Source organism: Lathamus discolor, chromosome 1 (assembly GCF_037157495.1).
Source record: "Lathamus discolor isolate bLatDis1 chromosome 1, bLatDis1.hap1, whole genome shotgun sequence".
NCBI lineage: Eukaryota > Metazoa > Chordata > Aves > Psittaciformes > Psittacidae > Lathamus > Lathamus discolor.
Genome location: NC_088884.1, coordinates 129,570,424 through 129,858,781, shown reverse-complemented (window position 1 = coordinate 129,858,781; position 288,358 = coordinate 129,570,424). Strand labels below are relative to the sequence as shown.

At 35.9% G+C, this 288,358-nt stretch overlaps 1 long non-coding RNA gene across 1 annotated transcript; it reads right to left on the bottom strand.

Annotated features, from left to right (window-relative positions):
- Positions 1 to 87,115: 87,115 nt before the first annotated feature.
- LOC136022152 (uncharacterized) lies at positions 87,116 to 276,316 on the bottom strand. The gene is made up of 3 exons (XR_010616019.1): positions 276,037 to 276,316; positions 268,462 to 268,528; positions 87,116 to 87,307 (listed from the first exon to the last, which is right to left on the bottom strand). It is a non-coding gene; the product is annotated as an uncharacterized LOC136022152 (long non-coding RNA).
- Positions 276,317 to 288,358: the final 12,042 nt, after the last annotated feature.

Genomic DNA, 288,358 nt, shown 5'->3' with positions numbered 1-288,358 from the left:
ATCATCAAGAAGGCTGGGAAACTCAGGCCTGTATGAACATGAAACCAGCTGCTGCAATGATAACAACAAAGAAAATTAAGCTGTAACTGTAGGTTTTAAAGATCTCTTTCTACAAGAAACAATGAAATCCCACAGCAAGATAACAGTAAAGAAGTGCTGAAGATTTTTTGACAGAATACCTTTCCTCAAGTAAGAAGGTGGCGCACCAATCACCTACTTACAGAGGCACTGGGGGTTTATTTCTTGTATCGTTGTTTATAAAACACTCCAGCAGGATAGGCAGAGAGGCTGTGCAACAGTGTTTGGCTCTAGATATGGGATATACTTTCCAAAAAGCAAATATGGAAGGATTTTGTCAAACCTTCATGATAATGGATATTATAAAAATATGGTAGAGTTCTTAGAATAAAGAACTGCAGAAATATTCCCAAAGATGTGTAAGCCATATACATGCAATCAAAACTAACTGAATAACATCCAAAGAGTTGCCCAATGGAAAGATTTTCACCAGGCTAAGAGAGACGCTGTGTTATAAACAATGTGTGACTTCAGTGGAGTTGGGAACAGATATCTTTTTAATACACTAGATATGGTATCAAGGGTGGCAGAGAGTCACTGAAGGTTTGCTATGTTTGATGCAGCAGGGTTCAGTGAAAGGGTTCAGTACAAAGAGACTGAGTAAGAGTTTTAATTATGTGGATGAATGAGTCCCTTGCAGAGACCTTTCTGCAAGATCAGTAAAATTCTGACATAGCCTCTTCCCACCCCGTTGTTTGCCATGTCCTATGAAGATACCATTTTGTCCATCAAAATTCCTGTTTAAAGTATTTCTTTTTCACATTCTGTGATATACACAAAAGAACTTCACAATAGCTAGGTTGCCACTATGTGAGGCCAATTCCTATCACACTGACCAAATCATTTCATTGTTCCCTTGAACTTTGCCATCCAACTCTGTCTTGCTTAGAGTAGCATGCCTCCTTTGTTCCTCAACTTTCCCATGTTTCCAGATCTCTCTCTCTCCATCATGTCTTGTTTGCTATTCAGTGTAATACGCTTTAGGTAATTCAGACATTAAGTAGACACAGAAGGAAGGCAGAGAACACGATATGGCATGCCATTTCCCAGCTTCTTTACAGCTGATGAACCCGACTGCTAGATAAAAAGAGTCAGACTCTGATGCCTTGTTGAGCATAAGTCCTTCTCCGCAGGGCTGCTCTGAATCTGCTCTCTGCCCAATCTGTAGCTGTGCCTGGGATTGCTGCGACCCAGATGTAGGCTTTGTTGAACTTCATAAGGTAAGAATCGGCTCATCACTCAAGTGTGTCAAGGTCCTTCTGGATGGCATTCCTTCCCTCTAGCATATCAACCGAACCACACAGCTTGGTGTCATTGGCAAACTTGCTGAGGGCACACTCAATCCCACTGTCCGTGTCACTGACAAAGATATTGAACAAGACCTGTCCCGACACCAACCCCTGAGGGACACCACTCTTTACTGGTCTCCAGCTGGACATTGAGCCATTGACCACAACTCTTTGCATGCCATCATTCAGCCAATTCTTTATCTACCAACTAGTGCATCCATCAAATTGTTGTCTCCAATTTAGAGACAAGGATGTCATGCAGGAAAGTGTTGAATGCTTTGCACAAGTCCAGGTAGATGACATCAACTGCTTTGTCCCGTCCATCAGTTCCGTAGCTTCACCATAGAAGGCTACCAAATAGGTCAGGCAGGATTTCCCTTAGTGAAGCCATGCTGGCTGTCACCAAGCACCTTGCTGTTTTTCATGTGCCTTAGCATGCCTTCCAGAAGAATCTGCTCCAAGATTTTGCCAGGCACAGAGGTGAGACTGACTGCTCTGTAGTTCCCCGGGTCTTCCATTTTCCCCTTCTTGAAAATGGGGGTTATATTTCCCTTTTTCCAGTCGTTGGGAACTTCATCTGACTGCCATGATTTTTCAAATATGGCGGACAGTGGCTTAGCAACTTCATTTGCCAGCTCCTTCAGGACCCACGGATTGCTACATACAAGCTCATCCAAAGGAGTGCAACATATATGATGACATAGATTCTCTAGACTGTGACTGCAGTAGCAAGGCTTATCTCCTGATGTCAGGTTATCACAAACTGTTTCATAAATAATTGTTATGTGAATTATGAACATAATATTCTGAAATCATAATTGACCCTGCTTTGAGCTGGAGCTTTGACTAGGGCCTCCTAAGATCTTTCTAGCAGAATTACCCTATAATCTTAACAAAGCTGTATTTTTCATTTCTGATCTTGGCAGAGGCCAAAACAGTCACTCCTTTCTTTTGCACTGTTAACATGTTCACATTTCCTCAGAGCAGTAAGCACTTCATTTATTTTACTCTACACACTTCATGTTTGCCTTCCTCCAAATGAAAGAAATTGTTATTTTTTTCTTTCCTTCTCCTTATTTTTCCCTCTTGCCTCATTTTACATTTGATGTTGCTTATCTGTTTGATCTAAATCCTCAGCTCTTTTCTAGCTGCAAACTCCATTTCACTGAGTAACTTCAGTCAATCAAAACCACATTACTAAGACCTGTTTCATTATTCCTTAAAAGTCACAATTCCTTATTCCTGCTGACCACTAAAAAGTAACTTTTGCTTTTTAATTTTTTTTCTTATTTCCATTTACATGTTTCATCATGTTACATTGTCGATTTTGATTTTATCATTTGTATGTTTCCACTGAACCCTCTATATAAAAGGCATCCTCACAGAAAAAACCCATGCAGTTATTGCTGTGCAGTAAATAAAACCCCTGTTCAGAACCCACTTATGTTCATGGAAAATTACCACAAGACAAAGCACAGGCTGGTAACAGGGTCACATTCTATTTGAATAATAAAGGTAAGGCGGTATTTTCACTGGGGTTCTTTCTCTGCTATGATTATTGGCGCCGCCTGTCAGATGTGATTTTAACATATGTGCAAGATTTCTGGTATATCGACTGTCTTTGAGAATTCATACCACAAAAGAGCCCTGAAACTTAAACCACTACTGCATTACAGAACCCAACAATACCAGCATGATTCACAAGGTGAGGAAAAGATGTTAAGATAGATGCAGGCTACATAATCACATAGCAATTATTAGTCCTTGGAGACAAGAATGAGATTTGTAGATACAAGTAACGAACAATTATTTTATGCTGGTCATTATAAATAAGTCAGCTAAAAAGCTTCCTAATAAAAGAAAAATATGAAGTATACAGAAGTTGACGGCACAATGAAATGAATGTATTCCTTAGTTATAGGTACTCTTACACCACCACAGGTGCATACTGTAAAAGGCACTGTCACGTCACATTATATAATAAATAAATCTAAAGAAAATTCTTTAAAGCTCATGCATTTGATGCTTTCTGTCAACAAAATGCCTGGAAAAATCTGGGCCCCACAAATCATGATGGAAATTAAACATTTGCTTTCTCCTCCTGCTACATCTAGAAACATAACATATGCTGCCACTTGTCAGTCATTTCAGGGTCAGCCAAAAGGCAGCTGACCTGCTCTGAGATCAGCATTAATTTTCAAAAAGTGTTTACTGATTGTCATAAAATGGATTAAAAAAAGCACCAGCGAGCAAATGAAGATAAACGTTGGCAATTAAAGTTTTGGGCTGAGATGAAAATATTCTGATAAGGTTGGATACAGTGGCCTCTGTGGCCTTGTATCATTATATCATTTTGCCATTAAGGTGATTATCCATCTGTGAAAATGGTGAGTCACCTTAAATTAGAAATACATTTAGTATTTACACGAACACCTTCATAAACTGCTTTTATCCTCATAGCAACTTCTAGATGGGACTATAGCTTTATTTTGGGGTTTTGGCTTGTTCACTGAACTGTTCAATACCAGCACTCTATTACGTAGCATTTAGCATCTCAAGCAGGACTGTGAACACAGGTAACTGAAAGTCAACTTCCTTCAAAAGGGACTGATAGCATGCACACTGGGGCTCTACCATCTATACTTATACTGTAGTTCTAAAATCACCTGTTGATCTTAGGCACAGTGATATTTTATGACATAATTCCTTCATGCTTTGCACTAAAGATTAAGCAGTAAAGGCTGTGTAAATGGAGAGAAGGTGTTGGCATCTGTCATGTGTGCTGCTGCAGCACAAACGCTGGATCAAAGTAATGACCAAGAGGGAAGAACAGTTGAGCTAATGTAATTAAGTTAGGAAAGGAAAGAAAAAAAACAGTAAAAAAGAAGTAAAATGCAGAAAACATTCTGAAGTAGTTGAATAAATTAACAAGATTTCTAAAACGCTGTAGAGTGTATAATTAAAAAAAAAAATAGTTGCAACAGACGTAATTGTACACAATTTGATGGTTATATAGTCAATTTATCTTTTGTATCCTCTATAAGTTGGGGAGAATGATCAAATGCTTGTATTTCATATCACATACATTCATAAATTACTGATAAAGAAATGGAAAAGAAGTTCAATAAGGTACTAGAAATACTGCAGATGGTGCCCCACAACAGGCAGGATCTGTTATGGCTTAAGCTGATTTTAATGCCCAGTTGGAAATAAGCTTTGATGTGTAAGAAAAGTTCATGGGTTGACTCAGAACAGTTTAGGAAAATGACTAGTGAAGGCTAGATCTGTGCAAGGTTTTTGCGCTCAAAGCACCCCTTACAAAATGGGAACTTCTTGCTAATTCTGATATAAAATATCTAGCATCCTACTTGATCACAGTACAGAAAGAAAAAGTATTTTGCCTGGTGTGGAGAGAGAAGTAAAACACCAAACATGAATCCTAAGCTAGGTGACACTGCTGAATAACAAGGCTTTTAATTTTAACAAGTTCACAAAAATAAGATTTCAATAATTTAACTGAGAGAAATGCAATAGCCCATCTCTGCTTCAGTAACGCATTTGACTAAAAAAACAATTTGGAAAAATTATACGCTTGTCTGGAGCACCTGTTTATGGAGCATATGCAAATGATTTAAAGAAGGAAAGAAAAAATTTCCAGTGACACTTTTTAAGCAAAACAAAAAGCAAATTATGATAGTCTTTAAAAAAATCCCAGAAAACGAAAGTCATTAAAATACTTTAGCACTATCTTATTGTAAAACTGTTAGCTGTAATTTGCTAAATAAATGGTAAATGCTTTGGTAAAAAACCAAAACAAAACCCAAAACAAAACAAATACAAAAATATGGGCTGTTAATCTGTTTAATTATAGATAATGTTAACAATTTTATTACTGTTTCATTGCTTCTTTCTGTAGTTTATAGCTTCGTGAACTTTTCCAGTAGTTCTGGAAAATATGAAAAAACTGCTTAATTGTGCTCTGCTCAAAGAAAAAGTACTTCATATGAAGTCAGACTCTGTTAAGGAATATGATATACGCATAATTATTTCTGTGAACTTTCTTTTATGTTAGATAATAAGGATTCAAATTTCCTATATTCTGTCAGAAGACCAAAAGCTATCACTACACCTATATTTTTTCTCTTAAAAGTGAAGTTTACGTGTCTTTCCAATTTGCTGTACTTTATGATCAAATTTCATATATGCACTTAGGGGCTGAAAAAATGCAATTTCCAGGAAAAATAAAATAAATCTGTGGGGAAAAATCCCCACCAAAACTCAGAGACAAACAAAGCACCAAACAAATGAAAGGTTGAAAACATGATTTTGCCCTTAGAGTTTCTAGTTGGTCAGTCCCTTGATGTCTGTACCTATTCTTCTGAAGAGATCTTTACTGAGTTGGTGAAAACCCTCTAAACATTTACGCATTTTGTTTCCTTCGGGTTATATCAGTGAAAATTAAATTAGGTTTGGTGCTAGCAGTTACTCTTTCCTATCTGCCACATTGGAGTGTACTATTATACTGGAAACAGACCAGGGAAAAAAAATATCAAACCCAGCATGCTAGTAAACATGTAGTTATTTTCCATACTGGGGTTTTGTTACAATACAATTCCATGTGGTACATCATGCTTTTATGTATCTAGTTTTTGTACCGAATGCTAACAAAAAGTGAAGATTTCTATAAATTCATGTGTCAGGTAAAAGATAAGGAAGCAAATCTACACTGGCTGCTAAACAGCCCCTAGAAAACGGTAGGCATATGGTGGCAAAGCAATATGTGGTTTCAAAAAAAAGAGTATTTCAGGCAGAAGAAATTACTTATGCTGGGAGGTTAAGGAAGTGACTATACTTATGTTAGAACTGTGGAAACATTAAATATGAATGAAATGCAGAAATAGCTTAAGGAAAGGTAGTAACGGGCTAGAAGCAAAGGATGTGACAGAAAAGAGCTCTGGGAATGAAGAACAACGGTAATACAAGAGACAAAGAGATAAACTGACAGAGAGGAGCATTTAGGATTTATAAATGAGCTCTGCCAAAAGAGAAAAGGAATGTTCATTGGAGTGCAATCATTGAGTGACAGGCAGGAAAGAAAACTTTGGGGAAAGGGCAGTATGGAAATCTACAACAGAAAAAGTTTAAGGGATTCTAGAAGCAAAAAACATTTGTCAGCTATACTCTTGATTATGAATTTCAAAAAATTACCAAAAGAGAAAATTGACAAGAGAAAGAACTGGCTAAGTCAGAAGAGAACATGGAATGAAATTGGAACATTACACCAATGTTTAGAGTAAGCTCATGGTGTCCAAGAAAACATTTGGATACCTGAGGAAGAAGTACATAGTTACAAATGACAGGTTTTATCCCACAGGAGATAAAAGAACAATAATCTTGACAAAAATTGTTCTCCATTCTGCAGGACAGTGCAAACACAGAAGCAAGCTGTGTGCTGAAAGAAGTAGGATAAAAATTCCAGAGGATAAAAATTATGGCCCATGTCCTGTGCTTAAATCAGTACTGAAAAGGTGATACCGAGCCACCAGCTGGAATCCCAGTTTGGTCCTTTGAGGGATTCTTAGCAGCCTTAGGGCATTTCTTTCTTATATTGGCCCCCCAGTGATCACTACACCAGTGAAAAGATTGAGTTACAAAACAACATCCTGGCTGTGTCCCTCATCCTTAATGAGGAAGAAGACGATACTGGTCATATATTAAATGTCATTGTTTTTTAAAAGGCAAACACTATGAATTGTACATCTGAGGTACAGACAGATTTCAGCATACTTTTATCATACATTATGGAATACTCCTGAGAGAATGAGACCACTTCTTATGCAGGAAATTGCATATCTGTCAACATTTTTCTTCAAGGTGGAAATTTTGACTTTTACCATTTTATATTTAGGTCTTGTTTTGCATTTTTGAGCAGTTACGATCATAAACTATCTTAAAATGTGTAACAGTGTATTTAATCTCAACTAAGAGACCAGAAAGCCAGACATACTTCTGAGACCAGAAAGCCAAATAAAATGCATAAAATAAGTAATTGCAAAGGACTTGTTTTTCTAATGTAAAACAAGCTGAGTGAGTTTAAATAGTCTAAATAGTCATTACAGTCTGACTGTGATGTGTTCTTTCCTCTACACTTGCTGCAGCATTTCTTGTATTATTATAATGGTTTCTAGAGCAATAAATTACAGGCACAGAACCAACTGCTGAAAAGTGTAGGCGGCTCACACAGCATGATGCAAATCACACTGTTGGATACTGTTTCTTTGTAACAACAATTCCATTAGTGTCCACGTGATTCTGTCCACCACAATACAATTTCACTATACAGCACAGTATCTGCTAGAGCAATGGAAGATGGAAGATTCCATTGCTAAGTCTTTAATTTTGCGAACACTTATTTTGGTGCTTGAACTTTGTATGCATTTGTAGTATTTTAGTAAATGTGCACATATATAAAGTAAGCCAATACACAGTCAAACTCAGCTACCAAAAATGATGGCAATTTGACAGCTGTTCAGCAGATTACAATAAATAAATTGGTGGTTTCTCAGTCTAATTCCTTGTGAAGTGTTCAAAACATCACAACCCCCATTCTAATAAGCACCAATTAGTAAGCAAAAGACATAGTCTGGGTCAATGAATGAGGTAATGGATAACAGTAAATGATTACCCTCTAAACCAAATTTCATTAAATTATGAGAAATGATTAATTCTAAAATTCCACTTAGCCTATTCAAGCAATCCAGATCTTCAGATATGTTAGTTACTCTGCACTGAGTAAATTTACATGTTAATTTAACTGAGCCAAATGTAATGCCATTGGATTTTAATAAAAACACACTAACAAATCAGAATTAATTTTCCTACTACTCGAAGTTAGTATCGTTAGGATTCATATGAAATAGAATTAGAGATTTGACAAAAATGAACGATGAATACCATATAAAATTTGGCAGCTACATACTAATTTTGAAAAAAAGCCAAACTGACTTCACAAGTTCACGTGAAAAAGACTTCTCTGAGAACATATGGCTTGCAACTGTCCACAAAACTTTCATTGTGCACTACAGAATATGATATTTATAACATGCATCATGTGTACATTTAAATAGGAGAGCCAGCTGTAACAACCTACCTCTCAGAATGTGATAGAAGTCACAGAAATTCTTGCCATAGGAAAAGCAGGTAGAAAGGGAAGCAGGATGTTAACTGTCCCTGCTCCAGTGCTATCTGACACCCAGTTGCACCTAGCACAGTGAACATGTAGTTTTCTGAGGAGATAACTAGAATTCTGGTAAACAGTATTCACACTTTCTTGTGTGGAACCAAACCTTTTCCTCTTCCCATCCTCCAGAAGTCACTTGATGCTATATAGTTGAGTTTGGCTTTGGGTGTGGTGGTGGGAGTTACCTATGAAATCTGGGACATTCTACATAAGGGCTCTAATTAACCTAGTTCACTAAGAATACTAGGGTTTTTTGATATCACCTTTTCCACCCAGCACTCATTCATCAATTTAGATTTAATACAAGTAAAACATAGTTGAAAACATGGCTTTTTCGCATAAAAAAATTCTTGTTCTTTCTCTTTTACTGACAGAATTCATATTATTTTACAATAATAATATTTCTATTTGCCATTGAAGTGAGTTATCATAGTAACTCCATAGTTCTGTAGCAGAAGTATCTTCCACAGCACCTACAAATAGCTCATCAGTGTGCTGGGGGAAAGGAAGGGAAAGGAAGGTTGTATTTAAAAATGAGAATTAGGACAGAAGATACAGAAATGCATATTCTGGGAAGGATTACAGGATGAGCCTTCTACATGTTATTTTCAGTCATTAAGCAGATACTGCAGTACGCCTCTTTTTCTAAGGGCTAATTTTATCAAATACAAGTTCCTGTTTGTCCTGTTTACTAATTTTGTCAAAACTGGCATGAATTTTTTTAGTGGCAACACCTGAAAGACAGAAACTTCTTACAGCAATAATTGGTGCATAATTAGCTCCTATTTTCTGAAATTCCTATATTACCTTCACAGACTTATACTTTACCAGAGTAGGGGTACCTGCTAGAACTGAGAAGAATGAAAATGTCAGGATTATTTTCTGTATCACATTGATTATAGATTGCGAGGTATTATACTCTCAATTTTTGCTGCTTATTGTTTTGTTTACTTAACAATTATTATGCAGTTCACCTTCTGTTAAAGATGAGAAGCTATAAGTATACACAGAAGAGCTCATTTTTCACAAAGCGATGATAGATTTCTATACAGACGTATTAGTGGCACTAAACAATAGCTAGATATGCTATAACTTGATATGCAATACACAATAGCTTGATGTATTTCAGTTTAAGTCTACTTTGTTTTCATGATATTATGTAGAATACACATTCAGTGTGCAAGAAAAAAATCTACAGAAACAGCTTGCAAACCCCTTCAAAGCATACTTTTGAGGAATCATGTCCTTACATTTAAAACACATGAAGAGTATACATTTATCCATTACCTGTAACTGGTTTGTGTTATCATAATAATTTTAAAATAATCCTCAAAATCACAGGGTTTAAGAAAGGCTATGAAACAGAACATAAAAACCCCCAACTTTCCCTGTGGCTAAGGAACATGGATATGAGTAATTGTGATCTTTGCATTTCCCCGGTACTGATCCTGCTGTGGGTCTCCCAGTACAATTTATGGCAGGCTGTCTATTACTCAGCTGATGCTGGTTGCTAACAGATTTAAAAGGCTGATGTACCATCCAAGATCAGAAGGATATAAGGAATATTTCTTTTAACTTCAGCCTTTGCCAGGTTTAAGGAAAGCTTTAAAATTATCTTCAGACTTTCAGTTAGGCATTAATATATTGGGGAATGGGGAGTGGCAGGCTGGGGAGGAGGAGAAGAGACACTTTCCATTGCAGTGCAAGAAGTGTCCGTGCTTCATCACGCAACAAGATACCTGTACAGACTACCATAAACTGCAGCTGCTTGTAACAAGATACTTTCTGTTGACAAAAGCAGCGAAGTAGCTATTCTTCTGGGTTAGCTATTCTGGTTTCATAGCCATAGACAAGTGATGAGTCATGAGGGATTCTTTTCTTGAGAATTTAATGACTGTACTATTACTGTTGTTTTAATTTTACCTATATCAACAATTAAAAAAAACCCCAAACAAATTAAATATTTATGTAAACACATTAAATTAAATTTAAAATGTCAAAAAGCAAATAAAATTACAGCTAAATCTCTATCTCTGATTATGGATAACCTCCCCAGAGATTTTTATTTTGATTTCTTGATTTGGGTAAGACAAAAATGTCAGGTACTGTATTTAAATGTTAATGTTTCATAGAAAAGAAAGATAATTAAAAAAAATGCAATATCCAATAAAACTTTTAAAGGGCCACGCTTAGTGCACCCAATTGTCACAAAGGCCTCTAACAGCGTTTTAGTACACATCAAAATAAATGCTATAGATATCCTTAAAGTACTGATGCTCAAAGCTGACGTTCAACCTACTGTAAAAAACTGGGTACATCAAATATATACTGTTAAAAAGAAAAAACGAGAAAGAATAAAAAAAAGGCAAACTTTTAAGTGTTTCAGAATCCTTGAAAAGGGCACAGCTGCAATCTTGAAATGATGTATTCTGTCAGATTTCTTTAAAGGTGGAAAATGGAACAGCTTGCTTCTGTGGCATTGCAAAGTAAAAATACAGCTAAGATTGCAATATTACAAATGATTATTTTGTTTACGTAGGAAAATTAAGAAATTATTACTGCCAAAAGCAATAGACAGTAAATTATGGAGACTGAAGTGTGAAGACCATATATTACTTATAAATGAAAAACATTTATATTTGGGGAAAACCCAGAGATTCCTATATATATAGGTTTGTCTTCTCTCCATCATCCAATCCCTAACAATAATAATAACAATTTTAAAGGAAAACACAGCTGCTGGGCTATTTTTTTATTCATTTGAAATATTATTGTCACTAACTAACACATGTAATTCAAATAAAATTACATGTCTGGGACTATAGTGCAGCAGTTACCAATGCAACAGAAAGAGGCAATGCAAAACAAACAGAATCTTTAAAAGGGTAGTTTCATTTTTTCCTGTGCTGTGAAGAATCTATGAAATTACTATGAAAAGATATTAGAAAGGAAGGAGGTGAGATGTTGAATTCCAGATGGAAATGCACAAGAAAATATTTGAAAGTGCTCAGCACTGACGTACAACAATCTAGAAATGGATTAGCTCACTGAGACCATATGGGCAGAAAATAACATGAGTTCTGTACGCCAACATGAATGTATTCGGGTGAGGAAAGAAACAGAAGGGGTAAGAACTACTGAAAATAACTCTGACAGAGAGGTTTACAAAGCATGAGAATAACAAAAGGTCATTATCGTACAAGTGAAGCCAGTAAGATTTTGAAATCCCTACAGAAGGTGTGCTTGCACTCCACAAGACCTAAGGAAATCTCCTGCAGCAGACAGGGTCTTTACTAGTAATGATGAAAAATCGTATTTTTTTACAATGATCCTTGATTAACAAAATAGCTAGCAGGAATTTAGAAGGCTGAAATTTAAATACTGTAATAGTTAATGTTTAGACAACTGGTCTTCTGTGTGGAATTCAGACCCCCTTATGAGAAATAAAGGCTCCTAATACAGGATGTGGGGAGTTTGGTGCTTCAAAACAAGGCACAAGACAATTCAAAGACTGAGCTGAGGGTCACTTAGGGAAAACTCAATCTGTGTGTGGGTATCTATGGCTAGATAATGGCAAACTGCCATGACAGGCTGTTTGAAACTTCTCTTAGAGGCCTAAAATCTCAGAGCATAGGAATATAATGATGTACCTTCTTCAACTTGAGATCTTAACTCTGAGACCATCTTTAGAACTTGAGGCTCTATGCCTTTTTTATTCCCCCCCCCCCCCCCCCCACTCCCCCCAAATGAGGAGAAGGACAGTCCTTTCTTTCTCCTTGCAATGCTGTTTCAGGAAGATGCACTCCCCTTATATTTAATGTATGTTCTGGGAAGAAAACAGTGTCTGTTTCTTCAGGGGAATTGCCCTGGGGAGAGGGAGGAAACAGGGAATATAAAGGTGCTGACATGTAGCACTTTTATGTAGTTATTGTAGTAGAAAAAAAGACTGCTGAAAGCCAAGGCTTTTTTTGTTCCTGCCCTACTGTTTGTTTTGGGTTTTTTTTCAGGCTACAAATTTAAACTTGTTAGGGTTTTTTTGCCATTTTGCTGGCTCAAGGAACCTTGAATTCTGTTAACCACAGTGCACAATTTTAGGAGGAGACGAGTTTCTAACTGCATCTCTCAGTGCAGAAATAGCATGTAGCACCTAGTGTCTATGACATTCTTTAAGAAGGCACATGTAGCCCTAGAAGCTTTGCTGGACTGATTGCCTTCTTGGAGTTGGAGAAAACCACAGGTTCCCTAAAAATGCCTAGGAATGAGCTAGACACAAAGCTACTCAGTTTCTCAGAACAAGGTGCTATTTAATGCAAATGAATATGAACTTTAAACTTCAGGTCAAAACCTACTGTATTTGTAAGGTGCCTCCAGAGTTAAGTAGTAACTAAAAAGAGACCTTCAGAAATACATATCGGACACAAGGGCTTAATTTTTTTTCTAAGGAACATTTTGGGTCCCTTTTTCTGGACCCCATTTTAACAGCTTAACATGCTTTCAATCAAGAAATATGCCTCAGGAAGTGTTAGGCAAAATTATCTATTCACCTATTTATAACCATTAACCTATTAACTATTCACCTATCAACTAGGATAACAAACACAACTGTCCAAAGGTTCAGTTTAGCTTGCAAAGGTTTCTAAGGTATCAAAATTACCAGGTACTGTGCAGCAGTAATCTAAAAAATTGTTGTATTATCTAATTTGTTTAGGAAAAAGATTCTTGAAGTATAAGTGGCATATTTATAAAAGCAAGGCTATCTGTGGCTTTAATTCTAACTATTTAATATCTAAGGAATTTAAATAATATAGTTAAGCTCATTTTATACTAACTATATAACTTGGACATTAATTTGGATCTCTCCCCTCTGCTCAAATATCTATTTTTCAGGGGCCTTTTAGGAAAATTCTTTCAGATTTCCATTCCTCTGCTTATTTGTCTAAAACTGGACAACAGTTTTAATGTACTCAAAGGATGATGTAGAAAGCTAACATAAAAGCACAAGTTACTTATTATCAGTCATTGGAGGAAGCCTTGTGGGTTTTTAATCCACAAAGTGGCAGCATGTTGTCCGGAATCTTGCTTTATTCGGTGTCTCCCATGCATATCAATTAACAGTTCACTGTTAACAAAAGTGTGAAAACACACAAAGCATAAGATAATTTCAGGTGACAGATTTCTCGCTTGAGGGCTGTGCATGAAAAATTTAACAATTCTTAGGTAAGCATTTATCCTAAAAAAGCACTTTCTTCTGTAAGGGCTATGCCTTGACAGGAATTTTAGGTCCATACCATGCTTGCATTTTGTAACTTTTATAATTTTATAATATTTGATAAAACCCATCATTCGTATTTGCAGCTAAACTTTGATAAAAGTTCAACCTTTTTGTTATTTATATAATTAATATGTTACTTTTGTGTTATTTAGTGGAAAGAGGTAAGGAATCTATTATAGATATGTTGCTGTTATAGAAATGGCATTTATTTTTATTTTTCTATGAGTTTTTCTTACTGAGCCTTTTTTTCAACTGAAGATACATTTTTTTATTAGACATCATGTGAATTGCATAAAAAACCCCACTTTTTACTATTACTTATCCCGTGTCTCCTTAAACACATTATAAAATGTTCCATGTTTTAAATTATTTCTCTTATGGGTTAAGTATTTCCTTTACTTACCTCATCCCCAAATTTCTAATTCTTATTATAATATTGTAAAAAAATATGCAGTTAAGAAGACTAAACTATTATTCATTGTTCCTTGTAATTTTAACAAGATTATTTATTCCACTTTTGAAAATACTAGGTGCCTGTTTTCACAGGTGATGCCATTCTATTTCAAATTTAATTTTGAGGTCAAACTGCAGCTGCAAAATCCAATCCTTTAAATATATATTTGCAAGGACATACATAGGCCATAGGGAGTGAAAGGAGCCTTAGTTTTTCAAGTTGCTTTAGTGATTACAGGGAGCATATGCCTGGAATGTTTTTTTCTGTCAATTAGTTATCCATGCAAGGACCCTCCTCATGTAATGGCTGCTTAATTTCCCTAAAAGCCTTTGACAAGTTTTTGTTGAAAGCCTTTTGAAAATCCATATATGCATTATCAAGCAGATGAGGCTTACCCAATCAAAAGACATTTATCCACATACTTGGATTATTATTTTTTTTCTTAATTCACATTTAATAAAAAAGGGGAAAAATTAGACTTGTCTAACAAACAAGTCTCTTCAGTGATAAAATTACCATATTTTGTAGTAATGATCCATAAAACATCTGGTTTATATTTACAGTTATCATATTTCACGAAAGAAATATTTGGTTGCACTGTCAGCTCTAATAGAGGTGTGAATTTAAGAATGATACACTAGTCATCTTCTAAAAGTGACTATAAATAGTTTCTAACTGCTAACTTCAATGTAGTGGGGGAAATCTCATCATCATTTTGGTTAGGGAAGAATAAGCTTTTAGTATGCAAATTCATGAGAAAAACGTTTTGAAGAAATGCATCAGGTTAGAGATGTAAATGAGGCCTAAAATGTCTCATTAGGTTTTGAATTGCCCTTTTCTTTTGTTGCAATTTTTTTTCTTTTTGTTTTCTAAGCATTATAAATCTTTTGGGCTTTGGGGGTAATTTTCTTGCTTGACTAAACCAGCAAGGGCTTTTCCAATAATGAATTAGCAAATGCTTCTCCAAACTCAATCCTGCATGAAAATATATAGTGGGTGGAATAGAACTATACAGTTTCATTTACCAAATAGTTCGTGGTTTTGTCCCCTAACATTTTTTGATATTATTTGTAATGACTCCAGCAAATTCTGTAATACATTTGGTGTGATTAATAATTCATGTTTAAATTGAAACCCAATATCTGAAGCTTAATGCAACCACATACACATACAATTTATCTTTACTCAGAAAGAGACATTTCAAAATTTTTAGTGTGAGATTTCTATATTACAAAATAGTTCTTTAGTAAGAAAACCATCTAGACTACTATTCTAAACATATATCCTTACAAAACCAGCTAAGTAGCTCTTTCAGTTCACTGATAATGTGATTTACTATACATAACCCTTTTTCTCTGTTAATTTTTCCCCAAAAGAAGTGTGTTTCAGTGCCATGTCCTCATGCTTGTGTGAGTGTACTGTGGTGTATCCCAAATTGTTATTATGTTGATTTCTACTTTAAAAACTTCTAATTTTGAGCAAGCTACATTATTGATGTTATAATCTAAGGTATTCGTTATTAATCCTCATTACTCAAAATAACTGTACTTAAGAGAGTTTATAAAAAGGTTATGGGACATGAGCTTGTTTCCAAAATGAATACTCTGCTACACAAATTGAACTACTTGGAACTAAATGCAGAATGATACCTCAACAGAAAAGGGTTTATTAGGTTTCTTATAGTTTGTGTTTCAGAGTTCTGTGAAATAGTGTCTATAAAATAGCTCCAGATAGCTTACATGACACGACTGCAATATGGCAAATTACTTGATGCATTACTTTGTAGGGATAAGAGATTACCCATATTATTGTACCTTGCAGAATTAGATCTTAAGGTATATTGGCTAAGCTGAATAAATGATGACCAAGTTTTTCTTAAAATGAAAGCTTTACAAACTGATTGTACCAAAACTTAATTATTGAGCAAAACAGTTCTGATAGCTCTAATTATTTTTAGCATTGTCTCTAATTGGTAGGTGCATATGTATACATACACACACATATATGTGCATTTGCATTCAAGAACACACGCATGTGTAATACACAACAGAAAATGTATCTTTCCAAAAATATTTAACCCGTGCCCATCACCTGCTTAAATAAAATCAGTCTACCGTGGATTCAGATCATACAGATGTTTAATGTAAACATTATTCTTTATTTAGATAGCAGTCCTCCTCTATTTAGTAGACAAGTTGGATTTTGGTGCATGTTTGTTTTGTTGTTTTTTTTTTTTTCCTTTAAAGGTACTAATCCTGTTTTTTCAGCAAGCGGCAACTTTCTTGTTGACATATGATACTCAGTGGATTTAAGTTTCTTTCCTTTTTAGTTCTTTCTTTCATGCTTAGCAAATAACTTTAAACCTTAAATGAAAAATAGATATGAGAGACTGCAGTAACTTCTACGACTCTGTCCAAGTGATAAGAAATTGATTCTTTTTTCTTTACCTAATTGACCACTTCCAAGAAAAATTATTCCTCCCATGAAATCTTTGTCTGGGGACCATGCTATAGTAGGAATCTAAAAGATCTGTGTACTTCTAAAACAGCTATACTGAGAAGGCTATATTTCTTGACGGGAAAATCCTATGATGGTGTAAAATTTTGCAGTTTATTGACTGAGATCTGCTGTATTACCCTCAGTTACTCCTTCCAGAGGACCTGTGTTTGTTGCCTGGGTTTAATAGAATATGAAATTTTAGGGATATAAATTAATCTCTTAATGTTCTTGGAGTCAGAGCTGCTAATCTGGAAACAATCATTACACACTTTCCCAACTGGGAGGAGAATATGTAATAAGATGATAGCCCTGCAATGTCTAGCATTTACTTTTGTTCATAATCATACTGTAATGCAGAGATATTAAAAGAATAGAGGAAATCTTGTCAGGTATGTTTTAAAATGTTCTTTTGAAGACATTTAAAAGCTATTTAAAAACAAATCATACATATTTTAGCCCTGGACCTATATTTTTCCAAAAGAATACTTGCAGCTTTCCTGAACAGGATAAAGACTTAAAGCCTATGATTTCAAAGCCAGAATTCACAATATGGTATGTCACCACAATGTATAGACAAAGGTCTGGAGGCTGCCCAGATAAAGATGTGACAATCTGAAGGAGACAGGTGTTATTCTGCCAAACACTAATTGTGTACGCTAAAGCAGTAGCTGTCCCTCCAGCCGTATGCAAAATCTTTTCCTTTGCTTTTTCCCATTTCTCATTCAATGCCTATGCTTATTATGTGCTGGAAAGACACCCACTCCTGTAACCAAAGGAAAATATTTTTTACTGCCATTGAAGTCTACATACATCAAAACCAGAAATAGGACAGGATGGGACAGGAGAAGTGAGATCATGTTTACTGTGTCAAGGTTAATGGTGACAACTTGAATTCTGGGGTTAGTTATAAAATACTCTCAGTTGTAGATCCTTGTCACTAGACTTTATGCTGCTAGTACTTTAATCAGAGACCAAATACTGGGAATTTCAGGTTGCATTGGGCATTTTCTTCTTCCATCTTTTTTTTTTTTTTTTTTGAGTAAAAAAACCCAAACTAGGTACGCATTTCGTATTGGGGTAAGATTTCAGGCCTCCTGCTATTTTTGACCAAAAGCATGTTTTTGTAGAGACAATTCATATATATAGATACAGTAATAAATTTAGAAGTGGAGTGCTCTGTGAATATGTAGGAAATGAATCACAGTAATCGCAGAGAATCTAGTAAGGATGTTCTATATTGGATAATAAGAAAGACAGATATATATGAAGGATCCTTCAGACTGATACATTAATTATACTAAATATTCCTTGATGCCTGCTATTTCAGTATTGCTACAGAAGCACGTGAAACTGTTCGTAAAAATCACACTTCACGGTCTTTGTTCTTGATACTGCCAAGGTCTGCCATGTTAAGTCATGTTCTTGACTTGTCACAAGAAATCTACTTGCAGGAAACCTCAGACTCACATGGTTATAAGAATTGCTGCCTGACTGGTTCCAATCCATTTCTTCTACATCCTTATTAGTATCCATCATTTTCAAGCAATAAGTAGAAAGGTCAGAATGTATTTCTCTCTCACTGAGAAATTCATCATACCTTACTTTTCTAACAAAATCAAATAATATTGAACACTTTCGCTCCCCTCATCTGCATGTCTTTCAAATTATTTTCAAATCCTAGTCTAAGGCATATTGATAGCGTCCATCATTATGTCTTAACTGCCAAAAGTTCTATAATTTTCCTTATTTTTAAAAATTGAACTTTTTAAAAACTTTTTGGAAAACTGAATGGGTTGGTTATAATTTACACCAATGCAGTTCTAGTAATTATTAAAAAATAATGTAGATACAAACCACTATTTGCAGCTACAGTGATTATTTTTGCATACTACTTTGTTTAGATGTGGACCGAATATATGAATGTCACTGAAGGGATTTTATTCCAGTACCACAATATACTCTCATAAGGAAGTCTTACACAATTTACAGTAACTTTCCCACTTGTATTTAACTAACAGCTACACAAAAATACTCTAATGAAATGAAAAAATGTATTTACTGTAGTCACTGAAGATTCTGCATAAACTTAAATAGTCAAGGTTCTGTCCTGATTGTTTCATACGGATCTCACTTACCTAAACTGCTGTCTTCAGTCTATCAAAATGAGCACAGCAGGACTGCTGAAGAAATATATACATTATATATATGTATATCTCTATCCGTACCGGTAGACCAGACTTAAGAGTACAGCTGAGCAAATTTCTCTTCTTTATAAATTTTGAGAAACATGCATTATCACTAATATTGTCAGGAAACGCTCTCTTGGTATTTTTATAATAAACTAGCCAGTAATTCTGATACCTATTTAAAAAAAATCAGTCTAAGTGTCAGGATCACTAAATAGATTTTTTTTAAATGCCCTACACAAATGGCTCAGTTTTTTTTAAGATAAGCACTCCAGCTGAAATTACTGATATCATTAGGAGTGTGCTATTTAGTAGCTTAAAGAAGGCACAGATAGCAACCGGAGGAAGTATGTAGTCAGATATGAGGTAGTTGTGGTGGAGGATTATGGTGAGCAAGTGTTGATTTAGTAATATACAGGTCAATCAGCATGGATTTTCTTCCTATCACTCTGTGGTTTTTATTCTTTGAACTGCTTAGCCTTAATTATTATAAGGACAAACATCAGTCAAAAAAGGTATAAACTAAAAAGGGAGAAAAACCCAGTGAATTTTCCTAAATGAAAATGTTCTTGCAAAACATGAGAAATGCTTGACACATTTGAAAAAAACCAACCAACCAACCAAAAAACCCCAAAACAAACCAACCAAACCCAATTTGAATGCTTTAAGGACCTAGTAGCTACAAGAAGTTGGATTTATTCCCATCTGTCCTCCCCTCTGACTTTTTCTCAGTAGCAGTACATTACCTATGCTCCAAAACCCGGCAGGAGTTCTAAGTTCAACTACAATTTTGCCCCTCACAACATGACAGAAATGCTACTAGAACCACATCCATAACATCTCACATAAGGTCAAGGATATTCGCACGTAACAAGCTTTCTTGGAGGGGCTAGTTTGATGTTGTCTAATGTACCTGCTCAAAACAGCGAGTTTGAAACAAGACATCAAACTGATCACTAAGTCAGTAGAAGCTGGACCTTGTAAAGGAAAAGCACAGTCTCCCAGGAAAACAGTTTGACTGTTGCATTCATAAGCACCCCTCTGCAGGCTACAGTCAGTCAAGAACGTGTCACTAGCTGTAAATGCAGCATGCTTCTACTGACACTGTCTCTAGCGGGGGAAAAATATACTGATAGCCATTCTCAAAGGATGAGATGTTTAAAAATATTTATAAAAATAAATCAACAATACTTCTAGCTTTCTGATGTAAAGTGCCAAGTGTTTCAAAGGGGACTGCAGCTTCAGACGGTATCACCCATTTCTTTTTCTAACACTCTGACAGACTCTTCAAAACCTAGTGATAAAACCGATATTAAACTTCATCACAAACAATACCATCCAAAGTCACAACAGAGGAAGTAATAACATAGTGGGGTACAGATTTTAGATTAAATAAATAAAAAAAAAAAAAAAAAAAAGAAAAAAAAAAGAGAGAGATCCCAGTCTCCTTAACTGACCAGATGAGAGATTCGCACAACTATTTGGGAAAACGAACCCTTGTTCAGGTAAATTTAGACAGTCAGAGCCAAGACAGCTATTCATAAAATCACACCTAAATCCTTAGCTAGGAGACAGCAAGCACCTAAAGCACCTACAATTCTGCTACCCTGTGTGTCCTTAGATACTACTAGCTTACTAGAGTGGAACATTTTGAAGGACATTACAGTCAAGTGAGGATCCTAGTTCCATGGAAAGGAGCCCTGGTTGCCTGAGCTTCCTCCACAAAATGGCTATGCTTTTTGAATATAAAACAAAGGAGAAAGGAGAAAGAACTATGTAAAAAAGTGATTTCAGTGTTTTCCCCATAACTATTCCTGAACATTGCTGTAGAGCCAGCACAGCAGTGGACTCAGGAGATTAGGGTTTTGTTCCAATTTCTTTAGAACTGGCTATCAAGCTATTGCTCTGATCCCGATTTCTTCATGTTTTTTTCTTTCTTATTATGGGAAATTCTTACTTTTTTAAATCTGACATACAGTTTTATGTTTCCCCTTGAGATAAGCTATCATATATAATAAAAGTACTGTCAAAAAAAGCAGCAGAATATGAAGATTTGCACACAAGAATGGCGATCCATTCTGTTTCCAAAAACATAATTTTACATGCTTGGCAATCCTGGTAACCCTGCAAAATGGTTTCCTTGCATCTGGGAGAAGTAGAGTTTCATCTTTAGCAAGCAGAAGAACCTTTTAAATCCTTTACTCTGCAAGTCTGACAGTTTAAACTAATTTGATGGAAAAAAACCCAATCTTCCCCCCTCTCCCACAACCCAAAACATCCTATTTGTTTTATACTGGTCATAGGTTTGTTATAATAAAAAAAATTCTGTCCAGGAAAAGGTCCTCATTTTCAAAATCATCTCAGAAGATTTTAGAAATTTAGGGCAATAGCGGGAGTGAAATATTTTGATGATTATTCATTGGTTCAATTTTGATGGTTAGGCTGAAATCCGAAGTGAGTCTTCTCAGTAGCATGAGAACAAAAGCTTCATAGTGGTATCAGGACTTAAGAAGTTTTTATTCTTCTAACAGACTCAACAATAGGCATTCCTTTTTATGGAAACGGTGATCTTAATGCAGGCCCTAGTTTGACTGGTGTTATACCAGTATACCAATTATTTATATGTATTTAAGTTTAAACACAAGAGTGAAAACTAAAAAACTTCACTGGAACTTGCCCTACAGCATCCCAAATGGAATTCAAATATAAATAATGTTATGGCAACAACTAAGTGCTACAACTTTCAACTGTACATAAGCTTGATGGATAGGCTGAAGAACAAGAGACTTGCTTACCAAAAACTGAGTTAATTCACCACCTTACAGGTCTTAAGTGTAACTTAAATTTTTATAACAGTAGCGCTGTGATGGGCAATATCCTTTTTGCAGCTCTTCATCTACATTACAGCACCTAATATGAATGTAACCCTGGTGTATTAGATATGTTACAGGCATATCTAATATTACTTATACATATATTACACAATATTACTTATACATGTGCACTGATTGTATAGCTTCATTGAAATCAACATAAAATTAACCCCAGGACACATCAGTATGGCATAACCACTGATACAACTATATGTTGAGAATCATTATAGCACATATCAGTATACTTTTCCAGAAGTGTCTCTATAGCTTACAGCTTTAAATTATTAGTATTTTGTTATTTTTAGTAGAAGATGGAGTCTAGTTCTAACTCTGATAAACCAGTTTAAGTTTACATATTTATAGTAAATTATGCTCTTCATTTGACCTTATAGTCGGTATTTTGGATGTGACTACAAGCCCAGGGAAGACACTTTCTTTAATGTATCCCTATAGTCTATAGGAATGTCCAATGTACTTGTTTCCCAAATGAAAAGGCTTATATTCTATAACAGTAAAGTAGGTAGGTTGAAAGAAAATTACCTTAAGAATTTACTTCCAAGAGGAGACAAAACTGTTCAGTTAAACTAGGCTTAAGCAACTTCTGATAAAGGTTTGGAAGGTGATTTCAAGGTACGTGACAAAAGACTGATCTCACTAAAATACAAATTTCCTTTTGACTATCTCATCAGCTCACTAACAGCTAGTAAAAGAGGAATTTTGTAGAATATTTTATTATACTTTTTATTATAGAAGCTTCTGAATTTAAAAGCAGAACAATACAGTTTAAAGGTCAGCTTAATTTCACAATTTTTCACCATGATGGAACTTCACGTAAATCACTGAATTTTGCAAACTAGTTTGTTAACTTCTGATCAAAGCAAAAACAAGGATAAAGAATAGCTAAAAGCATGTTGTGAATTCATTTTTAGCTATATTTCAATTTATGATTTATGATGTGCTTTTAAGAGTAGAAGGAAATCTTCAGTCATGTATGTTATAAAATTTGAGATCACACTTAACCTTAGTTTACAAAGAAAACATTTTTATGAGGTTAATGCAGGCTTCAAATATAGTATTTTTGTATAGACTGTTATGATAATAATCACTATTATCTTTAGTATTTTGCTAGTGAGAGGTTGGAGACAATTGCCATTGAAAAACATAGAGTTCATATTAAATATAAAAAATAAAAATAAATTTTCTAACAGCACTGTCATACTGACAAACTTGGGACTGTTACATAAATGAAGAATCAAGCCAAACAGAGCATAGAACTATACAGCATTCTTTATCAAAAACTAAATCTTCAAAGCCTGTATAGGATGACTGCAAATTTATCCCAAAGAAGCATGGATTAACATCTATCACCTACATTAGTTTGGAAAATTAAAGTACATATTTTCTTCCTCAGGTGGTAACCCTTACCACATTGTGCAAGTAAAGGAAAATTATCACAAAATCATAAACATTTATAAACTTTCAGTAAATCATTAGTTATGCTACACCATGGTGTATGGCAACAGAAATAATATCACTAAGATTAGTTTTAGGCATATGAGGTAGAACTATGTCTTCAATCTACAATAATTGAATTTACAGATTAGTTGATTTGATATATAACATTTTAACACCATTTTTGAGGCTTATGAATTGCAAAAGCAACAACCTTCTGGGTATTTTGATCACTAGCACATGCATGTAACACACTTTGTGTTCAAGGGGAACCTTTATCCAGGATGCAAAGCTGTTGCTGAATTATAATCACCTTCAAAAAGATTGCAAGCCTGTGGGTATTGAGCTTTGCACTCACCGAGCTCAACCAAAAAGATTTATGCAATCTACTCTGGGACCTGACACTTATTCCTACAGTAGATATGATAAGTGCATTCTGAGACCTTGAAGTTTATTCTCATCAGAAGTTTTGCACTTAAGGACTTAACCAGTAGACCTTTTTAGTGCTGATCAAAAGCGCTTCATTATGAGCTCAAGCACAAACAGTGTACAAGCACATAATAAAGAAAAAAAGGAAAGGAAAAGAGGAAAAGGGAAAGGGAAGTGAAAAACCTTGTACTTCTAAAAATAAAAGTTAATCTTGAAAGCCAAAAAATAATCTCTGATGTTTTAGGTAGCAGTCAAGATTTTCTTTGCTTTTGCTTATCTGGAAATAGTTTGTCAGATATGTTTGCTTTCCAGTCTCAGGCTATATAAATTGTAGAAAACACCTGAATAAAAGACAATAAACCACACTTTTCTTAACTTTGGGGCATCCATTCAACCAGAAAGCAAATTTAGAACAAACCAGTATTGTCCAAGCAAAATGAAGACAATATCCACACAAAAAAAGACAATATCCACTGCTCTCCCCTCATCCACCAAGCCAGTCACTTAAACGTAAAGTTACCAGGTTGGTAATGCCTGACTTCCCCTTTTGAATTAATGCTGACTTGCAATGGCATCAGTCACCTTAATAAGCTTTAATGGATGCATTCCATCACAGTCCATGGACGTACGTATGTCCAGTTTGCTTAAATATTCCCTGACCTGATCCTCTTTCATGACTACTATGTTTCCCTTACTCCAGATTTACCCTCTGGTTTCTGGCAGGGATTTCAGAAGGCAGTTTTTACTAGTAAAGACTCAGGCAAAGGAGGCATTCAGTACCTCAGCCTTTTCCATACTCAGTGCCTCTGCCCCATTCATCAGCAGGCTTGTGTTTTCTATAGTCTTACTTTTGCTGCTTGTGTACCTATAGAAGCCCTTCTCATTGCATTTGACAGCCCTCACGAGATTCAGCTCCAGCATGAAGAATAGCCAGGATGTTTCATAAATTTAAATATCATAGGTATATCTATCTAGTCCAGAATTACAGACTTTTTTTTTTCTTGTGGTCACATGAAACAAGAAAAAATCTGTAGGAATGTGGGCTGTTCTGATACATCCAACTTACACAGCTGATCACATGTGCAAGCTCCCCTGTGAGCACTTTTTAGACAGATCTAAAAAATCTGTCTGAAAAGAAAAATAAATCTATTGCTAAGGTATGAAATGTATCATGGGAAGTTTTCACTGCTCTGAGCCATAAACTCAGGATGCTGATTTATTTTAAGTGAAGTTTTGAGGTTTTCCGCTACCTATTAAACTGCAATTTTTCCCAGAGCAAAAGTCATTTCTCACCCCTATCTTCATGAATTCATGTTGCTTTTTATGAGAGAAGAAAATCTGTGAGCAATATCAGCTAATTTTTAGAGATGGAGAATACCATTTTTATGGTAAGTCTAGCAGAGATTGCTAAGAGTGTAGGGATTCAAAGCAACTACAAAATCTCAATCTTATTTTACAGCATAAAACAGTAGCCAGAAAATTGGCTCAATACTCTAATTCAGTCTTTGAGTTCAAACATTCATTATTTCTGTCAAATGCTTATTTTGAAAGACACTTTTCCCCTTCTTTGATCTACAGTGCTTGCATTCTGTGCTTTATTGCTTTAATGTTTGGTGAAGAACGATAATTGTTATTGCAGTATAGAGGATAGCCATTTGAAGGAAATAAATTCTGTTGAATAACCTCTTAAATTAGTCCTATATAGTAATACCTACTGATTTATATTACATATTTGCATTTCTTTAAAAAAGGTTGGTATAGGTTAATAAAACAACTCAGCAGCTCTTCTGTAATACCTTATTTTACATTTAAATCTGGCAATCTGGCTGGTTTTGAGCTTTATTTGGAGTTATTTTAGAAACAAAAAAAAAAAAAACGTACATTTTTTAGTGGCCAAAATTACCATTTTGTCACCATGGTAACGTGTTGTATACCAATATCAGTTACAAATGCCATTTACATACAACACTTTTTCTGCTGAGAGTTGAATGTTTACAATGATAACCAATTATCACCTTTACCTTTATTCTTGACACCTATCAGGTGTATGATGTGACAATTGCTTAATATGTAGCAATTCCTTGAGAGGCAGATTCTGAGATTACAGAATAGAAACCAACAGTCATTTGCCATTACATTGAAAAGGGATGCCTAAGTTTTGAAAGTAATGTTGAAATTTTACATATATTGGGTTTTTTAAATCAGGAAAAGCTGCAGAAGCCCCTAGAAGGCATCACAAGCAAAAATTCAGATGAATGTAAAAGAAAAGAAATCAGAAATAAAAAAACAGAGCAAGAATGACAGCCCCACAAAGAACTATTAAAAGATCCACATAAAAATGCCTAAATAAACAAAAAACCCTCAAAGAACTGAAGAACAGAAGAAGTAAAGGGAAAACAAATTTAAAAATAGTCTAAACAAACAACCTAAAAATGGAAAGGAAAAAGCTCCACCAAAAGGCAGAAAATGTGAAAAAACCTGATCACTGCCAATCTACACTATCAGGAAAAAAAGAAAAGTTTTCTCTGTCAAAACCTGGAAGCCCATGTTATTTTGCATGCTGTTCAAAACACGTGAAGTGAAAAATATCACCCCTTTAACTGCTTAAGTCTCTCCTTTCTATGCTCTTAGAGTGTATTTCTGCTTGCCAACTAAATAGACAATCTCCTCTTACATTAATTTTAGTCATACCTTGTGAATTAAATGCAAATTTGAGCTGTGTGTGTTTTGGCATTGCATGTTGCATGTTTGTGCAAAGGCATTCAAAGACTGCATCTCTTAATTTCCTCAAAGTGACTGTATTGCACAAAGAGGAACAACACGCATTTTCTGCTGCTATGTCATTTGCAGCTGATGACTTCTTCTATTTGATTATTTGATTAAATTATCTTGTTTGTGACAACAACAGAGTACATGTTGATTAATATATATTAGGGGTGAATGATTTACAGGTTAGATAAAAGACGCCTTTTTGCCAATCATCATTTTGAAGACATGGTAATTTATAGAGGTAAGGAAAACAAGATTTGCAGGATAAGCAGTTTTGTTTAATTCAGTTTACGGAAATTATGGCTCCAAAAGAGCCGCTGAACCAACTGAACAACTCAAAGTCATTAAAAATGGGAGCTCTGTTCCTCTATTCCGCCTGCTGCCATTACCATGTCAGCATTGCACCACTCTGAAGGCAAATGAAACTCACTAAAATGGCAGTAAAACTTAACCTGGATAATTTTCTGCCTTTTTAAAGTGTTCAGTGGCTCAGAGAAGGATTATAGAAATACTAAAGCTAATGAAAGGGCACAGAACTGCAGTCTGGAAGCTGGAAAACAAAAAAATAACAGGTAGAGGAGGAGGAGGTGAATGATCCCTCTTCTCTTCACTGCGAGAAAGAACCTGTAGGTGGGCAAAAGTGCAGGCACCTGAATCACATGCACCCTTCTTAAGTTTTGGCAAGCACATATTTCTTTAACTTCTGTAATGAAGTCTTAATTATATTTAAGCAATAGTAGCTGTTGAAACAAATCCACTATTGGAATAACCACATTTTACTAGCTGTAGGTTACTAAGAAAGGCCCTAGGGAAAAATGTGTTATTTGATGAAATTCATGCAAGATCCATCTCCAAAATGTCATATACTAAATCTGGAACCTCATATTGACGGGTCCAACGTAGACAATTTGAAATCAGTCATACCTGAATGTGGCTGAACACAGCCTGAAGAACTTCAACAGCTATTCATATGAACATAAGCCCCCTTGTGGCAGACTGAAGAACACTGTCATTTATTCCTTTTTTCTTGTCCTTTTATAGTTACTATCTAGGATCTTGACTATGCAGTCATACAGGATATTCACGTACTCAGCAATCTCACCTCCTCAAGAACATGCAAACATTGTTCCAGTGATCTGGAACAGAGAGTCATCAGTTTTGCACCAGTATTCTGGGAACAGATCAAGTCAGCACTATCACAGAACCATAGAATAGTTAGGGTTGGAAAGGACCTTAAGATCATACAGTTCCAACCCCCCTGACATGGGCAGGGACACCTCACACTAAACCATCTCACCCAAGGCTCTGTCCAACCTGGCCTTGAACACTGCCAGGGATGGAGCATTCACAACTTCCCTGGGCAACCCATTCCAGTGCCTCACCACCCTCACAGGAAAGAACTTCTTCCTTATATCCAATCTAAACTTCCCCCGTTTAAGTTTTAACTTGTTACTCCTTGTCACACTCTTTCTCACATGCTCCTACACACACTCCTTTTGCACAAACAGCTGTGAACTTTTGAATTATTGATAGTGGCTGGCCAAGAACCAGTTATTCTTATTATCTGTAATCTTGCCTGCTTTTAGAGAGGCCTGAGAGAGACACGACTGCATGTCCTGAACATCCTTGGTTCCGAAGCATTCCCACACCCCCTAACTTACTTTTTCTAAAAATAACTTTATTTTTGTTGCTCACTGGTTTATGGCAGCCTGGGAGAGCTGCAGTTGGGGAAAAAAAAAAAAAAAAGAATTATTTGAAATTGGTCACAGCCAAGAATGTAACAACTTTTCTTGAATTACAATTTTCTGTTGGTCCTCAAAAGTAAACACAACACAATTATTTAAAAGGTCAAATTATATTAAAACACAATGTTATACTCTTAAAGCATCCAAGACTTGTAATTTTTTCTTTCCTGATGAAAATGAAAAAAAAAAAAAAAACCCACCACCAAAGCTCTAGTCAAGATATCTTCAAGGAGATGAAATTCATAAGGAGAGGGGAGGTGAAGGTGTATGTTCATACATCCACCTTCCCAGCACATGACAGGTTTTAAAAGATACTTTGATCAAAAGAGAATATAAGTGTGCTACTGGAACGGCACATTTATCTGTTCCTGTGATTACTATTTCTTGGTGTTATGGTTTAAACCGATCCACACAGCTCGTCCACTCACACACACACCCCCCCATTTATTTTTTTTTCTCCCTCTCTCCTCCCCCGCCCACCCTCCCCACCCCCCACCCTGCCCTGCTCCTGGAGGGATGGGGAGGAGAACTGAGAGATTGTAACTCCCACAGGTTGAGATAAGAACACTCCAGTAACTAAGGTATAACACAAACCACTGCTGCTACCGCCAATGATAATATTGATAAGAGAAAATAACAAGAGAAGAGAATACAATACCACCGCTGAACGAATTAAACTCCCCTGAAGAGAGCCTGTGCCCATCCGGGTAACTCCCAGTTACCTCCCTGGGCATGACGTGCTGTGGTATGGAACACCTCTTTGGCTAGCTTGGGTCAGGTGTCCTGTCTCTGCTTCCTCCCGGCCTCCCCTCCTCCCTGGCAGAGCATGAGACTCACAAAGTCCTTACCCAGAATAAACATTACTTAGCAACAATTAAAAACAATCGGTGTTATCAACTCTGTTCCCAGGCTGGAGGTCAAAACACAGCGCCGCACCAGCTACTAAGAAGGAGAAAAACGGCTACTGGTGAACCCAGAACACTTGGTAATCATATAGATCTATGTTTGGTTGTTGTTTTTTTTTTTTCCAGGCTCTGCATCTTACATGTTTAATTCCTCTTGTAATTGATTTGTAGCTAGCTATACAATGAAATATTACCTTTTTATGAAATATACAAATGTTACTAGCAATGTATTTCAAAGAGTAAATTAACAAACCTTCAAAGAAACAAGTGGAACTGTAATAACGAAAATAAGAAAAAACATTAAGTTGATGCTTGATATTCAGAGTTCTTTAAAAAAATCTGATAATAGGATGATACTATAATTTTTTCTTTTTAAAGTGGCTTCTGTAGGATAAGTATCTATTAAACAATAACAGTGTGTGTATATGTAAAGATTTAAATATGTGTTTACATCTCTGAATGAAACCTTGAATCTTTGAAACCCAACAGAAAATATTTGCATGTATTACATAAGACACGATTTCCAAACCAATCTGTAAAATGACAAAAAACTGAATAGCTCTAATATGGTATGCTTACAATTTTGCAAAAGTCCTAAAATGAAAGAAAGCTGAACATGTGTCCCTTCATGATTAAAGTTATTTCTGTGTCTCAGAGCAGAGGTGATAAGATTGAGAAGTTGATCAGATCTTCTGCTTGATGATATAGCACTTAGGCAAGAAATGCATGACAGGGATTATTTTGCTGAAAATACTGTAAAAGAAAATCTGGGGTCACACAGGATCACACACTCGAGTCAACAAATATTTTACTGCTATGAAAAAGGTAATCATATTGGGAACAACAATAGAAAGGTAGCTTGAAAGGCACATGAAATCAATCTTCCATTCTCTCTGGCCACTGGTAACACACCAAGTGCTTACTGGACTCAATATTAGGAACCCAACTTTAAGAAAGATATAACTCAGAGAGTTATAGAAAACATGGATTCAGAAAAACAAAAAGGTTTACAGGGAATACATAAACAAAGGGAAAAGAAATATTCTTCATGCTCCTGTTGGATGGGGTAAGCTTTACTGAATTGAAACTGTAACAAGAAAGACTCAGACATTAGGAAAAATCTTTCAAAGTGTTATGATAAAAAGGCATCATCATAATTTGCTTGAAGAGGTTAGAGGCCTTTAAGATCAGGTTAGAAAAATGATTGATACAAATGACATAAGCACATCAGATTTTGCCTTTGGCAGAAGATTGAACGACCTCTTGAGATACCTTCAAGCCTTATTATTATAAGATTTATATGGCACCTAGACAGTGAATAGTGTTTTTAAGACCACCTTAGACTAAGTGATTTGTAAGAAACTGTGGATATGGAATCTTTGATAAGTTTAAAAAAGTCAGAAAATACAATAGAAATATATGCTTGATCATGCTGTGATGGTAACATGAGTGACACTGTATTACTATAACAGACTTTAAGTGGGAGAAATACAACATTAAAATGTGGAATGCAAAATCAGTTAAACAGTTATAAAAGGTATCTTGGAAGCAATGCTTACCAGAATTGCTACCCCCAACTACAGCTCATATCTGATATGAAAACTTAAAAAATAAAGTTACAAGATTGAAGCCGACTTTGAACTCTGTCTTGCAGGGAAGGGAAGAGAGGGAAAGAAAGTGAACACAACTTAACCAATATGGTTTAAGGGAAGACACAACAAAGACAAGGCAGAGGGGGGAAAGCACACATCTGGGCACAGCCACTGTATAAGAAACATGGTTGCCTGTTTTGCACTGCAACAGTGAATTGGTTTACAATTCTCTCTTGAGATAAAAGTTCCATGGGGAGTTGTGGAGAATGTAGTCTAATTTATTCTAATGATCAGAGTAGTCAGTTAAGTGCCTACATTTACACGGGAAGGACTTGTCATGTCTGGTCATTTTCTTAACAAAGACTCTCTAAACACTGGACGACTGTATTTGGGAAATGTGAGTAGCTGTTATTCCTTTAATGACTAGGAAATGCCATACAAATACTGCTATCATACATCCTTCAAAATGAGAATCTTTCTTTTAGGATCTTATGATTTTTACAAAATCCTAGCGTTTTGTCCCAGATTTTGCAAACTAGGTAGTTTAAATGTATTCTTTTTTACTAACTGCTGGTTGTAGTCAGTTGAAACAGGAAAATCTATTTATGAAGGGAGAAAAACAAAACAAAATGCAGATTTTTTCATTCAAAAGTCCTGGAACTGATCTGTTTTAAAGATTTGTTCATGTTTTTCTCTAAGTTTTAATTGAAAGATAACTTTGAGAATAAAAACGTCTTTTAAATGGTGTTTATTACAATGTTGAAGAAAATACAAAAAGTATAGCATTTATTGACAAAATTGAAATGGCAATGTGAAGAATTTGATACTGAATTTGTAAAACTAAGGAAGAGCTACATGTTTGTGTTGTGCTTTAAGGGTGGGATAATTTCATATCAATAAGGTGCTGCCACTGATATTGACAGGCAGCTGACCTATAACCTATCATTGCAACTGAGCAGATTCACCCAAATAAAACTAGAGACTCCTTACAGTATATCTCTTGCGGGCATATGAGCTGCAATATTTAAAGTAGGCATTCAAAAAAACCTGTGAGCCTTCAACAGCTATGTACTTCATATGCACCAGCATTAAACAACTAAGAGCACCTTTCAGCTGGCGGAAATCACATCTAGTCAAAACTATTTTCAGAAATTCTAAATATTACTGATTGAGAGTTTACAGTTTACAGGCTCTGATTTGGGCACTTTCAAGACTGCTCAGATGCTTTCCTGAACACTTCTTCCATTAGCTCCTGAATCTTGTTACTGTGCTGCTGCTGTAAGAAGAACCTGTGCTCTGTGTACAGTAGAGCAGATCCTTCTGCCTCATCAACCTCAAAAAACACATGCTGACAGGTAGGGGATATGTAGGTGTTACACAGCAGTCTTCCCCTTATCCTCCTTCCCATGCCACTTGCTCTCCCACTTTTTCTGGTGATGCCTTGTCATTTCATGTCATATTCTTCTTCCCCCTGTAGCTCTCAACATAAGGTGTGCATCTGTCTGTGATGTTTACCCTGCTCTTTCCTTTGCTTTGTTCCTATAGTACCCCACTATTGGTATCTACTTCATTGTATCTACATAGTGTGAGTAAAATCAGTAGATGCATACATACATAATTATGTCAGTGAAATATGTTATTAGATATGGCAAGATATGTTTCAGTTCTCCTATTACCTGCGTTGGTGTTTCTTCGTAGAACTACCCTGTTGTCTTTCCAGATATTATGTATTGTCCAATCCCTTAGTGTGTTACAATGCCAATATAATAAAACACGTTACATCAGAAAAATAGAAACTAAATGCAAGATTTAACTAGGATTAACACATTAATGTCAAAGCACTCAAAACTGCAAATGCCAAAAATTAAGACTAACCTATAAATACTTATTCAGGCATGTACACTACCGATAGAACCAAATACCTTTTAAATTATATGATCATTTGCAATTTGGATAACTACGTCTTTCAGAGAATAGACAGCCATCCATTAAACCATTTTATGTTTCTCAAGCATTTATTACCTGTCCCCTGATTCAAACTGGTTGGAATAGACAACTTGTGACTGAACAATTTACAATTGCTGTAAGTTACAAGGAAATGAAACTAAAGCGTTTGGAGGCAATTAACTAATTCCATGTGGTCTATCTATAATTAAAACTTCATCTTAACAGTAACAAACATGAATCTGTACAACAGATTCTCACCATGTTTCTCTTCTATATATGTCTTCAAAACAGTCCTCCTTACAATGAAAACAGAAATGTGGGAAATTAACTAAGGCTGCAGAATGAAGTATTCATATTTTCTAAATGTTAAAAAAACTCATTTCCTTTGCACACCTCCTTGGTCTCTGTTGCAGAATACATTCCTCCAACGTCAGGTGTGTAGCTCTGTCAAATTAAAGAGATGTAGATATTTTGTTTGTGAAAAAATAAAGAAGACTGAGAGCTCACTTTAAGACTGAATCTCAAATTACAAATCCAAAAGCCTTTGGTCAGTATTGAAAAAAGCTGCAAGGTCAACATTTTCTTTTAGTATCGTATCAAGTCCAAATAAGTGGTAATTTTCAGCTGACATAAATATATAAATGTGGATTATTTCACTAAAATATACCATATGGAAAAGCTACTTCTGGAAGGTAGGAGTCCAACACTTTTAAAAATATTTTGAATATATAACATAAATAAGGTATTTTAAAAATAATTCTTTTAAATTTCATTAAAATATTCTTATTCCATATGTGAAATAATAACCACCATAGAAGCAACAATAATTTTAAACCTAAACATGGCTATTACGAATGCACTCAGCCTCCATAAAAGAAAAATTAGTCTTTGGAAAATAGATTTTACTCATTAGTGAAATTTCACTCATTAAAACTTACTCTGCAAAGCAATGATAAATCAGCAAGTTGATTTTTCTTAATGAGACATTTAACTGAACTAAAATATTGCAGAGCGACACCATTACATATTGCACGATGGAAGTAGGCAGGAATTGAAATTTTTTAAAACATAATATAATGATGCAATTTTTTTCTTTTTTAATTTCAGCACTTCTTATTTGCAACATTAGTCAACTATATTGACGGTAATCTAATTCATTTTTAATCAGTCAGGTTCTGGACTGTCAGACAATTTTAACTCCCTGAAGCCAATGGCATGCTCCAGGTATTGCTATGCAGAAATGGATTTGTTACACACTTCTTCATCACTATTACAATTGTTTACATGCAACTGTATTAATAATAAATAAAAAGCATAGAAAGATGACTGCTTTCATTGCCATCTAAATATGTCCACACATTTTTGTAGTTGTTTTTTAATTAAAACATTAACAGAACAAAAATTCATGGTAGTAATTTTGTCAGGTGTCTTGGACATTGCTGAAAAATGTATTTTTCTCCATAGGCATAATGGGAACAAGAACAGCAGCTTATGATGTATTTCCTAATCATAAAGCAGGCAAAATCTTGCTTTAAGGACCTTATTCTGTGGTGTCACTTCTGTACCTTACTCTGTGCTGGCAGACCAACTTGAAAATTCGAAGAAATTAAAGTTAGAAAAGAGAAACAGATAAGCAAAGCGTATTTACATAAGACCGCATTCTTTGACAAAAGCCAACTTTTGTATCAAATAAGGTACAAAAGAGTGTATTCCAAAAGATATGAAAAGGAACCAGGCTGCATTCAGACACACAAAGAGCAAGGGAAGCACAATGAAAGCAAAGAGGAAATAGGGAAAGTAACTCACTAAATGCAGGAAAGATTTGTGAAAGACAGCTTTTGTTTCAGTCTGGACTGAAAATCATAATGGAAAATGGACTTTAATAATGGTAAGCAAATAAGGAAAAGAGTAATGCAAAAGTCTTGGGAAGGACAGTACATTAAAGACTATTTAGACAAATGTATTTAAAAATAGCAGACCAAATACATTCAGCCTATTGTGCTAAAAAGGGTCAACATCAGCAGTATCCAAATGTTTAGCAGTTGCATGAAGTATTGGAAGAGTACATAGTAAATGAAGGTATGTACAGCTGGGAAAAGGGTTTTAGGAACAGTGGATTTGCTTCCAAGGCTTTGGAAATTGCTGGAATAATTAAACCTTTTTTAAGTTTAAACTAGACAAAAGTGAAAATATTAAGTTATTTTGGTTTATATAATACAAATCATGCAATACTAACTCCATTTCTTTCTCAAGTAAATTTTTAGAAAAATAAACTTAGAAAGACTTGGAATCTGACTTTTGTTATCTCTAAAATGACAATATATTAAGCTGGGGCAAAGTGAAGAAGCTTAGGCACCTCAATTGGGATAAGGGTGGAAACTTGTGCACTATAGTAAAAAACTAACATAGTTAAAATGTCCTCAGATATGGAGAACATTATACTCAAAAGTGCCCAAATTCTATGCAAATCTCTGGTATAGTCTATTTAGACAAGCCTGGAACAGATTCTTCTCTTGATGACCTCAGGACTTAATTTGTGACCTATCCCAACTAACTGCAAATTTAGGTCATTCTTTAAAGATCTGAAAACAGTGGAATGGTCACAACAGAGAATATTAAAAAAAAAAAAAAAAAAGATAGTCACTCTTAAGGGGTGTTACAAGGGATATAGATAACCACTTCTTCCATCTGTCAACTGTTCCCCACACTCCTTCCTCGCATCGCCTCAAGACAGCCTGGTGGACTAATCAAGATGTGATAATCCTGGTATTTGACTTAGAGCCTAAAAACTAAACCTCAAATCTGCTTTTCCCTAGTCCTGTTCCTACCATCAAAGCTATCTACATGATGGGGAGTGGAATGATGGATGGGGCCCGAAAGTGAAGACAGACACAGGAGAAAACATGATTCGGTAGGTTACAAGTTAGCACTGACTTCTGCAGAAGCAAGGAAGGAGAACATAAAATTCATGCTCTGCACTGTAGGTTCCCAAGTCCTTGGTTATATCCAGCACCTTTCATTGTGTCCCAGTTAATGATAAACAGATATTATATTTACTGCATCACAGAATCACAGAATCACACAGAATCCCAAGGGTTGGAAGGGACCTAAAAAGATCATCTAGTCCAACCCCCCTGCAAGAGCAGGGTAACCTACAGTACATCACACAGGAACTTGTCCAGGCGGGCCTTGAATATCTCCAGTGTAGGAGACTCCACAACCCCCCTGGGCAACCTGTTCCAGTGCTCTGTCACTCTTACAGTAAAGAAGTTCTTCCTGATGTTAACGTGGAACTTCCTATGCTCCAGTTTACACCCATTGCCCCTTGTCCTATCACTGGATATCACTGAAAAAAGCCTAGCTCCATCATCCTGACACCTACCCTTTACATATTTGTAAACATTGATGAGGTCACCCCTCAGTCTCCTCTTCTCCAAGCTAAAGAGACCCAGCTCCCTCAGCCTCTCCTCATAAGGGAGATGTTCCACTCCCCTAATCATCTTTGTGGCTCTGCGCTGGACTCCTTCAAGCAATTCCCTGTCCTTCTTGAACAGAGGGGCCCAGAACTGGACGCAATATTCCAGATGCGGCCTCACCAAGGCTGAGTAGAGGGGGAGGAGAACCTCTCTTGACCTACTAACCACTCCCTTTCTAATGCACCCTAAGATGCCATTTGCCTTCTTGGCCACAAGAGCACATTGCTGGCTCATGGTCATCCTCCTATCCACCAGGACCCCCAGGTCCCTTTCCCCTTCACTACTTTCCAGCAGGTCAACCCCCAACCTGTACTGGTACATGGGGTTGTTCTTCCCCAGATGCAAGACTCTACACTTGCCCTTGTTAAATTTCATCAAGTTTCTCCCCGCCCAACTCTCCAGCCTGTCCAGGTCTCGCTGAATGGCAGCACAGTCTTCTGGTGTGTCAGCCACTCCTCCCAGTTTTGTGTCATCAGCAAACTTGCTGAGGGTGCACTCAGTTCCCTCATCCAGGTCATTGATGAAAATATTAAACAGCACCGGTCCCAGCACCGACCCCTGAGGAACTCCACTAGTCACAGACCTCCAGCTAGATTCTGTGCCATTGACCACAACTCTCTGCCTTCTTCCTTTCAACCAGTTCTCGATCCACCTCACTACTTGATCATCAAGCCCACACTTCTTTAGCTTATCTATGAGGATGCTGTGGGAGACAGTATCAAATGCCTTACTGAAATCAAGAAAAACTACATCTACCGCTCTACCATCATCCCTCCACCTAGTCACTTCCTCATAGAAGCATCCACAAGGAAGAAACTGTTGCAAGACTTTGATTGATTAGTAGCATCAGATAACAATGTAAGCTTCAATTATAATAAAAAGCCAGTGTGTAGACTAAGCCATACTCATCACAGGGGCAAGTCTCTACTATAAAGAAAGAAGCATTTTGGAATAATATGTATTTTTAGAAGTCATGTGCTTTGGAAAAAGCACCTAAGGAGGAATAATATAAATCCACACTGCACAACGTGTGCTCTCTACAGGGCTAGAGAGGTCCTGTCCGAATGATGTTACTTTCTCTCCCTTATGAATAATCAACGAATATTTCTAAAGGCAAAATAGGCAACCTCTGTAGAGAACAGAAGACAAAATAGTAAACCAAAGCAAGGAGAACTCATGTGCTCTACACACTAGTCTCTTAGCAGTGTTTCCAAGTCCTTAGCCTCTCCATTTATTTATTCATCTGAAACACTTAATTTTTCCTAGCAGCAAGTAGTCCAGTCTGGAGCAAATCTTCATAACTTTCTATTCCTCCCATGTTTTCCAGCAAGACTCCTAAAAATATTTATATATCAGTAAATTTCATGTTTACATTAGTATGCAGTCTGCTGTGCATCAGATGTTATCCCTAATTGCAAAAAGTGGAGGAGATCAGCTCAATACTATTTGAATACCATTAGACGAGTTTATTTGGAAAATGTTTTCGGTTGTATTTTGATTTGATGACATGTTCTTAGACAGATTTTCATTCCTTAAAATACTTATTTCCCAGGATGTGACATTAGGTTAAGCTGAATCTGTGCACTGGAATCTGCCAATTGTAATGTACTGAGGAGCACTTAATTTTGGTCTCTCTGCTTTCCCTTTCGCTAGTCATGCATCTATTAATTTAGGATGATAGAGGATATCCTGCTGTAGCTTCTATCTATTGCTTCTTGGCTAAAACCTTGGTTTTGTTATCAGCTGTTATGGATTCTACAAAAAAAAAAAAAAAACCCAACAAAAAACTGAGTTGGAACTTATGAGTGGCTGAAGCAAAAGCAGTTCTGAGAGGAAATTAAAGAAAACCAGTGGAAGACTGGTAAGAGCTTTATATGGTGACCCTTTTGGTAGTAAAGACAGATCTCAAGAAAAGGTGGGGTGTCAGAATCTTGATGCCACCAAGTACCCAGACTTTGTTCAGCGGCAGAAAAGGAAAACAAGACATTTACAAATGTCTGTAGCTTGCTGACAACAAATGGATTCTTTTGAAACACTATTTCTCCTTACTTAAGTCAATCATACTTTTACACGTACAGCCAATTTTGTGTCTTTGCAATGGAAATATTTTGACACTGTATAAAAAAATCTAATTTCTGATACGTCTAAATAAAAGAAACCGATAACCAGGAAATGAAAACTGAGGTACTGTAATGTGGGAAGGAATTAGATTGCATTTGTGTACAGGAAAGTTCAAATGGTTCAGTGAAACCTAGTAGACTTCATTTTACATAACCACATTTTACAATTTTTTCCTATTTTGTTAGTCTCCAGTTGTGTCAATGCACAAGGTAGCAGACACCTCCAGCTGTGTATTTTGTAGTGAATTTCAGTTTAAAGTGAGTATGAAGCGTTCCTCCATACCAATTAACACAATGCTAACACACTTGAGAAGCCTTCATTTCCCTTCTGATGCTCTTCTTGCTGCTTCTCTGCACTTCCCGGTGTATAAATTCTGTCTCACCAAATACTGCAGTTGAAATACAGACCTGTAGTGACTGTCCTTCACCCCTCTCCTCAGCCTCTTCCTTCTTATAAGCATTTTTGTAAGGTTACCTCGTAAGGCGTAATTCATATTCAAACCCCATTCAGTCAGCTTCAATGAGAAAAAAATACCACCGACCAGTGCAAGGATTTGTTTTTACTGTTGGAAAATGTAAATGTGATCATTAGCTTAGTATATAAAATAACTGGGAGGATTGGGGAAGGTGGAAACATCATTGTCTTGCTGTTTGCCAGAGCGCATAATAAATGCTAAGAGTTCTTTTCGTGTGCTCCCATGTACTAAGAAAAGACAAAATATTAGAATTCTTGGAGGACCGTTTGTTAGGTTTTCTTCCCTCTTACCTGGAAAAATAAATTGTCTGCTTAGTACTCAAAGCCTAAAAAGCAGGATCTGATAAAATGGCCAATGTAAAGCCTAAATGGAGGCCACATGGCAAGCTTGTGATTGATCTTGCTCATGCTGAGAGACAGGTCCCTTATTGCTTTCAGCTGACTACTGAAACAAGGTAAACATAACTTCCCATGTTAGTACTCATTTCAGTACTGTACAGCCATAAATATGTGTTTCCTGCTTCAGACTCAGATCTGAATAAAATTGATAGAAATCAAATTGCAAGCTTTCCTATGTTTCCTTGCAAAGTATATATGATGTATTGCAACAGAGAAAAATAAGGAGTCTTCAAATACCATATTCTGAAGCAGAAGAGGTGTAGTACTAAAGTCAGAGAGCTACAGCATATGTGTGCTTTTGTTCTTCAGAAAACAAACAAACAAAACCAAAACATAAAAAAACCCAAAACAATACTTCACAGAGAATAAAATAATATTGCTGTGAAATAAAAATGTTACCTTAGGCCTTGATCCTGACTAAATTGTCAGGCAATAATCCCACTGATAGCAAAGAAGCAAGCAAACTAGTGAAACTAGTGCAAAAGGGACTGTTGTACATACATTACTTTGTGTATAATGTGCTTAAATTGCATATGAACTCTTGCTAATACATTTGCTCCTATTATGCTTTTAGACTTACAAAAAAACAATGGTTCAAAACAACGCAGTGAAAATAACTTCTTGATTACTTTTTATAGAGCAAGTTTCAAGCAGCTTATCAAACTGGCATGAAACTCCTAGTATAAACAACTTTTATACATGTCATTGAAATGTCTTAGATAAATACAGTGACACTGTAGACTTCAGTGATTTCAAAAGGACTCAGTCATTCCAAGGCCATCTGCTCACTATAACATGATGCATGATATTTCTGAAGCAGCAGAAAAAAAGGGAAGTATTGCCTGAGGAAGTAAAACTGAGTCACTTTGCAAACAGGTATGCTATTTCATGACTGTCAGGTGGAAACTCTTCAGGATTAATGCTTTATAATTCTTATATGGCCGATGCTTTAGAACTTCAAAGTGTAGTAGAACATTTCAAATTTTCTTCAGCCCATGAGGAAAAACCTTTTCATTGAAAGCTGCTGTCAACTGGAATCTTGATTTAATACCATACAACTGCCACACGTTTTATGAAGATTAAAATTATGCACAATATGTGCAGTTGTCCTGGTAATGCGAGTTTGTTCAGTATAAAATTGCCTTGTCTTAGCGCTGGAAATTATTCAGAGTTATTCCTCACATGTTTTAGTATTTCATTAGAAAACTTTTCTAAACTGTTTTTAGTTTAAAACCAGGATCTACTCATGCATAATTATGCCTTCTTTCACCAATAAACAGAAATACCTGGTTGATTGAAAAGATAAGTAATCAGAAGGCATTATGAAGAAAATTACAGGAAAATCAATATATGGTTCCTAACGACGAGACCTAAGCAGTTTAAATTTGAATTCTAATAGTGGCAAGTCATGAATATAGAATCTGCCTCTGAAAAAAATATTCTGTTTGCTATAAAACCATCCCTAGTTATCTAATACTTCAAGATACAGTGTATTAGCACCCTCTCTGAATCTGTGTGAAGCTGGCCCCCTTTGGCAACTAAAAGAGCTCTTTGAACCATAGAACAGATGTAATGAAAATTGGTTCCATTAAATGCAGCTGGCAAATTACAAACTGAAAAATTAATGCACCATACCAAGACTCTAGGGGCCAGAATGAATCAAGGTGTGGTTGCCAGATGCTAACAGTTCTTTCTGCTCCCCTTTTGGTTCAAAATAAGTATATTTTGAAAGTATAAGTATATATAAGTATATATATATATATATATATAAAAAGTATATAAGTATATTTCAATATAAGTACAGTAGCTTATATATGTGCACTAAACCAGTAACTGTAATTATAACACAACCACTAAAAGGAAGGCAAAAAAACAGTAAGATCGAAAGTAACCTCCACTGCTGCACTCTAAATGTGCACATAAAAGCATGGAAAATACTTAGGGCATATGATCTTACATGGGCAAATTAATGGAAGAAAAATTGATGAAGGGCTAATAAAGTCAAACACACAAATTCTAACTCATAATTTCCCTAAGCAGACTTCTGGGAGCTGAGGAACAGTTCTGTTCTTTTACCTTTTCTAACTATCCATGGCTGAGTGCTAATAGAACATGATGCTTGTCTGGTAGATTCCATGAAAAGATTATCCTGCATTTGTTCAAAACCTGAATGAACATGAAAGAAAGAGTGAGTGCTCTTACTTGTTGATGCTTTTGCAAAACACTTAAAATATATCCTTCTTTTAAAAATAGAAAAATTTGTAGGCCACCGAAGCACTTTATCCGTTGTGTCTGAATTAAGTTCAAATGGACTTACAAAACATCCTGAGAAGCCAGTGGTACACTAATAGCAACAGAAGGGACTCAAGAAAGAAAAACAATTACATAATGTACGTACATGTCATACAGCAGTATAAGGTCTAAAGATTGGTTGTAATAATCTGAAGCATTTGTCAACCTACAAGCACTGGCATTTCCTGTCTCTAGTGTGCTCTAGTATTATTGCTGAATCTTGAGGCTGTTCTTAATGAACAAAGTTTAAATATTTTGAAATGGTACTTCATTGCAGTCAGCACATCTGGATGTCCATGTTTGTCAGATACTGCATTTTTGTATGCACACAAGGCACAGAAATGCCTCCAAAATTAGAGGGTAATAAAAATGAAGGTTGATCGAACCATATTGCTAGGTGGCTTTCAGAAATTAGTACATGAAAGCCTGTGGGTAACAACAATGAGGTCAGGTGCAATCAGACTGAAACACCCCTACCCAGAAGAGCACTAAAAGTGCGCAGTTTGTGGACTTCAGTAGTCCACTTGATTTCCCTGATTTCCTGGTGATTCTTGCTCTTCAATGTGCCTGTTAACAACTACGAATGTGAATAAATTGGTATTTTTATTTTCAATGCATTTCAACTCTGTCATAAGCTCTGCCACTGGTTTATATTTTTTTCAAATGCTGGCATGAAGCATGCTGCATCAGCTATTGTACCTAACATGCTTCCTGGGAATAACCAGCTAGCCTCAATCCAGAGTATGGCAAGGCCAATACTTCAAAGAATTTATTTCTCCCCCATCACATACCCTTTATTGACATTCCAAGCACATTTGTTTATGGTTGTTCTAACTCTGACTGTATTACTTGGAATTCACATTTTTGTAGTCTGCCTCATGTCCTTCTTCCAGAGGTCCTAAAGCCTTCCAAATGCCAACATATATCTGTTGCTGTCAATGGCCATTTTGCCAAACAGTCTGATTTCACTGCCTTGCTAAATGGTGAAGTTAATGTCTTTAAATGATGGATTTTTGGAATAAAATACCTCATAATATCCTAACCATTTTCCCCCAGAGGCCATCATATCCAGTTTCAGTCATAACGAATTACAACTATTAATCACAATTAGGTACTTCATTGGGCATATTTGCTGACGTACAGATAGGTAAGAAATATATGGGTCAGTAGATGAAGACACTTAAAAGTCAGTTTAGTGTGGAGTTTAACCTGTTGTTAAATCAAATAGTTACATGAAGTACAAGAGATGAAACTAGCTTGGCAAACTAACTTTCATATGTTCTAAAGCTGACTATTAAGGCCTGGGAGTAGTTCCCAAATATTTATTCCAGGCTATCCAGATGCCATGAAAGCAGCATAAAGTTGTTTGTGAAGCGTACTCAAGGCAGGATGTACCATAATCTAACTCAACTATACTAAGCAAAGGATACTGAGTAAAGAGTACTCATTCCTATAAATTAATTAAACATGCAAAGGTGGGAACTTGTTGTTAAACATGCAAAGGTGGGAACAACAACAGGAGGTGTGAAACTGCCTTACTGCTTTATGTTGACTATAAAGATCACATAATGGTTCAGGTTCAAAGGGCCCTCTGAAGGACATCTTGTCCAAGTCTCCTGCTTAAGCAGGGTCGATCACAGAGGGAAAATAGGGCATGACATCCTAGTGCACACAGAGAGAAACCATAGAAATTGTTGAAATAAACTGTAAATTGAGAAGGGGGACACATGATACAGAATGTGGTTTCTTAACAGTATTGAAATAGTGGTTTAGAAAACATATTCAAAAGAACAGCTTCCATTGTATGATAGTCTAAGTAAGCAGTTAAGTAATGAAATTCAAACTGCATTCTCTACTTTTTATTCAGTCTGAATGGGATTGTTAACAGGGAATATGTCACAAATGAAATTTTCTGAAAGTGCTCCCCAGAGTTTCTTATTCGGAAAAGGTAAGGAAATAAAAAATTGCTTAATTAATTAAAAGGGAATGATTTTTCAAAAATGCCCAAGATAAAGCTGAAGTATTTGTTGGAAAGCATAAGCTCACTCTAGATTTGCAGTGCAGCAGTGCTAACTTTTCAGACTTCTAGAGCAAATACAGCAAACCAATATACTGCATATTAAAAAGAAGCTATGACTCTAAAGAAAGCCATGAATCTAAGTTGTTGTTATATGTCTAGGTTTTGATATACTTATGGTCAATAATTCTGTTCTTTGTTTCATAAGAGATGGAAAGAAATCATTCAGTTGAGTTGTCTTAACCTGCGCCAATAACTGACTGTAAAAAACTATAACATTTCCACATAGTGGCATTGATGTTTCTGGATGCTCAAAATTATCTTCATTAGTAACAATGAAAGGTTTAAACAAATAGAAAGTTTTCTAAAGGAATGCATGCATATTTGAGTGCTTTCCCAGCAGTCTATAATAATGCATGATTCCTCAGACCTCATGTTTTTTAAAAAATCACCTGACAATTAACTAACTTCTTCAGAATTTGCTAAAAGTATAAAAATCATAAAGCCATTTAGTGTGCTTAGAAAAATCCAGGCCAAAGCAGATTGTCGTGGTTTAAACCCAACCACAAACCTCTTTTACTCACTCCCCCCCCTTCTTGCCCTCCCCCTGCTTCTGGAGGGACGGAGAGGAGAATCAAAAAGAATGCAACTCCCACAGGTTGAGATAAGAACAGTTTAGTAACTAAGGTATAACACAAATCACTGCTGCTACCACCAATAATAATAGTGCTAAAGGAAATAACAAGAGGAAAGAATACAACACCTCAACACCAGCCGACCGATAACTCGCCCCACTCCCCCCAGCCGAGCACCGACCGATACCTCGTCCAACCCTGCAGTCCCTCTAGCCCTTCTGCCTCCCTCCCAGTTACCTCCTGGGCATGACGTGCTGTGGTATGGAATACCTCTTTGGCTAGTTTGGGTCAGGTGTCCTGTCTCTGCTTCCTCCCGGCCTCCCCTCCTCCCTGGCAGAGCATGAGGTTCAGAAAGTCCTTGGCCAGACCAAACATTCGAGCAGCAACTGAAAACATCGGCGTTATCAGCACTGTTCCAAGGCCAAAAGATCAAAACACAGCACTGTACTAGCTCCTAAGAAGGAGAAAAATGACTGCTGCTGCTCAACCCAGGACTGCTGCTGCTTCCTAAGTGAAAATACTGTGTAGAGTGGGTTCAACAATTCTTGTATTAAAAACCTTACATACAATTAAATTATTTCCTGCAAGAAAACGAATTTACACAAATTTATGTTTTGCCTTGATGGCAATTAAATGTTATGTACCAGCAGACACAAGAATATAAGATAGCATGTTAGAAATCATGCACAATTGCTCCAGAAAACTGTAGCTAGCAGGGATAGAAAAGAAAAATAAAGAAAACAAAGCAAGAAAATAACCACTGCTTTTAGCAACAGGAAATTTATTCTTTACCTGGGGAGCATAGCATCCCTTTTCAGCTGCTTCAGCCACTCGTTGGGAGCATGAATGACGCACCTATAAATGTTCTAAGATTATGTGATAGCAAAAGGGAACAAAGAAGATGGCTTCTGGTGGTTCTATACATGGTCTATAAACCAGCAAGTCCTTCTCAAATAAAAACCAACATAGTGAGTACCGAATTCCAAAATATACTTGCTGTCACTAAATCTGCACAGATTTCTGAATAAAGGACACTGACATTCTCTGTATTGAATCACTTGGCCTAACTGGTTTAAGTGGAATTAATGATGCAGTGCAAGCAAATATGCTGAATTTTGGGAGTTTCTTTCCTATATTCATGTTCTTTAAAGTCATTAATATATATTTATACATGCAAAACTTGAAGGGATGACAGAATAAACTCAATGTAGTGCAGCAACTGCTATACTATACCAAAAACACGTTACAAAGAAAAAGTCCCACTTCGATTTCTTTTTTCCTATAAAATGCAATCCACTTCATAATTCCACTCTTCATTTTCATGTAACACTCTGAACTTTAATGCTGAGGAAGAAGCTATAGAGGAAAAAAGGTAAAACAAAGTAATAAAAGGTAGTGTTGTTTAATAAGTAGTGACTAGGTACTATATAAGGCAATAAATATTGCCTTCAAGGCCATTCATGACATTTCCTGTAGGATTTGTCTTCACAAAAAGAATTACAAAATCCTTCAAAATCAAAATAAAAAGATTCATAAATTACAAATTACTATGATTTGGCCATTAAGTATTTGTACTAGGTCATCTTTCTGCCATTATTATGAAATCCAGGAATTATTATGAAGCTCATGAAGAAGACAGGAAACCAATCTGCCTGGGTATTGGGAATGTCAGTGCAGGTACAATGCAAGAGCAAATTTTGGAAACAAAATCAAAGTTGACTCTTTAGGCAGAAAGAGAAGACAGATTTTTTTTCTCTCACACTATGGATCATATGTAGAGCTGCCTCACATGTCTCTCAGCAGACAAAAGGCATTTCTCTTAACGGGACAGTGAAATATATGCATAGCAGTGGATAATGTGTTTCCTTTGTAGCAAATCCCTTGACTGCAGCCCTATTCAAATTCTGAGTAAAAGTGCTCATATATCTGTAGAAAATTGGTCAGATTTACATTTAGCAGTTTTATTTTCCTTTCCTCCATTTCCTTTCATTCAGTCCCAAAACCAATTTGAGAAATGGAATTTTTCTAGTAAGGTTAAAGAATTCAAATGTTATAAATAAAAAATAACAGATGAATGGATTACTATGATCTTTCTTCACTTCAGATAACTCTTCTATGCTAAATCAGAGCAGACTACTGAAAATAATGATGGCCCATCGATTCCAGTTGACACTTTGCTTCAGGCAGTAACCCCTAACTGGTATCTGTTTGTATGCAAGTAAAAAAATATTTCTTGTATTAATGTGCAGTGCATATGATTTAAATACTATTTGTACTATATTTAACATGAGATACCTCACTGCAAAAGAAGGAGCCAAGCAAGTTGACCTTTCTTATGAGTAAAGTTTACTTACTTTCTGAGTAAAGATAATTCCTTCTTAAAAGAAGTAATCAAATATTGCTTGACAGCAACTCTCTCCACAGAACCAGTGTTTTTTCTCTTTTCATTATTAAAAAAAAAAAATTCTTTGTTACTCATATGTAAAATAAAACGCATAATGTTTACCAAAAATAAACACACACTTTCAAAGAAGATCTGTCTTCATATGCCTTTCTTTTTTTTGCTAACCTACCACTTTGAATAGTAAAATTGCATCGCAGTGTAGCATGGTTACATTTTAACCCTCAGTGGCTTCAAACATACAAACAGTAGGATAAAGAAGCTTTTACTTTATGAACAATAATGTAATTATTAACAAACTGAACTGATTTACAGAAATGTGATACATTAACAAAAACAAATGAAAGCTACTGGGGAAAAGACAAGCTTTTTAAAATGCACATGGAATAGCAAAAGACAAGTTGGATGGATAATGACCACAGGAAATGACCTTGAATCAAATGATGGAAAATTAAGGTAGAGTGAATGATTTAGGTTTCAGGGGAAAGCTTTATCACTGTGCTGCAGTATAGTATCTGGAAAGAGGACAGGAAACTCAAGAGTGCAGAGAGGGGAGAAAAACTCTAATTAAACACACCTTCCCCATTTGTAAAAACATATTTTGTCTTTAAATGGTGCTTACAGATTAAGATTTACTATGAATCTGGTACGAAGACTACACATCCAGAAGCTTCTAGAGGAACAAGCAGCCTTAAGATGAGAAGGAGGAGGAATGGAGAAGGGTGGAAGGGAATAAAATGATAACATCCATCTCCACAAACCTGGTAACAGGTATAAAACATGGACAATGAAAAGGAATGTTTTCATTAGTGGAATAAACAAGACAAGTGCATTAGAACAGCAGAAAAGAGTCTTCTCTTTAGCCCTTTTTGCCCTCATCTTCCTCTCAGAAAAGGGTAATAGTAAACAAGTAGAGGTGGAGAAGAGGAAGAAATATCTTGGACAAAGAATTCAAGCCTAAGGTAATGGGACATTTGAGGTTAATTAGGATTAAGGAATGTTTTTCATTGTTAAGCACATTTCCAGTAATTAATTTAATTTTATCTTTCTGTGATTCTCACCTAACAGACTATAGAACAGGAAGAGTCTTAGCAAATGTCTGAATCCAAAACATGCTTCTTTGGCATTCACAAGTAACCACAGTAGCCTCATGTGCTCCTTCAGAGTTAAGAACACAAGGATGTGGATGAGAAGAGTAGTTTTCCAGCAACCAATGACATATGGGGAAATCCCCTGGCAGAAAGTACATACCCAAATCCGTAAGCTTCAAAGAAAATTCATGGCATGAGTGTAGTTATTAAGGAAATGTAATATTCACACATAGAAAAAAGTCAAAGTTCTTTTGTCAGAGTTTTTACTGAATGAAAAAAAAAAAAAAAGCAACAATTTAACTAATAAGGTAAAAAATTTCCTAGATTTTTTTCTATTTTATTTTTTTAATCTGAATTTTGGAACCTTGATCCTAATTAAAATTGATCATTAAAACAAGTTATATAACTTTTGCCGTATTGCACCTTATTTGAGGCCAAAAATGCTTTTCTTCCTCAAACAAAACAGAACTTAAGGAAGCAAAATAAGAAAAAAAATTGACCCCAAAAAAACAGTGACAGGGAGCAACTGCAGATCACTGCCAGTGTCATATTTCTGCTCCCAAAAGGCAAACAATGTTTACTTGGTTGGTCTAATAGACAGAATCACTAACTATGCACATGTACACAACGGGAGAGGGAGGAAGTCAGTCACACAGAACGTAACAATCCACTGGGACGCAAGGTCACATCTAGTAGTGTAACAAAAGAAATCATTCAAATCAGGTTGTTCTGAAGTGAAATAGCTGGTGCCCTAGTGGAGCCTAGTCAGTTCCATGACAATGACCAAGTCACTAATTCAATAAAAAGTAATAAAAAAAACCTGATTTCCAAGTTTTTTCCCTTTCTGACTGTTGCTACTTACTGATTCTTCTCTACTTCAAACAGACAAGGAAATGCACCAAAAGCATTTATTATAAATACCTCTCATTGCTGCCCTTGTATTTTGTACACATTAACGTGAAAGTATAACTGGAAAAGCTGTAGGAAACCATGATATTTCTTGATTTTCCTTTGTTGTAGATCTTGTTCTGTCATTTATTCCTGCATTGCTTTACAAAGTATGTAATGATATTGATTGTATTAGTACCTACACGTTCATTTTCCATGTAGTCACAGACAGACAAAATGTAAGGCAAAAATTCAAACTTGATACAACATGTAATTACAGTCTTGTAAGAATGAAGAAAGCTGAGAAAGAAGGCTGAGAAAGTTGGGGCTGTTCAGCCTGGAGAAGAGAAGGCTGCATAGAGACCTCATAGCAGCCTTCCAGTATCTGAAGGGGGCCTCCCTATAGGGATGCTGGGGAGGGACTCTTCATCAGGGACTGTAGTGAAACGACATGGGGTAATGGGTTAAAACTTAAACAGGGGAAGTTTAGATTGGATATAAGGAGGAAGTTTTTTCCTGTGAGGGGGGTGAGGCACTGGAATTGGTTGCCCAGGGAGGTTGTGAATGCTCCACCCCTGGCAGTGTTCAAGGCCAGGTTGGATGAAGCCTTGGGTGACACGGTTTAGTGTGAGGTGTCCCTGCCCATAGCAGGGGGGTTGGAACTAGATGATCTTAAGGTTCTTTCCAACCCTAACTATTCTATGATTCTATGATTCTATAAAACAATAATTAAATCACTTCCTAGGTTCTTTCCAACCCTAACTATTCTATGATTCTATAAAACAATAATTAAATCACTTCCTAGCACTAAGTATATAGGGCATTATATTTTTGCACAGGATAAGTCTGTGAAAGAAAAAGTTCTTGTAAAATTGATTGACAGAACATTTAGATTAACAATGGAATCACTTTCAATCGCTCATATTCTGTGGATATTTGCACAGATGGCTACAGAAAAAGTATAGAAATTAACAGTTATTACTTTTAAAAGTGCCTTTATTTTTGTTTCTTCTCTTTGTTTGAAAACATTGGCTGATCCACTTCCTACATTGCTGCATACGAACCCAGACATACTCCTGAATATCCTTTATATGGTGACATGGACAGTGGGATTGAGTGCGCCCTCAGCAAGTTTGCCAATGACACCAAGCTGTGTGGTTCGGTTGGTACGCTGGAGGGAAGGGATGCCATCCAGAGGGACCTTGACATGCTCGTGAGGTGGGCTGATGCCAACCTCATGAAGTTCAACCACGACAAGTGCAAGGTCCTACACCTGGGTCAGAGCAATCCCAGGCACAGCTACAGATTGGGCAAAGAAGAGATTCAGAGCAGCCCTGCAGAAAAGGACTTGGGGGTGTTTTGGTGAGAAAATGAACATGAGCCAGCAGTGTGCACTTGCAGCCCAGAAAGCCAACCATATCCTGGGCTGCATCAAAAGGAGCGTGACAGCAGGTCAAAGGAGGTGATCCTGCCCCTCTACTCTGCTCTCGTGAGACTTCTCTTGGAGTATTGTGTGCAGTTCTGGTGTGCTCAACATAAAAAGGACATGGAACTGTTGGAACAAGTCCAGAGGAGGGCCACAAGGATGATCAGGGGACTGGAGCACCTCCTGTATGAAGACAGGCTGAGAAACTTGGGGCTGTTCATCCTGGAGAAGAGAAGGCTGCTTAGAGACCTCGTAGCAACCTTACAGTATCTGAAGGGGGCCTACAAGGATGCTGGGATGGACTCTTCATCAGGGACTGTAGTGACAGGACAAGGGGTAACGGGTTAAAACTTAAACAGGGGAAGTTTAGATTGGATATAAGGAGGAAATTCTTTCCTGTTAGGGTGGTGAGGCACTGGAATAGGCTGCCCAGGGAGGTTGTGAATGCTCCACCCCTGGCAGTGTTCAAGGCCAGGTTGGACGAAGCCTTGGGTGGTATGGTTTAGTGTGAGATGCCCCTGCCCATGGCAGGGGGGTTGGAACTAGATGATCTTAAGGTCCTTTCCAGCCCTAACTATTCTATGATTCTATGATTCTATGTATATATGTGTGCATGTGTGCACAGTGTTACGTGTGATAACCTATGAGACAATGAAGGGAGATGCAGGTGTTCGAAGCAGTGCATTTTATGGAAAAATCAGGAATTCTGCTTGTTTGTCTACGGTCCTTTCACAGACACAGAATGCGACAGTACACACACCAACCAGAATGAGAGAGGTAAAACATTGTGCTGGTAGGTAGTTCAGTGGAAACCAGAACAACAAGGCATTATATCCAATAGCATGTATTACCACAGTCTAAATAGAGCCATGTGAAAACAGGGAGTAAAAAAAATTAAGGGATGTGAATTGTAGTAATCAGAAGTCCTGGGACACTGAAGTCCAACATAAATGGGAGACAGAAAAAGATGACATAATCCTGTTAAACTGTCTTTAAATAAGAAGTTGAAACTTCTTGTTAAAGAAGCAATCAGTGATGATCATGAGGACATTTCACCCTTATTTCTAGTTAATGTAACCCAGGAAACAGTATTTCTCATAGTGATGGTTGAGTTTTTTAACGGAAATTATAGAATTGCTCAGTGCACTTGGGCTATCAAATAATTTCTCTTTTATTTCTAGTGGTCTCTGGATTTCTCCTCTCCATGATACTTGTGTGATACAAAAAGACTAGAAAAATGCTGATGCTATAACAAAACTGCGTTGATCTTTGCACCTGAAAGAAGCCTTGGGAATCTTGAGTCACCAGACTGATTTAGCAGCTTAGTCCCACTTGCTCTATTTGCCTGTGTCTCTGGAAGGTGCAAATCATTTCTTGATGCCAGAGCGTAAACTACATGAGACATGTTATGACAAAGCAGTGCTTCAGGATTAAATCAAATACAGAAAAGCAGGCACAGCTGATAAAAAAGCATATCTGTTTTGTAGATAATATTTTAAGAGGGGTATCACTTATCAGAAATTGCAGAGCCAGTATTTTGGACACAGAGTCAAAGGTCTAAATGCTGAAAGGAAGTGTAAATTACATTTCAGTTCAAAAGAAGGGCTGGAAGTTTAGTAGGAGAACTTTAACTAGTGGTGTACGCCAAGGGTTAATACTGGGTGCAGGACTGTTTAACTTACTCATCAATGACTTGGATGAAGGCATAGAGTGCCACATCCTGTCTTTCTGCTCAGCACTGTTGAGGCCTCACCTGAAGTACTGTGTCCAGTTGTACTGGGCTCCCTAGTACAGGGGAGACATGGAGCTCCAGAAGCAAGTCCAGTAAAGAGCTGCTAGAATGCTAAAGGGTCTGAGGCATCTCTGATGAGGAAAGGCTGAGGGACCTGGGCTTGTTCACCCTAGAGAAGAGAAGGCTCAGGGGGGATCTGAACGACATATATAAGAATCTGAAAGGAGGGTTTAAGAGGATGGGTCCGGGCTCTTCTCAGTGGTGCCAAGCAACAGGATGAGAGGCAACGGGCATAAACCAGAACACAGGAAGCTCCACCTGAACATGAGGAAGAGCCTCTTCACTGTGAGGGTGACTGAGCATTGGAACAGGTTGCCCAGAGACATCCCTCCCTGGAGATATGAAGAGCTATCTGGACACAATCCTGAGCAAAGTGCTCGAGGTGAACCTGCTTGAGCAAGGAGGTGTGACTAGATGATGTCTGGTGGTCCCTTCCAACCTCAACCATTCCGTGATTTTGTGAACTCTTTTTACCACAACCAGAGCTGATATTCTTCATACAGACACACTTTTTTGAATGAAAGAACATGACTCTCTGGATTTGTAAAAGTTCTTCCTGTTTTAATATATAGAATTCCTAGGTATTAAAAGGCTTTGTGAGGAAACAGTGTTACTAAATACCTTGATAAATAGCAAAATAAATAAATAGAATATCTCTAATGCAGATCAGAAAAATACTGACAGAAGGGTCTTTCTATAGATAAGATCATCCCTTCCGTTCTCTTTTAGCTAGAGAGAGCAAACTTACTGATTAGGGAAAGTTTCATCTATGCCAGAGCACCTCTGACATGATGATCTCTGTGAACATACAGCTGAAGGTTAAGACTAGACCACACACAGGGTGCTGAAGTTGCTTTAATTTTAGCTTTCGAAATAATTACAAGAACCATGTTGCCATACCAGCGGAAAAATTCATCCAGGCAACTTAGGATAGGATAAACTGTAGGGTACAGCTTGTATGGTAACCAACTTTAATGAGATGAAAGATCTGAAAGGGTTATTTGCAAACTGTCTAATAATAAGCAATTTTAGATGTCTCAAGGCCAGTCACAGGGAGAATGCAGTTTATAGTTTTATAATCTTTGTGACATTGTGTCCTCCAGTAAGCACAGAATGGGTCCTATTTCAGTTGTTTTAAAAGACCTGAACGTATCAGAATAAAGTTGATCTCAGCATGTTAAAACAGCATGAAATACATTCCCTTGCAAATTGTTTACAGAAAAAAATGTGTTTATGGAAATGTATCACTGATTAAAATTACTAAAGGTAAAAGACTCTCTTTGAGTCTTTTAATTGTATTTCTTCCTAGTGTGCAGCAAGTAAAGATGCTATTCTAAACTCCCACTATGACAAATAATAATAAAGTGTTGTGGGGTTTTTTTGTAGGTTTTTTTTTCTTTGAACTACTATTTTCCCCAACTATTTTGAAAATTCTTTTTAAAAAGCTTTTAAAAAAGTTTTTAAAAAGCTCACAGCTCCCTTAACAAACAAAATCAAACTGCTCCTGGAATTTTGGTCTTGTGAACAGGCACAGAGCTTTCTTTTGTACCTTGGAAACAGACCCTTTAGATTTTTGTCTTAAAAATACCTTCGTGAAGAGGATGTTTTGATTCTGAAGACGATTGTTTACGCTTGCTCACTTTGAGATGAAACATGGAAACCTGAATAGTGTGAAATTTACAGACCAGAATTTGAGAAATGCTAGAGAAAGTAAACTCAGACCTCAAATATATTCCAATTAGTAAAAAACTTCTCAATTACTGTAAGCCAGCTTCTTTGTTTGAAACAAGAACTTTTCACAGTGAAATAGCTTTCTTTATAAATTCCTTTTTTTCCCTAATTTAAACAACTAGATAATTAACTTAGTCTGACATAATTAGTCAGAAGTTCAAAGGCTCACATTAGAATGGTGGTGTCAATGCTTTTCTGTTAAACCAAGAGATAACAAAATTCTGGACTGCATCTGAGAGAACTGAAATTCCATGTTATTTATTGTATGTTACACAATCTGTACATTTTTTCTTTCAATCTATTGTGTGATAAAAGCAATAGCAGGACTAGGATTTGCTCCAGGTTCTCTTCAAAGGTTGTCTGTAAACAGCAAACACAGAGAAAGAAAATCTGTGCCCTGTGTCATAATGGAATAATGTTGCAAAATACTGTATGTTTACAGTCATTCTAAAAATTAGTATTACCACAAAAGAGACATGTGATACAGCTTTCTGCAAAAACTTTGAGTCAAAAAACTATAAAACAGTAATGAAAGTACTCACATTGAACTGACTGAACTATGAAACTGCTTTCAATTAGAAATATTTGACTTCCATACTTTTAAATGAAACACATAATTTCCTCAAAATATTTTTTTTTTTTTTTACTGCTTTGGATTTCACCTAGAGATGAAAATTTTAAAAATATCAGTTTATCAGTTTCAAGTGATTATTACTTAATTTTCAGCTTGGGGGGGGGGGGGGAGGGGGGGAAGGCCGCAACAATCTGTTATTTTCACAACTGTATGCACAGACTCTCTTTAAAAGCTGTTTGTATTCTTCACACCCACCTTTTCTTAACTGTCTGAACCTTTTGTAGAGAACAGGACTGGGCATGGGGAGGTGGTGCAGTATGGTTGCTACAGGGATTAAAAGTTCTGCTCTGATATAAAAAAATAAATAAATAATGTTGCCAGTTAGAATTCCTTGAAGTCTTCAGACAGACAAAACCTGCCATCTGCATTTGGAGGAGCAGCATTATTGCAAACTGAAGCTAATTTATACATCTTGCATTCGTAGTACTAAGACATTTACAAGTAAACTACTAAATATAAAAGATTACAAGCTTGCTGAATCAGAAGAACCTCAGCTTTTGGTATGATTAAGTTTTAATTGCATTTTTCCTTAGGGATCACTAGTAGCTAATAAGCTCATGAAAACAGGACTTTAAATAGCCAGAGTAGTAAAAGTCACCCCATGAACCACATCTGGATAAGCATGGCTGACTAAGGCATCCTATTGCCTGCAGTTTCAAGAGTTTAGATTTCATCAATGAAAAAGCTATAAAAACCCCTTAAGAAATCCTTATTTTTGAAATGACAGCTGCTTCAATACATCATGTACCATTTGTGAATCTCAGAGATGCTGCTACCACGTCTACTTGCTTTTATTGTGGTTTGTTAGAAACACTTCTTTGTAAGTCAAGAATTTTGAATCACACACTTCTCAAATGTAAGTATATGCATCTCACTATCTGATAACAGTGACTGCAGTGAATAGAGATTGCAACTATAAGCATTTAGAGTGACTTCTAACCTTAAAAAATCTTTTGCTTAATTTTTTGAGACTACTAAGTCATGCTGCTAACTAGTACAAATTTGTTCATGTCCTTTTTTCAGCCAGATCAAGGAACTCTGGACTACAGAATGTGTTGCTTCCAGAAAAGAGAGCAAGAGGAACAAACTCATACAAGTATAAACTATCTACAAAGTATGTGTCAAACCAGAGATGGAGGCATTGCTCTTGCAAGCAAGACGAGTTGAACATAATCAAAACCACACCTGTGCTATAAATCTTCATGAACCAAACAAAGTTAACTTCTTTCTCCCAGGGATTTAAATTTGTTTTCCTTTCTCTAGGTCTTCCAAATGGAGCTGATTAAAAACCAGGGAACTAACATGGAGGGAGGCTACACTGTCCTGGTTAATGGTTAATTCAATTATAAGCTGCCATTAAAATGGACCTAAAACTCTACCTTTATTCCCTCCTACATATCGTAACCAATGTCTCATTTGCAGATTCAAGTAAGGCACTCATTCATCTATGATGATTAATTTAGATGGTCACAGAAAAATATTACTGCACAATCTGAGACACTATAATTGCATTTCTGTAACTATATTTCTGCAATTGAAAATCAAGTGACATCTTGCACACAAGCATGTAGAAAAAATAAATATTTTTTCCAATATAACCATTAATAGCTACGGAAATATATTAACTAGATTCAGGAACATGGCATTAATAAATGAAGGACAACTTCAAAATCACCAGAGTTGAATGACAAGATTATAGTACTACTCTAATTAATTTATTAATTCATGACGATAGACTTCGTTGCCCCCATAACAATTCTGATAGTTCTATCAGAAAATTGATATCAGCATATGACAACAGAGATGCAGAAGAATGACTTATGCAACATCAAGGCTAGGAAATTATTAAACACACAGAAAAAATTAAGTACTAATACACTGAGCTTCAGAATGAACTAAATCCCATGGACTTGCAGCACCCCAAGGCACTATAACAGGTACAACAATTATGTATGGCACAACTTTAGGGACACACTCTCCAATCATATGGGAGCTCTATAGTTTTGACAAGAGAATGAACTGTTAATTAACAAATATTAAGATCCCAACTCAAGGGATGAAGAATGGCTGCCCATAAGAAGCTAAGCTTTCAAAACTAAACCAGGTCAAAACTAAGAGTGCCTTTTGGAAAAAGTGAAAGGAATATTTCTGCTGTTTAACTTCTGGAGGTTTAGAATATCTCATAATAGGTTGGTTCACTGTAGTGGTTTAAGACCAGCCAGTAACTCAGAACCACTCAACCACTTGCTCACTCCTCCTCTGCCTCCTACTCCTGGAGGGATGGGGAGGAGAATCAAAAGAATGTAACTCCCACGGGTTGAGATAAGAGCAGTCCAGTAACTAAGGTATAACACAAACCACTACTGCTACCACCAATAATAATAATGATAAGGGAAATAACAAGGGAAGAGAATACAACTGCTCACCACCCACCGATTGATACCCAGGCCAGACCTGAGCAGTTATCTATAGTCCTCCCAGGTAACTACCTTGAGTTTATATACTGGGCATGACATGCTGTGGTATGGAATACCCCTTTGGCTAGTTTGGGTCAGTTGTCCTGTCTCTGTTTCCTTCTGGCTTCTCCTCCTCCCTGGCAGAGCATGAGACTCAGAAAGTCCTTGGTCGGAGTAAATACTACTCAGCAACAACTGAAAATACCAGTGTTATCAGCGTTGTTCTCAGGCTGAAAGTCAAAAACACAGCACTGCACCAGCTACTAAGAAGAAGAAAAATGACTGCTACTGCTGAACCCAGGACATTCACCTTTTTTCTCTGAAGTCTCTCAGGTACAGAAGGCCCCCAATATATTATTTTGTAAAAGTCCATGGATCCATATTACCTCTATGCTTTCATACGAGGTGGGCTTCTTTCTTTTCTAGAAAGATTTCACTGCATTTAACATCCTAGGGGAGAAACCCTAACGGTGAAAAACTCTAATGGTGAAAGGATTTGAAGGACAATTTTACTGCTTTAGAAAATTCTGAAAATTTCAGAAGATGAGTACCTCACAGTTTTGAACTATAAAACCTCCGCATCCAGCTGCTCCGGACGGGTGCCATGAGAACACATTTCCTTATTCTGAATGTAGGAAAGATGGTTTCACAGAGGTAACAGAACTTCCCTACATGGAGGGTATGTAGTTCACTCATTGTGTAGATCTGAGTGGAACAGCATATGAAGATGAAAACAATGTATGCACAACAGCATGAAGATGCGTACTCCTGTATGAAGTCTTTGCACCGTATGAGGCTGCAGCCGAAACTTGTAAATGTGAAAGCAAAGCTAGTCAACTGGTTTACACATACAAGCAAGAATACTAAACTTTGAAAGGAAAAACTTTGAATTCCTCCAGTATGAAGACAGGCTCCTCCCGTACGAAGACAGGCTGAGCAAGTTGAGGCTGTTCAGCAGGGAGAAAAGAAGGCTGTGTGGAGACTTCATAGCAGCCTTCCAGTATCCGAAGGGGGCCTGCAGGGGTGCTGGGAAGGGACTATTCGTTAGGGACTGTAGTGATAGAACAAGGGGTAACAGGTTCAAACTTAAACAGGGAAGTTTAGATTTAGGGTGGTGAGGCACTGGAATGGGCTGCCCAGAGAAGTTGTGAATAGCGCTGTTTAAGGCCAGGTTGGACAGAGCCTTGGGTGAGATGGTTTAGTGTGAGGTGTCCCTGCCCATGGCAGGGGGATTGAAACTAGATGATCTTAAGGTCCTTTCCAACCCTATTTTATGATTTCATGATTCTATGAAATATGCTCCATTCAGCTTTCATTTCTAAATTCAGGGATTTTACTATTTAATTATTCACCTGAAATAAACTCCTGGCATCTGAAGATCTAGGAGTTATGCAAGTGTCCTTAATGAGGCAATTATTTAATCTTTTCCTTTGGATGAATACTGAAATCAAAGTAAAGTCCAGCAGAAATTTTGTTCTATTTGATCTAGCCTGTATTTTCTATTAGTTTGTAGTTATATAGTTTTCCCATCTCTCAAACTGGATATCAGAGCATACCCAGTTTTGATTTTTAAAGGGCAGTGTGCATGAAGTAGGCCTGTAAAAAAAAAAAAAAAAAAAAAATTCCTTCTGTTAAAACACAGGGTGTAAGGCAATGTTCACAGCTTTTATGACTGCCACTAACAGTGACACAATAGCCAGTTCGTAATCAGGAACTGGTCAGCCAGTCAGCTGAGAAACAGAGATGATTTTAATGTGCTTCCCTAATGAATTGCAGCTGATCCAGTTCTCTTTCAAACAAAATAACTGGAGAACTTAAAATGTGTAAAACTGTGGAAAAACTATCATTCTGAACATAGCATTTTTTCTGGTTTGCCTATTTTTTTCTTTTTAATCAGTAAGATGGCGAGTTACATTCAATATTTCCAAAATTATCATAAATGTAGAGCATTACTTCTGCTGAACTAAGTGTGGATGCCTATTATTTGAAGTTTTGGTTCATAGACTAAATTCTACATTGGATACTTTTGTGGGTACTTACTATACGTCTATACATTAAATGTATATAACAGTATACAACTGCTGTGTTTTCAGTTGCATTTGGATGTGATAAATATTTTTTTACTAGATACCTAGTTCAGTGATATTCATAAATTCAATAATATAATAACATGTAGTAATATTTCCCATTTGCAAGAAAGACTGAAAAAGCCCCACATAAAATGTGAGTCTTATAGTCTTGTCTCTAAAATATTTGACATTAAATTACCACGGCTAAAAAAAAAGTGCCTTTAAAATTAGGAAGGAATGTTTAATGGATGTTAATACAAATCTATGCTGGAAAAAACATGGGTAAATACTGAAGACCTGCATTTGTTCCTACACAAAGGCAACACAGAAAATTCATGGGAATGCATAGATCATATCTAGGAAGCAAAAAAAATCAGGCACAATTTCTGCTATAAAAAGTCAAACTCTGTTGTATCTCTATCGACATTTTAAAAATTACTTCAACTATATAAAGGCTGGAAAACTGACATTCCATTAATTCACAACCTATGTCTGATATAATAAGCTACAAAGGAGCTTCCCTATAATGCACTGCAAATTACGTCACTAATACTCATCTGGAGGCAAAACTTCTTTCTAATTTGGAGAGCCAGTTCAGACCTTCCACTACCTCAGATCTAGGTCTCTCCACAGTGGGGAAGGACAATTGTGCCAAACTGTGACAAGTTAAAGTTATTATTTAGCTATGTCTTTTGCTACTTACTAAGGTAGAAATGCATGTAGTAAAACCACTGCTTTTCTCTCTTTTTATGTCATGTGCACCTACACAGCTGCAGAAACCTGCGTATTCAAATGACAGAAAACTTTTAGTCTCACTTTCTTGTCAAGTAAAGCCTCAAACACTTCTTTATCCAAACTGCATCAGACCAGGGCTTTAGGTTTTAAGTCAGACATAAAGATTGCCAACCTGTTGAAAATTCTCTTTGATTTCAACTTGACTGTCTCAAAATGATCCCATGTTGCCTTTTATCTGAATGTTTATGTCTGAAAGCAGCAACAGCAAAAACTCCACTGTATTCTTTGAAGGAAATATCTTTAATCAAAATAGCAACAGAAAACACATACGAGTACACTTTAGTTCTCCTTTACTCTTTTAGAGGCTACCTACACAGCTCAGTCTTCTGAACAGGTTTCTCCTGAGTGTATATAAACTCTCTGTATTTCAGGACAGCAAATTTAAATCTCATCAGTTCTCAAGTTTGAAAAAACAGTTCATCAAGCATGCTTACAAAAATTAACTTATTTCTGATTCTGTGAGTATCCTCAGACAAAGAACTTAAGGTAAGCAGAATGAAAAAATGAGGCGGCATGGAGGAGAGATAATGAGTGAGACAGGAAACAGGAAAACATGCTGGAGCCTTAATAAATTATGAGAAGCTAATGAAGAAAGACCTTATTCTAACTTCTCCCTCCCCAAAACAAACAGTAGTGGTGAATAAATGAATATATTATTGTAAAATAGCAGAGAAAATATAAGATGAAAGAGTTTTCTCTGTATATTGTCATGACTAGGGTCTGACATCACAGCTTTTGGATGTGTGGCATCGAAAAGATGAATTATCCTTTGTCCTATTTTCTTTGTCCCCAAACAAGATTCAGTGTGAAAGATTAGGAGATAGGGTGGTTCTACTGAAGGAAAAACAAACAAAAAAAGCACATGCAACCTGTCTATCCACTGAAAACTTCAGTAGTACCTAGAATCTCTGTCCTACTAAGTGAGTATGCTGCAATACATATATATATAATGTAGCGGTAGTAGTTCCTGGCCCTCTAGGTCAAAGTATATGATAGAGATATATATCTTTAAATTAAATATATATATATATATTATGAGCATACAGTTAGTTTAAAACACACATTAACTCTCCGGATTTAAAGTTTTACTTAGAGCTAGATATTGTGAATTCATGGGAGCAAACCTCATTTACGGCTTTGTGCCTTACCTTGGGGAACCTTCTTCCTTTCCACACCTCACAGGAAGTCTGGTATTTCACAAAACTACTCCTCTGACCTAGGACAACCTCCTCTCTTTTTAGATTTTTACTTTCTTTAGTGGTGTAGCCACTGTGAATAGCCTGTTCATTTACCAGGCAGCTTCTGGTACCAAAGTGCAATCTAGTCTCCTGCATGTTAATAATGCAGTCAGGGAGTGCTGGAGCTATATATACAGGGATGTCGTTTCAGCTGATACACTGGTAATCATGAGTCCACACAGGGAGAGGGCATTTATTAGTTCTGCCATTCATTAGTTTTATGACAGTAGGAATGAAGAACATCATGTGAATTATTTTCTATTCCTGTGAAAATAATCATGTAAGGGTTTAGTAGAAGTATTTGCATCCTCCCTACAAATTTATTTTTAAATGTTTATATTTTCAATTTAATTGGGACATATTTTTTTATATAGCCACTACTGTCAAACTCTTCAAGGCCACTTACAGCCAAGAATACCTTTACTTTCTATTAAAAACATTTTACTGCTGTTTAACATTAATTTTTTGAGGCAGTTCAGAAAATATTATTCTTATATATATTTTGAGATGACTGCCTTATATTTTGTTGGAAAATACATTTCTGAAGCTATAGGCAATAACAGAAGTATGTACAATTTTGTTTTGGTAAGTAGTCACACAGTACAGGCTTATGCTATTTAATACTGCATTTTTGAATGACTGTCAAAGTTTTTCAAATATATAGGTCTATAGAAAATTTAAAATACAGAAATATTTTTAAATGCAAATCCATTTGGACAGCATTTGTGTTACACCTCGAAAATAACTTCAGAACTAGATTAATACTCTTTTAATTATAGGGGGGGAAATGGGCTTTTGTTAACAGAGGAATAATTCCTGAAGAGTAACTACTGTGCTGTTAGAACTATACCAGGCTTGCCAGTGCAGGCATCTGTCAGATGAGTTTCCCCTTGCTACCAAACAAATGGCCTGAACTTAATTCAGGAGGGAACATCCAAGCTGTCAAGGCATACAGAAGCTATTTATGATTACCAAGAAAATGAACAGATATATGCAGAAGGCTTTACATATTTTCCCAGTGAAAGCACAGTAATGTCAAATATTTAAATATTAAAAGATTTTTTGCCTTTTACATGTAGACCATGAGAAAGAATCTTTTGCCATCTTTGAATGAAAACAGTAATGTAGTAATGAAAAAAAAGATTTTTAGCTCTTCCTCATATTTATGATAATCCATGGATGACTTCTGATACTAGCAGAGGAGTTATTCTTGACCAGAGTTGAGCCAAAAACAAATAAGAATTTTTAGAGATATATACCAATTAAAATAATAAAGCAAGATTATAACTTTAGAGATATATACCAATTAAAATAATAAAGCAAGATTATAACTTTTAGCAATTCAGACAGAAGTTTGTAATTCTATTTTTCTATGTGTCAGAAGAATAGCATAATAAAATAAAAATATAACATTCTCCAGATTATTTTGTGCAAATAAAACATGGCACAAATTAATGTCATGTGCATCACATGACATTACAATTCAACTAAATTCTAACAAATTTGTATTTTAAGATATAACATTTTGAGAACTGAAAAGCATGATTTTTCTTAAGACTTAAAAATATTAATTAGCCATAAGAAAGGTAAACATTAAACACACCATCCAGGTTAACAGCATCCTATTAAATGCAGCACAAATCCTAATTCCAGAGGTGGAATTAAATTCAGTATGTCAAGAAGCCATCTTATTAAGGAGATGGACAAACAAGAATGATACATTTGCATTTACAACTAGAAGCATATCACTGGCCAAGACAGACTAATGCTCTGAAGTAGCATGCTATCTGCTTTCTTATGCCTTTTCTCACCTCTTTAGATTGTCAGATTTGCAGATTAGAAGAAATTTTCCTATGCTGAATGCAGAATGATTTAATCACTAGAATCACCTGGGCACAAATTTATGATACAGAAAAGCATTAAGCACTTGTTTGTCTTTCAGTATAATGAATCTGGTTGAAATAGATGCTTTGAGATCTGTGAAAATGGTCTTCAAGTCTTCAAGTCTCAAAAATTGTGAGACATTTTAGATTTTTATACAACTGCTTATACTGCAGCCAGAGAAGGTAGTAAGGATTTTAAAATTCTGTAACAAGTCTATGCAAATAAATAATATTATGGCAAATGAAATTCAGTTTTGAAATCACATTCCAGCCTCCCTTCCCTCTCCCCCCAGATGAATGTAACTACAACAAAGAACAAGAATTAATCACTCACTACTCAATTTAAAAACAACTGTAACTTCTCAGAAAAAGAAATATTCCGATAAAATCTCTTCAATCAAGAAGTAACTGTCAAACCAACACATAAAACAAGGAAATATAAAGAAACACTCAAAAATAATTGTGCATTGCCATTTGTAATTATGTTCTGTAATGAGCATCTGAGCTCAGGAAAAGAAATATTTGATACAGGTGATAAACCTGGAGAGACCAAAACAACTGAAATAATAGCAATGCTAGCTTCAGTGCAGAGAGATATGACAAAATGTTATCAAAGGATAAAAAAAAAAAGAAGAAATAAAATCAAGCAAACATATTTCTTTTAGTCCAAGAACACAGAGACACTGTGATTATACATGGAGTACTAAGAATGTTATAATGCTTATAACCATACACCTTTCTTGCATGGATTATTTTTAACCCATAATACTCATAGCTATAGAGCATTTCAGAAGAGCTAAAAGAGAAGACGAAAGCTAAGAATAGCTTCCACAGTATATTATATTCTCAGTCTACACATATCCTACCAGGATATGTGTAACCAGAACACAGGGGCTGTGGACAGAAAAAACTGAAAATTTAATCTCTCTAGTGAAATTCTCACTGGCTTGATGTCAATGGAGGAATTACAGCTGACTTCTACACCACTAATCAACTAATCACTTACTTCTACTATGGCAGAAGCAGGGTCATGGATTATGAATCATTGAGCGAATTCAATATTTCACTTGATTTTTAAATCTGATCTCTGGATAAGTTTAACCACTAAAATACAATAAGTAAAATATATTTACCTGCTTTGAGGACTGCTGATGGGGAAAGAACTTTGGTCTGGGATGCAAATACTCTTACTGAACATGACACGCCAACTTTAATGCCTATCTAATGGGAGAAGACACCAGGCCTTGTTTGGTTTTGATTTTTTTTTTTTTTTTTTTTTTAAATACATTAGGGACTATGCCTTGCAAAGATGGAGGGCTAAACAAATTCATAGAATCATAGAACCACAGAATAGTTAGGGTTAGAAAGGACCTTAAGATCATCTAGTTCCAATCCCCCTGACATGGGCAGGGACACCTCACACTAAACCAAGTCACCCAAGGCTCTATCCAGCCTGGCCTTGAACACCACCAGGGATAGAGCGTTCACAACTTCCCTGGGCAGCCTTCTCTTCTCCAGGCTGAACAGCCCCAACTTTCTCAGCCTATCTTCATACAGGAAGTGCTCCAGTCCCCTGATCATCCTCGTGGCCCTCCTCTGGACTTGTTCAGACAGAACACCAGAACTGCACACAATACTCCAAGTGAAGTCTCACAAGAGCAGAGTAGAGGGTCAGGAACATCTCCTTCGACCTGCTGGTCATGCTCCTTTTGATGCAGCCCAGGATACGGTTAGCTTTCTGGACTGCGAGCACACACTGATGGCTCATGTTCATTTTCTCATCGACCAACACCCTCAAGTCCTTAACCGCATGGCTGCTCTGAATCTCTTTTCTGCCCAATCTGTAGCTGTGCCTGGGATTGCTCTAACCCAGGTGTAGGACCATACACAGCTAAAATTGATAAGGTTGGCATCTGCCCGTCTCACAAGCATGTCAAGGTCCTTCTGGATGGCATTCCTTCCCTCCAGCATAACAACCGAACCACACAGCTTGGTGTCATTGGCAAACTTGCTGAGGGCACAACTCAATCCATGTCACTGACAAAGATGTTGAACAAGAGTGGTTCCAACACTGATCCCTGAGGGACACCACTCGTTACTGGTCTCCAGCTGGCCATCGAGCTATTGACCACAACTCTTTGCGTGCTGCCATCCAGCCAGTTCTTTGTCCACCCAGTAGTTCACCTATCAAATTGATGTCTCTCCAATTTAGAGACAAGGATGTCGTGTGGGACAATGTTGAAGGCTTTGCACAAGTCCAGGTAGATGACATCAACTGCTCTATCCCTGTCCATCAGTTCTGTAGCCCCATCATAGAAGGCCACCAAATTGGTCAGGCAGGATTTCACCTTAATGAAGCCATGCTGGCTGTCACCAAGCACCTTGTTGTTTTTCATGTGCCTTAGCATGCCTTCCAGAGAATGTGCTCCAAGATTTTGCCAGGCACAGAGGTGAGACTGACTGGTCTGTAGTTTCCCCTTCTTGAAAATGGGGGTTATATTTCCCTTTTTCCTGTTGTCGGGAACTTCACCTGACTGCCATGATTTTTCAAATATGATGGCCGGTGGCTTAGCAACTTCATTTGCAGCTCCTTCAGGACCCGTGGATGGATTTCATCAGGTCCCATGGACTTGTGTACGTTCAGGTTCTTAAGATGGTCTCGAACCAGATCCTCTCCTACAGTGGGCCTAGGGTCTTCATTCTCACAGTCCCTTTGTCTGCCTTCTAAGACTTGGGTGGTGTGGTCAGAGCATTTGCCAGTGAAGACTGAAGCAAAGATGTCATTAAGAACCTCAGCCTTCTCCAAATCCTGTGTAGCCAGTACTCCTGATAGCTTCTGGAGGGGGCCTACGTTTTCCCTAGCCTGTCTTTTATTCGCTAGGTACCTACAGAATCCCTTCCTGTTATCCTTAACATCCCTAGCCAAGTTTAATTCTAACTGGGCCTTAGCTTTCCTAACCTGGTCCCTAGCTTCCCAGACAACATCCCTGTATTCTTCCCAGGGCACCTGTCCTTGATTCCATCTTTTGTAAGCCTCTTTTTTACTTTGAAGCTTCCTCAACAGCTCCTTATCCATCCAAGGAGGTCTCCTCGCCCTCCTGCTGCACTTCCTTCTAGTTGAGACGCAACACTCCTGAGCTTGTAGCAGATGACCCTTGAATATCAACCAACAGTCTTGGGCCCCCCTGCCCTCTAGGGTTACATCCCATGGAACCTTACTATGCAGGTTCCTGAAGTCCAGGGCACTGAGCTTGCTGCATGCTCTTCTCACTGTCCTGAGGATCTCGAACTCGACCATCTCATGAGCGCTGCAACCAAGGCTACCCTGGAGCGTCACATTTCCAACCAGCCCTTCCCTGTTGGTGAGCATGAGGTCAACCATGGCACCTCTCCTTGTCGGCTCCTCTATTACTTGCAGAAGGAAGTTGTCTTCCACACAACCGAGGAACCTCCTGGATTGCTTCTTCTGGGCCATACTGTCGCTCCAACACATATCAGGGTGGTTGAAATCCCCCATGGGAACAAGGGCCTGCGAGCATGAGGCTGTTCCTATCTGTTTGTAAAGTGCTTCATCCACAGATTCCTCTTGATCAGGTGGTCTGTAACAGATCCCCACAATAATGTCTCCCATCGCTATTCTCCCTTTAACTCTGACCCACAAACTCTCTATTGACTGCTCACCTGTCCCCAGACAGAGTTCCATACTTTCCAGCTTATCCCTAACATAAATAGCAACTCCCCCTCCCTGCCTGCCAGGCCTGTCTTTTCTAAAGAGCCTATAACCTTCCATCCCAACACTCCAGTTTTAGGAGCCATCCAATCAGGTTTCTGTGATGCCTATTATATCATACCCCCGTAGACGCGCACACATCTCTAATTCCTCTTGTTTGCTCCCCATGCTACGGGCGCTTGTGCAGAGGCATCTGAGCCAAGCTCCAAATGAAGCCGGCTCATTGGCTGGAGAGGCTAGAATATCTCTACATTGCTCCAAGCATTTATTATAGGTGCTGGCAACTGACTGGGAGTGTTGGGATGGAATGATGCCCCCCTCCTCCAACACATAGTTTAAAGCTTCCTTGACCAGCCTGGCAAGCCTCCTACCAAAACTGCTCTTCCCCTTCATTGTCAGACCAGCTCCACCAGCCCCAGTAGACTTGGCCTACTAAATTGAGTCCCATGTTCTAGATACCCAAACCCCCGACTATTGCACTGCCATTCTAACCATTTATTAACCTGGCAAATTCACCTAGCCTTTTTAAGGTCCCCCCCTTTATCCTGGAGAATTGATGAAAAAGACTTTGAGCTCCAGAGCCCCTAACCACATCTTCCAGGCTCTGTAGTCCTTCTTAACATTCTCTGGGCTACTGCTATCTATATCACTAGCACCCACACGGATCACTGGAAGTGGGTAATAGTCAGTAGGACTTATTAGATCAGGTAGCCTCTCTGCAACATCCCTGATCCATGCCCCAGGTAGGCAACACACGTCCCTTGAGACTGGCTTCTGCCACTGTAAGCAAAATACCTATATCTGTTCTGTGTACAAAAAGGCAATATGACTTTCTCGATACCTCTATTAGAAGTGGATTAAGAATACATTATCCTGTTTTGTCAAAGACACATAACCTTATCAACAGCCATACAGCACGGGCACAAAGGAATAATCCACAGAATATGAAGACAGACAACATTGCAATCTTTTCTGAAATCTATACATCAGTGCACACTGCAGTTACCAACACACTAGCATTTGTAGTCCAACAGTCTTTGCCTTAGCAATTTCCACTAAGACACTTCCCGCGCCTTGTTCTGTGTAATAGCCACAAACTAATGAAAGAGGCAGACCGTATTCCTAACCCTTAGTTTCTCTAAGATATGTAGTCAAGAAGTTATGTAAGATACTGAGATGGACATTCATGTAAGAGAACTTTGTATATTCATAAAAACATCCTGAAGAGTTAAAATTTAAGGTAATTGTTTTTCTCTGTGGTGTGACTGTCCCTCTGTAAAGATACATTGTGACAATTCCAAGTAGTATCCGTTGCAATGGACTGGAGGAGCTCTTCACGGTCTAAAGTGAAGACCCAGAGCTGGGCTTGTCAAAGACTGTAATTTTTCTAGACATTTCATAAAGTGCATAACATTGAGCAGAAGCGTGAAAGGAGTTCCAGGTGGCTGTATGGCAAATGTAAAGTATAAGAAAGTTAATAGGAAAGCCACTGCTTGTGCCTGAACCGCAGCCAAGTGGGCCTTTCATGAGAAAAAGAGAGTTAGTAGTTTTGATGATATTCTTTTACACACAAGATGTCTTTGAGAGGGGACTGGCAGTTCCTTGGGTCTTTCAGCTTTGGATGAAAGAAGACTGTTCTTGTAAGGTCATGTCCTCATTATAATATCTAATTTTTTGAGATTTATTTCCAGAGAAGAAGTGTAAAGTTTAAGAAAGAATACAGGCAAGTTAACTTTCTTCAGTAGATGAAAGTCAGAATTCTCTTTGGGCAAAAGCTTCAGATGGATCCTACCACTTGTCCTTATGGAAAACAATGCAAAGGAATTAACTGTAAGAGCTTGAATCTCAGCTATCTTTGTTGCAGAGGAGAGATCATAAAGGCTGTTTTCACAGATAAATGCAGAAGACAGCATTCAAAGTATTCAAAAGGCTGTCACATAAGAAGATAAAGAACATGAATCGTTCCTTTCTGACAATAGGCCAACTATTAGTAGCCTAGCACGATTTGCAGGTATTTCTTATGTGAAAACTGAGTGATAGAAGACCCTGTAGAGTGAGAGTTGCAAAGCAACCTCCCTTGTGGAAGCATGAGGGCTACTGAACTTCAGTTTAAGTATTTAGATTAATATATTTTAAATCAGAATTCAGCATGAATCACTTTTCATAAATAAACAGAGGGTTGTTGTCATAAAACTCCCTTTATTTCCTAAGGGACTTAGTTCCACAGACTCTAAATACAGTTAAGATACAGTCTTAACTGAAATGTATATTGTGAGAAGAGTCTCTGAGAGGGATACATCCAGAAATTGGACTGTATAGCTGTGGGGTACAGTATACAAAGCCTGTTTGTCAGATATGTTAGGCTTCCACAGGTGGTGCAATTTTGCCTGGCAAACTGAAACCCTAAGAACAGTTGAAAAACAGAACATAATGGTCATTGCTATAAGAGGGGAGAAGGTAGAGTTTTCCTGTGTACTTTTATACATTTTCAAAATTGAAACCAGAGTTTGCAGCACTGATATTGTAGATGTCAGGGATATTTGCCACTAAACCTTAGTTATTGAACACTGGGATTCTGATTGTTTTGTCTGGGCAGAATTTATATCAGAAGAGCTATAGCCCATATAGATATAATCTAAGAGGAAACAATTCATCTTGGTAGGAAAATAACAGAAGATCTTCAGGTAGAGACTGTTGCCAAACACAGATCTGTTGGGTGTTAATGGATATTTAACATGAGGGAGGAGACCTTTTACACAAAATAGCATGTCTGAGGAAGTGTCTTCTCAGGACAACTGCTGCCACTGTTGACCACACAATGATGACAAAGGCATCAACTATACCCCAAAGCAGTATCCTAGAGACAAGTTTAAATTAGGACAAAATCAAGGCGTCTCCTAAAAACTGGTAGGGTAAGATATGAAAAGAACTTATTTGGAGCAGTAACTTTTCTTTCTGTAATTAGATATTTCCCATTTCCAATGTGGAATTGAAATGAATCAAACTGAATTGAAATGGAAAATTACATTAGAAAAACAATGGTTTGTTTACATCCCCTGAAAGAAATAGGTCAACATACTTCCTATAGCAGAAGCTTACTGTAGACAATGCAGAAAGAAAATGCATGCCTTTTCTCCTGGCTTAGTCTGTCTATTATTTTAGATACAGCCACATAAAATATTGGGATTTACAAAATTACCCAGGAGACCACAGAAATTTCTGAGTAATGGTCTTGTCTATAAAGGAAAAATTATTGGTAGGCAATATCCATTAACAAGTCAGACGATTCCAAACAAAGTTTAAGGAAGAATCAACTCTCCTTTTCTGTTCCTGTAACGGCTTGTAGCGTTCCTCTGTTTGACACCTGAGGTCCATGGGGTTCTCAGCACTGATAAACAGCAGTCTACTCTTCTCTAAGACGTATAGTTAGGAGGAGGCAAAAACATAAGGAGTGAGTTCCTCAACTCTATTTCTACATTAGATGTAGTCAAATGATATAATGGCTGATGAACAAGTAGCATCCTCATAAGTAACTAAAGAGTCTGAAAAAGGATGCCAGGGTACTCAGTGAATTAGCAGTGCTGAACTTTTAGACCATACGAACTGATATAAACTTGATAAATAGGTGTGCATGCATGCAGGGGAATGTAAGTTTTATCTAGTGGGTTTTTCTTATAAAATTTCCTTTGGAGGAATTTTGTGGTTTCAGAACTACAAGGGTGTACTGCTACCATAGGAAACTGAGTTTAATATCTGATGATATGTTTCTTCTTTCCATGTGCCAGTGACTTAAGTGAGGATTTTTTTGTGGCTTTTGAAGTCGCTCAGATGCCAACATCTATCATGTCCTATTGTAAGGATGGCATGACAGAGTTAAGAGAATGGGTCAAGAGACACCATTAGTTTCCCTGATTCCTTCAAAGAAACTGGAACAGATTTTGGTGGGGAAGGCTTCAAAGAATCAAACAGCATCAAAGGCATGTGTATGAAGCTAGGAGTTCAGTCTGGTTTAAAAACAAAGATAGTGCAAGAAGTGCGCTAGACTTGGAAGGAAAAGCACGTAGCTAATGCAGAATCAGGAATGTGCTACAAAGAAACAGTGGACTACAGCAGACTTCAAGAACATCAAGAAGAAAAGCTCTGATCAGGCCAAGCAATGAGAGGAATTAAGATGAAACAGGAATTCTGTTCATTTTGTGGACGATGTGCAAAGGGACATGGCTTCGAAGTGTTTCCTCATGGATACAGCTGACACAAAAACTCCAGGATGCAACTAGAATGCTGCTACCCACAGTCTGGTATAAGCAAATAAAAGGACTGTAAATTTTTTGGTAATTTGTCATCACAGTTGTTTCTTTCAAGGGAGATATTCCCACCTTGTGTCTTAACTAATCACACTTTAAAAAACTTCCTTCCAAATGTTTCATTTTGTTCAAATTTCCTTTCTTTCCTACACACACCACATTAACAGTTTGTCATAATAACACTTAGCAAATCATAATTGTAAGTTAAATTGTAAAGACTGAACAGATTTTTTTTCACAACATTATGCATATCTATGTGTTTGTGGAAGTGACAAGTTTTTAAGACCATATTCCAAAACAGATAAACACTGCGGAGAAATTAGCTAACCTTTGCAAAATGAACTAAAACAAGGCTCCCACTGAGTAGCCTGTAAAAAAACTCCAACCAAACAAAAACAACAGAGGAAAAACAAAGACTATGTACAGCATTTAAGCTACAGATATCAAAATGCCATAACTGGTTTATGGTGTGTATCCAAATAGAGTGTAGAAATGCAAGTGTTTATAATGTCTAATATGTTCTTAATTACACTTTTTTTTTTTTTTTAAGCTATTTGAAAGCAATGTGTATACTACATTCAGGAGTACTAATACAGTTCATTAAAAGAAATAAAAGATCATTTGAAGTGGAAGGCACACAGGGGACTGGGCTGAACCAGATATGTGTTGCAATGTGCATCTGCCATTTTGGAGCACAAGCTGATGAGTGGAGTTGTGAAAAGTGTGATGAAACTGACACAAAACCCAAGACTGATAACAATGGTGTGACAAGGAATTCATTACATCCTTTCTCTTGCCTCAGGTTGAGTTCTCAAAGCACTGATTACAACACAGAATATCAACCAATGCATATATTAGGAAGAAACAGGAATACATATTGTCTTACAGTTTTTCATTAATAATGTGGGTTGTTTTAATACAAACTATCCTTGTTAATACATAATGAAAGCTCAGTGAAACTAAGTGACTTCCTCAAGGTCACATGGAACTTCTTTGCAGAAAAAATACAACTAATACAGAATTACTTCTAAAGATAGTGGTAAACAACATGATATTGAACACTGCAGAGCCTGTTTTCAGTGTCAAAGAACTTCATTACCACTAAATTAGGAATTCATATAATAAAGGATGAGAAGAGGTAGCTTACTTTTATTTGAAACTGTATTAAAGTCATGTTTAAAGAGATTTAAGTAATTAAAAAGGTAGAAATTCAGAGTTGTTTGATTAAAGAAGAGTTATGTGTAAGGTATTAGGGGAAATCAGAAAAAGAAATGCAGAAACACTACAACTGCTACTACAAGGTATGGAATGTCTGAAAAAAAACCCATGCGTGATATAAAAATTGTGCCTACAGCTGCCTGAAAAGCAAATATTTTTGTTCTGGTGAATGTTAATATCTCCTGAAGGTAATTCTCCTATTATATTTGGAGTTAATAACTGTTTAGATATTTTTACTAGAAAGTTTAAAATTTTTAGCAGGGTGATTTCATTTTTTTTCACTATTAAAACATTTTAGGTTTTATTTCATATTGGTTATCTGAATTGCAGTAGTCAAAAATCCAATTTCTGATCTTACTAGTTAAAAAAATCTTGTATTGTGGGGTAGAACTACAGCAATAAAGTACGCATTCTTACTGACCTGCATTTAACAGAGGTCAGTTTGGTGCATATATATTAATTACTACAGCACTTGAAATAATTGAAGCAAACCTTGCATTTTTGGTTCTTCAGTCAATGTTTGCTCTAATTCTGTAGCAGCTCCATTATAAGTGTAGTTGTGAGCTTCTACTCAGTCAGTGTATGATCTTATGAATGTTAAATCGAAAATCCTAACAGCAGTAACTGTAGATATACTCCTCCTCATGATAGACTTTCTCTTCTTAATGGTCTTATCTTTAAAGAAACTGAGTGCCCTGAAGTCAGGTGACAAAGAAAGTGCTTAGTGTTCAGCCCATTTCTATGTCATGTAATTAACTACAGGCCTTTGGACACACAGTATTTTACCGGCCATGAGACAGAAAAGAACCCTAACTGGCTGAGTGTAACTTAAATATCGTAACTAATTAGAAGATCTGAGAGAATAGTTATGGCTACTACAGAAATAAACGATGGCAAGATATAGATGTAGTTCCTCTAGGACAATAACAGACAAATAGCTTTGCTGGTGAAAGTCTGTAAGGAAGGGGAAATACATACTGTGTTTTAGGATTAACCAAATACAGAATTGTAGAATGGTTAGGGTTGGAAAGGACCTTAGGATCATCTAGTTCCAACCCCCACTGCCATGGGCAGGGATGCCTCATACGTCACCCAAGGCTCTGTCCAACCTGGCCTGGATATCCACATCTATGATTTTTAGTTTATGAGAAAGCAATGAATTAAAGTTCTAATTGTTGTGATGTGAATATTCTTTGTGGATACATCATGATGATCAGATTGACGAGTCAGAGAAGTGCTTCTTTTGTGAAACAATGTTTTTTCTATTCTTAATGGCTTATTAAATTACAACCCTTTAAGCAAGTTTAATATGGTTAATGTTTTCACTTACATGGTTTCCAAGGAAAGCCAGACTAAACTGTGACTTACAGTCCATTGGTAAAACACAATGTATAAAATCCAGAAACAGTTTACAATGAAACTCTCAATCATTTTTTTTTCTTGCAGCAAAAGATTAATATTGGAAGGATTATTTCCTCTCCATAACGTTATAGAAACATTTAGGTGAAAAATGAGATTCTTTTCCACACTCTTCAATTACTGAAATTACATGAAGCTTGGTCCTTCTGCACAGAGATCAGAAAAAACCATTTCCCTTTTCTGTTCATTTTGCAGGTGGATGATGTAAATGAAAAAAATGATGTAATTCAAAAAAAAACACGCAACTGTGGACAATGCCTGCAATAGCCAGTTTCTCCTCTGGTAGATTTTTGCTTGCTATCTCCTTTAAAATGGAAATATTCTTCACCATGACACTACCAAAATATTAAGCCTTTTCTTTCTAATTAGGTGGTTGTATTTTCTCTGTTGTCTTTAGCATAAGGCATAATGGGAGAATTACATTTTCACTGTATTTGTTCATGGATATTCCGATGGCCAAACATTGAAAAGGCCTCAAGTAGCCTTTCCCTTAACATTTCTGCTGGCCAGACAACAAGAACAATAAAACCTGGTATAAAATGAAATTATATGTTTATTGAAACTGAATGGTACTACAGCTATAACACAGTATTCCTAAAAGTACCCAAGGAACGTAAATTGCATGTAGCATAAACTAAACTAAGTCTTGTAAAGATTATATCATTTACAAAGGAAATCACCCATTGAGGAAGCCTGATCTACTTCATTCATAAGGACAGAGCCCAACTGATTCTTCTTTTTCTGAATTGAAAGTCAATTGAGATTCGGATTATTTTGAAATCATACTTTAGATGCAGACCCTTTCAATTTTATACTCTAGACTCTTGAGTATCCTTTAATATGACTTATATGTACTTAAAGTGGTTAGTTGTGGGTTTTTTCTTAATAATAAACAGAACCTGTGATTGTATCCACAAGATTATGGTCAAACCATAAATGTGACAACAATATAGTTACTGCGTGCTTCACCTCTCCCTCCCTGCTCTTTATCCAGTAATACAGTACAAAATCAAAGAAGATCATTCTGTATCTGAAAGCAGCAGCAATATCCAGCTGAGTCAAAAGAAAACTCCATTGCACTATTTGGCGAGTGGAGAAAGGATGCATGTAGGTTGTCTCCACACTGAGTCAAATTTTATTCTGTCAGAAAGGAGCTGAAAAATCCAAAGACATTTTATCTTTCTTTTGTTCACCCCGAGAGCCTACAGTTCTCTGCTAAATACATTACAGACTGTTCTTTGTTATAAATAATATAAATGCTTTACAAAAAATTAAATTATGCTAGAAGACCACAAGAGGCTGGAAAAAAAAAAAAAAAGAATAAATTATGGTACTTGTAAAAGTTTGAAAATAACTTACAAAGTTAAACATACTTATGCTCCTATTGCCAAAGAAGTCATTTATAGATCCAAAGAAGTCATTTATAGATCCAAATATCAAAAGAGGTATTGTTTGGTTTTCAAACATGAGATATTGTTGCTTTAATGGCAAGTAGAACACATTACCTGGTACCTAGGTAAAAGCAAGACAAATTACCAAATGTACAGAAAAATATTAAAAAGCTGACTTGATACAGATCTCAAATGATGTCTGCTGAAAATAAATTGATGCACTTTACCACATGAAATGCACTAATTATTTTCTTGTTACTTTGAAAGCGTATATGTCTCCTGAAAAGTAATTTTCTAAATCTGTATTATGTACTGGGATAGACCACTGCTTTGGTAAATCTGGTTCATCACAAACAAAGAATTGCCTTCTTCATATTTTTGCAGGGGTCAGAAACTGTCAGTGCTTTTAAAACAAAGTAATTAAAACCAAAATTAAAAACAGACATCAAGAAAGAAGAATAAGCAACAGAAAAGATGAAGAATCACAGGGTCGGAAGTGAGCTCTGAAGATCATCTAGTCCAATCCCCCTGCCAAGGCAGGGCCACTAGGAGCAGGTTACACAGGAACACATCTAGGTGGGTTATGAATATCTCCAGAGATGTCACATGGATTCGTCACTTCACTACTGATTCTTAAATGTTATGGTCAAAGATCCAAAATGCACAATCACTCACCTTACAAGGGAGGGCTCACAACTTCAAGGAGTTCCTTCAGGCAGCGTTCTGACTGAATGGGAGAGTCCCCGACTGCACGCCCGCTGCTCCATTTGACCACTGAGGACAGACTCAAAATGGCTGCCCAAGGAGGACCAACTCAAAATGGTTCTGTGCAGGGGCTCCTTGTATACCCTGGTTGAATCTGACCTGTGGTCAGATGTTGTCCGATATGGTCATATAGCCTGCCGTGGGATCAGGACCCAACTTCCTTGCACCTGCTGATGGCCACCATGCAGGTGGGACAAGAGCTGCACATATGGGTAGTTTTGCTGTGCAGTTTGTGGTCAGAAGCTTTTGCAGGCTTTTGTCAGGGCAGGTGTACCTGCCACACAATCCACCCCGTGACCACAGTCATGATTTGACTGGTTTCTTTGGAATAGTGTACAGTCACCTCTTGCCTCCAAAGTTAAAATGGAGCTCAGAATCAGGGAGTCTTAATGCATACTGTGGATCATAATTTCAGTTATCTTTCTGATCTTACCATCATAATATAACCTATCATAATACAAAGTTTAGAATGTGAACACAATAGTCATCTATCAACAGATTAAAAACTTCATATACACTCTTTCTTTAGAGCTGAGGCTTCCTGCCATTCTTCCCACTACCTGCTTGGGGTGCAGTTTCACTACGTGTGGGAAAACGAAAAGTATTTTTCTAAACAGCATGGCAAGGTACCTCCTGAGTTATAAAATTAAAACGTGATTTGCCCAACGTAAAGGTCTATGCAGTTACGTACTCCAAAATTTTATCCTTTTTTTCTCCTCTCTGCTTAAGCTGTACAAGTGTCTGACTTAAGTTCTGCAGCAAAGCTGCTGCAGTTTGATTCATGTACTGAATACAGTCACACCTGCAGATCTAAATGTCAGAAATGAACACTATTAGTTTTCAGTGTTTGCCATAATTTTAACGTGTTTTAAACTTTATCAGGCATTTCAACATCTGCAGTAAGTTCGGGAAAAAATTTAAACTAGCACTATTTCATGAAACAGAGAAATCACATTTTCAAATTACACGACTATACAAATAATGTATGAGAAATTCCAGCTGTGCTTTAGATATTATCTGCCTATTCACAGTGTTGTTAAGAATACTAAGGAACTGTAATTTTGTCATCAACAGAAGTTCACACATTTTAAAAGGTGATCATTGTATAAATTATGTGTCATGAGCATCAGTAAGTGCTGTGAATTTCAGTAGCAACTGAACAAGGCTGTGCTGTCCCAAAGGGTATAAATATGATGTATAAGTTCTCACACTCAGTGAATACCATTAGAACATGGGGTCTGTTTGCCAGGTGTTAAGTGATGTGCCAGAGTGTTCTGAAATCAGAGGAAATTAGAGTATCTCTAACCCCAGCTAATAGCAACTGAAGCTTCCTTCTGGCCTACGACAGCTATGGATACATTAAGCCTTGCTCTTCTGGGCTGACATTTCCTGAGGGGCGGCAGCAGCATGAGGGACAGCTCAGAAAACCTGAAGGATTACTTGAGACTATGTTAGATAACCAGCAGATGTCTGTTGCATATGCTGAAGAAGGCTGTACCCCAATGTGTAACCCGCTGCTTTGAAAGTTACTCCTGTAAAATAAAGTTATGTTTTACTGTAAGAGTGTGAACTACATTTTAAGTAGAACTGGTTGAAAATACGATCTCTAACATTTAATGAATATTTCTAAATACCATTTCTCTGGATAGCTGAGAAATGTCAATTCCCTAAGAAGTAGCAGCTCAACAAGACAAAGGTCTGCTGGAACACTGGGAAATAAATATGCAAGTGGACAAGAAGGTACTTTCAATATATGACAGTGCTATTATTATTATTCATAACATTTAATATAATAGAAGCTAGGATTAATAAGCTTTTCAGTGTCAAAGATCAATCAAGAAGAACCATTCCTGATCTTGCTTGTGAACTGAAATTGCTGTGTAACAGCAACTCCACTGTGAAGCAGTGGAGTTCCACTGGAGATCTGAACTCAATACATCCTGCATTGCTTGCAAAGAATTTGGTGTGTTCCCTTCCAGGGAAAAGAAATGACACACAGCTACAGGCAGTGAAATGATTCAGAGCAGCCCTGAGGAGAAGGACTTGAGGGTGTTGGACAATGAGAAAATGAACATGAGCTTGCAGCCCAGAAAGCCAAATGTATCCTGGGCTGCATCAAAAGGAGCATGACCAGCAGGTCAAAGGAGATGACCCTGCCCCTCTACTCTGCTCTCGTGAGACCTCACTTGGAGTATTGTGTGCAGTTCTGGTGTCCTCAACATAAAAAGGACATGGAACTGTTGGAACAAGTCCAGAGGAGGGCCATGAGGATGATCGGGGACTGAAGCACCTCCCGTATGAAGATAGGCTGAGGAAGTTGGGGACACTTCCTCAGCCCAAGGAAGTTGTGAACACTCATCCCTGGCAGTGCTCAAGGCCAGGTTGGACAGAGCCTTGGGTGACATGGTTTAGTGTGAGGTGTCCCTGCCCATCGCAGGGGGGTTGGAACTTGATCTTAAGGTCCTTTCCAACCCTAACTATTCTATGATTCAATGACATGGTCTAGGGTGCGCTGTCTCTGCCCATGGCAGGGAATTTGGAACTAGATGATCTTAAGGTCCTTTCCAATCCTAACCATTCTAGGATTCTATGAGGTTGAAGCAGCAAAAGAATCATAGACAGTTGAAAATATCCTTTTACAGCTTCTGGAAATATAAGTGCCATAAAGTTTCTGAAAGAATACCTTAGTTTAAGATTTCATAGTTGAGGAGAGCATGACAGGAATGTGATCGCGTAAACGATGTTCCAACATGAAGAGTTTCAACCTACTACTTTATTTTATTTAAAACAATATGTTCACAATGATAAAATGGTCTTCCTTAGATTAGATAACTGAAAATCTAAATTAAACATAATGAAAATTTGTTCAAAATAAAAAAAAAAAAGATTTTCTGTAATTTCATTACACAAAATAGCTGGGTTTTTTACAACACTAATTATGTCAGTTATGTAAATTACTCAAAATGCACTTAAATATACTTCTCCAGTATATTTGCCAATGCATATGCATACTTATTCTTAAAGCTGAGATTAATTTATATTGATGATGTTTAGTCCTTAATGTTATGTGCACATCCATATTGATACATTGCCTGGTGATAACACTCCCAAAGGCGCAATTAAAATTATGAGGAAACACTGTGAAATACTGAAGAAGACTTCACAACAGCTATCAGAATAGTCTGACATAGCTAAAATGTGAATACATTTATTTAGGTTACCGAAGTTAAAAGAAAAAATCCTTCAAGTCCAGTCAGCCATGAGAGAAGGCACTTTTAATGCACCCATTGGACTATCCCACCTTCCTGTTAAAACTACACTGCACAGAACTGTGCTTTTAATGGTTGCCTTTTAGTTACTCCCTTTTGCAGCCACAAATTAACAAGCAGAAGCAAATGACGGACCACATATGAATTGAAAATAAGGGATCAGTTTGCAGCAAAGTAACGTGCAATAGATAAGTAAGCAGAGTTGTTGCCTTGCAGCAGTATGGTATGCCAATGAGAGACATCAGCAGCTCAGGCTGCAGCTCAGAGAGACTTTCCACAAATGACACTGGCCCACCTGCTGTATGTCATTTGACAGCAATTCCACAAGCATTTGAATACAATGGAATGCTCATCATCTGCATGTAAAATGCATGACAAAAGTCCCTCTACTTAAATTGCATATTACCATGAGTATGAATAACGTGGCGTCTTTTCTCCACAGTTTGTATAAAAACTAAACCGTCTAGAAAACCTACACTTCAGTTACTTAGCACTGTTTATTTTGCAAGATTTCAGAATATTGGAGCAGAAAATGGAAATATGGAAAAAAGGTATTCCTAAAGTCTGTGAGCAGCTTTTTTCAGCCCATGAAAACTTGCTCAGGTTGGAGATTATCGGTATATGGGATTCAAATATAATGACACAATAAAACAGCTCTGAGAAATTCTAAAGAACACCTTTTAATTGTGTAACAAAAAATAATCCCTGTTTTACACTGTGCATATGAAGGGCATACCCCATCAGGGGATCAGGGGCCTGTAGGACCAAATATTGTTGAAGTTGCAAAAGGATAATTTCTAGACGATGGAGCCAAAAATGAGTGATTGTCTTCCTCCATTATGGTCAGATTTTACACTATGTATTCTATTCTTAAATCTTAAAACCTTCTCCAATCAGATGAACGAGAAGTGGGAACTGTGATGCTAGTAAAAGCTTTGGAAATTGCCAAAGACTGAATCTCAAGTCTATGTGTCAAATGGTAGAAGGTACAATAAAGAAATTCCTTCTGTTCTACAAACATGCACAAGTTTGTATACTTGTGAACATAGAAGAACATAGAAGATTCAAGAAAGAGGGGGCAGAGAAGACACCCTCCCACTATGGGGTCACGAACGGAGGGTAAACCAACTTTCGCTAAACAAACATCACTACCTTATGAAAACCACTTGAGAGAAAAGCTTTTTTTGTGGACAGATTATGTGACCTCTAAGAAGAATATAAATAGATGAATAGGTCTCAATGTTGGTTGTCTCTCTGAAAGCCAAGTTCAGGAACTTCTGTTATTTCTGATCACAAAGCAAAACCAGAGTAACAGAGGAGAGTGTACAACCCTGTGCCATACAGAGCTACTGCTGCTGTAAACTATCTGAAATCAAAGTGGCTGCTCTAATTTACACCACTTAAGAAACAGAAGAATAATTAGCTCCACAAAGTCACTAGTTCTCTCTTTCTATATTCCTACTGTACTACAAACGTATACCACACAATGATTGCCTTATGGGTGCAAATATTTTCATACCATTCCAGACAGGGGAGGGGAGCTCCTCTCAGTTTTGAAGTACAGAAGTACAAAAGTACAAATGCTGAATTTGCTGTCTAGGAAGTAGCAGGGATCCTAGACAGCTCCTTGCACACTACACCTGACTCCTAGAACACAAGAGCATCCTACTAGGAAAACTTTGCTACTGAATGTTAATGTTACCTTCTATGTTCTGTTTTTTGCTATATTCTTAAATAATAGTAATGCAAAAATCCACATTTCAGCTGTGAGAAACAGAAACTAATATTTCTTTCAAACAATTTTCAACTCATTCATTCAATTCTGTGGAACATAAAATTTTTGCTTTTCTCATACAAGATTTTACTTTACAGTAAAGACTTAACTGTTTTGGTATTTAAAAACAAGAGAACATAATCGGATTACTGACGGTTTGGAAGTGCTTTCACACCCCATACTTTACATGCATTTTTAATAACCATTTGTTATTACTGTTCTGTAATATGGAAATCCATATTATTGTTAATATTGCACAAATTCACAGCTAATCACATTATAGTACCAAAGGAACAATTATAGTATGTGAATGTGTATAAAGATTAATATACATATCCTAATAAATCTCAGCTGACCCATTAATGTATAATGGGCCCAAAGGAGGCCTCATATCCTTAGTATATAAATGGCACATTTCTTTCCCCCTCCACTCCTTTCCTCATTTTGTTTTATATGTACAAACTGCCATAAAAAGGAAAATTAAGCCATACAAAAACACTCTCAAACATCAAGAGGCTAATCAAAAGCACAAACCACTTTCTTTTCTTATTATGCGACAAGAATCACGCTAATATTTGACATGCATGTACAATGAGCCTTTTTTTACTCTCCCTTTTGAGAATAAGGCTTATGAGGTGCTGGACAGACATCGGTACCAAATGCAAGCTGCAATGAATAGCTAGGTGGGTTAAGGGATGAACTTTGCATTTTAATTGTAAATTATAATGGCTTTTTTCTTGGTTTTGGGCATACCTTCGGCTGTTTCAATTAAATCTCTTGTAGTTTAAAATGAAAGAAAAAAAGAGACAAATGATCCTTTTTGTTATGTAAGATATGCTTTACAATATCGTTACATAGTGACAACTCCTTGTTGTCCTGTCACATCCTGTCCCTTAGACCATGCTGCAGAAAAGCAATTTTCTGCCTCAAAAGCACTCTATTTTTTAAAAGTTTGTCTCTGGGCAATTTTCAGGTCTACTAGAGCTGCACAACTGTATACAGATGAGAAAGACCCAAAATAGGGCAATTTATTTGATTCCTCCTCTTCAAAACATTTAGCTGAGATTGCATATCCAACAGAGAAACCCCAACAAGAATATTCAGAGATGACCTGCAGTGACACACATCTTTTTTTTTTTTTCCCCACAAAAATTTGCATTAAACATCTCCTCCAGACTCTTCAGATAGTCTAGATTTGACTTTTGTTTAATATGACCTTTAACACAAGTATTTCCCAGGATATTAGCAGATAATTTCTTTTTTAAAGGAGATCCTAAGAATAAGTCAGTTCAATAAAACAAGGAGTTTTTCAGAGGCAGACTAGTTTTTTTGTGGTTTGGGTTTTTGAGGGGGTTTGTGGATTTTTTATTTTTTTAGAAAAAAAGATGTGAATTCATTTGAATCCAGTTTCTCTCTTGTTAAAGAGAAAAGAACCACTTGGATGAGAAAACACATCCTTCCAGCATTCAGCTCCTGGTAAGTTAGCATTTCTCAATGCCTGAAGCTAGTGTGACCTCAGTATTCTCCTGGTACACTTCTACCTAACACAGTAAGGGCATTTCACAATAGAGCAAAGGCCTTGCCTTTAAGACCATCCACATCTTGAAAATTACTTTAGCTGCCTGAAAGCCTTTCAGGAATTAGGATAACTTCAGGATTTGGGCCTCAGTTTGCTATGAATGTGACAATCACTAATGTATCGCATGAATTAAAGAAAAAAGATAATAGTTTTGAAACTTGTGAAGAAGCAAGGCTCAAATCTGAACCCATCAGCTCCTCAGTGTCTAAAATCATGCTCAATTTGCATACAGTTCTGAAAATTTTAAACCAGACTGATTTAGGGCTCATTTAGCCTTAAAGACATAATTTTCTCCATTTTATTTTTCTACTGTTGTCTTTGTCAATTGAAAGCTAAGTACATTTAGTTTCAGAATTTCCTGCTGGCATAGAAATCACTTGTGTTAAAAATTACTATTAACATTGACACCATAAAATAATAAGACACAAAGAATACCTATTATCATACATGGTTCTGGTTAGTAGATCAGACCTGAGAAGCAGAAGCATGAAAATCCTTTGCTAATACAATAAATACCTTTATTGTGAAGGCATTTTGCATTTTTCTGTATCTGGCATGTGAGTATACTTAAAAATGACTGAAAGGGAAATGTCCACTATCTATCTTTTATTTCAGGTGTAGAAATGGATTATCCTCCAGTACAGATGTATATTTCCTTATTTAGCATAATTCACTTGATGAACCTTTGTGCCAGAAAGGCCACCACGCTCCCAGGGCAGCACCTACAAGGTCATGCACTTTGCCCTGAAGACAGAATTTGGTTCCTGTTTTGTCTGCCTGCCATACATACATATGTACATGCATACACACAAACTGGACTGTAGTGGAGATAAAACTAACAGCAGTAGAATAGAGAATTTGACTTGAAGGCTACTCAGATTTTCAGGTATGTTAAATTCATTATTTAAATTAGTGGAGAAGTAATTTGCTGGCATATATTGATACAGGCACACAAGGGAAGATGACCTTTATGATTTAGCCCATTGTATCTGCAAGTGCTAATATTGCCTTAGCACATCCTACAATCAATTCCTGAGCTGGAACTGGCAAATATAGCTCAATTGTGACTACTGCCAGTGCACTTTGATAAAACACCATACGAACAGCTAATGCTTTGAAAAGACTGGCACTCAAAAGGCTACGGGCACCTCTTCAGAACCCTCTCATTTATTTCCTTTACATGGCAGCCTTCTACACTTAGGCTTAAATTGACCCATAGTTTAACAGAGAAAGTAGTACCACCATTCTTAGTTTTGGGGTGGTTTTTTTTTTGTTTGTTTTTTTTTTTTTTGTTTTTTGTACTCAAAGAAGTCATATTATCAAAATCGTATTTGAGAAGGAGTAATTTACCTTCATGAAGTCCATGTGTGTATGTAACTGTTTTTTCATTTTTGTTTGCAATGTGCTAAAATTAATTTAACATATTTGATGAATTACAGATGTTATTCAAGTATTTTCCAGCATTTTTACATAAAAATTTTTATTCCTCAGAATTATTTCTAAATTTCTTTGAGCTCTGAACATTTTATATAAGCAATCACTGACTAGTATTTTCTATTCTTATTGGTAAATTAGACTTATGCATGAGTAGTTGGGATGATTTAGATAAATAGTCACAACACAATTTCAAGTTAACATCAGTAATTCACTTTTATATATTTTCTAAGTTAAAACCTTGGGGGGCGGGAGGGGGAGGAATTGTTTTATCTGCTATTTGAACAAACAAATTTCAAATAAGGAATTAAGAGTCATAAGTACGGTTTACAAAAATTTGATTTTTAATAAAGAAAATAATTTCTGGAAATTCTTTTACAGAGTTACATGGGGAGTTTTTATCAGCAGCATGGGGATCCCAGTTACATCTTGGATCTTTTTTAATGCCTGTGCATTTCGGCCTTACCTAAAGCTAAAATCCCAGTCTGTATGTGTCCTAACTTTCTCCACTTAGTAATTTTTCAGGATGATTGTCAAGTGTTAGGGAAATAAGAAAAAAAAACCACCAAAACCGAAACCCAAGTCTTAAAGATAATTTAAACCCCACAAGTTTCAGGGACGAAGAGTCAAATTAATATCCCCAGGGAGAGGAATGTGGCTAGAATTCAGGCATTCTGAAAGGAGCTGGCTGGGTTCAGCCAAAGAAGGTAACAGGAGACAAGAAGAATAAGGAAATTGGAGTTGCAGTTGAAATCAGTAATCTTACAGTACAAATAAAACAAGATTTCCAAAGGAAAGCTGGCTTTATTAGTTCTAGGTCCTGAAGCATCATGTTTCTGCTAGTTGGTAGTTTGTGTGACTTTACTATTTAAAAACAAGAGTGCTATGATTCCAGTTTCATCAGATTCCTAAGAGTTTAGGCAAAACAAAAATAAATAAAAGTGAAGAAAAAACTTGCAGACACAAAGAAAAATGTATACTCTTTTATAGCCAAGTCCTTTACTTAGAGGAGAGCAACACTGTTTAAGATTAGTGATAGCTTATACTTTGGAAGTTAATGCAGTATACACAATCAATCCATATTTGAACCAAGTAAGTTGCAAGGAATTGTCCTCATAAAGCCTTTGTATTTAGTTCAGAGCTACAGACTTCAAAGGGGTAAACTTGCCTTTAAAGCTTTCTGTGTTAGAGCTTACACAGGATTTTTCACCAAATTCCTGAAAAATAGTTGAAGCTTTAAAAAAAACCCAATAAAATAATCAGAGGTGGATTAAAACCAAGAATGTGTTCAACCCCATCTTCTTCATACAGGGGGAAGATTTATAGGTATATAAATGCAATATTTAATGTATTTAGTTATCAATTTACTCCTCTCATTTTTCTGGAATTAAGTCCCCTTACTCTTTGTAAAATGTCAAAATTGACCAAAATATCAAATATGTGCTAAATGGAATGAAAGCAGCATATTACGGAACCTACAACCATCTGGCAGATCACACAGAAGTATGTAGTTGTATCAAAGAGAAATTAACACAGGAAAACATAACATCATAAATTACTGACATGCTTTGTCACCTCTTTCTAACCCTGGATGTAGCCAAAAGTTAAAAAGCTATCTTTTGCGCTATCAGAAATGCACTGAGAAATGGTAACAATTATACCTGATCCTTTCTGGTCACCTCCTAACTTCTACCAAGCTGCTATTTTCTTAATTTCTTAATAAGGACAGAGCAGTTGCTGTGGTCCAATTACCTGTTATTAATAACCAGGTCCTCTTGAAAGATTTGAAAAAAATGCAATTACAACTTAATAAGTTGTGATGTGTATGCCTACCCATGGAATCTTGCATGGAAAATAAGAAATTCTGAGTCTTTAAATGTTGGACTGTTTATAGCTCTGTCCGATCCATTTTAAACGAAAGCAGATATATGTGCAAAATTCATAATAGGATCAAACAGCAAGTTATTCTATACAGCTGCTCTGCAATATCCTATGAAGACAGAAAACTAAGTTGACAAAAAACTTTAGAATGGAAACACAGTTAAAGAAGGTCTTTCTAAAAGAATGAATGCTTTGAAAATCTACCCTCCCCTCACGTTTTAAATGGTGTGCAACCTTTCCATCATACATCACTACATGTTGCAGTATGTGGTTATAACTATGTGACTAGACAGAAAACTGTACAGAATGTATTCATCCAATACATTTATTCATTCCTTCATTTTTTTAAATTGTTAGTATAACGATCCCAGACCAGGATGAAGGCTTATTTCAGTTCTAAGGGATTCACACAAATCCTCAAAATCCAGCCTGATACTGATTTACCTATACACCCAAATGCTAATCACAAAATTAGTAAAACTCCATCACAAAGTTGATGTAGAAAGAAAGAACATTGATAGAACATAGCCATTCATGCAATTCTGCTAATTTTCTGCCCTCTTCTTTCTCTCCTCTGCTCTGTTCCCTGATTAGTAGAAGCCAAGGAAATCAGTGGCAATGCTAACCCATAGCTGAAGGATTTCTAAATGGCCACAGTGCTCATTCTTTAAGCAAGAGAGACATACACTACATATACCAGCCTTTCTTTTTGCTGGAAGTGTTCCTTTGAAGGAAAGACATTATTTTGTTAGTCTGGTGCCATGATAATGCTCCTATTAATATTTCTTTTGAAGCTTCTCTCGTCCTTTAAATTGACATACTGCAAGTACACATATGGTTAAGAAAAATAATTAATAAAAATCAAACATTACTGATCATACAGTCATAAATGATACATCACAGTTGTCTGGCTGCAGTCTGAATAGGCGATAATTGCAACAATGTAGTTAATACGGAATGGCAGCCAGCTAGGTGACTCTTCATGGCAATGTCTTTAGATTAAATGTATAATCCTTAAATAATTTCCAGCCTTAGTTCCTGCTCATATTTACAGCTTCCAAACTGTTCCAACCCAGGTTAAAGTATTTTTTTTATTTCTGAGCCATGGATGGCTGTTTCACTATATCCACGTGTTTTCAACACTAAAAATCTCTTTAGGCATACTGGATGTCTCAAGCAGAATAAATCAGCTGAGATAGCCTCAAATGACCTGAAAACTTTTTCAGTACTGAACTATGTAATTTAGACAGCCTTATGGAGCTACTACGGTTACTACATTATCCCTGGACTGCCCAGGGTATCAGAATTTCTGCAGTGCTGTGATTCCACCCTAGGCATGCTTCCCAAACCAGAAGGGTCCCAGAACGCAGCCTCTAGCTATCTTCCTTAATTGCTACACTTGTGAAAGTTTCCCCTTGCCATATTTGGGTAGTTATTATCAATTTATACCATTTCAGACCATTTAGCCAACAGAAAGTAACAGGAAGAGAGAAGAGATTCTTGTTTGCTGTCAGGAAGCATTTCTTTCTCTAAATAGTCTTTTGACAGATTGTTTCAATCAGTTTGAATAGGCACGCATGCCAGTATTCTCTAAATGTTAAAAAGTCTAAAGAACTCAAGTGTTGTTAAGTATCTCAAGTTACCACTTATTAAAAAAAAAACAAACCAAAACAAAACCCACAACAAGCAAACCGAAACCCAACAACCCAAACACCTGCATATGTGAGGTTTTTTCATACTTGGAAAAAATTGGAAACCCCTCAGTCAACCCAACTTTTTGAAAGAAGTTTATTTGCACCAAGGAACTGTTTTCCCCATGTGGTCACTCACCAATAATTATAAGGGAAGGCCACTTTGAATGCCACCAGCAGATGAAAAAACAGGAGGAAGGAGGGGTTTTCTGTCTTCACTGAGCTGGCTGATTCTGCCAAAGTGATAGCCGACATTGACATTACACAAGAGAAAGGCTGTTGTAGTCTTACAGTCCCAGATCTGCTGCAGAAACAAAACAAAACCAAAACAGAAAGAAAAACATAATTTTCAAATATAAAAAAATATACTTTTCAAATAAAAGTAATGCCAAAACATTGAAACTCTCATCTCTGGAATATAAATAACACTTTAATCTTGGCTTTGAAACAGTTACCTCAAATCTGCTTTAAAAATAAGATTTAAAAAGACCCCTAAGAAATTGAATATCCTTCTGTAAAATTAATCTACTTCGAGGGTTTACTGGAAATAAATGGCCATAAACATCTTATGTACTCAGCTGGTGGTAGGAGGCAGACAGAAATTACAATTCTGCAAAAATATGGAAAAGCTGAAATTTGAAGTGAAGGTTTTATGCAGAATACATGGTAAGGATTGACAGTAAATTTTATAGGCGAACATGGCTATAGGTGAATTTGGCCTACGGAAAACTTAAGGGAAGGGTGAACGAATAATGAGGGATCCCTATTTATGCATTTATTTATTTATTTCATTTTCCTAGCATCTTTGTGAATTATTACCTATACGCCTGGTACGTCCTAAAAGAAAAAACTGTGATGAATAAATAAACAGCTCTAGAAATCTTCAATAGGGTCCTTTACCTTGCAGGGAATATTATCATTGGCTTTTGATACAATTTCTGCTGCAGGGAAAGACTTTCAAAGCTCAGAATGCAGAAGTATTGCCAGGCACTCAAAGACCCCCTGCTGTGCGCGTCAAACTAAGAAATCTCTCTGAACTTGTCGAATTAAAAGTCATCTCTCTCTCTCTGCAACCCCTGCATGAGCTGGGAAGCTCTGTCCTCATTTTTTTAGGCCTTCCATGATAAACAAATGGAGCCTGAAGCATCTTTATTCTTTTCAGGCACATAATTAAAATTCTTTAAAAAATGTAATTGAAGCCAATGAATTTCAAAAGGAGGTTCTAGTTAACAACGAGGCTAGAACAGTTTCAGTAGGCCATATTGCTTTACTGCTCAATTTTGTTTCAAAGGTAAAAGCAAAACAAGCCTGTTAAGATCATGGGTGTTTTTTTGTGTTTTTTATTCTGGTTTTTTTTTTTTTAATTTATTTTGTTTGTACATTGAGAGGTGGCTCCAAACTCAAACATCTCAGCAGGATTTACGCTTTCTGCAATGTCGTAATACTTAATTACTGAAACAGCAAAGAGGAGTATGCTATTAAAATATGAACAAACCAGAAAGTATTCCTGGTTTCTCAAAAAACGTTATTTATATATCCCCTAAAAAAATAAAGAATGTATTTATTGAAGATTTTGTATTTTCTTGCCATGCCTCTTTCATACATCTAAACCACTGTAAATACTTGCAGGCTTGCAAAATTTTGTTAACCTAGTAATGCTAGAATGCTACTTTTCTGTGATCGCTATTGCTGGAAAAAATTGTAATGATTACGTTTAATAGGCATTTTTGATGTTGCCAAGAAAAGAGCAAGTACTAATATAATGAATAATTTCAGATTAATATAACAGGAATGAAAAACTATCTCTTTGGATTTGAATACCAGGGATTATCACAAAACATTAACTAAAAGGCAGAAGACAAGACTGTTTCAGAAAATCACCTCTAAGATGACTTCCTAGAGAGCTCAAAATCTAAACCTAATGCTTCTGAGTATCTCTTTCAGGGGGATTTTCAGTATTCCTCTCTATTGAAAGCAAAAATCTTCAGTTTTCACCTGTTTCTTTCCATGCTGTGTTCTTAAGCTATACTTCTGGCTATAAATGACCATATGAAATGCTTTGTTTTGGTTTCTTTTTTTTCGAGTTACTCCCTAGAGAGACTGGAGATTGAGATGTTTTAAGGGAAGTTTTTTATGATTCTTGTAGCATTAAAAAGAGAAAGGTGCAGCAAGGCAGCAACTACTCCCACAACTCCTGGGTAGCACTCTGCTTCTGATAGATATGATGCCTATGGGAGACCTGAAACAACATAACTAACAGCTGCTTTTCATCTTTGGTGGGGAGAAAGCACAGTATGCATTTCGACTGGGTCAACAATTATTCTGACTGGCAGGGAGGTGGAAAGAGGATCCAGTTAGCTCCACTGGAAAAAAACAACGATAAACTAGATCTAGCAGAAGCAAACTGAGGCTTCGACTACACTATCGAGTTATAGTTCTGCTAGCCAGGCATTATTTCTGTCCTAGTGTGGTTTTGGTTATGTTTTATATTTTAAAGTAAAATCTTGTGCGCTATAAGGCACAGCTCATTGCAGAGGTTATGCTGAACAGGCAATATAGAGAACAGTTCAGCAAGTTTGGCTCCCTCCATTTTCCGCAACTTTCTTGTATTACCTCAGCAGGTTTTAAATACTCAGATTCCCACATGCCTTCATCTCACATCCAGAACACACAACATACAGCTTCACTTTTCTATTGTGCACATGAAACTTTCGCAGACTGCACAGAGCCCACCCCAACATGCTCTAATCTGGACAACATTAATAACAAATAACGATCGTCTCTTAGATCCGTCAAGACACTACACTGGCACAGGAGCAGTAGCACCAAAGGTTAAACCACAGTTTTCCAGCAGTATGTTGTTTCCCAGAATGCAGTCTACTACTACAAACAACAAAAAGAACAAGGCAATCCCCACTATGCCTTCAGTATCCATGTAAAAGTGAACTCTTCCTAGCCTTCCCTTCAGACATATTAGGGTGATTTTTGAAAATGCATTTATTGTCTTTATTTTTAATTGTATACAGTAACTTAATGTGCCATGAAATCAACAAAATCCATGCATGAACAAAACCTATAAAACAAAACAAATGTAGGCAAACTAGTATTTTCAAACTTCATTTCTGCTATAAAACTGAATTAATGAGAGCAATGTGATTATGAAAAGAAACTCATGCCACAATTTGCTCTGTAGAATGTGAAGGGCATTGGACAAAAAAAAAAAAAAAAAAAAAAGTAAAAAATGAGACTGTATCTGATGTTTTAAGAAAAAAAAAAAAAAAAGTGAGGCCCAGCGTGAGTATTTAATGTCTGTTTGCAGAATGAGTAAAGGTTTCTTTAAGTTCACTGAGCACTCACTGTAAAGTTTAGGGAAGATCAGTAGCTTAGAAAAAAGTGGCTACTGAAATATGAGTCACATCTATGAACAAAAGTGATCAAAGTCTACTTGGCTGCCAGTGTCTTCAGTTTATTCCACTGCAGTACACATACTACTTGACTGAAAGGTGTGTAGATATAAGGCAGCCAGGTGTCTGCCTACTGTCACTGGGCCTGAAATTCTCATCTGTTATGTCTGACTTCCTTTATTGATTTCTTTTTCCTAAGCAGCAGCAGCTGAAGTAATTTTTATAACACTGGGGAACACATTTACAATAGAATAAATTCATATAAATTCCCCTCTCCCCTCTAAGCCAGAATTATTTTAATAGCTGTGATAAATCCAAAATTCTCCAAAGCTTGTTTCCACTTATATAATGATATTATGACAGTAATGTTATATAGTCATATCATACATTCATATGTAACTTGAAGATCTCAGACACCCTTTTTAATGGAGAAGAAAAAATATCTTTTTATACCATTATCACATAAGAGCTTAATGCAAGTAATTTTTTTCTTTCAAAAGCTACTTGCTACTTATAAACACATACCTCTTATATGCCATAAACCAAATATCTAACTTGGGTAGAAAATTAGGATACCTAAGCAAAACATTCCAAGATACAGTTTTGATCCATTAGTTCAATGTTCTGTGTACAAAACTATGGACAAGTGTTGTCTTGATAATTTAATATGAGGTACTGCTATTTCAGAAGACGGCAAAAGAGCAAGTAAGTGAATGCAAACCCAAATTCTGAGTTCAATGGGAAGTATAAGAGCAAGGCAGAGTATTTCAGCTGGTCTTTCTTTTCAAAATAGCCCCATTTCCATTTCCTAACATACAATTTCCCATATAATGTACAAAGTTAGTGTACATCCTCCTTATTATTCCCATGTCTAAATTATTTAGATTAATAGAGATTCATGGCTTTTCCAGTCTAATATTAGATCATATATTCTGCAATTACACCAAAAAATAACTTTGTAAGTTAGATTTAAAACAGAGATTAAAACAGCACCATGGGGGACAGAAGAGAGGAACTAGTTAGTGAATTTTGATATCAAATGACAGGCTACATAGATTCAATTGAAAATATTAAAAATATAAACTTAACCTTATAAACAGGTTCATTCCCTCACATTATTGCTGATTTTAGCATTCCAAATGAAGTAGTAATCACAAAGTAACTCAAAAAAATGTCAATAAGTGTTTCACATTGTTCTTTATCTCCCTCATGAATGTAGGCAATATGACCCTCTCCTCAAAACTATTCAATATTAGAAATCACCTGAAGTACTTGAAAATTTCACTTACCATGTATTTTGAATGAGATATTAGTAGATGGCAATAAGGGAATAGATAATATCAATAAAATAGTTCTTGGTTTCATTATTATGCACTTAATCTAGCTGTTAGGACCAAGGTCTCAGAAACAAGTTACGAGTAGGAAAGGAAAAAACACTTCTTTTCTGGCAATACAGTTTCTATATAAAAACAAAATAAAATTTTGAGTGAAATCTTTCTGATGATTTTTTATAGAATCTATTAAGCAAGCATAACACTATAAGCAGGTGCATATTACAGAGTGCAGAAGGTCTGATGCCCTTTCCAGCACAAAAATGAAGAAAGGAATCGATAACACTTGGCAGAAGAACATAAGCCTGTGTCAAAGTAACTCCTTCCCACAGTATCTTGATGTATTTGCTGTTTTCTATGAGTTGTTATTCTCCTGTGAACCCCCCTTCCCTATCACTTGGGTAGGAGTTCTGTGGCTTCTAATCTCCTCTTATTCCTAAATTTATTTACTCTATATTTTCTAAACCCCAAGTACTCTACACTATTAAGCCTCATTCTGTGCTGCTCCTGAAAGCTAACAGCTGTCAGACCCTTGCAGAGTTTTGACAACAACTAACGCTCTGTTCAAGCAAAACCCCTCTGTATCACTTCAGTGATGTGACTGGTGCTCTTTGGATACAAAAGCAGAGTTGCCTGACGGCTGTCTCTGCTTCGTTTGTCAGGAAGAAGGGAAGAAAATCTACTTTACTAACCAAGAATCATTGTCAGCTCTTAATAATGTTTGATGGTAGGATTATCCATTATATTTACAATATTGACAACCTGGTAGGGCAGAAAGCCTTAAAAGGTGGAGAAAAACAGAGCATGGAGCAGCTGTACTGGGCTGAAGAGACTGAGAATGGACCCGGCTCCATTTTACATGCAGAATTTTTGAGGATTTGTCTGCGCAAGGGCCAATTAACTCAGGCAGGCATCTTACAGAGAAGCTGAAATCTATCCTTTTGATATAAAAGTTCTTTAAATAGTAAAGATCAATTGTTAAAGATTCTCACACACTAAGTCTCTACACTGCTCTTCATTCTCTCATTCACAATACAGCAAAATGAGAAAACAAGTTATAGGGAAGGAATATACATATACATCAAATACCTCTTTATATTTATACTCTTTAAAATGTATTAATAATCAGTGCTGTTCTTAAAGTAAGTTAATGATTGCGGTATCTTTTTCCTTGGATATATTTTGCTATTTTTGCAGTCAATTTAGAAGTTCTTTGAAACAAGTTGCTCTGGCAGATTCCCCTTTATACAGTTCTAAGGAAGCGTCTGAGAGTGCAGAGTGTATCTGTCAAATTCAGTGCTGAAGAACAGGAAACTGAGATAGTTACGATAAATGAACACTTTATACGCGGAAGAAACTTTATGTTGTCACTACTGCATAATGACAGAAAGATGTGTTACATGTTCATATAAATAGGACCACTATATAAATGTTGAATTCTGAAATCTCTCTGCAGACAGATTAAAGTCTGGAGGAAATCTGGAAAAAAAATGAAATGCTTCTTAAAATGATCACATTTTATACTGCAATATTAATATTTGCATTCTAAGATACATCAGCATACAAAACTGCACGTGGGAAATTAAAGCATGTAATATTTTATGTTTTAATTCAGAATTATGTGAAATCTTTGTTTTCCATTAATAAATAAATTGGATAGCATATACAATGCTTTTAGAGATATAATTTTTTAAAGTGGGTCATTGAAATTTCTAATTTTATGGAAGTTAGAGCTCGGTTCCTAAACCCCAGTACTTTCACATTACCTGGAGTTACTAAACTGTAACTATTCTCATTTCTTGAAGTCTGAGGGTCATTAATTTAAGCAAATCCCAGATATTTAGAAACTTCCTAATAAAAACACATTAGCCCTAAAGAAACAACAAAAAGAAAAAAATCGTATGTTCTAATCTTGAAGTTGCTGTACAGAGCACTTAGACACTTCCTCCTTATTAAGGATGGGAAGTTCACTATGTTAGAGCTTTTAAACTCTACTAAATACATAGGATATATATTGAAAATATCATCTCCTGTACAATTAAGACTTCTTAAAATTTGTTCAACATTCAGGATGTTTCTTTTAATCTTAAATCATTTCATTTTGGGAACTTACAGGTTTTAAAATAAATTTTAAGTTTTACCTATGAAGCAAATGTATCTGGTCATCAAAATTATGTAATTCCATTGTATCGTTTAGGGGCTTGGGATGATAGAAGAGATTTTACTGCAAATAAGCTGCTTAGACACTATGAATGTTAGACTGGATGCAGTATGGGTGGATTAGTCAAAAGCACAAGTTGAAATTGACCACAGCACATGGTAAGTACAGGTTGCCCTACAGCTTTTATTGTTGCATAGGAGTTTTGTCTATATCAAAACACACTAAATGGATTACCATGAGTTTATATTCCACTGAGAGTGCACTTGACATTTCATCAAACCATTTATTTGCAATATTTAAGTATTAAAGAAGAATCCTCGTACAATTTAATGACTTTCAATGTACCAATTGGAGTGGCTTGTTCCCATATACTTTTGAATTCAACAATATAATCTCTAGATTGTGAAAAAAAAGATTCAAGACAAGAATATTAAACTGTTCATCATACAATGAGATTTGCTCTCCAGTATTTTCAGATGTTTGGTTTGTTGGGTTTTTTTAATAATATTTCCATAAATAACTTGCTCAGGTTCACATACAGAAGAGATGCTCACTGGCACTATTTTGGCATTCATTTTGTTTTCATATCAGTTTGCCATTTTGTTTTAGGTATGCATATGCTCAATTTTATCACAGCAACTATAATTTATTGACACATTATAACTGTAATATGCTTGTCATAACTCCATGTTGTGCTCTATGTGAAAAAGGAAAACAAACATCATGCAGACTGAGGCTTTAGTCAAAACGTTCCCTGCAAGGGTTGGAAAGAGCTCTGTGACCTATGATGAATGGAAATGTACAGAGTGGATGCTCTATAGAGCCTTTTGGACTCAGCGTGCATTGCACAGGAAGCAGTCAGTGTGGGTACTAGCCTCAGAACCTCAGCTCATCTTCCTGAAACATATTCCCATGGTTTGCATCTTGCATTTTTCAAAATTCCACTCCTTCAAAATACTTTCCTTTCTAGAAATTGTAAAAAAGCTGAAATAAATTTCTAAGTAAAGCATATTAAAACTAACTACAATTTATCAGCTTTTTGATATTATTAACTACAGTGCTTAATTTGTTTTTTTTTTTTCTGAATTCAGCAGACGTAGTAGGGATTATGAAACACAAATGTTTATAAGCTACTCGTGTGAACAGTAATTCAGTTCTATGTACCTCCATAACTGCAACACATCAAGAAATCCGCTAAAATTTTATTTACTGTATTAGGATAAAACTATGGAATAAACAAGACCTTAGAAAACACTGAAACAAAGAAGATTTGAAGACACGGTAAAAGGAAAAAAATATTTTCATAGACTGGGATGGCAAATAAGTAGCTTTTAAGTAACCTAAATAATTTTTATGAAAAGCAGAAATGTGACAGATTTGATTTAGCTGGTAAAGCACAGGAAGTTAAGATGAGGATAGGAGCTTGGAGAAGAATTACGACAGAAGAAAAAGCTAGATAGAGCCTGAAGGAAGATTTCTAGAAGAGCTTTTTAAATGAGGTGGATCTTATGTATTCCCTTAATGAATCTGTAAAATGCAGTGTATGAGTGAAGGTTGCTGACGCTGTTCCATTATTTTCAGCACAAAATGATTGGGAGGTCTTACAGAAACATTTTTATGACTTTGTCAACTACATTAATGGAACGTAACAAAATTAAATCAAAGATGAAAATACAAAATTCAGTCTCATGCACTTATAAACTAAACAACTAGAATGTGCGCATTAGGTACTGGGTTTATAAACTAGAAAAGGCTGAAAACGTTTGATTTGTTTAGCCTTCCTAAATTAAAGAATTTGGTTACTATCCATAGAAATATAAAGTAATCTAAAGTCTTTAGTAAACAAAAGCTTTGGAAGAAGGTTTAAGCCTAAGACATGAGGATAAATGCATATAACTGGCAATCAATAGCAAAGGTGGAGACCTAGAGGAAAAGGTATAACCATCAAAACTGAGTTGTTCTAGAATGCTAGTTCATCCTGAATACTAGAAACAAATCCTGACCAGTGAGATCATTTAAGTAATGTAATTTCCTGGGACCGCAGAAACTGGTCATTTACTTATCCTGTCCAGATCTATGCTATCTAGCTTTCTTAGGAAAGGAGAAGACAGCAGAAAGAATACACATAAAGACACTCAAAAAAGACTCATTTTCAAAGGCATCAGACATATTTTTAGGCATGATTTCTATTGACACCATTAGGCATGATGGATATTTCTACATCGGGGTTAAATCCCTTCAGGAGGCTGATTTAGACTGAGTTATCAATTGCTCTTCTGAGTATTACACTTTGCTCTTTACAGCTAACAGAAAATCTCATTTGCTCTCCTCACTCAGTCTCAATTTTTCTTTACTTACTTCCTGAAATTTACCTGTATACTGAAATTTTCAAGCAATTTTCATGAAGTTGATTGTGTAAGAGGTAATGTATGCCATTCTACCCCAAGAGCAGACCACAGACACCGTAATTTTAAATCCAACTAGTATGAAGTTTCTTCCTTGTTCCAGAGAGTAAATACTTTGCACTAGCAGATTACAGTCCCATTTTTTTCAGCTTCATAAATCATGTAAGAACTATAAGGAGAAAATAGCATCACAGAGGAGAGACTAGCATCCTAAGAAACCTGCTGTAGACTGTCTACATTTTCTAATTTTACGTAAGCATCTATGACAACCTACGATTCTGTATGATATAAACAAACCTTGCTAGTAATTAAATTCTATTAACCACAGAAATATGGAACATTTTACTTATTCCAAAATGACAGCATTAAACTGTTGCCAAACTCTCTTTGTTCACTTTTCCTCTTCATCTCACCATACTAAACCTCTAAAGCCACATACAGTCAGAAAAACCCTTCCTTAATCTGAACTACTGGGATCGAAGCCTATGATTACGAATCCATCTAATATGTTTTGTTTCGCCAGTTCAGTTCTTATTATGGGATCTGGAATTGAAATTTCATTTTGTTAGAAGGAGTAATTTAAAACAAAATTTACAATCTTTTTTACCAAGAATGAATTCTCTCCCCAGATAACGTTAGTTGGGTGTAGCAGTTGGAATAGTTGTGCTCTCCCATATCCTAGTTCACACTCTTAAGTATTTGTAGACTCATGACGCAGACTTTTCGTATTCCACAATACTGAAATATATCAGTGATTTAGTGCCTAATGACCTGTCATTTCACCTTAAAATATTTCTTTGTTGGGCAAAAAAATACCTGCTGTACTGCATCTTACCAAACAATGAAAATAAGAACATCAAAACAAGCCTATTCATCAGTTTAGCAACTGTGCCTGAAAACCTTGGAAAAAAAGGGTGTGCCTGACTGCCAAAGTCACCTGACCTCCTGCATTCACAGCATTCTATGCAAGCACGATTGTGCACTATTATATAAATTAAGACATGTTTTGAGTCTTTCATATATTTATTTCAAATCAATGTAACACATATAAATTTACCATCTTCCAACTTACTGCTCCACTTTCATGTAATAATGTTGTCAAATGTTAGCAGTTTTATACCACTTAGCAGAAAAGACAGAACAGCTCTAAAGAACATTAGGAAACTGATTTGACATGAGATGTAGCAACAGAACCAAGATTCTATTAAGAAATTGTTATGCACTTTACAAGATGATACAACAAAGTCCTGAGGAAAATATATAACATCATACAATAATAAATATTTGGCTTAGAAAGATAGAGGACTTCAGGAATATCAGGTTCAGATGCTTGATCTACAGAAATTAAACCCCTTTCTTAAACTTCCATTGAAAAGAAAAGTGTGGATATTTTTTGATTGTGGTGTTTTGGTTTGGTTTGGTTTGGTTGTTGGGAGTTTTTTTATTATCGTTTTTACTTTTTTGTTTGCTTGATAGTTTTTTTTATTTGTTCTGACTAGTTTGACTGCTGCTTTCCATTGTTAGGTAGGTATTGTGAGAGTACTGATAACAGATGAGACTTATTTGCCTATGAAAGCATGCCTGGGTAAAGTCAGACAATTATGCCAATCTGGTGATCATGTAACTTTCAGGAAGCAGTCAGGACTGTACTAAATTACAGATTATAAAAGCTATTATATGAGTTTTAATATTTCTTCTTTGTACATGTTCATAAAATGTGAGGTGGAATTCCAGAGTCTCCATTCTGTTATACCTCTGCTGGATCATTGTTTGCTTGCTGGGTTTTTTTTTCTGGACACCATATTGTATGGCCACAAAAGAATGAATTCTTCAAATAATTTTCAGAGTTAAATGCCCATGGGAATTTTAATTGTTGGTCTAATAATCTGAAATGTTTGTAAAATTATGCAAGGCATAACAGATACATCAAGAGTTAGTTTAAAATGGTTTATGGCTCCTCTTGAAAACAGAAACATGAAAGTAGTGAGGGTTCTCACTGGGGGTTTAGTGTTGTCATTTCTCATGCTCCAGAACTGCACGGGACTAGAAATGCTCCAAGCAAAAGAATCAATATGCTGGTGATACTAATTTAGATAAACAGATATTTTTCCAATGGCAAAATATCAGCAAAGTGTCCTAATATGCATTAATCTCCAGCTGGGAAAATATGCACTGGTTTTAAAGAGGAAAAGTGTTTAGTCAGTGCCATCTCTGTGGGAGTAATTACGTATAGACTATAAAAGAAATAGTAAGAAAAAATACACCTGAAATATTCTGTTCACCATTTCTAGATAACAGTCATTATATGGAGAATTCCAAATGATTATTTGAAATTGTACATGTAGAATCACTCTTTCTTCATATTCCCAATCACTTTCTGAAATAGAAGACAAACCCTATATGAATGAACAAATGCAAATACATTCTGTATTCGTCTTTGTGCTGCTATAGTTTGTATTTATATTATATTTATAGTATTATTTGCATTTTATCTTAGCTGAAAAAATAATCATGTATGTATAGCTCAGAAGCCTCGAACACCACATATAAATTATTTCTGACTAGAAATATCTAACACCATTGCTTTAGAAGTATTTCAATCAGAAAGCAACATAGCTGCTACATGATGTCATTAGCCTTTTGATATTGCTTTACTTACAATTAAATGTTTCAGTTATAATACCTGAGTGATGATACTAGCAGTATTTACTCTAAATGTTGGTGCAATGCTGCCATGGCATAAATAAGTATTCACCCATGTATTATATGCATGAAATTTAAACATGATAAATTTCAGCCCTTGAACACCAAGCAGAAGAACTCTGTGGAATGTTTACAAAGTAGAAGGGCATTTTATTAACTAGAGAAATAGTACTATCCCTATTAACTCTCACATTGTTCTTTTCATTCAAGAATTTTATGGCTTCATTAATAATAGGGTTATGTTGAAGACTTACTCTGTGATCATTACCTTCTAGAAGAAAAAATAGAGGCACTCATGCTATCTGTATAAAAAATACCACAAAAACGTCCTCATTTTTTTTCTACTTTCCTTTCTACTAAATTAGGAGGGCATTTTCATGTGGCCATTAACTGGGTGAACCAAAAGTAAGGACTTCTAAAGACTACAGGTATAAAAACAAACACCATAAAAACTCTAAAGAATACATAACACGAAGTTTGATCAGTATTCATTGAATTACTCAGGGTATATCCACATGATATAATGGACTGCTGTGTTCCAGCATTCCAAAGACTGGTCTTTGAGACCTATTATACCTACATGGCAGAGTGCGTGCTCTATATCGTCACCTGCTTTCATTTCTCATCATTTTAACCTGGCACTGTACAGAGGCTAATTAGTGTTGGAGAGTGTTGCAGTAAGGCTGCAGTCTGTTGCTGCATCTATGCTTCTTCCAGCCTCAGAAGCAGCTCCTTGTAGCACCGAGGCTCTGTGCAGTATTCCATGTATCTTGTGTCTTGGTCTCCATACCCCAAATTCTCAAAAGAGCTTAATCACACTGAAAGCAAGTGCAATTCTTACACTTACTAAACAACACTGGCAGTGTCAAAGATTTTGACCAGGGAATAATGACTTGTTTTTTAGTAAGAATACTGTTAAATTTAGTCAGCTAGCTAGGCTTCTTAGTGCTAGAAATAATGTGTTTTTGAAGAACTCTGTTCATCCTCACAGAACTGTGAGATCAGTGGTAGTTCTGAATGAGCTTGATACAAGAAACAGAGAACATAGTTCAAGTATTACAGTACTTGAATGTCACAATACACTCATAAATAATAACAACCACATAGACCAAGATGTGCTAAAGCTGTGTCATTCTAATGTTTTATCTCTTCAGCTTGCATTTTAGGTACTAAATAACTGATACCCCTGCCTCTGTCTTATAACTGATGTTGAAATGTCTTTCTATACAGTGGTGAAGCAAGGAAATCCTTTCTAAACCAGTAACAAATGTTTGTCTTTTAAAAAGAAAGAAAATTGGAAGACAAGACACCAAAAAGATACTGCTAGGTAACCATGTATGTTAGTAAACCAAAAAGTATAACAACTACAGCTCTGATTCTGGAGGTAGAAAAGTCACATGGACAAACTGAGACTTAGATCTGTTAGCAGTGTTTCCTTTTGCTGCAAGTTTTACAGTAAAAATATCTCAAGAAAAAAAATCCTTTCCCTCTATGATGTGTGTGCACTTAAATGATCCGATGCATCAAAATATTTCAGTTCAGCAAATGCAGAAGTGAATCCAACATTAATTAGAACTAAGATTTTTAAAGACGGTTTTACAGAATTGTATACTGTATCTCATCTTAGGCAGTTGAGGCCCAAAACATTGTAATGTCTCAATCTCTTTTTTTTTCTGTTTGTAGTTTTAATTTTTGCTTTTTCTGACAGCTTGAATATACATCATAGGGCTCGATCAAAGAAGGAATTGGCACAGTGTAGTATTTCAAGCTAATGGGTAGCTTATATATTAGCAAGGCACAGTGTGATGAACAAATTATAAAGCAGAACTTTGAAAATAAAAAAAGGTCCCTGTCATCTATTCCATGGAGATGATTAAGTTGGATTCCATACCATACATGCAGCTGATTTTTTTTCTGTTGGTCATTTATACATACACTTCTGTAATTGGGCAAATACTTAAAAATTCATATTAATATTCTTCATTTTATACAGGTGCTTGAACAACATATTTTTTTTTTCGATTGTGCATAATAGCCATGAAAACTGATTCCTCATTTTAATACAATGAGTTACGTATGCATAGAAGGTTGATAATATTTTTGTTCTTTTTAAATTCAATGAAAGACGAGAAATTGTGTACATAAACTAACTGAATACAATTGCAATCCAGTCTAAAATGAAAGCTCAGTATTTCAGAGACAAATATAAATGAGATACAAATCAAGAACTATTGGCACAAATACATTTTTTTAAAGTGTTTTGAATAATTAGTGCATGCAAGATACTTCTCATCCTCTCAAACATGCTGTGGACATTAATGATTAAATTAAGAGAGATGACTGTAAATTATTCAGACAGCTACACATCTAGCTTGATCACTACCTTTTGTATAAAAAAGTGCCAAAACTTTTTTTCTAGTCTTTTAAGAAGATAAAAACTTTTGAGCTACTTCTTAGGGTTTGTTTTGTAAATATGATATTGGATCACACACCTCTGATGTACAATAAAAGTGTACAGAATCACGTTTTATGGCTTCACAGGGTGCTCAAGGAATTGAACAGCTTATTCAGTGACTGAGATCAGTTATGATTTCTGCTAGTCAAGTACAAAATCATCTGTAGCCATGTGTTACCAGAGGATATTTGGACTCTTTCCCTCTAGTTGATGAAATTCAATAAAAACATACACCCAACAATCTTTTCCTGTAAGTGGGAATTTACAGGCATTTAATATTTAGGAACGTGATATCTCAGATTTAGAAGAAATTTCACCTCATAATTTTCTACTATTAGATTATTGAAATAATCAGATAATAATTCAAAAATGCTCCCTGTATCTAACATATGGTATGTAACTCCTAAGGGCATTAATTTAAAATGCAAGACATTTCCTTTCACACAAAATCTTCAGATTGTAGTAATTTCATATAATCTATCACTTCTGTCATAGTTTTCTCTGGATTTCTAACCTCTCAACTTATTCTTCTTACAACAGACTGTGTGATTTACGAGTACTGATAGCTAAAGAGACAGCTGTGAGATTAGCAACATAACCTATCCTACATCACCTCAGAAGCAGTTTCTTCTGAAATGTACAGTGGCACTAAAATAGAATCAAAACACATTCCAACATGTACTTTCACATTAACTTGCTTATTCACTAAGATAAATACAGACATCAAACAGCTCTAGCAACCCTTTCCTTAAATTTAAATGCATATGTATTTATTTAAAGTTATAAGTGCAAAATTGTTAAATTGATTATTTTAGTATTGTCACTTACTCTGAACGCAAATTCCGATAAGTTTCTAAATATTGTCATGTAATAATGCAAATTATGATAAGTTTCTGAATATTATCATGTAATATTTTAAATCGGAAATGAAAGTATATTTCTAACAGTGAATTACATTAATCATTAAATACATCCATAGATTTAAAACAATTATCACGCAGAGGAAATGTAAAACATTGTTCTGAAAAGCTTTATGAGAGCAAAGGAAGTAGCAAATTTCAAAAGTGATGAAGCATGATATTACGTGTGTTCTCCTGAGACGATACCAAGTTTCAAAGCCAGCATATTATAAAACAAAATATAAAAATTACTTCTTTATGAATGAGAAATGGCATTAAGTAAAATGTGAATTTCTAAGGGTAATCACAAAAGAGATTTAACCCCCAACTGATATTTTAATTTTTTTATATAGTGATATATATAGATATAAATATAGATAAAATATAGATATATTTTGGTATTTTTGATATAGAAAACATATGACAGACACCATATATTCTGTGTAACTGAAACCCAATCAGTCAGACTAGGTTTGCTGAACTCCTCAGCCTGGCAAATATAAGTCTGAAGTCTTCTTGACAAGTATCAAGAAATTCACACGTGGTACAGAAAAGTAATCTAGCAATAATTAATTTATTATCTCTTCTAATACAAAGATTGTTGGGATATGAAATGAAGCTGGGGGGGGGGGGCAGGATCAAAACAAACAGAAGGTTCACGTTCTCACACAAATAATTAAGCTGTAACTGAATTAGACCTGTTCAAGGAAAAAAATGGATGGCAGTGGATTTGGAAATTGGTTCAGATACCTATGTGGAAGTAGGCTGGGAGCTATCAATATGTACTTCCCTGTTTTCATACTATTCCCTAGGTATTCATAATTGATCAAACACAATATTTTGCAAGACAGAGCTTTGATCTGATCTCAGTACTGTAAGTTTTTCATGTGTTTGTGCTGTAGCTCGGTTTTTCCTATAGATAAACTGCAATGATATATCAGGGGAGAAACAGTCCTACTGGTATCCTGACAGAATGCAAAGAACATTTTTTACTGAACCACTCTGTAGCTTTATTGTAGCTATAGTTTCAGATGCAGCATCTGAACAGAGCTAAACATCACATTTGGCGTAAAGTGCATACTCAGAATTCAATTTTTTCATCACTTCTAAAACCAAACATAACCAAGTGCATAGTTTCCAATTTGCCTTTCTGGTTTCTTAAGTGTATAAGCTTTATCTGATAGTCCACAAAATGTCTAGATAACCTCCTGTGGTTCTGTTTCTTTCATCTGCAAGTTATGCATGGAGAAAATTCAAAAATGGAGCACCACTGCAATATTTTTAATCATTGTATTAACAGTTACAGGCAGGAGAGGATAGGGAGATGGTGAAAATTATACAGTAACATATCAAATCTCATTATACTGTCTCAGGCATTTAATTGTAAACCCAACTGCCTCAGTATATAGAATCATAGAATAGCTACGGGTGGAAAGAACCTTAAGATCATATAGTTCCAATCTGTCATATAGTCCCTGTCATGGGCAGGGACACCTCACACTAAACCATGTCACCCAAGACTCCATCCAATGTGGCCTTCAACACTGCCAGGGATGGAGCATTCACAACTTTCCAGTGCCTCATCACCCTCACAGTAAAGAACTTCCTCCTTATATCCAATCTAAACTTCCCCTGTTTAAGTTTGAGCTCAATACCCCTTGTTCTGTCACTACAGTCCCTAGTGAAGAGTCCCTCGCCAGCATCCCTATAGGCCCCCTTCAGATAATGGAAGGAGGCTATGAGGTCTCCATGCAACCTTGTCTTCCCCAGGCTGAACAGCGCAAACTTCCTCAGCCTGTCTTTATATGGGAGGTACTCCAGTCCCCTGATCATCCTCGTGGCCCTCCTCTGGACTTGTTTCAACGGTTCCATGTCCTTTTTATGTTGAGGACACCAGAACTGCACACAATACTCCAGGTGAGGTCTCATAAGAGCAGAGTAGAGGGGCAGGATCACATCCTTCGACCTGCTGTCACGCTCCTTTTGATGCAGCCCCAGATACATTTGGCTTTCTGGGCCGCGAGCGCACACTGCCAGCTCATGTTCAGTTTCTCACTGACTGACACTCCAAGTCCTTCTCCTTAGGGCTGCTCTGACTCAGTTCTCTTCCCAACCTGTAGCTGTGCCTGGGATTGCCCTGATTCAGGTGTAGAACCTTGTAGTTGGCTTGGTTGAACTACATGAGGTTGGCACTGGCCCAACTCACAAGTCTGTGACAAGCCTGTTAACAATGTAAGACTTCATACAATATTAGGTCTAGAAGCCTTAGTGATTAGATTTAATTTTGTTTATCATTAAGAGGACACTTACAATTTATTTATCCTTGTTACTTCTTCCTATAGATAACTATATATGCATTTTAAAAGGAAAGATCACAGTTAAATTTGAACTACTGGACTGAGCTCAGCCTTAGCTTGACAGTCACCTAAGGGCAGCCAAAATTAAAGGCTAATTAAAAGCAGCAAAGAACTATGTTCTAATGTTCAAGACTCACTGCATTTAATTTAGAAGATTCTATATCAAATAAGCACAAATAATGAAATGAGCAGCCCACACAAATAAAAAATAACTATGGGGAATATGTAGAGTGACAATAAACAGTATACATCTCATGTAATCAATTCCGGTACTATCAATATAGGATGTTCACATTTCAAGTGCTGTGAAATATTAAACATGTGTTTATTGCTTTGCATAAATGTCACTGTTTTCCTTAGCTCTTCTGAAAATTGTCATTTACACCACTTCAAATAAATTATTTTGAAGTTTCTTTAAAATACTTGTTAACTCTGAAGATTACAGAAATATCTAAATATTTAATTAATGAAATTATTTATTCAGTAATCATAAATCAGAACAAATACAGCACCTCATTAAGAATTTGCTTTTGTTAATCTGTATTTTTTATTTGGTATTATTCAACTTTCTCTTCCTGGAAAATGGTATCATGGGGCACTAACTCTTCACTTAATTTTTTTTTTTTACAAGTCTTTTAAGTCTGCTTCTGATGTATAGCTATTGAAGTTAAGCATAAAATCCTATTGATAACCTATGTAGTACCTCATTAGGCCATACTATTCCTTCACTCTGAAGAAGAACAACATAAAGAGGATATACTGTTTTACAGTGCCTCTCTGAATGAGACCTTTAGTGTGAAATAAAACAAAGATATATATTTTTTAAACTTAGCAAGTATTTGAAGGCAGCGGTATGAATGAAAACACAAATGTACAGCACCTTAAGGGATTGTGGATCAAAACCCTCTTGGGGTTTGCCCTGAAGTTCTGTGACCAACCGTCTCTTTTAGTTGATCTTTTCAAATACTGGAAGATTTTTTTTCAACCATCTAAAAAAATCCTAACTTCAAAAGATCTGTAAAGACAATGTTATGTCTTCAAGTAATGAAAGAATTTTGAAACGGTTTCATCTAACAAAATGGGTACTTTTTTAGAATATTTTGATAAAAAAAACTATAATGCATTCCTGGTGAGAACTCTCTTATAATTTTTGCTATGTACAAGATTCTTAAGTATCTCTGCTTACATTTATAGGGACAATGCCACCACAATATGTTTAGATGAAGCTTTTTTTTAGATAAAATAGCTGAAATACCATGCAAAAATAATGCACTTCATCTATAAATGTATATGTAGCTCTGAACGGTCTGAACAGCAGAGATACAAACATAAAGAGTGAAAGAGAATTAAATAAAATTCAGAACAAGTTAATTCCACAAGAAAAGAGGTGCCAGGGTGATTAATTTGTTTTGTTCCTACTGCACTAAGATTATACTCAATAAAAATCTTGTTTGCAAATGTTTACTCTATGAGAAACATCATTAGACTATAGTTCCTAGGCAGCATGCAGGGTAAACTAATGCATACAGAGTCCACAGGTCTTGATTGGACGTCTCAGTTCAAAATGAAAATAACACAAACACTGTCACATCAAATTGTTCCCTTTATACTCTAGAACTAGAGTTAATGAATCCCGGAGGGACAAAGAAATACAGAAAATTTAAGATCCATTGAAAAATACGGGCTGAAAAGGCAAGAAATGGAAAAAAAAAGTAGGTACTACCTGAACTTATATGGAATTTGGCTTTTGTCTCAGCCTGTAAAAATGAAGTTTCAAAAGCTATTTTCTGTAAGTACAGAATACTATATGCAAACAAATTCTCAGACTTACTGCCCCAGCTACTAGCTCAACAGTCTTTAATGCTGGACAAGTCCATTTACACGGCTTGCAGAAACTTTTCAGAATATAGAGAGAAATAAAACCAATTTTGTTCGGTGGACTAAAAAATATACTATTGACCATTAAAACCCTTAGATCCTTATCAATGTGTAATGCTAAAACAGAGTATTTATCTCCATAATTGATAAGATAGCCTCCTCTGCATACAGATGGGTTCCTTCGTATGCTGCTATTATTATTATTGCTATGCTGGGTCCTGCACTTCTATCACAAGAGCCCCATGCAACACTACAGGCTTGGGGAAGATGCTGCGAAGTTGCCCAGTGGAAAAGGACCTGGGTCTGTTGGTTAATAGCCACTGAATATTAGCCCACAGTGTGTCCAGGCGGCCAAGAAGGCCAACAGCATCCTGGTCTGTATCAGAAATGGTGGGGCCAGCAGCGCCAGGGAAGTGATTGTTGCAGCATTGGTGAGGCTGCACCTCTAATACTGTGTTCAGTTTTGGTTCCCTCACTACCAAGACATTGAGTTGCTGGAGCGGTTCCAGAGAAGGGCAGTGAAGCTGATCTTGACCACAAGTCTTAAGAGGAACAGCTGAGGGAACTGGGGTTGTTTGGAGAAGAGAAGGCTCAGAGGAGACCTTACCTAAAACTACCTTGCACGGAGGTGGGTGTTAATCTCCCAAGTAATAAGTGGTAGAACAAGAGGAAATGACCTCAAGTTGTGTCAAGGAAGGTTTAGATTGCATATTTGGAAACATTTCTTCTGAAAGGGTTGTCAAGCATTGCAACCGGCTGCCCAGGGAAGTGGCTGAGTCACCATCCCCAGTGTTAATGTGGCACAATGGATATCAACTGATGCGTATAGAAATATGTGTACAGTAATTCTTCCTGGGTATGTCTTTCAAGTTTCTGCCAATCTCTAGCACATAAATTCCTGAGCTAGAAATTAGACTAATCCCTCTTTTTTTTTTAATCTACGGTTTTGGCCTCCACAACATCACCTGGCAATGTGCACTACAATTTAATCATGTCATAATATCTTAATCACAGATGGTACTCCTTTGGCTTAAAATTTCATTACATTCATTAACTGTCTGTTCTCTTTGAAAAATGTAAACAAAATATTTCAGAGTGTATGGATTTGTTTAATAAATAAGATACACTCATGTTACGCCTGATATAATTTAAAGTAACCTCATACATCACTCTGTCCTTTTCCTATTCTACCCTTCCCCTTGCATTCTTATGGTCATGGATGACCTATGGTATGGTTATTAACACCCTCTCTCCCCCGCAATTTCAGCAGAATTAGAAATCATTAGAAGTGATCTTATAGATGTACTAGAAATAGGAAAGAACAGAGATAAGGAAGCAACTCCGTCTTGTCTGTACTGAAGATACAAAGCACTGCCACCATTCTGAGGGATTACTCTGAACAGGACTGAGTGCTTGCAGTCCGAACAGGATAAAAATCTGTAACATTATCCTCAACGCCCAATACAAGCCTGCTACCACTGCTATGCTGGTATGAAGGTGGACATGGCTAACAAACCAACCATCATTTCTTCAGTATGATCTCTGTAACTCTGTTATTTAATATACAGGGATATAATGACGGAGCAGGCTCTCAAAAGATTCACAGGACAAGCAGCATCATATAGAGTACACAGCGTATGAAACCATGTTTCCTTGTGGGAATGAAAACGAAAACTGTAAATTACTTGCTGACTAAAACAAAATGGTATAAAATTACTTCCTGGACTTGAAAAGAGTCTAGAATTAAACTCAGTAGTCAAAGAAAACTGGAAAAGAATGAAGGAAAAGAGCATTCCTGCACTTCTGGAGAAGCCTAATTAAAATACACACATATGGCAAGTAATGTCTTTTTATGGCTGTTTGCAGCCCCCTAGAGATCCTCTACTTAGGAGGCAGGCTCTAACATGTCTCATAATTTCTCATACAATTTTGTATCTTTTGCTTTGAGTACTTTATGCATAAAAATTAGAGGAATTAGAAAGCACAGCAAGCAATGTATGCATACAGAGGCTTGAATGACTCCTATCCCAAGAGGAGATGACAGCCTAACATGGCAATTCACAGTGCTAAGGTAAAGAACAAAGACTTTCTGAATTTGTATCAAAGTGAAAACTAAACAAATAAAACTATTTGTTTATATAACATAATCTATTCTGGTCACTGAAATCCAATTTCTACTCAAACAGTAACACTGAAATGTGTCCAGTCTGAATCATATTAAAATTCAAAAGGTATTAGGCACTTACAGAATAAAGTGAGGAGTATTTTGACATACGGAAACAAAGACAACTTTAATCTATATTCAAGAAATTGGGAGAAATCAGTAAAGGCCCTTGAAAACAGTAAGAAAATTGAGAAAAATGTTGAATACACATCCTGAGCTCTTCCCCCCACAGCAGATTTTTTTTTTTCCAAAATAAGGACATTTTTTCTTTCCTCTTTCCTACTGAAAACACACACAATCTATGGTTAAAATATAATTATTATTACTCATGAATGAGTTTTGCTTTCTAAACATCAACCAAATATTATTCTGCATGATAGCTAGTTACAATCAAAAACTATAAAGGGGTAAAAATTTTGCAGAGCCAAAAGATATTAGAATCAAAGAATCACAAAACAGTTTGGTTTGGAGGGAACCTTCAAAAGCCATCTAGTCCAAACCCCTTCTAATGTGCACGTACATCTTCCATTAGATCAGGTTGCCCAGAACCACGCCCAGCCTGGCCTTGGATGTCTCCAGGGATGGCGCATCCACCACGTCTCTGGGCAACCCATGCCAGTGTTTTACCTCCTCCACTGTATTTTTTCTTTTCCACACATCCAGCCTGAATCTCCCCTCTTTCAGTTTAAAATCGTTATCCCTCTTTCTATCAACACTGTTTTGTAATGTAAAGGATTCTAGTGTAAGTAAGAAAAGCAAAACCCAGGGACCTTATGCCAGTTTGTGTAGTTAACTATTTAGATACCAGAATGGTGCCCAACACAGAAAACCCTCTCAAAATTTAAATTGATACTTAACTGTTCACACATCTGGGAAGAAAAAAAGGAAAAAAAAAAGTAATTTTTAGGAGAGAGTTGCATACCACAGTCAATTGGATAGCGTAAGACATCTGAGAGTATTCGAGTATTAGACTTCAATAATTCAGTTGCTCTTTACAATGCTCTTATTAAGATTGTTTGGGACTGACTTAAACATTTCAAAACCATTTCATTCATAGGAAACATCACATTTTGTATAACTCCTGATAACTTCAACAGTTCTGTTTGCAAACACAGCTATGGCAGAAAATACTAAATATTGTTCGCAGCAATAGCTGTTTGGAGTTTTTCAAATAAAACAATGATTTTGGTTTTAATATTTAAATGAAAAGTCCTAACAAAAGACCGTGAACTATAAGGTGAAAGGTAAGACTATCTTCCCTAATTTCATGACATTAAGGTGAAACAGTCCCACTAAGAAATCTGCCACAAGCACAGGATTTTACCTTAATTTTGCTAATGAGAAATGCCTCATGAGTCATTACTGTAACTACTTTCAGATAATAGCCCAAGACTCTGATTTTCACTCACAGTTTCTGTTCCTCTTTATAAAGAAATTTTATCTAGGATACTGGCAGCAACATACCAAAGACAAGTCTGAGATGAAATAGTTGCAAGTGAACACTCCTACTCCACAATAAAGATGTCACAAACTATAAAAGGCTATCATGCCTTTCATTAAAGATATAAGATCTGCCTAATTTTAGATGGTATAGAGTTTTGAATGAATTACACATACAGAATTATACCATAAATTGCTAACAATTTAACTACTGACTTTTTTTTTTTAAGGTTTTTTTGCTTTTTTAGCCAGAAACACAGACTGACTTCTGCTACTTGCATTATTCTTTCTGAAAGAATTTATGTTGACAGCACTATATATATTGTAATTTATTGATTGAATTCCAATAAATTAGCTCATTACTGTGCTATGAGTGATTATGAAAAGCTAGATGAGACATAGCTATTTAGTACAGTCTTTCAGTCACTGTATTCCTTTGCTTGTTTCTTGTACATGCTACAAATGAAAACTCAGTTTTTTTTGACAACCTTCTGTGGTGAAGCTAAAAATGTCACTTAGTGTATTTTAAGCCTCATGGCTATATTTGCCAAAATGGTCAGTATGCAACATTTTGATGACAGGGAAATTCTGTGTCTCAAATGTTTGTTACTGAAAACTTATTCTAACTGCATTAATGGAAAAAACTAGAGGAGACTCTTGTGGAAGCAAGAGAAGACTTCCACTGAATTACAGATATGTTGGTTGGAAGGGATCCTTGCAGGTAACCTATTCTTATCTCTTGCTTAGAGTAGAAATAATGCAATCACTAGGTAATAGATGTGTCCAGCCAAAAATTCTGTGGTAGAGAATTCTGTATCATCCCAGGTAATCTATTTTAATGCTGCACTGCCCTTGTAAAGGAGAAGTATTTCCTCCTGACCTAGTCTGTATTTCCCAAGTATCTTCATACACCATAGCCTACCGCTAAGTGGAACAGAATGGCTCCACCAGCTTTGAAGATGCCCATCTGTCGTGGTTTAAACCCAATCACAAACCTCGTTTGCTCACTTCTCCCCCTTTTGCCCTCCCCCTGCTCCTGGAGGGACGGAGAGGAGAATCAAAAAGAATGCAACTTCCACGGGTTGAGATAAGAACAGCCCAGTAACTAAGGTATAACACAAACCACTACTGCTACCACCAATAATAATAGTGCTAAAGGAAATAACAAGAGAAGAGAACACAACACCTCAGCACCAGCTGACCGATAACTCGCCCCACTCCCCCCAGCCGAGCACCGACCGCTAGATACCTCGTCCAACCCTGCCGTCCCCACCCTTCTGGGGTAACTCTCGGTTACATCCTGGGCATGACGTGCTGTGGTATGGAATACCTCTTTGGGCAGTTTTGGGTCAGGTGTCCTGTCTCTGCTTCCTCACAGTTTTCCCTCCTCCCTGGCAGAGCATGAGGCTCAGAAAGTCCTTGGCCAGACCAAACATTTGAGCAGCAACTAAAAACATCGGCGTTATCTGCACTGTTCCCAGGCCAAAAGATCAAAGCACAGCACTGTACTAGCTCCTAAGAAGGAGAAAAATGACTACTACTGCTGAACCCAGGACACCATCAAACAGCTGTAGATTGCCCCTTAGGTTCTTCTTCACCAAACTAAGAAAAGTCAGCTCCCTCAACCTTACTTCCTGTCATCTGCTCTTGGCTCTTTACCACCTGACTTACAGAAAACATGAAAAAGCAAAGACCTTTTTTTTAACTTAGTTTGTGCTAAATATGACACCCTGTGCCTAAACCGGAAGTTAGTGATATCTTAAGAGTTTTGTACAGAATACAACATCAAGATTTGGATGGGATTTCTATGAAATTCTACTTTAAAACTGCTATCTTGGGGATCTTTCCAAGAAGCAAAGGCAACTGCAAATAAGGACAAAATCAGCATCTTCCTCTACCACCACTGCCTTCTTGAAACAGAATCTTTCCTTAACCACTTCAGATAAAGAACAGTAATTCCCAGGAAGAATCATTGTAATTTCTTCATTATCACTCAACTCAAAGTATTAAATTCAGACATTTTTCTTCACCTCATAAATTGTCAGTGACTATCAGCTTTTCTTCCTCTTGACCCTCTGATTCTTTTTATGCTCTCCTGTAGCTATCTCCTTCCCTCTCATTTCACTGTATTTGACAGAACTCTCTCCCTCTTAATTCAGCAATAGCTTCTCCATTTAATATTCACAAAACTAAAAACCCACAAAAAAACAGGCAGCAAAAATTATGAACTGACTTCTTTCCCACAAATCTTTAGTTAAAAATTTCAGAACACCATCTTGTGCAATGATGCAGTGGCTTTGCCCTGAAGTGGTGGTAAGTCTAACTAGTAATATTTTTAGAAGTCAAAGACATATTCTACTACTTCTTCACTCCCAAACTCCCAAGTTTGAAGAAGAATGCTTAAGCAGGGGTGTTCAGTACTGAATGAGAAGCAAACATTTTCTGTTTAGATAATTTCAAGCTAAATTATTCAAAGTTTACATTTCACTGGTGTTTTGATATTAATATTTTTAGAGTTAGTTAAATTTGATATGCAAACACAACAGAAGCAGGTTACGCATCTACTCATTTTGACATCTTTTAGCACATGAATATGTGTTCTAAAATAAATTAGCTTGAAGAATTGGATTTTTTTTTCATTTACAAACTGATTTAGCATAGTACTTTTAAAATAATTTACTATAAGCAGTGAGAAAATGAAGGAGTCAGCTTTAATCTCACTAACCTTAGGACTGTGACAGCTTTTGTAATGATATTGAGACTGCAGGTACAACTTTTTGAAAATAAAACTAGGGATTCTTTTTTTATGGAACTGAAAAAGATAAGAACAGTTAGTCATGGAACAGGAACTTTTGACAGAGTAGGGGTTTGTCCTCAGCTCAGGAAAAAAAAATCCATTATTACCTAGCATCTTTTCTTCCAGAGGAACAACAATAGACTAGAAGATATTAAAAATTTGCATAACTTCATTACACTTCAAGTTTCAGTCTGAAAAATATATATTCTCTTATCCACTTCTCATCAGGAATATTGCTCTCAGGAACTTCCTTTTCAACTATGAGTATCAGAGACAGCAGATTTCTCAGACCCACCAAGAATTCTGTGTTCTGTGTTTAATAGAAAACGTGTTCTGGGGACAGATCTTGCAATGATTCTGCTTATACTTTTTCCACTCACACACACCATGTTTTTTATGCTCTCCTAGCAGGTTGATTTCAATTCTCACCCAACAGATATTATTTATGTTTTATATTCTATTTGTTCTTATCTGCATTGTGTGCTGAATTTAAGGTGGATGAGACACACAGGCTGTACTCTTATGCATGTTCATTTTTGTGTTCAAGCTTAATTCTGAAATCTACACTTACCTTCCCTCCACACACAGTGGTGGAACTCCTACCACCATATGTCTACCAAAATGCTCAGGATGCTTACTCTAGAAAATTGCTACCATTTCCACTTCCTTCAGGAAGTAAAAGACTGCTGCAGACCAGTATGTCACACTGAGCATATGCTGGCTCTTCTATAACAGAGAGTATTACAGTTTTTCAGGCTTCCAGCCTGCATTCTGGTCAATTGCGACTAAATTGTGGGATCATATACCTGAGCTGCTGTCACATCCCAGCTCATCAGAGTCAACCATGAACTCAACAGGATCAACTTTGTGAACCCTATCTTAAAAATAAATGCGGTCATATGGAAATAAATTCCACTACTGCAGCTATGTAATAGCATATTAGATATATAATTATATATATAAAATTATAAATTATATATATTAATACATAATATACATTAGGTTGTTATATATATAACAGGATAATCCTCATTTGATACATGAAGAATGAGAGACAGAAAAGCTTAGCACAGAGTGTATGAAACAAACTCTACAGACCACTTAAATTCCTGGGAACTGTAAACCATTTCACTCTCTTCCCTCCATGACATAAAACCTTTGCACATTTTATTTTACTGGTGGTTGCATTCTTGCACAATTTTGTATCACAATAGCATCTCTGAGCCTTGTTTTCTCATTTTACAGTAGCTTCCAGATACCCGGATACCTCTTTCCCAGAGTGCTGAACTGCCACTACAGCAAGCAGGGCTGTTCAAGCATACGGCTGCAGTCGGCCCCTGAGAAAAAAGGCTGCACTGCTTCTTCAGATGCTGTTTCAGCACAGCTAGGTCAAAGACAGGCAGTAAGCGGCAGGAACAACTTGCATTAAACTTAAGTGGAAGATTACAGACCACTAGGGGGGAATCAAACCCCATGATGTTACCATGTTTGTGATCCTTGTACAGCCTTTCCATTAATATCATACTATTATGATGATCTTTGTCTTGTAGGAGTCAAAATAGTACTTCAAGAATATTATATTATAGGAAAAGCAAGACAAGAATAAAGAGAAAATAAGGCAAAAGCAAAAAATGTTTCTGAACACTATAATATTTCAGATTTTACAACTACAGTTTTAAAAATTTTGGGCTTTATTAATATATATTAACAAAATGAAACATGTATATAAGCTAAGGAAGGGAAAACCAATTGCTTTAAAAATATCTAGTATGATACAGCAATAGATACTGGGCTACTGATTACTGACATATGCCTTAGATCAATTACCTATGAGAGGACAAAAGGGGACATCCCCACTTAGCCACTCAAGAAGTCCACAGACTTACCACTACTAAGAAAACTGGTATATATTACTACTGTTTTAGTACAAAACTATAATTTAAATGTGCTTTGACAAGAACACTAAGCTATTAAAAATACTGGTAGAAAGACAGGAAACGGCACACTCCATAAATGTACATTTAGAAAGCAATTCTCTAGATTGCAAGAGAGAATACAGTCAGAAGCACACTTTACAACTGATAAAATACAATAAGGCTTACAGGCCTGTAAAAGGACTCGTAGGTGATACTGTGAAGTATGAGTACTTTCTAATATTAGACAATACTTGAAATGCATGAGTGCCATATATTCCTTAAGTTTCATCCAGTGCTTTTAAGAGTATTCTGATGAGCAAATTGCTTATGTAAAAAGAAAAAAAAAAGGCACGCGTAATACGGTGGGAAAAAAGTTAGAACATGTCAAACAGCTCCGCATTTTAACACAGAAACCATTATTAAACTGTTTTCTGATGAAAAAGTACTAATGTACTGTACCAACATGGCTGGCAAAAATGAAGAATTTACTTCAGGTTGCTTGCCTAACATTTGCAACAGACAGAATTATTGCACTGTTCACTACACATCCAGCTATTTGCTAAGCTATGAATATTTAAATTAGATATGTTTTAGAAAAGATAATTCAGTAGAAACGGTAGACAATCTTTTACGCTTTTTTCTTCTAGGTGTCCGCATGCATTCGGAGGTTCCAGGACTACTAATGTACTTGTGTAAGGGCTACTTCTTTTTTTATTCCCTTTTACAATCTTCTGTCAGGCATAGGAACAGGCTCCCAAGGAAAGTGGTTGAGTCACCATTCCTGGAGGTAAAGACATGTAGATGTGGTGCTTAGGGACATGGTTTAGTAGTGACTGGTGACTTGGCAGTCTAGGTTAAGGGGACTCCATCTTAAGTCTATTCTAACCTTGTCGATTCTATTATTCTACTGAAGCTATTACCTTAAAGGCAGACTTTCATTTTGCTAGGGAGTCCATAAAATTCTTGAAAAGAATTTTAATGGAAAGGATTTAGTCCATTTCTTCTAACCTCAAAAGGGCCTCAGATTATTTGTACAAATTCAAATTGGCATTTAAAATCGGTATTTTCAGTACTAAACACACAATATCTTTCTTGATTACTGTTAAAGAATTTTGACCTATAAGCAAAAAGGCTCTGAATAACTTTCTCACTTTTAACAGCAACAGTTTTGCAGTTTCCAAACCACTGAGGAACATTTTTGCTCCTCCTGTAAGATACGATCTTTTTGGAAATATGTAATATTTTGAAACAAAGATATCATTAATATTTAGAGATGCAGGACCATTAAAAAATGCAGAAAACTGCACTGTTACACTTCATCTGGTAAATTAAAACTTTTCAAGGGCAGATATCTGAGTTGCCTCTCAAAATCACAGTGTCTACCTGGTATCAATCAAAACCTAATTTCACATTGTGATTTAACACTTTCTTAAGTTCCTGGAGCTGTTCTACTAAATTCACATATGTTGAGTAATATGTAGCAAGAGACTGTTTCTCGGGAAAATGTTTTAAGAATTAAATTGTTGAAATACTTCCAACTGTTCAAATGTTTTAAGAATTAAGTTGTTGAAATATTTCCAACTCCAAAACCCTGGGATAATTAAAAATCTTTCCTAACTCCCTGGACTGTGTTCTTTACATTTTGCCTCCATAGTGCAAAGTTCATTTATTTTTTTTTTCATCCCCAAAATCCAAGACCTTTCTGTTTTGGAAAATAAAAGATTAAATTCCCCTAAACTCCCTTACTTTCAGGTTCTTTGACCAAAGCCTCTGCCATATCTAACAAAAATATTCCCCATGTTACGCTATACATCAACACATCATTCCAATGCTTCTGAAAATACAGCTTTTCTCAACCAGTGTGTCAAATTATTGTGTCCTTTTAAAAACACTTAATTGGTTTTATTAAAACCTTTTATGCTATGACTACAGATTTTGAAATGTCTTGCAACTGACCCTCATAACAAAGACTAAACAGACTGTGGGTGTGCAATTTAAAATCCTTCTCTCTGATTTACACAACTTCTGCCTGAAAGCCAACTCAATATATTGTCTAGGGCCTTCTGTCTAGAAGAATGGTAACTGAGATGGAGTAAAACTGGGAAATCAATACTGGTACTGTTTTTTTCCTACAAAATTATCAAATAAAAGCCCCCTCCCACTGTGTAAAGAGGTCACAGTTAAACTGTGAAAATCCCTGTAGCTGTGTGTTCTGGAAGTCAAAACGTTACTGACAGGTTTGAAAACCCATCAGAAATTCGTAGAATAAAGCCTTCAAAATACAATCTTAGCTTGGGAAATCCCTGAGCTGTGGACTGCCCCATGGCAGACAGTTTTATTTTATGCTTGATATATTCTTATTTTTCCTAGGTGTTTTTGACTGGCCACTATTAGAGATAGGGCATCAGATGGGGGGTGCTTTGATCAAACTGAATATAGTAAAAAATTAAGATTTTGAAAGACTGAGATTTTGAGATTATTTTTTTTTTATCTTCATGTTACATATACTATACAAAACATCCATTTACATTAAAAATTACTAAGGTAAAATATATAACCCTCATTTCCTACCAACTGTTGTTTCATTAAGCACTAGTATTTAATTGTGAGCTTACTGTTGTATTTCCTGTGATGCCAATAAAAATCTGATCCATTACCAGGGGTCAGTAACAGGGAGTACCGGTCACACCACAACAGGAAAGAAGTTAATTGTTGATATTTTACCACTGGAAGTAAATCCATTAAAGTCAACAGTATTGCCTTACTGTGACTGATGACAGATTACACTTCAAAAAGTCAACTAGGCAAGCAAAGCTTTTCAAGACAGAATTAAAATTATTAGTAACTTAAAAATTCTATTTTTTCTTCCTGGGCTACACTTAGCCCTTTGGGTTTTGAAGTATTAGATTAATTATCATGTAAGATGTCCCACATCCCTAGCAGAACACCTCTGTCTTTTGGAAGACAAAACAAGGGTTTAGGGAAAATGTTAATAAAAAGAAGAATAAAATGATCATTTCACACCTCAACAAACTTTTTTTTACATAACCCTTAGCACACAATTACTGCATCTAAATTGACTGACAGGAAAAGAAGTTATCTGAACTTAAGCAACTGCTGTAACTTGAAGAAAACTGTTTGACCTAGGAAAATACCATTTACACAAAATGGAAACTCCAATTTCAACTTCCTACTTTTAATACAACCCACACAACAGTGAAGAGTCTGAAATTAATTTTAAGCAGGAGTTTTACTGCTACTCTTTCCCCTCCCCAGACATGTGTGTTATAATGACAGGGTTAATTCCCGACATTTGAAAATCTATACTGACTAATACTCAAATAAAAATACTCAAATGCAGTTGCCTTTTCCCAAATGGAAAACAACAGCATTCACTGCACTTCAATTGATTTATTTAGTGTGTTTCAGCTACAGTTCACAATTTTTAAAGCACAGTCTAAATTCTAATGGAACATCAGTATAAAATTACACAGAATATCTGGACTCACCTACCAGATCAGTTTTCTGTGTCTAAGTCTGCTAATAATGTGTTGGTAGATGGGAAGTGGAGACAAAATATACAACCATTTTTGTTCTTGTTTGCCATTTTTAAGTGATATTAAAAAACCTGAGTCTAAGCTAGCTTAGCTGCCAGGAAAAGCAGCAATTTCTTCCTTTGAACATCTACAGGCTAATCTTCCAGTCAGGAAGCATTTTCCAAACAAGCCAGTGACCTCTTTCCAGCTTAGCTGTGTTAGCAACAGCTGAGAAATAGGCTGTTTTTTTCCTTCATAGTTATTTTAAAAGCATACTAATAGTTAATAATTTTGTTCTTGTGAAGGGGGCAACAGAGAAGACTTGAAGTTCAGAGAACAGAATGGAAAACAGAGCTGTCTTTAAACTGTCCAACTGTTCTATTTGCTATTAGCAATTTTCTCAGACTGGCTACTTTCACTTCACTTTGAGAACTGTGCAGTTGTCTTACTTAATCTTACTGATCTAGGACTGTGAAATACAGGAAAACAATAGACCACATTCACCAATGCTGTACTTCATGGATGACCCCATCTATGGTGTTCTTCCATTCTCCCACTGGCAGGAAATGGTGCAGAATAATATTCCATTCCTTCACTGTAGGAGAGGTAAAGTGGTATGCATCACATACTTCTCGTGATTCCTAATCAAATACAGTAATGCCAGTAGAATTTCCTGATACTGTTTCAGTTACACCAGCTATATAGCTTGCTTTGTGAGAACTGAGTTGATGAAACTATTCTAAATACTTGTTTGTGAAGTTAGTTATATCACCAGTAATGTTATGAGCAGAACAGTTGTGTTTACATGGGCAAATGACCCATACTAAACTAGTTAACAGCATAAAAAACTGCAAAAATCCTTCTCCAAAAATCAGCAATAAAGTTTTCATTATGTTACCTACCAAGGGTAATACTTACTTCAGTTCTGAATCTCCTGCACAAGAAATTAGGATAAAGGAATCTTCCAACAGTTACAAAAAATCCTTTTATTAAACTTCAAGATGGTACTGAAATGCAGTGTCTACTTTCTTAATAAGCTAACAGAGGTTAATAAAACCATGCTGTCAGCCATTAAACACTGCAAAACAGTCCCAGCTTGATGCCGCATACTTAAATTTCACCCCTCTCACCCTCATACCTTTTCTTGAAATTTAATTTTCTGTTATAAGACTTGCTAACAAAAACCTTCTAGAGGAAGTGAAATACAGCTATCTATTTTTACCATGAGGATCTCCACCTATCTTGTTGGCAGCAAAACAGAAAGAGCAAGAGGAGATTCAGGTTTTCAAGTTGTTAAAATGTTTTCACAACTGGCTTTGTGTTACAACAAAAATTGCTTATGCTAAATTCTGAAAGTCACACCTGCACAGTATTTTCTCCATAGTGCGGTGCAATATTTGAGCTATTTATAATACAAAGATTTAAAGACTTACTGCTGATCATGTGTCATCACCAGGATAAGAATGCCTCTAAAAAATGTTAGCATATTTAGTATTTTCAAAAACCCAAGGAAGTGTTCACATACAGGCAGAGTGACAGTGATGCCACGGAAAAATAAAGCTAGACTGAAATCTAGATCAAGTCTTCGTAAGAGGAACATTTCTGAAACATATAAGAAAAACCTGGTGATGATCACAAAATAAAGGTGAGAAGAGCAAAATTAGTCTTAAAATTACAATAATATTTAACAGTGAAGGTGCAGAGGTACCAATTTAGAAAGCCCACCAAGAACTCTATGTTCTACAATATTAATCTAAGCAAAAATTGATTTGCTCAGTTTTGTAAAGCCTAATATTACCTTACTACAATCACAGTCATTATGGTGCAACAGACACTGTGTTACCATAATACAATTACATAATTACATAGAAAAAAGATCTTGTAAAAATCCATACAGATTTTTGTTTCATTAGATACTATAAAGAGTAGACAACTCTGTAACTTGCATTTGTGTCAATATTATAATATTAGAAAAATAAATTTGGCAGTATACTGGAGGGTGCTGGTATTTCATAGCACAGTATGTGTCAGACTTGCATGCATGCTGCAACAGTGGTGAATACTTACATCCTAAGTATGATGTGCTTTGCATGTATAAAATTCACAGCAAACACACAGAGGAACGCTATAATGAACATGCAGAGATCTGCCATGCTGAGAATACATTAATACCTCTGTGCTATCAACCAGAGATGGCTTATAATAAGTGTATATGTGCTGTGAACATCATCCAATATGCATAACTTAGACTTACGACTACTTTTAACCAATTGTGAATGTTCAGCATACAAAGCATTTGGTGTACTGTTAACAACTTCAGCCTGCTATACAGCAAAACACTTGGCTACATGTTTGACTTTTTACATGTGAATAGTCCTGCTAAGTTTCACTGAATTGCTTTAGGAATTATGCTTAAAACTAAAACATATACATCTATGATTTCTTGGATCAGTCATAATGCTTAAGAGCAAATCTTACACTCTGTGCTTGTACTCATCACTTCCACAGTCAGGTATATCTATGTATCTGTAGTACAAACTTATTTTCTTTAAATTCTGCAGTTTCTACAGGAACTTATATTGCACCAGCACATAGCATTTTCCCTGAAAATTCAATCTAGAAATTGATTAACATTGTATTTCCTCAGAGAAATATTTATTCAGGCATCCTATAAGGAACTGAAGGCTTCTCTTAACCTAGTAAAAGATTAACAATGAATTTCTTAATGGTTTCTGATGTGACAAGATCTGAATCAATTCTTGCAGTCCACAGCAAGTCATTAAAAAAAAAACCCAAAACACAACATCATCCCCCCCCCCCCCCCGCCCAAGACCTCCAGAAAATCAAAGGGAAATACCCTAGAAAGACAAACACGAACTTGGAGGAAAGTAGAAAAAACTGATTTTTTTTTAAATAATTTACAGATAATATGACTTTTGCTTGCTTAGCGTGTATATTGAGATTCTTTGTTTTAATAAATCAACCTTCAAATGAGATGATGAGCATGAGCAAACTGTTCCAAGTCAAATTGCATTGCTTTTCTAATCTATAAACTCAGATTTTGGTGACTAGTGGCTAGCGTCAATGCAGTCAAAGAAAGAAGTCAAACAAGAGCATTTGTACTCTTGTGGTTTTAATTTATTATTAGTTTTAGAAATTATTAAATGATTTCTAAAAATTAAAATATCTATTTTATGGTAGTTCTTTGCATTGGGCAGAATATTGTGGGCATTTATCTGTGGGTTTTTTTACAATTTATCTGTGTTAACATGTAAGGAATATCTTAAGGCTCACATCCTGCAAAGACTTGAATAAATATAAAAGATACACCCAAGGCATATACTGGAATTCATGAGACTAATTTTGCAGTCCCATTTTGCATCAAACAAATTCTAATACTCCAAACAAGCATGCCATCTCTGGGGACAAATTTTATGAGCTTCATGTTATACCTGGGCCTTTGGCTTTGCTACAGAATCATTTAAATTTTGAAGGCTATTCCAAGAGACAGAGTAACCCACAAAGCAGTTAGGCAACCTTAATAAATTTAGGACTTAAATACACTTTTAGCATTATAAAAATAATTTATAATTAACCTTTTCATCATAGTATGTTACAGACCTGTTCCATTACATGCTTAAAAAAAAACACAATACAAAAGAAGCAAGAAAAGTGAAATAACAGAAAGTGTCATCCTCTGTCCTAATGTGAACCATTAATTTGCAAGAGAAATTAATTCACTTTTTCATGTGACACGTACATTCAGTGACATTAATGTAACAAGTCCAAACCGATTCCACCTAGAAATTAGATGTCCACTTCAACACTTTAATATGCTTTTTCATACTTTTTGCTGAAAAAAAACCCCACAGACCCAAACCCAAAAATCCAAAACCAAAACCAAAAAATCCCCAGGCTCCATCAACAGTGCTAGCTTATAAGGTCAAACTGAAACCACACTATAGCTATGATGTGCTGACAATTACTTTCAGACAGAGTTTATTTCCTCATCAGTCCATTACAGAACTACTTATGAAATCATTCATGTATAAAATAAACATATTCTCGTATTTTGCTTAAAAAAAATGTGCTTACTAAACACATTTTGTAAAATAACATTGATGAAAAACAAGCTATGAAGTCAGAAAGTTTAACATTGCTAATTTTATTAGATGGTTCATCATTCCATTAACACAGCTAATCTAGAATTTTGTCTGTAAAGAAAAAACATGACAAGCCAGATATCACTAAAAATGTAACTGTTAATAAAAAAAAATCCAGTTTGAGAAGACACATATACAAACAGGTAATTAGTTCTCTGAAAATGGGAGTTTCAATTTCAAGTCGAAAGTATAACAAGCTAAAAGAAATTTAATTTGGAATATTTATGGCACATCTAATGGTAGGGAAGTCCGCAATGAAAAATACAGTAACACCGTTTTGTGGCAAAGATCTTCCAGTTTAGTGTGAATGATTGGCATTGTTATGGTGATAGGAGTGTTTCATGAGGCAAAAAGAGAAACTTGTATTATATTCTACTAATTAAGGATGAAAGTATAGACATACTCAGTTCTCTTAAGAAATAAATGGGTAAACTTAAAGGTCCTGAAGGAAGACTATTGTGTACAAGCTAGGTATAAGAAGGTAGGCAGAAATAAACAGTATTTTTTTTCCAACTGGAATACAATGGATTATACTTCATGTTTTCTCAGTTTTGACATACTTCTGTCAGTAACATAGCTGACAACAAAAACTAATTGCAGGGATATTCACTGTGATTTAAATTTCCAGATATTAAGACAATTAGTAAAGATCCACCTCACAAAAATGAATAACAGGACTTCATTCTAGATCAACACTAAACTAATTTTAGATTAGTTCTGCTAGCTACCTGAAGGAATGTTTGAGACGTACCACAACCAAAGGAGGGAATATACAAGAAACTCCTGCTACTGTTTTATCTTGGTCTGAGACGTGGAAGCTATTCTTCAATCTCTCTATGTTTTTCTCTCTGATGAAAGGAAGATAAGACTCTATAGATCTATCCCTTCACAGGAAACTGCAGAGTTCAAAATTTGTTATCATAAAGCAGCACTGTACTTAAAAGCTGAATACTGCTCATACACGAGATTCATACTCAAGACCAAACTGCCTAAGTTGACACTTGTAAGCATTCAGTACATGTTTCCCACGACCCCCCCCAAAAAAAAAAAAAAAAAAAATCTAGTAAGAGAATTCTGCTGGCCCTCATCAAACTCTGAAACTCAATACATGAAGAGATACTCCTGTATCAACTCTACCTCCAGATGTAAAGTGTTTCTGGGAGATCTATGGTCAGTTTTAGAAGAGTAGTGAAAACTGATTGTAAGCAAATGCACTCCCATCACCTTCATTTAACAACATATTTCACTGTTATTTAGCCAGTAAAACTTCCAACTCTAATTATTGGGACAGCCTTAGGGTAAGCAAGTTCCTGATTACATTGCTGCATTGAAACTGTGCTATCAAGAATCTGCCAGAAGAATGCAAAACGATGCTGTGCATAACCAGCCGTAAGGTTTTGATGTATTTCAATACCATATATATTTCAACTTTCTGATTCTCCTACTTTCTTTAAATACCTTAAGTCTCTATAAAGTATATACATAAGAAAAAAATTTACAAAATGAAGAAAAAAACAAACCCCAAAACCAAAACCACCTACTATATACCTGTTCTTCTCCCAAGTGGGTGAAACACTTCCAAGTTTATACTGCTAAATTATTTTTGAAATAAATTTATAAATTGGGCACTGATCCTGAAGACATCTTTACCTGCTAACCCTCACTCAAGTGAGCAATTCCTTATACTCAGTGAGACTAAGCGGATGGCAAATGTCACACCGGTCTATAAGAAGGGCAAGAAGGAGGACCCGGGTAATTATAGACAGGTCAGCCTTACCTCCATCCCTGGAAAGGTGATGGAACAACTTATTCTTGACTCCATCTCTAGGCATATCAAGGATGAGGGGGTCATTAAGAACAGCCAACATGGTTTTATGAGGGGGAAGTCATGTTTGACCAACCTTATAGCCTTCTATGAGGAAGTGACTAGGTGGAGGGATGATGGTAGAGCGGTAGATGTAGTTTTTCTTGATTTCAGTAAGGCATTTGATACTGTCTCCCACAGCATCCTCATAGATAAGCTAAGGAAGTGTGGGCTTGACGATCAAGTAGTGAGGTGGATCAAGAACTGGTTGAAAGGAAGAAGGCAGAGAGTTGTGGTCAATGGCGCAGAATCTAGCTGGAGGTCTGTGACTAGTGGAGTTCCTCAGGGGTCGGTGCTGGGACCAGTGCTGTTTAATATTTTCATCAATGACCTGGATGAGGGAACTGAGTGCACCCTCAGCAAGTTTGCTGATGACACAAAACTGGGAGGAGTGGCTGACACACCAGAAGGCTGTGCTGCCATTCAGCGAGACCTGGACAGGCTGGAGAGTTGGGCGGGGAGAAACTTGGTGAAATTCAACAAGGGCAAATGTAGAGTCTTGCATCTGGGGAAGAACAACCCCATGTACCAGTACAGTAGGGTGCATTAGAAAGGGTGTGGTTAGTAGGTCAAGAGAGGTTCTCCTCCCCCTCTACTCAGCCTTGGTGAGGCCGCATCTGGAATACTGCGTCCAGTTCTGGGCCCCTCTGTTCAAGAAGGACAGGGAATTGCTTGAAGGAGTCCAGCGCAGAGCCACAAAGGTGATTAAGGGAGTGGAACACCTCCCTTATGAGGAGAGGCTGAGGGAGCTGGGTCTCTTTAGCTTGGAGAAGAGGAGACTGAGGGGCGACCTCATCAGTGTTTACAAATATGTAAAGCGTGGGTGTCAGGATGATGGAGCTAGGCTTTTTTCAGTGATATCCAGTGATAGGACAAGGGGCAATGGGTGTAAACTGGAACATAGGAAGTTCCACGTTAACATCAGGAAGAACTTCTTTACTGTAAGAGTGACAGAGCACTGGAACAGGTTGCCCAGGGGGGTTGTGGAGTCTCCTACATTGGAGATATTCAAGGCCCGCCTGGACAAGTTCCTGTGTGATGTACTGTAGGTTACCCTGCTCTTGCAGGGGGGTTGGACTAGATGAGCAGGTCCCTTCCAACCTTTGGGATTCTGTGATTCTAAAAAAATATGCATATTCACCTTGGTTGTGCATTTTTACAGTGATATAAATCAAGCTGTTCAAAATGAGCAGTGATTTGTGTCATAATTACTTTTGTCATTACATGTTTTGGAATTATGACTACAGAAATATATAATCCCCTCCATTTATCATGCTGCATAGCTGTGGGTACCATTTAAACTGGCTCTTGCTACACCTGGGCTTTGTAAAAAGTATCTCTGTGCATCAATAAGATAAGATTAATATATCTAACTGGAGCTGCAGAGAAAAATCTCTAACTTCAGATTCCCTCACTTTACAATCAAACTTCAGTCATTCCATTTAATGCTTCTGCCAAACTCTCACATCTAGGGAAACATATACTCTCACTGTGTTCCTCAGACAAGTGTCAATGCCAATTGTCAATAGAAGATAGGTTTTCCAGCTGTAAAATACAGTAAAAGAATTCCTCATCTGGTGCTCTCAACAGACCAAAATCCTCTCTTTGGGAAGCCATTAAATCCTGTGGAAAGTTATAAAACTCTTAATATACCACAGGGAACAATCTCCTACAGGCGGGGGAATTTTCAAAATGACCTTATAAGTTTTTGTAATCTATACTTTTTTCTGAAGTCATGTGCAAGCAGCTACTTCATCTTCTGCTCTGTTGTTTTAGACTTAGCTTACTTGAAGCAAATAGGGGAATCATGTTTTAATAACTGAGAGCTCTTCTGCGGTTCTACAATGAGAATCTTTTTTGCAGGTCATGGGGATTAAAATTTATTATCTATATTCTATACCATATGATAAATGCATGCCACACACGAAGAAGCTGCAATTCATTTAATCTTTATCAACAGAAAAGGATGAGCAGGCTATTAGGAGATATGAGTTGTTCTATTTTGCATTTTCAAGATTTAATTTTGTTGAACAAGCTTTGCACTTACTCTTTTATTCTGCTTAGCAATAGAGTATATATATTCTATCATCTAACAATAACAGAGATGAAATCTTACACCTGTAGTTGCAAATAAACAATGAAAGAAAGAAGGAAAAAAAAATAAAAAAGCTTTTGAACACTTTAGTTATCTGAGGGTAGGTTATTTCGGACACTAACGGACAAGAAAACTATTTCTCACCAGACCTCTAAGCCTATGTTCCTAAACATTGCTTGAGCTGCAAAAAACTAAACAATGCCTGCCCCGCAACAGACAGCACTGTGGGAAGAAAAGTGGAGTATTTGTTATTTACATAGGTTTTGGCAGATAATTTTCTTATTGACACTTTTTTTCTCACATCACATGCCCAAGCTCACCAACCTGTCTACCTTTTCTCTCACAAGATGCTCAAAATCAGGCTTTTGTTTCTAGCTAAAGCTGAAAAAAGCTGGACTGATACAGAATATTGTATTCTGATGGAAACCTATAAAATGCCTTGATACCAGAGAGACTATTCAGGTCATAATACACAAATTACAACATGATTTTTTTTTTTTTTTTGGTAAAAGAGCAGTCAGCACATTTCCATCACACCCTAGACAGTAGGGGAAAAAAAAAAAAAAGGTGCTTTTGAAAGACTGAGTTTTTAAAACAGAATCACAGAGCTTTGGCAAGTTTTTACTGTAAAATAATAGAATGAACAAACCTGAGATATGTCTGTTATAGATAAATTATAGCTTAGATAATATAGATTTGCTAGTACTTCAGATAAAACCTTACCTACTGGGGATTAGAGAGTTCCATTTAGTTGACTGCTAAAGTATACTCATGTTAAAAATGAACAGTGAAGCTAACCTTGGGAAAGAAATGGGTGATGAATAATGAAGAAAAGAAGAAAAAAAAGACCACAAGATAAGAGAAAATCTCAGGAAAAGGAAAAAGAACACAAAGAAAACTGAAATATTCAAATGGTGTCAGTGGAGAGAATAAGCCTTTGAAAATCGTTTGCTAATTTTTGTGCTCTATGTATTTTTCTCAATCCTTAATTATTCCTGAATGCACATGTGTAACAGAAAATACTGTTGAAGTTGCATATGTATAAAAAAATCATTAATTTATATAAAACTACTTTCTTACAGTGTCTGGGAAAAACTCTACTGCAACTTGCTTTCTAACAAACTTGGAAACTGTATTTGAATGCTGGTTTAAATTCAGATAATGCAGCATCCAGTAACACTCACATGGCATGGAATAGTGCTTTCCACATCAGATGTGTTACATACAAATACTTGAGCCAAAATCCATCCATGTGCAAAGAAAGGCTTCTGATGTGTGGGCATATGAAAGAGAAACTGGCCACTGAAATAAGCCATTTAGAGAACTCTAACACATAATCAATAGGATCTGTGTCAAATGAGAGGAAACGCTTCTGTAACTATGTATGGTAGCAAAAATGCCATGTCATCAGTGAGTCATTTATCAGCCAGTGGTGTTAACTCCTTAACAAGATGTGGTTTTTTTCGAAAAGAATATTCCAATTCAACCAACTTTGGAAACTTGAGTTTAAAACAATGAAACAGCGTTTATAATGGAAGAGTTCCCAAGGTTGGTTTGTTTTTTTTAAATCACCAACAGCTGTGATGTTGATGAATACTGCACAGAATTCCAGACACAGAGAAACTCAAAGGACAAGTTCCACAGCTGTAGGAACTGCCAAAATAATTCAGATCTGAATTTGTCAGCCAACTGATTTTAAGTTTTGGTATTCTGTGAAATATAAAGTTGGGTGTATCACATCAAAGGTCTATATAGCCAGTATCTTGCTTCCAGCAGTGGCCAGGGATCCGCCTAGAGAGTAGCATAAAACCAGGGTACATATACAGAGAAACTTCATAGTCCTACCCTCTGTGGGAAATTGTGATCTGCATATTAGGAATCTCCTGTAAACCAGACATAGTATCTTTATATTTAATATGCACAGAAAAATTCTTGTATTCTTTGAATTCTTATTCTTCTATTCTTAGTCCTTTGCAGCACTAAAAATCCAACAAAATGATGGTAGATTTTTTATTTTGCTGCATAGAAGCCTGCATTTGTTGCACAGTCAACTATGATCTTGGTACCTGTTTACATCATGTTGGATGTCCACTTACAAAGCACCCAGCTTTTCTTTACAAAAGCTTACATATAATTAATTCCAGTCTTCCAACACCAATATAAAAAAATAAAAACAGAAGACAGAGACACTAAGAATATTCCCTACTAACAAGACTGGAAAAGACACTTAACGTTATTAAAAGGCAAGGAGAACAAACCACAATCAAAACTGAAAGGACCATCCTCAGCTCATTTTATGAGGATTGCATTCAACAGGAAAAAAAGAAATGTTGAAAATGCCTGGTCATGCAGGTGAACAAAACTCTCCTGCTATTCTTAATTGCTACTTCATCCCACCACTTTTCAGCAAGGTAGAGGTATTTTTCAAGTAGCAGCATGTGGTTCCATGACAGACTCCACAGGCAGTTATGCTGTGAGTTTTGGAGATTCCTTTATATTGTGATGCTGCTGTTGCTGCTGTGTTGGACTGTCATAACTGTTCAAACAGCATTTTCTTATCTTTCAGATGCTGAAATTTGAAGATGTTCTCTTGGTTTTTATATGTGTTTATACATACACATACATATATGGAAAAATAAACAGAGCTGAAGATTATTCCCATGCTCATGTACCATATCAAGTTTATTTTACATTATTTTGCTAAATATCACCTACTATGCCCCAATGGAAAATTACTAATATTCCTAGTCATAGTTTTAATATTCTAAAATAATTAACCTAATCTGATTCTCCTGCTGCACTTCAGTTTTCTTACTTATTGTTTTTTTGATAATGCCATCTAAACCAGAATTACAAAACTAAACAGTGACTCCATAATTACACACGTTTGTATCTTTTCAAGCTGAAGGACAGAAGAAATTGAAAGCATAAAAGATAACTAGCCATTTTTCTATGTATGTGATACGCAGGTCATTTCACTGAATATGGAATCAGAGAGCAAGCACAAACATTTGTATAGCTGTCTGCAGTATAGGTCTCTGTCCTGAAATAGCCGTGGTCTAAAAACTCACATTTTACAAATCACAGTATTGCATTAATCAATTAAATAAAGACATTAAATGCTAAAGAGCCTAAACTATAATTAGCCCAGTTTTAATTTAGCAATAGCTATGTAATCCTGCTAATTGACACAAAAGACTAAAAAATGTCTGCAAGCCCAGTCCTTCAGTTCAGTGGTGAACCAGGAAAACACCTAAACCTAAGAACTGTATACTCTAATGATTCTTTACACCTCAAAAAACACAAGCAATCTTTTTCCTTGTGGTGCAAATAGAAAAACAAAAACAAAACCAAAAAACCTAGAAAACAAGCATAGAAAATCTCACTATTCTGGGTCAGACTGAGACCTTGGAACCTCCCTGAAGATACTGTTTTTTAATGGAAATGCCAACACCATATATAGCATTGCTAGCAGATACTGTTTTAATAGAAGGTATCTTCTCTGCATCCCTTTTCCCATTTCTAAATTGAGCCTAAGATGAGTCTGTTGATCAGGTTTCTTGTCAACATTTCCAACTCAGTGTGGATTTTCAGACTGACTATCATTTTGTGGCTCCCATGTTTTTCTACTTCTGTTTTAATTTATCACTTGAAGCAAGTGCACTAGGTGGATACTTATCAAGTCACTACTTCCCTGGAGGGCTACAAAATACAGTTTCCATGTTCACTGCTGATGGCATACATACAGCACAAATGAAACAAGAACAGGCTTCTTAATGTAGTGGGTAAAATGCCCATGAACCAGTGTCTCTAGGGGCTGGATTAGAGGAATACACAAAACAGATTTTACCCCAGTGGATTCAGACATTTTCTAAAAGATTTAGTGCAAGGAGCCTGAGCTGTCTAACCACAGAATCTGTAGAACTAATAAAAGTTAAACCAAATAGTAAAAACATTGCTCCTGCATGGTTCAGGGTTTTTCTATGAAACTTAACCTACTGAAAACATGAAACGCAGAACATTTCCCCACTGTTTGCAAAAGTATTTGACAAAAGGTACTTTTCAACTGTAATTTAGGGTAAGCTTCTTTCTTTTGCTGAAGATGTTCAGTTAATCACTTTGAAACTCCAATTTGGATTAAATTCTAGGAATATAGAAATAAATTTAAGCTTAAATTACTGGAATATAACTGAATTGCATTATTTTTTGGAACCAAGACTAGTGATATCAGAATGCAACTATTTTTCTTTCTTTCCTGATGTAACTTTTTATTTCATCACTAATTTTCAGTGAGTCAAAACTTCTGGTAGTTGCGGCCAGACATCAGATAACTGCAAACTGAACAGGGACAAATAAACATTCTGTAAAGATTAGACTGGTTTCCTACATGCCTTCACTTCAAGGTTGAAAAATCAAATAATCAATACAAAGTCTTTAGCTTTATATCTTATCTCAGATCTATCTTCAGCAACACTGTGACACAAAGTCATGGGTACAGAACTAGTTCAATACTGACCCAGATGGAAGAATGACATTAGCTGAATCATTAATATTAATTTTTGTAGAAGAAAACTCTTTAAGAAACTCCCACTAACATTCCATCATACACGACATAATTTAGCTTTTAGAACTACTCTATCAGGTGTTACAGTTATGGACAACAGTTATGAGAGATCACCAATAGCATAAGCTGATTTACCAAGTACAAAAATTTTGCCCTTCAGGACCTTTTCATATTCTGTTCTGCACTGCCTTTGGCGTAGGAAAACCAGTGAGTACATAGCAACATCTTCATCTGCATAGAGATAAACAAAAACTCCAAAAGTGCTGTGAAAAGAACATTTTGTTTGTCCCAAGGACAGACAAATAACTTGGATCACCCGCAACCTGGATCTTTCACTGCCAGCAGCGATGCTACGTGCAAGAAAATGCTGTTTCCAATAGTTAGCAGGAATCTAGACTTTCCTAAATATAATAATATAAAATACAAAGAGCACTGCTAGTAGCTGTTCTGCAATAATTTTTCTTAGTTCCCCTAAAAGTTTACAATTACTATTTTTCCACACACTGAAATAAATCCCTTTCCCTACTGCTATATTAACTAAATATGATTTTTAATCCCACTAAGAATAAAACCACCATGGAAACGAGTGTTCTGTCCAGTGCAATCAGATCAATGATTCTGCCAAGGCTTTAATTCTGAGTTACCTCTTCCGACTTAAGAATTATACACCTATTCTGGAGATGGAAAGATTTAATCATTCAGCTCAAACCTGCTAGTGCTGAGGATTTTAGGTGTTTTGTTATCATATTAAACTCTAAAACAGCAATGTCCATCTTATTTCAAGAACCCAATTTTGCTTAAACTGTGAGGTAACAGACTCTCAGACTCATTTCTGACACATGAATCTCTCTTTGAGCTTTCATCACCATTTTCACTTCCTTTCTAGCTTATTTACTTGGTGTCACTAATGTATGTAGTATCCCAGCTGGTCATATTTTTTTGGTTTTTTTCCTTAAATATCAATTTTACATTAGTAAAGAACTCAATTATCTATATTCCCTGAGTGAGTTAACTGAAGTGCTGAGAGATGAGAATGCTTGTAACTGCAGGACAGAGATATAAGCCTAGTAAAATCACACAAAGCGTCGACTCTCAAACCAAAAATCACTGATCTCTGAGTTTTCTTTTGAGAACATCTGCATGAATTAATTATGATTACTTGGAGATTTTTATGACACTTTCAGATTTAAAGCTTAGAAACAACTTGTTACATTACAAACTGAACTAAAACAAGGATACTTGTAGACAAATTGTGCTCCACTTATTCCAGTTTCTGATTCTGATCACTTAGGCTGCTTCAGATTTCAACCATTCCTAGTACACTTGCTCTTACACTGCATCATGGCAACGTAGCATATGTCCTTAAAAGATCTTGCAAAATCTGTCACCTTAAACATAACGAGTTGTAAATAACTATTTAATCATGTTATGCCATTAAAACCAAATTACTAGAGACAAGATAAAAATATGCTAGTCTTCTTTTCTTGTCACCTTACTCATTGGAATTGTTTTAATATGCTATATTTACAGACCAGTCAGTCTCACCTCTATGTCGGGCAAAATCTTGGAGTAGATTCTACTGGAAGGCATGCTAAGGCACATGAAAAACAACAAGGTGCTTGGTGACAGCCAGCATGGCTTCACTAAGGGGAAATCCTGCCTGACCAATTTAGTGGCCTTCTACAATGGGGCTACAGAACTGATGGACAGGGGTAGAGCAGTTGATGTCATCTACCTGGACTTGTGCAAAGCATTCGACACTGTCCCACACACTCCGTGTCTCTAAATTGGAGAGACATCAATTTGATGGATGGTCCACTCAGTGGACGAAGAACTGGCTGGATGGCCAACAAAGAGTCGTGGTCAATGTCTCAATGTCCAGCTGGAGAACTGTAATGAGTGGTGTCCCTCAGGGATCGATATTGGGACCGGTCTTGTTCAGCATCTGTATCAGTGACATGGACAGTGGGATTGAGTGCGCCCTCAGCAAGTTTGGCGACGACACCAAGCTGTGTGGTTCGGTTGACACGCTGGAGGGAAGGATGCCATCCAGAGGGACCTTGACAAGCTTGTGAAGTGGGCAGATGCCAACCTCATGAAGTTTAACCATGCCAACTGAAAGGTTCTACACCTGGGTAGGAGCAATCCCAAGCACAGCTACAGGCTGGGCAAAGAAGAGATTCAGAGCAGCCCTGCGGAGAAGGACTTGGGGGTGTTGGTCGATGAGAAAATGAACATGAGCCGGCAGTATATGCTCGCAGCCCAGAAATCCAACTGTATCCTGGGCTGCATCAAAAGGAGCGTGACCAGCAGGTCGAAGGAGGTGATTCTGCCCCTCTACTCTGCTCTTGTGAGACCTCACCTGGAGTATTGTGTGCAGTTCTGGTATCCTCAACATAAAAAGGACATGGAACTGCTGGAACAAGTCCAGAGGAGGGCCACAAGGATGATCAGGGGACTGGAGCACCTCCTGTATGAAGACAGGCTGAGAAAGTTGGGGCTGTTCAGCCTGGAGAAGAGAAGGCTGCTTGGAGACCTCATAGCAGCCTTCCAGTATCTGAAGGGGGCCTATAGGGATGCTGGGGAGGTACTCTTCACTAGGGACTGTAGTGATAGTACAAGGGGTAATGGGTTCAAACTTAAACAGGGGAAGTTTAGATTGGATATAAGGAAGAAGTTCTTTACTGCAAGAGTGGTGAGGCACTGGAATGGATTGCCCAGGGAGGCTGTGAATGCTCCATCCCTGGCAGTGTTGAAGGCCAGGCTGGACAGAGCCTTGGGTGAGATGGTTTAGTGTGAGCTGTCCCTGCCCATGGCAGGGGGGTTGGGACTAGATGATCTTTAGGTCCTTTCCAACCCTAACTATTCTATGATTCTATGATTTACCTTCATAGTGGTCTTTTGGGGAAACTAGTTCTGTTGTATCAAGATTTGATGTATGAGAGAACACTATGTAAAACATATAAGAGAAACACTATGTAAAAAAATCATAGTTTGGGGGCAGTTACCCTTAATATAATTTAGAATATAAATTTGCTGTTACTCTTTTATGATTTTAAATCAAAGAATTGTATTTTATGAACTTATTTCCATCCATAACTATTTTCTGTGCAATTCTCAATCAAAAATCAGTGTTTTTTTCATATCCTTAAAAGACAATGCTTCCCTAAATTATCACTGCATCTGTGAAGTAGCACTAAGAGACTGAAAAAAATAACCAGTAAAGCTGATTAAAATACCAAAAAATATAGAAAAATAAGGGAAGCTGCACTGTGTACATGAAAGTTGAAATCATAAACAATTAAAAGGAATGCACTCCAAAGGATTCAAGGTCCACCCAAAGTACTTTTTTATAAGCAGATTCCTTGCAGAAATTAAAATGCGCCCTTTTCACTCTCCTTTCTTCCTTCTTACACTCAGTGACAGTATGTTCTCAGCATAAGACCTCAGCATAAGCATATATCCTCTGATTAGATAAAGGCTGTGATACCCCTGCAGGTTCCCCAAGCACAGCCTTACACAAAAGCCCATAACTGCTTCAACAGCATTTGTCATCTCTGCAGTATACGTGCTGTAATTCCCCTCCTCTGGCTTTTCTTTTAAACTAGATCACAAACAATCTTTGAACAAAATAAGAAAAACAATTTTAACTAAGGGAAAATATCACCTGGGTATTAACTGCTATACATAATTAAATTGCCTTCCTTGAGTAATTTAAAATACTATTCATTCCGCATAAATGGCCTTTACTTTTTCGTTACTATTTTTTATTTGATGCGATTCTTCAACAGTTTTTACCTCTTAAAAACAGACAAAAAAAAATCTGACAAGTATTTTCAAGAAAGCTGTTTCAGATTTCTCCAAGACTTTCTTTTGAACATTCATTGATTCTACACACTTAAATTAGTGAAAAATTTTGCTCTGCCATTGAGTGTTTTATTCATAGATCCATCTTTTATTACGAAACCCAACAAAAATTTTACTACCAGCACAGAATCTAGTCCACACTTAAACCAGAATTTACTCTTGATTTGGGAAAGTCATAGAAATGTAAGAAGCAGATTTAAATCTGGCCCAAATAAACCATCAGAAGTCCCACATTCTGAGATTTTGGACAGACTGAATTTGCATAATGAGTCCTCCCAGACCTATTTCTAACTCAAACACAGCTTTCTGCTTGTTTGTTCATAATAAAAAAACCTTAAAATACTTTACGTGTTTCCCTTTCTCAAACATAATATCAGAAATTATTGGGGAGACCAGGACAATATATCTAAGTAGTCATCTTTCACGGCAAGAGAAGAAAATTGCTACATAAAAGAAGAAATTGAGGATATAATTACTATGTTTTATCTAGTAATAAATTCAAGTTCTAACACAGACAGTGGGAAAGCACTGAAAATAAAAGCACCAAAAAGGAATTAATAATTTTGTCTGACTTTGTTTATATAGCTCTTCTGGTTTACAATGATATTATATTGTTTTGTACAAGCTTTTTCACATTGCATCATAACCTGTTCAGGAATGTAAGTGTGTGGTTTTTTATGAATGACATAAACTCAGTGCATAAAAGAGCATATTATAACCACCTTAACCACCTCTTTCTCACTAAAACCCAGTGAAAACTCGGAAAAAAAGAAAAAATGTTCTATCATAAATGGTAAACTTGATTTATTTTTTTGGCATCATCAATCCTCTCATAAAAAGGTGAAGTGAAAAACTGAACAAATGTATCTAACCCACAAATTCATTTAAAATGGAGATATTTATACTAGAAAAATATTCAACTTATTTTTCTCTATTATCACATTTTGTTATCATTCTACTTACTTCCTTGCTATTTATCTAAGTTGAGATCTCATTTGATATTCTTACTGTTTCAGAGAAGAAACTACAACCCGTATGAAGACTATTCTGTGTTGTTTTCTTGTTGGTTGTCTGTGATTGTTTGAGAAAGACAGTTGTCTTCCACAGCAATGAGGAGTGCATTAAGAGGTTAGTCCTCTAGTGTAATGTAACACAGTATCAGCAGTACTCATGTGAAATATCCAAGGTTATATAATAATTCTGAATAAAATCAGGTGCAAAACTTTCAGAAATGTAGGTTCCATGAGTTTTCTGATAACAGATATATTTAACCCTGTCTTAAAAGCAATGACATCATTTTTGAGGACAAAAAGTTAAATATTCTAATACAAATAGGATAAAAGACTACTTAAAATTGCACTTAGAGCAACATGTTTATGCTGTACAATATCATTACACACAAATTAATTTGTGTATGCTATTGTAGGATTGGCCACTAGACCTTTCACAAAGAAAGGTATATCCTAGAGGAAGAAGATGAATGCACATATCTTCTTTCTTGAAAAGGAGCCCTTAATTTATTATTTTTAATACGCACTTGGATTATGAAGGGAATAAAAATGTCAAAGATTTATCTGCCTATGAAAATTATAATTTTATTTCACTTTTATGCTACTAGTACAATTAACATAGATTAATATACTTCTTTTCAGGAAGAAAAAAATGGAAATATTAATCTATTAAAAATATCTGTATGTTATTAAATTAAAACACTTAAACCCCAAATTCCTCAAGTAGTAAGTCCTTACATCAAGCCCATATTAATGTGTAAGTAAAGCATTCTTCCAATCAGTTACTGCTAAAATATAAATCTCTCCTTAAGACTGGTAATAAGTCTGTTTTGCATTACATTTTTGCATCCCTGTTTCAGGTTTTGGGTTTTTTTTTACCTGCATGGGAAATTATCACCTTCCCTGTAAATTGCCTCTTAAGATATTTAATGCATAACTGAAGAAGTCCATGTAATTAGAATAAGACCTGGAAATAGCAAGTTGTGATAAGCCCAACCAAGTGTATGCAAGAAATTGAAAAGAAACACTACATTATTGCTGACCCTTCTTCCAAATACTAACTTAGCTTTATAATATTATTTAACTTTAACAAGGTTATTTCACTTCAACTTCAGTTTCAATGTTGCCTCACTTCAGCAAAAAAACACCATGAGACCAAAATAAACCGAGAGCTATGGCTAATTATAGTAATTACTGGGCATTTTCTACTGTGTTAGAATTTCTATCTTGACTTCACAAAATACATGCTTAGGTGACTACTCATTATTTACAACTTAAGAGATCAATAATAATGGAGGTTATGAAATTATTTGTATGTGTAATTCTGTTTTAGACTTACATATACTATTTTAGAACCTCTTGTGAAACCAAGATGGGTGGTCAGGCACATTTGTAATACACTGTAAAGGGGATGTTAACTTAGTCTAGAATGAAAAAAAAGTAATATCAATATTTGCTGAGGTAATCTATCTAGTCACACCGTTTCACCTAATGTGACTACAGCAGAAGTGTAAATCAGTGCAATTAAAGAAAACAATTTTAGTGTTACTTCCTAGATGAGTAACAGTAGCTAAACTAACAAGAAAAAGAACTAACTTTTTTCAAAGTCTTAAAATAAGTTTCAATTTAAAAAGAGCCCCCAAATGTTTAAAAGTGAAGAAACTTAAAACACTGAATTAGAATTTATGAAGGAGAAATAGGAACAGGAAAGACTGCTTCTGCCTGAGGTGCAAAACCACATCAGATGCAAAGGACTAAGAAAGAAAACTGCTGGGTTTTGGATACCTCTAAAGAGAGAATTTTCACAAAGCAGAGCCTTTGCTCTGTTTCCCATAGGTTGTAGGTTCAGAAAAAAACGTGGTAAAAGGGGAAGAATCATTGTTCCTTATGACAGGCAACAAGGACATAATATGGCTTCTCATTATTCCATATCCCACTGATATCCAAATTTGTTCTCTCCAACTATAACAGCAAATAAAATTGAGAAGTTTCTGCGAACTGCAATTCTGTTCACTCAAAACATCTCCTTTAATCCAAGTTTTAACCTCTGTAAAGATTTTAAGAGACACTGTTCTGTCCCATCCTGATGTATTTTGCAGATTGAAGCAAATACTTCCGAACTGAGAGTTTCATTTCAATTTAACAGTGCCTTACTTCAAAATACTACTACATAGCAAGAGTGTGAGGATTTATATATAAAACTATAAATTGCATATAAACTATACACACAGAGAGAGAATGCATACATGCCTCTCTGTTTGTGTGCACAGGATTTTATTTTGCTTCATTAGCTTACAAAAACCCTAACCAGTTGCATCAACAGCACGTATTTCACTGGTGGATTTAAAATACTTTCTAGAAGACAAGAAACTTTGTATAGGTCACTCATTCTGCAATGAAGATTTCAACTACCAGTCCTCACACTCAGACTTTTGCCTGGTCATGTAAGCAATATAAGTAAGAACAATCTACTTATACCTTCTAATACTATAGTGAATGTAGATTATTTAAGTATAAAACCAGCTAGGAGGGAACAAAACACCTGAAATTTGAGAGGGTTCAATTGACAGGAGGATGATGTGGACTCTGAAAAAGCCCATACAATTTCAGTTTAAAAACAAACACACACAACCAAAAAAATAGATTAATGTCATGAAAGACCTCCAAACCCCAATTTGTCTCACTCTGTTATTCTTCTACTGAGGGAAAGCAGCATATTTCTGGCTTTCAGCTACAACGAGAAAAGACGGTAGGTGCACATATAAAAATGACAATGGAGCCCATATGAGCATTCCATCTTTCTCTGTTCCACTATCTTTGCTACTTGATAAGGTGATGACTACAACTGCATCACTAAATACACTCACTTCAAAGAGACTCCCCTAATAGGGACACTTCAGGGGAAATAAAACAGTGGAGAATATCCATAAGCCTGTGATAAATTTCAGACACTTATCTGATAATATATATATTATATGATGTAACCAGGACAGGGATGAACTTAAATGTTCTGACAAGACACTTCCAGTATGGTGTCAAAAGGCTTTCCGATCACCTATGCAACTAGGTCGACGTTCTTTCCTGGTCCTTGAACATGGGTCATACAAAGATTACCTTTCATCTGCAGCAAGACTTAAATGCATTGATGTGCAGTATCTGCATATCCAGAGCCAATATCACTATTTATAAAATAGAGAAGGCATCTAGTGTGACACTGAAATCCTCCCATTCCTGGTACACAGTATGAATGACTGAATTGCTATAGAACATCAAGTATAGGCCCAGAGGCCCGGGTAAAAAATTCTATTGTATGATGAAGAACAAAAGGAAAGGTGCAACTACTGCTATAGAAGGCAGTGCCAAAGCAATGATAATCCAGTGCCAGTGGAGAGCAGGGTGATACAAATTTTTATCTCTTTAGCTTCATCTTAGTCATATAAAACGGTGTCAAGAGAATTGCCTCATTTGTCACAGGGATTGCATGGCCCTGGAAAGCTCACGTCTTACAACATGATGTAGAAAAGGGAAGAAATAATACAGGCATCTAATCAGAACCAATCCTTTTCCTACAGTTCTGCAAGTCTTTTGAGTCATCAAGGCCTGAAAGACCAATGCAGTTTGATTAAGCAAGAGCTGCTTGTTCTTCTTCAGCAGCCTGGTTCTGATGTCAGAAGAGACCTCTGTGGCTGCCAGAGCAAAAAGCTCTAGAGTTTGACTCCCTGCTCATCTTGCCAGAGGCTGGAACCACAGGCAGGATTTTGGCCATCCAACTCTGAAGCAGTACAAACACCCACAGCATAGGCTGAAATGGGATGTGATTGTCTCAGGTAGAACAAGGCCAGAAAGCCGTTTAGTGAAGTCACCAAATGCTGAAGAAGGAAAGGTATCTCAACACCAAGACACAACAGAAATAGAAGGATTCTGTCTCCATAGGATAGGGAAAGAGTAAGATAGGAGCTCAATTTTGTACTCCAAACTCTGAGCAAATAGAAAGTTTAAAGTCAGTCCTCTGGGTACTAAAAGGGAAATCTACCTTCATTCAAGCTGCGAGGTGTGAACATATCTCTCTAAGAACGCATATGTGACTTATTTGAACATGTAGTATGTATTTGTACATGTATTCACACAAGCATACAGACATGAGATATAAAATATATCTCTCTGTTTCTAGAAAAATTTAGATTGCTACCCAAGCAAATCAGGAGGCTACCTTAAACTTCACAGCATAGTTAAAAATATGTTTATAATCTCCAACTGTAAAGAGAAAAAACCTAAGATGATTGTTGCAAGTTGGCTTTATCATTATAATAAGAGAATGGTAGCTTAGCAACATATATTAACTATGAATAAATGTTCATTTTTCATGTCCTGAAAACGTCTATAAACAGTGACAGAATATTTGATTATTAAACTGTAGGTAATATAGGATGTGACATACATGTACAATAAAACCTCAAAACCATTGTGTTTATATGATATATGCACTTAAATACCTACTTTTTTATAATTCAGACACTGTCTGTTTTTTAAACATACACAGTAGCATGTGTGACTTCTTGTCAAACTTAACTAAGAAATCCTTCCTTTTTCAGTTTTGTAAAGAACGTATATCTGTGTAAGCTCATAGGAAAAACTGACTGGTCAGGACATGGGAAGAATTGCCACAGAAAGGATGGCATAAAAAGACTTCTGCTGTGTCTTTTATTCTTAGAAACAAATCAAGTTAATTTCAGACTAAACCCTAGAAAAGTTTTCAACAATCTTCACCTTTCAGTAATTTGATTAAATCTACCTTAAAAGCCACTCAAAGAGCTATTTATTTACCACTATAAACTTCATGAAGACTGAGGGGCTGCCAATGTAGCTAATGAAATGCAATACACAGGAAGAACTGCAGGTAACTGTATCATAAAACAGAAATTGTTGAAAGTAAGGTATTTGTTTCAATTACACATCTTTCAAAATATGTATAATGTTAACCCTGAAAATGTAGTTTTCAAGGGAAAATGGTGATTTTTTTGAGATGTAAGAGGATTATTAATTCCTACTGTCTTGTCCACAGGGATGAAGTACAGAGTTTATAATGAGCACACAGTAAGTTTCGGAATGTAATACATAAGTCACCCCACGTGAACAGTTCCAGGACTGTGTCTAGAGTGGATGGGTTGGTGGTTTGGTGTAGGACTGAGGCTAGTTGAACTTTTTTTACCTTATATGACCCTCTCTATCACTTACCTGCAAATGGCTGTGCTGTGGCCAGTGCATGGAGAACATTCCATATAGAGGCAGGGAGCACCTGCACAGCAACAGCCCAGTGCAATGGGGATTTCAGCCAGTCAGAACTACATAATTGCTACCCAACCCTGTAACTGTGGTGGGACCTGGCAGAACCCATGTAAGATGGTGGGAGAGGCTGCGGGTGCTGATGATAATGGCGTGGGAGCATTTCTGAGAACCGTGGTCTTCAGCTTTCAAGAGTCCCTACTAGCCTTTCACTAGCCCCAGGTTTGAACAGTTTTAGCTGGAGGGCTTAGTAGGCCACAAATTCATTTTTTTTAACTTCAAGAAATAGAAGAAAGCCCTAAGTCTTAAACTACAGGGCAGTCCCTGTCATAACGCTGTAAGCAGTCTGGTACCTGGGGAGCTCTGGGTGACCAGAGCGAGCATTGCCATGTAAACTGACAGGAAACCAGACAGGTTGCCACTTGAAACTTCCCAGGTTTTGGCAGAAATGCATAGGAACTGACATACATCCTTGAAGTATTTCATTTCTGATGAACAAGCACATGCATGCCAAAGAATGGCACTTCACTGGAAGCTGACTTGAAGTATATGCCATTTAGAAACAGAGAAAAGTATCTGCTGGAGACCAGCATGTATATGAAACCCATAAAAAAAGTTAGAGGCAATTGTGGACAAAGTAAAAAAAAAAAAAAAAGAGGAAAAAAACCAAAGCAAACACCACAAGCTCAGAAAGTCATGAGACAATCTACTTTCTCACTATTATTCTTCTATTAGGGAATCTTATTCTACCTTCCCCTACCTCTTGTTTTACAGAAGCACCGAGGAGCTGTTCCTGGCAAACCTAAAGTCAGTGTTAGGTGTTTTTTCTTGAAAGAAAAGAAGTGAAAGAATGCAAGGACAAAAGGTGTTTGTCATTTAAATTGCACTTGCAACACTGCATTGCAAGAAATGGAGAACAAAAAGGTGGGCAAAAGCCAGAAATAAGACTTTTTTAAAAGAAGCTCAGAAAACAAAGAAGCATATACACCATAAATGCTATTATATAATATTGCTCAAAATGAAGAGTGACATGAAGTAGGACAAGTCAAACAAAAATGGTACTGGATGAAAACCAGAATGATCATTCATTCAAGGACAATAAATCACGCTTCTGAAAATTTGCTTTTCTGTATCATTCCAAACCCATGGTGAAATCTGAGACCTAAATAAGACCAGAAGCATAAATTATGAAAATTTACACTACTGATTTGTCTCTTTACTCCTTCACTCTTCTTACTCTAAGAATACTATATTTTTTGAAGGCTTGCATTTTGGTGTAAGGCGGTTCTGTTCAATATACCATTACAACAGAAGAAAAAGAGTTATTCACTCAGTCCTTTAATTTTCAGGCACATAATTCTAAATATAAACATGTCTTAAAACTAAATTTGGAATACCCAAGCTGAAAACAATCTTCTAAAGCAGGAGTAACTGAAAAAGCATACATAATCAAGCTGAATTTTTTTTCAGTGAGTATCAATGAGATCTTCTTGCGGAATATCTGTGTTGCCTTCATAGTGATATGTCTTTCTTCCAAATAATAGACGGATTATAATAGATGGATTTTAAAAACTGATTCTTTAAGCAGGTAATTTTCTTTGTTGCTCTCCATACTGAAGATTACGCAAATTTTAAAACAGAATGCATAAACAAATAAGCATCTCTTCTAGCTTTAGTTCAAATATGTGGAAGAATGATAGCAGAATTTAAATTCTCATGTTACACGGAGTAATTAAGCAAAGCCTGGTTTATGTTTTCTACAGAAATTTCTAATGTGAAATAAATTCTGTTACATATTACTGAATGCATAATACTGATAGCAGAACTATTATGACTATCCACACTGTGTACTACACTGACACACTCAGGACAGTTCATTAATTAAAAATGCAGTATTTTCAAAAATTGCAGTTCAATATACTGTAAGATAATGCAATTAATCCTAAGTTTCTTTTGAGATACATGGCTCTAGCATATAGAATCATAGAATAGTTAGATGTGGAAAGGACCTTAAGATCACAAAGTTCCAACCCCCCTGCCAAGTGCAGGGACACCTCACACTAAACCATGTCACTTGAGGCTCCGTCCAACCCAGCCTTAAACACTGCCAGGGATGGAGCATTCACAACTTTCCAGTGCCTCACCACACTCACAATAAAGAATTTCTTCCTTATATTCAATCTAAACTTCCCCTGTTTGAATCCATTACCCCTTGTCCTATTCACTACAGTCCCTGATGAAGAGTCCCTCCCCAGCATCCCTACAGGCCCCCTTCAGATAATGGAAGGCTGCTATGAGGTCTCCACGCAGCCTTCTCTTCTCCAGGCTGAACAGCCCCAACTTCCTGTCTTCATATGGGAGGTGCTCCTGTCCCCTGATCATCCTCGTGGCCCTCCTCTGGACTTGCTCCAAAAGCTCCATGTACTTTTTATGTTGAGGGCACTAGAACTGCACACAATACTCCAGGTGAGGTCTCACAAGAGCAGAGTAGAGGGGCAGGATCACCTCCTTCGACCTGCTGGTCACGCTCCTTTTGATGCAGCCCAGGATACGGTTGGATTTCTGGGCTGCGAGCGCACACTGCCGGCTCATGTTCATTTTCTCATCGACCAGCACCTCCAAGTCCTTCTCCGCAGGGCTGCTCTGAATCTCTTCTTTGCCCAGCCTGTAGCTGTGCTTGGGATTGCTCCGACTCAGGTGTAGGACCTTGTGCTTGGCATAGTTAAGGTTGGCATCTGCCCACTTCACAAGCTTGTCAAGGTCCCTCTGGATGGCATCCCTTCCCTCCAGTGTATCAACCGGACCACACAGCTTGGTGTCGTCGCCAAACTTGCTGAGGGCACAACTCAGTCCCACTGTTCATGTCACAGCCAAAGATGTGGAACAAGACTGGTCTCAACACCAATCCCAGAGGGACACCACTCGTTACTGGTCTCCAGCCGGACACTGAGACATTGACCACAACTCTTTGTGTGCTGCCATCCAGCCAGTTCTTTATCCACTGAGTGGACCATCCATCAAATTGATATCTCTCCAATTTAGAGACAAGGACTCGTGTGGGACAGTGTCAAATGCTTTGCACAAGTCCAGGTAGATGACATCAACTGCTCTACCCCTGTCCATCAGTTCTGTAGCCCCATAGTAGAAGGCCACTAAATTGGTCAGGCAGGATTTCCCCTTAGTGAAGCCATGCTGGCTGTCACCAAGCACCTTGTTGTTTTTCATGTGCCTTAGCATGCCTTCCAGGAGAATGTGCTCCAAGATTTTGCCAGGCACAGAGGTGAGACTGAATGGTCTGTAGTTCCCTGGGTCACCCATTTTCCACTTCTTGAAAATGGGGGTTATATTTCCCTTTTTCCAGTCATCGGGAACTTCACCTGACTGCCATGATTTTTCAAATATGTACACATTTGACACGGTGGATTTATAAACAGCTAATTTTTTTTTTTTTTTTTAGAATTTTCTAAATTTTTGTAATTCAGATGATCAAATTTAAAAAAAAAAATTCTTTCTGATATTATATGCCAAAGATCTAAAAGAATGCAAAAGAAAATGAAAGGAAGAGATGGTTTTATTCTCTGTAACAAAGCTTTAAGTTTCTTCTTAAGTTTTTGTCAGCCTGTGCTCTTTACACATTAGTCATACATTAGATAGAAGACATCTTTTTTAATGTGTTTTTTTGTTTTGTATTGTTTAATTTATCTAAATCAGTATGATTACACACCTACATAGATACTGTTGCTATCTCTTATTTCTTTTCTTCTGAAGGTTTGGTCAACACCCAAATTTACTCTATGTTGCACAAAAGCCTGAAATTTTTTTAATATCTAAGAGATTACCAAAAAAAAAACCCAAACCCCCCAAATTTGTGTCCAGAGATAGGAAACCTTGTCAATAATTTATTCTTGAGACAGGAAGAGAAACAGCTCATAAGTTGTAATCAAAACTGAAAACAAATTCTATAATCATTATTTCCCTGTGTTTTGGAAATGGACATTATTGCATTACTCTGGCCAATAATATATTCTTGCTAACAAGGACAGTACAACCTTAATGATCTGAAACTCGTTTATCTGGGAGATGTAAGATTCAGTCACATAAACGAATTGTGGATAAACTAGGGTCACTGAGCAAAAAGATCCTGCAGAGTCTACAAGCTCCACAGGACAGAAACTCTCTCCTGCAGAGCCTTTCTTCTGAGAAACAAGTAAACTGCTGGCTCAAATATTTCTGTACGCAATATTTTAAACACAAAAATACAGATGTATTGAAGCAGCCTCAACAGACACACCAAACTTTGAGATAACCGTATGTTTTGATTATTGCAGATGTGCAGTTATATGTGTGTGGAGTTTGGTTTGTTGATTTTATTATTCTTTTCAATACAGTGCTGCTAGTTCAGGACTAGATTTCATTTTACTTTTCTTTAAAGTTTTCTCTTTTTTTCCTATTTGGAAAATTCTCAGTTATATTAGACTGAAGGGCAAAGGTCTACAGCAAACTTTATTATGCAGTGCTTTACTCCAAGAGGTAAAAAGAGACAAGAATCAGTTATAGATTCTGACTTTTTCTGTATTCTCTATTGACTTCTCTGTGTGTTCAACTGTTTTTTTACAAGAGCAGTAAAAAACAGATTACCTATGACAACAAGCACAAAATAGCAATGGTGTCTGTAAATGAATGAAAATGCTCTAGCAACATAAGCAGCATATTATATTAGGGTATAATAAAGAACTGCTCTCTTTTAATAAGAATTATTTTCCTATAATTTCAAAGTATTTAGTTTTTAGTGGAAATAAGAGAATTTTCCTGCAGGGAATATCTGAAGGTAGAACCATCTACTATTCTAATACCCTATAATAACCAAGATAAGTGAGATTTAACAACTCTGCAGGACTTGAGTTTATATCCTGCTTGGAAATTATAAACTACAGTAGCAGTCAGCCCTCTTCTTTTCCTGTGGCTCTTGTGAAAGGGTTGTGATGTTTATAACATACTGAGCTTTTTTACCCCAGCACAATGCATTTCTGATATTGTTGATGACACATTTTAAGAGTTTATGTGTACAGAAAACATAAAGGACATTTTTAGATAAATTTAAATCAGAAACTACACAATGGGAAGTAAGAAGAAATAGTTAAGGATGTTTTGTACCTGTAGATTAATTAAAACTGGCTTTAGGTAGCAAATACTTCAATTAAAATGGAAACTGACTGGATTTTTTTAAGCATTTCTTGGCAAAATCTCCAGTCCTTGCTGCTGACCTGTTAATTTGTATCAGTAGGAAACATTTTCCCATAAAGACACTATTTCTGGTTTTGTTTTGCTTGTGTTGTTTTTTGTGGGTTGTTTTGTGTATGTGTGTGCTTCTTTCCTTTTACTTTTTGTTTGTTTGTTTGTTTGTGTTTTATGAATTACAAGATTTTAGTGTGCCACAAAGAAAGCTAAGGTAATCTAACAGATTTCAGCACCGTCTGAGAAAAAGTCTTCTTTCCAGTTATCCAGCTGCCATCTTTCTAGCTAGCACAGGAAGCAGGCATGGCTTAGAGTTGATTTTCTTATTACTAACTGGTACAGTGCTTTGTTTTGAATTTAGCATGAGAATAATGTTGATTACACACTGATGTTTTAGTTGCAAAGCTGTGCTTGCCCTAAGTCAAGGATTTTTCAGTCTTTCATGCTCTGCCAGTGAGGAGAGGCACAAGAAGCTGGGAGGGAACAAAGACAGGACACCTGACTCAGACTAGCCAAAGGGATATTCCATACCACAGCACATCATGGTCAGTATATAAATTGTGGGGAGTTGGCCAGAAGCCACTGACTGCTGCTCAGGGATGGGCTGGGTATTGGTCAGCAGGTGGTGAGCAACTGTATTGTGCATCACTTTTTTCCCCTTGGGGAAATACATTACAATTATTATTATTATAAATATATTTTACTTTATTTCAATTGTTGAACTGTTCTTATCTCAAACCATGGGTCTTATCACTTTTTCCAAGTTTCATCCCCATGCCACCAAGGTGAGGGAGGGATTGACCAAGTAGCTGTGTAACACACGGTTTTCGGCTGAGGTTGAACCTCCACTTAGGCCTAGAGAGTTAAGTTGGGTAAAGGCATGTAAGGGTGGAGTGGACTAGGCTGATTTGGAATTTGCGAAGGGAATAAATAACTGCTGTGAAAAGTGTAGGAAGATAAAAAGGATGAGAGAGCTTTTGTAACAAAGCAAAATTTACAGTTCTAAATGCATTTAGATGAGTCATGTGCACAGATACATACATGCACATGCAGACAAATGCATCTACATTGTAATATAATTTTTCATAACTGGAAATTGTTTGGTTGACCTCCTATTGGATTTTGAAACACTGACAACACTAAAGCTACTCCTCTATCAATCAAGGAAGAATTCCATCTCGTGTATTTTATCTGAAAATTCATTACAGTGCATAGTAGTTACTGGTATAAAAGTGGCCTTGGTTATACCACAATTCTTAACCCTAACAAAGCTAAAAATTGAGATAAAATGTTACTTTTTTAAATTTTGTAGTGTTACACGTGTTTTGTTTTTGTGGTCTGTTTGTTTGGCTTTTTTTTTTTTGGGGGGGTGGGGTTAATATAAATGGAAAAGTGAAGACAAAATCCCCTCAGACTGAATCCATTAATTCAGACTGAATTCTTAAAGAATATATGAACTGAGTGTAATGTTTTTGTTAATTCTTTTGTCTATTTGCAAATATCTGTAAATGGAGAAAATATACTACCTACGTCTCAGGATATTTAAGCTAAACCACTTTAAGATGTATGAAAAGAACTAGCAGGACATTAAAGCATCACCTGTTCTAAAAATCACAGCAACAACAAGAAGCTATAGAAACTGTATCCTGAAACAGTACAAACCTGTGCTTTTCAGCATCAGCTGACTTTGGGATGAATTCAGTGGGAGTTACACTGTTTACTTTAATGGATCTATGTTTTCGCTCCTTTTTTCATAGCTGTTGTTTTCTAAATTGCTACTTGCATTCACTCATCAATTTTCTTTAACTAGCATAGTATTTACAACAGCAGCATGTAGTAGCATGAATTAGGTTACCCACACTCTTTTGCTCAGGACTGCATTTTCAGTTAAGACACTAGTAATGCATAACCACACTGTGGTAGAGCTAACAATTTCACCAACGTGGCTTCCCACTGAAAAGCAGTCCTTCATTGCCCTATAGTTACACAGCTCTTCTGCTGGCTCGCAATCACTGGTAAAGGAAATGATAAATTACTACCTCAGCTGCACCTACATCCAGTGAGAAGCAGGAGCATTTGGACAGAAAGATATTACAGTCCTCTAGAGTGCTTGTAAGGTTAGATTAGTTTTTAGTAGAAGGGAATATAAGAGCTCTAACCCCTGACTAGAATATAGGCTACAGCTATCTGGCAAAAACATTTACTTAAGACTGAGCAACTGAACATATTTATTATCTTTCACATTTCCATAAAATCTGGCAAATTATATTTTCAGTTTATGTCTTAGAGTTTACTGGAATTGACTCTGGAATAGATGGTTTTCTCTGTATTTGTGACTGTGAAGTGGTGTGTGCTATGCTATTGTGTTGAGTAAGATGTAATATTTGAAAAGTTATGTGACTATCATCTGAATCAGAAACTGCTTGAGATCAAATTACGAGTTTCTCTATTTATGCAGATTACTAAATTTTGTTTTGAAGTTTATCAAAACTAAAGTTTTACATGTTGCAGACTTAGACAAGAGCAGAGCATAAAGAATGCAATATACCAACAAGGGAAACATATTTTGTAGACCTTCAGATTATGATATCTAGACCACAAATTATGAACTATTAGCATCTCTGCAAAGTTTAGTATTGGCAGAGATTTGCAGTGGTGCTGACAATGCTTTACAGAATTAATTTGCCACTGCTCTCAAGAACAACTTGTAAATTACCTTTACTGCTAAGGATGAAGACAAAGAAAGGACAGAAGATAAAGACATGGAAATCGAGACTAAAGTCAAATAAAACTTGCTGAGCATTACACTTTCAAGTCAGTGATAGACAGGGAGTTGCTTTGTAGAGATCAATATATAAACACATGTCTGTATGTACATGATTAGATAGTCCTACTTATTGCTCTAGTATTTGGCATGCAAATTTGTTAAAGCAGATGCTCAAGCAGATTTAAATGTAATGAAAGTTACATGTAAATTCATCATAATGATACAATCTTTCTATTGAAACAAACATACATGAGATTATAAGAGGTTCTGAAATCTTCCCTTTTACCTATACTGTTTATGCATATAAACTCTCAACATACAAGAACACTTGCACTCATTTCTAAACTTTTAGTCATCTACAGTAAGAGCAATATAAAGATAAAGGTTATGTGCTTATTTTTCCACATCATACCTAACAGCCTATAACATAATTTTCAGTTACAGTTTGCTGTAGTTTATTTTAAAGCATAATACTGAAGTAAAGATGTCTTCAAAATTAATTAAGCATCAAAACCAAATGTGGACTAGAATCTATTGAGTTAAATATATGCAAATAAACCCTCACAGGTGAATGAGAACAGGCTTAATAAAAATTAAAAATGAACTATCTGTGGAGGTGCACTCCCAACAATGTGCATTATTACATCTTAGTTGCTGAAGGAGAGTGAATAAAAATGCACCAAGTTTGTGTCACTGTGTAGGATATTCAGAAGTTATTTTTTAGAACTGATGGCAGCATTAAAGGGATTTTAATGAATTGCTTATCTTTGGTTGTAGCTTACAGGGATTTGTGGTATAGTAATTTATCTTCAGGGACATGCGGAAAAAAGTTTCAGACAATATTTGGATATTTTATGAAAATGAGAACACTGTACAGAAAGTCATCCTTCTAGATAACTATATTTTTTCCCAGATCCTTTCATCACTAGTAGCTTTACTTATTAAGAATAAATGAGGCAGGTCAATTGCTCCCTATGGCTGAAATTACTTAAAGTCCAATATATGATATACATATTTAACTTTGTAAGAAATAAGTTTCAGATTGTATTTGTCTTTTCTATTACCATTATACAGCAAAAGTATGACTAGAGTCTAGAAACCCTCACCACCAAAAAAGGGGAGAAAACCCAGAAAACACCTTTTCATACATAAGAATACCTCTACAAGTTTTTCATAAATTTTAATGTAACTGCATTTTAAAAAAATAAACTGAAAATGCCAAACCTTACAAGCCAGGGCATTTTACTTTTATTCCACAGTCAGTTATTGCTTTAATGGTCTTACATTTTAGTGACTAAATAAAATGCTATTAATAAGATGTAACATAAGCTCCCTCATCTGTTAAATCTAGCTGCATATTTCCTGACTTTCAGAAGAAAAGAAAGTATTTCAGTGATGACCATGAAATTTAATTCTTTTTATTTTTACCCTCCAACATCTGACTTAGAGGGCAATATGGAAAACAATATAAGTTAATACACTACACTAACTATACACTCAACTCTTAAAAGACCTTGTTTGTTTTAAGCATATTTAATTCCATAAGAAAGCTAATCAAACTGTATGAAAGATATCTGGAAAGTGTTTGTTTTCTTCAGAAGAAATCTTTTGCAAACCCAGTAATCTTTCTTTGAAATATTTTGCTTTTCCTTCAATAGTTCTGAATTTATTAAAAAGAGAAATAGCTTAGCCAGTGAACTTTTGGATTGAATTTGTCTTGTGAATTTGTGTGGAAGTTTGCTAAAATCTAAATGCAACTGTTTTTTAAGCCAGTCTCCACATAGAAAGCATGAAAGAATGCTGTAGAAGTTGCTGTGAGGTTTGCAAAGCTGGCTACAAGAAGACTTTTCTATGTTATTATCTTTCTTCTGCAAAAATCTGATAAATACCTTTGCTTACCACATGCAAGAAGAGTGTGAGCTTAGGACGCAGGCTTCAAAGGAAAACAATAGCATAGTTCCAAACACTTTTGTGCTCTAGTCTGAGGCAGAGGCTATTTGAAGACTAATGGCTGTTTGAAGACTAATGACTGCTGCAAGCTTGGAACCTGTAGGGACCCTTACTTTTTCCAGTATTGCCACAAGGTATCCACAGTATTTCTAAACGAGTGCTATGCTTAAACACACAACTGTACATTAAGAAAGAACTGGCAAAGTAACATTTAAAATATTAGAGCCATCTGGAGTACCTGTTCCATTGAAGTCTAATGAGTAGTTTCAGACGCACATGTATTACTTGAAACACAAAACAGTAGGAAGTATGAATACCGCTAACCCGAGGAATCTGGTCACATTTTTAGTTCATATATATAACCAAAACATAATGCTAGTTTAGCTAAAAGTAAATATAAGAAAATGCCTTTCAGGTAATGGAAGCAAGCTGTCATATCAGTATGAATTCTACTGTATTCATAGTTCAGGATACCTTATCTCATCAAGTTAATAGTACTGGCTTGATAATAATCTGGGGAGTTGAACTGGTACTGTAGCAACAGTTTAGTAATCTGACTGGGAGAATTTGATACCATGCTAAATACTTGCTCTCACAGTCTTTCCTGGTGAGGAACGTAACTGAAAACCAGGAAAGAACCATGGTCATTTCCAGATCAATGGATTACTTCCATCACTACATCTATTGAAAACAGATGAACCATATGTTTCTAAAACAGTTCTTAAAATCTCAAAACAGGAAAACCAGCACAGTGTTTAAACATACAAACCCCATTTTTCTTTTAATTTTCACAGGTAAGAGTACTTTATCACAATTTCCAGGATAACTAGCCTAAGACTAGTTATAGTCTGTTAGACTAGCATTAGGATATACTATATATATAATATGGATCTGGTGTGATATATAACAATTTCTGAGTGACCACAGGAAAGATGAAATAATATGGTTTGTACTTTGTAGAGATGTATAAATGGATCTTGCTAGAACAAATGAAAAAATATAGCACTTTTCATCCAAAATCACAGCTGAAATACAACAGAGTTTAATTTCATGTATCAACACCTTTATCTAACATTATAAATGTTATCGAGATTAAAATATTTTCTTTTCAGGTATTTTTTTCTCAAAAGAGCACATTGTGCAAATTGTGAAAGTATTTTGTAAGAAATATAATTTTATTTGCTAGAATGCAAGCTCATCCTAAATTGATGTTTTGTATTATAAAAGTCTAGCAGGTTTTTTGAGGGGGAATATTAGGTAACCATTCATTAACAACAACAATGTCTGTTTTCCTTTTTTTTTTTAAAAAAATATGAGCATTTAGACCGATGTCAGAAAGGAAGATAAACATTTCTATGAAAGATAGACATGTGCTAACCTGCAAAAGATGATTTGAGTAGTCAGCAAATACCTACTGGCACAAAAACAAGGAGGTACTGGCGAGAAAAATGTGTCTGGTTTTCAGAAAGTATAACACTTATCAGGAAAATAAAAGTGTCTCTCACTAAAATCTCAGCTGTCACATTAGCATTAAATCAGTGCCTGCTAGCAAGCACGGTAAAAGATTGTTAAAGATTTTCATTGTAAACACCATTTTTCTGAGAGTTTAAACAACACTACAGAAAGGGGCTCTGGGCTAAAATGTGGTGTATTATATATCTGTTAGACAGCATGTCTTCAGACACTTATTTTTCAATTTCTCTACTGAGATAGGTCCAAATTCTACTCTTGTAAAGCAAAGCTTAAGTGATAGCAATGGGGCAGAATCCCTAAGAACGCTCAAGCACTGGGCACACAATATGAGGCTTGCAATCTGATCCTCCTTGCTGGGATCACAGTCACAAAAAAAAAAACACCTCCTGGTTTCTTGAAATTCCTTTTACTTAAACTGAATCAAGAAAACCACAGCTTAAAGACAATTTTGATTTGTATTAGTATCTGATTTAATATATTTCCCTGAGAAAACTCTTAATGAGTATTCCCACATAGTCATTTTGCCATCTTTCCTTCATGCTGTTGTAAAAGAACTAGATATACTGAGCGATGGATACAACTGAAATATTACCATTTCTGAAGATTATCTCCAGAATAACCATCATGCAGGTACTTAAAAAGGTAGACATCAGTATCAGCCAGAAAAGTAAAGAATGGGAATAAGAACAAAGGCCTTAAAAAGTCACAAAGAAGTTGGAAGAAAAAGGCACAAACACAACAAATGCTAATGGAGTAAGATCTGAAGTGAAGATGTATGGAAACAAGACACAAGAGAACATGAAGTATCATTTAAAATAATAAGAGATAGTATTATTGCCTGGAAAAAGCAGATTAAGGTATCAGATAAAAAAAGAAGAATAACTTACTATCTATCCAAACTTGTCCAAACCAGACAGGTAGGAGTGAGACTAAGCTGCACTTCTGTTTGTGCCACCAAATAGATGTTTGTAAAAATCACATAAAGTATGCCTCCCAAAGAATGTATGAAATACAATAAATTACATTGCTTCTAAACATTGGTATTTTTTTAAAAAAGAAATTAAAATTTGATTAATTCTGTCACTGAACCTTTGAAATATTTTTCTCACCTCTGAAGACAGAAACATAACTCATCCTTCACAAGGACGATGAAATAGGACAAAATAGTATCTTACACAAAGCATATATATTTACTAAAATTTGAAACCAGAATGAAATACATAAAAAATTAGAAATCACTACTGAGTTCTATGTGTTAGTAATGTTAATTGTACAAGTATTCTGAATCAAGAGCTCACTTTCACTTCAACCATAGCCACTGGAATCCAGTATCTCTGCAAACAGGGCCATAAGTCACTAATAGTAACTGTAGTTAAATATTTTGAACCATTACTTATTAAAAAAAAAAAAAAAACCAAAACCAACAAACCAAAAAGATTTCTAATGTCACGTTATGGAACAACAGTAAGGTAGACAGGACTGTTCTTAACTAAGTTATCACTAGCCTATAAGAATTAGTCGAAGACTTCCACAGATCCTAAGATTAGACATGAACAGAAACGAGCTTGATGACACTGAAAGCTGGAAGGCATACAACAACATGAAAAGTAGTACTGAGAACTTGCTTATTTGGTTTACTTCAGAAAACCAAGAATTGAACATTTAAACCTAAACATTATGTATTTAAGCATAACTAGGTTTGACTTTGATCTATTTAAAGTGTAATGCTGAAGTCTCCTCTACATGTAAGTAGGAAGCTAGTGACTGAACAAATGAATTTTGCATTAGAAAGGGAGAAGGATACTTCAACACTGTAAAGACAGAAAAGATTTCAATGTAAGAGGAGGCCAAAAATTTCATTAACACTTTAAGAGTGGTAACTGCTGAGTTCAATAAGAAGTAATACTTGCAGTGAGTGTGCTGGTCTACTTTAATCCACTGTATCAATAGTATTTTTCATATTTCTGAGTAATTAACACAAAATACATCTTGAATTCCTAAGTATGCATTTATATGACATTAAACCACAATAAAGACTAAGGAATAGAATTAATTCCTTATTAATGAATCAATCAAAAAAGGACATTTACTATTAAAATTTACTCTGTTTTATCCAAAATTCTATTCTATTCCAAAATTTAATTTTTTTTTTTTTGTGTGAAAAATAAATAAGAATACCTACCATGCATGTAATCTGTACAGCTCAACAGTTTTGGAGGCATCAGTAATTTCATTATTTCCATTTTAAGAAGGGAAAAAATACAGAAGTACAGAGGTTAAGTGATTTGCCCAAGGTCAAATATATCAGCAGAAGAGTAGTCAGAAGTTCATAGATTAGCTGACTTTTTATTAATTAGAATTACATTGGCATATTTTGTGAAACTACAGGTAAAGACTGCTTGCTGTGTAATAACGTATCCTAATAACTTCCAGTGGGAATATCGCCTTGAAGGAGAAAGGAAGTGATGAGAAAATGAATAGTAACAAATCATTAGATAAGATAGTATTACCTCTTGATTTATAAGAGAATTCACAGATGAAGCAGCTTACTGACTAGTGGTAGTGCATTATCTCTCACGTGATATTGCAAAGGTACTGAGAGCTAGGAGATATAAAATGCAGTAAAAATAAATTTGAATAAAAAGTTAAATGACAGATGTGAAAAAAGACAATCTGTGAGACTGATGTCCATATTGGGCAAGTAAGTATAAACTATAATAGAAAATTTAAGAGTAGACCTCAGATAAATATGCTATATATCGGATGAGTCAAAATGTCTTTTATAAAGGAAATTTCTGCTTTTCAGACGTACTGAAGTACTTTACTATTGAACAGACGCATGAATGCAAGTGATCTGGTTGCCTGGAGTTGCTCATTTGGAGTTGACCCTGGATTTACAGAAGGCTTTTGTTAAAGTTTCTCAAAAAAGAAAAAACTATTAACAAATAAGGCTGTTAAAAGAAATAAGCAGGAAAGAAGGAAGGTACATATAACACACTTTAAAGTAGCAGCGACTTAGAAGTAAATATCCAGTTCCTGCAATCAAGAGAGACTGCTGCTGGACTTTTGCAAAGACCTCTTCTAGGGCCTGTGCCGTTCAACACTCATAAATGATCTGGGAAAGGGGATGAGAGTTGGTGAGAAATGTTCCTGATCAGAGTTTTTTGGGATAGTCAGGACAAGGACAGACAGCACAGAATTCCAGAAACAACTCGCAAGACTGAGTGACAAGGCAATACAATGGCAATGGTGGATTAAACACCCTAAAAATAAAAGTTAAATTTTAAATAGAACTAGATCTTAAAGGGGAGGGACGAGGGGGGAGGGAGAAAACAGGGAGTTTAACACTGTATATAACATAGTGGGTTTAGAGTTAAAAACTGCTATAGAGAAGAGTTGTATAACTGTTCAATGTTAGTATTGAGTAAGAAACAGAAGAAAAGCTAAGTGAATAACTTTGCAATAGTATAAAACTAAGAACTTTCCATAATTTAAAAAAACACATGTAGCATACAAAAAGGGGAACAAAGACGATAAACACCTTCTCTACAGGTAACAGAGTAGGACAATTCTCTTGAAAAGATGATCTCCTAAAAAAGGATATATGCTCACAAATCATTGGTAGCAAAGAGGGAACTGATAGACATTAACCATTTACTGTTTTTCCAGCTCAACAAATCTAATGCAATGCAGACTCAAATGAAGTTAGAAGAAACTACATTGAAAACACATAAAATAATCACTATGAAGAAAATGAACAGGGTAATAGACTTGTGCAATTAACTGCCAAAGAACACTATTTTAAAGTTTATATATGTTTATGGGGAAAGATTTATGGAAGAGAAAATCAACAAAATCTTAATCATAGAATCATATAAGAGTTAGGGTTGGAAAGGACCTTAAGATCATCTAGTTCCAATCCCCGTGCCGTGGGCAGGGACAGCTCACACTAAACCATCTCACCCAAGGCTCTGTCCAACCTGCCTTTGAACACTGCTAGGGATGGAGCATTCTCAGCTTCCTTGGACAGCCCATTCCAGTGCCTCATCACCCTTACAGTAAAGAATTTCATCCTTATACCCAGTCTAAACTTCCTCTGTTTAAGTTTGAACCCGTTACCCCTTGTCCTATCACTACAGTCTCTAATGAAAGTACCTCCCCAGAACCCTTATGGGCCCCCTTCAGATACTGGAAGGCTGCTATGAGGTCTCCAAGCAGCCTTCTCTTCTCCAGGCTGAACAGCCCCAACTTTCTTAGCCTATCTTCATAATAATCAGAAAACATATACATCTGATGAAATTTCTTCAGTTAAAACTATTGGAGGCTGGGGAATATCCGGAAAAGTGTCATGTAATTCTTATTTTTCTCTGGGCATATATTTGTAATCACCGCTCAAAGACAGGATGATGGCCAGACAATTCTTATTCTACTCCAATAGGGCCATTTTAATTTTGCTGTGTTTCCCCTACTCAATATTTTTATGTAGCTGCCTGAAGTGGGAATGGATGCCTGTGAGGCACCTAATTGTGTTGATATGTGTTACATGATAAATACTTGGTTCTCAGTTTGGGATTATTCTTGGAGGGTAGAAGGGAAGGACAATCATAAAATGCAAGTGCTGCACTGCAGTACTTACAAACACAGGCCTCCTTTATTGGATTCATTCTTCATGTCTGCAGGACAGTTAAGCATTTTTTTGCATTATCATGACCATGAAGTATCTTGCCTCAAATGCTAGTATCTTATAAGTGGATCAGTAGACAAGTGCAAACATTGAATCTCTCTGAAAAGTTAACAAGTCTCCCAATGTGAATTGCCCTTTGCCATTGCAGAATACCTTCTAGCAACAATCAGAATACCAATCAGATTAAACACTACTTTCTCTAAAGCTTTTCAAATGAAACAACATGGGTTTATAATAGCATTGAGTAGTAACACTTCATTTAATATGTACATTAATTGTTGCTGAATTATAATGGAGTTTCTAAACCGATATATAATGTTCACGTCAATACTAAATGAATTCATTACGATCAGTGTAATTGCAATGAATACTAAATTATTGGCAGTTAGACATGTTAGAAAAAGTGTCACCCATTTACTTGACATGCTCCAAATGGAATATATTTTGGTACTGCGTTTGTAAGAGCAGTGTGAACAGTTTGAATAGTTGTGTGGTGTGCTTAACATAGGTATTTTAGTATCACTGAAAAATCAATGATTTGATTTTGGTTTTATGTACATACATGTACATAAAATACATGTATCTGAATTGCATAAAACATAGCATCAAATCACCCCGATGCTCCTGGTTGAATTTAGTTTCACTGTGTGTATATGTTTTTATACATATATAAATAAATAAATAAACACACACACACACATATACATATATATATATAAAAAATCCTACATGCATAGTGAGAAAAATAGGTAGTCAGGAAACAGACTGTATGTGCCACTGTGCCTCAGTTCTGGTGTGCACTCCACAGATCAAACATGTTAGAGATTTGGAATACAGACAGCATCTCCAGGCAGAGCCTGCTGTCAGGTGGTATGTTTAGCATGCTTCTGCATTTATATTTCTTGACCTGCTGGCCTAAGCCTTACATAAACTATTCTTGCCTATGGCAAAAGAAATCCGTCTTCGGGACTGTATCTGTAGCCACATACCATATGTCTCACGGGCTCTTATAGCATATGATTGTGCACTAGTCTTCAAGAAAGAACCCAGTTTTATTCATAAGGTAGAATTTTAGCACATTCAGAAAAATAAAATGTGAAGCCTAATTCAACAGGAGAAACAAAAATTACGTATAATGTACTTTTCAATTGATGGAATTCAGTTTTGCTGCCATGAGAACAAAAAAAGCAAATGAAATATAATTTCATATAACTCACAGAATTGTGGAAATTCTATGTACTACTTTAACAGACTATACTTCGATGTTATATTACTAATAGACAATCATATATTATAATACTTCTTCCACCACTTTGATTCAGAAGTAACATCATCAGCTGCATACCTTCTTTTACATTCACATATCTAATACAGCATAAAGTGTAAAAGTCATTCATTGCTTTGCCCAAAGATGAGAAAAATCAATGGATTAGTAGAGCAAACGAGGATTGAAAATGTTGCCAAACACTTGACAAAGCATCAAAACACAGCTTGATTCTTTGTTCACACAACAAATGATATGAAGAAAAAAAAGTATCATCCTTTAACTTTTCTTGTACTTTCTTGTGTTGTATTTCAGAGGAAGATGAACTGTAGCCTTCCGGCAATCACTAATGCAGTGTTTGTATTCTGTGTTGAGATTATCCACTTGGGTGCTGCACTGAAGCTGCCTGGGCAATTTTGACACTGCATCCAGATGCTCCAATTTTGCTTCAGTGATTCAGAGCAGAGCCAAAATGCCTTAAAGCAATGTTCAAAGGGTTAGGTCTTGATGAACAACTAAAGTACTCAGAAGAAGTGTTTCTAAACATCTCTGACTGGTGCTAAAGTGACTTAAGTGGCCTTAGTGTGACATCCAGGCAGGGAATACGTAATACGAAGACTCAGTTCTACTATACATAGCTATGCTTCAGGCGCATGTGGATTTTGCCCCATATTTAACAGGAAAAGTAAAAATAAAGTAGAAGTGCAAAATAAAAACCCATGATTTTAACTGTAGTATGAGCTCTGCAAAAAGTGAACATCTATCTGCTTTATATAAATCAAATTTAAAGGTCTAGTTAGAAACATTTTATTAAAAGTTGCACTTGCCATACATTCCCACTTACTTGTTTAGACCTAAATAATTTACTGCTTGAACAAGAACATAAAACCAAAATTTCTTTTTTGTGTGACACCCTGTAGAATATAACCATAAATTCACACAAAATAAATATAATGTACTTCAGTAGTCCGTATCTAACAACTTCTCTCAACTCAAGCACTGACATTATTTTTCCAATCGGTAAATATTTATGGGATTGGAAAAATCATTCTGCAAAACATCATTCATTTAATAGATTAACTATATCTAATGAATAATATACAGAGAAATACATAAGGATCCAGCACAGGCTTGACTCAACAAGACAGAAAAGCCCAGAAGCAGAAAGCTAAATCATTTAATGCCTACTTATCCAAACAATGTATTTTTTTAAAACTTTCTTCCTAATGAAGAATATTAAGAACAGCCAACTCCATATGTGCTTAACAAATGTATTGTGAAGAATGCAGGCATTTTTTAAATGTATTTCATAGTTTTCTTTCTTAAATTTTGCTTGGTTTTGAAAAAATTAAGCGAGGAAAGGTTCCCATGTTTGCAAGTCTTTGACTTTGTTGTTTGTTTCGGGGATTCTTTGAAAGCTCCTGAATATCAGGTTTTAGTCTACTGATACAGGTGAAGTAAGAAAAAAAATTCAGATGGCAAGTGGGATTGAAGAAGATTCTACCTGAATATCTACCTGATAGTGCAAGATTTAAGTTGGAGGAGACAGATTTGATACAGAATACATACTGTGTATCAGGAGACAGCTAAATGTGGGAAACCCTGAAGGAGACATGCTGAGATAACTGAGAGATGTCCTGAAAGTAATCTAAAGAAACCCCATTCCGAAACAAACAAAAAACCCCAACAAAACCCAAACATTGCAAAAATTCACTTCAGATGCCTCCAGCATCTTCTCCTGCTCTGTTTCTGTTAGGTTTGCATCTGGTTTCTGCTGCAAGTCAGCTCCTGTACTGTGCTAATGGGCTCTACAGAAGAAAAGCACCCCTATTTCTGCGCACTGCTGATTTCACTGTCGGGTCACAGGTTTCTTCATACCCCACATTCAGTGCAGACGTTTTCCATGTACTAATACTTCTTAAGATTGGTTCACTTTAAAGATTTATATCTTGGGTGCTTATATTGTATATTGATAGACATGCTTTTTTCTTATTTCATGAAATTGATAAAGTAAGAGAAAATTCTTAAGATAAAAACCATACAGAATGTGTATAAGAATTATTTTAATGAGTTTTTATTACCATTTTTCTTATATGGTGTTTAAATCTAAGAGGGTGGGAGCAGGAGGAAAGAAATAAGGATTGATTATTTACATTTTATAGTGGCCTGAACCCCTGTAGGACAGAACACATTTTCAGTTTTGAAAAGAAATCATTGGCTGAAATATCCTAATCTCTCCAGAAAACAACTCTCGTTTAGTTTTATACACTAAGAAGGTCCATCATTATCAGGAATGACTGATACTCAGTTAAAAATGGAAGTGTGGACGTTTTAGTAGCAATGGTTCTTGCTTAAACAGTGAACTATAAGAAAACAATTTACAATATCCTTTTGCAAAAAGCAACAAACAGATTAACAATTTGCAAATACAACTGACTCTTCCAGCAAGAATGCTAATTTATTTGGAGATTTTGATTAGAAGGTCTTTCAGAAGAAAATACATTATTTTGGGAGCACTGACACATTAAGAACAACTCAGTTCAAGCATATTTCCTATTATTATTTCATAAAAAAACCCCAAGTGTCAACACAACAGATCTCTTAGATATTCCATAAAAAACTTCTGATTTAAAGTGACAGCATCAGAGCTGACTAAACACCTACTATGGTATAACTGCTTGCCACAGCAGGTCTAGGTATCTAGGACACCAAATCTGCAAAGACTATTTCCTTCTGCCAGGAAATGCATAGTGGATCTCTCAGAATACGTGTAACCAGAAAATGAAAGAATGCTTTCATATCCCAGGTAAGCGTCTGAAAGGCAGAGCTGAAGAAACCCAGTCATAAAGTTTCAGCAAACTTGACTTTGCTTGTTGGATTATGTCTTGATCTATCTCTTTATCTCTTTGAAAAGGAAGTGCATTACGCCCACTAATATAAAACAAAAGATAGCTTGGAAAATCAATATTAAAATCAAGCTCTCTTTTTAGATGGGGGATGGCACACTATCATTCTTATTAGAATAGAATATTCCTTTATTGCAGCCCCAAAGAAGGCATGAACATTTGCTGAATTAAGGCCCAAGAACTTGGGATTGCACAACTGGATTGCCCAATTTTGGACTGCACAACTGTTATCAGCAAACCTGCTGTGTGACTTTGGACAGATTTGCAATATTTAACAATTTGTTCTGTATCTGCAAACTACAATTGAGATATTTTTCCTGTATGTGGTCAATAATTGACCTTCACCTGAAAGATTTTGCTGGTTTCCCCATTTTCCCCCAATCAAAAAATTGACCTAAACTTTATTTTGTCTTTTCTTCATATTCTGGCAATGTAAGCTATAGAGAAAGATGACTCAGAAATCATAAACAGGCAGTGTTGCTTTTTTTATTGATCTGAACTGAAATGAGTACTCTTGTGGCTAGCAAGTTCTACTAGACCTTCTGTGACTAGTGGAGTTCCTCAGGGGTCGGTGCTGGGACCGGTGCTGTTTAATATTTTCATCAATGACCTGGATGAGGGAACTGAGTGCACCATCAGCAAGTTTGCTGATGACACAAAACTGGGAGAGTGGCTGACACACCAGAGGACTGTGCTGCCATTCAGCGAGACCTGGACAGGCTGGAGAGTTGGGCGGGGAGAAACTTGATGAAATTTAACAAGGGCAAGTGTAGAGTCTTGCATCTGGGGAAGAACAACCCCATGTACCAGTACAGGTTGGGGGGTGACCTGCTGGAAAGTAGTGAACGGGAAAGGGACCTGGGGGTCCTAGTGGATAGGAGGATGACCATGAGCCAGCAATGTGCTCTTGTGGCCAAGAAGGCAAATGGCATCTTAGGGTGCATTAGAAAGGGAGTGGTTAGTAGGTCAAGAGAGGTTCTCCTCCCCCTCTACTCAGCCTTGGTGAGGCCGCATCTGGAATATTGCGTCCAGTTCTGGGCCCCTCTGTTCAAGAAGGACAGGGAATTGCTTGAAGGAGTCCAGCGCAGAGCCACAAAGATGATTAAGGGAGTGAAACATCTCCCTTATGAGGAGAGGCTGAGGGAGCTGGGTCTCTTTAGCTTGGAGAAGAGGAGACTGAGGGGTGACCTCATCAATGTTTACAAATATGTAAAGGGTGGGTGTCAGGATGATGGAGCTAGGCTTTTTTCAGTGATATCCAGTGATAGGACAAGGGGCAATGGGTGTAAACTGGAGCACAGGAAGTTCCACGTTAACATCAGGAAGAACTTCTTTACTGTAAGAGTGACAGAGCACTGGAACAGGTTGCCCAGGGGGGTTGTGGAGTCTCCTACACTGGAGATATTCAAGGCCCGCCTGGACAAGTTCCTGTGTGATGTACTGTAGGTTACCCTGCTCTTGCAGGGGGGTTGGACTAGATGATCTTTTTAGGTCCCTTCCAACCCTTGGGATTCTGTGATTCTGTGAAAACGAAAGCACACCAGTTCAGTTCTTAAATTAAGAAGTGTTAGGAAATATGGAAGCATACACAGCAGGGATTTGTCTTACAACGGTTATCCAGTTAGATGCTATAACAAAGGAGGTATTGAAAAATCTGTTGTTGCCCCCCTTGCTCCCCTCCATTTAACTAAAAATTTTGCATTTACTGCCAAATAAAACTATACAGAATTATTTAGGAAATAGTTAGGAAAAAAAGTGGAGAGAAGAATTATCCTTCACCATTCATAAAATTAGTATTTTTGTCCAATCATTAATCTGTACACTTTCCACAGACGTAGGTAACTGTGGAAGCTATTTAAACACAGAACTAAGGAACTAGAAATGAAAGATTAAGTTTACACACTCTTTGTAAATCGTTCATGGGAGTAAAGAGAATTCCCCCTCTCTTCGTTTATTCAATAGCTCTGTGGTTAGGGCCTCATCTGATATACAACGTGGGACAATTGGGTTCAAGACCCTCTTTGTCTGCACGCTCTTGAACCCACATTTTCACTTTCCCAGAAGAGTTCTTAAACCAGTGAGAAATCTATAATTGGCTTCTCTCAATCCCCATGGAAAAAGCTGTTCTGCATGGATTATTTAAATACTGAGTCAAAGAGAGAGAATGACTCTTTGGTCTGGTGGTTAAAGCATTCACTTGGGAGGCGCACAGCTAGGTCAAAGTAACAGTTCAAATAACTTAGGTGAGAACAGACCACTGCAGAATAACCAGTGGCTAGGTGAGTCCCTGGAAGGTAGAAAATAAGGGTTTAAATCTCAGTCGGGGGAAGGAGTTGAAACCCAGTCTCTGATATATAGGAGTTACTGCATTAAAAAACATATGGTAAATTCTTCAGCTCTGTGGGTATAGAAGTGAGTGGGAGAAGAAGGGAAGATGAAGAGAAACAGCCACCTCCTTGCTGCTAGTTTTGTGAATCTATTCCTTCTTCCAAAAAAGAAAAAAAATTTAAAATCCAGTCCTAATATTGAAAAAAAAATTACAGTGTTTTTAAAGTTTCAGCTATCAATCTACACACTACAAATGTATTCAGATATATGATGTAAAAACACAATGTCCTCCACATCCAGGTTCACATTAGGCTGGCAATTAAATATTGGATTTTCTTTTTTTTCTTTTTGGCACTTGAATTTGAGCTTTCTTTTTGCAATATACACTGGTAACCTTTGTGGAGGTAGGATTGACTGCCATTTAAGAAGTATTTTACAAATTACATTCTCTGAACTTGTGGGGTGAGAGGGAGATATTACAGTAGAAGATCTATTAAGTTAACATTTCAAATCGTGCAGGGTATATTCATCATACTTTTTAGCACATGAGAAAGGAATGGTCATCCTTTTTTTCCTTTTTTTTTAGATGATATTTGGATACAGTCAGTATAGTTCATCTGGAAATATAAGCTTTGAATTTCTATGATATCATGGCTGTAAGCCTCCTATTTTAATGCAGTATTTTATATTTCATTTATTATATCCTGCCTCCAAACACATTTGAGACTGTTTTATGAAAAATCATTATACCGAATAATAGAAGAGTATACCTGAATTGCTGACTACTTGCCATCAGCACTAACCTGAGAATTCATTTGGTTTCCTGATGATTAGATACAGGCTTTTTTTGTTGTTGTTTAAATTTGAACAAAGCATAATTCACTTCTAGTATTTAAATCTTATCTTACTTTCATTGTCACTATTTCACTCCTAAAACCTTCATGTTTTTCTGACAGCATCTGTAAGCTCAAGGGATATCAGTGACAAGTTAACTGGATGTAAATCTTTCAAACAAAGTGGATTTCAACAGCAAAAGGCTGGTAAAGCTGAAATGTTAAGCTAGAAATACAGCTTGGCTTGGATAAAGGAACATTTTCAGCTTCATAAAATTACTTCTACTATATAATTTGCTGATTAAAGTTATATTCAGAAGCGTTCATTTTTATGCCTCTGCTATACAGTATCATTGCTTACTGGTCTGTATCTCTATATAACACACAGAGTCACTAGTTCTTAACAAGAATGTAAGAACATGCTGCTGCTTTCATATAGAACTTATTTTTCCTTAATTTCTTGAAAACATGAAGGCATGCAAAAAGAATGCTTTTTTTTTTCATTTTGTCTGCTATTAACAAAAGTAAATCGCATTTTTTCAATCTAGAATTTTGCCAGTGAACATGTTTTTGTATAAATTTTGCTTCTCATGGGATTTCTAACTTCTTATGTTTTCCATGTTCCAGTCTCCCCCCAATATTCCCAAAAAAGTAAACCATCTTTTTCAGTTAAATAAATTTATGTATTTTTCAATTAAAATTTCTCTAGTTCAACTGCAGGAAATTCCTAATTTTCAACTGACTCAAATAAATATAATCATCTTAACATAATTCTGCTTTGGTGTGAATATTTAAGATCCGTAATTAAAAATTAAGACCATTTTATAAATAGTGTAATGACACTATAACTAATAACATTTATGTTGTTTCTATCTCAGCTATATTCACTGGGTAACTATTAAACATTAAATTAAGCTAAAAGTTAAGTTCAGAATTGTATTAGTTAAATTCACATGCAATTTTCCAAAAGTACTGTAAGATTTTCCTACTCGCTCACTCCTGAATGGTAATTCACCGTAACTTGCTTTAACTTCAACATCACTGAGAGCATTAATGGAAAACTCTATGCACACCAACGCAGCTTCCATAACAGAAATGAAAGTTTATCATTGAACCCTCCACGAACAGGATTGGGCACATGAATTTATTGTAAATAAAAAGAAAGCAACAACAAAAATCACATCTACAGCACTGATGCAGACTTCATTACGTAACTCAATAAAATATTGTATTGCTTTTGCTGGTAAAAGGAAATGACAAAGTAAAAATTTATGGCTTTTTTTAGAAATTAGTCCAGAAACAATAGAGATATCCTCAGTGACTAAAAAAAATAATTAGAGAAAAAATAATTAAGAAGGCAAAGCTAATGTAGCACATAGTTTGGTGCTACATTGCACCATATTCTTGCCCCAAATTGTTCACTAATTTACATAAAAACAGAAAAGTAACTAAATTGTTTCTGGGTTATTGGTCCCTTAATCTTGTATATTAATTCAGGTAATGTACCACTACAACTAGCTTCTATTTAATTATTTTTATTTATGTACCATTAAACTCAATTTTCACTACTTTTCTTGCTGAGAAAAGAAGAGGAAAAAAACACTGTATTTGTGTTGTCATCTCAGTTCTAGTCCTCAGAAGGCCACTTTTTCCCACTGAAGAGAGAATATTTCACAATCTTTAATGTCAGTTTTTATTTCTTTAATTAGGAATTTCTATCAGGACCTTTTCAGTGAACTCTTCACATTTTAATATACTTCCGCTTCACTACGCTAGCTGATTTGTTTCAGAGTTTGTGCAGACCACATTCCTGATCTTCAAGAAAGCTGCTTTCAACATCTTTCATACTCTGCCGTAATCCCCTGGTAATTACAAAGGCTCTCTCCGCAACAATAAGGAAGTCTGAGAGGAGTTCTATGGCTCTGCATCACACATTAAATTGTACTTGGACATTTCAGCTAAATTTGCTTCCCTTGAGCCTCAAACTTGCATACAAAATCTGTGAGATGCCAAAACACAAGAACTGAAAGGTTATGATGACCGTAACTGTGTCTATACATAGCATTGATTAAATGAAATACAAAACACAGCTTGGATAATAAAGGCTTTATTTGAGGAGCAGTTAAGTCCTCATTAGGAAAGCAAAGTTGACAGAGCTTAAAAACAGTTATTTTATGGCTTATAATCATTAATCATCTTTACAGATACTTTTTTTCTCCCCTAGAATTTTAACAGTGCTTTGGAATGCTCCTCTGCAATTACTCATACTTTTAATTATTTATTTTATTTTTTAGGGGAAAACGTGTCTTCCTGTCAAAGAGAAAGATCTTGCCAGATTTGTGACTTAGCCACAGCTATTACTTCACATATATAACACATGAGCTATCATAAGTCACCTTTCCAATTACTGCACATAAAGGCAGAAGATACAATACATACCTTCACAAACACAAATCCTTCTTTGTTCTGTGATCTTTTTCCTTCTTAGAGTTTCCTCTATCTATTGCTTGGTGATCAAAACCTTACCTGTGTGTTTTTTCACATTATCAAAGGGCTACACCATGTTCAATTTAGAATGCAATCCAAAAATTATAAAGGTCCAGAATACAGCAAACCACCCTGTTATCCTGGCTTGGTCTAAAAAGCTTAAAAAAAGGAAGAAACTGCTTTATGCAGTTTGCTGCTGATGTAACTGGACTGACTATACTATGCTAAATAATGTGGCATGAGAATACTCCAGAGTAAAAATGATCTAGATAATGATCCCTAGCTTTGAGAGGACATCTGTAATGTAAAGATCAATTTTGTCTAAAAGGTTGTGACGCTAATTTCTGGTGCTGCAGCAGTGTATTAGATGCCTTCCATTACTTGTTACCTTAAGTTTTGCAGCTTAATACATTTTGTGTCTTTTACTCTGTAGAGGAATACTCCCTACAAAGAATAGGGGAATATACTGACAAAATATAATATAATAATATAATGACAAAAATAATAATAATAATAATATAATGACAAAAATCAAATGATACTAGGGAACTGTGCAGATGATTTTGCCTATATTTCACCAGTGAGCTACAGCTGAAAGAAAATTAAATTTTTTTTTTTTTTTTTATCATCTCTTTCATTGACATGGTAAAGTAACAGAGACACCATTCACCGAAACAAGGAGAAAAAGATACCACTAACATGCTCCTCACTTTTTTGCTTAATAACACAGTTCTTCAAACAATTGCTAATTATATGAAAATCTTACTTTTATATTTCAACTCTACCTAAGACTTATTTAACCCCTACTTCCCAGAAACTCTCTTAACAATAGTACTATATGGAGTTTGTTGGTAAATATGTTTCTGTCTCTTGTGATGAAACTTTTTACTACTTTTAATAAATATTCATCTACTCAATGAGCCAGGGACAGTAAAAATTATTCTATTCCCTGTTTGTTGAAGCAAGTTACATGGGAAACCCAGGTTCTAATTACTATACTAATGAATATATATTGCACATAAAGTGGAAATATATTAACAAAGAAAACGTCTGAAAGTGTTATGATTATGATACTTGCAGGAAAGGAGAGGAGATGCAGGTTCAAGTAGCAAATATTAGGACTTTTCTTTTAGTTTTCTAATCCATATGATAATGAAGTGTCATGTTTACAGCCTGGATAAAATTCCTAGCAATAACTGCAAACATACATTTTATGCATGTGCATTTTATGTTAAAATATTTTTCTGAATTATCTGGATATGTGAATTTTTCTTAATTATCCTCATTTAGAACTTAAAGATAGTCTCCAGATGATTTAAAACAAACAAGCAAAAAAAAAACCCCACCCCCTCAAATCATGAAGACCTGATTGGAATCGAAATACAGAAAACTCAGTATTCAGACTTTACCAGCACCTAAGCACTTTTTCTTAACTTAGTATAGAAAGAAGGGAGTAGAAAATAGCCTTGCGAAGTGCAAAAGAAAAGGCAGAACTAAATTAGCACAGAAGGAAACCACAGAATGAATTCCTTTAAAGTGACATTTAAATGCTTAAAAAGAAAAAAAAAAAAAAAAAAAGAAAAAGCGCCCTAAAGGAGCTTGAACACTTTCCATAAAGATTCTGTAGTAGAGTATTCCAGCTTTCGTTATTACGGCATTGCCTTGTGTTGCATCTTTTGAATAAGTGTGAGGGACCAACAATAATACCTATTAGTAGCTCACTGAGAAAGGAAATGTGGGAATTTCAGAACTAAAAGGCTAGGATTTATGTACTTATTCCCAGAAATATACAAAATTGTGCTTGCTCGCTACACATACACTGCTTAATTGCTTACATTACTGACAAAAGCCAGTACCACATCCAGTGTTGAAAGTAGTGTAACAAAGATTGCCTTATTAAATCCATGAGGTTTTTAAAATCAAATTTCTGTGATAGGCTAACTGCAACAGTTTCACATTACTTTAAATGAATGCCATGCAGCTGGGTCTTTAGCAGTAGCAATAACCTGTAGCAACAGCAAGAGCCTACAGTAGAAACACAGCTTTTCCTACTGCATGCTATAAATTTTAGAAAGCTGATCCCACATGTGAAGGTTTAATCAACTGTAATCTTTTTTGGATTAAAAAAAAAAAAAAGAAAGAAAGCTTATGTCATATTAGGTTTTTTTTTTTATTTATTTGTAAATGAGTCTTAAAGTATACTGCAGAGAAGTACAGAAAGATTATTATACAGTTTAGGGAAAACTTGCCTTTATGTGGATTGGAGTCATGTAGTTAAATGGTCTGTTAGCAGGGAATACGCCATGTTACGAAAATTTTAATTTTTAGATTATACAGGTTTTACAAAACATGGCATTCTAAGGGAGATAAAGAGAGAAACACAAGAAAGCCCCTCCACAAACTTCCATTTTTAGCAATGGAAATAAGCACTTTTTAAACTTCAGTTGTGTGGAAATTACACTATGACAATGTGGAAAGTATCAAATATGTCCCTTAAATGGCTCTTCTTGTACCTCACTGGAACCCAGAGTATTTTGACTAAAATAAACTGCATGAGGAAATTAATATGGGGACATCGTATATGACTGAAATCTTGTTCAGCTTCAACTTGTATGTATATTTATCATAATTAATTATAGCAGTTAACTTTTCAGCTTAACATCTACTTATGATAAAAAAATATCTGGCATAATTCCCTGCAGTGGTATTTTGTGCACGTGCTTTAAATTTTCTCTGGTTTTAAATAGATATAATTTTCAAAGAATATGTTTGCTAAAAGAAAAAGGGAAATTATTAGAAATTATTTTATACAAAAATGTATAAAAAGTATTACGTATAGCATTGTAGCAGCTCTTCATCTGCAAAGTGAAGATAAAATTCTCTCCCGCAGTCATCCACAGATTTCAGAGGAATAAATCCTCTACCCAATAAATAGCTTTCAATAACTCCAATTTTATCAGGATTTCAGACACAGTTTATTAGTAAGAACATAATAATTCTATCTAAAAGAATTGATTAATGGATTATATGTTTTTCTGTGGTGCATATAATCAGCTTTGTATCCCAGTGCAAAGTCAGAAAAAGTAGCTGACACTACATGGTGAGGAGGAACCTGACACATGGCTCCTCTAGTTTAATTTGTACTGATAGTAGAATATTATGCTTGGTTATGTTTTTTTCTAAATAATTTTCCCTATACCTTCCTGTCTTTTACACTCCTCCCCCCCTCCCCCCAGTAGTTTCTATTTTTTTAAGCTGTTTAAACAACCGTATGCTCTCTCTCTATATATTTTCTCTTCATTCACATATCCCAGAATGCTGTATTACCTGTCTGCCACACTAAAAATATAAAATCAATGACAAACTGGTCATTTTTACCCAAGTTTATCCTTCAAAAAATGATTTAAGAATTTCAGTCTTCCAACTCAAAACCTTAGAAGAATTAAAAAAAAAAAAAACCAAACCAAGACAAAACTAACCACCCAAACTTTTAAAATGTAAAGGTATTTATTTTATATTCATGTAGTATACTAAGTGGTGTCTCTTGTGGTCCAGTTATTGGTAAGAAAGAAAAAGGTCAGGTTCTTACAATTTAAACAGTAATGTGTAAATTGAAATAACTGTGTTTATACACACAACATATATATAATACAATACCTACTTAAGTTATATTCACATTATACCTATACGCCTGCATTCACATGTAAAGACCTGTCTGGAAGAGTTTAGAAATTGCTACTTTACTTCTATCACAGTTTCTGTTATGTTATTTCTAATTTTCTTCGCTCCTGTGAGGCAGCATACTGAACTCTTAAGGGAAAAGAAAACATACAAATGCTATTACAGTACACATTTCTAAGCAGCAGGAAGTCTGTAGTAAGTGTCAGAGATTGATCGGGATTTTACTGCACATATAAACAGATACTACCACATGTTCTCTGCCAAAGGGTCGTGTATGCATCATCCATGCTGTATGTTTAACCACATCAGATTTTGAGAAACCTAACAGTGAGTTTAAATTACTGAAAGCAGCTGAAATTACTGAAATCTTTTCCATACAAACTCACCTATAAAACCAGAATAAAACCAGAAATCATACTTCTTTCCAAAAGGAGTGGAAAGGCAAGCTGAAGATATGAAAATATATGTGAACTGTTAAATATAAGTGCATTTATACAAACATCAAAAATACACACACATGTATGTCTACTTAGATGCATAAAATAAAGGCATGCATGCAATAGATTTCAGACATGCACCACGGAGTTCAAGAGCACGTTTTTAACCACTGAAATATCTGAACAGGTTGCTAGCAAGAGTTGTGTAAAAGTTCTTCAGTTATGGAAAATGCCAGAACTGCATGAAAACTCTTGGAAATTTTAAGAATTCATATGAATGAGATACACTTCTAAATTATAATACAAAACCTCCTTAGTCTACAGTATCCCCATTTCTGAGATCAGCTAAGGACCTTGAACTAAATAAAAAAAAAGGCCACCGCATGGTGCTAGCCTGTACGAAGTCACTTCTTTGTACAGAAGAGCTTCCTGGCAGAAAATGAGGAATTTACAGTAAGCATAGAATCCTATTAACATACTGTGAATTGAAAGGATACGGATACGGCAATTCCACTACATTTTCAACAAAAGTCCTTTAAGTGACAGTTTTCCCTCAACTCATTTAAACATGTAACTGCATTTGAAAGCAGTATCACATGTGCATTAACTGTTACAAAGAGGTAGTTTTGAGACTGTCTCTCAAGTTATGTGAGAATTTGTCTTTCTGGTACAGTGTCACTCAGAATTACCTTGTTGCCTATCCAATATGCAGAATACCACTAACATATCAACATAGATATCCTATGTTTTAAGGAAGAATCATATGCAACTCTCATGATTACAGATGCCTTTCAACTACATGTAAAATGTGAGGATTTGGTAAATTTGATCTCAATTATATAGGAAAACAATCAAACACATAAAGTCCCCTTTTCAGCAACACATAAAATGCACCAGTGTTTAATGCAATTGTAATACGTTTCTTTTTAAATAAATAACAGACACCAGTCATAATGACATTTTGACTGAACAGCTCTTTAAAAATAAGAACTACTTTGAAAAGAGTAGCTCTTATTAGGCATGTATTATAAACATGATTAGGCAACACACAGAAGATATGTATTTTTGCCACCCCCTGTGACTGATCTGTACTACATGTAAGCAATCTCAACTTGTGACTTAAGTCTCAAATTACATCAGTCTTTTTTCAGTCCTTCACAGTTGACTAGGTTTAGGTGGAGTTGTTTTGGTGGGGTTTGGTTTTGTTTGTTATTTTGTTTGGTTGACTTGTTTTTTAGGAAAAAAAAAAAAAAAGTAGAACTGATCTCATTTCAGTGTCCATATCATATTTTAAAGGGACTGGGGATCAGCATTGTTTTAGATTTTCTTGTTCAGTTTGGAGAAAAGAACTTGTCTGAGTAGGAGAAAGGAAAAAAGAAAAAAACAAAAAAGCAAACAAGCAAAAAATTGTTTGATATTGGAGTTCTGCTGTATAAAAATATTTTATGAAAATGCCATATAGCTATATTTTCTCAAATATTCCAAAAGCTCTAAATTTTTCCTCAAAATACTAATAAATTCAGAGATAAGGATATTGATTAGTAGAGTTAAACTCAAAAGAAGCATTACTTCCCAGTAACTACTTTTTCCCTAATGTAGTAAACAGACAACATAAAGTTAACCAAACCAAATATTCAATAGACAGGTTTTAAAAATTATAGTCCTCTCTGCTTGAAGCATGTTTGTAGCCCCATTAATATGAATGAAACTTAACCACGCACGGGAGGAAAAGAATACATTTGCTGTATGTATACTTGCTCTTTGGAATCTTTGAATATTTCATTTTAATAAATATATTTTATCAGAACAAAGGCTTTGTTTTCTGTTTTAAAATTACTGAGGCGCAAGATAAGACCAGAAAAGTTCACTCGGCCATGTATATTTTACTGCAAACATGTCATTTTAGACATCTTTCAAAGATGTATCTGGATCTGAAAAGCAATCCTACCGAGGTATTGTTTGCCACAGCTCATTGACATATTCATGTAAAGTAAAATCAATCAAAGCCAAAAAGTACTTAAATATAAACCCAAAACTGAACTGAAAAAAAAAAAAAAAGCTACTTTCTTGGTATGAAAATATTAGGTTGTATTATCAGGTTGCACCATTTTGCTCTTCTAGAACTTCTGTGTTTTGAAATTTGGGTAAACAAACTGATGTTATAACTATGTAAAGATTTAAAATACCACAGCAGTATCAGTTTATAGATTAAATTTACTCACTTGGGAATCTATTTTTATAAAGTAGTAAGTAAACCTATTAATAAAGAGTAGATGTAGCTAGTAGCAAGAAAGGAGTATGAACTTGAGAATTCAAGCTAATCTTTCTGAAGGGTGACTCTGGAAGAGATTTACACTTTCATAAAAGGGATGACTTTCAGGTTCCTAAACATCTTTCATAACTAAGGATTATAAAAGCCTCCAAGTACTTTCAAAATTCTACTCTTAGCTGATACCTTTTGAAATTTTATATCAATTACATAAACAACTGTTTATCAAAATGTAAGTCTATATCATGGAATACTGGAGGTTGGAAAGACAAAGGGAAGTCTGGAGGTCATCTGGCTAAGCCTACCTACACAAAGCAAAGACAAGTTAGGGTCTGGTTGCTCAAGAGAGCCCACGAGTAACCATTCAATTCACTTCTGATAAAAAGGATGAAAACTTAACAGCTTTTCTGGACAGCTTGCTGTAATGCAAGCTCACTATCCTCACTGAAAAACTCTTTTTCCTAATATTTAGTAGGAATTTGCCTAGTTGAAAGCTATGGTCATTTGCCCCTCATCCTTTTATGATTGAGAAGACCTCTGAAAACAGCCTGGATCCACCTTGTATATAGGTGCTTATTAGGTAGATGGAGACAGCAGTAAGAATTCCCACTTAGCAGTATCGTTCTATGTAAATGGAAAGTCTGAATAAAACAAATCTATCATTTTATTACACATGCCAATTTGATATGTCTAAATTAAGCATTCAGATATTTTTACATCCAAATCTTTGCTGTAATTGTGACATATTTTGAACAGAAAGTCACCCACACCAGCATTTAAAACAACATGCGGAATTTGTAAAACACATATACAGTTGTAATATTTATGTTAGTAAAAGTGGATGATATTTAAAGCAAATGTAATAATTAGCAAAAAATACCTACAGAAGTTCCAGTTACAGAAGTAAATAATTAATAATATTTGTGGGGGGGAAGAGAGAGAGTACCTGAAACTTTGTAGCTATGGCAAAGTTGCATATAATTTTTTATTTTGTTACTTTCTTTTTAAACATTTCTAGCAGATCAAATCCAACAATATTTTGGCAGCATAAAATTACACTCTCCTGACCTTGACATTAGTATTCAACAGCACTGATGAAAGAATGACAGATTCTCCATCCTACTGGGTGATCTTGCAAGCTTTTACCTTCATGACTATGGAGTTTCTGTCAAATATGCTTCCGGCTGAATGATCACATTCTTTTGAATTATGAAGTGGCTGAAAACTGTGCTAATTGGGTCCATATTGATGTCACTCACAGATTAAGTAGCCTTAATACTCTTCAAAGTTATATAAATGCTTGTAATTTTACTGCATGTTAGGTGTAGCATATATTTGGCTTGAATGAATCATTTGCAATTCCTAGAGAAAACATGTAAACCATTACTTGAAAATTTCTGGTAGTCTTAATGTATTACAATTAGAATTAAGAATGAAATTTCCCAAAGTAATGAATAAAAATTAAGTACAAAATAAAAAAAAAAAAACATGCAGCCATTAGAGAAATCATCCACAAGATCTCATGTTTAGTTTTATGTAATTTAGTAGAATTAGATATCAGAAAGATGGAACTAATGAACTGCAAAGCAGTATTCACATACAGGGAATTTGGATTCTGGACAAGAATTACACTGTTCTCTAGTACACTGAAGAATTAACCCTATGATAGTCTCATTTAAGGCATTGCTCCTAACTTCGGTGAGTTGCCTTACCAGCTCTTAGAATTCAGAAGAATAAAGTTTAATAGAGCATGCAGTTGTGCCATGGACACAACTTTAATCTTTCAAAGCTCAGCAACATGCTTCATCTACTCCAAACCTGAACTGTAAGTTTTGCCAAATCCATTGGAAGTTATATAATGCATTATTATGTCACATCCATGGATTATACACTTGACAATGAAACAAGCTTCCAAAGGATAAAATGACCAGATGCATAGTTTTTGAAATTACAGTTAGTGTTAAGAAATAGCAGCTCAGCCATTCCTTAGCTTGCCCCTGTGACTTGCCCAACTTTCGACATAGCTTATAAAATTCTTACATACAAATTTCCTGCTTAAATTGCTTAGATGATGTTAACCATTTAAACCAGGTCTTTTCAACACTTTGTTCTTTTTATATCATAAATGGTGGTTTCAGCTGAACTCAGAACAGTAAGTAATTCTCCATTAGACAGTAAGTACAATGGTGATTCTATTTTTTTTTTTTAAGAAAGTAAACAAGAAAAAAAATCACAAATTAATAATTACATCAGGAAACAGACCCAACAGTAGAATTAGAGGTGCATTAAGTGCTGCACCTCTAGTCTTGCAGACACTTTAGCACAGATGCAATCGAAAAGCTTAGGAAGGGTACCTCTGTTCACTTGCAAGGGGGGAAGCCAGACACTTTGGGACAGAATACAAGAGAACAGCATGAAGAGTGAAGAGGGGAAGAGCTACTTGAAGAAAAGCCACTGAGAACTACTGCAAGTGGTAGTTCTGGGGACAGATGCCATCTGCGACTTCTGCTTCATAACAGGGTTATTCAGGATTTTAGGTATACACCTTCAACCACTTGTGGTCTAATCTCTCAATGCTTGCATACCTGTACTCTCAGCTTTTAAAGAATTGAACAGGGCTCATTTTCCTCATTTATAATGTGGGCACTTTTTGTTGAAGTGCTGACCTTTAGAACAGCAGCTGAAGCATTACTTGAAGTGGAAGAGAAAACTCAAATCCTTGCTGTAAATGGAAGACTTAAATCCAAAGATTCTACCTCCTTGGAGAAGGCTTTCTCCATGTCCAGGTTTTAGGATGTTTAGAGGCAGGTTTATGGACAACTGAGCAACAGAAGAGGAAAAACTTACTAAGATCCCAGTCAAAATGAGCCATTGGGTGACACCCATTCCCCAAGACAACTAGATTTCTGAAGTCCTTCAGGAATCACTATACCAGAATGAATGAAAAATCCTAAGACATACCATCCTCCATTAGCCATGCAGAATCCAAGCACAGAGTCTGTCTGAACATTGTTTAAATGCAACACAGGTAGCCAACTGTTCATAATCAATGACTTTCCACAGAAGGTACCTGATTCTATGCCAGAAAAGCTTGTAAACACTAGCAATAATTGTCAAACAATAGCAATCTAGGGGTCTTCAATAGATAAATGTTGGATTTAGATTTCTGCAGTACACCTAAACTTTTGTTTAGCTAACAAAAATAGGATCTTTATATCTTGCTTTTAAAACCCATTATTAGATATAGCACCTGATACCCAGCATCGCTAAAGCTCTAAAGGTTAACTCTATAGCTCACTTCAATTAACAAAATGTTCTTCTCCTATCATAGACACATCTTTCTTTCTCTGTACAATCAGCAGCTTTCAGCTGTTTTCCGTATTATCTCTATGAGACAGCTTGATAACTTGATAATTTGTTAATTACATGATTGCTTCTTATAAAAATATATCAAGTCTACTAACCTCTAATTGTTACTCACTGCAGCTGATTTTGAAACTGAACTCAAGAGATTATATTGATTATGGGAAAAGAGCCAGATATTGTTCCCACTGAACCTGTGGATGGAAAAAGACTGACAAAAACCTAGCTCAACTAATAAAATATGCCAATACCTTATTTTATAGACAGTCTTTTCTAACAATAAGCTTAAAAGCAAATTTTAATTTTAATGTAAATAATTACATATTCTAAAATATTTGCATATATGTCATAAACTTGATGTTAATTAGTTTTGTGGCTTTGCTGTGATTTTTTAAGCCAAACATACAATGAAAAAAAGAGCAAAATTAACACTAACATTGTACAACTCACTTGAAACTGGTTTGACATATCAGAAATTTCAGTGTTAACTTGCCCACGTTCATATAAAGGGAGCTGGCTACTCATTCTTGTAGCAGCTAGTTTCTGTTTCTTATGTTACAGGTAGGATATAGTATCTAAGTGCCTCATTCTAGTTAACATATCATATACTAATGTGCCATACTCAGCTAATGTCCAGCCACAATAGGCCTTGACATTATGAACAACATTTTTCATCCCTACAGCTAATGATGAACCCCCTTAAAATCCCGTCTCTGTTTAAGTGGAATAAATGATAAGATTATTAGTTCAAATCTTACTATTGGTAGCTTTTAGAATAAAATTGCATAGTAATGACTGCTGCATTCAAAGGCTTGCCTTTCTTTAATCCTTTTTTCATCATTAAAAAAAAAAAGAGAAAAACAGAAAAAAAACTGGCAGGCTTTTATGAGTAGCAGCAATTACATTTTGAAGTAAAATAAGAAACATTGCCAAAGTTTCACAGTACAAAGTTGAATCATGACATACCTTCAGTAATTTTGTAGCAAGAGTCTGTATATAACCAGAATTTGTGCCATAAAACATTTCCTTCTACAGGAATTACTGTAGCTCAAAATCAGCTGTATTCTTAAAAGGGAGACTATAAGTCTTGTTCACAATATAGTTTTGTGTCAATATGCATTTATAAACTATTTAGAAATATATGAATTATTCTGATCCCGTACAGTATTTTTGCAGCTAAAACAATTACTGAGATTTCAAGCGCCTGCGCTTTTGTTTTTTAGACAAACCTTAGTTTGCTATTCACACTTTCACACTCAGTTAGTTTAAGTGCACCACTATGGGACAAAACTGATCTTCAGACTGTAAGTTCTCACCGACACGTAGGTTCTTCCTGTGCACTGACTTCAGCATATTGTCCTTGCACCCTATGCATATATTTTTGCCTCAATTACATTTGATTCTTATTAACAATGAGATTTCTCTCCAATTTTAATGGAAATAAAAAGAATGCTACAGCAAAAATTTGCTGGTCTAGTGAGTTCTGAAATGTGGCTAACGATTATCAAGGTGCAGCTTGCAAAAAACTTCTTAGAGCTCAGCAGACTTTTGAGCTGGTTCTACTGGGTCTTACCAACCTACAAACACAACAAAACCCCACTCAGTTATACACAAAGATTTACAGAATCAATTTTATTTTATGCCCACCCAAAAGACAGAATGGTATTTCTGGACAATTTTTAGATTATGAGGGAGGCACATTCACTTTTCTAATTGAACAAAAAATATAAACACTCATCTTTATTGTATAACCCACAAATGTGGGTTTAATGTATAACCCACAAATCTTATGCTGACACCTCCTAGACTCTGCTAGGATTTGTGGGCATTTATAGCAGTCTTCCAGTATCTGAAGGGGGCCTATAGGGATGCTGGGGAGGGACTCTTCATCAGGGACTGTAGTGATAGTACAAGGGGTAATGGGTTAAAACTTAAACAGGGAAAGTTTAGATTGGATATAAGGTGGAAATTCTTTCCTGTTAGGGTGGTGAGGCACTGGAATCGGTTGCCCAGAGAGGTTGTGAGTGCTCCATCCCTGGCGGTGTTCAAGGTCAGGTTGGATAAAGCCTTGGGTGAGATGGTTTAGTGTGAGGTGTCCCTGCCCATGGCAGGGGGGTTGGAACTAGATGATCTTGAGGTCCTTTCCAACCCTAACTATTCTATGATTCTATGATTCTATGATTTTTGCTTTCATGACAATTTATCTTGAACGTTACTGAAATATGTGGCTTTATGTCTTATCAGATTGCAAAACTACCAGAAAAAAAAAACCCAAACCAAACAACACTTAAACCCAAACCAAACAAATCCTGCACCCCCCAAAAAAAACACTTTTTTTTTGTTGTTGTTGTTGATAAAGTCAGAAAGAAGGGAATTTAACTTGAGCTACAGAAAGGTTTTCAAATGAAACTGAAAGAAGACCTCATGAGTACCAGCGTGGTCTCTTAATCGCACAATAGCAAGAAAATCGAATGTTGAAGAGGAAGAAGAGTTTGTTGCATAGGAAAAGCAACCCTTCACCTGTGCATTCAGACCTTGAAATTCCACCCTAAATTTTATTTTAAAGAAAGGAAAGGAGGCTAAATCTAGAGAAGATTCAGACAACAGAAAAATTAGGGGGTTCCTGCAGTGACGTAACAAAACAAGCTTCATGTTTTCACGATACTTAAGCCACTCCTCATTTCATTCACTCTTTCCTGACAGAGCTACCTCCAGAGTCTGCAAGACTCTGCTCAGGCACTGTATGTCCAGCTGTTCTTTGCAAAGAATCTATCTTTTCACTCCATCTCAGCAAAAGCACTAGAAAAAGCAACCATGTTTTTCCCAAATTTTAGTTTATTTTATGGTTCTAAGTGCTTCCAATCTCTCAGTGCCACCCAATTTAATTAGTGATACAAGGTCTCCATAAGCGAAAGTTGTCATTGATACAAAATGAGGTGAGTAGTGATTAAGCCTAAGTGGATCTGTTAATTCAGCAAAACTGTAGAATGACTGAACATGAATAAAATGGTAAATTGCAATTATGTTCCTAAGAGAGTACATATGAAATCCATATTAATACCACATTAGTTCATCATGACTAACATTATTATAGCTAATACTAAATGATAAAATAATGACTACCTACTTGTAGAATTACCATTTCTAATCTTCCTCCTAGAAGGAATATAATTACGCTTCTCTAGAAAGAATGAAAAATTTGGGTTTTTTTTTTTAATTATTATTATTTCTAAGCAATTATTTAGGTACAAAATACATTTTTCAGCTGACTCAGCATACATAGCCTGATTCATGGTTTTCTGAGGTGAACAGCACAGTCGGATGAGGAGGAGATTTAATTATTGAAACTGAGGAAATAATTGGATTTTAGTTTTAATTTATAAAGAGGCATTTCTAAATACCAACATTTAGGAAATAGCAAAAATTACTCCATAGATATTATTTATCTTTTAAGTAGAATAGATTTAGCATTTTTCACAGTCATCTCTCCCATTTACAATACAGTGTAGAACAGTAAAGGCTGTACTCTTTCAGTGTCTAGAAGTTCTAGCAAACCCTAAGTAAAGACACTAACATAGAATTAAGACAGCAATTAACCACATGAACAACACAGGCTAACAGACTGTAGCTGAGGGGACTCATCTTCTACCTATTTAAAATTTTAGATATGCTTTCAAATTACACCTGCAAAAGAATGAAAGCAAACACAGGATGTTTTTGAGCCCTAGGGCCAGTGTCTTAATAATTGAATTGGCTTTCTATAATGTTTACATATTTTGCATCACAGAATTGATTCTCATATGAGTGATGGCTTTAGCAAAGGGATTCTTGTAGTAATAAGCTATGACCAAAATGAAACTACACGTAAAAGAGAAAAGGAAACATAACATGACTCTGCATCGAGTGAGATGCTGCCGTAGAGCTCCAAGTGCTTTTGAAATGCCTGACTTGGAGGTGGCTTTCATAGAAGCATTTGGAAGACTATAATTTTGGGTAATTTCTGAGGGATTAGCAGAATTATTAAGAAAGAAAAAAGGAAAGAAAAAGAAAGAAATAAAGAAAGAAAAAGGTAAATTTAAAACAAGGCACAACTTGGGTTTGAGAAAATTGTTAATCTACAAATTAAAAGTGACAACAATGTAACAGATCAATCTGTCAATATGACAGCCAGCAGATTCAGCTAGTTTATTTTTCATACTAAACCAGAGATGTCTTTAAATTGTTAAAAGGAAAAGAATTGAGTTTCACACACCAGTTAATGACTATGATTTGCTAGGCCTTTGTGTGATGTATTTGTTATCATTACATATTTGGGTCAGGAACATTGAGGAACACAGGTAAACACCTTAAACAAATCCAGTCTTTAAGTTTCCACAGGGTTCACAATATTTGAGAAAGGAATTAACTGCATGGTTGACCCATTCTTGAACCTGCATGCCCTTTCAATCAACTGCCAGTGTACAAATAACTTAGGTATGGAACTTCTGTTACCAGCCTGTATGACTTTTTTTAAGTGTGCAGTGTCAGGAAAAAAGCTGGAGTCAGAATGCAATTTGTTCACTCCACCTGAAGCCAAGGAAGTTTTCAGCTCCTGAGACAAGAGGCTTGTTACTTATGAGGGCCTCACATGTGAACTGCAAAATATTTTTTTTTAATTTATTTTGAACACTGTAAAAGAAAGCCATGTTAAAATCTTTCTACTAAACCTACTGGGAAGAGGCCTACTGTACAAGACAAAAATGCAATTAGTTACATTCAAATGAGCACAGATCTTATACACGTCTACATATGAATCTTAAAATAGGATATAATAATTAAAGCTAGTTGCTATCAAAACAGTATAGGGAATGGAATTTAGCTACAAAACAGAAGTACTTCAATTAAAAAAAATTTTTTTTTTTTTTGTGGAAAAGTTTAAAACAGTGGAAAAAAGGATGAACTGAGAGGACATTTGTATTTGCACAAAAAGATGCTCTCCAGGCAATGCGCCATTCAAACTTCTGAAAAGTTTTCATTCTTGTGAACAGTGAAAAACTCAGGTGGCGAAAATACTGGAAATTTTTCCTCAAGTTGCCTTGACTCTGTTAACTTTCATGAATCACCACCTAGATGAAAGACTTTAGCGACTGCTTTTGCATTACGTAAACTGTCAAGAATTTCAGGAAATATACTGGGAACTGGAATGAGTCTTCCTACCCATACACCCAAATAGAAATAATTCACTTGTTAATTAGAAAGTGCAAACAGAAAGGTTTGAATGAGTATCAGCTCACTAGGAGGCGAATACCTTGAAAGGGTAATGCACTCCTCTGCCACTTCAAAACACTGTCTGAGCTTTACTGGCCTTATTTGTTATCCTTTAGTGCATTCTGGCTTTCAGGAGCTGCAGTGTTAATATCACTGAATTTATCCAGGCTTTTCTTAGAAAGTCAAATGGCCTTGGAAACTCTTATGCTCTCCGATCAGCAATAAATACTCACAGCATGTACTTTATTTATGTTATCATTCATTTCACAATTTTCCAATTATCTATTACAAACACATATCCTCTACTGAATCTTTATTATATGAACTATTTTCTTAGTACTTTCTCTTTATTTTGGTAACTGAATAAAACAAGTAAATAATGTAATGAAAATAAGTATGATGTTTCATTAGTTGAAACACAGGTTCTGAACTGATGCTCGAAAACAAAGGGAGAAACCCCAATGTTTATATAGAGAATGCTGTTTTCTATTCCATCTGCTTTCACAATTCATCTCCTGTGAATCTAAAAGAATTACAGACCACAACGTGGTCTGTAACATCTCAAAATACAGAGCTTCCACATTCATTCTGCTTTGCGTATTTTCTCCCATCTTAAGAAGAAATAAATAATCCTCCAAACCTCCTTTAACCTTTTCTCACCTGCAATTAAGCCACAAGTTTTACGGATACGGAGTAGGCTGTTAATCTTTTCAATGTAACAGTTGAATGCTCAGTCAGAACTACTGGCTTTGTACCACAGCTATCTGAGATTTTAGAATGAGGGTCTGAAGTTCTTGCTAGGTTGTGCTCAAAGCCTTTGTGAAGCCCCAGGAGACAGTTGCCAAGCAAACTTTGCATATACTTCAACTAAGAATTTTAATTAGCTTTCAATTGGCATGATACTGAAGGCAGATGCCCACAAGAACTGGAAAAGGATGAAAGAAAATACAAATACACAAAGTTAAAATGGTCAAAAGCAAATGTGAAGGCAGTTTATGTAGAACACAGGACAATAAGGGAAAGAAACCATTTTTTGAGATGTTAAAATGTTGAAAGATGCAAAGAAGCCTGTAATGAAGCAATTTAATAGTACCAGTGGGAAAACTGTCATTCTACCTTTGTATGATACAGTGGAATTAGAAGACAGAATGACCCAGTACTAAAGAGAGATGCATTTTGATGAAATTAATTTACTCACAGACAGTCCATGTTGTTCTCTCATCTACAAGATTGCACATGTACAGCTGCGTCAAAGATTAACAAAACCAGTAATAATAATACAAAATCTAAATGGAAGAAACCCTCAAAAAGAAAAAATCAATTATAATCAAAATGCATTAAACCAAATATCTTTTCCTTCCATTACCACCTCTCAAAGACAAAAGGAACGACAGAGCTTCAGCATGGCAAATATTAACCAGACTCTCTAATGGGACTTTTAACAGGAAAGAAAAAGTGCTAGCTATCCTTAAATGCTAAGGACAAGCAGATAGCATTATACATATAATGGATGTCTATAGCATATTCATAATAGGTAACAAAGATGTTAAAAGTCTAATTTTTGTTCTGTGCGTTCTTGCATTTACTGATCAGTAGCTAAACAGCTAATCAATTTTGTTTGTCAATAGTTACTCACTGTAAACAAAAGTTAGAAAATAGGAAAAGCAAAAGAAATGTCTATTTCACCTCTTTCTATTAAGCTGAAATTCGTATTTTACATTTCAGCTTAATGACTAGCAGAAGTGTTTTTTCCAGCCAAAACAAAAATCCTTATTAAATGTACCTGTACAAAGATTCAGTGAGTAAACAGACATAATTTGGTAACAAAGGTAAAACCTGCATATGGAATGAAAATTGTTTCCAACAATGTAAATGCTTAACATGTGAATGTAGCCAGAAATCTTGCAAATGATTGTATTCTTTCTGATTGGCTGAACCAAGTATCTATAAAATGGACCATCAATGAAACTGGACTCAGATCCCCAAATATATGTATGTAAGAGTTGGGTTATTAAATACCTTGCAGAATCAGGCAGCCTCCATGTGCAATATCTAACTAAAAGTACAAGGGGAAGGTTGATTTGTTTTTCACATATCCGTCATCACTCTACTCCCAACCATCTACATAATGAAGTATACGAGACTTCCTTATTCACAGATCATTCAAGTTTATTCAAATAGGATGACCACTGCTCTATCAGATGTCAGAAAGTAAAGTGACTAGGAAAGACCTGTTTGCTCTTTAAAAATAGTGTTCTTTCCAGAAGGGTGTACGAATTGTCTTTTACATCCCTGAGATTAGGAGCAATGAACAAAAAAGAAAGCATACTATATTTTAAATTTGTACTATTACTACAATGAAAGAAACCTACTAGAACTGTGGCTACTATGTTGAGTAAACCAGCTGGCCAAGAGCAATGCTTGCAGCAGAGTAAGGCCATTTGTACTTTTGGTAGAATTTGTGTCAATCGCCTAATTTGGGGAAAAAAAAAAAGAAAGGAAAAATAAGGCCACGATTAAAACGAAAATCAACAAAGCACCCCCCCCCAAAAAAAAAAAAGTAAACAAAAGTGAGAGGAAGACACAAGCTTTCATCGCAGATCTGGTTCTTGTTGTTGTGATGGTTAAGAATGAAACAAGAAAACTTGCAACGTTAATATTGACTCTTCTTCAGAGGTAGTCACAGCAGGCTTTAAATGGTCTATATAATTTGAAGGAGAAGATGAATAAGCAGTTTGCAGAGGATGTTAGAAAAATCAGATGCAGCACTTCGGCAAGCAAAACAGCTAAGGATGCTCTATTTGATCTAAGTGGGAAAAAATACTTATGCCAAACTGTCGGCTTTGCTTACAGTCATTGCCCTTCTCTCACATCATCTGCCTTGTTGCATTATCATACTGTCAACATTTTTTTTTATTTACTGTTGAATGATCAGTGAATCAGCACCCAGTTTATTTTTCTATGACAGACTTATTTAAATCTATTGAACTTTAACATTTTACTTAAGCAACTACCATAACCTCTTTATAAATGCCAGCCCCTTTAGCCATAACCGGAAATGGACAGTGTATAAAGAATAAAAAAACCCCTATGAGCTATGAAAAGGATTATGAGAATTCCATGTCAAAATGGACACAACCCCCTGGTATTATCGTGTTAAAAAAAAAAAAAAAAAAAAGAAAAAAAAAAAAAGCCATTTCTTGCTTTTGGGCAAGAATAAATAGCTTTTCCACCACATAATAAATTCATTATCTCCTTGACCTCATCATTCCCACCTTAAGTTAGATAGAGCATCAAAGAGAAGAACATCTGTTTGACCGCCATATTTTCAAATTCAGCTTGTTAACAGTCATTGTGATTACATTATCAGTTTGAAATTTATTGCTTGAGCACCACCTCGTGGAAATTGCTATAATTGCCATATCTTGAAAATTAACCAGATGCATATGTATGCCTGGAAAAGGCAAGGGACATGTACGCAAATAACAATTTGTTCTATTAATTTTAAATAACGTTGAGATAATCAGGATCAATATAAATATTTAGTTACAAACATCACTGTTTCTCTGAATATATATGGTTTTTAAATATACAATTATAAATTTTCTAACATTATTTCAAGATACAGTCCCTGCTCTAAACAGTCAAGGTATATATTACTTACTCATTTCTCCATGTGTCCTGGAAACCAGAAATCCCAATTACTATAACCAGATTTACAGAATTATTTAATATTGCCATGTTATTGCATGTTATTGCATGATATGCCTTGTATATTTATGAAAGATAACTAGTTATCCTCTTTAGTTATTTTGACATGAGCCCCTACACACTTAAAATGAGGACAACTGACAAATTACAACATATTCTAGATGGTTTTGAGCTTTTATTTCTTTTATTACTTGTTTAAAATATTTGGACCTCAAACAGTCTACTGTTACTATCAAAATAACTATGCCAGCCATTTGTGACATAGTAAGACAACTGTACATCTGAGATAAAGCACCTTTTAAAGCTCAGGATAAAACAAACTCGACCTCAAAATAAAACACCTAAACCAACAGGGCTATACTGATACATTGTTACCTCTTTCAGGATATATTTAAAAGTAGAAAACCATATTTCCTATTTGAACCAACAGAAAATAACCACTTTATATTCAAAGATTTTGAAGCCAATTTCAATCAAAGAATTAAGAAAATGATACTTTGCAATGCAGAAAATACGATTTTCTTGGAAGCTACTAGATTCAGGGGCTATGCATTTTCTAAGACATTCCCCAAACAATTTGGCTTCTAAATAATAAAGGCACCTAACAGAATTAATTTCAGCTTTTTCAAATTAATTTTAGCCACATTTTCTATCTTATTTAAGCCCCAAATCTGACTAATTACAATTCAGCCTTAGGAGTGTTGCAGTCAGTCAGTCCTACCAAAAGGACTGGTCACAGATGGCATAAACAACTGAGTGGGCTTTTTTCATCAGGCCTTATGACAGCTTTTGATAGATACCTGCAGAGGTTTTGGCTGGGATAGAGTTAATTTTCTTCATAGTAGCTAATAGGAGGCTATGTTTTGTATTGTCAAAACTGTTTCCAGAAAAAATCCAGGGATGTTTTTGTTACTGCTGAGCAGTGCTTACACAGGATCAAGCCCTTCTCTGCCTCTTACACTCCCCCACCCATGAGTAGGCTGGGGTGCACAAGAAGCAGGGAGGGGACACAGCTGGGACAGCTGAACCCAACTTGCCAAAGCGATATTCCATACCATATGGCATCATGCTCAGTAATAAAATTAGGGGCAAGGTGGAGCAGGGAGCCGCTGCTCGGGAACTTGCTGGGCATCAGTCAGTCAGTGGTAAGCACCTGCTTTCGTTTGTGTCACTTGTCTTTCCTTCGGTTTTATTTTTCACTCTATTTTTTTTCTTTCCCTCATTTCCTTACAATTTATTATTATTACTATAATTTCTTTTAGTTATTAAACTCAACCCACAGATCACTTTTACCCTTCCAATTCTCTCCCCCATCCCACCAAGGGGAGCGAGCAAGCAGCTAGGTGGTGCTTAGTTGCCAGCTGGGGTTAAGCCACAACCTTAAGAGGCTCCCTGTATTTGTAAAAAGGTAATGGCTAAAATAAAGTGCCTTATGCACATTAAATATATAGAATATATATGTTGCTCAGGAACGCATATAAAGACTTAAGTGTTTGTAGTATAACAGATTTTCTTTGCTAATTCTCAGTAATAAACTCTTACATATCAGCTCAGTTTGGCTTATGCAAAAGCAGCTTGTTTTGTCACAGGGTATACTACTGAAAATGCACAAGAAACACAAATGTCTTTCTATCAACACGAAACAATGTAGCTATCAAGCATTTAATACAAATCAATTAAACTTTTCAACATAATTAATTGTAATCTAGCCCATTAAAATTATTTTAAAATGGTTATATTCATTTTTATAAAAGAAAATAGGGAAGACAAATAATTCAACTAAGTATTCAAGGCAGGTAATCAAATAGATTAAACAAGCAACTAAGTACCAAGTTCAGAAAAACATCCAGCAGACTATTTCAAAAAAGTCTGGTATCACAGGATGTGTCAACACAGATGCAAACAACTGTTTAATGTATCTTTCAAGTCATCACTTCATACTTATAATTTCCTCCAGCAAAATTTCAACTCTAAAGTATATTGGCATATAAAGTGATGGAAATACATATATATGTACACCTGTAACTTAAAGGACTCAATTTCTAAATATGTATTATTGATATAAAATCAACACTGCTCTTGCTCAGATTTAAGAGCTCTAAGCCCACAAAAAGCTGTATTGGTAAGTGCTTTATTGCCAGGTTCATATTTAAAAATACATACAAAGCTGTTTGTGAAAAGCAAAATGTTACAAAGCACTCCAAAATATCCTCTCTTGCCTAGATGTGTACAGTTTTCTGTATTTGAGGGCCAAAAATGTAAAGGCATTAGTGATGCAATTTGGAGTCAATTTATAAAACGAGGAATCAACAGGACAGATAAATATTTTTTTATAGCACTGCTAATAAAGTTGTTACACAAGGAAAGATTGTAGCACTTTTACTGACTTCACAACTACTCCACATGCTCATCGAAGTCATATGTCAGACAGACATTCTAACAAATAGATCTAAAACATTATTAATACAGGGTTTTGAATAAAGCACTTTTAAAACAGCTTCCAACTTCTAGAAATTGTAGTTACAGGCAATTAACAATACATAGCCATTGCTAAATTAGTTCAGAAAGCAACAACTTAAGTGCAGTCATGAGAATGTATTTTGTGGTTTAGGTTTATGCCACCTAATTTTCAAGGCTTTACTCCATGTGGATGGATTATATCTTCTGAAAAACATTTCCCTAAGCCATTTATGCTTTAAAACAAATCAAGTCACAACACTGCTGGTCAGCAACTTCCTTTAAAGTTAGTTTCCGATACTTCTAAAGCATAAACAGTGTTTGGAGAAAAGAGGAAAAAACTTAGAAACTGGTTTGTCTCTGTCCACAGCCACACTGTGTTGTCATATGTCAAAAAAGATTTGAAGCTTCTTCCAATTTTGCTTCCTTTCTTCCTCAACAACAGACAAAAAATACTGGCTTTCCTTAAAGGCTAGACAGTACCCATTAAAGATTACTGAAGTGCAAAGTGACCTAGAAACAGTGGTATCCATGATCTTCCTTGAACATGCAACAAGTGTTTGTTTGGTTTTTTGGTTTTTGTTTTTTTTTTTTTTTTTTTTTTTGTGGTTTTTTTTTTTTTCCTTTGCTCTGAAAGGACAAACACTTTCCAGAGACTTTTGGGTCTTCTGGGGGAAGGGTCACATCTTCTGATGTCACACCGCACCTCCTATGAGCAGACCACAGCCACATGATAACAGGTCACCTCAGAGTCACATTGAGGATTGTGAGATTTGATTTCATAACTCTTTCCTGAATTTGCACAGATGGCAACTGCCATTTGATCCACCTGTAAATGGCCATTTAAGTTGAATATTCAAAGCTGGGTTCATGTGACACCTGTCAACAGTGCTTTGTTTGAAAACAGTGGCTAGGGAAATTGTTTCAATCAACCTAAATGTTCTATGACTTCACAGGTTGTATATACTCAGGACAAAGCTACCTGAATTTTGTGAACTGTTAAAGCATGGACGCCACCTCACGTTCTTTCGGCTCACTGACAAGTTTTACTTATTTATATTTTTAGGCTGAGAGAAAAAGGTGCTTTTTCAGTTTCATCGCCTTCAATAAGAAATAGAATCTAGCACGCAGTAACACACTACACATTCGCTACATTATTTGCCACAAACTGCAAAGGCATCACATAAATTTACAGAAAAAATTATTTTATTCATCACTATCTGCTCAGCATCCACCAACGTTGCCGTAAACTTGCTATGCACTGCCTGTTTATCAGAACACACACTGTTTTAACTGCTGAAGATAGAGAATTTATTTATTTACCATAATTGCTAAAGGTATCTGTCACAGTGTCTGTTTTCTATTGGAGAAGTAAGTTTTCTAGATTAGTAGAAATAATTCGGTTATGATGAAGTATATTCAGCTAAATATAATGTAATTCAGGGATAACATCTTTTTTGTTTTACTCTATCTCATAGGGATTTGGAGACACAACCCTAAGCAAGTGCTAAGTTCTGGGTGTCTACCCAGCTGCAGTGACTTTCAGTTATGCTTTTGTAGCAAATACTTGAAATACTGAATCAAATCAAACACCGAATGATGCTTATTGTTATCAAAAGCAAATATTTATACATGGGCTGGTTCTAGCAGATACAGCACTGTTTCCTGCTGGATTGAACAATCATGAAATATTTTATCATCCATGCTGTTCTGACTCCATTGAGAGTAAAGTATGTGGATACAGATTAGAGCTACAGAGATTATTAGCAAACCTGTAATTAAGTACAGGTTCTGTTCTTAACTCCGGGTTACTAGGAGTTAAACAGGCACATAAATTTTATTATTTCCAGTCAGACAGTGTTTAGATTGTACAACAAAGTTATAAAGTCCTATTATTATGCCATCTAGCTGACCTTTACTTCAAGGTTCTGTTTTCTAGTTTTACATGCAATGAATTCACTCAGATATGCAGAATAAGATCTTGATATTTTTATGGTTTTAAACCTCAGCTAAGAAAAGTGGTACCACTGCAAAAACATTTTTTATAAAATCCAGTCCTTCAGACTGATGAGAAGGCTGCCGATTCTTCTTTCGGTGCCTGGTTGCATTAGAATTTCAACACATTACTCTTTTCAGGACTTCAATTTCAAATTGAATAGTTATGTTAATGCCTTTACATGCTTATTGTTGCAGATATTTTAATAGGCTTGCTCACTTGCTTTTTTCTTGGTCCAATACAAATTTTCCCAAAGTAACGATTAGATGTATATTTCCCATCATGCTAAAAAATCATTTAGCCCAGTGTCAGACATTAAGGAAGTTTTATTGCTGTAATGTCTTCATGCAGCTCATATCCTTCTGCTCATATTTGAATGAGCTTGCAGCTTTAACCATCTGGGAATGCCACTCCAAATAAACCAGACACTACTTAGACCTTCTTCAGTCTTTGATTATCACTATGTTTTTGACAAAGAGCCCAGGATTCCCATCTCCTGTAAAAAGAAGCCACTGCGTCCACTGCCCTGGTTTTGTTTTCACACTTAGTTTAGGACTAAGAGCATTTACAACCAGACTTTGCTAGCAAATAGGTTCCTCATCTTGATGAAAGCAAATTGCAGTATTCTGGATCCAATATACATCTCATGACTAACAGGAATTCTTTGCTAGAAATAGAAAGAAACTATATCATACTTACCAGGTTTATGATCAGAAAACTTTCCTTTGTAATTTGTGATATAAAAATATATTAGTCCCTATTTTGACAGGGCTAATGAATGGCAAGAGGACAAAGCCAGAGGAAATCAACCAGCTTCACAGGGACATTGTTTTAAACCCTTTTCATTGGTGCCATAGCATATGAAATAAAGCATAACTTAGAAAACAAACAGTATGTCTTAAAGGCTCCTTGGCACATTTCCGTTTGTTAGCAAGATGAAGCCCTGCTATACACAAGTACCAATTCAGTAAGCTGAAACTTAAGATCATCCTCTTTGAGTACAGTTGTCTTCTACTCTCAGCTTTGCAGGATCATCTTATTTTCAACAAGCACACTCTAGCTGCAAACACATTATGATTTCTCCAAAATTATACAAACTTGACACAACCTGACACCTTCACATTCTATCAAGAATGAGTGCTCTAATGTCAGGACTTAGACAAATAAGCAAGAAAGATCAGTAACCTTATTAATGGGTGCTAAGGTGCAGAGGGTTCTGTTTACTGTATTGGACTTGCAAATACTTGCAACTTTATGATGCTAACTAGAAATAAAAGCACTGAGACAACAGTAAGATGAGCAAAACCTGCTGTTGGGCTTAGGTACCAATGAATAAAAACAGCTAGGGTACAAGCGCTGTTGTGAACCAAAATCATGTGTTCTATTGCATGTGCAAAAAGCTTGCACTCACAGGATTTTTTTCAAAATCTACCACAGATTTAAAGAGAAGATACTTTTCCCAATCATTTATTTACTAGACTTAAGCCAGTATCAACTGTAACAATGTGAGCATCAGAAGGAAGTCTGTGTAAATTTGAAATACAGCGCTGGAGGTAAATTGAACAGAATCATATATCTTATAAAACTGCATACCTGAGTTATAAGATGATACATATATACATTAACAAGCAGTAACTTTACAATTAAAATTCAGCCCTTCCAGTTCAAGAAAAGTGGTACTTTTTAAGATAATCCATCTTACTATGAATAATAATCAAGTTTCATTGTTCTTGGCTAGAAGCTACCTGCATTTTAAGTTTGCAGCTGCCAGACATGTCAGCTGGAGGAATGCATACTCCACATAATGACAAAATATGCAAAACATTTAGACACAATAGGATGACAAAAGTCACAAAATACAATCCTAGAGCATGCTTCAAGAGTGCTCCATCTATGCATAAGAAATTAACTAGCAGCATACCAGCAAATAGTGCTTATGAGTATGTATACATTCTGTATTTATTGTAGTAATATTATGTATCACCAAGGGAAATTACACAGTGATGAACACCTGTTTTACATAGGGAGCCACTAAAATCTGCATTTATTTGTCCCAAGTTTCTTCCAAGAAAAAAATTTGTTTGAAGAGAAAATACTTTAACCCTTTTTAGTGAGCTCCACATAAAAGAGCTTCTTTAAACGTTTTTAGGAGACACATGTAAGCTCCCTGGAAGTTAACCCATATAAAAAGTCAAAGAAGAGAACATTACTGATGCTCAAGTTTATTTGCTAGCAGGAAGTAAAGTTTGGAAGCAAACCAAGTTCAACACAAGGGTGTAGGTTTTTAGTTCCTTAATGTCACCTTTACCCTTTGCGTAAAAGCCTTCTGAAATGAAGCCCTAGCAAATCCTTAATGCTAGGCAAAATTATTTTATTTGTCCTTATTAGGAAGAACCAGTGAAAAATTTGCATATTTTCTGTTTAAAACAGTAATTTTCTTTTTTTTTTTTTTACCCATCTGTTTTTCAAGAAATGTTGGCAGAGAAGATGAGAATAATTTTTAATATGGTAATTTTATAACCAGGTCCATATCCTTGCCACCTCTAGGCTAACAGTGCATAATATAATTGGAGTATCTAAAACCTACAGAGGCAGCAGAATAATAATAGACAATGACCAATGATCTTTTACTGCAGCAGCTTCATTTTTAATAACTTTTCTCATAAAAAAGGATGCATTTTTGAGATTTTATATATTTTTAATATAGCTACAAATGGACTATAGCTTTGAGAAAAAGATCAGTTGTGAAAAAGCCAATACTTTTTACACGAGGAATTCAAAGTTGTAACAAGCTAAGTCACAACTGGGCACCTGCTTCGCTATAATGTATGTTTGATTACTCATGAAGTATCCAAAAGTACACATTTCCCTCCTCTCCATAACAGCTGCTCTACTCCTGGCCAGACAACAGGTTTTGTTAGGAATCACCCCATCAAACAATCTAAAAGCATGTGCTGGATTTACGCTCTATAAAATAATAATGAATAAAATCTACTTCTTTGACTAGCCAGTCTGGCAGATTATATTGCTAACATCAAGTATTGATGTTAGCAGTATAAGAAAACATACTTTAGTGATTTCATATTATTAGCAGGAGGGTTTGGTTTCTTTTTAAGTCTCCTTGTTCATTGGTTTATAAAACTGCAATAGAGGGCTGTATAGTATTTTCTTCTAGACATCAAAGTGTGAAAATTGCACTATATCTGGCACTATAACTTTTCCCCTTAAATAAATACTTAGAAATTGTCTAGATTTTATATCTTACATACATTTTGGAGCTGCAGGGTCTATCAGCTGATAAATCATATATGTGTATAATTGTCAGTAGTTTTCCTTGTTCTTTCACTGTGTACATTATAAAGAGAAAGAAATGACTTCCTAAGTGTGGCCATTTTCCAGAAGCATGGGTTTAGAAAAAAGCCATGTAAGATCAAGGAGCCAGAACATTTCAACTAAGTTGAAATCAGCACAGCATCTGTCACCTGCCCTGTATTCCTCACAGGATTATGGTCAGGTCAATGGGCATTGCAAATACAGGTTTGCCCTCAGCTCCTGTAATCATTAAAAATGCTACTGCCAGTTTTCATTTATTAAAACTATGATGCATTTGGTGTTTTTTCTTCACATTGCAAATCCCCCAGTCACTGTAATCTATACACAGAACACATTAAAAAAGGGAGACATAATTCTAGACTGACAGTCAAAGAAAATATCCATGTCAGAAGTACCAGGAAATGTCCGTAAATCAGAATAATTCTGTCTCAGGTAGCCAACCATATCTGGAATGAAGATTCATGGGGAAAACAAAAATCAGCCTGTCACATTACAAAGCTGGTGCATGATGTCCTTTAAAAAAAAAGCAATAGCATTTAAAACTGCTCTAGCTGATGAACATGGATATAGGGTATTTTTTTATAACCTGAAAGTAGGAATCAGCCTAAAGATTTTTTTTTACTATTTTAAATAGGTAGATATTAGATTAAATAATGACTTTAGTGCTTACAGAATATTCTAGATAGTAAGAAGATATTGCTAATTCTTATGATACCAAAATATGAAGTCAATGAAGACTTAATGAAGAAGGATACAGGTGGTGATACAGACTGCACAGCAGTATGGAAATTAAAGACATACACACACAAAAATTTGGAGGAAACAAAATTGATAGAGAATAAATACTGCACTCTGGTATGTGTTTGAAGCAATCATATATATAAAAAAACCAACAAAGAATTTTAATGTAAATATTCATTAATGGTTTATATTTGTTTGCACTAAAGCCCTCTTAAGGCATCTAATTCATAAAATAATTTTGAACCTTGATTAAATCATAGTTCTGCCTTTTTGTAGACAGAATAAGGACAGATATTCAAGTTTTGTACTTCACTTGTAAGTTTTGATAGTATTTGCTGGTGCCAGTAGAAGAGATTACAGTATCATTCTAAAGCTTAAAGAAAAACAATCTTTGATATATTTTTGTGGCTTCTGCTTGCTACACATAGTTTAGGAACTGTTCAGTCAAAATAATTGTACCTAGTAACTTTGTGGATCAGCAGCAATATGCAACTAATTTATAAAATAATGACCATGAGTGTCCAAGCACTTGATGCATTTACATAAAACCTAATACTGAAGGAAACAGCAATGTTCTCCTCTAATGAAGGAAAAGGGGTGGTTATGATGAATATAGAGAACACAATTGTGCTTTCATGATCTTAGTGTGCTTATGTTCCTGAAATTAAATCAAGGTTTTCCATAGACTATAACAAAACACCAACTTCTGCAGAAGCAGACAAATATTAATGTCACCCTCCCTGCACACACTTTAGAGGACACAAAGTCCCTGCATTTAATATTTCACAAACACAGTATGTAAATTCAAATCCTGTCTTTAAACAGAGAAAAAAAAAAAACCAAACAAAACAACAAAACAAAATGAAACTATAACACTTAGTATTTTAACCATGACACTGACTTCTAAACCCTGAAAGATGCTTCTGATTCCTTTCCTGGTAGAAGCAGTCCATAACTGCATCTTCTAAATGAAAGGGATCTCTGTAGGAACAGCAGCTGGAGTTAAGGCAGTTTTTCAATAGTGGTAATGCCTCCTACATATTGAAACAGTAATACCAAATATTAATCACTGTTAACATATAAGCTAGCAGGCTCATAATTTTCCTAGCAATACCCCATGCTGTTAGCAGGTGCTTATCCTGCTGAGAAGAGGTTAAGTGGATACTGCTGATTCACTGAGGCAGGTGGATTGTAACCTCAGTTGCGTGAAAGGGAGTAGGAGTGGTTCCCTAGGGAATGACAGGATTTTAAGATTAGAACAACCATTCCTACTGGAGAGAGTAGGTACAGTCTGGCCCAGGGAAAGCCTTCAGATGCATTTTCTTGATAATCGGTTAACAGTGACTAATCTCTTAGAAGAGATTTTACAGTACAAACTTGGCTTGTTTTGCTTTTCAGTCTGCTCACACAAACAATTAGGGAATAACCATTGGAAAAATCAGTATATCTCACTAAAAACAATGGCAAAAATACGTTAACAGGAGGAAAAAATAACATCTAAACCTTTGGGCTTCATGGTTTAATGTATTTTTGGATGTTCTATTTTTGAAAAATAACTAGACCCATGAATGCTATGACTGATGCGATTACATACAGTCCCTGAGCTACAATGGTAGATTATGGCACCACGGAAAAAAAAAGATAGACAGATATGAATGATAATAGGAGGAAAGGTCTCAAGATATGTCTCTACTAGAGTTAGATAAATCCACATATGTAGGCATAAAATGTGGCCTTTTTCTAGTTAGTTTGACAGCAAAGACTAAGAAAAAGTGGTAGTACTAGATATAGCATACTGTCCTTGCAAGCATACTCAGTATTCAAAGACAGCTGAAACCCTGTGCTGTAGACTACCTGACATGAACTAAGTAGCACAAGGTTAGCTTGATTATGCTTACCCATGCTACAATAGCATACTGAATATATATTTAGCTGCAAACCTATCAGAAAAAGTGGAAGAGAACAGGTAAGTAGCAAGTCTCAGAACATCCATTAAAACCCTGACTAGACAAATATAACATATTCGTCTTTCTTCTTCAACTATTGCAAATATCTTTATGGTACACTTCAATAGTAACTATCATATGAACTATGCACAAATGAAAACATGAAACCTTCTTAAAATGGTGTATACTTAGACATAGCAATGCTCCCAATAAAGGTGTGTGTGTACATATATATTACTATATATATTTATTTTTTTTGATTCAGAAAGGCCAATGTTTAGTAAAAGACAACCGGATTATGAATGGGCTACCTCAAAAGGCCCACAAATGATATACTTTATAAAACATGCTTACAGTAAGTAATCATTTGTCCTACACCTAATTAGTTCAGTGGTATAGTAATAATGTGTAGGCAGAGACTGGAAAACTAATTATGAGAGAACTTTTTAATTAATATTATTGTAGTTTAAACCTTTGCCTCTGCTTAGTTTCTTTTAAACTTTGCATAGCATTACTTTTTTTTCCATTCACCTGTTTTGCATGAACAGTATAGAAGGAGGCACTGTACAATAAATACTCAATTGCTCTTAGCCTTGAACAGCTTATTCGCAGAATTGCGCATCCCTTGTGGATTTTTCGTAATACTTTACAGATCTAATTTAAATACTTTTACAGATTCATCAAATACATTCTCTGAGGCACATTTATTCAGCTTACTTTAAAAACTTCTAATGAATTCTCTCAATATATAATTCTATATTCAGCATCATGATTTGAATCAAATATTATTGAACAAGGTGTTCATTATTGGATATGAATTGTAATTACAGCAGTAGTAACCTTTACTGTGATAACAGTTTTATTCTTCTTTTCTTGGAAGCTTTATTTCCTATCTGAAAATCTGCCCTAAATGTAAGGGAGAAACTAAGCTTTATTCATCTCAACTACACAGAGGCTGGAACTAAACTATTAGATCTTTCCTTTAAAGGCTGAACATATCCTCTCAGTACTGTGCCACCAATCAGCAGCACAAAGGTGGCTAATTTACTACAAGTAGTATAATAAATGCTAATGTTATGATGGGATCTAGATTTTAAAAATAGCACATATTAATTTTGAGAATAATTGTTCTATTGATCTATTTATCACTGACTCTGAATGGCAAAATCAGTCCCTGAAAAGATTACGAAGCACATATTCCTGGAACCCAGCTCTAAACGGATGAAGAACAAGATGACGGGGAACTGTCAACATGTATTTAATCAAAGGCATGCTATGTATCACCAACCATACTCCCTTCTATGGTGAAACGATTGGCTATATGGACGGTAGGAGACGCGAATAAGTAACATACCTCTACTTTAGCAGAACTTTAGATGCTGTGGCAACAACTTTCTCATTTAGTAGTTGAGGAAATAAGAACTAGAGGAAGGGACTAAGCTAAACTCTTCACAGTAGCAATAAACAGTAAAGGACGAGCTGCAGCAGGTTGGAGATTCCTAAAGGAAATTAGGAAAGTTTTTTTTCTATGACACAGTGACTGTTCCCCCAAGGGTGTCTTAGTGCTGGAGGCTATGGAATCTCCAACCCTTAAAGGTTTTATAGGCTTGATTAGACAAACACATAGCTAACCCAGCCTAGTGCTTGCAATATGCCAGCTCCCAGTAGGACGCTGTACAGAATGACCTGCATTCCAAGGTCCTTACAACCATTTCTAAGATGTTTTTAAATAATTGGAAAAACAAAAAAAACCCCAAAACCTCAAAAATAATCACATTGGTAATCTCTCCCTGAAAAATTTACAATTCCAGAAATATATCGTGCAACAATACAAAAGAAATATATATTAATACACAGGGATTTCATTTGGATATGTTGATATCTACCATCAAAGGTATGTCACAGATCATAATCAGCAGCATATCTCTGCATGTGGCAACATTCAGACATACGCACGTGTGCTCTCCACCTATAATGGCAACCAAATGCAAGCAATTTTATTCAGCACTCATATTAAACACGCCAATTTGCACTACAGTAAAAAAGAAAAACAAAGGGATATAGAAAGTGCACCTAAGACATACATAAACACAGTAACCTATTTAAACTGCACGCAGTCTTATTCATGCTGGTGAGGATGGTGAGGCGCTGGAATGGTTTGCCCAAGAAACTTGTGAATGGTCCATCCCTGTTGGTGTTCAAGGCCAGGTTGGATGGAGTCTTGGGTGACATGGCTTAGTGCAAGGTGTCCCTGCCCATGGCCAGGAGATTGGAACTAGATGATCTTAAGGTCCTTTCCAACCCTAACTATTCTATGATCCTGTAAGTGCATTGTCTGTTTCTTGCAGGCAACTAAAGATACTTTTCATACGTCACACACATAATCTATAGCAAAAGCTTTGTATAATTACTGTACTGCCACTTGCTTGATCTCTGTGCTGTTACTCAAACAAACTTAATAGCCAAAAAAACATTCAGGTCATCCCACTAACACAAACCTTAACAGACAAACTATACACAATTTGCAGCAAGATTTAGGAACTACTGTACTGAAGACTTGTGCCTTGAAGTTACTTTCCAAATGCTGCTATGCCTGATACTGGGGCATTACACACAAACTGCAGCATCTGGCTAATTTCTAGATGGTAGAAATGACGATTTTATTTCAGATAAATCAAACCATAACATTTTGGGGCTTAATTTGAGCTTTATAGGAAGGATGAAACCCACACACACCCCTCCCAAACTAACCAGAGCTTTTTTAGTTCCAAAACTTGATGTTTAAAACCAATTTATTATTAGAGAAGCACTGTATCTTTTTAAATTAACCTAGAGCTCAAAAAGTAACAGACTGAAAATATCATCCTGTTTATCCCTCAAATAGGAGTAGCACAGACAATGTTACATTCAAATACTATGCTGACAAGAGGCACAACAGCTCTTTGCAAAAAGAAAATTCATTGTAGTGCTCTACTGGTAGACCTTTGCTATTCTGAAGGCTGAACTTTCAGAAGCAATGTAGCAATGTGAGTGGCTTGTAGCTCTTTTATTTAGGTCATTTGGTCTGAGAATTTATAGCAACATGCTAAATTTGAAAAGGGTTAATTTTTAATTATTTTAAAAGTTAAATTATTTTTAGTTCTTAATCTAACTGAAGAAATTACCTGCAACTCCCCAGAAAATACTCTGGGGTTTTTTCTCCCCCCACCCCTCATCACCTTTTTTTTTTTACCTCTTTCAAGCTTAGCTTAAAGTGTGCAGTGCTGTTCTAAATAGTCATGTCAGCAAAGAAGCATAAAATGAAAGGGCATTTATAAATTACTGTTATTATAAATTCTGTTATAAAACATAATTAGTAAATACACTTCGTTTCAGTTTGAAATAAGCTTCTACGTATAACTTTGTTATGACAAATCAGTAGCATTAAGAAGAAAAATCATATGAATAGTAAGGTCATAATTCAATTTTCTTTCTATACCAACAAACTTGAATTCACAAGCAGATGGCTCTGAGAAATTACCCTCTCAGTGGTCTGCGTAATTATGTCCTTCAGGTAAAACTTATTAATGAAAAATAATATTTTCATAATCATCCTGATTCTTCCTTTGTACTTGACAACTGACCATTTACTCTCCTTTGCATTGTAAGAACTGCACTTTTAAACACTAATAGTGAAATACTATGCAAAAATATTAACCATTACTACTCATAAGCCATAGTACTCAAGCCATAGTAGTATGAGCTGCAACTGCTGTTTTAAGTTAACACGCTTTGCTTTTAAAGACAAAAGGATTACAAACTTCCCTGTAAATCACAGCTATGCAACATTACACACAGTGTAGTTCTTTCTAAGACAGCTTTCTGGAGGTGACTACTTTGACAGAAACTAAAACATTCTGCATCCTTAAACATTTAATCTTCAATAAGCCTAAAAACAAAAGCTTAGAATCAGGCACTACAGTTCACAAACACTCATTTACTTCAGCTATTTCCCACTAATAACTAAGTTTGAAAATGAGTCAAACAGAAATGGAAAGCTGAACAATTAAGATTCTCCCCATAAGCCCATCTCTATCATTTTATTAAAGGCAACTGGGAAAACCCATACTGAATAACTAATTCAGAATTATATTTGTAGAAAACAAATTAATGTAATAATTTTCTTTCTGAAATTAATTTAAATCTCTGTGGATGCTCCAGCAAATTTACTCTTTACTATGCATACAAAAAGTTATGAAAAGCCTTACTACACTGCTTTAGGCACAGATTCATTACCTCATTGTTGACTGTAATGGCTATTCCCATCCAGCAGGCTTGCTTTAAAGCAAATACATTTCTGGCTCCTACATTTATATCAGAAATTTTGAATATTGCTCTGCTGTCTCACTAGACTATAAAATGAGATAATTTCTAAGCCTCATTAACAACTATGAGTAAATCACATGAAGTTCCGGTTTTGTGTCTCTTACAATCTTTAATTCAATTTTCTCCTATTGAATGACTGGCTCCTTACATTTTCTTCTTTATACTAAGTTTTACAAGACTAAATTTTTCCAACTATTTCTAAGATGTAAAAGAAGACATATTTTTACCAATAAATAAACCAAGCTGGGACAGATATTATCTAACAAAGAATCTAAACGTAGAATATATCTATATAATAAATATTTAATCATAAAGTAGTCTTCAGCTCAGCTCTGTATCTACATCTGCCTTTCTTGAAGGCACTGGTCAGGATGCAGTTTTTTTCCCTACATTTACCCTGCATATTCCCTAGCTAACAATAGGTTTGGTTTGACTTTTTTTTTTTTCTTTTCTAGATTTCATTTTGTTTGTTTTTGTTGGGTTTTGGTTTTCCATATAGAACTTAAAACATATTTTGTTACCATGCTTAAGCAAGAAGAGGAAATACATTTTTCTCTCTCTATACTCTTCCAAGTTGTGCATGGCCACTTACAACAGAATCTGAGAGTACTTAGTGCTTTGCAAGAACACACATTATTTTATAGATCTTATTCTATATGCAGATATATATTAGTAATACACGCTCAAATTATTTATTCAAGGCAACACTAAAAGCAGTTTAACTTCTAACTTGCTGTTTACTTAAAACGTTTTTGAGCTGGTGTGCTTTGAACCTGTATCTCTAGAGTCTTCAAAAACAAACCCAAAAGTAAACAAAAAATCCCCCTGAAAAACTCAAACCTGCAACGCAGTAAGTTACAAGCCTCAATCTTCTATGTAATCTACTGCATGCTGTGCTATTTCTTTAAAAGGCTGTCATCTTCTATGGATGGAAAAAGATGCAGATGACACAAAATCAAGAATCATCCAGTGTTATGCATGAAGCAGAAGTATAGACTTCAAGAAACCAAAGTTAAGAAAAAAAAAATCATAGGTTCAATATCTGCCAAAATTCAGACCTACATCAGTAAATACTAGTAGTGCAAACATAGGTATTCATCAATTCCTCTTGAATTACAAAGTAATATACTATAACCATCTAAACATGCACCTCTCATCACAAGATTGGGGCCTGATTTTGAGCACTGAAAAAGAACTTTCAAAATCATTATTGAAATTACTGCAACATAATTACGTATTAACCTGATATAAAACAGCCAGTTTGCATGACAGGTACTGATTACCATTAAACTGAATCTTCTAAACCTATCAGACTTTTTAAATGCATCTAAATCTACACTACTGTCTCAAATTATAGGCTCAGGGTGAATAGTCAAATACAACATGGAAATAAATCAGTGGTTATACGATTAATCTGAAAACTTAAAATTCTGCTAGTACTTGAGTTACTACATAAAGTTTGGTTTATGTTAGCTTAAAGGTGATAAAGTCAGATTCTGTTGTTAATGCTAATAGTAGCTGGTTTTTAAATTAGTCAAACCAAGCTTACATGCTGATCTTCACTCAGATGGAAAGACTGATAATATAAAAAAGAAGGCTCAAATAAGAAATAATCACCCTTTGAAGGTGGAGAGCTGTCTCTTTGAGGTGTGCGAGGCTTACTTCAGCTTGCAAGCATTAGAATGTTGATAAAAAACAAAGAGACCCAAAATGTCCCCTCTGAGATACTTCCATTCATTGGACTTCTGTGGATGTCTAAGAAAAATAATACTTATGATAGGAATCCCTTTTTAAGTTACTGCTTATTTACTACATATTTATGAAATGTACCAGTTTACAATGCTGCTTTTAGCTAGAAGGTGCTTATTAACATCAGATAAGTGCACGAATAAGAAGGGAAAAAATAGTTAAGCTTCACAAACTTGCAGATGAAGCCGAACTGCAACCTATTTTTATTCAGATCATAATCTATTTGTCTCCAAGCTTGCTTGTTCGTGGGATTATTTTGATCCTTTCCCAGTAGAAAATACTAAATCAACCTCAGGAATCAGAATTAGCCATATTAATTTTTCCTGCCAATAAACTGATCACCTTGCACCCTTTTATTAGGCAATAATTCATAACACTATTCCATTTCCTCTTCCCTTTGTTTTTAGGCTTCTATAAATGGAGTAAGAAAAACTCCTGAGTGTTCTTGGATAGGTACCCATTAGTATAATTGTGTGGATTAATGTACACAGAGAATAATCATAGAATAGTTAGGGTTGGAAAGGACCTTAAGATCATCTGGTTCCAACCCCCCTGCCATGGGCAGGGACACCTCCCACTAAACCATGTCACCCAAGGCTCTGTCCAACCTGGCCTTGAATACCGCCAGGGATAGAGCATTCACAACTTACCTGGGCAACCCGTTCCAGTGCCTCACCAAATCAAAAAGGGAAAGTTAATCAATATAAAAAAATAGTGAAAGTACCAAAAGTATTAAAAATGCCATGTTGGCTAGCACTGTTTTTCACACTGATTGATTTAGTCTTAGGAAGCCTTGAGAGTGCAGATTGAGACTTCAAGATATTTTTGCTGACTCAGGACATGTAGAAGCTCTGTATTTGATAAAACATTGGGGATCATTTGGGTTGGAAAGTGTTAAGTTACAACATAATGAATAACCACAAATTTTCCTCATTACCCCTCCCATATGTGAAGCTAGTACTGTATATACTCTCCTTGCTGTACTGCACTGTGTGTTCCTTTTCCTGTGAATCTCAGAGACACTGCAAGCAATGTAGCAGATGTTTTTTCAGCCATGAGTAAGACAAACTGACTTGCGTAACTTTAGAGTGGACTTTATTTAAAACATCCTTTACAATCTGAAGTTTGAAAAATTGATCAAGTCTGTACATAAAAATATTAATTATTGAGAAGATTAAAATACAAAATTAAGCTGAGTCTTGTGACATTTTCCTCATATAATCCTAACTTCATCTGTTCAAATTTCTGAAACTGGGAGAACAGAATTTGTTTAGCCACAGGGAAATAAAGCTAACGGGGAATCTGATTTGTTCTTAAACTACTCAACTGGATAGTTTTTAAGAAAAACAAATCTCACAGTGAAGTGCACCATGGAAAGGGCATACAGCCCTCAGGTGCAGAATCACTTTTTTTTCCCCAGGGTACAGATATAAGTTGCTAATTTTAACTTGTTTTTGAGTAGTATGCACTGTGATCACATTTTGTAAGGGTACATTTCTAATTCCTCAGTAACAGTAACGGATCTCAGAGAAAAGGCATGTACAGGGCTCTTGCTTAATATGCCATTTCCTTATTAATTTTCTCTATTAACTGGGTGAAGGGAAAAGAACAGAAAACTTAATGTCAAGTAATGGTAACTAAAAAGTAATAGGCATTAGCTTTTAACCAGAAAAATGTAGTTACCCAACATTCCTACTATATCAGCTGTTATACTGAGGCTTTTCCTTGTTGTGTTCTTTCTGGTATTTCTATATACTTCCTCAAAGACTGGATTTATATAGCGCTAGCACACACAGACTTCATGAAATAAACTCCACATGCAATGGAACAATCAAGATTTTTGGTTCAGAGACCTTAAAGCCTAAACAGATATGAAATAAATTCTATAAGCAATAGCAGAACAATAAAGGCTTTCTGTTCAGAGACCTTAAAACCTAAACAGAGGACAGCATAGAAAATTGCCTTTGCTTTTATAGCATTAATCTCATTTATTCTGGGTACAAAATCCAGTGTACTGTAAGGTCAGCCCCTAAGCAGATAACTCTGGTTGGTAAGAACAGAGAAAAATTTACCTCTATCCCTGAACACACTCGGAGAGGAGAGAGCTTCATGCCCTGCCCCAGAAATCAAAAAGCTTCAATATGGCTCTCAATGCATAAGCTTAATATTATGAAGTTGTAAGTATGAGTTTAATTTTTCCACATGACAGTCTACAGTAAGGTCAAAAGAACTCTAAATGGCGAATCGATGCTCTGCCTACACAGCTGGGTATCACATCCTTCACTTCCTTTTTGTATTCTTTGCCAGCTCTAAGACCCATTAAACTCAAATTTCTTGAAAATGCCACAGCAAAGAGCAAAAGCAGCTGTGTCACATTAAAAAAAAAAAAAAAAAGAAAAAAGAAAATGTTGCCTTCTGAAATCTGTCCCAGTAAGATCAGGTTCACACATCATCCAGATTTACTGTTACCTTTCACAGACTTCAGCCTTTTGAAAAAGTGATTAATTGCATTTCAGAGGCTTAATGCTACATGAAACTACCAGCAAACTAAGCCTTTGCTATTTAGCCATAACAACAAGATTAGTAGATATTGAAAATTGTCAGAAATAAAAACAAGCATATTTATTATGTTGATAAAATCTGTTCGTAAGAATGCAAAGTTCTTCATGTTAGGCTTAACACTGTATATATTCATTTTTGCAGAATGTTTTTCACTCATAGTTTTCATAATAGCAGAACAGAGAATTAATTAACAAATGCAACAATGCAATCAGAAAGCATGAAGAATATTTTATCAAGAGGAAAGACGATTTTTTTTTTTAATATTATATCATGCATGACAAATTCTTCAGGGCTGAAGCTCTGTATTAAAGAGCTGTCTTTCTGAAGTGTTTTGTATGAACAGAGTACAAAATTTTTTAACCTTTGAGGATTAGATGCTCCGAAAAATATTCTCTTGCCCTACAGTGCATTTCATAGTAAAAAAAGACAGTCAGACAGCTAACCCATTGGAATTTGTGATTCAGCAGAACACAATTCAGTTGTATGAAATTTCATGTTCCGTTTTCACATGCCAGTTTTAGAACAGTTTCCTAGATACTGGACTGATGCCTGAAACCCTCTTTTGTGAGCAGCAAACTCAATTACATACACAAATGTATATGAAATAGGGCAATTTTTAATTAAGTTAAAAGAACAGACTTCCGATAACAGTTCATTTTTGCATGTCAGAATTCTGCTTACAGTTTGACTTACAGAAACATGCAACTTCTGCGTGATTAGCCCAGCCTACAAAGCAGTGTGGTATTATCTAACTTGTTGGTCTTGCTATTGGGGAAGTGAAAAAAAAAAAAAATGCTGCACAACAATGGCAACAACAAAATTTAACGCTCAAAGTTCAAGATTCAAAATATCGTAAAATACAGGAGCGTATTATTACCAGGTACTAAAACATTCATAGAGCCTACTGATAAGAATTAAATACCATTGGGAACCAGAGAGGGTTTCCTGTCAAGAAAGATGTGAGGTTGTTTTATGATTTGAGACCCCTGCATGGACTCTATGCACAACTTTGAGGACCACTCCTCCTCTCAAAGTAACTAGAGCTACTCTTTAATAATACAAATTAGATATATTACACTTACAAAACATATGAAAGGTGTTGGTTCACCTTTGGTTCAGCGTATCAACCTAACATTACATACAGCCCTACCTAAATACTTCAATAGATTATAGACACATCCGGACATACTTTTTTTGCTGTTGTTCTGAGATTCAGTTGGCAGCAGGAAGTGTTGTTTCGTTCACGTGAAATAAGTAGAAATAACAGACCAATACAATAGCACTTAGCAAGTTGGGCTGATTATGCATATTTATTTAAAAATGATAAAATATAGAGTTAGAAATATTTTAGGGTGGAACCTCACAATGCTACAGGACATTAAGGAGCCTTTGACATTTTTCTCACAGATTTAGTCATGGCTCTCTAGTTTGAAGAACCAACACTGAAAAACACTCATCAATTTTTGTTAACCAGTGACACAGAGTTAGCAACAAAAGAATATTTTCCACGATTGAAAGTTTTCCGGATTAATTCTAAATTTGATTTAGAGGTGTTAGATAGTAGCCTTCATTAAATAAATAAATAAATAAACCCAAAGGTGTAAAAGTTTAGTCATTAGGTGTTCGTTTGTTTTGGGTTTTTTTTTTTGTTTTGAAAAATTGGAAAAACATGTAGTACTACATTACAATGTGTCCTAAATACTTTATTCTGTGTGACAATCACACATTCAGTTTCAGAATCTCCATCCCTGGAACAGAAAACTATCTTTGAATAAAATGCTTAACTGTTTTGAGGGGAATTGGAACCAACTAAAACAAAAACTAAATGAACAAAAACAAACAAACAACAACAAAAAACCCACACCAAACAAAAACAAAAAACACCCCCAAAACCTAACTTTAAAAACTCTTTGTACATGATTTAGGAACCAAAGAGGTGAAAATGTTAAGAAACTGACAATGAAAGAAGCAATTGCTAAGGATAAAAGCCTACAGCTTGCACTGTAGTGGCCTTCAATGAAGTCTAAATGAAATTCCCAAGTAAACTGTTCTTTTAGAAACAGCTTGTAAGAATTTAGTTCTGGAGTTCAAAGTACAGCTCATCAAATAGCTGATGACAGTATTCAAGCAAATTCTACCTGCTCATGTAAAGGAAGGGATATTCATCTATAACCACACAAATTAGTTTGAAATAAAAAAGATCAGGAAAACAATCCTACGTCTGGCACTTGCTCTATTAAAACCCTGAAAATAAACTCCAGGTATAGTGAAAAGTGCATTTCAGCCACAAGGGAGAGCTTGAACACTTTTTGCATGAGGAAGGTTCAGAAGGGTCACTAAATGGAATCCCGGGCCTCTGATTTTCAGAGCAGACAATCAAAAATCTAATATTCCCTTCTTACACTCAGCAGCTGAACCTCTTTGTGAAGAAGTCTGAAACTTAGCATGAGGAAAATTAAACACTGGTGCTTATCTAAATTTCCTTTTAATGTTTTCCAGACAGGAGAGTGAGGCAGAAGTCAAAAGGTGTGATGCACTAGCCATGGCATTATGCAGTTTTGAGAGCAAGTAATTGCTTTTTCTTTTTTTAAAATATAGTTTACTGGTTTAGACACAGTCAGGGTTACAATCAAGAAGATAACTGATATATCAGGCAAGCAATTTCAGTATTTCTAAGATACACCCTCAATTAAAACCTGAAATATTCAGAAAAATATGAAGGATATAATAAAATTATTAAAACCAAATACTGAATGATTAAAGAGCTAGATTAACATTGTTCTCAATTATAAACAATACTGTGCAATGAATGCCTTTCCCATCCCAATTTAGTACAAAAAACAAGACCTTTGAAGAATTCCTGATTAAATTCTTAAGAAAATTTAACATAATTTGTGAATTGCTACTAGATTTGGTGAGTCTCATTACAGAATGACAAACGACAAGAAAATGTATAGAACAAAAAAATAATTTAGCTGTAACTAAAGTAACTAAAGTTACTTTCTGTAATACCAAAATACATTGTGGTTGGGAATACACACAGAAAGAATACTAATTATAAAACATTTCTGGAAGTTAAAGATGTGTAACAGTTAAGCACACTCAATTAATTACCAAAAATATTGTGTCAAAAGCTGAAGAAAAAAGGACACTAAGTTAAACTTACTTAAATAATGTCTATGTAGGAAACTACATGTGTAGACTTAAGATAGCCTACCAAGTTAATTTATTGAATTTCCTATTAAGATAACCATTGGTGAAATGGAAAAGTAATATTATTTTCTGATAGTGTTTCTGGTTTGTGTTTGCCCTTGAATTTACTGATGTTTGACCCATTTTTCTACAGTGTAAGCCTTACAGAGAAAAACTTAAACTGTAATAACAGCCAGTGAACCTAATTACAGTACAGGTAGAAGATGAAGGGAGGTTACAATTAGATTAACTATGGTTAGATTTACCCTTGGAACTGGAAACAAAATTTAACTTCCCATTCTCTTGAGCTACCAGAGAATTCTGGAATACCTTTAGTCATTTAAATATGTCTTTATAGCTTTTTTTTTTCATATTACAAATGTCATCACCAAATGACAGGACTATACATAAACAGAAAATTGGACCAGAAGGGATTATAAGAAGTCAATCTGGTAACCTACATCCCTTCTAAAGGCAGATACTATCTAACTAGAAGGCAGGTACTATCTAACCTTTCTGAAAACACCTTGTTTGCCAAACAGTTTTCCAGGTTACCTTGGGTTTTATTTAAACTACCATCTCCTAGCTTCCCTACAGGAATTCATCTGTATCAACAGCTTTAATAAATTTAAGATATGTGACATCCACCACTATGTTTCAATCTACAAAGCCCATTATTCTGTAACAAATTAAACGTCAACTGGATTAGTATGAATTATTCTTGATAAAGAGATTCCGGTTGTTATTTGTGTCTCTGTTTTCTAACAATTCACAACAGTTGAGTTTTTTCCCAATTATTTATTTCATTAAAACTGACTGATTTGTAATTGAATTTCTTATTTTTAAAACCTTCCGTTCTGTTACTTTCAGAAACACCATCCATCTTCTCTAAATTGTACACAAGTAACACCTCCACACATATATTACTTTTTAATTTAAGAGGCTTCTTTGCATACAAGACCTTTTTTCAACTTAGCTATTCAGCATGAATTTTGAAAGAAAAAATTTGACTCGGTAAGAATAAATCATTTGAAGGGTTCTTTGGGTCTTTTACATAGTTTGGGAGCTGGACCAAAAAATCCATTATTTGCACAGCTTGAGTCATGCATCTTTGAATATATTTTTATATGTGTGCATGTGTATAAAAAAAAGCAGCAAATAAAAATATTGCTGTGACTTTTATTAGAGACTGGGAAAGAATTATAATTGGAGGCATTTCTCTCAGAAAATAGTTGAATTTGTGATTTCCTTTTAGACAGTCTCTCTCAAAACGGTTTTTAAAATAGTATCAGCAGTACAGAGGGATGCAGCTATTACGGACCTTATTTAAAGAGTGCTAAACATGCACAGAATCATAGAAACATTTGGGTCGGAAAAGAAGTCCATAGGAATTTTAGAAGATAAACAGGTCTGAAATGCACAGGACTATTTCTGCAGTATTATTTAGCACAAAGCCTTGTCTAGCAAAAATCAGCTTTATTTGGGGGAAAAAGGTATGATTAAGAAAACAGGATGAGAACAAAACTTATTTTCTTCTAAAATATCTGAAAAGTGCAATTTATTTTCCTCCATTTCCTTCATTTAAAAAATGCAAATAAAGAATTCGTGCCCTTTAACCACAATTTTCTATAGATTAGCTTTTAATTTGCAGATGGTAAGTTTACCTACTTAATGCTGAAAGTAAACTGTAATTCTGATGAAATGCTATGGTTGCATTTCATATTGAGATCTTTTCTGCAGTTGTTTTTATATCCTTTCTGTTTGCTCTGGCTTAGCAGGGAATCCAGTATTAGCAACATACATGAGATCACTTGTAAGATTTCTTGTACTCTCAAGAAATCTTTTTCTGTGATATCAAATAGCACTCAAGGTTTCTGTTTGAGCTATACAACCTCATGCACTGTTTCCACGGAAAGAAACAAAATCCTTTGCTTGTGGACTTTGTAACTGGCAGGAGAAAACTCATCTTCTTTCTGGGCATATCACTGTTACAGTGTTTAATGATAAGGACAAAACATTTTCTTATTCAGGGCAGCAGAAATGAAGCATTAATGTGTATAAAGCATTGTAAATGTAAACCTGGAGAGTGCTGCCAATTCAAGTCACAACCCAGTAAAAAACATAGGCTCTTTTAAAAATTACCGGAAAATTAGCTGATTTGAAATCTAAGCTTTTCCCAGGTATAGCTGCGTGTGTCCACTGCAGCCAGCACTGTGGTTACACTGTAAGCATACCCAATACAGTCAAGTCAATCTAGCATACAATTCATACTACAGCTACGCTGCTACATACACAAGCTGTTATTCAAAAGGCAATGTCAGTACATTTTTCCCGTATGCTTCCCCCCTCAGAACTGGCACGGGAACTTTCTTGAACTGAACCAGTTCAGGAATCTAAACCCATAAAAACTATTCCTCCCCCACTTCTCCCACCCCCCCAATTTCCTTCCCTTTCTTGCTTTCTTCCTCTTATATCATGCTGATTTTTTGTAAACAGGGATGCAGCGCGAGTCAGTGGAAAAGCATGAAGCCGCAGGCAGGAACGGAATGGCCACGTAACACAGTTTGGTGGCTGCTAGCAATATAATCAGTTTATTGGTATGTCAGGTCTTCAGCCTGCACTTTCAAGTTCAAGTTGGCAATGTAGTTAAACATAGACTTGAGATGGGTTAAACTATCCAAGTATGTACTGTTTCTTAAGTGGATTTTGCAGCTTTTGATGAATTTGGTAGCTCTGTAGCTGGCAAATGTCTGTAAACAATTTTCAAATAACTACATTATTTTGATAATGAGTTTATCATAGTTATATCAATGCACAGATACTGTCAGTGCTACTTACTGCAACTCACAGTCGAAGTACAGGGGGATTTTTTACTGGTTTGGCTTTGATGTCCTCTATTTTGTGTATTTTAGAACATCATTATTTTGCTATCACATTGTTCAGGTAAAAAAAAAAATAAAAAAAATCCAAAGGTCCAATTACTAAGCTCTGTATTTTGGTCAGTGGTGTAGATAAACATAATATTTATCAACTGATCAGTCATTCAATTGGTAATTTAAAAAAATGTTACTCCGAATTGCTGTTATTGCCTCAATTACAAATGCTTTCACTGATTTACGCACATCCTCAGCCCTTGAAACACTTGAAGTTCGAGATCAATCCTCTAATCACTGAAAAACATCTTCAGATCTGCCAATACATGCAGTACCATCGCTCCTCCTAAGCTGATGCCTGGCACAGCACCATTTCCTTCAAAGCAGGCCCTGAAGGGAATGATGGAAAAGCAAACAGGTTGTTTGCCCAAGGCACCAAAGTTTGGGAAATTTGAACAGTGTTTGTTTTATTCAACAAGCTACAGCTCTCTGCTGTGTTTCAGGATGCCTCAAGACTTCACACTTTGAAGCTTCATTATGGTAGGATGACACAGGTGGGAAACAGGGTGCCTCAGGGCACCCTGCTTGAAGCTGAGCAAAGGCAGTTGAAGTTAAAGGAACAAAACAGACACAAACTAATAGCAAGTGGTAGGCTGAAGATAGCAAGGTGATTCTTATTGGTATCAGAGACAAAACTTGTGTGGACAGGGCAGAATTTGGACTTGCCTGCAGAAATGCCTAATCTGAGGACATCCTGAGCCTGACTGCTGTAACATTTCATTTCTGCTACCAGAACCTGTTTTCTACCATGCCACCTGAAGGCACCTTTATCTGCAACAGACCGCATTCTAAAAGTTGTTTTGTTCAATTCACTGAACTGAAAGCCTTGAAGATTCTTGTCTGAGCTGTTCAAAGCAGCCTCCTGCAAGTACGACTCCCAGGACTGGTTGCCTTCCTCTTGGGAGCCAAACCACACACGTCCAGCAGTTGTACCACCTTTTCTCATATCTGCATGTATTTGGACACAGAAGTCTATCTCCCTATAGAGAGAGGATCAATCCTACCTAATGGTTTGCTGTTTAGTTCTCTACACAAAACCTGCTGATATTTTGGGCAATACTATAGGATTATAATATCAGAGTGTCTCAAGATTTTGCACCAAACCATTATCACTGAAATTAACTAGCTTAAAAGATCATACTAATAGACAGCCCTATTGAAAAAAAGAGAGTTAATTGTGCTAAGATTTAACATAGTATATAAAAAAATTGATTGGTAAGCTTTCTTGCTACAGCACTGATGTAGCTCTGCTGCTTTCCTTAATTAACACTCTATATACAGTCACAAACTGAAAAAAAAATGTTTTTTTTTTTTTTAAATAAATAATGAAAAAAAAAATCCCAAAACAAGTGATCATATAGCAATAACTGCCCAGTCTGGCTTATGGAAAATAAAAAGAAAGTGAACCAACAGTAACGAGTGTTTGTAAACACTAATGTAAACACCAAGTCTATCAGAAATCATGGAATCATAAATGGCAAAGTCAAACTCTCAAAGTAAATAGAACATCCAAGAGAGCTGCTACTTAACTTCACATATGATACTTCATCACTTAATGACTATGAATACCACTTTATACAGCAGAAAACTAAACACAGGGTATGCAACCTAAGCAAAGATACAGTTGGTAGGATAAAAGGCTGAAAGACAAAAGCACTTATTAAGAAAACATACCCACTGCATGTGAAAATGCATCTGGAGGAATTATATATAAATGTGTATGCACCCTTTTTAGGTATCATAAGGAGAACAGTCACATTCCAGATAGATTTTTTTCTGATAGTATTCATAGTCATGTTTGTGTCAAGAACAAAGGTTTTTCCAAGGAATATTGGATGACATAGGTAGAGAAGTAGAAAAAAACTATCACTAGTTATTAGTACAAACTCATTAAACCCAAACTATAATTTTTACAAGATTATGAAAAGAATGCCAAGTGGTGTATACATCTACAGTTGCACACACTTTAGACCCATGCAGACACATGTATTTGTGTCTGGTTTTTGATGCTGATCATACCCATTTTTTTATGTTGTTAGCTGTAAGCTCTTCTAGAAAGGGACTTTGCCTTCCCAGCTGTTTGCCAAGAGCCATACATACTGTTTGCATAATGTTAATTACTAATATTTGTAAGTAATTGAGCTTGCTATTTAAGTAATTTACATCTTGAGATGAAGCAACAAATTTTGGCCAAGATTACATATAAATAATGATAAAAGAAGATCTGCTGCACCATCTGAAAATAACAAATAGCCAGTGTAATTATCAGAAATCAATAAGCACTGATTATGGACTATTAACTCAGGGTGGTGTTTTTTGTTTTTCTGTTTGGCTGGTTGGTCTTTGTTAGATTTGGGGTTATTTTTAAGAAAAAAAAAAAAAAAAAAAAGAAAAGTGGTGCGATCAACCACACCGCCACATAACCAAACTAGAATTCCCACTTTCTGGCTTTAATATTCAAATATGCTCAAAAGACAGGTTTAAAAAAAAAAAAAAAAAAAACAACAGCACATGTGTAAGAAGATCCTTCTCTGTTTCCCTTAAAAAAAAAAAAAAAAGTAAAGTAATTGAGGGGGTAGGGAGTGTTGCTGTCTGCAAGGAATAGAATAGATAACAAATACTAATGTTCACAAAAGGAAGTGCTAGAAAAGATACTCTAGTTAGAGGAGGATCTATAGGTTTCATTCCAAATCTGCAGAAATTTAAAAGGTACTATCTAAACAGCTCAATGTTCTTCGGCATATCCAGAGAACGTCCCACACAAGACACCAAGTGTATTTACATCACTAAATATAGTGACACGAAAGTGTATTTACATCGCTAAACACAGCAAAACATAACTGCTTAGATAGAAATCAAGATATATGTAGTAGTACAGTAACACGGTAACTCAGCAACTGAATTTGCTGCTTGCTGAGTTTCCTCATGCTTTTTGCCTGCAGGGATTTGACCCCTAATATCTATTACAACACAGTATTATTCACAGCAGCAAAATAAGCACAAACCAATCAACAGAAAAACGCATTCATCTATTGGGAACTTATAAAGCCTATTGAAATCTCCCAAGGTAGAAAAAACACAATTTTATTTTCTTCTTTCAAACCTATTCTAGATTTAAGTGTTGTCATGGTGTTAAGGGGGCTTATTAGCTACTGTAGAGGTGAAAGCAATTTATTCCACATATTTGTTATGATTATACTTTAAATGAAACTGCCCCCTAAGACTGAAAAAGTAGTAACTATATGCCTACATGAAGGAATTTGTTATTCAAAGACCAATTTGCTTTTTTTCCTTCTGAAGTTGAGGTCTCATGCTGTTTTTTTACTGTTTCACTGTCTGTAAGGAAAGGAACAAGAACAGATAACAGATAGGAAACTCATGATTTCTTATGATTTAATGAAGATTATATCATAAGGTTTCCAAGAACAATATAATTATTTTGAATGTAATGGTCTTGGAAAACCAAAGCTTTTAAAACCATTTAATTTCATTTTCTCCCTGTCAGCTTTGAAAAACAATAAACCACATAGAGTTTCCCAATACATCTTTTCCTCTAGCAAAGATTAAACCTCATAATAAAAAACCTACCAAATATATATATATGTACATGCACACATATAAATTTAATCTTTAATTGAATTAATCCAATGGGTTGTTATGTGGTATCTGTCCTGGTTCAACTTACGATCTTTGACCCTTTTCTTACTACAATATTACATTGTTTATTAATGGTTCCTGCATGCCGTTGAATAAATTCAGTCTTCCGTTTACTCCCTGCAATCAACATGAGCTTTAAAATAGAGGGACAGCACTTCTAACATCGTTATTGACACCACCTCCAAATACAGGGGTCCAACATACAATTTTTAATAGTAAATACAAAGTCTCAAATTACATGCTCAAAAACTGGTGGAAAAACTGAGAAACTGAAAGTTGCTGAAGAATCTGTCTAATAATATGAATTACAGACTGAAATCTACCCTATGCACTGATCAGAGATCTTGCCAGAAAATGTATTTATAAAAATCTATGTGAACAATTTGTTTATACTACCTGCGTTAGGAAGCCTCAAACTCTGACACAAGAGGAAAGCCCATGTCAGAAATATTTCATATGCCAGACATATTTAGCTAAATACAGCAGCTTTACCTTTTAAACTTGGGGTGCTTCAGTGAACAAGTTAAAAATAATTTCTTTTCACAATCCAAAGCATATATGACTTTTCCTAAGGGAGTCCAATGTTCTCCTGACCTCTTAACCCAACACTCCAGTATAATCAGCTAACACCACAGCTCACATAGCCGCTCAACTAACCCTCTTAAAAGAGTATCTTATGTACTCTATAATTACAAAACACTTATCTATAGTCAATAGGTTTTTTCAGTTTTGCTAAATCTTTGTTAAATCTGGTGGACCATTTGCAACATGCTAATACAAACCTCAGGCAATTTCATTCACAGGTTGCTTCTTTAGCCTCTCCCACGGATTCCTAAAGCAGCTACAAATGCCTTGCGACCTCTCGGAACAACAGCTGAAGTTTTAAAATGCTGGACATGATTAGCTGGGAGGCATGTTTGCTTCAAAAAATACCAAGGAAATCTCAGAGAAGATTTTGCAAGGATTTCTAAAATAATTCAAAAATAACAAAACCAGTTGGTGTTTGATAGCATGCATGTATGAAAAACAAAATCTGCCTGCTGCTTATATTATGAATATGGGAGTTCTGTTTGTTCTTTAGCATCCAAAATGCATCTCGCAAATTCCCGTCACTTTTGAACTCCCCGTAAAGTGAAGGATCATTAATACACTGGCTTGCTTAGCCTGTTAGCAGGAAGGAAAACAGCACCCCTCAGAAGACCCACTCAGAACTCTTGCTCACCATTTGATAAAAGCAATTATAAAAACATTCACAGTGCTCATGATCCCTTTTTCTGCAAGGATCAGCTCCAGCATGGCACTACAGAGGACAGGGCAATGAGGAGCTTTTATGCTACTTCTGACCTCTTCTTTTTTGCTACTTCAGCACCTCTAGTGCTGCCGCCCTCTCTGCTTCCCTTCTGTTTACTTTTCCTTTAAAAACCAGCATCAGGTTTACATATTGTGCTGTTTTGTCTTCACATACTGATTAGTCAGATTAGAGAAATGATTCTAGCTAAGAAGAAAAACTTAGTAGATTTGGTAAAGATTAATTCCTCTGGGCACACAAGACACATCCAAGTCGCCCACAATTTTCCCCACGTGTTTTTATAAACACGCACTTAGTCTGTTGTGAAGGTAAGAGAAATGATAACACTCCCACCTCAAACTGTAGAAGCCAACTTTACTTATACCCAGTCTTCTCATTTTTTGTCTAAAGACGTTTCATCAAAATACAATTACACAGTAAGAAAATACTTCATTTTGTATACAGGAATAAGTGCAAAGTCGACAAAAAGTAAGAAAGATTGCAGAACATTTGATGAATCAAAATTAGCAAGAACTGAACTGCTAAAAATAAGCATTATTCTAAATTTTGAAATAATCTTCCTGTGATTACTTAAACATAACTCTCATTTTGGAAGGATGCAGGTGACAGCTGACAGGTCAGGTGCAGCTGACAAAAGAACGGATAAAACAAATACCATGCCTTAATGAAGGACCAACAAAAGACAAAGCCAATTTAATCAAGCTCTAAATTTTAAATTAAGTTTATACTTGCAAATTCTTCACACACATTACAGACTGCAGTCTTAGAGACGTAGAAGAAAGGTTTTTATGGATTAAATTTTACAAAATTATGCTAATTTTCTTGGTCACTTCTGAGCTACTGTTACTAATCACTTTTGCTACTAATTTTTCATTCTTTTATGCGGCTTTTTTTGCATTGTCACTAGAAGGAAAGCTCCATTTTACAACTCCATTAGTTTTTCTGATAACATTTTAATCTTCAGTCACAGATGTTGCCATGTCATGATGCTCCTTGATAAAGGACAGACTTCTATTTAATTAAACAGACAAACTATTCCAGGAAATTGCTGCAAACAAATATTATTCCTCCATAAAATAAATGGCCTACAGTATTTTTATTTTTTGCACGATACAAAATATTGGCTAAACACTAGATTCTAAACAACTAACTAGCAAACGGTTTCTTAAAGAGTAAGAATTTTATAGCTTTGCGATGGTTCAGTTTGAAATGTTAAAGCATGAAGTTACAAATTTTTACAGGCCAAGACTTTGTGTTAGCAGTCTTCAGCAGGCCTTCGTCATAAAAGAACAAGACATGTCCGCATTTTTTTTCAGGTGAGAAAGTTTGTTTTGGTGTGTTCCTCTTCAAGCAACAAGACAAACCTGACAAACATGGTCAAACCCAAAGTAGCAAATTATGCTTTGAAACAGTCTCACAGTATGTCGGACAGTAAGTCTGACAGTAAGCAATTTTGATAAAAAACAATGCATGAGAAGTCTACTTCATGCTTGCAGAAGTGGCTAAAGTATAACTCATTTTAAAATAACATAAATCCAGTTATTTTTAATATTTACTTCCAAAAAGAAAATTATATGTAAAGTCTCAAACTGGGCAGGAGTTTGACGTCAGATACAAAGAAGTTTTTTGCCTGTGATTTCTGAATGCCTGTTTGGCCCTTAAATCCATATTTCTGCCAGCTTTCACCTTGATTTTTTTTTTTCTCTCTATTACAAGACCTTTCTTCACAAGGTACAGTCATGCTGTATATCAACTGCCTAATCCAACCTTTTCCAGTCTAAAGCTAAAGACACTGATACATAATTTGGATGCTTGGGATTCTAACCTTTCCCATTATAAAATGGCCCTTTTTGGTTTATACGTATAATTAGTAGATAAGCTACCCATGAAATTCCTATGAAATATTTAAAGCATAGGATAAGCTTAAGGCTGCTTCTAACAAGACAACTGATGGACTAACAGGTGACCTTTTTAGCGGCAAAGTATTACTTTATCTGAATCTTAAGACAGAAGGGTAAAAGACTAAGTTTACATAAGAAATTGCTAAGGAAAAAAAAAAAAACAAAAACAAGAAATTTTGCTTTTCCTCCTTAAAGAACCAAGGTTTGACTAAAATGTATCACATTTGTATTAGTCTGTGTAACTATAAACTGTGACATGAATTTTTGTCTTAGGCTTATTTTTGCCATCTCTACAAACAACATGCTTTCTAAAATGAATTTCAGTAGAAGCTACACTGGAACATCCCTTGACAGAGGAGAAAATACCTTCTTTAAAAGTAATCTCAGGTATGAGGATTAAAAAGATAACTTAAAGCTTCATTTCTTTAATCTTATCACATCTTTGCTCCCTCATATGAAACGAAGAGATAACTACTGTAGAAAAGAAAAAAAAAGCACACTGCAGACAGATTTCAGGCTGCACGCTTTTCAGTCAGTTGATGGAGATCCAGAAAGAAGGAACCGTATTTTCCTGATTTTTAACTATTGGGTTTCCCCCAGTAAAAATGTTACAGATTACAGTGTAAAAACATATAGAGAATCCTACAAAGAGGAGCACTGAACATTGGTAAGAGGTAAATAGAGAACACATAAGGAATTAGAACTGAGGAGAAATGAGGACCAATAACTGTTGGTTGGCTGACCCAGACGCATGTGATTCAAGCTGTATGTCAGAGAAAGTGGTCCTGAGGCATATTTAAATCACGCAGTGCAGTATGAAGTTCCCTTTATTGACTATAATTTTCTTCCATGTTTGGTGAATATTTACAAAGAATAAATTAATAATATTCCTATATATCTCATTTCATGACAGCCACATTATATTGTGGATTAAAGGAGTTATTAACCATAACACACTTGTAATTTTCCTTTCTGTCAACAATTTTATCACTAAGATATCTGTTAACATTTGTTTCAATGGTTCCAACACCACTGGAAGTCTGGTGGTCATGGCCTTTTAGTATCTTCACATTGAATCTCAAAGGCAGTGCCAGGAGGATGGTGCCAGACTCTTTCCAGCGGTGTCCTGCAACAATGCTGTGATTCTGTGATTAGTAGAATGTAATTATCTGTAAAGTGTTTATCAATATGACCAAGGGTTCCACAAGCTGAAGATTTACAGAAAGACAACTGCTCAATGCTTACTGTAGCTCTATCTAGGCCTTGTGCTCTGAGAGCTATTCTAAAATGCTGCTAAACATGATCTCTGGTATTCTTGCAAAATAGATACCATACTGCATTTAATATTCCTTGAAAATTATATTAACCTATAAAAAAGACAACCTGAATTATGTATAATGTCCGACACAATAATCCAATTAGTATTTCAGTACAGAACCAGAATAATTGTAAAGGCAAAATGTAACAGCAAAGAGTCACAAACACCAAAAGATACAACTTTACAACTACACAGTTCTTAACTAAATACCAAATTCATTGTATTTTGTTTTCCTTTTTTTTTTTTTCTTTTCAAAGAGAAATAATGATAAGCCTTGCCAATGATTTAAGAAAAATACCTAGGAAATTCAAATCCACATACATTTTAAAGCTGTCGATATATATTGGGAGGTCCTGATGGACATGGTCAACATAAGCCAGCAATGTGTCCTTGCCTAAAAGAAGGCAAATAGCATCCTGAGTTTCATCAGGCAAGGTATTGCCAGGAGGTCAAGGATGGTGATCATTCTCCTCTACTCAGCATTGGGAAGGCCACATATCAAGTGCTGCGTCCAGTTCTGGATTCCCTAGCACAAGACAAATGAGGACAGAGTCCAGCAAAGGGCTGCTAAGACGGTTAAGTGACTCTCAGACTCCAAAGATGATTAAGGGTACTTCTCCCACAGAGAAAGGCTGAGAGAGCTGGTACTCCAGATCACAGGAAATCTCACTACTGTATATAAATACTTGAAGGGAGGGTGTCAAAAGGACAGAGACTGGCTGCTTTCAGTAACAGGACCTTGTCAAAGAGGTTCCCTCTGAACATCAGGAAACTGTTTTGCTGTAAGGATAACTAATACAGACTGCTGAGCAAAAAGGTTTGGAGTATCCATCCACGGAGATATTCTAAAGCTTCCTGAATGTGGTCCTGGTAAACCTGCTCTAGGTGGCCCTGCTGGGGTATGTATGCAGAACATAAATTACTGCCAGATTTCCCTGCCAAATTCAACCGTACAAACTTCACAAATAAAAACAAATAGCTCGTTTTTCTAAGAACTAAAAAGCCCATTTATTTAATTATTAGTGGGGTCATGAAGTTCAAGAGGAACCTTATCTAAAGAAGTCAGGATTTAACCTATTATCAGCAGTGATTAATAATTATTTTGGGCAGTGGGGATGGGAAATCTTTTAATGTATACTCTAAAGAAAAAAATTAGTTTATCTTTATTTATGATACCTATTTTTCCATTTTTGCAGGTACCTATTCATGTTTCAGAAGAAAAATCTGTAGAACTGGCTTAATCATGAATCCACACTAGCTACATATTTGACAAGTTTGTAGTTGTTACTAACAAAACAAAAAAGACAACTAGGAATAATAGCATAACAAACAGTAACACAACAGTGCAATTCTTAGAACTCCAAACATTTGTTTAGAACTTATACAGCTGACTGGAATTTGTCATAAATATTTTATTAATAGGCTCCTTTAAAAAGTAGACTGAACCTGAAAAGAATTATATTTTTGCTTAATTAGAAGCATAAGAATAATGCTCCTAAAAAAAAAAAAAACAAACTAATCAAGCTAGCAATGTGTATATATATATTTATTTACACATACACACATGCATTAGGCTTATAGAGAAAGATGCAGACACGTATTAAGCAACTGATAATATTTTTCAGGACTGAGGCCTCTGTTTTTCACTGCAAACTCTAAAATCAGTCAAATAATTTCTTGTATTTCAATTCTATTTGCACCTTGTAATACTGTTGCTCTTCACCCACATCCACATTACACTTGAAGAATGGTCAGTGGACTGGTATTTCCTTTGAGACTAAAATTACACAGATACTGTAATTGTGTATTTGAAACTGTGCCTCAAATTATAAATTCTATAATTCAAGCATTACACATACAATTTACGTGTACAAATCCCCTTGGAGTTTGTTTATAACATGAGAGAAATTTAAAAAGACATTTTAATGCTTTTCCTTTTGTCATCAGAAATAGAGTTAGTGCATATATATAGTATTTATAATTTCATAATCCATTACACTATTTCTTAAGCTTTCAAAATTAAATCTTTTGTGATAGGCTTTGCCTCTTAAAAAACCCCAACCAACCAATAACAAAAAATGAACCACCAACACACCACAAACTCCCTCCTCTCCCCACCCTCCCCCTCCCCCCCCCCAAAAAAAAAACAATCCAAACCCCCCCCAAGAAAACAAAAGGAAAAAAAATTAAGAAGACAAACCATAACTCTTTTTGGACCAGCAGAACTTTCCAATCTCCTATTAAGTTTGCAATGCATATGTAGTTCTTAAAAAAGAAAACCAAAAAGAACCCCCACAAAAAAAAACCCTAAACAAAAAAAAAAAAAAATCACATTTACAGAGTTATAATATATAAACAGATTAGGAAAATAAATTAAAGATGTGCAATAGAGCAATAAAATATAACCGGATTAAATTCCTCTGTCAGTAAACTGACATTTCATTTGTAAGTATTAAGTACTATACCAAGAATTCTAAATTATATCAAAGGCAAAAATATCTATGATAAACACACACAGTGCTTATTTTTCTGTCTTCTTTAAGGCATATGATTATTTACCACCCAACAGGTAATTATCCACTTTTCCTTTATTCTAAGCATCTATTCACTCCTCTAGAGAATGTGATTTGCATAAAGACGATCTCCTGGGAGTTTTGGCTCTATCTTAAAAATCATGATCAATTTCTGTGTAATCCAGCTGGATATGAAGCGAGATATGGCACCCAGACGAATGGAAATGCAAGAAGCACCAAAGCGTGAAAGAAAGTCACCTTGAAGGGCTGATACTGCAGAATATTTTGCCTAAGGTTTCTAGCTCCGTTACACATGCATGCTCAAAATATACACTGTCTAATCATAAACTATATGCACAATCACCTAATGGAGCAGCTAAACATTACCAGAATGTACATCCTAGCAAGGTTAAGGTCTAAGTAAATTATGTCTTATTGATAATTTGTTTTTCTCCAATTAAGTTGACAAATAAACTCCTGCAGATGGCTTTGATAAATTTGGATAAAAGCTAGTTTCTTTCAGCAGAAAGCAACTGTATCTCATTTGCCATACAAAGACTATAGCGTATGGACTATCTTCCTGAACCAAGAAGAAAAGGTACAAGGTTTTCACTTTTGCTTAATAACAGCTTTGAACCTCACAATGACGTTGTTCTAGAATGCTCATTTGTCCTCCTATTTTGGGCATAAATGTTATTCAAGCATTTTGCTAGTTCTGCCCTGCCCTGCCCTCCTTCCCCTGCAAAGCCCGGTAGGTCAGTCAATTCTGAGAATAAAATAAAGCTACTTGTCTATTTATTTATTTATTTAAAATAAAAATAAAAGAAAAAATAGTACAGAGCTCCCCACCTAAACCATCCAAGATCAGATTTTGATTTAAATGAATAACTCCAACAAACTCAGCTCTACACACTCCTTTTAGGTTTATGCAGCTGCAAAAGGCCTTTACACCCATACAAGCAGCACATTTCAGAAAGTTACTCAAATCTTCAGAGAAATAATGCTGAGTATTTAAAAGAATCCATTCCTTGCCAGCAGGGAGGAAGAAGAGGATGCTGAAATCTTAATAAGTCTTTTTATCAAGACAGTAACCCATGCTTAATGATGGGAAAACGTATGAAGCCCCCAACATCTAAAGACAAATCCTCATCTTTCTAATGATTAATCATGGTACAAGACAGCTTAATACAAATTTAACAGCTTGAACAGCTGTTAATATTTGTTATGAAGGCATATAGATGACACTGAAGATACAGATACTTATAATTGCAACAAATAATAAAAATAACAGAGTTCAATTATATGTTATCCTCACATGAATGTTCAGTCCGGTGAAAAGAGTTACTCTCAGCACAAGCTAAAAGCAGCTCTTCAGAAAAATTTCAAAGCACTAAATGTCATTTACACAATTCAATTTAATTCTAAAAATTGTGAATTGATTGTAAACCCCATCAAAATAGAATACAAGATAGATGTAGAGGTGGATAAGTGGGGTTTTTTTCATAAGTGCATAAAATATTAGAGAATGCATTTCCACATATTTAGCCAGGAATTGAGAGCAATATTAGTGATTTCAGCACTATATAATATATTGCAGACATTTATCTACTCTATAACAGATTCCCACACATTAAACTAACTTAATCTTTTTTTTTCCCCAGATGAACATAAGTATGTATAGCATTGCACATGTGTCATAAAATCACTATATGAGTTTTTTTTTAAGAATTTTAAAGTATAAGAACAGCCAAGTTTAACGGTGGTTATTGTTTTGCTTTGACACATATGTAAAGGAATAAACTAGTTGACTGCTTCAGTCATGTACCACTCACCCACCTCCAGATTCATACCAGAGCAATGCAGACTTACCAGGTAAAGTATGCTTAGGTTAAAATTAATAATAATAAATAAATTGAACTTGAGTGCAGGAGAGTTAGCTTTTCAACACAGCTAACTAACATACCTAAACAGGTGGACGGACCTTTTGTTCTCTCCTTCTCACAGATATGCTCAGCTCCTTGAGACAATTTATGTGAAAAGTATTCAAGAATATTGTGCTAAAAATGCCACAAAACCCAAAAATGATAGCAAATTGGACAACGGCTTTCTTCAGCACTGAACATCAACCCAAACGAGAAATATGTTGCTAGCAATTTAGTCAGTGGTATTAGCAGAATAAAGGAACAGAATTTGAAAGATTACCGTTGAATGAGATAAAATGTGAAATTTAAAAGCCCTTTAAATAATGAGTTTCTTGCTGTTAAAATTTGCTACAGTTAGATAGCAAAACAATTACTTTTTGACAGATTGTGTCTGTCAATGGCGACTTTATTTAAAGGGTAGACAAATTTAATACAGTTATTTCTTTCTTTATTTTCTCCTTTGTATTCCCACGCTTCCTGACTGAGTGGCTGTCAGGGACTTCTATGGATGGTAACAATACGGTAACAAGGGACTACAAAACACTGTTTCTGTAAGTGAAGTACCAGTGGACATGCACAATGGTTCTCCTTCTTTGAAAAAATTTCTCCGATGAGTTGGTCAGGTAATAACATTTTTCCTTTTGAAAAGAAATAAAAATCACCAATGATTCTGCTGCTCTTGTGAGCCACGGCTGAGGGTGCACCACCTTGTTTCCTTTCTTCTTACCTCCACAACAGTAGCTAGGGAGTTGTATTTTCTCAGAAATACTACTAAATGTTTTACAAAACCCTTGCCTAACTGAAAAAAGTTAGTAAAGAGTGTGATGGGTTTAATAATATTTAATGTCTAATAACAGCTAGTTCTATTTCTTGGTAGTTAATTCCTTAGTTGCCCAAATATCTTTCAACAGTAATCTATAATTGTTTTTTCCTGCTGAAACCACAGGGATTTCTAACATGTTAGCTGCAAAATATGAAAGGTTTGCAGTGTTTTTTAAATGGTCCAGCTGAATTAAAGTGGTAATTAGTTTCTTTTTCTGTGTGTGTTTTGTTTCTCATTCAGCTGGATACCTCAGATAAGACACCTGTGAGAATGAGTCGATGCTCCTCTCCTCTAGGTGATTCCTAAAATCAGCATTAGGGTACATTATAGCTGCCACTCCTAAATACTATTTAAAAAATATTTTTTTATGGAAGAATGAAGGTATTCTAAAAGTGAAAAGCAGAAGAATTATCCTAGTTATACAAACAGGGCAGGGCAGAAGGAACTCTTTTTATAGTGATGAGCCAAGATGGACTGTGGATTTTGGCTAGGTGGCTTGAGAGGGTTTTGCCCTCTCATGTTCCCTCAGGAACGAGAGCTTGCATTAACTGCAAAGGCTGTTCCTTTCCCTTTCTTCTGCTTACAAAGTGGAGGTCTCAGCAGTGCATAGCTATCTATTACAGAAAGGACAACTATTCAGCTATAAAAGCATACATTAAAAAATATTTTAGTGCCTGCCTTTCTCTATTTACTTCCTGGAAATACTTAAAAAGAAAATGAAATAAACAAACGTAGTTAACTTGCACCATACTTTGACATCAACTCTTTACTACCCCTGAAATATATTAGATTAAAAGAAAGCATGCACTTTTTACAGCTCATTTGCTTCTACTCTTTGAGGCTATAAATAATTTTAATTAGACCTTTAAAGAACATTGAGATACAGCAGTTTTACACTAATAATATTTCAAATAAATAAGGAGCGATGTCTATCACTCCATATTTTGAATGGATGGTATTTTTCACATTGTTTGTTTGGTTTGGTTTTAACACTCCATCAGTAAGTGGTGGTTCTCCTATAATCACTTATTATGACCTTACTACCTTCTTTTTCCCCCACTTTTCACTAATTTATTTTTTTTTTTAGACCATCTGGGACTAAGCACTTCTCCTGTATAGAGCTTTACACTAAGTTGCAGGGTATTCTACCTGGTAGATTCCCAAAAGTTGATCTCCCATAAACCCCTGAACCTTAAAGAAGCATCATTTATTGTAATTTACTGGCCTTTATTTAAACGCTATTTATAACATGAATGTGGTTATTGCTTTCTGTTGTTATTTCAAACAATTATTTAGTGGGTTTGTGTTTTTTTGTTGTTGTTGTTTTTTGTTTTGTTTGTGTTTTCATTTTTTTTTTTTTTTACTCTCTTCATAGGTTCACCCTTCTAACGCTCAGTAGTATTAACTGCATACTGTGACCAGTTTTGTACGTTCCAGCATAACAGAGAAATACTGGAGGAAGTCCCACCAAAACCTATCAAGATGGTCGGGGCACGACATGCAAGAACTTAAGAGCAAACAGTTTGTTCAGACTAAGAAAAAAAAAAAAAGGTGGGGGGGAACCTACTGATGTTTACAGTTATAGATAGAATATTAGGTCAAGTAGTTCTCAGAGATGCACAGCAGAAGCATGAGAAACAACAGACACAAGTTAGAACACGGGACTTAATGAAGGGAAAAAAGCTTATTCTCAGTGAGGTCTTAGAACAGGGGCTAAAAGAAGACTGTGCAACATCCATCCTTGGAGACAGCTGAAAATCAAACCGTGCAGACCCTGAACAACCTGACACACTCGGGCCTAAGAGCATAAAGTTAGACTACATGACATCTATATCCATTCATCCATTCCGACCTATATGATTTCATGATTCTATGGTTCTAACTGGGCTTATTGAATATATTGCTATCCAGTGGGAGAATTCAAGTTAGAAGATTTTCAAGAAAGCAGTAATAGGAATTTTAGGATATGTTAAAATCCTAAACCATCTTCAAATTTCTTGAAAACTATTTGGTTCAGAAATGATAAGGCTGGTAGCACATGAAAGAGAAATGATTTTTTTTGGGGGGTTGGTTTTACTTCCTTTCTAAGGCTTATATGTAAATCATCCAAGTAAAAAGAAGAATAATTTCCAATGAAATCATTGGTAACTCAAAGCCTTTTCAACAAATGATTTTTAAGTAGTAAAGTGAGTTATTTTTATTATGTCTTCTCCATAGTTTCCATAGTAAAGATTAGGAAACTCATCTTTGCAATATGAAATAATCTGACTTTAGTAGCTGATGCAAATTAAATTTAAAGCTTTTTATAGCTTCGTTCACTATTCATACATCAAGGCAAGCATTCAGCAAGCAATCAACATATGAAATATAAAGTGAAAGTACTAGAAGTAAATCATTTAAAGACTACTTAAGACAGCAAAAGCACCTTAGGAAGAAACTGGGAGTACCTCTGAAAATCTCAAAAATTACATCTTAAAAGCTAGAAAATTACCATATGATAAGGTCAAGAGTGGTAAAGTAGATAACACGTGTTTCATGAGAAGTGTGGTTAATGTGCAGCTGGGTTTTTAAGAATTCTTTAAAGTATAAGATATGGGGTAAGAATTCTTCCAACATTGGGGTGTTCAAAATAGGACATACTAATTGACATAAGAGTCGATTTGAGACCTGATACACAGCGCTTAGACTATTTACTAGAATGAATCTCTGAGTAAAAAGTTTGCATATAACAATTTGATTTCTTTTTTGCTGAAGAACTGTAAATTACTGAGATTCTTTAGAAGTCTCTATTTTATTTTGATTACAGATGTCTAATCTTTCTGCATCTCCACTCAATAACATCTTCACAGTCACATCTCTTCAAATAATGTTTTGATTTCTACACAGACATTTATGGCTCATAGCACCCCCAGCTGTCCATGAAAACAAAACTTAAAACTATGTGAAAAAGAGTTTCTTTCTGTATTATCTGTGTCTCAAATGATTTGCAACATGTGTGTATTCACAAATAACACAGGGGATTTCTTATCAAAACATGAAGCATCAGACTATGGCCATCTATTTTTATCCAATAGTTAAGCCAGTCTAGGACAGCTCTGCAAGAAAGCTACACCACAAGAAAGGAAAAGAGGAAAATAAATTTACATATTGTTTCAAATGTAGGATTTATTATTTTTCATCCCAGCTAAGCAGAACATAGAGTTCTTGTTATGGGGAAAAATGAATTGGATGTAAAAATGGTTGCTGAGGGCAAAGGAGGTACAATGGGGTAGAAGAAAAGCAGCATGTTACTAAGAGTATTAACCTGTGGCAGGAACAGAGTCAATGGCTTAGCAATAGTACAGCCTGTCTGTATGCAGAATCATAAAATCAACTAGGTTGAAAAAGACCTCTAAGGTCATCAACCATTTCCCCAGGACTGCCAAGCCACCACTAAACCGCAGTATCGATGGCCTCATCTACACTGAACACTTCCAGGGACACCTAAAGTACATCTAGTCACTTCTTCCTCGCCAGGTTGCATGAACTCTTGTCCTCATTTCTGGGGAACTCCTTTCCTTCTGGAAAGCATTTGTGATTTGATGACTGTTGGCTGTTACCCTCCAACACTCAGTATCTAAGGCAGCTTGAGTGAGACTAGAAAGTTGAAACAGTAACACACCTAGGAACTTCTCCTGGGACATTGCAGACCCATCTGAATTACACAACACACAAATCACCTCTTAATTCTTCATATAGGCCAGCTGCTGCTTTGTATACTTCTAGGCTGCCATTATTTGAAAAACAAGACCAAAAAACTAGGTAAACACATGCGGTATCTGGCTTGCACTGGCCAGTGAGTGAGCGTAAAGCATGCAATGGACTTTTTTCAGATATTTATGCCAATCATATGTTCTATATTATGTAGGGCAATAAATCTTATAGTTCCATTTATATTTTACCTGGGAAAAAAACAAAAAACAACACCCCTCCCCCCAAAAAACCCAAAAACCAACCCAAACGCTAATGATACTAATGATATATGCATTCGCAAACCTCAGACAACACTCACCTTTCACCTCTGTGTCCACATTTCCCAGTACCTGAAGACCACTTTCTTGCCGTCGAATAAATAACTCACATGTAATACCACTGATCATATAGAAACGCGAAGTGGCAAAAAGAGGAAATAATTTACCTCTTCCTCTCTTGATTAATTGCCGTTAATCCCATACAATGTGTGAAGACAGTGAGACTACAGCTGGGGAGAGTTTCTGCTCAACATTTACAATGGAATGGCAGTAAAAAAGGTATATGAGAAAGCTGATATGCCTATTAAATTGCCCAGTGCATTGAATGAGACAAAAGAGAACATACTACTCAATTCTGTAATTAAGTATTGTATTAACAGCACATGCTATTCTGACAATAGCATCCCAAACTCCAGCTGCTTTTAGCCAAAATGAGAAAATAAAGACAAGAATTAGAAGAAACTAAGTTACTCCTTCTTTCCTAAACGGGACTGACATTTTCAGTATGCATCATTCCAAAGCAGCACATAAGGCAAGAGTGTACTTACTGGCAAAATAACTTTAAAAGCTTTGCTCACATTTTAAGCGCTGCTCACACCCAGAATAGTGACAGAGCACGAAGAAAATTAATCCCTAGATGGCACCATTACTCTGTCACTGTTATGTGTAAATTCTTGTATCTGGGAATGAAGTGTTGGTGGTTTTTGATACAGTTTCTTTATTCATCCATGACAAGCATCTCCGGAATGTATTCACTGTCCCTATTGCTTTAAGTATACTGCTCATGAGCCCACATACCTCTTTAATTTCTCTCTGGGTTGCCTGCATTTTCTTTATTGTCATATTTGACACAAAACCAGCACACACGTGACAATGATTTCCATTTTACTAAAATAGCATCCCTGGCTGCAAAATAAAAATTAACTATAGTTTTCATAATTTGCTAATATTAAGAAGTAAAAATAGTTCTATAAATGAACTTGAAGATGCTTCAAGGAACGAAACCTCCTACAGCCAAGAAAGCAAAACAGATTGTAAGCATTATTTTCCATTTTACTTCTTGTGTGAGACTTTATGCTAGACTGCATTTCAGCACCACCTGCTGACACATACAAAAATAGCAACAGAGCAAACGGCAGAAATCCATGGCTTCACTTTCTGCTAGCTGTATGTTTGTCTTTTGCTAAAATGCAGAGGAGTAACATTATACTTCTCCCCCAATCCCCCCCCCCCCCCCCCCCCGCCAATGCTTTAAAGTTCAATTTACAAGAAAAAAACATATGAAATGGGCTGGTATTATTTCTAGCCCAGCAGTTCTCTACTTCTGAAAGGGAGTCTCATTGGAATCACAGAACAATGAGGGAGTCTTGAACAGCAGAGTCAAACTCCAAAAATGAAAATTAAAAGGAATGAGGGCAGATGAGAAATGGAAGATAACAATTTAATCAGGGTTAAGAATAACACAAAATCTTATAACAAAATTTTACATGGATGTTCAAACACTTGGTGATTCTAAAAAGCATCAGATAAAATATGTAGTTCTGTAACTTGCTGTACAACTGCATTAAGTATCAAAATACCTTAAAGCAAACAAAAGGGAAGTACTTGCTGTTATAATACAACATGTCCTCTAAAATATAATTGTTTCTTGATAATTGTACATCAGGGTCAGGTTGCAGGGTCAACCTTTCGTTAGTATTCATCAGTAAAATGAGAAAAACAAGAAGCATAAAATCCAAAGCACACTGTCACGTAGCAGCATAAGATGATGAAGCTGTGAATTACTGTAATAGTTTCAATGTATTTATTCTCAAACTTCAGCCAGATAATCATCCAATCACTAATCTGAATTTCTTCTTATCTTTTCTCCAATTTTATACTTGAAAACAAAGAACAAACAAACAAACAAACAAACAAATAAATAAATAAACTCAAAGGTAGGAGAATTCTTCTGTAAATATCATATACAATAGTATTGGCTACCTTAATGTTCCACTGTATAAACATTACATATCAGGGTGGTGTTTGTATGTAGGTTTTGGTGAGGTTTTGTTTAGTTAGCGAAGATTTTATCAGCATTTCTAGTGCTATTCATTCTCATCCTCCATAAGCTTTGTTACTCAGGGTAGTTCAAACCAAAAAGCAGCTTTTAGAAAAGAGTCTGTGTGGTGTATACAAACCTCCTAATTTTAAAACTAGAAAAAAAAGCACTAAATGTAAATTACACCTACAATGAATGTACAACGCTTCCCTAATATTCCAATGTCTCAGAGTTCATCCAGCCAGAAGCTGTTATCTAATATTTAAGGACCCATCAAAGAAAAACAGTTCCAAGGATATTAACTAATTACAAGCAGTAAAAGTACATGGATTAACATCTTCAAGCAATTAGCAACATTCCGTTCATAGAATCATAGAACAGTTAGGGAAAGGACCTTAAGGTCATCTAGTTCCAACCCCTCTGCCATGGGCAGGGACACCTCACACTAAACCATGTCACCTGAGGCTCTGTCCAACCAGGCCTTGAACACTGCCAGGGATGGAGCATTCACAACTTCCTTGGGCAACCCATTCCAGTGCCTCACCACCCTTACAGTAAAGAATTTCTTCCTTATATCCAACCTAAACTTCCCCTGCTGAAGTTTGAACCTCTTACCCCTTGTCCTGTCACTACAGTCCCTAATGAAGAGTCCCTCCCCAGCATCCCTATAGGCCCCCTTCAGGTACTGGAAGGCTGCTATGAGGTCTCCACGCAGCCTTCTCTTCTCCAGGCTGAACAGCCCCAACTTTCTCAGCCTGTCTTCATACGGGAGGTGCTCCAGTCCCCTGATCATCCTCGTGGCCCTCCTCTGGACTTGTTTCAACAGTTCCATGTCCTTTCTTGTTGAGGACACCAGAACTGTACACAATACTCCAAGTGAGGTTAGCTATTTCTTCATTAAAAGACCCATCAAGTCTTCTATTCAAAGGGAATAACAGGTTTTTACACCACGGGACTTCAAAACACAGAATTTTTCAGGTGCTATTGATTACTAAATATACACTTGCTTTGTTAATATCCTAGAAAATACACAAATAGGTTTTCAACAAATTAATATTTCACAATAATTTATGTATTTCTGAGAGGTGCAGGGTCTTCCCTCCTTCCCCTTGTAAAGTAATTGTCAAGTTATATCGCATGTTTTTGAAAAGAGACTTAATTCTTAAGGTTATGAATGCATCCACTGAAGCCAGGAAATAGATGATATCACTCTTTCAATAAATACTTACAACATTGAGGAAGAATTCCCAAAAGGAAAGTCAACTGCCGAGTAAGATACAGTAAGAAACTTGGTGAATGCTTCGCATACTGTACTTATGGTATTCCTGTGCTCTGTCAAGCAAACTAAATAGTTAAGGTTCAAACCAGAAAATATATCTGTGAAGTTACAGAGCACATATGCAGGCATTTACTGTATAAAAAAAAGGAGTTTGAACTTAAGTGTTTATTATTATTCCTCAATGAACATGAAGGTCTAGACATTGCTCTTCTAATTTAAGAATGAATTTCAAGGAATGGAGGAATAGGTAGTAAATATTCATCCCAAGTCAATTAAGGAAGGCTTGATTATTTTTTAAATCTGAAATTCTGAAAAACATTGCATGTTCAGATGTATAAAAGGGTGTTCTTAAAAAAAAAAAAAAGGTAGTGTACTTTTAGTCTATAAGCTGATCAGAGATAACATTTATCTGGAACATTTTCAGATTAATTTCTCAGTTTTCGAGGATGAAACAATAGCTGTTTGCCAGATCAACTACTTCAATACATTTGCAGACTTGAAATGAACTGGGTTTTATTACTAGGGTTTATTTACTATTTGTCAACTTGTCACATGCCATATTGAGTTTACAAGCTGCCATTTTAATCTAGATTCCTTTTATGCATGGAAAGTTGTCTTAGTGTATAGACTGACTTACACTTGTATTAATCTTGCCATGTTGTAACTATGAAGCAGAAGCAGAAACATGATCACAGCAAGTAATACATAACCACATATTTTCTGTTGTTTTCAAAGCCCTTGAAATAATCACTGGTTGTGCTTTGAAGAAAAAAAAAAAAGATAAAAAAAATCTGAAAGGAACAGTAAGAAAAAAAAGGGGACATTTTAAAAACGAAGGGCTACACAGGCAACACTAGAAAATCATGGTCTCTCCCTCATCTAGTCTGAGATTAAGATTCCGCTAATTACATTATACATTATGTATCAGCATATTCTGTTGTAAGTACTGTTTGATAGAGAATACTGACCAAATTAAAACAATAATACCTTCACCCTCCTCACCATTACACTACTCTCAAGGACAAAGGAAGGACAGACAAATGCCTCAATATGTCAGACAGACAGATGTATAGAGATGTATAAACATATGCATTCCTGTTTTGCACAAAGCTGGACAGTGGACTCGACGATTCTGGGATGTGTTGGGGCTATTACCTGAGCACTGCGATGCTTTTTCCCACAGCTGTATTTTGGAAAGCTTTCCTGCTCCTAGAGTAGGTCACATAGACTCAATGACTTAGAGAGACTGGATATGATGGTCTCCACTGGGTTTTCATATTATAATGTAATACTAGTCTACTTTTCAACACTAGATAACAACATTGGGAATGGTAACATAATAACATGAAGAATTACATTTCTTACAACACCTGAAAGTTTCCAACTACACTATAGCAACTGTATCTCAATGTGACCCATAGATTCAGCAAGGAATTTTCCTTTTTTTCACTTGGGAAACTTTGCATGATCTGATACTATTAATGCCATATTTCCATGCTTTTCTCTCTATTCTCTTCCCACATCACCTCTCAAAGTATATCCCTGTTCATAATTAACATAGGGCTGTGCTGACACAGCTATTTGGTTTTGGTTCTGGGAGACAGTTGATATCTTAACAAATACTTATGCTGCTTCTACTGCTTAACCACACACCCACAGTCTGTAAAATACTGATTTAATGTTTACTTGTTTAATACAAATTCTGCTCACACAGGCCATTCTACTCCATGCTATTTTATAAATCAGAAGATAACTTTGTTTTGGTTGCTGCTGGAGTTCAAACTGAAGGGCTGTGGCAAAAAAAGAAAAAGATTTTTTCCTTCACAAGTTCCCGCCATGCAGAAGATCTGAGAAAAAGAGAGAATGCTTCACCTTAGTAAGTTAAAAATGTAACTCCAAAGTCATTATGAAAGGAGGAAGACCTGTTTTATTTCCATACATTATCCCTAGGAAGTAAGGGATCATGCAGGTTTAAATAAATTCTACCGGAGTTCCTCCTAGGGCAACTAAGACATAAATATAAATTACAGTTACTAATTTGATGCCACACAGTATTAGCGAAGCTTTTTAGCCTGGATACAAACATGGTAGTTTTATCCAGAAACCTGGGAGCTCTGCAGGCTACAGGGCACTCTCTAGGTTTCCCTGGGCTACCGTGGACACGTACTGTCTTTTGTGAACAATACTGTGGCATTAAAAACACTCCACCAAGCACAGCATCCTGGTTATATTAAAACAAACAACTGACAATGTAAGAAAGGATCAAGAGACTGATGGTGGAAAATAATTAAGTTACACAAAGTTTTCCACATTTAAAAAAAAAAAAAAAGTTGTAATTTTGTTCTAGGTTTCACAGCATTTTGCAAGACGATTTATAATTCTCAATGTATACACTGTCACCAAGTGTGTAGACTCATTTCAGGAACAAGAATGCAACTCATGATCCTTTAACTACCCCCCCCCCCATATTGCTCCATTTCACCTGCAGCTCTGCTCCTTTCTGTATAATACCAAACTTATTTTTGCCATCACAGCAGCACCTTTTATGTAAATAATACTGTAATCCAAATATTAATACACAATATAGCAATCAGAGTAATGAAAATAATTAGAACCACCTCCATCATGTGGAAAATAATCTACTTGGTACCACTGAGCATTTGAAGTTCATTCTCAATTAAATATGCTCTTCTCAGAGACTAATCACTTAATCAGGTAAATCACAACTACTGTGAAATATAGCTAATAGAAAAGCAGCTAGCAAATCTTTCATGTGCTTTTTACTGATACTCCACTTGAATGATTTAAAATAGCATGCAAAATATACGATCATTAAAGATCTGTTATGATACAAACATGGGGTTTAGCTCAAACAATATTTCAAAAATGTAGTAAAAGCAAACTCAGCATTTAAAGTTTAGAGAAGAAAATAGTGACTTGACTGGATACAGGAAAAAATACAAACAGGCCATACAAAAGCACTGCTGTGCAGAAGGAACCAACTGCACCGTTTGCTAATCAGCTAGTTATTTAGATTGCCAAGAAAGAGCTAGTATTGCAGGGTATTCATCCTTAGGTAGTTTTTTCACAACATAAGAAAACAAACCATAGGCTTGAACTTAGTGTCTAACCCACTACCTACATTACGTGTTTATTAAAATCTCTCTGCATAATTTCTCCTTACTCGTACGGGTAGAATTACAGAAGGAAACTCAAAGTTTCAATGTATCCCTATGAGAGAACTAATCTAACATGCTGTTTTCATGTAACTGAATGTTTTGCTTGCTGAATTCAGCAAGTACATACCCTTTATTTCATTTTCTCTCACCATAACCACATTACGCCCATGGGCTATGTGTGTTGAGAGGAGTTTTCTGCTGGCTATTGAGAACTGACAAATGCAACGTCCTTCACAGGGTATTCTCATTGTCCTGAGCAAATAAAAATGAGGATTGGTACCAATGTGGCTTAATTGCCAATTTAAGTAAATAAATTTTTGCTTCTGATCACTAATTACAACAAACCTTTTCAAGTTCTGCCAAGATCCAGTAACACTTATTTTAGAATTTTCCCCACTCCACCCCCCAAAAGATCCTAATGCTTACCAGAAAGGGTTGGCATACAAAGAATATTAGAGGGGTGAAGCGGGTCAGGAATAGAAGAAAAAGGGGAAAATATTAAAGAAAAACAACTACATACACAGCTAAGTTTGGACATTTTATTATACAATTATCGTTACTATTAAAACCACTGTTTAAATGTGATCCATATTTTTGAAGAGAATGGTGACTCTCAGGCTAATATTCTATGCTGATGCTCATTAGATATTTAAAATTGGTCTCACTACTAGCAACGTTTTATCCTTTTATCCTATCCAAATAAACCTGGACAGTACATATCCATCAAACTTTTAAATCCTTCTCCATTAAATAAAGCCCCTGAGGACTTCAATATTCTAAATGCAGCGTTTAGAATCTACAGTTCCAGGTAAATGTCAAGAAATGGGATAAAAATTAAGAAAACTGTTCTGCTTTTCATTACATGTTTGCCTGGGGGAATGGACTGGAAGAGGAAATTAAGTAGACTTTTTTTTAATATTGGTGATTCACAGTAAATACTATATGCTCAAGTATTTTGCCTTCATTTCCTTTCTAGATTCCACAAGATATAATGAGTCCATACATTAGTCTACAGAAATTTAATGTTTTTCCCAAGTTAATTAAAAAAAAAATATTGTTTAACTCTATAGGGGAAACGTTTTCCTGATTAAACACCCAAACCTACTTACATACAGTGAAATAAGGAAACAGTTCACTAACGCTGTGAGTCATTAAAACTGAAGATGACCACAGCATAATTCAGTAAGGGAAGTAAAAACTTGAGTTTTTATTTATGATTTAATTTTAGATAAATCCTTTTACAATAGTGCTACACAAAGTTTCTCCAAAAGCAAACCATGAAATTTTTTTATACTGTGGATCCTTTTCCCTAAAGGAGTTGTACATGCATCATTGAATGTTTATGTTGACGTAGAGAATTCTCTGCCCCATCCAGCTATAATGCCTATCATTCAGTAAGGAGCCTTGGAACAATATGAGAATGTAACTGATGAAGTGCCACATGAGACAATCAGTCTGGTAGAAATCTAATAAACAATTCCTCGCTTAACATCCATGAACAGGAAAAACTTAAAAAAAGATTTGGTAATATTCAATTTATATACTGATAAATTATTACCTTTATGTGTCAAGTTGTCACTATTTGGACATACATAATTGAGAGAACAAAATGTGTAACACTAGTATGTCTAGACCACGTATGTGTCAGCAAAAATTGATCAGATATATGACATACAGACTTTAAAATTTAGATACACAAATACCACTGACTAGGTTCCATTCTAAGAATTGAAAAGCGAGGGGTGTTTGGATTTTGGTGTTTTTGGTTTTTGGTTATTGTGGTTTTGTTTGTGGTTGGTCTTTTTTGTTTGTTTTAATATGCTTTTAAAAACATGGGGTAGTCTAAAAGTTGCATAAGGTTTTGGGGGGTTTTTTTGTTTGTTTGTTTGTTTTTACATATTTGAAAGATTCAAGGAGTTGCAAAGATAACTACTAAGGAATACAATGGAATGAGCCAATCCAAAAGGTACAGGAGATTATCTTGTACAGCCATACTCTTTCAAGTACTATTAGAAATGTGAATTTCATCCTATGCATAGCAGTGTTTGAGTATTTTATATGTAGGTGGTATGCACCCAAAGTTTAATGAAAATAGGTTCTTGTCCAATTACTAATTCTCCAACATAATTTATCATAAAAACTATTTTTTAGATACATTACATGAACTGTAGTACATAATCATTCCTGGAAATGTTAAGGTTCTTCATACGTTTTGAGAATTCAAGTATGCATTACTCTCACTTCAGGACACTATTTCTGAACAAAAAATGTTTACAAGTACCACAACAAAAGCATAGCTGAAAGAAAATATGAGGCATCAGCTACCAGATTTCAACAAAGCAAAAAAATCTGAATGCACAAATCTGACCTGCACTATTTGTCAAATTCTGTATTCTCCAAAATATTCTTCTGCATCAGTTCTAAAGAAAGTACGAAGAAACTAGCCTTTGCAGGACCAAATGACAGCTATTTGCACCTTTAGGATACTATTTAGAGCAGATTCTGAGAGAGAAATCAACAGTACCATGTCCTAATTGAGGATAAACACACTGCAAACAACTCTGTGTACTTCTAATCTCCAGGACAGTAACTTTTTTTTTTTTGAGCTTTTCAATTTTTTCATTTGATGCAACCCAGTTAGAACCATCAACTGCTTCTTAATATTCAGTAAGTCAGCATGACACTAACTCTTGTTCTGCTGTATTTTAGTGTCTCAAAAATCTGAGAGACTTTATCCACTACAGCTATGTTTCAGTGTCCCTGCCAATGGCAGGGGGGTTGGAACTAGATGATCTTGAGGTCCTTTCCAACCCTAACTATTCTATGATTCTATGATTCTGCGTAAAATGATTCATGCCATTTTGATCTTTACAAATCAGCGTATTTTCTATACCAGCATTCTGTAAACAGGTATTAACTTTTTCTCCAGTTTTGTGCAATTTATTTTAAATATCATGCAGTATAAACAGTGATTTTTCCTACTTTCTGTTCTAAAATTAATAGACTATTTTACTACCCCTAGAAATGGATTATGAAAAATGTTCTCCATTCTAGAAATCAACTCTGCTAAAATAACTGACTTATGATGACACAGCTCAAATAGAAAGGCTCAGTAGTTCAGCACCATGTATCTACTTAGGCTATTTATTAGGCCTCTTTATGCTTATTTTAGTTAGGTTTATTTTGTCCACCTATTTAGGAAGACAGAAAAATATCACAATTGAAACTGAGTACTCTGTTTTTCTTTAGCATTTATAAATCAGTAAAATACAACCAAACAGTGGCTTTTTTATTTCTTCTACTATTCCCAGACGCTGTAAGAAAAAAAATACTGGAAAAGTACTAGATTAAAAATTTTCCAATTTGCAGTTTCAGACTTTTTTTTTTTTTTGCTTATTGCATTTGTGCAGCAGTAATTGGTATTTGCAATTTCATATTGTCTGTAGTTAAACCTCCTTGAAACCTGTGCTTAGTCAGTAACTGTAGAAAATTGGTTTTCAACTAAGTTGCACCTAACTGTAATGGTGTGTGTAAAACTTGGCCCCTTGGGGCTGGTTATAAGCTTACAGAAATCGGTGTCTTTCATATCAGCAATCGAGCTTCACTTAAGTCATGTGTAGATGAGCACTTGACAGTTTGAGTTCAAGCACTATAACCATAGAAAATAAAAAAAATTTCAACATGCATGTATCTCCCTGTGTGGTTATCTACATAAGTGGACACAATCTTCTTTTGTATAATACAATTTTATCACTTCAATGTTTATTCTTACTGTTTCATAAGACTCAAGTTCAAAGGGACACTAACAAACATGTAAGTTCAAGTATTTGTATGCTGGCAACTACCAGGTATAAGGTGAAGTTAAGTCATACAATTTACTTCCCCCTACCCTCTGTATTTATTTTGGTTCTGAAAACAAGAAGAAAATTACAGAAATGGAGTTTCTTGCTGATTATTTTGCACTACACTATACTACAGACTTGTCATTAAATTGTTTGTGTACTAAATGTTGAACAGCAAATAATGACTAGAAAATTACCCAATTCCCATGTTTCCCACACTTGTTGCAGTATAATTTGACAAGCCATTCTAATCTTTGCAATGAATGCTTCACCTCAATTAACCATCAAAACAGATCCTTCCACTTCACATTTCCAACCACATTCTCTTTTAATTCATGTATGAAGCAATTCAAGTTCTTGATTTTGACAAGAGCTAATAAAGCAACCGAGATCTTAAGACAGAGCAATTTTCAGGTATACTTCTGCTTCTTGAACTTGCACAGTATAAAACCATTGTATCAAGTCTCAACAAACATCATGCCGATTAGCCCTTTTCCCAGGGAAGATCAGGTGTTTGGGGTTAGCCTATGCTCCAACTGACCACATGCCATGATGGAATGGAAGAGTGCATGCACAAACCACTCAGCAGTAGGATTTACAAGTACCTTCACTTACAAGAAATTTTCAGTTGTATCACTGTCTCAGCAGCATGCCAACAGAACATATTCAAGCTATGATTTTCTTTTCCAAGGCTTAGAGCAACAAAATGGCAAGACACACAACCTGGCACCAGTCCCAGCACCGTGCTAACTTTTAAGTACCTACTAAATCAAAGTGACCACAGAGAGTCACAAAGAAAGTGTCATCAATTTTTTTAACTGTACAGAATCAGCAGTTGTCTGTAGCTATGTTCTCAGAAATGACTAAGCTATTCCTCACTGTTAAAACAAACAAATAAGATAAAAATCAACCTGAGCCTAACATGAAGCACAGCAACTTTTCAGGCCATCATCTGTACTCACAGAAGCATTTAGATCTAGAATGTGACCCAAAAAGAGTTAAAAAGTTTTAGTTACAAATGTAACTACTTGAATGTTAATAGAAACATTTAAGATTAAATATCTTATCAGACATAAATTATCTTACCTATATTAAAGTCCCCCAAAAGGTACACAAAGTTTAATGAACCATGTAATTTAAATTAACATTCTTTGATATTTGTCAGAAACATTTCTTTCAGGTTTAACATACAAAAAATGGACTAGAACTTCGAGTGATATGTCAAAGGACTTATCTATGTGAACTTCTTATTAAAAGCTTAAGAGAAAAGCTGGAAATAAGATGATCCTTTGATACAATTTTAAGGTAAAGGCAGAAAAATCATGCTGTGCTTCGTGGTTGTTTTTTTTTTTTTTCTGAAGGGCGGCTGTGAATTGGATTCTAGGACAGGATAAAGTCGACATGCCCATGGAATGCAACGGGCAAAGAGGTCAATTTTTTACAGGCAGAACTGAGTACATTCAGCATTAATAAAGATCAGAAGTGAATTATAACAATTACCTTCACAGTTCTTTACTAAATGACATCTTACGAGATTTTCCCCTCCTTCTAAATGATAACTTTTCTTAAAGAAAAAACCTCCCACAAACTCCCTAATTTTATAATTTGTTATATATACACATTTTTTTTTAATTCTGTTGAAAATACTGCAGCCACTCTGACAAAAAGGGATTTTGTATATCCTTAAGGACGGATTCTCAAACCAGGTCTTAAAAAAAACCCTGAAAATATATATTCCAATCTTGAACACAGTTGTTAGAAAACATAGCAAGTTATTTTTTTCACTCTGTGAACTAATGCAGAGCATACTGAAACAATCTGAGTTTCAAGAAAAGATAAAGAAAAAAAATAAATTTGCTTATTAAAACACTTTAAACTCAGCCTGGTTTTTTATATGACACATTTATATATTCCTGGAAAATTACTCTGCTAACAGTGGATTAAAGGAATGTGTATTAACACTGTGCTTTGGGCTCGATAAAGAGGAATGAAATTGTGTTCTGCGCTTTCCCTGCTGGGGGCAATATGACTCCACTTGTCTTCAACAAGTGACCAGAAATTACACAGAAATGGAAAAACTCAGAGCACTTTAAAATACTACACTGAGTACCTCAACTGGAATGAGTGTGTTGGGACAAAAAAACATCTTAATGAAGTTTATTAGGAACTGTAGATGTAAAGAGTCACTTGAAGTGGCTGGAGAATTTTGGGTCGATACTTTCATGTGTTTTTATTGATAACTGTGTCACAGAACAGAAGGAATAAAACAGAAAAAAATCACCACTCTAATCAGTTAAACAGTCAATGGCTGTGCTTATCAGGTATAATTTAAATAAAACGATTTCACAGCCTCACAAAATGTTAATATGTCCTCCAAACCTTTGCAAAACTGGTGCTTTGGCAACCTCCTTGTGAAATTATATTGATAAAAAGAAAAACATTAAAGGGAGACCATAGTAGATAAATACAAACCAACAAGAAAAGGCATGTCAGATAAAAAATGGGAATTAGAAAACTTTCAAGTCACACTAGTAATCACCAGAGTTTACTATTATTTTTGCTTAAATATTTTGCTGTCAAATCCAGGTTTTATTATTCAACTACAGTCCAAATAAGTGTTTTTTTTACTTGATAATGAATTAAAATTTATAATACCACCTACAGAAAGATACAATATATTTAAGTAGACACATTTTAGATACACTTGTTTAATTCAGCCCTCATTGTTAATTTCTGATTTATCAGGGATTACATTTACGTGTATACATGCAAATCCTAGAAGACTGATACCATTTATTGTGCATCATCCACTTCAAAAGTGGGCAAATATGGGCTTTACCTTTTTTTTTTTTTCCCACGTCTTGTCTGCAGGTGCTTATAAACCTTGCCAAACTTTAGTCTCTCACCTCAAAGTGCAGCAAGATCCTATCAGCCTTTACACATTTCTGAACAAAATAAAGAACACTCCAGCCCATTTTGAGAAATATTTAACTGTGGGGACAAGAGCAATGCCCAATTATTTATAGTGATGAAACAATCTTTCAAAAAGACTGTGGGGTGTCTATTTGATTTGCAGTTAGACAGATTTGCTGCAATGCCACACAAAGCTGCAAGACAAAAATGAAATCCATCTTTTAAGTCGCAGAAGATAACTCAAGCTCCACATACAGAGGTGGAGGAGTTGATAATTTCTCTGAACACTTAATCTGTAATAAGATTTCTGATACTCGGTCACAAACACTACGTAAAACTGTTCTTAGTTTTCCCATATTCCAAATACTTGGTTGAGAGGCAGGATGAAGATCAGTATATGCAGGACATTTTTAAGTCTGCTTCCTTTTTATCCTACATCTTAATCTTAATAAAAAGAGTACATTTAATCTACCTTTCACCAAACACAGACTATTGTTGTCTCTGTAGGGCTGGCAGAATAGCGCGGTATGCTGCGCTGCAGCCTTATATTTCATTTGTACAAGGGACACACACACCTTGAAGGCAGCAGCACTGGGATTGTAGCCTTCAAGAGAATAGTGACCCTATCCTTAGACATAGTTTATCACAATACTCAGGGTGAGTTAAATCATTGCTCCTTAGTAAGCTAGCTCTTTATGGGAAAATTAAGAGAACTACAGTGCTCTGCCTCTATAAAGAAAACACCAGGTAGCAGATACTGTCTGTCCTTCCCAAATACAGAACTGAAGTTGTGTTTGACTCTTTGGAGGAGTGGCTTTTGATTGACTTGATAATCTGCATAGTATCAGCTTCACATTAACATCCCAAGGTATCTTGTTATAATTTAAATGGCTTTCTATGACAAAACCTGCATATATGGGGTTCATTCCCTTCCACTTTCTGACAAAACCAGCAGCATAAAAACAAGTGCATCCATGAAGATTTACTGAATCAGGTAACTGTCAGTTGAGACCTTGAAGATTTCAGTCTTCTATAACTGACAAGTTATAAATATTAAATAAAAAGGTCCACTGGAAAGTTAAAGTAACTTCTAACGTAGCTCATTTATTTGTATGCAACCAGACCCTTGTCTCCTTCCCTACCCTCATCACAAAATGCCAGACCCTTGGAAGCTTACTGTTAAAACATTAAGTACTCATTAAATATTTCCATTTTCATGAAATAAATATTATGCACATTTTGGAGTAGGTTTTTTGTTTGTTTGTTGGGTTTTGGGGGGATATTTTTTCTGTCTGACAGAAGAATTGAAGAATTTATAAGAAAGATTAACTGGTTGAGAGCCTATTAGAAAACTGAAAGGAAGGAGTTTATTCAAAGGCTCCTTGAAAAGTGAGAAGAATCCTTGAAGCTGTCTTACGTTAACTTTATGTAAAAGGAAGTTTCCAAGTGACCAAATGGCTCTAAGAAAATCTTATTAAGTTGCGAGACAAAAAAAACCTGTAAATGCAGATAGCAGTATGTAAAATTCCGAGACAGAAAGACGACTTGAGCCTCCAGCCACAGTGTGGCAAAAAAAATTATCAATTTTTCCACTGCTGAAAGACTGAGGTCTTGTTCAGCCCCCTTTCTCACCTACTTTTGCTGCTATCTTCACAGTTCAGTCTGTTCCTAGTATTTGGGCAATTAAAAGCTCAGTCGTCTTCCTCTTGAGCATAACACAGAGGGGAAGGGGGGAGGGGAGGAAGTAGTTCTTCACTGTGGAGGTATCTACATGGTCTGCATAACAGCAGCTGATACAGCAGGGATGCAAGCAAAACAAGCATGAGAAACATCCTGAACTGCCTATGAGTGCATTTGTGCACAAATGTTAATGCTACAGAGGACTACATACAATCCTTTGCCAGATTAAACATTAACCAGGAAACTACAAAGAGGTTTAAAGAGTAATATCTAAAAAAGTAGGAAGGAATAATAAGTATTTGTAACAGTAATAAGACAAAGTAAGACAAAGCTTAGTTTGAATCCTGTCAAAGCCAGAAATCACTGTCTGTGCCACCACCATCTAAGGTGCATCTTCCCCCAGGCACCAGGACAGCCTCCAGCAGCTGGAGTGATAACACAGTGCAACATGTCCATGGTCTGAGCATTGTAAAGTTGTTTTTTTTTTTTCTTCCTAACAAGCATGTGGGTCATAGGGGCAGCACAGGTGCACAAAAAGCACTTATCTCCAGCATGAAGCATGCCTGATAGGAGAAATGTCAGCCACAGAATACAGCATCTATTTGTGACCAACGAATCCATTGAGGAAAGGAGGCACATGCCATCTGGGGAGGCTGGTCATGGTGGGGACTCTCATTTTGTGGGATTATGAACTACTTCAATCCCAATTTGACAGAAACCATGCGAATTAAGAAGTTATAGTTTTTCCGTGCGGAATTAGTTACGTAAGGTCATTTGGGTTGCTTATTTGGGTGGTTTTTTTGGGGGTTTGGGTTTTTTTTTAAGCGTCCCCTTTCCCTAAGAACAGCAATTCTAGACCTGTAAATGACTTTGGCACCCAAGACTTGGACTTAGGATGCAGGTCCACTGCAGCCTGACAGTGATCTGGAAGCTGCCAGCATCCCATCCTCTGCAGTGATGCATTCCAATTTAGAGCTAGTGTCAGTTCCCAGCAACCCAGCAAACTATTTCCTGAACAAATTCAGACATTAAGCCAACCCTGCTTGAAGTGTCCAGGCACTCTGAGTGGACCTTAATACACAGAGAAAACTGACTCAAGTCACCCAATCCCTTGTTTATTTGAATCTATGGAGTCTTCCACGACTTGGATGACAGGACTGATAAGCCACATGATTTTAACAGAAGCTGAATATCCTCACCTTCCTTCAGAATTCAGGTGCTATCATTTTGTTTTAAAATCACTTCCAATAAATTGATGTTACCTTCCTTCAATAATTATCAGCTATGACAACTTTCTTAAAGCATTTCTGGTGCAGTTCCCTACTAGTGATGAGATTTGAATCCCTTTCTTTAATCCTAACCGCTAATTTTAGAAAAAGTAGTCACTGTTTATCACAATCCTCCCATCAAAGTTGTGCTGCAGTGATGGAAAGCCAATACTTGGTAGGTAAGGAAGTAAAGAAAAAAGTTCTTCGCATCTTCCTGAATTAAGCAGCCAGTGAAATATCAACCAAACTCATAGAACAGATTTGTGCCACCTGAGCCAGCTACTGACGAATCCCATATAAGGATCCTGGATCCCATATAAAGATCCAGTGTTTCTGGCCAACACTGCCATCTGCTTCTCCTTCTAACCAATCCTGCCCTACGCTCAGCCTAAAGTTACATCACAAAGAAATGTATGCTAACGCAAAATAGTTCCTTAGCTTTTTACCAGCAGTTACTGACAGCAGCACAGCAAGATACTGCAAAATATTTGAAAGACATACATACCTTTAAATCTAGAATCCTCAAGAAAAATAATATTTATCCATAACTAGAAGTACTTTAAGAGACAATATTCAGAAGCACTAATTAAAACTAAGAAGGTTGCCTTACAAGGAGATGTCTGCAATAGAACAAGAGAAAACACCTCCTCTCTCTGTACCTAGCACGACACCAGATGAATGTATTCGCAGCTGTTGGTGAAGAACCACCAGCTGAGCCTGGTGCTGTGCATGAATGCCCAGTGTAGGCTGGAGTGAGTTTTTGCTGCCCCTGGAATGCACCTTCTGGCTCAGTTTCATTTGCAAGAAACCCAGCTGTGCTGTCTAAGAAAGCTCTGGGATATGAGCTGAGAAGTCTTAAGTGAGGAAATTCACATGCACACACTTCACCTGAATGGAAATTGTGCAGACACAGCCATAGGCAGTTACTATCAGATGATTAAGTCACTCATATTTTCTTACGACATGAAGCAGCACAGAATCAATATAAATGATGTTATGGTATGTAAAAACACACACACACACAAATCTCACAGTGCATCTTCTTTAGAAACTACTGAAAATAGGATCATTGCTATTTAAAACTATTTTAGTTCCCTAAATACACAGCTGGTTCATGGTTCGTGCTAATAAAGTTTCAAGTCAAAAGCAAGTTAGTTTTGCGGGAGGGTTGTTTGTTTGTTGGGTTTTTTTTTTTTTTGTGTGTGTGTTTTTTTTTTTTTAAGCACAGGTTTGTATGATTAGAGTCTACCACAATGTGATGTTAACTCATTCCTGAGTATCACTAAGTTATTCAGCTTGAAAATCCCTTAGGCAGATCTTACTAAGCATAACGTTCTAGCAACCTTTAATCATGACATATTAGAAGTACTGTATCCATATAATACACTAGTACTGAGTACTCTAGAAGTGCTGCTATCCATATTCATTAGGCAAAATACCCTGCTTGGCCTTTGCTCCATGAAGACAAGTAGGTAGTTGAGAAATAGACCTCAACTAAAAAATTAGTGCAAGCTAAAAATAAGTGTACAAAAACAGTGCTTTCCAGGTGGATTTGCCCCATTGCTCCAAAAGCTGGAAGCTTTGCACAGCCATCATTTAGAAAATAAAAAGAAAAAAGAGAAAGAAAAAGGTACCATTAGAAGCAATGTATACATCCAGAAAGGACCAAACCTTAGGAATACAGCACTATGAAAATTACTTAATTTACTGACCTAAGCCAGTATTCATGCAGCTCTTCATTTTACAACTCCAGAAATTATTTTGCCTTTTTTCTCCTAATTGCCTGAGTTGGTGTACAAACCTTTACACAACAATTGGATTTTACACAAGACATTCTGGTGAGACTCAAACAGCCCCAGCATGGGATACCTATTAAAGTGGGCTAGAGATTTCAGTTTCTTAAAGGTTTTTACAGTCCTTCATAAAAAGTGACATCTCTCCTCTAAAACACACATACAATATAACTTTGTGATTCTAGTAGTGGAAGATAAATATATATGAATAATTTTAATGGCATTCTTAGTCTTATAAAGAGGAACTAGCTGTAGCTGGAAAATATGAGCTTTATTTTATACTACTACAGAGCAGGGATTTTTAACCTGTGGAAGTGAGGCTTCTGCAATCGTTTTATTTGAATTCCACCACAACTGTTTTGAAGCTTTCACCCATTTTTAATAAATACTAAATATTTATGATACTGAATTTTCCCACATCCCTGTTGAGGATCCCTGAACAATCCCTGTTGAGGAACAGCTTGAGAGTTACCTCTGGTGCTTCAGTTGCTGGCTAGTCTATGCAGGTTCCCAAAGCAGATTAAAAATATGTCTTCTCTCATCCATCTGGTTGTGAAGGGGTAAGGGAATTAGCTAAACAGATCATCAGTATTTTAGTAAGTGCAGGGGTAGGACCCTGGAGGTACTGTGAAAAACAGAAGTTTTAAGGAGTTTGAGAGATAGAGAAAGGATCTAAGCTTCTTGCAGCATGTGCTTCTGCATGTAACCCAAAGGGAAAGAATAATACCGTATTAAAATCATGCCAAAAAGGATGTGGAAGGCAACATTGGTGTCTGAAGTCAATGGAGAACCAAAACAAGTTAAAATAAAATCCATATATTCCTAGTTCTGCTTCCAAGTATTCCTGTTCCCAAACCTGAAGGAAATTACTATTCCCCTCCCCCCACGTTGCTCTAGAGAACAGACCCGGAAGAACAACAATCTCATCAACTCTTGTACTTCAGTGTTTTCAGTGTCTCTGTTCAGAGTCACTCCTGCACCGTCTGTAGTATAGCGTACACAGCAAAGAGGATGCTTTAGTTGTCTTCAAGAATTTATGTTAAAAAAAGCTTATATAAAAAAAATATAATCAAGGAACTTCCTCTTAGATAAAATCCACTTAAAACATTATCTAAATGATTCCATAAGATTCTGCAGTAAATTACCATGGTTTTCATATTATGAAAAATAATTTCAGACAATTTATTCTTAATGAGAATTTATCAGACAGTTTTAAGTGTTGTCAATAAGCAATTAAACTACCTTTGGTATTCAAAACATGTGAAATAATACATATTAGGCAGTGCTTTAGAAGGTAATTTCTATATCCTCACTCTAGGAGTAACACCAAACTTGCTAGAGTGGGAAAATGAAGGGATGTTTTCTTGCAATTTGATTTCCATTCACTGTTTTAGAAGTTGCACGCAAACACTGATTTTGATCCACAAGTATGGCGAAGATTTCAAATGTATTTTTGCAAATTTGAAGTGGGAAAAAATAAAATAAAATAAAAACAAACAAAAAACCCCCCCTAAAAATAAATAAAAATAAATTAAATCACATTTTCCTCAAAGGATCTAAGGATCTTAACATCTAAGGAATGACCCTCAGCATATCAACTCAGAAACCAAAATGATAGGCTAAACCTGAGTAAAACACTATTTCCTTCACATAATATAAACATATATCCAGTTACAGAATCGTAGAATAGAATCTGAGAATAGTTAGGGTTGGAAAGGACCTCAAGATCATCTAGTTCCAACCCCCCTGCCATAGGCCAGGAGTCCTCCTTGGATGGATAAGGAGCTGCTGAGGAAAATTCAAAGGAAAAAAGGAAAAAAGAGGCTTATAAAAAATGTTCTTAGGTGACCAAGGGTCTACAGGATCTTGAGTTCTATCAGTGAAAACTAAATTAGGGATGTAAGTGCTGTATATGCTTTGGAGCTCTGGATTTTTGCTTCAGCTGTGTTTTCAGGATTTATTATCTGGTGCAAACACAGGAACTGCAAACACATTTTCCATTTGAATTACTGGATGAAGTACACATGCTGAAAGCAAGGACTGAAAATAGTCTCATACATAAAGGAATATCTTCATGATTAGATGATAAAAGTCATTCTCTTCTATGACTATTAATACTTTCATCTTTTCGTAAAACAACCTCACTTCTGAGTAGTAGATTCTTAGAATAACCCTTACCAGCAAAGGGCAGATTTAGTTCTTAAATCAGTCTTCTAGGGTGAGGATTTGAGCTCTGCAAGACCTGGGAGAGGAGGAGAGACTATGTAAAGTGCTTAACTTCTGGATCTACCGTAAAATTATGGCAAGAGTAACAAGAAATTTCGTTATACATTTTAGAACTGAAGCCAAGCCCTGTTATAAAAGCAGTTGCAAAATGACAGAGAATACGAGTATTCAGCAGCATACTAATCCATTTTTGTGGTCAATATATTGGGGGAGCAAGTTCACCTGTTAGTGCTTAGCTACTGCTGGGCTGAATAAGAAGGAAGCTAGCATTAATAGGAGGGGTAAAAGATGAGAAGGGATTAGGGGATTAAAGGATTTCAGGAACTTTAGCTAGCTAGGTTTGGTTCAGACCATGTGACTCATTTCAATCCAGGTATTTTCATGAAGCAATAATGAGAAGGCAGGTAAATAAGAATTTAAGTTGGCACTACCAAGAAAACAGTTAATTTTTTCTGGCAAGCTACCTTCCACTTTCAAAGTTTTCCTGCAGAATATTTTCCAGTTGAATGGAATGAATGTGCATTGTGAACTCCTGCTTATAAAGAAAGCAAGCTTTAAAAAGTGCTGAAATGACTTTTGCAAACAGGCAAAGTTATCGCAAACTGCTAAGGGAGAAAAGAATTCAGACAAGTAGGAAATTCAATGTTTTATTTTATTTCGTGGTTATAGACTTTAGGACAAGCTAAACAATCAAACTCTTCTCTAAAAACAAGCTTCCTACCTTTTATATGGGTTCCACTGACAGCTGGGGTAAAAAGAGTTGTTTTAATTAAAACTCTACTCTAGGGAAGATCTTGTAGAACTAGCATCTGTAGCTGGCCTGATGAGTCTCCAGTAAACAAACAGATGCAGTGTTTTAGCACAAGCATCAGTGTTGTAGAGGATTACAAAAAGCAATTTTGCTCACATTTCTGAATATAAAGCAGTACTATTTCTAACAAAGCTACATCTAAAATGCAACTAGCTCAGGAAAAACAAATACCTGTACACTTGTTAACATTTTCAATTGTATGGATATAGTTTATTCATCTCTATCTCCTAACACATTTTAGACTAATCTGACTCATACCACATCAGGTGTAATACACACAATAATAGAAAAACAAATCTGAAGACATTTTTCTGAGGCTAAGATGGTACTTTGGAAATACTAGCACCTTTTGTCACTCCTGTATAAGAGCCAGCACTTAGAAAAAAAAAAAAAAAAACAAGGCAAGCACTCCAGTTCAGACAATAATGACAGCTGCATTTAAAAACAAAACCAAACACATTAAACACATCCTTAGATGGCCTATTTGGAAGAAAATTTGTGAAAAAAAAAAAAAAAATGGGTTGAGTCACAAGTTCCATTACTAGACTCAGATACCTTCATATGCTACAAATTTCATAGTAGTTATAGCATACAAGTTTTTACCCATTATTCTACTCAATCTTGAGCTACTGATACTCTTAAGATTCTCATTTTCAGTATGGTTTAGTTCATAATTCCCATACTTGGAAGTTACTTGATGCTGGACTTCTAGTCAGTGTTTACATCACCCTCCATCCTCATAAAGATTTTTTTTTTTTTTACTATAAAGTACCTTTTGATATAAAGAATGACAAGCCACTTTACAAATAAGGACCTTAATAATACACACTGACCAATATAAACTGAGCAATACTACATGTGGTGCACCTCTCCAAGGACCTATGTGCAAAATCCAATTACAGGAACTGAGCTCGAATGTAGAAAATCATTGCAGTATAGCACCTTCAGCCTCCTGAGAGGCTGAAGCTGGTGATTTTTTCGTTGCAGTGCCTTCCTTCGAAAGCTAGAGGAGAAAAAACATAGTTTGACATGTACCGAGAAACATAGTTCAGGTAAACTTGGAGGTAACTATATCATTGAATACGTAATCTTCAGTACTTTTAAAAATCTGTAATATTCTTATTAAGACACAAGAAAAAAATTGTCATTATCTCTCTATCAGTAGAGATGTAGCCCATATAAGTGACAATATGCGCTACAAATTCCACACAAAAATTTAATAAAACATTAGGGATGCTCAGGTTCTGAACTTACAGAAGGTGTATATTGGACAAGAAAACCCTATAGATCAAGATTTGGACTGCCTTGAGACACCACATCTAAACATGGTTTACCATTTAAAACTCAGTAAAAGATACTGGGATACATCTACTGTACAAATAAGTTATAAAGTTCCATGTTAAAAGGCTTTTATATTGGTTGTATCAGAACTTATTTGAAAGAGATGTAATGTGGTTAGACTAGAAAGGTTGCTGGTTGCAAGCAAGCTTGCAGTATCAACATATCTTAAGATTTTTCCCACTTATTGATGCTGTAAACCAGAAACCAAATAACTTCATGTTGAATTTCTCAAAGTTCCCAATAAATATTATTACAATCAGGAAACAAGAGATACTGATACATACTGCTTTCTCACGTATTTTATTTCTCCCCATCTTCTTTTTCTTTCATTAATGTAAACACATGACATTTGTGTATATATGTTGACTTGCTGTAACGTTATTACAAACAAAAAACTAAAAAGATCAAAGTATCCTTTTCACTATTATTTTCAAAGATATGTGTCCAGGATTTGATTTTCCTCCTCTTCCCCTCTCACCCCCCCTCCCCCCCCCCCCCATTCCTTTAGATTGAGAAACTGTTCCTTGGATACAAATATGAATGTGCTACCTTTTGTTCAGAGGAAGCTTTCTTTTTTTCCTCTTTTAATAATATATTTTCATCTTGTGTCTTAATAGGAATATTATAGACTTTAAAAAGTACTCAAGGTTACGTATTCAATGGTATAGTTACCTCCCAATTTACCTAAAGTATGTTTCTGAGTACAGGTCAAACTGTTGTTTCTCCTCTGGCTTTCAAAGGGAGGCACTGCAATGAACAAATCACCACAGAATTCTATACATAACGCTTTGGTAGACAGTATTTTCTTTTATACCCAATAGCCTCACCAGTGTAAGTATATCCTCACCCCTATATGTTTATGACTTCTACTGCAAATTTAAATACGTAACCCCGACATCTACTGTAAGTATTTTAACCGAAGAGCATGTTACAGGCACTTAAGATGACAATGTCTAATTTTCACAGTAAGAGATAAAGGGTTTCTGGAAAGAAATACCTGTTTAACACACAGTTTGCAGAGAAAAAAAAAATAGCAGCTTTCATAACTTGCATTTTTTTGTTTAATCTTCTATTTCATGTTATCAACTGTACATCACAGCTTTTGGAAGCTCCCATACTTGGCCACGAAACGTTGACTGTGGCAGTTCTAAAGGAAGACCCCTGCTTTACAAACAATGCGCACTAGGGAAACGAGAAATACATGTACTAGTCTTTTGCCTTTCAGTCAAAACACAACACTTCATATTCCAAATACACAGGATGCATGACATCTGTCCGACTTTTAACCAACTAAAAACAGTTAAATACCTGTCACAAAATCTATGAATTCCTTTCTTCTGGCAACACACAATGCATAATGTCTATTTTAGTAAAAATTAGTCTAGCAAAAAGCAGTTAATTAACTATTTCATTATTACAAATAAGAACAAAAGTAAATTTAGATGGGGTGTGAAAAACAAAAGCAGTGATTTTGATTTGCATGCTTACCAATGTTAAAGCATATGAAAGTTGATAGCACTGGGTTTCCAATCCAGTTTTATAGGAGAAATATATATATGTGTACACATACACACGTGTACATATGCATTCACAGGTGTAAGTGCATCTTATGTTTACATATCATATTAGTTTCTAAATGTGTTATTCCTATTTTCATTCTAGGAAGATTCGAAGCAGGAGCACCAGAATAATGGAAATGACTGCTAGAAGCCTGCAGTAATCAGTCTCTAGAACTTGTACAGGCCATTCTGGAGGTGTCTTAACAGTTCAGTTCACCATTTGCTGCTATTCTTATATCCCTGTCATCACAATTAGAATAAAGTGAACAATGGAAAGAAAAGATTAAACTGCAAATAAACCATGATTATACTGCAGAGGGAAAGCAGCAGGAAAAATGGTGGAAAAATGCCATCAGAGACATGATTTTACACTGGGACCTTTTCTTCACCACAAATAAAAAAGGTGGGGGAGGGGAAGGGAAGGAGGTGGTATTATTAAAGCTGAAATCATATCTATCATATCTGATATCTCAATTGCTAAGGGGATAGGGAGAGATGAAGAAAATAAAGCTCTTAGCCATCCCTAAGACCTGGGGAATGCTTCTTACAATTTTAAACTCAAGATCAATTATATATCTACATTTTAATAGAGCTTTTCATAGAACATTTCTAATGAATGCTAAATTCATGGACTCACCACCATATAACATTTGCTTTGAGGAATCCTCTTTACAGCATTTACATACCTCCACTTCAGTCGTAACTATTAGCTTCTTTAAGTACAAATTAAGAAGTAAAATTCTTCACCATTCAGTAACTCCCATTGCCCTGTAACTCTCATCATTACTTGAGAAAAGCTAAGCTGTTCATGCTTGACTCAATTTCTTAAAAAAGACTCAGCCTGACATGTTACACAGTTATGTATCATCTCAGACAGAAAACACAACCCTCATTATAGTTGTAATGTTGTCTACTCACAAGGAGAAATAAACTGAATGTAAACAGAAGGGAAAGCATACTACCCTTTAGATCAAGCATAATAAATCCAAAGGTACAGATTTCCTATTTTACAGATTTCCACACAGCATTATCCAAGTATTATTATGCTGCTTTGACATAAAAAAAATTATCTGTTGTGACATAAAAGTTGCCTCCCCCCAGTACTTCATTAGTGTAATAGGGAACCCAACAGTTATGGAGTACTCTAATCTCTATTGAGATGAATAAGCATATTTTCATTCTGATGTTTACCTACCAAACTTGACCTTTTTTTGTGACTACACAGATATGCTATGTACATAGACAGGTATCAGTAATACAAAAAACCGCAGGATAAAAGGTAGTGAATTACAATGGATGCAAGACACTACTTACTATGTCCCACTCAAATGTACAGGATGTAATGGTATCCCCCTGCTTTTATACCATGTATGTTTGTAAGCACTGCACCGAAGATTTTTTTGAAGATGCGTGTTCAATCTAGCCAAGAGACAACAGTCAAAAAAACATGTTCTCAAGCTATAGCTCCATAACCATTAATACTGGATCTGTGCACAGCGATACAGATTTGATTTGTATTAGGCGTGGGAACACAAACACATGTTTCTCCCCTCAAATTAGATGGTGCCACAAATATAGCCTGTGATAGCTTCATGCTCTACAGTAGTTACATGACAGCTATAGTAGAACAGATGGCATAAAGCCTGACAATAATGTTAACTTGTCAAAGTTCCCAGAAAACTGTTGAGTTAGCAGAATATGTTTGTACTGGATCAGTGCTTACCATCATGTAGCTGCAACATTCTTGATTAGAAGTAGAAACCCTACAGCCAGATTCAGTCTGGGGTTGAACTGTGGCCTTGGAACTGCAATTTGAGTGCAATACTGAGCTGCGGCTTGCTCTTCCTGAGCCAGTTTGCACAGACACCCAGCTGTTATGCCTGCCATCCACAGAAGCTGAACTACACAGAAAGCAGGGGCTCAAAGTAGGAGCATTAACTTACTTCTTGTGGCTCTTAATTTGTGCTAACACAAAGCATGTTACAGGTAATTGCGCAGATAAAGACTGGGTACAACTGTTTTACTGCTTGGCTTTCTTGAGCTATAGCGATATACCCAATTTACCCTGAAAGTTTAGCCATACAGAAATTTAGGCTAAGAAAGCAGTAAGCAACTGAAGATTTTACACCTCCCCAAACAACACTGCAGTTTCACTACACAAGCCCAACACTAACTACTAGTGCAGCATGCTTATCTAAAAGGAAAAGATTAATTTTTTTTTTAATGGTGTTATAGAACCTTCAACCAGTCTTCAGAATTCTTTCTTGAAATTTCATAGTTTCACATATAAAGCTGTAAGCAAAAAACAAAAAATAAAAGTTCATTTTTATAGCACTTAGTCTTGGAAGAACAAAACACTTTTCGAAAGGTAGCAACACAGGTCTCCTGGGGAATATGACTGTATTTCAGCACTACATGTTGACTTTAAATCAGTGAAAAAAAAAAAAAAAAAAAAATCAGACAAAACCAAGTCCCAGTAGCCATCCCAAGGCCCTAGGTCAGAGGTCCATTTTCCCCATCTTAAAATAAAAAAAATCAAAAAATAAAAAAATCATATGAGAACCACTGATTAGGGGAAGAATGAGTAATACCATAATGAGAAATCAAATTTGATCTTGTTAAGCTGTAAAATTATTTTCTAATTTTTTGGGTTGTAACTTGCACTAATACAGAATTTTACCACCTCAAATATTGTACTTCGATATTATATTTAGAATAAGCACATTTTAAATACATTTTCATGCATGCACAGAGTGGAACCCCTCAGAAAGAACAAGCATAAAGTAAGAGCAGTTGCTTAATAAAATTAATTTTCAAAGTGGCCATTTTAAAGAACGCGATCCCAGTTTGGAATCTCAGCAAAGAAGCTTCCATTTAACTTGCTTTGTTTCTGTTATGTGTTACTAACACTGCGTTCTGTTGACTGTAACAGTCCTCAAAGCCACAATTACTTGTGAGTGATTACGAGTATTCTCTGGGATACCAACACCATGCAAGAATAACAGATTCCTTCCAAGCTGAAGTTCTCACTTGCTATGATCATCATATCCAAAAGAAAAACAAAAAAACCCAAACACAAACCTTTCCTTGCCTTATTATGTTTTGTGAGCTGCAGGATGAATTTGGTTGTTGCCATGCAGTGTTTGAGAAGTGGCACTCTTGGGAACATATCCTACCACCCTAAAATTGAAGGTGGTCTCTGACAGAGTATGGAAAGGGTGGTACCATTCCTAAAGTGTTGTATCCCACTCCAGGTAGGGTTTTCTTTGAAGGTTCAACCTATGCTGACTACTACTAACAGTTCAAAGAAGCAAATAGCAGTGGTGCTTTACACAGGCAAAAAAATACAGAGCAGAAGTGATGTGCCCACAGCAAGATCAATAGCAAAGCGCAAGAACTTAATCGAACAACATTAGTTTCACAGCATAAAAACTGGGTTAGTTGAAACTTGTCAGTGAGGAGCCATTTCTCACCATATGTATTCCAAAACACACTTTTCTTTCCTCTCTTAATAGGTACATCCACTACTAGCACAGAAGCCTAAACGCTACAGCTGATTTGATCACATCTGTATCCACAGTGGTGGAGTATAGATCCAAGTCTCTAAAAACAGATTACTACAATATCCTTATCTTAAGTTGAATGAATATTTGCTTTCTTTGTGCAGAATTAGAGAGGAAAAAATAAAGGAAAAAGTCCTCACAAAACTTCAAAATACTGCATCAAAAGCCTGAGCTAGTGCATTTGGTGGGTTTGTTTGTTTAATAAATTTTAATAGTACCCAAATAAAAACAGCTAACAAGTTCACAGAAAATAGAATCTTCAGTGCTGGTTATTTAGCTTATCTTTACTGAGCACCTACTTTTATATCAACTGATTTGCTTCATACATAGAATATATGGCTGCTTCAAGAATTCCCCCCAGCTAGCAGTGGGGCACCTTACTAAAATGAATCCCATCAGATACAACATGTAGCATGGACACAGCCTTGAAGGGGTGTGTGTGTGTGTGCAATTGTTTTTTTTCTGGTTTAAAAGCATTGTTTTCTATCAGAGATCAATAAACTCAAACTCCCAAATCCTTCACTTTCTAGAGAGAATGAGAAATGGCAGCACACATTTGGGAAGTGTGTGACAAACAGCTGAAAATAATATATTACAGCAATTACAAAACTGGACAGTTTTAAGGAATAATACTGTATATCGCAATCAACTCCACTGTACATTAAGCAACGCACAGGGGATTAATAGAAATACTCTTGTTATTCACAGAGGTTGAGTCAGACCTCAGCTGAGCATTACCTGGGGTATTTTCAGTAACTTCATACTGAAAAAAAAAATAAAAAAATCTAAAATTAAGACTTCTTCCCCCAGCCCCTGACGATACATGGTTCAGAAAAGTGTTTTATGCTGTTTCACTAAAGTGACCTCTAATGTCTTATTAGCAGAACTCTGAAGCAATCTGTATGAATTAGTCTACAACACCAACAGCTGCCATCTGAAAGTATTTTCCAGACTTAAAAAAAAAAAATTAATCACCTAAATGTTTATTTTTAGACTCAGTCTTCACATTGACAAAATCCTTATTGTCAAATCAAAAAATCCTTATCTGCAGAGTCTGGTGCAATAGCTCCAAGATGTGAAGAGCTGAGTGCAACTCTATGAAGTGAGACTATTCCACTTGCACACTTAAAGACAACTTGTCAGCCTCATTAATTATTTACTTTATCAAAAAAAATGTCAACAAGGCACCTTTATGTTTTACTCCAAAAAGCCAATACTTCTGCAATATGTATAACCATTATTATACCAATGCAGATTAATGACTATGAAAATGAATACGCGAAAAGTATGAAAATACTCTTTAACATGTTTCTTTAGAACTTCTTGTATTGCCAAAAAGGAGAATCAGCCTAATACTTCTGCTCAGCTAAGTTCTGAAAAACAGTTCTTACCCTTCATTTTATTTTGAAAAGTAATGAATACTTGGTGTTTTTTTTTTAATGCAAGATCTGTGCCTCTTGTAATAATGTATATGTGAATTGCTTAAATATTCAGCCTCATTTAATCTGACAGCTCAATAATTTACATGTTGATTGTTCTCACTTTGAATACTTCGAATTTAGCAATACCTCCATGTTCCTACTTACATATTCTTACTTTAACAAGCTTAACACAAAACACATTTAAGCCAAATTTAGTGGAATCAGTTTCAAGTCCAATTAAGTTTTAAGAAAGTGATCTGAAAAATCTGCACAATCTATTATCAAGTAAAAATCATATAAGGGGAACATACTTTAACAGAGAGAAATCCCAAGCTTACCTTGACTTGCAAAGCATCACAAATCTTAAAATACAGTATGGTTGTGCAAGCTTTGCATATATTTCCAAAATTATTCTAGCTTGTGTAATAGCTAATCCCAGCATTTTGAATCCGTTTGGGTTTCAGAATACAGAACCTCTGAAAATCTCCCTCACTGGCTATCAAATACTGGCAATTCTGTTATCATTTTGTTTGTTTAGGGTTGGGTTTTTTTTTTGGTTGCTTTTATCAGTGCAATCTCTATAGCAAAAAAAAAAAAAAAAAACCCCAAACAAAATACCCTACTCCAAGTCCCAGATGTTCTCAACCAACAGAGCTGTTTGCATAGCTGAGAGATGCAAGTGGAAGAGGAAACCTCTGGGTTGGGTTGAGATATCCCCCATAAATCTCAGAGTAACTTAGAGTCTGAAGCTACCCCAAGAGTAAAAAGTGGAGGTGGAGAAACCAAAGACTTCAGTGAATTTGGAATAGTGATGGATGGACTGAATAAAACTGTATCCTTATTTCTCCTCCTTTTCAAACTGACCTGGACGCAGCACTGGCATACAAATCTCCAGCCATTATACAGCTGTAGCTAGAGAACAGAACTGATTTCTTGGAGAAGAAATCCAGACTGACTCAATGTTACAATTGTTTACATAGATCCATGTGAAACTGCTCTGCTAAAATATTTCATATCATGTTTCCTTATTTTTTATTTTTGACAGTTCCTGTCATATACTTTACAGCCTTCAGAAAGAAGCTGTAGGATTCTAGAGTTATCACATCCCCCTGCCTCCAATCCACCTATAAACCACATTTTCAGAGTTAGCTGCATCTCAAAAAGACTAGAGACTAAATGCAAGGAAGATTAAACTAGGATACTACAGGAAGTACTAATCAGTACAAGTTATCATTTTTTTTCATCATGCAAGCTTAGAAACTTTTGAGACAATAAAAAAAAAAACAAAACCTAAAGCAAACAAAAAAACCCTTGAAGGCTTGTAACCAAAACAAACTGGCAATAGAGAGCAAAAGGTTAATTTATCTATACTTACAGTTTTTTTTCTGAGGAAGGACCACTTCCACATTAAAACTATGAAAAGCAATACAACTCCTTGGGGAATTTTTGTGAAACAATTCAAAACAGACATCAATTATTTACAAACATATCCTTCATTTCTCCTTGAATCATTTCTACCATTTTATAGCTACATTAAGAGTCCCAGAACACTTTAGCTGACAAAGAAAAAAAAAATCTCCACCCATGATAAACAATACTACACTATATTATATCTTAGTTTTCTCAACTGACTGTAGTTTTGAATTGTTGTGGGAAACATTTCTTCTCCTGTCTGAATATGTTACACTGCAAAGATGCATCTAAGTATAGAAAAGTGAACTGATTTTCAGTTCAGAAATCCTTGAATGTGTCAAAGAACTACAAAAGCATGTAATTATTTAATCTTGTGTAATAAACATGAACATGGAAGTACTCAAGCATGGAATGCAGATGATTTCTAAAACTTAAGTCTCAAGAAAAAGTGTTTTCCCAATTTTAGAGCTAAAAAATTCAAGACTGAAGTTCAGACAAGAAATTATTATAATCTAGAACAGTTTGTTGTTTTGTGTTTTGTATTTATTTATTTATAACTGCAATACAGAACACACTTAGATATGTATGTTGCATTTTTACTAACCTTTCTAACATTTTCCTAACAGTATTTTGAATCTATGTGAAAACTTATTTCTTCTCATTACACGTACAGGTATCTGATTTTGCAGCTTGCCTCAGATAATACATCTTATTATGGTTTCTTCATGTTCTAGAAGCCCACCAACCTGAAGATTTGAAACGCTTTTAAAACAAACTTAATTCAAATTTCAGCCACTGCTTTACTTCTTTCTTTGCTTTATAGAAAAGCTGAATTTAAGCAGTAGAAACAAATAACTTCTATATAGAGAGTTGTATTTTTATTCAAAACAGAAGCTACAGTAAATAAAAAAATATTTGTAATTTTGGGAAATATCCTTTGTGCATATATGCTTTGCAGAAATCTAACTGATCAGATCTATTTAAACTCTGATATTTCTTTCATCACAAATCTCATAATTATTCCATTAGACTTTGCGTAAGTTTGAACCTAGTCTTTTTTGTCACACCCTACACAAGAGGTTTGGAAGCAAGGAATGCTTCAAGAGGTACTTCCTCATTTGTCACAAGCCAGGACAAATGGATTGCTCTATATATCACTTGCAAGCCTAGACATGTCCACTTAAATTGTTGGGGAAAAAACCCCAAACCAAACAACAAAAACTCACTGACAAGATTTTCATGATGAGCTTGAGAACAGGCCTACATGTTTTGTGTTGTAAACGTCCGTCTCCTCATGACTAGGTTTTAGGTTAGAGATGTACAAATGATAAATTTTTCTGTTCAGCACATCAATTGACCAGCAAGATATATGAAACAAAGATAACTTAAGTGGATATGTAATGGAATTCATAATAGTCAAAATGAAATACCCACACATTACTCTTTGTTTTAGCTAAGACTCATTTAATACACAGTAAGTGGGGTTTGTTTGGTTGTGGGTTATTTTTTTGTTTGTTTGTTTTTTGTTTGTTTGTTTTTTAATAAAAATAATAAATACTGAAGCATTTTCTCCATAACTATTTGCAAAAGAAAAGCCAGTTTATTGATCTTTTCCCTTCTCTGTAAATTGTACCAGGTCACAGGACCAAAATATCCTTAACAGGAACCTCATATTTCAGTAGGCTTCATATTTACCTTAGCTCTTTATGCAAAAAGCCTATGGTATTTATTTGATTTTTCATTCCATCAGCAGACAGTCTTTACACCAGGACAGTGAAATGGGATGTCATCCTAAGACAGCAATGAAATCGTTTGTAAAGAAATCTTCCCACTTTACTTCCATGTTTTGATAAGCATTGAAACAGTTAACACTGCCTGAATTATCAGATTTTTACATTACTCCTCCACAGAATTCCCTACATTTGGGCTGAAAATTCTGCTTCTCAGCAACGTCTTTGTCTCCTGATACCTTTTCCCTTCTTCCTGAGAAGTAGCTTTTCCTACTGCGAAGCTGAAGCAGCTTTCTGTTCTTGGCAACTCTTGTTGTTTTACATTGAAATATTTTGGGAGTTTGCTAGTAGTTTTCCCACTTGGATAATAATTTTAAGTTATTTGGTATACAGGGATGGTGAAGTAACTTATTAGTCAACAAACAAAATACTAAAAGCTCATGGTTATAAAGCTGATGGTTGTACCATAAAGCATATATTAGGCATTGGTATCTCATTTCCATAAAGACTGTGAAATAGGAAGTGGGCTCAAGTGAATCCATTTACAGGAAGATAAAGTGGGAAATTTCAATTATGTAACCCATTCTACAAGGTTATATTTTCAAAGTCCCAAGAGGTTTCAAGAGGTCAATTTTAATTTAGACAATTATCTGAAAAAAAATATTATGAAATATGCTTCAGACAAAAAGTCCAAATGTTCTTTTGAAGATTAACATTTTCAAAACTGATCACCAGATCACAATAACACACAATAACCAGAAGTTTAAAAACAAACCCCAACAAACCCCAAAACAAATCTATCCTAAGATACAAGGTGAACCCAGGTCAACAGTTAAGTGTATTGATAACACTAGAACTGTAAGGTATAACATTATTTTTGTATCACTTCCTGTCCTGGGTAGATGTTGATGTAGTAATTATGTACTCACAAAGGTTAAAGTTTTGTGTCCCAAGATTGTTTATAGAACACCTGGCATATTTCAACTAGTCCATCTTACAGAGAGTTCAGGCTAGCTTACATAGTCAAGAGTCAATGGCAGAAATACTGAAAAAAAGAAAACAACTCTCAATGCTCAGGTAAAATTACTGTTCCTCTACATATATTTTAAAAGACTGCCAGCATTTTGTAGTCTACTTTTGTAATACTTGTCTTTGAACACTTATTTAAATCCCTTAACTCTAAGTTCAAAATGCAAACTAAGAACCAAACAAGTATTTGTAGATTAGGTAATGAAAAAACTATTTTTAAGATAATTCCTACAGAGGTAACACTACATGCTAGGTTTTCAGTTATGGTAAGTTATAAATCATTATTAAACAAAACATACTAGTGTAGTATAACCCCCCAGCTGCCCAATTTAAATCACTACCAGCATAAAAGTCTTATTAATGTACTAATAATTAAGGAATACTAAAACTGTTTTTTTGTGTGGTAAAAGTTTTAAAGTCAAGAAAACTAAAACCAAGAAAAAAAAAGCCCCACAACACAATTTGGATTAGTCAGCTAAAACTATAATGCTTCTGGAAAATAAGCAGTCCTTGAATTGTTATTTACATTCACATGTAGGTATGCACATTAACTTTCATTGATATCTCTATGCACACACTGTTGATAAGCAGTGTCCTACGGAAAACTCCATTACTTATGGACACAGATCCAATACCACTCACTGGCATGGTAATGTTAAGGTCATTCTAATTACCTTCTCTATACTTTATTCTCCTCTCTGTGGCCCTAGTAATCAGGAGGACTCTTTGAAATGCTGATGCAGCATTATACTGATTTATTTTGAAATATGCTGTATGTAATACTAATCATTGGAACTGCATATTGGGTATTTGCTGAGGTTATCTTTAAAATTATTAGGCTACATACTGTGAACAAGCAATCCAACACATTTGCATGCTACATAAGCGGTATTTCCTGTTACTAACAGAAGTTATAGTTTCTAAAAAGTCCAGCTGTTGGACTAGTTTATTAAATAAATAAAGAGGTCTCCAGTGACTGCAGGGGATTTACTTGTGCTTCCTAGGGAAGTTAAATACTTCAGTGCAGAGCAAGTGCTAGAAGCTCTCCAGGTAAAGCCACCGTTTTGTACTTCCCATCTTATGCTTTCTATTACACAATGTCAAGTCAACTAGCTTTCATGATATTCTTATTAGATAGGCTTCGCTATCCCTCTGACACATAAAACTCCCCTTCTATACTGAAGAGTAGAGTGCTTTCCACCAGACTAAGATCATTAAAGTATTCCCCATTTAGAAAAAGGATTAAAAAAATTGTAGATTGTTCCACATACACTTACTGGGATGCTTTAGGGAAAGCATTGTCAGACAATCTGAAAAGATCAAAATCTCATAATTTAACTCAACACTGTTGCTAATGGCTGAACATTAGAAATGACAGCTAACACACACTGTAGCATCATTCCCATAATTGCCACTCTGTAACAAAGAGCTTCCAGAAGGGAAGCAGCAATTAAAATGTATTTTTACTACAGCAATCTGAAATAATGGTTTCAGGTTTTTTTTTTTTTCTGTGGTGATATTCATGTGCAGTGAATCAAAGGTCTGCCTTGCCCAGCAAATTATCCCCCCAACTCTCCTTCCCTCATTTGGGCCAAAGCAGATGCCCGATAGTTTATTTTATGCTAATCAGGTAATGGAAGCAGAAATTGATGTTAATTTCAACATTTATAGCTAGTATCCTGAGTGTCCCACTGGTGGCTGAAAAAAGGAATGGCTTTTATGGTACCACGCATATCACTCGCCATAATGATGTCTTTTGAAAGTTTCCACTGATTCATATGTTCCACTCTCCATTTCTGCGACAAAAAGAGGATAATATTTTATGCTAAACTAGAATGAGTTCATAAGTAACAGCAAATCACTTTTATATAAAGCTATGAGCAAGAACATTCAAAATATGATCTTATTATTTACATACATGGTTTAGAGACCAGTGTTTTTCCCTCCTGCTATATCTATCTCTACTAAAACTCTAGTCACCAACTGAGACTTTGTTTTTCTAATTCACTATATAGATCTTATGGCATCTTAATTCTATCTTCTTTCAAGCCTCTTTGACACAGATTTCCCTGTAACAGAGTAGCTTATTTTCGCCTAATTAGGAAAAGGTTCACTTGCTAGGAGAGTGACTGCTCAGTTTTAGTCAGGACCCAGGCATGTAGTCTTTCAGAGGCACTTTATAACCTCAAGCCTTATTCCTCATCTCCTGTGCAACCATAAGCGCAGCTGTAACCACCAAAGCTTGGGACAACCCTTCTACATAGGACATTTGTGCCTGATGGAGGGGCTGGCATTAAGTCCAAGTCATGTGCAGAAAGCCAATTGCATGACAAACGAAACATGTCTATTCATCAGAATATCAAAAGATACAGAAGTGCTTACACAGTAGACAGTTTTGCTTTTAGAGTGGACATATTTTCTGTCAAATAATAAGTGAAAAGGCCTTATGAAAGAATGAGCCACAAGAACAAATCATCCAGCCTTATTCACTTCCCTATATACTTAAAAGAATTTCAGTGAAAAAAAAAAAAAAGGAAGAAAAAAAGAAGGAGGCAAGCAGACAAAGAACGGTCTACAGGTTGACAGATCCGATTTGGTCTTCAGGCCATAGGTGGTCATTATCTAGTCTAGGAGCACCTCTACCTAAAATCTTTTATGTTACTGATCACACAAAAATGCATGTTGTGACTGATCTGTAAAAATGCACTACTGGTAAATAGGCAGATATTAATTATCTTGCTGTCTACAGCTATCATCTGCCAAAGTCCATGTGTGTGTATATACACACACAGATGTATCTTATACATGGCAGATGCAGTCTTCACTGTTTGGTTTACCTCTGCCAGAATTAACTTCACAAAGAGAATCAGCAAGAAAAATTATGCCTATTAGAACATGAACTCAATTAATTCTTCCAAGACTGATAACACTTTATTCTCAAACAAGAATACAAGTCTCTTCTCATAAGCTCAAAAACTCAGTATACCATTAAATTCTGGGCAGCAAATGAGCAACTTTGTGAAGGAAATTATACCAGTGGCTAAAATAATCAAGGTATACATGAAAGTGGTGAAACAGAGAAGAGTAAGACAGAAAAGATATTCCTAAAATTCTGTTATTTAGGCCAACTGATCTTCTAAGAGTATCTTTTATGCCTTCATTTTCTTTGATCTGCCAACACCAGCTTTTTGTTTGTTCTTCCAGTTTAATGTGTTCTGTGCTAGTTGAAGAGCTTTTACTTATGACCCTCATTTGTGAAAGTAACCCTTGAAAGCATGTCTCACAGACTATCATCATCATTTTGATTCCATGCTAACAATGCTTCTTTTATGCAAAAAAAAGCTAAAATCCCCAAATTCACATGCATCACGCGCTTATCTCAAAGCTCATCTGGTTGAATAACATGACAGGCTCTTGTAGAGAAAAACTGAAAGAAGTCATCTATGTGAACTGCAGTACACTAATTATTCTACATCTAAAAGTAGAATAGAAGCGATGTCTCAAAAATTACTTAATTTACCATAATTTAGATAGTTTTTATTTATATATAGCAGTGCTCTTTTTAAGGAGCTGGATTTCTGCATTCTAGGCCTACCTGTAACAACAGGCTTTTGAACTGTGCATGCACTATAAATAGCTGGGTTACTCTGAAAGACAGAGGAAAAAGGAATTCTGTAAAAACAAACTATTGGATTAACCAGTTTCCTAATATTTTAGATATGTAAAAACAAGTCCATCCATGTGAACACTGATTTTCACAAGTGTTAGCCCTACATCCTTGAAATAACAACCTTTGCAATTTCCTATTGGCATCAAATCTGCACTGTCAGAAAAAAGGAACAAAAATCCCATGAAAATTATTTCCTCCCCCATCTGATTCAGGATGAGTTGAGAATAGGGGAGAACTCTTCTCATACTTTACCAAATAATCCTACCAAATCACCAGAGACAAAAAACAAAACAATCCCACATAAACAGAACTGGCAGGTGTACATACAAACAAAAGTAGTAACAACCATCTGAAAGATCAGAATAGGCAGAAGCTACAAGAAGTAATAATAAAGTTGACATGATTAATTTTATTAGCATAATGCTGTAATAGTGGTAGGTATCCTTTTTCTGACATTTTTATCCAAATTTTGTCATTTCATGTTTCCCTTTCCAGGGGATACAATGAATTCACCTATTCAAATATTTAAAACTTTTTTTGTAATATTATACTCCCACTGTTCAAACTTCCAAGAATGCATCTGAAGTCTCTGAATTTTAGAGACTTTGATTACAGTATAATCTATGGCTTTTCCTTCATATTTAAATATAAGGCTAATAATTCAATCAAAATTACCTATTCACAGTATTGTGTAATGTACTGAAAATGCAATAACGCTTCTAGTAATCAGCTTTCTCCAGTGAACAATGGGTATGCATAAGAACCGTAATCTAAAGAGAACGCCAGATACTGGGCTCCCTGCTGGTTTTTGTCTCCTTCAAGTCATAGGGTATTTCTACACAGGCAAAAAAGACAGCTGAACACAGAAAACAAACACAAGTTACCCCTAGTCAGTGGGGCAATCCTCAAAGCATCATTTTAAATAACATAGATTAGAATAGCTGTGCATTCAGGATAAACTATGCTTGGGCCTCTACCCCCTGAATTTGGGATATTTTGGTCTACTTATTGGACATTAGAATATATGAAAAAAAGCCAACCTAACAACAAAAAAACCAAACCAAACCAAAAACCAAAACAAACCCAAAACCCAATAAAACAGCAAATTTCTTTACTAGTGAAAGCAAGCACATTTCAGTATTACATTTAGGAAACCAATGCATTCTTCCCTTTTTACCAAAGTGATTAAGCAGAAAACAGATCTTTCTATCCAAGGTCAAATATTGCCTCTTTAAGCAACTCTTGAGGCCCTTACATTTTTTTTCCCTCTATGTCAGAAGAAAATATCTCTACATCTAGCAGATATTTTCTTTGACATTTCTTCACTGTTTGAGAGGCAAGTGACAAGCCTTGGCTCAATAACATCATAGCATGTGGGAACACAAAGATAGTCCAGTTAAAAATAAAAGCTGGTATCAAGGACAAAGCTTTAAAATGAAAGCCTAATTCTTCCTATTGAATTTTCCCCAAGTCCCTGGTTTTCTTCAGAAGAGACTTCACTACTTAGCAAACAAAGTCATCATTGGTTTTGTGCCCCCACCCACCCCAATCTCATTTTAATTGCAAAAATCTAAAACCAAACAAAGACCACATCACATCAAAACCTGAGCACCCTCAGCATGTTTAAGATAAAATAAAAGCAATCTTGTTTTGTGAAGCAGACAGACCATTCTTCCACACACACAGACCACACTGCCATCAAGAAACAAGTTTAAACAAGTTTGATCAGGAGAGATGCAGTTTTCACTATCTACATATTTATACAGAATCCTTCAACATTTCTGTTGTTTTCAAGTACAACAGAAACAGACTACTAGAAATAAAAAAGCTCTACAGAAAACCTTACAAAAAGAAATTGGCATAGGAAAGGTTATAAAGCATTTCTTAAGATGTTGTATCCTACATCTGCCCAAGACTTTCACATGTTGCAAATTAAAGCTCATTTCTGTGTGTACCACGACTTGTGGAGGTGCAAGGTTAGAATAATTGTCTTTTATAACTCGCAGGTAGAGATGTGTTTAGGAAGAGGCAGAGACTTAATGTTAAGTTCAAAAACAAACAACCAAAAATAGTTTCAACAATACAGTTTTGTAATGACACATTGTTACTCACCTCTCCAAATACTACAGGGCTTAATTCTTATGATCTTGCCCAGACATTGCCCCAGGCTATGATGTCCTGAGGCCAGAAACATCCTCTAGTGGCATCCCACTCTGCTTCTCAGTACAAGACTGCCTGTCTCCCTCCAACAATCCTTACTCAATGTCTAATGAAAACTGAAGCCAAACTGGAAGCTAATAAAAGAAACAAGCTTCCCAAATCAATCCCTTGGTGATAAACACAGCCGCTGGTACGCATTTATTTTTATATTCAATCGTAGAACAGGTATGTGTTTAAAATTCATTTACAAAGGATGTAAAGTTTTAATGTGCTTAGTAATTTCACGCAGCATTCTTTTGCATGAAGACTCTTCAAAGTAATTAAGAATAGTGTCTTCATGAAAGACAATGAAGACTTACTAAAAATATAGTTGAGGATACATGCCCAGTGTTATTTCTAACCCTGGGTGCAAAACCCAAATGCAATAACCTGGAAAGAGCTTATTGTGAAACAGTTTTGCACCTTTGTTTAGTCCTACAGAACACTAACACTCATTCTCCCTTTAATATATAACAACTTTCTACTTTCCAGGTTCCTGTCCAGGAAAGGAGTAAAACTCCCTACAGAAACATAACTTTTGACTTTCATTTTTGAAGTTAGCAAAATTATAAGAAAATTGGTTTGTAATCATACTTACAGTATTAAGTGAAAGCATTGAGAAATACAGCCAACTGAGATGGTGGCCTTTACTTAGATTTGGTTTTCCTTTCTGTGAAAGGTAACTAAACATTCTGAACAAGAACCATCAGATCCACTGAGAACCCACTTGTAGCATTTCAGCATTGGCCATAGCTGGCAGTGATAACTGATTTCCAGAACACATTTAGAGTACCAAACTTATGAAAAACTTCATTAAAAAAAAGTTATAACATATATAAGCACTTACTGTTACTTCCTTGCTGTAGAATCTATGTTCACAATGAAAGAGTGACGTTAGAGATGAAAGTTATTGCCTGTTGAGAAGTCAAAACAACATGAATATGTTAATTTAATATAGAATAAACTCTGAAATGCAACAGCTAATAAGGATCTTTTCATACCATAAATAAGAAATATGCCCACAATAAGGTCTATGTTTCCCCAACCCACATGAATTAAGAATCACAAATGCAGGACAAGTGGAAATTATGTCTTAATAGTGACACTGTCGTAGAACGAGCTAAGAAATGCTGCCTTGGGACTACAGAAAACATTTCACAACATGCACAAATAAAAACCTAATGAAATGAAAAACAAGCTCTAATTCATTCTAGTACTTCAGCAGTAGACACAAATTACAATAAGAGCACACTTGCTTATTACTGGAAAAGTAAAATTCCAGGATTAGGACCAGATAATAAAGATATGCATAGGATACAACTCTGCAGGCTTTTTAAATCATTGAAACCAAGATGATAGTTTATGCAGTTTATCACTTATCAGACTTATCAAACAGATCTGAGAAAAATGCAAATCTGATCACATTACCAATACCAGTTCTTTTATATCTATAGTGACTAAACAGCGCAAAAATTAGGTTCTCTTATATTGTTATATTCCAATTTTGACATAAAAGGGAGCATTGCTACAGCAGAAAGTAACAGAAAACCAAAATGAAATGCATTTTGCATAATTTGCTTATCTTATAGGTAATCTTACTTGTATTTTCCCTTCCTTGTATAGAAGCACCAATTTCTAGTAACTGAAATGGCAAACAACATGAATTGCATTATACATGGACAAAGTCAGGCCTTTAAGATCCATGAAAGTAGTGAAGCACACAGATAACTGTTTTAATACATAAAGTGTTTTTGAATTGTCAATGTGACTCCTTACATGCTGCAGTAGTATGAAAAATTCATGTCTATGTGCCCTCAGCTATTGAGAGCCTAAAATTATAGAAGCAATGAGAATACACACTGTCACTCTAGACTAAAATGATGTTTTCAAGTAAATACGTGTTTACATCCAATAAAACACCTTAGTTTCAAGTTTTGTTCCATTTCCCCCTCCACATACAAGATTTTAAGAGCATTAAAATGATCTTATATTTAATTGTAAGCTCTGTGTTACATACTTCATGTAACATAAAATATGAGATTTAATACAAAAAACAAGGCATAATTATCCTGCAACAGAAACACCATATTTTCAGTTGTATCAAAACTGATTTAGATAAAATGAAATATGGAATTCTATCTGGCCTCCAGATCAAGATAGGGAAAAAACGTAAATTACACCAAGACAGGTTTGGACAAAGGGCTGCAGCCAAGTTCAGACCCAACAGAACTTTGGACTTCTTCCCGTCACACAAAGCAAGAACAGTATTAAGTGAAGAAGTGAATGTTTTTAAGATACTTAATCTTAACTTCAGAGGCAGAAATCTCATCTTACACGTAGCCAAGTGAAGAAATCATCCAGCAACCAGAGGAACAAGACAAAACTTAGCTACAATAAAAGGTAGGAAACATGAAGTTCTGTACATAGATTATGGAATCACAGTAAATATAAGTTTATACATTGCATATGCATGATTAAACAATATATCTGACGTTAAAAAAAAAACCCTAGATCACTTCTATAAACTGTTTTCTAAGCTGCTGTGTTTAAGATTGGTGAATCATAAGGCTGGCTGTATTTTTCTTTTATTTTTTACCTTGCAGTAATTGCTAGTGCCTCACAATGTTGACTGTAAAGATAACATTTTTTCCTTTTCCCTTTTAGAACGAAAATAGATTAACAAACTCAAAAAAGTTTGTTGCTAGGACAAGGATATCAAAACCTGTTGAAGTAGAAATGCTCTGTTTACTTCATTGTTTGAATTATTTTCCATATATTTTATAGATCTTTCGGTTTAAAGATAAAAAGATAGTTATCAGCACATTTTGTTCCTTGTGTTTTCTTTTTTCCCTTTTATTAAATAAGAAGGTATGGGTGGATGTTTATAATTTTGGCTCAGGTAAAAGGCAAGGTAAAAATATAACCTAAGAACTGTATACACAATTAAGATGTGGGCAAAATTTAAAAAAAAAAAAAAAGCCAGATACTGAACTTCAGAGCTAGAATTTGTTCTTTTTATACCAAATCATAATCTACACTGTACACATCTTACAGTGCAACAAATCTGCCTAATTAATCTCTATAATTTGCAACCATAAAAACAACACCACCAAAAAAATGAAGTTCACATGCAGTTGCATGTTTTTTCCAAGAACTGAAAATATCAATTATCCTCGATTACAGCAAACCAAGCCACATAAAATTAGAGGCTGAACTGTAACAATTTACTTCCAGTTTTACAATCCATATCCTCCAAAATACTTGCTTTTCACAACTAATTACGATGGAAGCTGTGCAACAGAAAACTGTGATTATTGAAGGTCTGTCTGCTTTAAAGAAGATACTGGAGATGAGGTATTCCAAAGCAACGAATTATCAACATAGCTAGATAGTAATGAGCTACATTTATTCTTTTTGTCCCTCTTATTAAGGGACAACTTGACAGTCCCCCACAAATTGCTCCAATGTGAGTCCTTCCCACAGACTGCAGCTCTTCACAAATTGCTCATGCACTCCTCAATGGGAAATGAAAAGTGCAGCTTAAGACTTGCAACTTGCTAGCAGAGATGCAGCAAGGAGCTATGTTACTGGCAAGCCATGTAGCATCGATAGCACCAAAAGAGATATACACATTTAGTGAGAGCATAGCAATGCTTACTTTAATTAAATGGCCAGACTATTTCCATGGAAGAAACCAATATAAAGACAAACTTTAAGACTGAACCTGTCCATGAGATTTAGGCAGCCTGAATAGGAACACTGGCTCAAACCGCTCTCTGCCCCTTGCTCAAAAGGGAAAGCAGGACTTCCAGAGACAAGAGCTCTGCTACTCTTCCAGAGGAAATTCAGCTTGACTATATCAAAATCACTTCTTGATTGGACATTTCATAAGCTACCTTGTCTACTTGGACTATGATTCAAAAAATAATTTTATAGCAACATGCCTAGAGTTAAACCACGTGAACAGTGAGACTCTCCCCACCTAGGGCAGCTGTAAATCTGCAGATTACAGCAAGTGGGCACATTGAGAAGCTTCCCACCTGCTAAGCACGTCTTCCACTTCAGGTCAAATGTACTAGTGCTATACAGGGCACCTATTTCAGCTTCATGAGCTAAGTAGAGGGCTGCCAGCAGAGACACTAAAGCACTAAGTAGCGTATGCAAGTGACTGGTAACCATAAAGGGCTGACAGGGGCTTAAGACACCAAGGTACAAGGTGCTTGCTAGGTTGCTGCAAGGTATCTAAGGTATCAAACTAACACATCCAGTCTTCAACTTGCAGATATAAAAACATACACACAAAATCATGGAGAATAAGTACAATCATATCAAGATAAAGCTGCTTATCAATGGTTAATTAAACCACTTAAAAGTTTAAGAGATAGCTGATACCTTTGAAACCTCTCATGACTGTATGAACACACTTAAGAACAAAGGCAGAAAAAAATTACTGCTTTAAGGAACAATTTAAAGATGAACGAAATGTAAAAAGCAGTAATAAACGCACATAAGAGTCAGCAAAAGAGTTTTATAGAAATCATCTTTGATACGGTGAATCATAAAGAGGTGAAACTTTTTTATTACACATAGGCAATTTATAATATTTATATGAGCAAAGGTATATCCCAGCACAATAGGACACTGAAAGGAAAACTTCACTCTATTCCTGACTCAGTACAGGCACCATTTATGCTTCAGTCATATTCCGCATATACTCATTTAATACAGTCCCTCAGTCACTGTTAATTTATTTATTCAGAAAAGCTAAAACATACAGACAGTGAGAAACTGAACAGACTATGCAGAAATGCTTGTATATTTTTTAAAATACCCACACTGGTGAAGGGAAACAACTAAATAGGAATAAAAAACCTCAACAGGATATGACAGACGCATGATTTTTGAAGCCAAACATTACATAGAAAAAAGACTTGGAACCAAAGCATGTCCTTAATACAATGCAGAGCACTGCAGAGAAATGAGATTACAAACTCCAAAGTTACATTTTAGCATAGAAATCTCAGTATACAGTTGCACTTGACCTAACAAATCCTACATTTCAGGGGCAAGGCTTATATTGCTGCATATCCATCAAATCAGTAAGGCAGATGTATTACCATTATGTGATACAATTATACCACGCTACACTGCACAGAATCATCAAGATGCAGGAACTCAGGCCCTCACTGGTTCAGACACCAACACTACCTTCCACTGAACAGTGTCAACACCCTTACCTTGCGTTGGTTTTTATTTTTTAGAACCCGGTACAGATAACGTCCTGAAGCCATCTGTACTACTAAACATACTGTAACCGCAGCACCTTGTGGCCCCACTATTTTTTCCTCCCTCTCCCCTAAATTGTATCTGCTGTCTACCCATCTGATACTGAGAGTAAATGACTTACAGTCAGGACCAAGCCTATTGCTTATATTTGTTGGATTTTCAAATTTCCAACAGTACTCCTTTCCAGAGGGGGAGAGTCCTCAAAGGACCACAAGACTTCAAGGACTGTAAGTGAAAAGAATCTGTTCAGTCCTAAACTAAGCAGCCATTAAAGTGCATGTGACGGGTTGACCCCAGCTAGAAACCAGGTGCCCACCAAAGCCCATCACTCTCCTCCTCAGCTGGACAGGGGAGAGAAAAACATAATGAGGCTCATAAGTGCAGGGAGAGATCACTCACCAATTACCACCACAGGCAAAATAGACTCGACTTGGGGAAATCAGTTCCATTTATTACCAATCAAATCAGAGCAGAATGAGAAGTAAACCCAAATCTTAAACCCACCCTTCCCCTCACCCCTCCCTTCTTCCCAGATTAACCTCACTCCTGAATTCTCTCCTTCCCCTAGCAGCGCAGGGGGATAGGGAATGGGGGGAGGTTGTGGTCAGCTCATCCCATGTTGGCCCTGCTGCTCCTTCCTCCTCATGGGAGGAATCCTCACACTCTCCCCCTGCTCCCTCACACAGGAGACAGTCCCCCACAAATTGCTCCAATGTGAGTCCTTCCCACAGGCTGCAGCTCTTCACAAACTGCTCCAGTGCACGTCCCTTCGCGGGGTGCATCCTTCAGGAACAGACTGCTCCAGCATGGGATGTCTGCAGGGTCACAAGCCCTGCCAGCAAACCTGCTCCAGCCTGGGCTCCTCTCTCCACAGGACCACAGATCCTGCCAGGAGCCTGATCCAGTGAGGGGTTCCCACAGGGTCACAGCTCCTTCAGGCATCCCCTTGCTATGGTGTGGGGTCCCCCACAGGTTGCAGGTGGAAATCTGCCCCATCATTAACCTCCATGGGTCACAGGTGGAGATCTGCTCCACCATTAACCTCCATGGGCTGCAGGGCAAGGCCAGCAAGGGGTCCATCTTAGAGCCATCTGGCATTGGCTCTATCAGACATACAGGAATTTCTAGAAGCTTCTCAGAAGCCGCCCCTGTAGCCCTCCCCTACTACCAAAACCTTGCCACACAAACCCAGTACATTGCAATAGATGTGTTAAAAAAACAAACCAAACCAACAACAACAAAATCACAACAAAACACAACACTTTTTTAAAAAAAGGTTAGACATATTGATGATTAAATAGTATTTCTGAAAAAAGCTTTTTCTGTACAAGTTAGAGATCTAGTGCCATTTAAAATAGCATTACAAGAAGCAGTGTTACAGTTAGCGGTAATTAGAAGGAAATGGGAGTGAGAAGAAGAAAGTCAGTCTTTTAAAAGCATCAAAAAAGAATACACGAAGAAATTTCTCTTTCACTTCCCGTGCATCTGACATTTCCAGAAGTGTCCCCCTGCCTTCTTTAAAACGGAGTCTTTCTCACAAGGAAGGACTAATTGGAGTGGCCCAGCTTTCTATGGTTGCCAGTTGTTTTAATAACTTCTAAAATCACAGACATAACAATGAACTGATATTTACTCTGATTTTGTCACTGAAGTTGCCTTTCAAAAAAAGAAAAAAATCCTATTTACAGTTAACTTTCCAACTCACACTTTCAGTCTTTTTCCCCATATTTCAAATTCCCTCCCAGAAAAATAGTTGCTGGCCAAGTGGCTTTTACCAGACTGGGGCATCATCTTATTCTGCAGCTTCCATATGGACACCTACAATTAGGAATTGTGCCCACAAAAAAAAAAAAAAAAAACCACTTTGTGTTAGAAATACTGGCACCAGTGTCTTTGCTGGGCTCAACTACATTGTGAACCTGACTATCATTTCATACATAAGTAAATTACAAGCGAGTCACAGGAGTAAACACAATTTGGTAATTTGTTTCAGCAAGTACAACTGGTTTGTTAGTAATTAAAGGGAAGATCTTCAGAAGTATAGAAGTATTTAGTTACTTAATGAACTCGCCTTAAGAGATATGTCATGAAAGCAGAATGAGATAAGAGAACAAGAGGAGATGCAGGGAAAGAGGACTAGAAAGAAAATGACACAAAGAAGAAATTGGATGGAGAGGTAGAAGCAAGAATGAATGGTAAGACAAGAATGTGCTCAAAGAGAAAACTGGAAAAAAAAAAACCCAAAACAAAACAGGGGAAAGAAAGAGTTAAGGAATGGGACAGAAGAAGGACTAGGTTAGACTTTAGCGGGAAAGAATTGCAAATGTTACAGAGCACAGCATAATGCAGTACAGGACTGAAAGACAGCATACTAGGAATAACACTTGAAGAAGCAAGCAATAGCAGCAAGGCTCCTCTTTGTGTACCTATTAAGGCTCAGAGCTTGCAGTATCAGAAGGGAACTGTTCCACAGAGCTGCCCATCCTGAGAACAACTCCTGTAATCACTCATTCAGAGCTACATTTATTAATTACAGAATACTGCACAGCAGTATTACACAACTGCACTGCACAGAACACTGCTTCAGCAGGAGCTGCATAAGGCCTTTACCCTCTATAGTTCTATAATCGACTCAGCAGCTATCTACTATTGGTAGCTCTTGTTTACAGTTATAAAATGGTTTGCATGGGAAAGGACCTTAAAGGTTTACAAGAACAGGCTTGCAGAACAACTTTATAGCACCTCACCTTCATCCCCACACTAACTTCCCCTCTTCACCATGCCCAACATTTCAGTGTTAATCTCCATCACCTGTTTCACACTAAGCACAGCTAAGCAGCTGTTAAGACTCCTCCTGTCCTCAGCCATTTGTACTTGGTATACCTCACTTGCCAGCATACTCATCTTTTTTGTAAAAATTTTCTAGAGTTCTGACAGGGTATATCTTCCCCTCTGGCAGGGCTAGTGGGGTGACATGGGATAAAACAAGGATGCATACCTTCCAGAATTTATATACTAAGTACTACAAAACAGATGGGTCCACTTCCGTTAACTCATCATAGCATCAGCTTCTTTTTCAAGTGGAGTATAATACTGTTTTCAAGCAATTGGATTTATAACCCAGGCCCACACCTACCTAGTTCCACAATCAGCCAGGCTCTCTTCAGTCTTCTGCTACACACATCCAAGTGCTCTGCTGCTACTATGCCATTTTCTGCTTGGATACAAGGTAGCATCCCTGGAGGTTTTTGATGTCTAAATTTATAGAAGGATCACCTAGGCTTACTAAAGTTTACACCTCTCTCCAAAGTAACTCAGCCTTATTCCTCCAACTAACAAAGGCAACAAACCCACGAGACATTACACTTTCCTCAGAGCAAGCCCACTGTGATCTGCTGAGGGGAGCTGGGTAGCAATCTTCCCTGATAAGCCAGGTGTGCTTTATCAGCCTTGATAAGTATCCCCTGCTTACTCTCTCTCCCTTTCTCCCTCTCTCACTCCTTTGTCTTCCATTTGCTCCTCTTTCCTTGCTCCAAACGTCCCAGCTTTCCTGTAATGCAACACACCAGCCTGACCCAGCATCCCTGTGCTGAAATGCTGCACCAGCTGCTCAGGTGCAACAGCTCCCGGAATTTGTGCATAAAGATGTGCCTTCTGCATGCAAATTAAAGCAACACTTTATGCTAGATTTGCTTTTCAAGGGCTTAAAATAGAAAGCATGTTGATAGTGTCATAATAAGCATTTTAATATTATGAGCCTGGTGTCTGTAGGAGGATAATGTTTTTTTCTAATATACTGGGAAAGGTACTCTTAGGGGGATCAGCTGCAGAATGCAGCCTGCAGGAGCAGCTGCACAGATTACTTTTGCAGTTACCAGGATGTTATTAGGCAATGTTATTATTCCCTCTGATGTACCATAGACTGCAAATCTTGAACAGCGGCTCCAGAACATCCTTTTTGGCCAAGCTTCTACTTTTCTCTCCCTTTTTCCTTCTCATATATTTTTCTTCTTATATAATTTAGTTACTTTCTAAATTCTCTTTCCATCATGCTTTTTCTATTTTTTGTACATATTACTTATTCTAAAACTATTTATAAAATAAAAAAGGGAAAAAAATACAGCGTATTCAAATCATCACCTTATTCATGATTCTTTTAGGTATAGCAACCTTTTTTTGCACCTGGGTATTTGCACTGTCAAGCTCTTGTATCTTGTTATATAGCAACCTGGAGCCCTGATCTTCACTGGAGTGCAATAGCAGGAGAATTATAATAATAAATAGTTATGTGCTATCTCTTTTCTGCAGTTATTTAACACAATTATTACCAGAGTAATACCATTACATGTCTGTCTCCAGATGCTCTTCTGAGAAAATGGAAACAATAATGTGAAGCATGGATTATCATTAAGCAAAGTGAAAATATACTGTTAGGGAAGAATTACAGTAGTGACATGGAAAGTTGCAACGCAGCTCCTCACATACATTAAAAGGATAATTTCTTTTACTTTGATTGTAGGAAGGCTGTGGTTTCAGGCAATAACTGGAGTTATCTATAGAGGAATTAGGAGGACCTTGATGTATAGACAACACTAAGGAAGCACATTCATAATGTCAAAAGCTGCTTATGATGCAAGGTTTGAGTTGGTTTAGATTATTCATGCACATAAACTCCTTCCAAGGACACATATTTTTCATGTAAACACACTATACTCTTGTAAATTAAAGGAACTGACTGACTTGTATTCGTATTTCCGCAAAACAAAATTCCACTCTCGAAACAATTTGAAGCTATAACGTTTTAATTACCTTTCTGATTGTTAGGAAAAAAATGAGAGAAAAGAAAAATAATGCTGAGGATTTGCTTCCCTGACAGCATCACACAAGCAACTGTGTCCAATGTTCCTTTTCCTGAAGTATTCAAAGTGGATTCTTGCTTTTTCCTCTCTCAGAGCTCCAAAGTAAAATAAAAACATTTTCTACAAATTGCTTGGGTTCAGAATTTATTCAAGCTTTAATCTTGATGAAAAGAACTAAAATTGCAAATGTGAGTATGATACAAAAAAGTCAGTTCAAACGGCTTTCCATTTTGTAAAGTAGATGTCTTACTGATCAAACAGTTCTCACTAATCACAGGAAGCTTTTTGTCTTTGTAGGTAAGAGTGATAGCAAGGATTTGCATTCATAAAATATATGCCAAAAATATTTAATCTGAACAGGTGAATGAGCAGAAAAAAAAAAACAATCAAAAAAGAGGAGAAGACAATTCTCTCTAGATACATCATGCTTCCACATGTAACTGCTACCAGTTCTGCTTTTCCCTCATTTTGTATCTTCACAATGGCATTGACTCACTACTAGACACAGGTTTAAACTGGCTATCACATAATCTACGCTTATGCCTTTGATCATGTCTAGCTCTACTTATCTGACTACATTATGCATTTCTTAGAAAATTAATCTTACCTAACTTTATAATATTCCACTGCAATCAGAAAATTCAACTTCAGTTGCTCCAAGAGGATTTAATGAAAATAGTCTCTGTGTATTTCTAAAGTAGTTTATATGAACATTTCTTAATATCAGCTCCAGTAAATGTTCAGCTTTTGTTATGTAAGATGTAATATGTCATCTTACATACTCTGAAGTTTGGTAGTGAAGCAGGGTCAGGTCTATAGCATCTGTTCTGCAGATCTGTAGTGTTTTCTAGTATTTTACTAGTTTCTCCCAAAAGACCTATTTCAAAACCTCTATGGTAGTACAAATTGTCTGACTTTACCTTTGAAAATTAAATACCAGTAGTAAGCTGGTTCAAAGACATTTACATTTAATGAATACAGGATACTGAGATTTATTTTTTAATGCCGGAGATAATACTAGTGACAGCAACTATAGTAACGTAAGTTTCTACATTATGAAAATCTCCTTTTACAGTGAATGTCAGTGACAATGAACAGAAGTTTACAGATGGAATAAGCATTACCACAAAGCTGTTCATATACATTCAGAGATGTGGTTATTCAAACTTCTGAGACTGAAAAGAGTATTTAAATGTCTACTATAGCCATGAATACTCATTATGCAATCATATTCTGACCAGATCCAAAATACTCCTAGTTGAGGGCTTTGTTTATAGAGAAAATTGAAGAATAAATTCTAGGTACTTTGCTGTTATTATATGGAAATTTTCTCTACTTATATACTTCCCAAATTCCCTTCCATATCATAAAAGTAATGATTTTGCCTTTATAAAACAGTACATAGTTTCTGTATTACAGATAAACTAAAATGAGAGAAAATGAGGAAAATACTTGGACAAGCAAGTGAACATTTCATGAAGTGGTCCCTGTAATGAGAAAATATTAAAACACAGTGCACAGTTTTACTAAGTATAAAACCACCAAAGATTTTAGTTCTCACACCTGAAATTTAATAGTACTTTGTAATTTTTTCCCATTTAAGGTGATATGAAATTATATTGTATGCTTTGGAGGTGCTTTGGAGGCAATCAGTGAGCAAAGTAATGCAAAGGTCATTTTTTTAAATGCTGTATCTGCATTTATCAAAACTGTCAACAATTCTTTTTAAATTCTGCAAATTCAAACTGAATTTGATAAAATTATATAAGCTTTTGTGCCAAAATTTATTTTTTTCAAACCCAGAAGAATAATTTTTTATATTGAACTAAGAATTCCTTTTCTCCTCATATTTGTCCCTCTGCAATTTCTACAGAAACATTAGCAAACCTTGGGAGAAAAGAATGAATAGTGCCAGTGTCTTTTACCAGAAAAATATCTGGTTTATTAACTTTGAAAGTATGTTTTTACAAAAGAAATTCTAAATGCAATATTTAATATTGAATTTTTAATTTTATTTAATATAATCTCTATCTTTTGTTGTAAGTTGTTTGGAGTAATGCTGGCTGAGCATTCTCTTGCACAAATTCCTCCTCTAAACCAGATGGCACTATTTCACTTCACACCCATGACCTTTTGAATTAAGCACCTTTGTTGAAGGCACTCTATTTATCATACTTAGAAGGTATGATACGCTAGATCAAATGAACCCTACTTTTTATTTTTAAATGGCTTAATTATTAACTTGAAAGGAACTTTTATGTTCAAAGACTCTGCAAATTTGTAAGGAGCCTTTCTAAGGAGCCTTTCTAGTGAACATCAGCTTCTTAAAAGCAGAGGTCATGTCTGGAGAGTCAGTCAATTTACATATCTAATGCTGGACTCAGACACAACAAATCAACTAACTGCTTCCACATCAGTAGGCTAGTAGGTACCAAACCCATTAGCATTGTTAAAGAACAGACATGATTCTGGTAAGCTAAAAAAAGAATTGCATGTGAACTGAAATGCCCATGCTCAGAAGCATTAATCTATACCAAGATGTAGTCAGCAGGAGATTCATCTGGCAAAATGCAAGTCAAGAGACTGTTTCTTACTGTATTCTGTCTGAAACATACTGATTAGTGGTTTAAGTTATCCAATGACCTTTGCAATGAAACAGACTCTAGGCAGTCATTGTCAGTTACAGCCCAAAAGGTGTCCTTAGCAGTTGTCATACAGAATCACAGAATCACAGAATCCCAAGGGTTGGAAGGGACCTCAAAAGATCATCTAGTCCAACCCCCCTGCAAGAGCAGGGTAACCTACAGTACATCACACAGGAACTTGTCCAGGCGGGCCTTGAATATCTCCAGTGTAGGAGACTCCACAACCCCCCTGGGCAACCTGTTCCAGTGCTCTGTCACTCTTACAGTAAAGAGGTTCTTCCTGATGTTAACGTGGAACTTCCTATGCTCCAGTTTACACCCATTGCCCCTTGTCCTATCACTGGATATCACTGAAAAAAGCCTAGCTCCATCATCCTGACACCTACCCTTCACATATTTGTAAACATTGATGAGGTCACCCCTCAGTCTCCTCTTCTCCAAGCTAAAGAGACCCAGCTCCCTCAGCCTCTCCTCATAAGGGAGATGTTCCACTCCCTTAATCATCTTTGTGGCTCTGCGCTGGACTCCTTCAAGCAATTCCCTGTCCTTCTTGAACAGAGGGGCCCAGAACTGGACGCAATATTCCAGATGCGGCCTCACCAAGGCTGAGTAGAGGGGGAGGAGAACCTCTCTTGACCTACTAACCACTCCCTTTCTAATGCACCCTAAGATGCCATTTGCCTTCTTGGCCACAAGAGCACATTGCTGGCTCATGGTCATCCTCCTATCCACCAGGACCCCCAGGTCCCTTTCCCCTTCGCTACTTTCCAGCAGGTCAACCCCCAACCTGTACTGGTACATGGGGTTGTTCTTCCCCAGATGCAAGACTCTACACTTGCCCTTGTTAAATTTCATCAAGTTTCTCCCCGCCCAACTCTCCAGCCTGTCCAGGTCTCGCTGAATGGCAGCACAGTCCTCTGGTGTGTCAGCCACTCCTCCCAGTTTTGTGTCATCAGCAAACTTGCTGAGGGTGCACTCAGTTCCCTCATCCAGGTCATTGATGAAAATATTAAACAGCACCGGTCCCAGCACCGACCCCTGAGGAACTCCACTAGTCACAGAACATATGAGTGGTTATTTAAACTCAGGGCTTGTGTATGCCTACATCCCTTCAGGAGGTTTAGTCTGTGAATTCTTATCATGGACTATGGAATCTGATACATTGATGCTGTACAAGTGTGGTCAACTAGTGCAGGATCAGAACGCTACTAAAAAGGATTGTGTTTGTGCTCAATGAATTTCTTCTTTAGGAGTATACCAACATATTCTCCAGAGTTTCCAGGAAAATCTTCAAAATTTCCAAATTAATCATTGCAAGAGGATAACATAAATTCTTTCTTTTTAAATATGAAAGATCTATTTAGGATGGGTACCAAGAAGACCGATGTATGACCAGGAGCTCCAAGCAACCTGATCTAAGGAAAGATGATTTTTAAAAGGTTGATTCCAACCCAAACCAGTCTATGATCCTATGACAGTAAAAAAAAAAACAACTGTTGTCCTAATATGCTGAGTGTGAAAATCTGCAATACATGCCTCCTATAACATACCATTGTATTTGTTAAAAAAACAACAAAAAAAACCTCCTATGCTAAAAAAAAAAAAAAAAAATTACTATCCCTCATTGCCCAAATAGTACGGAAAGTGTCCTTTAAACAAATAAACAAAAAAGAGTCAGGATGTGTCTATCTGCTTGGTAGTAAATCTAGTGTGCTCATAAGTCTGTTTCCTCTATTAAGACTTCCTCCGAAGTAGTACAAGTTAGGATCATTGATGCTCAGTGCCTTTATAAAGCAGACAAACATCAGTCTTCTTGCACACTGTCTTACTCCTTCTCAGTGCATGATAAAGCAGTGTAAAAGGCAACAAGTCTGCTGAAATGACTCAGAAACAGTAAATTTTCATTTAGTAAAAAAAAACCCAGTAACTTTCACTGTTCAGGAGTGCTTATCCATTGAGACCAAGCCATTAGGCCTTAGCTGACGTAACTATTTAGCATGAATATGACTCAGCACTTAGAAACACGCTTAATAGAAACTGGTCTGCAGGTAAGGACCTGCCCTCCTGGTAGTGCATGATATGCAATAAGTTAAAACTCAGGTACATAGGCAGACTTGCATCTGCCTCTTTAAGTTGTTTATAAACAGGGACATTCCTAATGACAAATATAACAACAATTTGAATGAAGAACCAAGCACACAGCTCGCAAGTATTAGTGGTTAATCAATAATACTAAGCTAAAAGGTAAACAGCTGTAAGAACCCTGATTAACACTAACCCATAGACTGTCATTGTAGCCCTAACCCAAGTGCACAATAGGATAAGAGAACCACAAGTTATGTAACTTACCAAATTGTATGAATGTATGTTTTAGATAAAATTATATCAAGATGGAAAAGTAGGTATAAAAGAACCCCTAAGATTTACTGTCCTTTGTTAAAGAACCTTTGCTAAAGGTTTGTTCTGTAAAGCTGCATGATACACCTGCACAATACAGTGACCTAGCTGTGGTGGTGATGGCCCTGTGAGCACCCTGTGGTGCACCTGGACCCAAGATATAGTAATTATCCTTTTGTGTTTGCTTTTTCAGCTCAGTTTGTCTGAAGAGCATAAAGGCAGTGCTGCAATCTACTTTAGTGCTATTTCTGTAACATAAAGCATATGAGTGAGCAGAGTGATGGCTCTTCATGGTGGCTACCTTGCAACAGGTGCCATTAAACCTATCCTGGAATGGGTAAGTCATGCTATTACCTGAATCCTGTGCCTTGTGTAGATTTGTATGCACCTAAGCTGTTCCTATGCATATCCACTTTAATGTGAGGATGTTTTCCAGGCAGGAAAAGTTTTCTGTAACCAGGCAAACTCTGAACAGGGCTCTGGCTACAGGTTATGTTCTTCTCTGTCCGAACACAAAAACTTGTCAATACATGGTAGTGCTCTTTATCCTGTTTGGCTTTGTTATGTTTTAATCTTTCTGAAAGTGCCTATCTTTTCATCTCAAACACAGAAGCAACTAAGGGAAAAAAGCCTCCTATCCTAGGCATGTAAGTTAACTACCACAGGTGTGGTGAAAACAGTCTTGAACGTTCATCTCTATGATTCTTCAGCCTATAACTTTCAGTTTAGTGGTGAATCTTTCTATCATAGCTAACTCACTTAGAACTGGACTGGGATAGACCATGTCAGTTCAAATAGATTAATCACTCTAAAAGGATGATGTATAAAATCTGTTTAACGATATGAAGACAGGACCAAAAATACCACCTCAGAAGAAATCAATGGAGAAACTGCTATTTAACTAACTCAACTCATACGTTTGTACTATAAATTTTCTAAACAAAGGACTTCCTTAGATATTCTCTGGATTCTGAGTATAAACTTTGCTCTGTGCCAATGATCACTTCATTAAAAAAAAATAATACTTTTTCCTGACGTATCAGGAAACTCTCAGATTAAAAGTTCTTGCTAAGAAGGGCTCAGAATGCAAAAATATTGTTATTATTTTTCTTATTTGAGAATAGCCAGGGGAGAAATTACAGACTTGTATGTCCACAACTTTATTAATAAATTTATTTCTGATCCTCTGACTACTTGAAGAAGTTGAGATAATTCTTTCCCATTTCAAAAGCAATATACAAAGAGCGGTGCATAAGATTACACATTCATTTAGAGACACATATACATAACACACACCCCCCTCAATGTTTCTATTTCATTAATTTGCTAAGGACTTTGAGACACACAGAAATGAAAAGCCACCTTTTCATCTTATAATTATGTCTGTGACCTCACAAGTTCTGCTTCTCTCTTTCTTATAAGAGTTACCACATGAAAGAAAAGGGAAATGTACATAAAAGTGGAAGGGAAAAAGATATCAAAAGAGAATAACAAGAAGCGATAAAATAAAATAGCAAGGATAGTAAGGAAGAGAACAAACTCAGGAAGAAAAGAAAAGAAGAAACAGAAATAAAAGTACAGAAACATAAGATAGGAAATGAAGTCAAATGAGATTAAAAAAAAAAAGAATTTATTAAATAATACAAAGCATAAGAATAAAATACAAACCCATAAACACAGGGATGGTCAGTGGCAGGGATTTGCCTAACCTCCCCCCCCCAAAAAAAAAAAAAAAAATTGTAGGACTGAAAATGAAGAGAGAATATGTCTGTATTTTTGAAGTAAGATTGGAAGAAATAAAATCAGGACAACTTGACTGCAGCCGGTCTTGGAAATAATTGCCAGAAATCTTCTGGTTTTTCCATCCCTACGTTCAGCTATTCTCCTTTGATAGCTTTCCACAAATTGAACAGATGATACAGTTTTTCAAAAACCAATAAAGTACTATATGACCAGAAATAAGCTAACTTAACTAGTGTAGGAAATGCTGAAGCAATTACAACAATGACTCATCATTAAAATTATTCTTCTCTTCTAAAGTGGTCATAGCTGCAAACAGCTTACAATTATCTGAAAGTAGCCAGTCTTCAAAAGAAACGGCAAAAGTATTTTTGTTTAAGAAGTAAACTGAATGCTCATTGTGCCTTTTCCCATCACCCTTTTCCTACCTCAGAAGGGTTATTTCCTCCTTTGTCACCTCATTTATATTCCACAGTATAAGATTCATTGATTACAATCAGGAGAAAAACTTACAATGAAGTGGATTATAAGTTTTATTCACAGAGGCCTCTAGACTTGCAGTAAAAGTTGCAGATAATATCCCTAAGGCTTCTGAGATACAGAATGGCAGAAAATTGCTTCATATTGCTTAATTTGGAAACATTAGCATAATGGAAGACAATCAATAGGCTCTAATAATTACAGCAAAACCACACAATTCCCACAAGCAAACATGTGCTTTATGTGCTGTACAAATTGCTATCCTGTAAAATGCATAATTACATTCTCTGTAAAGCAATTCATCAGAAAACACAACTATCTTGTTATGCTCTGGAGGGTATTTCAAAACTTCATTCCGTAATACCAGCAGTACCAGTTAAAACAAGGTCTAAGAACAAACAATAGCAAGCAGGAGCTGTGAAAGTTCCATCTTCAGTTATCTGAATACAATAAACAAACATCACAAGAAGAGAATTCCTAAACCCTGCTCTGTTTCTTAACAGGAAGAGGAAAAAGTATTTTAGAGGGAAAGTGTGGGCTTTGCAATGGGAGGAACTCCCTCTGCACTCAGCACTGATGGATGGCTTGCAGAGACATCTCCTGAGGGAAGATGATTCCTCATGCCAATTAAAAACCATAGAAAGATCTAGAAACACCTTTCTGGAAACAAGCTTAAAATGTCACAGTTGAGCAATAAACGGTCCAGTTTTTTTTCTCTCAAGGTAAAATCTTTGCTTCTCCCATATTCTTCTCAGAAGCACTGCGGACATTCTTAGTGGTTTTATGTACTATGAACTTTTACTTTATTGTAAAAATACTGCTGGAACAGTCTTGCAACAATAAAAAGACTCACTGCAATACCCTTAATTTTGATGAATTGCAGTTCATCAAAAGTTAAAATGTAGCCAAAAATAGAGTGCTATGTTTTATGTTTCATACGTGAGCTAAATGCAGAAGTACTTCTGTACTTAAAGGTACAAGCCTGTCTAGATAGAGGGCATATTAAGAGAAGAGATAAAGGAAAAGCATTAGGATTTTGGCTTACAAATGCATACTGCAGAAGTGTTTCTTCCAGGCTGGGTAGAAACCCTCTAAACACATGAGGCTATTCACAGGTTAAGTATCTTTGTATAACCAGGACCCATGTATCCAAGATGGAGGTTTTCGCCTGGCTTGTAATGTAGCTGCTAATATTGTTGATCTGTGATTTAGTTAGTCATTTGCCTTACTGGCAAGAGTCTTGTGCGGCCAATACGCTGTCAGCTATCACAACATAGTCCTTTAAAGAACAGCCAAGCTAAATTACAATATACGTATTACACCTGATTTAGGAGAACAAATCTGAGTTTGAAAATAGCAACAATTTCCCAATATTACAACTGATCACACAATTTTGCTTTGGTCACTTTCCTGTTACATTGTTTCTACAGTTTACAATTACTTGATCTGATAACTTTGCTCAGGATTCCCTGGTCTGCACTATCCTAGTGCTGACTTGGCCTCAGCTAATGTGAGCACGTGGGCTACCTGAATCCTAGCAGCTTCCTGAACTTTAAGTTCTCAGATTTGCAACTGTAAAATCACACAAAATAAATAACATGTTCTTTATTGAATAAGAAAAATAAGCAAACGCTCTAGAAATTTAACCTTTTGACGATATTTAACCCTTACCAATTGGTAAACTTCATATTTGCATCCCTCCCTGCTGCTATTTGAACTAACATATTAATATAAAACTGCAAAGGACTTTTTTTAACATGAACCAATCAGTACTGGCAGAAGAAAAGCAGTTATACCAGAAATTATGAAACTAGCGGGGATCCTGGATTTGCTACACAAGCAATGGTGTTTAAGAGTTACAGACTCAAAACTCCAGTCCATGGGTCCTGCCCCATACTACTCCTGCTCTACTCTGGGTTCTTTGCTTTGTATTTTCTTTACCCAAACCCAGCTGCTCCTCCACTGTTTCCTACCTCTGTTCCTCCCTGTTCCAGGCTCCTCTCTCCTACCTTCATTCATCTTCTAGTGTGCTAGTGGTGCTCTTCTGCGCCTTTCCTGCCCAAATTTTCTATGCTTTACTGTCTCTTACGCCCTTCTTGTCATTCCTCTCTGTCCTTGTATAATTTTCACAGCTTTTTTGTCCTGTTACTTCTTTCTGCTCTTGTTCTCTTTATGTTGCTTAGTGAACTCCCTGTCTTTTATCTCCAGTTTTCCTCCTTTACCCTCTGGGCTGACATTCTAGCGCGGCTAGGAGAAACGGCAAGTCTTGCTAAGCCCATGCCACTCTAGAAATATGGCACACAGAAATTATCATGCTGAACGTATGAAGTACTGAAACACACCCGGGACATTAATTTCAGCAATAAACTGGAACGAAGTTTTAATCTATCTATACATACAATCATCTTTTTCAAACTGCAATGAATTTGGAGAATTTTATGAAGTTGTTAAGAACGAGGGCATTAGCATGAGGAAACTTGTTCAAAATTATGTCACTGCTCCAAAACATTCAGGCGTGAAGATTACCAGGACAGAACTGTGTGTTGTAACAGAAAAACTGTGTATTTTCCCCCACTGCAGAACATCTTGAGAAAAGATAAAATAATAAATAAATAAATAAATAAATAAATAAATCTAATCTTAAGAAAGACATCACAATTGGCAAATGTAATCCCAAATATTTCAACTTTGACAAGCCTTGGACAGAATGCTTTTAAAAAGAAAGTTATGCAACCATAAATATACTTAACATCTAAAAGCATAGCAAACAAATGCAAACTTACTTTTTAACAAACTTTACGCTCACTGAAGTCCAGCTAAATGGTGCAGCATATTCAGGTACAATCATGATGACAAGAGACAAGAACTAGCTAGTGGAAGATAGACAGCAGTTCTTACCTGATAAATAGGTGAGGAGAAGCCACCATCCAGTGTTTACCTGGTGCTTAACCTATTCTAGTACTGTGCACTCAGATAAAGATTTCACAGCTGTTAGGCATGCATAGAGATATGCCTAATCTTCTGTTTGTACGTCTTTTCATAGGAATTTAAGAGATATATTATACAAATTTAACTGATTCTGATTGTAATACCTTTTTTCCTCTTCTCACTTTCTTTCCTTGCTACCCATTTTGTCTCTCTAAAACTATAATAATAACAAAAACAACAACCACCAATAATACTTAGCTTTTACACATCCTGCTGTTCTTACTGTGGTGAAATTCCATTTGAACTCAATGGGAGTTTTGTCTGAGCAAGCACTACAGGATTCTCTCCTTGATTTATAAAGAACAATTCACCACAGCATCAAGATGCTATTTCAAAAAATTAAAAATAG